This window comes from Electrophorus electricus, chromosome 1 (assembly GCF_041902795.1).
Source record: "Electrophorus electricus isolate QZ-2024a chromosome 1, ASM4190279v1, whole genome shotgun sequence".
Taxonomy (NCBI): domain Eukaryota; kingdom Metazoa; phylum Chordata; class Actinopteri; order Gymnotiformes; family Gymnotidae; genus Electrophorus; species Electrophorus electricus.
The window spans coordinates 43,733,824-43,984,505 of NC_137497.1; the positions used below are offsets into that span (position 1 = coordinate 43,733,824).

General features: G+C 44.0%; 18 protein-coding genes, 1 long non-coding RNA gene and 1 other non-coding gene across 57 annotated transcripts in view; 10 read left to right on the forward strand and 10 right to left on the reverse strand.

The window, feature by feature from the left end:
* spag6 (sperm associated antigen 6) overlaps positions 1–1,098 on the reverse strand; it is a 2,704-nt gene extending 1,606 nt beyond the window's left edge. Inside the window, exons 1-2 of the mRNA XM_027028518.3 lie at positions 1,058–1,098; positions 1–23 (exon numbers count right to left, since the gene is read on the reverse strand). The exon at positions 1–23 is cut by the window's left edge and continues 144 nt beyond it. Of these exons, the coding sequence (XP_026884319.2) occupies positions 1–18 (18 nt within the window). The 5' untranslated portion in view covers positions 19–23; positions 1,058–1,098. The remainder of the gene's footprint in view (positions 24–1,057) is intronic.
* A 3,153-nt stretch (positions 1,099–4,251) lies between these two features.
* On the reverse strand, positions 4,252–10,877 carry bmi1a (BMI1 proto-oncogene, polycomb ring fingera). The gene is made up of 10 exons (XM_027028512.3): positions 10,541–10,877; positions 7,685–7,816; positions 7,493–7,589; positions 7,145–7,200; positions 6,866–6,916; positions 6,561–6,666; positions 6,403–6,448; positions 5,899–5,997; positions 5,652–5,732; positions 4,252–5,440 (listed from the first exon to the last, which is right to left on the reverse strand). Exons 2-10 carry the CDS (start codon positions 7,800–7,802, stop codon positions 5,120–5,122), a joined length of 975 nt encoding a protein of 324 aa, XP_026884313.3. The 5' UTR covers positions 7,803–7,816; positions 10,541–10,877; the 3' UTR covers positions 4,252–5,119.
* A 775-nt stretch (positions 10,878–11,652) lies between these two features.
* On the reverse strand, positions 11,653–15,044 carry commd3 (COMM domain containing 3). The gene is made up of 8 exons (XM_027028513.3): positions 14,863–15,044; positions 14,209–14,320; positions 14,048–14,111; positions 13,929–13,963; positions 13,739–13,799; positions 13,604–13,660; positions 13,452–13,514; positions 11,653–11,860 (listed from the first exon to the last, which is right to left on the reverse strand). The coding sequence occupies exons 1-8, from the start codon at positions 14,996–14,998 to the stop codon at positions 11,801–11,803; spliced, it is 588 nt and encodes a 195-aa protein (XP_026884314.2). The 5' UTR covers positions 14,999–15,044; the 3' UTR covers positions 11,653–11,800.
* Positions 15,045–38,017: 22,973 nt separating this feature from the next.
* On the reverse strand, positions 38,018–78,256 carry mllt10 (MLLT10 histone lysine methyltransferase DOT1L cofactor). Of its 9 annotated transcripts, none has more exons than XM_027028506.3 (21): positions 77,870–78,256; positions 76,504–76,583; positions 70,916–70,970; positions 65,925–66,034; positions 65,173–65,276; positions 64,630–64,723; positions 62,156–62,245; positions 57,563–57,658; positions 56,895–57,219; positions 54,216–54,902; positions 50,888–51,057; positions 46,791–46,911; positions 45,274–45,346; positions 43,770–43,942; positions 42,246–42,437; positions 41,773–41,846; positions 41,176–41,510; positions 40,876–40,899; positions 40,310–40,394; positions 39,955–40,095; positions 38,018–39,637 (listed from the first exon to the last, which is right to left on the reverse strand). In XM_027028506.3, the coding sequence occupies exons 1-21, from the start codon at positions 78,030–78,032 to the stop codon at positions 39,590–39,592; spliced, it is 3,240 nt and encodes a 1,079-aa protein (XP_026884307.3). In that variant the 5' UTR covers positions 78,033–78,256; the 3' UTR covers positions 38,018–39,589. The 9 variants fall into 9 exon arrangements, with proteins under 9 accessions (XP_026884307.3, XP_035381744.2, XP_081577466.1 ...); XM_035525851.2 differs by having other exon boundaries at positions 39,920–40,095; XM_081721340.1 differs by lacking the exon at positions 40,876–40,899.
* A 7,982-nt stretch (positions 78,257–86,238) lies between these two features.
* On the forward strand, positions 86,239–90,840 carry skida1 (SKI/DACH domain containing 1). Its single transcript, XM_081721397.1, has one exon. The coding sequence runs from the start codon at positions 86,342–86,344 to the stop codon at positions 88,715–88,717; it is 2,376 nt and encodes a 791-aa protein (XP_081577523.1). The 5' UTR covers positions 86,239–86,341; the 3' UTR covers positions 88,718–90,840.
* A 9,397-nt stretch (positions 90,841–100,237) lies between these two features.
* Positions 100,238–126,596, reverse strand: pip4k2aa (phosphatidylinositol-5-phosphate 4-kinase, type II, alpha a). The gene is made up of 10 exons (XM_035526059.2): positions 125,707–126,596; positions 112,829–112,926; positions 112,632–112,728; positions 109,802–109,954; positions 108,037–108,183; positions 107,894–107,932; positions 104,629–104,742; positions 104,221–104,461; positions 103,239–103,342; positions 100,238–102,978 (listed from the first exon to the last, which is right to left on the reverse strand). Exons 1-10 carry the CDS (start codon positions 125,845–125,847, stop codon positions 102,898–102,900), a joined length of 1,215 nt encoding a protein of 404 aa, XP_035381952.1. The 5' UTR covers positions 125,848–126,596; the 3' UTR covers positions 100,238–102,897.
* A 15-nt stretch (positions 126,597–126,611) lies between these two features.
* On the forward strand, positions 126,612–136,499 carry armc3 (armadillo repeat containing 3). 5 transcript variants are annotated; one of them, XM_081721401.1, is made up of 18 exons: positions 126,612–127,069; positions 128,255–128,303; positions 128,388–128,505; positions 128,637–128,762; positions 128,884–128,952; positions 129,065–129,240; positions 129,398–129,592; positions 130,200–130,383; positions 130,502–130,654; positions 130,832–130,940; positions 131,134–131,383; positions 131,556–131,692; positions 132,143–132,311; positions 132,472–132,572; positions 134,090–134,188; positions 134,770–134,964; positions 135,162–135,324; positions 136,125–136,499. In XM_081721401.1, exons 1-18 carry the CDS (start codon positions 127,023–127,025, stop codon positions 136,434–136,436), a joined length of 2,652 nt encoding a protein of 883 aa, XP_081577527.1. In that variant the 5' UTR covers positions 126,612–127,022; the 3' UTR covers positions 136,437–136,499. The 5 variants fall into 5 exon arrangements, with proteins under 5 accessions (XP_081577527.1, XP_026884311.3, XP_081577547.1 ...); XM_027028510.3 differs by having other exon boundaries at positions 136,171–136,499; XM_081721421.1 differs by having other exon boundaries at positions 136,081–136,219.
* A 293-nt stretch (positions 136,500–136,792) lies between these two features.
* On the forward strand, positions 136,793–140,026 carry msrb2 (methionine sulfoxide reductase B2). Its single transcript, XM_027028515.3, has 5 exons — positions 136,793–137,116; positions 138,632–138,726; positions 138,990–139,066; positions 139,188–139,335; positions 139,508–140,026. Exons 1-5 carry the CDS (start codon positions 136,993–136,995, stop codon positions 139,610–139,612), a joined length of 549 nt encoding a protein of 182 aa, XP_026884316.1. The 5' UTR covers positions 136,793–136,992; the 3' UTR covers positions 139,613–140,026.
* Positions 140,027–141,201: 1,175 nt separating this feature from the next.
* On the forward strand, positions 141,202–145,841 carry c8g (complement component 8, gamma polypeptide). Its single transcript, XM_027028517.3, has 7 exons — positions 141,202–141,520; positions 141,657–141,802; positions 143,375–143,445; positions 143,943–144,050; positions 144,423–144,524; positions 144,623–144,658; positions 145,676–145,841. Exons 1-7 carry the CDS (start codon positions 141,356–141,358, stop codon positions 145,684–145,686), a joined length of 639 nt encoding a protein of 212 aa, XP_026884318.2. The 5' UTR covers positions 141,202–141,355; the 3' UTR covers positions 145,687–145,841.
* A 144-nt stretch (positions 145,842–145,985) lies between these two features.
* On the forward strand, positions 145,986–148,931 carry LOC113589053 (lipocalin-like). Its single transcript, XM_035526478.2, has 6 exons — positions 145,986–147,095; positions 147,489–147,628; positions 147,942–148,018; positions 148,156–148,269; positions 148,385–148,486; positions 148,597–148,931. The coding sequence occupies exons 1-6, from the start codon at positions 147,003–147,005 to the stop codon at positions 148,611–148,613; spliced, it is 543 nt and encodes a 180-aa protein (XP_035382371.1). The 5' UTR covers positions 145,986–147,002; the 3' UTR covers positions 148,614–148,931.
* A 73-nt stretch (positions 148,932–149,004) lies between these two features.
* Positions 149,005–169,211, forward strand: LOC118241462 (lipocalin-like). 12 transcript variants are annotated; one of them, XR_014125540.1, is made up of 7 exons: positions 149,005–158,612; positions 158,996–159,135; positions 159,445–159,521; positions 159,659–159,772; positions 159,885–159,986; positions 161,439–161,576; positions 162,278–169,211. XR_014125540.1 is itself a non-coding variant. In XM_081721468.1 (7 exons), exons 2-7 carry the CDS (start codon positions 158,520–158,522, stop codon positions 161,285–161,287), a joined length of 600 nt encoding a protein of 199 aa, XP_081577594.1. In that variant the 5' UTR covers positions 149,005–150,080; positions 154,325–158,519; the 3' UTR covers positions 161,288–169,211. The 12 variants fall into 12 exon arrangements, 6 of the variants coding, with proteins under 6 accessions (XP_081577594.1, XP_081577603.1, XP_081577609.1 ...); XR_014125546.1 differs by having other exon boundaries at positions 165,821–169,211; XR_014125551.1 differs by having other exon boundaries at positions 165,848–169,211.
* A 3-nt stretch (positions 169,212–169,214) lies between these two features.
* On the reverse strand, positions 169,215–176,313 carry zfx (zinc finger protein X-linked). Of its 4 annotated transcripts, none has more exons than XM_081721449.1 (8): positions 176,007–176,307; positions 175,078–175,179; positions 174,548–174,826; positions 174,295–174,438; positions 173,578–173,715; positions 173,277–173,411; positions 172,157–172,321; positions 169,215–171,672 (listed from the first exon to the last, which is right to left on the reverse strand). In XM_081721449.1, the coding sequence occupies exons 2-8, from the start codon at positions 175,142–175,144 to the stop codon at positions 170,438–170,440; spliced, it is 2,163 nt and encodes a 720-aa protein (XP_081577575.1). In that variant the 5' UTR covers positions 175,145–175,179; positions 176,007–176,307; the 3' UTR covers positions 169,215–170,437. The 4 variants fall into 4 exon arrangements, with proteins under 4 accessions (XP_081577575.1, XP_026883883.2, XP_026883884.2 ...); XM_027028082.3 differs by having other exon boundaries at positions 174,524–174,826; positions 176,007–176,303; XM_027028083.3 differs by lacking the exon at positions 176,007–176,307 and adding an exon at positions 175,755–175,877 and having other exon boundaries at positions 174,524–174,826.
* Positions 176,314–177,900: 1,587 nt separating this feature from the next.
* eif2s3 (eukaryotic translation initiation factor 2, subunit 3 gamma) lies at positions 177,901–183,553 on the reverse strand. The gene is made up of 12 exons (XM_027028091.3): positions 183,397–183,553; positions 183,084–183,147; positions 182,538–182,665; positions 181,707–181,828; positions 181,076–181,170; positions 180,826–180,984; positions 179,816–179,950; positions 179,406–179,500; positions 178,968–179,112; positions 178,713–178,882; positions 178,362–178,534; positions 177,901–178,252 (listed from the first exon to the last, which is right to left on the reverse strand). Exons 1-12 carry the CDS (start codon positions 183,463–183,465, stop codon positions 178,189–178,191), a joined length of 1,419 nt encoding a protein of 472 aa, XP_026883892.1. The 5' UTR covers positions 183,466–183,553; the 3' UTR covers positions 177,901–178,188.
* Positions 183,554–185,470: 1,917 nt separating this feature from the next.
* Positions 185,471–193,132, forward strand: klhl15 (kelch-like family member 15). Of its 5 annotated transcripts, XM_027028090.3 has the most exons (5): positions 185,680–185,729; positions 187,687–187,774; positions 188,510–188,615; positions 189,394–190,105; positions 190,190–193,132. In XM_027028090.3, exons 3-5 carry the CDS (start codon positions 188,596–188,598, stop codon positions 191,297–191,299), a joined length of 1,842 nt encoding a protein of 613 aa, XP_026883891.2. In that variant the 5' UTR covers positions 185,680–185,729; positions 187,687–187,774; positions 188,510–188,595; the 3' UTR covers positions 191,300–193,132. The 5 variants fall into 5 exon arrangements, with proteins under 5 accessions (XP_026883890.2, XP_026883887.2, XP_026883889.2 ...); XM_027028086.3 differs by lacking the exon at positions 188,510–188,615 and having other exon boundaries at positions 185,472–185,729; positions 187,663–187,774; XM_027028088.3 differs by lacking the exon at positions 188,510–188,615 and having other exon boundaries at positions 185,472–185,729.
* Positions 193,133–194,023: 891 nt separating this feature from the next.
* Positions 194,024–194,097, forward strand: trnat-agu (transfer RNA threonine (anticodon AGU)). Its single transcript has one exon. It is a non-coding gene; the product is annotated as a tRNA-Thr (tRNA).
* Positions 194,098–195,507: 1,410 nt separating this feature from the next.
* Positions 195,508–198,150, forward strand: cmbl (carboxymethylenebutenolidase homolog (Pseudomonas)). 4 transcript variants are annotated; one of them, XM_027028079.3, is made up of 7 exons: positions 195,508–195,623; positions 195,877–196,091; positions 196,182–196,289; positions 196,378–196,520; positions 196,851–196,942; positions 197,026–197,178; positions 197,823–198,150. In XM_027028079.3, exons 2-7 carry the CDS (start codon positions 195,877–195,879, stop codon positions 197,826–197,828), a joined length of 717 nt encoding a protein of 238 aa, XP_026883880.1. In that variant the 5' UTR covers positions 195,508–195,623; the 3' UTR covers positions 197,829–198,150. The 4 variants fall into 4 exon arrangements, with proteins under 4 accessions (XP_026883880.1, XP_026883879.1, XP_026883878.2 ...); XM_027028077.3 differs by having other exon boundaries at positions 195,511–195,623; positions 197,487–198,150; XM_081721574.1 differs by lacking the exon at positions 195,508–195,623 and adding an exon at positions 195,650–195,789 and having other exon boundaries at positions 197,487–198,150.
* A 404-nt stretch (positions 198,151–198,554) lies between these two features.
* cct5 (chaperonin containing TCP1, subunit 5 (epsilon)) lies at positions 198,555–203,941 on the reverse strand. The gene is made up of 11 exons (XM_027028076.3): positions 203,727–203,941; positions 203,183–203,243; positions 202,690–202,854; positions 202,126–202,324; positions 201,730–201,922; positions 201,263–201,412; positions 200,731–200,850; positions 200,401–200,586; positions 200,132–200,269; positions 199,836–200,016; positions 198,555–198,822 (listed from the first exon to the last, which is right to left on the reverse strand). Exons 1-11 carry the CDS (start codon positions 203,829–203,831, stop codon positions 198,695–198,697), a joined length of 1,626 nt encoding a protein of 541 aa, XP_026883877.3. The 5' UTR covers positions 203,832–203,941; the 3' UTR covers positions 198,555–198,694.
* Positions 203,942–204,260: 319 nt separating this feature from the next.
* Positions 204,261–216,785, forward strand: mtrr (5-methyltetrahydrofolate-homocysteine methyltransferase reductase). Of its 2 annotated transcripts, XM_027028080.3 has the most exons (15): positions 204,263–204,373; positions 204,615–204,789; positions 204,882–205,035; positions 205,321–205,438; positions 205,543–205,930; positions 206,076–206,189; positions 206,429–206,582; positions 206,767–206,855; positions 207,043–207,223; positions 208,300–208,342; positions 208,873–209,062; positions 209,301–209,419; positions 213,804–213,896; positions 215,748–215,933; positions 216,046–216,785. In XM_027028080.3, the coding sequence occupies exons 2-15, from the start codon at positions 204,649–204,651 to the stop codon at positions 216,188–216,190; spliced, it is 2,115 nt and encodes a 704-aa protein (XP_026883881.2). In that variant the 5' UTR covers positions 204,263–204,373; positions 204,615–204,648; the 3' UTR covers positions 216,191–216,785. The 2 variants fall into 2 exon arrangements, with proteins under 2 accessions (XP_081577652.1, XP_026883881.2); XM_081721526.1 differs by having other exon boundaries at positions 204,261–204,789.
* Positions 216,786–225,604: 8,819 nt separating this feature from the next.
* On the reverse strand, positions 225,605–231,290 carry LOC145659373 (uncharacterized). The gene is made up of 3 exons (XR_014125565.1): positions 230,756–231,290; positions 230,234–230,397; positions 225,605–229,572 (listed from the first exon to the last, which is right to left on the reverse strand). It is a non-coding gene; the product is annotated as an uncharacterized LOC145659373 (long non-coding RNA).
* Positions 231,291–246,287: 14,997 nt separating this feature from the next.
* Positions 246,288–250,682, reverse strand: part of sema5a (sema domain, seven thrombospondin repeats (type 1 and type 1-like), transmembrane domain (TM) and short cytoplasmic domain, (semaphorin) 5A) — a 107,751-nt gene continuing 103,356 nt past the window's right edge. For all 4 annotated transcript variants that reach the window (XM_035526305.2, XM_035526306.2, XM_035526307.2 and 1 more), the window contains one exon: positions 246,288–247,575. In XM_035526305.2, coding sequence (XP_035382198.1) covers positions 247,456–247,575 — 120 coding nt within the window. In that variant the 3' untranslated portion in view covers positions 246,288–247,455. The remainder of the gene's footprint in view (positions 247,576–250,682) is intronic.

Sequence of the window (250,682 nt, forward strand, 5' to 3'; positions counted from 1 at the left end):
AGGCCTCAGAAGGGACATTACACCTAAGCCGGAGAGGCAGAGCATGTTTGCGTTAAGGGAGGAAACAGGAACAGGAAACACTTGAAAGCACAGAACCATAAGGATTAGCCTATCCTGTTTCAGAGTTCACTGTCACAGTATGAAAGCAAAAAGATGTGGCATGACTTTTGAAATAATAAATGAACTTCTCAACCAATGACCAGCATCACTACTTTCATAATGATGTTCTTTCACAACTTGCTTTGTCTGAAGGTGGGAAATCGACAAGCAATAAGGCATTTACTGAAAAGGGCTTTTGGTTTTTGGATAATCATGAAAACCTACAGAGGAATGAGAAGGTAATAGGAGAGAGGGTTATGAATAAGAGAAGCTATGGTAAAACATCTACACACAAAATTACTTGTATTGTACCTACAACATTTATAACAAGTTAAAATTACAATAGAGTAAAGTACAATAGAATAAAATATCTCCATAAGCTCTACAGAGGGATTAAAGGATTCTGATGCTATTATTATGCATTTAACATACCTGTGATGAAAAATATTAGTTATATTCATGCATAACTATGCTAATGTGTAATGTACTATTCTATGTCAAACAGCTTGAAGTCAGAGTTGCAAGATATCTAAATGTTTTGGATGTTCAAAAGCTGGCTTTGGTCATGGAAGACTGGACAGATAAAGGCTAGCAAAGAACTCAGCAAAAATAAATAATGAAAAATCTCTGGATCTCTGGAGGAAAGCCAGCAACTAAATTTGGAGGAACAAAAAACAAACAAACAAAAAACAACAACAATAACAACAACAACAACAACAACAACAAATAGAAAAACGGAGATGGGAAAAGAATAGAAAAACACTGGCAACTGATAAACAATACGATTTTAAGTAGTTAATTAAGATCTTCATTTATTTCCAATAATTTCATAATTGATCAGGGGCCCAATTCTGTTCTATTCCACATTTTTAATTTGCAATATAATTAGCAATAAAACGCATTTGAATATAAAGGAGTTCACGTTTAAAGGGGAATAGCTGAGTGAGAGTTCCCTCACTTTGCAAACCCTGGCGAAAAGGAAAGGAACAAATGTTTGAGTCCTCTCTTCAGCTGGGCTCTGAAGTGTTTCCCGGGTTGCACGGTTGTCCCGGTAACAAACCGGAAGTAATAGGCGCCGCTGCACATTCCTTTTTGCGGTATCGTTGTAGGTGTGAAAGTGCTATCCAGCTTTTCTAAAGTCGTCTGTTGGGCAGACAGGACATGCAATAAGTCTGCTGCGTATGAAAGCCAACAGCTGCTCCCTTCGCACGCCAGGCAGGCTGCAGCCTGGGCACAGTGTAGAAGGCACATGTGCAAAACATGAGCGACTCTGGCGGATTTTCCTATGAAGATATTTTATAGCTCCTGTTAATATGGTTTTATAGCTAGGACTACTGGTAACGGTTTTTTCCTGCCCGTCTTTTAACACGAAGTCTCTTAAATTCACATGTTTTCCCCGAGAGAACTGTGTCTTAGTCAGGTAGAAGCCAGACAGCTTTCTCACAAACCAGGTAACATTAAAGCATTCGTCTGGTTAATGTCATCGTATGTAATAAAATAAAGATAGAAACGGACTTGCTTAAGGTTAGGACGCCAGAACACCAAAGTCTAGCCCCGCTTCTGGAGTTGCCGGACTCCCCACCAAATTCAGGAAAAAAAAAAACAACAACTCAGTTTGTAATGCATAAAAAGAAAAGAAAAGAAAGAAGAGATGACTAGAGTCTCACTTGACCTATAGGTTCTTTTATTTTGTTCGATTTGCTTTTACTTTTATTTTTAAATATCCTTATGTAGGAAAAAGTATCCTTATGTGCCGTTCTGCTGAATTACAAGGACACTTGTTGGGAATTATTCAGGACACTAACATTTGGCTCCTAGCAGTGAAAGCGCAATGCAGCGCGCAACTTATTTGTCTCCCTTTATCTGATGTCACACTTTTCCTGAACTGTCCATATAGGTTAGGCAGACTAAAGTAGACCAACATCTAAAATGCTCTACTTAGCCTTTAATTTCTAGGTCCCTATCACACCACATGCTTTGTAATTAGAGGTTTGTAAATGTTAATAAATTCTGTGATAGACATAAAAACGCAGGCAGTTTGCAAAGCATTGCAAGAAGTGTACGCTAAAATAGATAGGCTATCATGTTGAATGCAAACATAAGCATTCCTTGTGTGTGTGTGTGTGTGTGTGTGTGTGAGAGAGAGAGAGAGAGAGAGAGAGAGAGAGAGAGAGAGAGAGAGAGAATCATCTTATCCGAAGAGAAGCAGGAATCTACTATGTAGTGGGTTTGTACGATAAATTATTTTATATAAGTATTAATATAGCCTAATACAAATATTAATTTTAATTCGAACTGTCACATTTAACATTCATTTCAACAATGAGATAACGATACAATTTTACACTTTATTCTTTAGCAGACCGCCGTTGTGTTTGTATTGTATTTATCAACGCGAATCTTTGTTTAAAGGTTATTGTACTGTCAAGGTTACTTTCTTTCAATAGTTCCTTTCTTTTAAAGTTCTCGTTCGAAACGTCTGCGGTGACGTTGCTAATTTATTAGTTACGCCTAATTTTGCATGGCCTACTTTCAGATGTCAGTAGCACTATCGGCTCATTTATGGGCAGTTTCCTGACAAACGTTATTCCTAATCTCACTCGTGCAAAGGTGTTCAATGTCCACATACATAAAATTCATACATAAAGTCCAATTTGATTAAATGCCAAATGCAAAATAAACTCTAAACGATCGCGGTCCAGTCACACTGACAGTTATATCCACCCTCTCAGTCTGACCATGATGCGTTCAGAACTAAAGTTAGACATAACAGGAGACTGTCTAGTTTTAGTCAGAAGACCGTAGGAGACGCTGTCTTAAAAACAGGCTTTTGGTTTGTTTAATGAAAACAGGCCTTTTGTTTTGATGAAGTTTCCACAAATGACGGCCTTAGCTAGCCAATTTATTTTGAGGTGTCAAATTCTACACACCCAACACATTTCATAAATATGTGTTTTATGTTGTTACACATGACACCTCAGTGAATAATCCATCCAGGACTTCACACTGTACCGTGCGATCTGTGGCACGGCCTTTTTGAACTCGGGCTACAATTACCCAGACTTGAAGCGCACGAGGTCTTACTGACTGCACACGGGTTCCACTGCGGCCTCGCGCATAGAACAAGCTATAGAAGCATACGTCATCGCCTAGCATATCCGCGAGCGCACATATTTTTCCGCGGCAGCTCGGGGTGACATTTGACGCAGAAAATGCAAATTGGTTTAAGATGTCTGGGAAAAGCTTGCCTTGTGCTTTATACTGAAAGAGCTCATCAGGCCGGCCATTTGTTCTGAAAAGCCTGGCATATTTTAAGATCAAGATTAAATGCAATTAGTTAACCTATCCTTAAATTAATCTGCTTGTCCGTCTTTTTAAATATTATTGCAAAATTATTGTTATTTTTGTTATTATTATTTCTTTCCAACGATGTAGGAATATCAGGAGCTAACAAATGGGAAGTGAACGTTCCATCCCATGTCCATCTCAGAGAATATAAGCAATTTCCATTTTTACAAATATTTTTAAAAATTGATTTAACCGCGAAGTTTTGGACAAATACCCGCGTGCTACTCCCATCTTCTTTACTCTCATACGCAGGTGGCGCAGTAATCTATAGCTGCCTATGATCATACGTCGGATAGGGAAACACCGGATATTTTTTAAGCGTCACGTTTGACTGTTTGTTTGGGGTTTTTTGTACTTTAAGACTTTGTTACGAATTAGGACGACCTGCGACATTAGCTAAAGTCGACAGCCGGATATGTGAAACGCAGGTGAGTTGACAAGTTCAGACAGAAGTATGGCAGCTGTGCCTCGTGCACACCAGGAACCGAAGAAAGGACATCACCGGGAATTTACAGACGTATCTTATTTGTTACGGAGTTAAAGAGACAACAAACCACTGGGGAAATACAGCCGGTCGCTGCTCTTAGTGTGGCGCGTGGATGCACGTGCACAATCTTCCAACAGTAAATGACATCCACTTCCTCCAGATGGCTAAATCATGGCAGATTTTGTAGGACGGCATAATTACATATTTTTAATACTTACAATTTACTATTTTAACATAGATTAGGTTAACGACACCGCAGGGAAAAAATATGCACATTTTCTTCTAGAGGAGGCAAAGAAAAAAAAGGACAAACTTAGTGAAAGTGTAAAATGTTTATTTTGATGATTTATACTGTGCAACAGTCACAATACAATAGTTATTCATACAGTCGACCAATAAGACAAATGAACACTTGAGTATTCAAAATTGTCTTTGAGCGAGAACGGGTGAATCTGGTAGACTGCTGCCTACAGCGCACGTGCATGACTATATACATGGGCCTAGACCGTGGCCTCGCGGCATGCGTTGTTTAACTCCCGCCTGTGAACGGGGTTCGTTAAGGAGAAAGTCCAACGGAGCAAAGCGAAATCACAACTGAGGTTTAGAATTTTCCAGAACTTCGTTTAAAAATTAAACACGCCGACTACAGCTTGACATTAACTTTTCACCCTAAATTTCTCTAAATACATACAGGCCTTTACCATTCTTTAAAATGAACTAAATATATATCTTCTTTGATATACTGTGAATACCAGCTGAATACATCAGGAATGTTTAGTGGGCCTACTTGCCCAAGAAAGGCGAACTAATGTTTTTAGCATGCTTTTAAGATCACGCTTCAAATACAAGCAACACATCTGGATTGCTTTGGAAAATGAAGACCAAAAGTAAAAATACATACAAAAAAAAAGAACTAATTCGGTCAATTATTTAACTGCGAAAATGCGAAGTCTTCTGGATGTGCTGCAAACACCATAACTATCAGTTCTAAACTGCTGCGCTCCGTTGCGGCCAAAGTTAGGCTATCGTTCCCAAATGTACTCCAGCAATCAGATGAAATGTGCCACTTCCACTATGTTAAAGTTACATGTGTAATATAATAAAGACGAAAAAAGGCGACAGTGACACGACGTTGGCATGGAGATAGCTGGATAATCTGGCGTTGGCTTAGGCAATTTATTACAATCACCCCGATGAAGTGGAGGATCCGTTCAGTGACGTTTTTCGCACTTTGTTGCCGAAGGTGAACTGTCGACTGGGACTTCCCATCGAAGAGCCGTTGATGGGATTAGGAATATGGGGGAAAGTGGAATGCGAAGGCTGGACTGGTGTGCACGGACTCGGCAGCGGTGAGGAGGTGGACGGTGCGCCAGCAGGACTGTTGGTTTTGTCGCTTGCGGAGTCGCTTTCCGAGCGGTTGGCGCTGTTCAGGCCATCCTGTGGGTTAGTAATCTTCATCTTTTTGCAGTTCGGCCGCACCCGATACTTCAAGGGCAACGGACCATTCTATGAAACATAAAGCAGTTTTAGCAATAATTATCTGAAGCACAGTCACCTGTTATGGAGAGACTACAGATCATAATCATGTCTTTGTTTTTCAGTACAGAAATTATTATACTTTATCCTGCCACCATACAAGCATGTGCACACACACACACACACACACACACACACACACACAGAATTTTAATGACTACACTCAGTTAGGGTTTCTTACCCGTCTCCATGTGTAAATGTAAGCAATGTCCATTAACGTGTAATAATCCTTCAGGGGTTCATCTTCGTACATAACTTCAATCTTTGGAAAGAATTAAAATGTCAAATCATGTTTTCATAAACAAAAAGATGAAGTTCAACAGGCAACAAACTTTGCTCTTAAGAAAATTATATTCCGTAAAATCCCAAACTGCCCCCCAGATGAAATAAATGTTGGGAGTGTTGGGGAAACGTCTGTAGTCACTTACCTGGAAAGTACAGGGTATGTCCATTTTACTTCTCAGAAACTTCCTCAAATGCATCACAGTCATAGCAGCAGGACACTGCAAGTACCTTTTATTATTTACCTTGAAAAAAAACCGCAAGAACCCTTAAAATATGCATAAAGTAGCTCCACTCACAGCTTCCGAACTGTTTCCAGAAGCATCACTGTCCGTGACGCCCCATTACTCTGGAAACCTTACTATACTGTTTTTACTACCTTTATATCTAAAAACAAAAATCAGACAGACAAACAATCAAAAAAAGACTATATTGTTCATTTGGGGAAAATTACGTAAATTAGTGGGAATGAGAGCATTTGGCTTCTCAACTGTAACAGATGGAGATCTCGTAGGGCCAACATGCTGTTAGAATAATACCAAATGATCCTTCGTTTCAAACCAGCCCCCAGTTTACAGCGTAAACCCTGAAACCTGCCCTTCTGTCTGCCGATGAAAGCAAATTCTTTAGCCATCAGAACGTTCCTTTACCTCATCTGTACTCTGCTTCTCTTCTGCACTGCCTTGCTGTTGGGCCCTAAAAAATATCAGAAGGTAAATGGTTTTTTTTGTAAACTACAGGCATGCACTTACAAAAACATCTAGGTGCACAATGTTCAATTTAAATTATTCCATTTGAAAATGTTTACTTGGGGTCAAAGAATTCGATTGAGAGACTAATAATCTCATCATCTGTGATGATCCTTTTCTCTTCATCTGCTACTTCCCCACGATCTTCGTTGGAACCATTGGCCGCTGAAAAAAAAGAAGAAAAAAAAACATTTTAATTAAACGAATGACCAAGAAAAGAAAAACCTACTGGTCAAAAATACGTGTGACCATGCTCACATACACACAAGCACAAAAGCACACATTACCCAGACTGTAGTCAGGCAGTCATCAGTTATATCAACCACTGAATAAAGGGTTTATTTTTGAGATACAGCAGGTTTACCATCTATTGATGGATGTTCAGCGTAGAAATCTCTCCTTCGCTTCATTTCATCTATAAGGAAAAACGGTGCATTAACACTATTAGCCAGGACAACCTGTAAATCAACATTAGACATTTTACAACCTTACGGACCCCACACTACAGATCCCTGGAATGCTCTCTGTCATGCAAGGAAACCCAACATCACACACTCCACTATTCCATTTTTTGTGCTGCTTGTGTCGTGCCTTAGGCCCGTTTGTGTCACGCATCCCTGCCCTCGTGTTTAACAGAACTTACTTTTGAACAGACCTGGAACCAGTTTGTACACAATGTCCTGTAGAGTTTTGTCAGACCTACAGCGGTGAAAGGCAAGATCTTAGAACATCCATGTATTCACAACAGCAACTGAAAGGACTTCACTGACAAATGTGCTGAAATTATAATGAGTCCCTCTCAAATTAAAATTAAGTTTGCTACAAGATGTTACAAACATTTCAGAATAATACAGAGGAATCACCCTTTCGTGATTTTTATAGTGAGGCAATATAAAGCATTATGCATGGAGAAGGTGAGTAATAGGGTTGTTGTTAATGCATTACTGATGTATATGAAATGAATGTAAGGGACGGTGGGCGAAAAGGTTACCTAATATTGAGAAGAGGCTTTGTTTTGTGGACCTGGACATCACATATAGGGCAATATTTACTGGTCTCCAGGTAGCGGACAATACACATTTTACAAACTAATAAACAAAGAAAATATTCAATATTAGATAATAAGTAGGACATTACTGGATAAGACAAATGATCCGAGATAAGTAACTGAGTCAGTACTTACAAGAATGCAAGCATTCTATGATTGTGGTGGCATCAATGAAATATCCGCCACATAAGACGCACATCAAATGCGGATTTAGCTCCGTGATCTTGATTCTTGTTGTACGATGCATCGTCATGGGAGATTAAGGCCCTGAAGTGAAAGGAATACACCGTAACCATCGCGTGCCGGCTCCCAGGAATGCCAAGTTACGTCCAACAACAACAACAAAATATTCCAAGGAGGCTCCAGGATATAATAGACCACTGGGATGTGTATCAAGTGGGAAGGTGATTAATGATCTCGCTTTCTGTCAAACATCGCCACAACGGAATTTGCCAGGCAACTCGCGAGACGATTCACCGCTGCTGGGAAGCGTCCGGAGGGAATTTGCAGGAGTGCAGCCGCTTGCTCTGTACCCAAACCGCGTTACACTAATGGACACGGCGGCACTGCAGTGCACTGAACAATACGACAGCCCAGCAGCAGAAACCTCCTTGAGTTGAATTCGTATTTAATCGACTGACGCATGCGACGGTTACTGTTTCTATAGCAACTTCGGTCCCTTCCACGTGGCAACAAATTAAGCACTCAGCGCAATGTCGCCCGACGCAACTTTTGAGCTAAATATGCTTTGGCTACTGTAATTTAAAAAAAAAAAAAAAAAAAAAAAAAAAAAAAAAAAAAACACACTCACGGACCTCATCTCTCCTGCGATGCCACTTCAATAAAAATCTACACATCAATGAAACTAAACGCGCATTGACAGAAGCACGAGGACATTGCCCCAAGGCGGCACGGGCATCGCTCCAGGCGCCTAGAGCACAGTTCATGGCCATTACCGCCCCCCTTCTTTAATAAAATAAAGAAGGTAAAATAAGACAAACTTGTTCAGCACAGATTTAAAGGGCACCGCGCTAGGAAACAGGCGCAAATATGAGCGACCACCGACAGAGCCCAAAGGCTTATGCTGGCGCGAGCGTTTAAAAAAATGCCTTATCCTACCGTTCCTCACACCCTCGAGACGTCAGTCCCTACTGGACTATCTACATCACACTGAGCCCAAATACGCAACTTCATGCAATTTGCGCAAGCTACACAGACTTAATATACAGAAACGACTGGAGGTCAAATAAGAAATACGGAGAGTATCGTGGTTGTCTTCGACAAACCCTGGGACATTAAATTCAGATTAGACTACTACGGTTATGGCCCAAGATACTAACAAAAAAGATTTTTCAACAATGCAAAATGAGGCCAAATTATCCTACTCTGCTGACTTTTAAAGAATGTAGAAATACAGCTGAATATGGACAATGAACAGTCACACATCGTCTCCAAAGAGACCACCAGTTATCACAGCTGGTCTTTAACCTTTCAGTGGGTTTCGGCAGACGTATTCACTGGCCCATCTATCAGTTGCAAACCAGCGCAGAAAGGCAAACCCCAGAAGTAACCAGCCGACAAGACTGCAGCACGTTTAGTTAAAGTCCATTACAGGCAATAAGCCTGCCGAGTACCGACGAACAGACAGATGAATACCTGAGACAGCCGAACTCAACAATTAACAAAAAAAGTGGTAGCTATTATCAATTTACCTGTGCTATTGTAAAAAAAACAACAACAACAAAAAACAAAAAAAAAAACGATAACAGCACCGTGCACTGACAAACAATATTAGTTATCTAGAAAACAACGGTCAGCAGACTCCGCGCATAATGTATATAAACGACAGGAGAGCAGGGCGAAACCAGCGCATTAGTTTCTCATGTTAAATCGGCGTGTCAGGTGGGTATGATACCAACCCTTGCAGACAGACAGGCTAGGCCTAACTTCTTCATAATCCTTTAGCACAAATAGCACGTGTGTGACTATTTTTTTTAACAGGTGTCCCAAGCATCGAGAGGAAATAATAAGTTGTGTGTATCCTAGTCCAGACAGCTTTAAAATAACAAGACAGGAAGACGGACGCGAATCGCCTGCATTACACAATATTCAGCGTGACTTGTTTACAGTTGTGTGGACGAAGATTCCCTACACTTAAGTGCTGATAAAGGAAAACCCCAAAAAAGAGGGAGTAGAGTAAACATACTGCCATCCGTCTCATACAAAATAAGAGAACACGACCAAAAGGTACCGAAAAAACCCTACGTGAGAAATGATCATTTCTGAAGAATAAGTAGGCACGTCCACTCCGCTTACCGGCGATCTAAGAATAAATAAACAACTCGTACACAGATATTTTAAATTGTAACCTTATAATTTTACGTGCCTTTATTAAATACATTTCTTACTTTAATCAGAGAACGGCTTTCACTTACGACAAGCTTTGGTGACCCACCGAAAGCTGTCCAACTCTTCTCCGACAATTAGTCATCCTCATGAATTTAAGTTGAAAATACTTAGAAATAGGGCAATTTCTGCACCACATTTATTTCGGCCACTTCTCCACACATTAGGGGTTTCATATCTATAAAACTGTAGAATTACACCACGATACAATAAGAGGAAAACGCTTTTGATCACTGGCTCTTGTAAACATTTGACCCGACACGCTTGCGATTTTAAGCGGCTCGGGTTCATTAATAAACTTAACCACTGACTGCAGCCAGCAGGACAAAGCAAACACAGAAATCTAACAAGTCACACATCCGTTAACACGGTGTGAACTAATAAGGCGAGCAGCATAAAACCTCCAGAGAGGAAAAACTAAAAACCTGAAACACTGGACGGAGCGACAGAGTGCTCGAGCCTGTCACCTCCCGCACCAACCGAGACGCGGATCCAGTTTAAGCGGACAAAAAACAACAACGATGCATGCAAAGCACTCGGTCTGAAATTGCACGTTGGTAAGAAACGACATCGACGGACACACACCTGGCGGTGCAGACGCGAGTCCTCGGGCGTGAAGGAGTTTGGACAATGAAAGTTAGAAGTCGATCAGCACGAACTGAGCGCGAGCCAAGCGGCCATCTTGAAGCGAGCTGCAGACGCTGTCAGTTGCACTAAGAGCACGGCAACGCCAGCGCGCGGAAGGAAAAAAAAAAAAAAAAAAAACGCTCCACCGCGAAGATTCGCAGTCACTTGTGTTCACGCCACTCGCTGTTAAAATGCGCCGCGAAAATGCCGGGTTTCCCCTCGGTTAGATCCCGCTATCGCCTCTTCGGAAAAGCGCTGCGCTGAAAGCTCAGTGGAAACTGACACCGTCCCCAAAATGGCTTGTAGTTCGACCGCCCCGCGCGTCACGTGGCACCGCTCCTTAAGGGCGGCCCGGGAATATGTGTCGGTGTACTCGCGCCGGCTTCGCTACTGACGAGTAAACCGAGAATTGTGAGAACAGCGCGACGCGGTCCTGAGTGTCGTTCCGGTTGATTTTATTTCATCATTATTTCTATTTAAAATGTGGAATTGGCATCACTGGTCAAAGCATCGCCAACTTCGCACCTCCATAAGGCATAATTGCACGTCACGGTCACAGTGCAAAGCCTGTGCATCAGATGAAAGCATGTAGATTGGCCTACAGTACATGCCACGAGAAGCAATCTGTTACCCGGCCAGTCATGCCTTTGTATTGATAAAGGCAATGGTCAGCTGGAAAAGGACGCGGTGGGACAGACCGATGCAGAAAGCCAACCTCTCGAACTTAACAGCAGTAGCGCTGTTCTTTCGACATGCTTTCATCTGTTGGCCAATGCCGAATAAAGGGGTTCCAATAGAGATCATTATTTATTGATTTTCGTCTTCTTTTGGCTCCAATGAGCACGCCGTCTTTTTGTTCGTGAGCTACCCTACTGGTGCATAAACTGTTTTGATTGAAAGGTCCAGTTGGACCTATTGTACAAACAACTTTAACTGGGCCCGTAATGTAGTGTAATGGGCCTGTTATACTTTAAAAACGACTGCCTTGCAAGGAGGCACAAACGAATTAACTATATGAATTGCTAATAACAGGCAGGACAAAACTCAAAACCGTTTCCCACTTCACAAGAGACGTTTGTATCATATTTTATTTAATACATTTTTTAAAATGAAATTACAAACACGAAAATGGCACAAAAGCAGCAAAACACGTCATGTCGTCTCCGATGGGAACTGGCTGAAGAAGGATCTGATCACGGAAAACGGACGTGCGCGCGGCTAAAGTTGGGAGGCGCGCTCCATAGTTTTACCTGCGTCCTTGAGTTTTGCCACCAGATCCTAAACAGGGTTTAAATAACGTTTGTTAATTCTCGCAGGTGAAATATCACAGCAATGTTTTTTCACAGCAAAAGCAAAGACAAACGTAATTTGAGATGCGCAGTCCTCCCTCGACTGAGACAAGCTACAAACACTCCATACGTGGCCTTGCTGGAAACATTGTCCAAGAGTAAACTCTTTCATTTCAGTATTTTCTCCCAACTAACCTACGTTCTGCTTTCTAATGTCTTTTTATCCTCCAAAAAAGTAAGCTACAACTCAACAGACCTGATATGCAAGTTGATGGACAATAAGTCTACATGCACTTACCAAATTTAAATCAGACAGGCATGATGCGCCTTTTTTGCTTAAAATTACAAAGACTCTGTAGTACCGTTCCAAGGAACCCCATTCAAACAGCCAAAACGTCTCCATAAGTCAAATATTGGAAGCAGGAGCCTCAGCTCCCTCAAAGCAAAGTTGCTGATAATAGTTAATACCCATTCGGTTAATTGGAGTATTGCCCGATTATCTAAAACCGATTCAGAAATCACTGCGCAACGACCCCCCGCCCCTCCGATATTTAAAAAAAAAACAACTGCACTGGCTATATATATTTATTATTTATTTTTATCTACGTACAAAACTAAATAAAAACCACCATGAACTGGAACCTTACCTGTATTATCACGGAAGCTTACACTGGCCTATCAAGTTACATTTATTCAACAGTATGATTATGAAGAGGATCCCTCCAGCTCCGAGACAACGCAGAATGTCGCTGAAATTTAGCTGTTAAATATATTTGGTGCACTCGTGTACAAAGGTCAGTGAAATCCAATTCTGACAATGCAATCTGCAAAATTAAGTGCAAATGAACTCTCAACTGTCTTGCAAAGTGAGAATATAAAGTAGTACCCCATTCTGGCAACTTCTGAGCTCGGATGTTCCTGTCACTTCGTAGCAACTATTATATGAGATTCAATTTGTATATTTTAGCGTGATATATGGTTATATACTACGTAATGTTCATACAACGTATGTGACTCGATTATTAATGGGGCGATTAATTATCGTGTGTACAGAAATAAAAACCTAACATATATAAAGACAAGCAGCAGACATTTCATAAACCGCACGATTTTTCTCCTCCACACGCATACATCAGGTCAGGTTTCACAGATGTCAGAGGTCAACAACGTCGTAACGTCAACTAGCACTTTTCGACGTTTTATTCATCTCAAGCCAATGCTAGCAAAAATATTTAGTGCGTATGACAGTAGTTTGCTTCCACATTCCTTTTTGACTACCGCTGGATTTCACATTTTTGTATAACACATCGTTTTAATTCAAACATCTCTTGGGACGTTTCGCAGACATGTCATACCATTTCTTCATCCGAGATGTCAAAATTGAAAATGATTAACCTGTAGGACACAAACTCAGGCTTGCATCCTGCTACAGGGGTTTCTCGACACGGTCACCGAGTCTCCCCTGCAAATCTAGATCACATCTCCCTGGACGCAGGCCTACGAAGCTACCCTATATGGAACAGTCAATGAAGATTTTTATTAAATCAACAGAATGTATATGATCTTAGCATTTCAAATACCTGAAGTTGCTCCAATGTGCAACTAAAGTTTACTTCTGAAGACGTTGCTCCGTTCTCCCCATTCTGTAAAATGACGGTTTTTAGTCAATGCAATGCACTCAACAGGTTAAAAACCCCGACGAACTGCTGAATAAACTGTTGTAGACCCATACCTGAGTGCTGAAAGAAATCAGATAGGACGGCTGATTGACCTTATGCACGTGGCCATTCTAACAAAATAAAGAGAAGCGGTTTAGAAACGTATTGGTCATCTCACACCTCTATATTTAGCCAACAACGCGGGCCACCTTTATACAATAGTCCAGACGCCACGACGCATCGGTTACATGAGGAGGACATCCGTCGATGCTAGAAAAGCCGATCAAAACGTAACACGTTACGGGTGGTAAACGGAGTAGCGTACGTTCCACACACACAGCCCGAGATCCAAAGTCAGCTCAATGGAAAACTAAATAGGTTAATAAGTTTATTACTCACCTAGACAACAGATTCTCCAGACTTGTTTTGTTTTTCTAAGGAAAAAACAAAATTAATTGTAAGTCTATTAGAAACAACACCTTTACATATCAAGCGTCACTTTCAGTAAGATACATAACCTGGTATGCTGTATAAAAAGCGTCCGATCTTTCAGTGTCAAATTTGACCTCTTCAAGGCACGAGCTGCAAGGACACACTTTTTTTTAAATCTCAGAAGCACGTTGTCAAATTACGACACACTGCAGAAATAGCAGTAGACATTTTATAAAATAGAATTTACCTAATAGTTGACTTGTCTGCATTTTGCTTCACTGCTTCTAAAATAAACGTTGTTGCTGCGACGTGACAGTGTTTCAGAAGAGCTTGATCAATGATCTTCAGATCTGGGTGATCTGCGACGAGCCGAAATAAAATACACTGCAATCATTTTTAACACGTACGCCCATATCTGTCTCTGTCCACACACACACACACACACACCCCTCATGTAAGAGATGAAAGAGATTTAGCATAAGGTTATACACTGGTTCTTTGTGAAACACCTCATAACACACCATTAGCTCCACAATACGTAGCTAACTGGTTACCCGGCATCTAATATATCCAGGTTCACTGCAAGCATTAAATGCATTCTTAGGTAGTCATTATTACTCATCATGTTGCCAACATACTATGAACAGGCTACAGCACATGCTAATGCACTAGCCTAGCCCAAAACATCCATCTTAGTCGATCACTGAGCTGTGTGAGGAGGTTCGCACTGCACACATCACATGGAGACGTTGCATGCCGATTAATCGACAGTTTAAGCATTGCATTTCTGCTAGTAAAGCCAGGCGCTGCAGGGGCTGACACTTCAAGCTGCTCGTCTTCCTTCACGTCTGGAACTAGGCCGGAAGTTCCCGAGCGCGAGGGATCGACACAGCCATCTTACCGAACACGCCGTCGGCTCGCGAAGACAGCAGACTGCGGAAGGCCACTTCGATTAACGCCGTGAAGTGGTGCAGGCCGAGATAAGCGGGGTCGGCCAAGGTTTGGAGCCCCTTTGCCACCGAATCCGACAACTCCATTTTGTGCAGCGAAGCTAAGCTTTGGTCACGTGATTGAGTCAGCTGACCCGAGGCAGGCACCCGCGTGATCCGGCGCGAGGGCGTTTGATGAACGAAATCAAGCCACGCGACAGACCTCAGATCCGATGAAGTACACCTGCGGCAGCGCTTTATAAAACATTTAACACCTCCACCATAGTCTGCACTCGATGTTATAAAATTAGAGGTATTTGCAGAGCCAGTGTTGCACGTGTTTTGATGCATTGTGTAAAGTTTATGCTTCAGTTAATTTTACTTCTATATTGTTTGAATCCAGCCACGCGCATACCCTTGTCGCGTGTAGCGCTGCATTTTTGGTGATGCACCTATGGTGACCGTCGTTTTGGGCACGAAGGATTTTCTGACTGAACAGCGTAGAACAACACATCAGCATTAAGGATGAGCTGCTTCGAGACTAAACAATATAATTGAAACCGGTCGGGTATTTCCAGTTCTGATAACCTGAGTCTGGTTATCCAGGTCTACAATAGCCTATATTATATAGAATTATTTATTTTGTGAGGAATGAGTGTGAAAATGTAGCTGTATATCTAATATATACTCATTTAAAAAGCCATGAATGCTACTATTTAAAATACATTGTATCAGACTGGACTAATCTGTTCAGAGTTTGAGGTGCTAACATCTTTTATGTATCAAACTTAAATTTTATATTTTTTCTTCAAGGTACATGAAGAGAGATCACAAGAAAAAGCAAATACAGAAACCCTCTTAAGTGACCTCTTCCCTGACGTTTAGGCTACACGGTGTGTTCGCTGATTAGATTGTAATCCTTAGCGATTCTCTAATGAAATACATTATCTCGACGCTTGCATCGTTTGTGCACGTTTGCATGTTTCCAGAACCTTTGACTCCCAAAGCTAGTTGGGAATTCTTAAGTCATTGCGAAGAAAAGTCTGTGGTTCGTTTTGTTAACTGATATCCGAAAAATATATAGATGTGCAAAAAGGTAATCCGGCTATGGACACCGTCCTTCTTGATTGTGGATAACGCATAGGTTATAATTATGTATCATTAAACAGGTTTTTATACTGATATGTTTTGCTTCTTTATTAGTTTGATATTCATTGACTTCAGAGGAATGAGACAAATATGTAAAACAGAAACAAATACTCAAATGAACCGTATGTCCACAGGCAAATATCTGATGCATTCTCCGTTCTTAGAGGTTTATTGTAACCTAGTTCTACTTTTTATGGGAATTCTTCGCGTCGAAGCAAGTTGCGTTTCGACTTGCTGTCATATTAGGCGTTTTAAGTAGGCTAAATGGTGTGTTGCCAAGCGAAACGGCACCTCGGAGCTTGAAGCAGCATTCATTCATTAATTCATTCATTCAATAAATCAATACTTTATTTTTTTTATTTGACCTGTTTATTTACAAAACAGTGCAGTGTTACGCCTCTTTAGTATTCAAGTAGTATTCAACATTCTTACTTGATTTAAACAGTAACATTTAAAATGTAATGATAAATAAGTTGCTAACATGGTATGTTCATGTTACAGAGCTGTTTTCTTTTACATGCTATGTTAGCATGAGTGAATGAGTTGCTGTTTTCACCGATCGGCTGAACAATAAATTTCATGGACACGGTCATTTTCTGGTCTATAAAAATATCTTCAGTATTTATTAGTGGCGTCACCTCGTATTAACAGATTTCGTATTCGCAGATTCTTATTATCGGTGTTTGACATTTAAAGTTTGTAAATTAGGATAATAATAATACTTTAACACATTGTAATAGGCCTAATATAAAAACCACAAGTCTTACAGTTGTGGTAATGTTGCAGAGCACATCTGCTCTCTCTAAAACACCAAATGCCTTCGATGACCTTTGCTTTAAAGCTAAAACTGCTTGGATACATCGGCATTAAAACCTTTTGTCAAATGGCATTGGCTGTAGAATATGCATGATGCCCGTGTTTAGAGCCAACACGCAGCTGGAGTCACACCGCATGTTGAAAAGAAAAGAAAGCATTGTTTATAGACGCAAAAATATTATGAATAGACTACACAGACATGATTTAAAGAAGGAGAAGCTAATTTAAACATGTCCAAAGCCCCAAAATTGGAATAAAAATGACATTTAACCAGATAAAGCTATACACATAGCAGTTTTCTTCACGCAGTCTTGAAAAGGAAACAGCAAAGATTCATGAATAATTTACAGTTATAGTTCGAAAAGTTATTTCTATTTAAGTGGTTGAATTTTGCGCTCGCTATACTAGGCTATAGAATACCCAACAATATTAACGTTTCACTACTAATTTGATTATGAAGACTTAATATGTGGAAAACTAGTTAAAACGAATTATTATGATGCCCACTTAACATTTTACTCTGATTAGAGATATGACTCGTAGCCAAAACGTCTGACCTCATATGGGACAGCAGCCATCTTGTTTACGGCCTGGGCGGTTCCACAAAATGGATGTTCTTGATGAATTAATAGACCTATTAATAGTTTTTGCTACTCAGCTGTTGGTAACACCAAATGTTTAACAATAAGACAATGACAGCGTACTCGACCTATGTTTAAGGAAACCTTTTGCGTTGTCAGTGAGACAGTATATTGTTTTATTAGGGGGAGGAGATGGTTTCCGAGAAGTCGACACGGCTGTTTTGAAATCATCTTTCCAGGGGTGCAAAAGCCTCTGGAATTTGTTCTTTCATCTTAAACATATAACATCGTCTGGAAATATACTATCACGTCCCACTTAGCTTTCGATACAGTATAGGGTCGTCACGAAGCGTAACTCTGAGTGGCAGAAATCATAATACTTTCAGAGTTTGAACTTCTGAATAATCAGTAACAAAGCTACAATCTGGACAAGTAATGTATCATAAAGTAAGATAACTATAATTTTTCAGTCCTTTGCCAACGTTTTCACAGACACATAGCCCACAGCCGTGTACTGTAATTTGATGCATATATCCGATATATATGTGTCTGTGAAACCCTTTCCTTGCACAGCTGATGAAGGACCTCTATCTGAAACTCTGAAACGTCCTGTTTCTCCGGAAACTTTATATATATATATATATTATTATTATTATTATTTTTATTTAAACATTGTAGTGAAAGTTTCCAGAGAAACAGAACGTTTCAGGTAGTGGTCTTTCATCAGCTGTGCAAGCATATATAGCTTAATATATAGCTTATATATAGCCTACTTCAACAGAACTTTGAATATCTAGCTATCTAGCTATCTCTCTCTCTCTCTCTCTCTCTCTCTCTCTCTCTCTCTCTCTCTCTCTCTCTCTCTCTCTCTCTCTCTCTCTCTCTCTCTATATATATATATATATATATATATATATATATATATATATATATATATATATGTGTACACACACACAGAGAGAGGAACCATCTCATCCACTCAGCTATTCCGTTGTGTCATATGGCGCATACGTAGGCCTGGGACGTGGTTTAAAATAAAACACTGACTAGTCTGCATTAACTGTTTTGGCATTATTTATTTTTGTTTTATTGTTTTTAAATCTACTGATTAAAATTGGTATTTCAAGGAAAAGGCCTAACACTATCTCTGAAATGCAGATAAAAGTTAAATATAACCAAAACATGTAGGCTTAAGGCAATTTGTATACTTTTTTCAAGATAGAAGTCACATAACCCATAAGTATTACATCACAATAAAGGATAGCCTAAGACGTATTATAGCGTGTAGCCTTTATGAAGACATTTTCTCAATTAGGAAACGGTTACATATTTTCATGCATGTACCTACTCGCAAAAGCACAAGTGGAATATGAATTCTTGGAAGAATAATGAATAGCTAAACAGGCTGTTTTTATATTTCTCTTTTTACATTTTTTAAATTGGTAATTATGCCCATATTATACGGTATCCAGCGAGAGAGAGACTAAAATACAATGTGTTGAAAATGACTTTAAGCAGGCTATCGTATACAAATTTGAGAATTTTTTCTTTTTATTTTTAAATTTATTGTAGGCTTTTTCAAGCGTGTCAGAGGTTAGATTTATTCATAATTTGAAATTAAAAAGCGGGAAATTTTAATTCAGAAGTGGCATAACGAAGGAAGATTATTTTTAAATTATTGATGTAGAAATAAACAATATATGTGGACTTTAAATATTCACTGTTGATTTGTAACATTTAGCTGTTGATTTGTAACGTTTAGCTGTTGGGTGTCCAAGAAAAGTAAGAACAAAATAGAAGAATTAAAAAACCCCAGATATGGTGTTCCCTACTCTGCCAATTTAGCCAATGGAAGGTATTCAATAACAAATGGTGAACTATAGCTAACTGCAAACGTACTTTAAATTAATCAGTTACAGTGAAATAGTCAGAGTCAATAGTTTCGCTGTGAAGTTCTCCCTACTGGCTAGTTTAACTATAGACAACATATGCATGTAACTGAATAACTACTGTATGGGTTATATAGAAGGATATTAAGGGACTTTATAAGACAAATAGAAATGTACATTCCTATTGCATTTACATTTTAAACCTCTTTAGAAGAAGGTCCCAAAAGCACCATGTGATTTTGAACTGGGTGAATATTTTTTCTGAACTAAAATAGGGAAATTACATGATTTGAAAACTTCCAGTAAGCATTATAACAAGTGAAATAATATAATCATTGTTACCTGTTTAAGTAACATATAGGCCTTCTAGATCAAAACAACTAAGAATGTGTTTTTAAAAATCTTTTTTTAAAAACAACGATTAATACAGCTTTAACTTTAAAAGTAATTTTAAAATGTTAAAACTTTGTCACCATGCCGAGAAAGGTTGCAGTGTTAGTTGTAGAGGCTGCTGCACCTTTATAGGTCAGGGTCCTGTCAGCTGTAGGTCTGTGCTAGAAGAAGAAAATCTAGACGTAGACGTATTTAAGCGTTTGGCATGTCCAACAAGGCTTTTCTGAAACAGAAATAATTTTTCTTTCTTTATTTCTTTATTTCTCTTTCTTTCCTGACAGAGGTGCAGATTGTGCCTTATTGAGAAAATGATGAAACTGTGCCCTGTTTACTTTATCACCGGTGAGATAAACTAAACTAATTCGCCCTGCGGACCTACAGAATGAAACGTGTCACGATAAATCCACCGCTGAATGAAACCTGAGTGTAACGCAGCAGGAGAAACAACTTCGGCGTTTGTTGCAGAACAGACTGAACTTTGGTAAACGCCGATACGTGCTGCTAACTGAATATCTGCATATCGCTGAGATCAGCGGCGCCTCATTTTTGGCTCAGTTAGACGTTGATTCTTTTCACTGCAAGATCGCCGGGTTATTTTTTCTTTTCTTTTCAAACAATTCACGAGTTCAAAACACGAGCCGTCCCGTGTGAGTGATTAAGTCTCCGTCTCCTCGGCCATCAGATGCTGACATCTCGGCCCGTTACGCCTCGAGCAGAGTTTTTACGTCAAACCACGGGACGCGCGACCGTCGTTCGGAATTTCGTGATGGGCAAGATGAACTTTGTCGTATGCCGCATCATTTTCAGCCCGACGCGGAGTGACCTGGCATGGCTCATCCTCTCTGATTAGCTGCAAACCCCAGCACGTTTACAATAAACCACTGCGGCGCGCGAACTAGCGAGGTAAATGGCGCGAGGTGCACAATCGGAGAGCCTCCCAGTCTTTCCCTGGGTGCCGTTTTCGTGACGCCTACAAACCAACAACAACTTCTCAACCGAAACGGACTGACAGTCGTCGCGATTTTGAGCACTGCTGCTGCCGTACCAAGCATGCTTAACCGGCCGCGCTCGCGGCAGACACATGCCCCGCGACGCACAGTAACCGCGCGTGGAAACAAGGGCGTGGGCTAATAAAACGATTTACCCCTGACTCTCTCCAGTTGGTGAACTTGTTGCAGTAATCTTCCCCCGTAGGGAGGTTCGTGGCTAAACCGCAGGAAGCACGTCTCTGGCGGGGTCTGTGGTAATTACTTTACCCCCTCTGTTTTACGAGCCTCTCTGGTTTTCATCCACGGAGCTCGGAGCAGTTTATTAGCGAGGTTTGGGGAAACCTGGTGTTTTTAATGTCGCCCCTAAACCCCCCAAATCATGAATCGCTGCAACTACCAGGTCAGTTTGGAATTAACTGCTGCGCGGGAGGCTTTTAAATATCACTCTTTGCTTTTCTCTCGCGATTTCTCCTCTCCCTCTATTTAAACTGTTTTACTTCAAATTAGCACTAAAGGTGCAAAACGTTCCACAACAGACATTTTAAGTTGATTCTTTTTAAAATTATTATTTTGTTAGTTGGTTGTTACGCTGTTTATCACGTTGTTTGTTAATTGTTACGTTTTACTCTATTCAGAACAAACTCGGGCACTATTGTCTCGTGTTTGCAAATGTCAGATGTCCAGAACCCAGCGCGGGCCTCTCGGGGTGGCTTAATATACCTTGATCTAAGACGTATCGCTTTGATCGCCAGGAGACGGCAAAGCAGAAACGCAGAAAACATCCAGTGTGCTTTAAAGTAAAGTAAAGTTGAAAAAGTACTTTAAAGTACACTGCGGTGCAGGCTACGTGCTCGTGCCGTGCCTGTTGCACGAGGCTAGGGCTTCCTCCTATGGATTTTAATTGCGATTACCGAGTTATTCTGCCCCCTATAGGAGAAAAAAAAAGTTTTTTTCTGATGTCAGTGTCGTATGTAGCCGAACCGTTTGTAAGAAAGCAGTTCAGGCAAATCTTATCGCACAAAGCAGGGACGATGCGGGTTTTTTTTATTTTATTTTGTTGATTACCAAGAACATCCAAAAATGATTAACAATTGTGCATCCGAGAGAAGCTCCAACAGACGGTCACAAATGCGGATACCCCCACGGAAGACAGCGTTATTGTGAGGAACGAGCTGTCAGCAGTGAGGTGGCTGTACTTGCAGGACGTCTATTCACACGCGCCATTCAGCGAGCAGCAGAACGACTCGGGCCTGTTGAATTGGTGAATGAAAACTCATTCACCTTGACCACTGAATGACATCTACCAGCGTTCACAACAGAAGGGTTGTTCTGATGGGGCGTAGCTAAATATGGCTCAATCTCACTCTCACTAAGTAAATAAGAACATTTGGTCTGTTTTAGATTTTTCAAATAAAAATGACATTTACCACGAAGTGAAAGGAGCAAGAATTTTCAAGTAAAGTAGGTTTATAAGGACCAGCCATTGCTGTGCTCAAGAGGTCATTTCAAAACATTTCAAAACTGATTATGCTGCGTAGCCTGGATGGCTCGAACCGTCGAATGAATCGTGGTAGTCCATCAACTCACAGAAGACCTACAGTAATTAAGTCCTGCAGTAAGCTTTCATTGAGCTTTTAAAAAGTCCAAGTAAAAGGAATGACAAGAAAATTCGTAATAAAAATCTGCAATTTATGTTTAGTGCTTAAAGCAGATTATACAAAAGGGTGGTAATTTACATTGAAAATTAATTTTGTTAATCACCAGTTATACTTGTTTACAGTCACTTTACACTTAAGAGTCTCCCTTTTCATATGCCAAAACTAGACCTTTCAGATGACAGGGGAGGTTTTTCACATGCAGGGAAAGATCCCACAACCACAGAAGAGAAGATGAGGAGTTCTCCACACAGAGAAGACAGGAGTATGTCAGAGCAAGGACCATAAACAGAACATTAGACCTACTGAAGCTCAGATACGCCAGACATAATTCATTAGTAAGTCTCCAATAACAAAACGTAATGAAGATTGAATGAATGAATGAAGCAAGCTTATAAGACAAGTTTATATGTGCAACACGACGAAGATAGGAATAACACACACACACAAACATTACTTCCCCGGAATAATCTCTGTCTCTCTTGTTTTGCGCGCACAATAGTGTGGGCGGGGGGTGCGTGGGTGACCGCATGATGGCAGTGGTGGGGTGTGATTGCAGACAGTGCGCGAGGAAGGAATTGGGTTTTTAGGCCCCAATGGCTTTGAGTCGGAGAAGAAGGACAAAGAACTGGTAGCCGACAATGTGGCGAATGTGAACGTGTCTCTTCAGTGCACGCATAAACCGACCGCGCGTCCCGGCTGTCCTACCGCTGACCATGTCAAGTGCTTCTCTAGGTGTCATGCATCGTTTTTATTTTTTATTATTTTTTAATTTGACATGAACACCAACACTATTCAGGCAGTATTGTTGTAACAAGGGCGCCGTGAGAGTTCACACTCATGTGTATTCAGCTTGTTGGCCAGTTTGTGATATATCTATATAAAAAGTACTACATATCTCATATTTCTACTTTAACGCACCACATTTGTAATATGTCTATTTAAAAGCCTTGTAATTCTGATGCTAAGCGTGTCAGTATAAGCAACTTTATTATACTTTACATTTAACATTTACTTTCCAATTCGCAAGAAATATCTTTGTAGAATAGGCTGTAGTGCTTGCTCACAAATTCTAAAATATTTCTAAACCACCGTTTTTACATGTAGAAGTTTTATAGCCCAAGCATATGGTACTAAATAAAGGCGTAAGTAATTTTCAAACGTCTTGTAATCTTGGTTATCGTGTTATTGTGGACTATTGTTGTTATTTTGCAAAATGTGTGACATATTTCATGTTCCATATTTATCAGCATATTGGTCACGAAATGTATCCTTAAGAAAATGGATTTAACAAGCACAGTCCCGTCGGCACGGCTTCTCCTGCAGCGCCCCGTGCCTCGCCGCCGTATTGCCTGTGTAAGTCGCCGCTTTTCCTCCGAAGGCAGGTGGGAAAAGCAGCCGGTACCGGTGTCCACCAGCCTCCAGCACGCTACGCCAAACGGGGACAGCCCAAGCTCCGTTTCCCTTCGTACTCTTTGTCTCATTCGGAGTCATTCATTTCCCCTTACTTTTAAACATTAAATGTATATTTCTTAACAACACGATAGCGTTATATAGGGAGTGAATCGTAAATATACGGTAGTCCGTTTCGCTCCCGCTTTCAGCAGTCGCTGGCGGCTCGCCTAAAGAACTGCACGGGTCGGGTTTCGTCACCACCGTGATCCTAACGTCGGCGTGTTCTCAGTACATTTCGCAGTTATTTGCTAGATAATTTCTCAGTCGCGTCAACAAACGGCAACGCAAAGCCGTTTTTAATTTCTGAGAGGTGTAAACTGTAACAAAAAAAAAAAAAATTTGTTCGTGGCTTAGAATGGCATAAATCTTTCCATCAAGCGTGCTGTCGTGCTTTATCAGGCTTACTGCAGTACTTTATTGGGGATTTTTGAAAATGTTGAAAGAAATGGAGGGAGGTGCTACTCGGTATTTACTCTGAAGTTAAAAATAAAGACTAGTACACAGTAACAACAGATGTTGATACGCCATTTATGCACGCGCTTCATTTATGCATGCACACAGATAGATAGATAGATAGATAGATAGATAGATAGATAGATAGATAGATAGATAGATAGATAGATAGATAGATAGATAGATAGATAGATAGATAGATAGATAGATAGATAGATAGATAGATAGATAGATAGATAGATAGATGTACGTATTCAGCTTCCGTCGTGTAGCAATCTAAGGGCTCGCGAAGTGCGCAGGGAGTGGACGTGCTCCTTTAAGCAGTTTAGTATTTACTGTGCAATTCCTGCAGCTCTCGTAGTTACACGTAACTGTTCTCGTTTTTTGAGCCGGTCGCGTTAGGATTTAGGACACCGGAGAGCGGGAAACGTTGTGTCACGTGGGCCCGTTATATCTTAAAGCTATTGTACTGCGTGCGTTAAATGGGAAGTGTGAATCGCTGTTAATATAAAGCTTCTCTTTACAGTCACAGGTCACTTCAAATAAAACCTTCTTTATCGTTACCGGGAAACAACACCTTGACTCGGTGCTGTTGGCCTACACGGCAACATAATAATAATAATAATAATAATAATAATAATAATAATAATAATAATAATAATAATAGCACTTTCACTCTTTATGACTTTATGACTCTAGCCACTATCGATCATTATGGATAGGTGATTTCCGTGTAGACAACAAAGCTCTTCTGTTGGTCTCTCAGGATAAGCTCTCGAGGTAATTGTGGTCATTTGTGTATTGTTAATTTTATTATAAATTAATTAAACTTAATTTAGTGCGAGATTAATTACAGGACATTCTTCATAAATCTTACATGTTTTATGGATAAAATCAAACTTAAAACACACACACACACACACACACACACACACACACACACACACACACACACACACACACACACACACACACACACACACACACACACACACGGTAAGCATTTGCTCAACAAGTTGGCTTTGTGGCGTATTGTAGCGTCCTCTCTGAGGAGTGTGAACGTTGCCCGCGCCGCCGCCGCTCCAGTGGCGATCACTGTGCTTTCCCCCCTCCAGCGCTTACTGACCGGGAATCAGCGCGAATGAAAGCGTTTTACAATCACGCTCGCGCGGACAGGGTCCTCTCCGAGTTCTCGTGCAGGAGGTCTGTGCCTCTGTTGGGAGGTCGGTTTTCATGCGCACGATAAACTGCAAGGGTTCTCTTAGTCTCTCCCCTTCCTGTCCGTATCTTAAAGCCTTTTCTTGATTTTACCTTTCAAAAATATACAAATATACAAGACGATGAACTGCAGTAGATCTTCTTGTCAAAACAGATTTATGAGACACCGATTTCTTTCGGTTTTACCGTTATATCCGAAATCTAACTAAATATCCAATATTTATACTTATAATGCATGCCATAATAATTGCAATATATGTCATAATAGATGTTACCTAAATGGCAGTAGCAGATGCAATTATTTATATGTGTGTATATGTAAATGTTTCGTGATTCTGTAAGGTTCAAAACTGTACAGTATTTAGCCTTAAATCGGACGCGTGTCCTCTGCTGTAACTGCCCGGTCGTTGCCAGTAGCGGAAGGTTTCGTGCTCGGTGCGACGGGCCGCGCGCTCCGCTGCTCTTTACGTCATCAGGGGTACGGCTCCAAAAGGTCAGAGCATGGCTACCTCTGACCTGCCAACGGCCGAGTTAAAGACCAAGACACGAATAACTCGCTTGTTTTTGTTTCTCCTGTTTGACGATGTGGCTTAGTCAAATATAAGTCACTGAGAAATAAAACCGAACAAACAATCAAACAAAAAACACCGCTAGTGAAGGTTAAATAATCCTAACCCCAAACCATAAATCTAAACCCTAGTCCATAATTATTTTAAGATATATTGAATAAAACAAATTGAATAAAAAACAAACAAATAAAAATATCTGTGTAGACTGTTTAAGTTTCAAATACTGTGTAGAGTACCAAAATTGTTTTTTATAAAGATGTCTCAGGAGATATCCAGATTGTGCAGTAAGTATCCATGCACAGGGATCATGTTACATCTGTTCTATAATACTGGAAAACAAGAATCAGTCTCAGTTAGGGCAAATTATCCTAGTACACAAAGCTATTTTCTGTGTTATGTTACATAGTTCTGTGAATGTGTGTATCCTCATGTGTGGTGAAGATTTCAGTCTGTGCTGTGTGACTGTGTGTTAATACTCATTTTTGCCATGGTGTTTCTTTGAGCACTCAGATCAAGTCCTTTCTGATGATGGATGTGGGTATTTGTAATCTGCTACTGTGTACGTGTGGAACAACCACAACCTCTGCTGTCTGTGGGAACGTCTGCACTGAGCTCACTGGGGAGTTTTCGTGCTTGAAGGTGCCCCATCAGGAGCACAGCAGCAGAACCTGCCCTGTGCTGCAGTGGAGGCCGTGTCTGCCTGCTGTCTGCAGGCCAGCTCTGCCACAAAACAACTTCCCTTTAATTCTCACTGTGCCACGAGATCGAACAACCCCCTCGAACGGACTTTGCCCTGTGCGTTTGCTGTATCGATCTGCTCCCCTGCCGCTGTGAAGTGTCTTCCCATCATGCCGCACTTTGGCCGTCCCTCTTTGTCTCGCCACTCGTCTGTCTGTGTCAGAGGTTGGAGAGTGATGAAATCTTTGTCCCCATGGCAACAGGCACCACGTGGGCTGGGGCAGGGGGGGTAATACAAGCGGATGCCTGATCTATGGTAATGTCCATCAATAGGAAAATCAATGAGGCATTGATCCACAGCCTGGCATAGAGAGCCACTGAGTGTGAGAGAGAGATGAAAGTGTCTGCCAGAATGACAGAGATGGCAAGAAAGAAGGACGTGTATGAAGTGGAAGACGATAGTGCAGGATGAAGAAAGTAGCAGAAACAAGGAGAGGGCAGGTAAAGGGAAAAGAATAGAGTTGTCTAAGAACAAGACAACAGAGAGAGAGAGAGAGAGAGAGAGAGAGAGAGAGAGAGAGAGAGAGAGAGAGACAGAGAGGGAGAGAGACAGAGAGAGAGGGAGAGAGAGGGAGAGAGAGACAGCGAGAGAGAGAGAGAGAGAAACAGAGAGAGAGAGACAGAGAGACAGAGACAGCGAGAGAGAGACAGAGAGAGACAGAGAGAGAGAGAGAGAAACAGAGAGAGAGACAGAGAGAGACAGAGAGAGAGAGAGAGAGAGACAGAGAGAGACAGAGAGAGACAGAGAGAGAGAGAGAGAGAGACAGAGAGAGAGAGAGAGACAGAGAGAGAGACAGAGAGAGAGAGAGACAGAGAGAGAGAGAGACAGCGAGAGAGAGACAGAGAGAGACAGAGACAGAGAGGGAGAGAGACAGCGAGAGAGAGACAGAGAGAGACAGAGAGACAGAGAGAGAGAGACACATACACTCACACACACACACAGACAGAGACGGGGGGGGGGGTCAGAGTCCTTTGGATGGCTCAGCCTTTTTTCGGTTCCAGCAGAGCCCTCCTGCTTGGCTGGTCCTTCACGCAGGCCCACGGACCCTAATGGAGGGGGGCCTTCAAATGGAATGCGAGACAAGGAGGGTCAGGGAAAGAAAAATCAATTTAGTCCGAAACTGCACAGCCTAATGGTGATGTGGAGGAGAAGTTCGCATTTTTCTCCTAATTGCCTATTTCCAGGACATAGAGGCCAGGCCCCTGAGCACTAGGTCAATAGACCACTGCAATTAAGTGATGGGACGTGTTCGTTAAGTTTGCTCATTCCTGCAATACAGGAAATAAATTACATTTATAAGAATGCCACATGTCCACTTGGAAGCTAAATATGATAACCTTACAGTAATGCACATTTGCTGTCTGTCATTTTAAAATTGTAAATGTATGAATTTGACTTAAATCTGTTTCAGTAGTAAAGGCAGGTACCACATTTCTTTTCTTGTGCAACAGTCTATGGGCTTTCCAGAAATTGTAAAAAATATACATTATATATATATATATATATATATATATATATATATATATATATATATATATATATATATATATATATATATATATATATATATATATATTATATTGCCAGAATAGCCAATAGCCTATTTTATGCTCAGTGGTATGTGGATGTAGCCTATAGTCAACTATATACTGTATATGTAGACTATAACATACTGTACATTATTAGTACTTCTGAACACAAGTTGCCGTGGTGAATAGTAGGTTTGCATGGCATCCTGATCACTATGGAGACGCATGGGCTGTTTCCCCTCTGAACACGCTCTCTCCCTCTCCCCACTTGTGAAGTGAAAATGGGTGCCATAGCAACGGCACACACTGTTTACAATATGAAGTCTCACTTCATCATGAGCTGTTGATGGGTTCAATTTGCATGTACATTCTCCTGGTTGTCTATGTGTGACATGCCGTCGGAAAGATGAAAGAAATATAACCTATAATTATCCCTTACATGGATAACAGGGGTCTTGTTTAAAATAGAATGTTTAATTTTAAGTATTTTCAGTGCTGTCCAAGGATTTGGAGTTCATTGCCAAGCTCTAGCCTACATTGTATTTTAGTTTTTAAAATTGATTCTTATCACTAAGAGGCAACCTAAAAATGGGATATTAGTTTATGTAGAAATAGATGATTGGTTTATGTAGCTAAAATATTGTGTTATTGTGATGTACACATTTCTTATTTTAGATAGCATTTTATTTAAGTTTTAAGGTTAAACATTTATAGCCAAACAATTACAATAATGTTAGTTTTAAAATGTGTTTGTTTGTTTGCTTCCCTGTTCCCTCCGTTTGAAGAAATTTGCTGGAAAAAGGAAACTGTTCTTTGAACACTGTGAGCACAAGACGTTCAAATGCTTCCATAAAACACACACGAACAGAAATCCCAGTACCTTTCCAGTAATCTCTTCTGTGCTTTGTCGCTTTGACACAATAGTAAAGGAACATTTTCTTGCCTATCCAGAAGACAGAGTAAGGCGAGAGGAGAGTGGATGGATGACTGCTCTCGGCCGCACGCTGCGGAGAACGTAGGCAAATGGAGCCCTTACCAGGAAATCCGTTCAATTACGGCACACCACTGTGCTCCAAACACAGCCACTGTCTGTTTTAAAAATCCCTTATTAGCAGTAATTCAAAAATTACAATCAACATGGCTTGAATGTAAAAGTGATAATAATAATAATGATGATAGCTGTAATGATATAAAGGTCGCCCAAGAAGCCGGTATGAGTCGGCCATCCTATGTAATAGTTTGAATACTACAAGCTCCATATTAAAAGCCTGCTCTCTGCTAGGGCTAATGGATAATCTAGCCTCCATCCATCGTGGAGTTCTGCCCCTGGGGAAAAAGGGAGAAGAGAGAGATAGATGGAGAGATGGAGAGATGGAGAGAGAGAAAGAGAGAGAGCGAGCGAGCGAGTGAAGGTGTGTGAGAGAAAGAGAGTGTGAGAGTAGAGAAGGTTTTTTTAGAGGTGGGGGGAGGTTAATTTGCACATATTAGAAAGGGCAGAATTTCTCATTAAAAAGAGATTGAAGTTGATATATGTCTGTATGAGCCTGACACACTGTACATTCTGACTGTGATGAGTCCTTGACAGAACAATGAGGCTCCTCTCGGTCTCCCTCCTGCCAGGGTTACAGAGATGACTTGAATCCAACTCACCCTGCCAAACACGAGCACCAGATCACCAACAGATACAAGGCTAAGACAAGAATAAAGTCTTTTATAATAAAATAACAGCAACAACAAAACAACAACAACAAAAGTGGAATTAGTGCCACTTTCCTATCGCTCAGGTGAAAGATGAAAATTGAGTTTCTACCTCAGCATGTGGAATACTGCAGTGCCTTATGAAATAAAGGGATTGGCGCACTGGGGCTTGTTTAGTTTTCTTGTGTGCATTAAAGGTACTTCATTGTTTGTGTGTGTGTGTGTGTGTGTGTGTGTGTGTGTGTGTGTGTGTGTGTGTGTGTGTGTGTGTGTGTGTGTGATGGTTAAAGTGGGTCTCAACAATGTGGACCTTCAGCTCAGTAATGCAGCAGGGCAGAGATGTAGATCAGAATACAAAGAAACTATTATGTGTGGTATTGGCAATTTTAACTTCAAAGAGAATCTTTCAATTTGGGGTTGGTTCTTTAAGTATCGCAGTAATAAAATTAAACTTTCAAATAATTTGCTTATAATTTGTGTATTTTTATATATATGATTGGCATTGTTGAAGATTTAGATAAGGATTTAGGTATGGTTTACTAATTCTGACTTTATTTAGAAGGGATGCAATTTACTGGCCTCTCTTAAAATAAAATAAAAAAAAACAAGTAAATAATTTAGAAGAAAATGGTTAATGATGGAATATAAGGTGAATGTGATACAAAATGGTTCTGGCAGTAATGTTCTGACCAGTGGCATTAGGATTGCTTTATACAGGATGAAGAGCTTCGGTAATTCTCCACTCTTACCCAGACCTGCACTCCTTTACTAAGCCATGAGGTAAGAAATGACATTCTAAAAGCTTTCAGTTGTGTGAAATATATCTTTTGTTTAGAATATGAAAATGGACTGCAAACTCAAGCCTGAATGCTAGTAGTTAGCCACAGTGGCTGCTAAAACACACTCCCCAAGTCTCTAGTTCTTAATGGACTCCAGCACTTGGACAGTGTGTTTTTTCCAGTGAAATTTTCTATTATTAGTTATGCAATCACATCCTTGATGGGTCTTTGCACATTACAGGGAATGCCCATCACAGCTCTGTGTCTCATTGTTTCTGTGCTGAAAAGTGGGTCTGTCTGTCTGTCTCTCTCTCTCTCTCTCTCTCTCTCTCTCTCTCTCTCTCTCTCCCTCCCTCCCTCCCTCCCTCCCTAGCCCTGGCCATTATGTGTCCTGTCTACCAGCCCAGTGCACACAAAGCGCAGAGGCTGCCACTAATTGTGGTGTTGTGTAGCTGCCCATGTTAGCACTGCCTCTCTTCCCTGGACCTGAGAGGAGCACAGAATCTCTTCCTGTAGATTCAATGCTTCAAAAGCTCTCTGGAACTGAAAAGAGAGAGAGAGAGAGAGAGAGAGAGAGAGAGAGAGAGAGAGAGAGAGAGAAATTAGGCCAGCTCATCACAAACCTATATTAAGAGACAAGGTGGATGGGAGAGAGAGAGAGAGAGAGAGAGAGAGAAACAGAGCACAGGTTTGAAGCTGTCTCTCTGTCTGTTCTGTGTCCAACACCTAGACATCCAAGCTCCATATCATAACCCAGACCATGAATGACGCAGGGATGACACAGGCCTAATCCTTCCAAACGAGGCCTCTGCTGCGTACAGGCCGCATGGCTCAACAGATGCACAAGCGCTATTGCTAACAGGGTGTACACTTCGTGGCACTCCCCTTTTTATGGATTAGAAAAACAACTGAGAAAGAAACGCAGTGGACTCGCAAATGCGTTTGAAGGATTTATTTCAGAAACTGTTCATTTATTTGTTCTCACACTAACGTGTTCATTCTGTTTTTGTTTATGTATGTCTGTACGTAAGAGGCCCACGGCTCCTTTGATCTGAACTCGGTTCTCTTCGTAAATGCTGTGCTGAGCCGTGCGCGCGCGGCTTACATTAAACTGACGACAAGCGACGCTGGCACGCGGTGACCCCACTCCTTCGCTGTATCCGAGGTGCCATGCACGGGCACAGTGGTCAGAATCTGTTTACTATCTGCGATGCACAGTCGAAACCTACTTTTTGTTTTTTAAAAAAGGTCGCCTCATTATCGCGTCACTATTTCTCTACAGTAAACAGATTATTCTGCCATATAAATTCGGTATTTTTAATACCACGGCTAAGCGTGGTGTAATATTTTAGAGAACCAAACACAAATTACAAAGTGGAGTTTTGGGATGTAAAAATAACGCGTGTCGTTTACAGAGATAAGCATTTGTGGGAGGCTATATGCTCTCCAAACCAGTTTAATTCGAAAGAAAATAGAATTTTGAAAAGAAAAACAAACGTTATCTTTCTCTCCACACACACACACACACACATGGTATCATTTAAGAGTTATGACTATGGCAGTGATATTTTTGTTTGCAAGGAAAGTACACCAACAGGTCACACACGCGACGAGCTGCAGCGTATTCGCCCACACGCGCGCTTTATTAACTGGTTTATGGGATTCGCCAAACGTACCAGTTCACACAGACGCCCCTCGCTCGTGCAGGTTATAGTATTTAAACCTTACAAGCGCTCCTCCATAACCATCCCCTGTCTCGCTGCATGTAAGTCATACATGCTGACACTATTTCCACTAGTGCGGGTATCTCACCCCTGGCTTAGGGTTATTGTTTTGCGGCGTCATTAGCCGGTTACTTGGCTACCTGAATGCTCTTATCTACATGCGTGACTTATTTATCACCGCACGGACCTCCTCCTGCTTGAATCAACCCAGCCGCGCTACTCCCGCGAGCCCTCCACCCCCGCCGCGGAGTCCCCGTGCTAACCCCCACGCAGACATTTTTCTCCCGAGGTCTCTCTTTAGGCCTACGTGCGCAGCTCCGTCCACGTTCTTGTCTAATGCCTGGTTTCCCTTTCATCCTGCGGTTTCATAGCAACGCATCATCTCGCAGCTGCATGCTCAGGTGACCTGTACACGAGCGGTTCGGCGAGGGCTTGCCGAACTCGCGTGCTCCGGATACGTGAAGACGGGTACGTCTCGCTGGGATTTAAAAAGCTGAATAATTAACGAGGTCTCGTGAGATGAGCGGGGCTCCAGAGCTGCCTCTTTGCCTAAGACACAAACACACACACACACACACACACACACACACACAAATCCCTGTCGAGGTGACTTTTGCTGTGTTATAATGATGACACCTGATTCTATTGAACATCTCTCTAATTAACAAGCTTTGAGGCACGAATGATCAGCAGAAATTGAATATTGTTTTTTTTGTTGGATTTTTTGTGTAAAATTAAAATGCGTATATGTCTGAAATATGAAATGCAGCCTACCGTTTTTATAGAAAGTTTATTATGTGGAACAGCAGGGTTTTTTAATTTAATTTTTTTTCATTGTACTATGTCAATTTTATTAATTATTGTGATAAGTGCTCAAATAGGTCTAATGTGTAAGTCGATCTATTTTTATCTGATTTCATAGGCCTACAATATTTCAACCCTATATCTTGTCACATTTTTCATGTCTCCTATAATTATAATTATAATTCATCTGTGTCTGGAGGAAGGTCTCAGTAATTAAGCTTTCATACCTATTTCTATAACCTACATGGATAGAAACTATTGGCTGTTCAAAGTCAGGAGTAATCGGGAAAAATCCTACACAAGGCTTTGAAATTTGTTTGACCTGAAAGTCTTTCCTATTATTATTATTATTATTATTATTATTATTATTATTATTATTATTATTATTATTATTATTATTATTAGTGTTGTTAGTATTAGTGTTAGTATTATTAGCATTTGTTGTGGTATTTTTTTTCTTAGCATCGTTGTAATTATGCTATGCTTTAGTTTGATTGATTTGCTTTAGCTATGCTGTATTATAAATCATAAATATGCTGAGATATTTTTTTTATAATGTATAAAATAAACAATTGCATACGGATCAATTACACACGACTCGGAACTTTACGACTGTTGTTCACAACCCAACCGCAATCGATTGTATTTTAACATTTGTAAAATATTTATGGTAAAATTCGCCGTTATATTTTCCACGTTTACTTGATATTTGGAAATTACTGGTGATTATCGGGGGAGACACTCATCTCTACTGTATATGTTTCTGCAGCTATAGTACAGCACCGTTCTGCTTTTCAGCGCCTGCAGCTCAGCGCGAAGCGGCAGGGAAAACCAGAAGCCTGCGCGACTGAGAGAGGCCCACTGTTATTGTAGAGGTGGGTGCGTGCACGTGAGTGCGCGCGCGGGGGAGGGAGGGAGTATACGTGTATTGTTTCTTAGTATGAGAGAAGGAGCTCGTGAATAAGGAACGCATAATCGCTTAAGAGTAGGGAGAAAAAGGCTGAGCAGAAAGCATGCCCACAAACTGAAAGTGCTCCTCGAGCCTTATACGCACACTCGCTGTCCAAGTGGGAACAGCACGAGACTACCGATCGCTCCGGTTTAGTTCGAATACCGCAGTGCACATTGCGCGCCTCGCGGCCGCGGCTCTCGCAGGCAGATGCCAGTGTTCAGGAAGCCCCGAGCCGCACGGGCAGTGACAGGCCAGATTAGTGTCACGCGGAAGCTTTGCATAACTGTGCGTCGCCCCGCCTCCTCTCGCGCTTTCCTATGTGGAGGTCAGCAGCCTCTGACGACCTGTCTCGCGGCGCTCAGTGTGCGTCCAGCCGGCTGTAACAAACCCAGTAAGGAACCTCTACTGCTGCATGTGAAGGGAGCACGCACCGTTACCGCAGTCTTAGCACGACCAGGTTGATCATTGGTTTAAGGACATCAGACCCTCGTGGTTATAAAAACAACGAAAAGAATAAAAACCGGGACATAATCCGCATAGTCTTACAAAGAGCAGAAGTACGCATTTACGCACGATATGACGTGGGATGTCTAATACCACTACAGTTGGCGTTGCAAGGCCCGCGCACACGCTATGAAGCACGGGAGCTGACGTAGAAGGAAAAGGCTGCGTGTGGGCAAAGCGTTTTAAGGCACGAGCACAACACGCGGACACGCTGGTGCCGCTGTGCAACAGGAGCGGCGTGCGCAGGGTCCAGTCTCCAGATGCGTGGGAGGGAGACAGCGAGGGATTTCGGGCAGAAGGAAGCCTGAATCCTAAAGTCCCGCTTTCCCGTAATTTGCCCGAGTCGCGGGGGAGGACACGCGGTACAGGGGGAAAGGGAGGGGCCCCTGTGGCACGGCGGCACGAGGCCGCGCACTCGGAAGCCTAGAAAGCAGCGACACCATATAGAAAATATTCCTCAGTAACGATGAACCAGAAATGGGCAGACAGCGCGCGTCGAGCACACGAGATTTATTTCAAATTTGGGATTCTGAGGATTTGTTACTCAAGATTAGCGGAACATGTAGCCGTAAAATAAGAAAGTGTTTTGACATTTACTTGGACGCATGCAAGAGCAGTTCAAGAATAGATTTTATTCCACCGTCGTTTATTTAATCCGTTTGCGTTTGTTATTTTTTAAAATAGATTTTTAGAAATTGCCCCAATTATGAAGAATTTGAGCTGGATAACAAGGGGTGTGCCGTTCATGTGTAAAACCAAACCACATTTCTTATAAAAACCCTGAACAAAGGACTCTGCTACAAAATACATAGTTCTAACACATCAGTGACCTCAACTGTAACACATTTATAGAAAATTGTTAAAACAAACACTGCAGGTTTCCAGCACTGTAGTAGACAGAGATGGTCCTAAGATGTCCTGGAGAGACAGCACTAGGGGGCCCACCAGGGTCTTAGTGGGCAGAGGGAAACCTATTGATGATGGACGCGAGTACAGCTGGAAACGGGTGGGGGAGGGGTGACTGGATGTGGATGAATAAACTGGGATTATGAGGGGGCCCTGCTGGGTGGTGAGAGCCGAAGAGAAAGACAGGCAGGACGCAGAGAGACAGGAGACATGTGGAGAGTGGCAGCAGCATGTTAAGACAGCCAGGACATGATTGGCAGGTCTGATAACGTGGGGTGGGTGGAGAGGGGATTCAGGCTCCACGTCTGACAGAAGAGTGGAAAGCCAGCTATTAATTACTAAGGCAGGAGCAGATGTAACTGAACTGTGCCCTTCATGTTCACTGGACAGCTGGAAATCATCAGTGTGCATGCGAGAGGGAGAGTGAATGAGAGAGAGGGAGGGAGAGGGGGAGGGAGTGAGAGAGGAAAGGAGTGAGGGGAGACAGAGGAGGCAGCATGGAGGGAGGAGCAGGCCGAGGTGAGAAGTCCCGCCGGCCTCGCGGGAAGTGCAGGCTCCACACGCAGGACCTGCAGCGAGACCTCTGCTAGCTGCTCTCACTTATAGCCATTAAGTCTCCAACAGGACACCTCAGCAACAAAAGCCTAGAACATCAGAGGAGCTTTATATAAACACAGGGGAATGAGGATGAGGATGAGGAGAGGAGGTATATAAACATAGAGGAATGAGGAGGAGGGGAGGTGTACATATAAACACAGGAATGAGGAGGAGGGGAGGTATAGCGATAAACACAGGAATGAGGATGTGAGGAGTGTTCAGCACGCCCGTGAGGTGTGTATGCGAGGAGTGCTCAGCTTCCAGAGATCTAACAATGTAACCAATTCACTCTCAAATCTCTTTCTTCTAGTAATTATCAGTTTAACAGGGTCAAAAAACACCATCAGGGTTTGACCCCCCCTTACCCTATTGGCATGTCTCTCTTACACACACACACACAAAGTCTTTTCAACCTACCTCAGGAATTGCACAACCCCTAGCTCTCCACAATTTGTGGTCAGAGCTATTTTCATAATACACATTCATCGTAGACTAAAAACATTCCCGAATTTGAGTTGGAGTTTTCCGCTAGCATTTCCAGTTCTGCCGAGGAGGAGGAAGACGAAGGCCCTAAATTAGTGGATCTCCCGTGGAGCTTCATCAGTGGTCAGCTTTTGTTACCTGGCTGTAAACAGCTGGTTCTGCATCCCTGCAACCCCCCACACACCAGGCAGAGGAAGGGGACAGGGGACCATGTCCTCTACATCCACCGCAAACCAGTAGCCTCTTCAGCGTAGTAACAGCCTACTGAAGCCTGGAGAATGAAGTTACTCCAGTTAAATTCAAGAATGTTGCAATGAACCCATTTGCAACCATTTCCTAAGTATGTTTTACAATACATTGTCTCTTCTTTTAATGCAGAGGAATAGAAGTTCTTCCCACACAAATTTAAGCCAGTGAGAACTTGCGCGCACGAGTGCTCGACCTTTCACAAATTTGCAACTGCGCTTTTATCTGATTGAAACGTACGCGACCGAAACATGTGAAGGCAACAGAGCTTAGTCTGGCGCGGCAGGGCCAGAGTTCAGAGGTCAGCGGGTGAGCAGTGGTGTAGACAGCATGATGAAGCAGAGTGGAGCCGGGGTGGGGTCCGTGGGTCCCACAGCAGGGACAAAGCCCAAGCCCCTGGGGCCAGCACTGACGGCAGGGGCCTCTCGCAGCTGCCTTCAGGAACCAGGCCGTGGCAGCAGGGTGATGCTGTGCTCCCCGAATCTTGTGCTGAAGTTTGGGTGGAATTGGCAAAGCTGCCATAGTAGGTACGCAGGGCCCGTTGACGACGCTGAAACGTTAGACTAGTAAACCCACCACTCGGTATGACATCAGAATATGTTACAATATGTGACTGAGCTCACAAGACAGTGCATTCGACTGCTTTTTCCCATAGCGACATACACTCTGGCCCCTGGACACGCTCATGCTGTCCTCATAACTACAGATTTATAGAGACGAGGCTCCGCTTCTTACCGCATCACGTCTCGGTGGGGTAAAACGATCCATCAAAATGCAAAGACACAATGAATCACCAGTGTTCAGATGAAACATGGGGCTTTAAGAATATAACCAGCAAGGTTTTTAACTGGCCAATTTACAAATAAGAATGTAAAGAGTTTGCTCCTGGTAGATGAACATAATTTAATAAAAATAATAACAAAACACTAACAAACTAATTTTGCTGTGTACTCAACAGTGCAAATAATAAATCGACAGAATTTATGAAGACACCCTAGATCACTGTAAAAGGATTTTAATCACTGAAAAAAATCGTAACGCTACAAACTGTGTTCAGACTTTATAAGCAGAATGAAGGAGAATTTAGGGACTGACATTGTTTTGTTTTGTTTTTTTAAATACAAACTTTAGGTATTTTTGCATAATTCCTGTACAGAAACATGAAAACAAGATATGGGTACAAGGTTTGGGTTAGATATGGGTATAGGACTATAAAATTACAACAATAAAATGGTGCAAAACGTAAAAAAAAAAAAAAAAAGAGTGCGAGAGAGAAAGGTTCCTGTACATATAAAAATAAATTAATAGCTTGAATTAATATTTTTCCTGTCTGTTAATTAGATATGAACACACCAAATGAGTTTTAATATCCTTCACACCATAAAGAAAACAAACAACTATTTACACGAGAAAGGAGGTAATTTCTAACTAAACTTCAGCTTATTCAGACGCCAATGCAATCTGCTGCTTTACATGGTGACGAAAACAAAACAAACCATATTTACACGACCGTGAGCCTGAACCAGAGAAGTTCTTACGGCCGCGTACGAGACACTCTAATCAGAAACCTTACAACGAGATTCAAAGGAACTGAGAAATTTTGTACAGTAGTATAAAAATGTTTGTGACACGCTCGGGCTCCAAAATATATTTTATCTTGTGCCCATTACACAACATATGCAAATAAGTTAGGGGGGGAAAAAATACGGGGAGGTGTTATAAAGTTTGCTTCAGAAATAAATCAGATCAATGCAGCACAAGTATCTAACCAATGAGCTTTGAAGTGGGTGGGTCCTGTGGAACTGGTGACATGCGATTGCCTGAGTGACACTGGTCGATATCGACACTCGGTTCGTACTTTTAGAAAAAGCGAACAGCCTGTGCTCCCAAGGGTAGAGCTGGCCGCCTGTCTGGAGAGCCTGGAGGGTGTGGCCGTGGGCGTGGCCGTGGCGGGCACTTGGGTGCAGGTCCTGCTAGCGTGTTCCTGGCTCTGAGAGGTAGGTGCTGGTTTTGCGAGTACAGCAGAGTGAGACACGTCCGTCTGGACAGCTCTAGCGCCCCCCAGAGGTGCAGTCAGAGGCGTGGGCAAGGCCTTTGTGGTGGGCTGCTTTCTGGTGGCTTCAAGCTTTGAACTCTCTGTGCATTTAAAGTTTCTCGTTTATTTCCTCCTTAAATACATTTACAAATGCGCACAACAGCTGGTCTGCCGAGGGTGGTTTTCGGGGCCGTGTCCTGTGACGGGCCTCGGGACGAGAGCGGAGGACGAGTCAGCCCACAGCAGCACACACCACCTTCCTCTCACAGTGATTCAAGAACGTCACCCTCAACACACGCACAGCGACTGTGTGGGATGGTGTGCGTGTGTGTTGGCCTGTTAAGTGGCCCCCTGTGACCCTAACGTTTACAGCAAGAGATTTATTCCAATTCAGTGCAATATACGAGATGGACAGTCCTCTAGCTGGATAGAGTGCCAGGGTGGGGGTGGCTGTGTGTGTTGAGGCGTGGCGGGTGGTTGTCAGGTCGGCCCCTGAGAGGGTGAGGTTCCCAGTGGTGTCCAGCACGCAGACTGGGTCACGTTTTTTCCTGTCCAGCTACAGCCAGGCCCTTCTCCCCCATTCTCTGCACGGGGACAAAACAAACGAACAGTCACACGCCGGCCTGCAACGCACCCCGGACAACCACGATGGCTCGGTCTCAAACATCTGATGACCAGCACCTCTAGGGAACAGTCCCCTCAGTCTGGTGATTAAGATGCCAAATTATCGAGAGTTTAGAGAAGTTAGGAAGCACTGGTAACAGAGAAAGAGCACAAAATGAGAGCGCACGGGGACACGCGGGACATGCGGGACATGCGGGACAGGAGGGCAAGGGAGGGAAGTGTCAATCCAAATGCAGACAGACCCGGCGTAGTGCTAGAGCAGCCGTGCGGTACTGACCGCGGGCGGCGTGATGCTGCCCTCGGTGTGCAGAGCCAGGAAGGGGTTGGAGGAAGTAGCAGGGAGCAGCTGAGAGCCAGAGATCTGCTGGAGCTCGTGGTGCTGCTGCATTAGTTGGTAGAGGAGGACCTGCTGTGGCTCCTGACACACACACACACACACACATACAGAAGAGTGTGTTCTCAGAAAACACTGAGGACATGTATGTATACAACTGCAGGTAGTGAAGATCAATCAGTGAGTATAATGACAAAATAACCAAACAGCAGCTCTGTGCCGTCATTAATGTCCAGACATGCTGTATCCGTGTGTGTGTATTGTGTGTGTTGTGAGTGTGTGTGTGTGTGTGTGTTACCGCTGTGGACTGTTGGGAGTTGAACAGCTGCTGTAGTTGCTGCTGGAGGAACATTTGCCTTTGCTGCTCAGTGAGTCTCACCGCACTAAACACACACACACACACACACACACGTCAGGATGCTAAATTCACAATACTGCATAAACGCAAACAAAAACAAAAACAAAAACATTGGCCATTGTTCTAAAATCACATGACCTCTCAAACAAGTCTGCAGCATAAACAGTGCTTCTGTTTATACACACGTCACTGTGGCATTTCCGTAACCATGACTCCCAGCTCCTACAGCTCAGGGAAAATACGTTACTGAAATGTTTATTTCAATCCCAGAAACTAGTCCTCTGTGATTCTCTGCACTTAGAGAGCGAGTTCCTATAAATCATATCTTCAGTCACTTCAAGCTGGAACTGAAACCAAATCAAATCAATTCAGCACTTTTCAAAACAGCAGCACAAGTCATTAGTAAATAAACAGATCATGGATGGAGACAGAGATGAACAGAACACACGGCAACAAGCACGCTTGCGCACACACACGCTGAGCGCCACATATTTCATGCTCCTCACCTGGTTTTTGCAGTGGTCACATTACTGCCGACCGGTAAGCAGGGAAGAGGAGAGAGAGAGAGAGAGAGAGAGAGAGAGAGAGCGAGAGCGAGAGCGAAAGAGAGCGAGAGAAGCAGTAGGGTCAGCATGCAGTCTATCAGAAGACGAGTGTCAAAGCACCGAGCGCAATCCCTCACCCGCGAACACACACCTCTGGACGGCTCCCGACAGCGAACGGCTCTTGTTAACGCTACCTAGCAAAAACCAAGATGTCACACACCCAGCGGGGGAGAGAGCACACGGGAGTGCATGCTTACACACCTGTTGCTGAAACTGCCGGACATGGGTAGAGAGGCGGTGGCCACAGAGCTGACGGGGTTGCCGGCCGGGTGGGGTAGAGGACTGGCGTTCTGCGGCAGGCCCGGCGACGTCTGGATGACTCCGTTCAGGGCGGTCACGGCCGCGTGGCCGCTCTGCAGCGCCCCCGCCAGGCTGCTCACCCCCATGCCCGGCAGCGAGGCACCAGCAGGAGCGGGCGTGGCCGCGGGCACGGCCAGTCCGTTCAGCTGCTTCTGAGAGGGGCTGTGGGACGCCGAGGGAGGAGTGGAAAGGGAGGAGGTGCTGCTGCCGCTACTATGGCCACCAGACAGGAGATCCTGAAGGGAGGGAGGGACGCGTTTACACGCACATTCCCACACACGCTTTGTAAAACAAATTCAGTAGTGAAAAGCCGAGGCTCATACAACACGGCAGGCAGCAGAGACTCGTGCGACTTAACATTACGCCACTGCCTGGACACGTGGACAAACATTCACTAGCGTCAACACGAGAAGGTTGTACATAATAACGCGTGACTCAACTAAACAGCCGCTCAGTCCCAGCAGATCTCATGTGCGGAGCAGGAGGAGGGAGAGTTACCTGAGTGGGCAAGGGTTGAGAGGACTCGGTTAAAACACTGCAGCCTAGCTGTATGTTCTTGTTGTTCAGCATGTCTGGAGGAGAGAGAGATTTGGCAACTTCACATGAGAGTGGAGAGCAGACAGGGCTGAGTGAGGGAGCAGGGGCCCTGCACGCGCCGAGGGGTGATCAGGCACTGGCGTGCGCACGTGCTTGTGAGACAGAGTGTGGGTTCAGGTCTTCACTACTGATCCGTGCGTGTGTGGGTAAGGGTGCGGTTGTCACCCTGGCGTGGGCCTGTGTGTGGAAGAGGTACGGGTTCTGGCCTGGGCGCATGCGTGCGGGTGTGAGAGAGAAACAGAAGTCAATTCAGGTGGGGCTAACCTGCTCGAGTGATGGTGTGTTAGAAGGGGGAGAGGGGGAGTGGTTGCCATGGTGAAGGGCACCAAGACTGCATCCTGGCCGGGGTGTGCACGCGTGTGTGTGGGGCTAACCTGCGTGAGTGTTGCTGGGGTAGAGGGGCGGGGAGGCAGTGGTTGCTGTGGTGGTTGCCGTGGTGAAGGGCACTGAGAGCTGTGCGCTGAGCAGCTGGAGACGTTCCTTCTTCATGGTGAGCGTGCGGATCTGCTCCTCCAGACGGCGGTTCTCCACCTGCAGCTGGTGCAGGGACCTCAGCATGGCCAGCACTGCACGCACACATGCACACGCACACGCACACACACACACACACACACACACACACACACACACACACACACACGAGGACAAACGCGCACACACACAAGCAATAGAATGCTAAACAAGCTGAAACCAAATGGCATTTAACCTGCTAATGCAATTTACAAAATCCCCCCAAAATTAACAAATAATAAAAACATTCATTACCCAAAGCATCGTTAAAATTCAGCTCTCTAGATGCAGCTGTGTGACGTATTTAAACAGGCCAAAGTGGTGGCTGAGATGAGAACCGTCTATCCACATACAGAAAACACCCCCAAGACTAAACTCGACCATCCGTCATGATTTCACAACCGCACCACAATCTTCATCAACAGTTCCGACAGCACCAAAACTAAACGTGAAGGCAAACTATCCCTAACTCAATAAACACTTTTTTTTATTACCAGGTGAACAATAATGAAGGGATTCTAAGCCTATGTTGGCTTTTTAAGGTGCACCTCAGGAGGGCAGTCACTTTGACCAGTCTGCCTTTAGACCAATCAGATTCCAGCGAGCATGACAGCAAGGTCTGTGCTGTCCCTGCGCTGTAGCTAAAAGGTCCATTTGAAGGCACTATCAAAAATGAACCCATCGACTGCCCTGATCTGGGACCTGTTGTATCTCAGTTAGGCCGCACAACAGGTCCCACTAAACTGGTCTCCAAACAGCAGTGAAGGGCACTGTTCTACCCACAGCCCCTGCATGAGATCATCAAACCCCCAACCCCCACCAACAGCTGTTTCCCATAAACACAAGCACTGTGCACTACAACTGGCTTCAGATCAGTCAGTCTGCTGCTTTCACTACTACAGTCTCCCTACAAGAATAAAACCTTTCACAACCCCCCCTTTTCCCCGCATTGGGGCAATTAACAGAAAACAAAAAATCTGACAAGCAAGAGATCTTAATTTAATCTTAAAAGTAAATGCCATTAATTAATTAGTCAATGAAAAGTTGTTCACTTGAATTAGATGAAGCCCTGAGACTGGATTTAATTACAGGCTTCAAATGGGTGTGTGGTTGGCTTGACTGACAAGTAGACCAGTGTTCCTTTTTATGGCTAAAGGTGTAATTGTAAACCATCACACCACCAGAAATACCAACCAATTCTATTTTCTGAATGAAGGAAACTAATAAAAACAAAGAGAGAAGTCACATGCAGCCCTGTATTAAAACCAACATCACCAAACCCATTAAGAAAATTGCAGAAAAACAGTGCAAAAGCGATGCTGTACTTACAGAGCGCGTGAGTGCACGCGAGTGTGTGCGAGTGTGCGGGCGCGCGTGCGTCTGCTCACCATCACCCTGCGATCCTTGCTGGAGGAGAAACTGCTGGCCCTCGTTCCACTGTCTCTCCAGCAGCTGGTCGATGCTGGTGGCCACCGGGGGCAGCGTGTCCACGCTGGAGCCCAACCCGTGCACCAGGGGCCCGGATGGCTCGTACCGGATGTGTAGGCCGCCCAGTGGGGAGCTTAGGAGAGCGAGAGAGAGCGCGTCACACACAGCGTCACCGTCTAATCCGCGGAGCACAGTGACGACCGCATACCGCTACTGTTTAACACAGACGTCACGCTAATGACCGTTACCAAGGAACCCCTGTGCACACAATATATCACTTCATTCATTAAAATGCATCAAGGCGATTGGTTTGTAATCAGACTGGGGCTTATGCCAAGACCAAATTCCAGCCGTGGTCCGACACATGCCAGGCAGTGATCTGGCAGACAGATGGTCTTGTCGAGCTGATCGGACAGCGCGGCCCGGCCCGGGCCGGTTCTGACCCCCCCTCCACGGTCTGAGAAAGACCCTCCCAGCCACCTCCCCAGCCGTAAATCTGCACACGCCCTCACTCGGACAGACAGCGCGTCCCCGCCGCTGCGAACACATCCAGTGCGGGGCTGTTTACCAAGGCTTTCCACGTGCATGTGAGCCCAGCGGGGGGGGATTACACCCGACCTGGCATCCTGCCACACACCCATAAATCTCCAGCGAGCCTGAGCAGGCTGGCATCCAGAGGTTTCAGGAAGGGGCAGAGGCGTTTTCCCAGGATACACACAGATTCCTACCATTCCTGCTTCCCTGGATGGGACACAGCCACACACACACACACGTACACACACACTTACAGACCCCACACGTGCACACACACGCTTCCCTTTTTTCACCCACAGTATTTTTCTCCACACAAAGTAGGAACATTGTAGATTAACCAACAAGCCCGCAGCTGACAGAAAAGAGCTGACCGTGAAATGCATCTCTCACTCACATGTACTTCAAAACACGACCGACTGAAAACGTCACACACGGGTTATAACTGGCCCAAAACTTCACAGAGGGGTTATAACTGGCCTAAAACTTCAAGACCTTCAAGCACTAAAACTCCCCATCTGATTAAGCAGAAAACGACAAACCCATATTACACTGTCAAAATAAATACAAGAATAACCAGGCCACCTACAACGTATACTTTCAATAAACTGCTTTTGTGTCAAATCTTCTTCAGTATAAATCCCTACAAACTTCCTGTGATCGCACAGCCACATTCCTCAAAGATTCCTTCCAGTTTTTGAGGAGTTAAACAGAAAACCACCACTCCACCCCACCACTCCATCAAATTGCAAGAGACACCTCCGTCACCCAGAAACGCCACAACGGCGCTTCACAGTGGTGGTGGAGAAACCCGCTGGTCGGACAGACAGAGTGTGAGGGGCAGGGGTGGGTTTGGGAGTACTTGGTGTGGGGGGCGGAGGCATGTGCCCACCGTCTGAAGGGTGGGAGCTGCAGAACGTAAACAGGACTCACCGAGGGGAAAGGTTCGCCTTCGGCGGGGTTCCTCTTCTGGGGAAGCCAAGCGCTCCGTCCCCCAGCTCCGGATCTGGAAGGTAAACAGAGGGCGGTCGATAAGGAGACTCCGGGCCGGTGCGGAGTGCAGGCAGACGGGCGTCCCGCGTCGCCATCACAGCTCCCTCGGAGGAGATCCATCTTGGAGCTGCAGTGTTGTCTCTGGCACCTCAGCCTGCACACTGACTGCCCCCCCACCTCGCGACCCCCACCCTGGCCCTTCTCTCTCTCTCTCTCTCTCTCTCTCCCTCCCTTCCCCTCACCCCTGCCTGTTCCTTTGCCTGCAGGCTCCATGCCAGACCCTGCTTTTCATTTTCTGCAGTGAAAGTAATGAATCACATATGCACCTAAGCCAGGCAGGCCCCCCACCCATCTCCCCGCCCCTCTGGTCCCCACCAGCCAATCCTGTTCCTTCCCCTCCACCACCGCCTCCGCCCGCTTCCCTCGTCCTTCTCCTGCAGTTTAACCCTTCCCAGCCCAGTGGCCCCTCCTGCAGGTTGACCCCAGAGTACTCCCTCTTCCTGCTCTGGTAGGATCCGTACATTCCGGCCCGGAGCTCTGCAGGACGCCGTGGCCGGGATCACGAGGAAATCCCCCCCTCCCCCCCACCCCCAAACCCCACAACACAATTAACAAAAGAACCCTCACATGGTACAAACTCACAGGAAACAGGAAGCAGAAGAAGACTGGCATTATGAAGCCCTCACACGCAACGGGAGCGGGCCACGCCAATATCTCAGCGCACGGTTGCGGGTGCACCGGTGTCCGTGCCGAGCCGAGCCGTAGGTCAGAGAGCCAAGGAATGCACAAAGACACTGGGACCATGAAACTGGGGCCTGATGTCCTTAAGGAGTCCTCTTTCTTCTATTGTTAGTTAAATGACCCCATGACCTCCCTTTGAGAAGGAGGGCATGACTGATGCATTATTCCTCAAAGGCCACGCCGTGCTCCTTTCGTCGCTCTCTCTCTCCCCTCCCACTCACTCCTCTAGCTACCCCTGCCCTCCCTCAGCTCTTGGTCTGAGCCCATCACTGACCACCTCCTCCTCAGCCTGAGTTAGCCCCACTGGGCCTTCAACACAGTTGCTGGCCAGATTAATGAAAGGTTTGAGCGTCAACACGCTTCATTTAACAGGTATGCAGACTCTCTGCTCATCTATCGTGGGCTGTTCGCTGACCCTGCGTTCCTCCGACACAGGAGAGCGGAGAAAACGCGCAGGTCAGAGGAGATGAGAGCAGAGGAGGTGCTACATTCAACCTGCGTGCGTGTGTGTGTGTGTGTGTGTGTGTGTGTGTGTGTGTGTGTGTGTGTGTGTGTGTGAGAGAGAGAGAGAGAATGTGAGAGAGAGAGAGAGAGTGTGTGTGTGTGAGAGAGTGTGTGAGAGAGTGAGTGTGAGAGAGAGAGAGAGAGAGAGAGGAGAGAGTGTGTGTGTGTGTATGTGTGTGTGTGTGTGTGTGTGTGTGGTGGTGAGCTCTCACCTGCTGGAGAGTTCTCCGACTGAGCTATGAGTGTTGCCATGGCAGAGTTTGGGTTCAGCCGGTTGCCAAACATGTGAGACTGAGCCATGTTGAAGGACCCTGGTAATGAATTCGTCTGTGCCTGAGAAGGGAAGATGTTACACTTCAATCAAACTGAAGGGAAAAAGGTGTGTGTGTGTGTGTGTGTGTGTGTGCGTGCGTGTGTACGGGGGGCAGTGGGAAGGCCAGTTTCAAGTCGTGAAAGCTGTATCCTTGTGCAGGCTCAGATGGTTGACAGAGCAGATCACAAAGTCCATGTCCACATTATTTAACATTATAAGCATTATAAACATCATTATTTAATTAAATGAAAGCCTTTCCTAGCTAGAGCTGGGAAAAGACCTGTGGGAGGGATGACACGGGCCACACCAGCAGAGCAGAAAACCCAAAAGACCATCAGACTGCATATCCATGGATACATGTAGACACTCCAGCCTGACATAGTTGGAATCTGATGAAACTGACTTTTAAAAAGCTTTAGAAACCAAGGTGAAATCTGGTGAAAAGTAACTCCGCGTACGTCAGGGGGTTCACGGAGCTGCTCTCCTTCCCATCATCACCATGGCGACTTCTAACTAACAACTCCACCTCCCACCCCCATGACACACACACACACACACACACCTCCCTCTATGCCCTCAAACACATGCGCGCGCGCACACACCTCCCTCTACTCAATCCGGGCCTTGGGCCAAAGGCGTGGAGAAAATGCCAGTGAGATTAGGAATGGATTTGGACAATTCAACACTTTAAGATGTGTCATTGTTTAAGACTTTATATAATGGACAGTTTTGTGCAAATCACAGATGAATTACAAGCAATTCATGCACATTAAACTGCCCATGCTCAAGACGGAATTAAAGCATGACCAGAAGCACCCTGGAGTATGTACAACACTCTCCAAGGGAAGGAAACACAACCCGCAAAAGATCAGCTTGACGTAGGGTTTTTGTTGTTGTTTATTTTTTTGGAGCACAAGTAGATTGAGGTTTGTGAATTCTTTCCCCATTGTGCTCACTCTGTGACCCGTAACCTAAACTGCACACTAGCTGACCTTTAACCCTCCACCCGGCCACCTGCCAGCACCACTCTGCCTAAGGGAAGATATTCAAAACATTTGCAAAAGCAAAAAAAAAAAAAAAAGAAAACCTGACCCATAAATTTCTGTCTCGCTCTCTTGCTGTTATTTATTTTTTTTACATGCATGTGCGCACGTGCGCACAAACACGCGCGCGCACACCCTCGCCTCACCACTCCCATGTCATGCATTTTCCTCAGGTACACAGTGACATCAGTGTCTCTGCGGAGCAGCTATGATACGGCAGGAGAATAATGGAGTGTGTGTGTGTACACGCATACAAATACCTCATTATGTCTCATCTTTTTACTCAAACTCATTTAAGCTTTAAATGGTTTCTGAGAACCACAGTTCAATAATCCATCAACATCCTTCCTGTGTTAAATGACAGAAAAACACCCATACAACTAAACCTCAGAGAGAGAGAGAGAGAGAGAGAGAGAGAGAGAGAGAGAGAGAAAACAAAAAGCTAGAGACAGGGAGAGAGAACCCTCTCCTCTCCAGTGTGCCCCATCTCTAAGGAGGTGCGGTCTCTGCTCCACAAAGGAGGAGGGGCCAGCGGTAGGGGGCGGGGTCAGCTGAGGATCGAGGGTCACAACCGCACTCAATGAAGTTACAGATCACCTTAAACGGCTCCAAGCATTACAGGTATTGAGCATACACAAAAGTAAAGCGGTCCGGACACCACCTATGACCGGGCGCTCTGGGACCTCACAAACGCACTAGATGATCTGGCCTGTGACTGCAAAGTTCTTAAAACAGCACAGCAGATAGTGGAGAGAACAAAACCAAAGAAAGTCATGAATAAGGGGGAAAAAAAAACAACCCCACAGAAACACTCGCTGGAGCTGGGGACAACTTTAGGTACACACAACCTGCCTGAGATTTTAAAACGACCAGAAAATAAATATATAAGGGACTCTAAACGAATAAACGCATTCGTACAGGTACAGAAGAGCAGCAACAGGGCCTCAGCGCCTACGTACACCCAGGCAGGCTGCGCAGAGGTAAACACTAACGGGTGTGAGGGGAGGAGCCGATTCTCGTGGGCCCCACAGGGACCAGCCCTCCCTTCACCCACGCAGGCTGGTGCACACAAAGCGCCCGTTGCCAGGAGACAGCCCTCTGTCACGGTGTGGCAGATCAGGACAAAGATACTGGGGATGTGAGCACAGGCAGAAGAAAAGGAGGAGAAGGGGAGCAGGCCCCAAACGCAGCTGCGCCGCTGCGCTGCGCACCAGGCTGGATGGAGTGAGGCTTCCTAGCCAGGGGAACACCACGCGGGGCACAGCGAGGGCCGTTTACACCTCTACGAGGAGCAGGTTTCATAAAAGAGTAAAAGTGGTCTTTGATGGCAAATGTGGCAGCCACAGACACACGAAGAACAGTACCGAAGCAGCCGCACACACACCACACGAAGAACTGAAACGAAGCAGCCGCAGCCGCACACACACACACACACACACACACACGAAGAACTGAAACGAAGCAGCTCTGCCTGTGGGATGGGGGGGACGTGATTAGGTACAAATGAATAGACCACCAAGTATCAAACTCCTATTGTATTGGGCAGCTCTCCGACCACTTGTGCAGGCTGAACTAAACTAAGAACAGCGATTAGTGCCGGCACGCCTGCCTAATTCCCAAGTGCTGTACTGGAAAAATCCAAAAGGTGTGAACAGGGAATCCCATCACACCAGTGCAGGGCCAAAAAGTGTTTATAAGCTTGTGTAGTGTCTCCCTACAGACTGCTCTGGTCTCCCAGCCAGGGAATGTGTTGTGGTTTCCATTGACTCCGCACCCCTAAATCTCACGAGCCTCAGTGGCCTAGCTCAGCCACATTAACCCCGCCTCTCCACGCTGTGCGAACTACATCTCGCTTTCCACATCAGCCTAAAGCAAACACGTTCAAATTCATGCTGCCACTCACCCCCTGACCGAAGGACTTTCTATAAACACCCCCAATTACTCAACGCCGTCTGTGTGCCCTGAAAACTGAGACTCCAAGCAACACAAGCTACATCAACAGACACGACGCTGCCAAGACATTAGAGGACAAAACGCATTTAAATTAAAGAGAAAGGGAAAAAAAACACTGAAATTAATTAACAGCTCAGTTGATCGAGGGGACGGTCACGTCAGAGCTCTGTAAAAGATAATTAGTACTTCAGCCATTAGGAGGCTCCTACTGTTATTATCTTAGCGAAAGCTGCACAAATTCCTGAAATGTGCACTGACTCAATGATAAGTGTAATTTTGTGTAATTGGACACTATTGGATAATAGAACGGTGTACTTAAGTAGGCAGGGTGGGTTCAGCACTCAGTACCACCTGACCCAGTTGGAAGAAAAACCCCGTCCAAGTAGTTTAGCGGTTCAAGAACACAATATACCATTTAATAAAGATCCTGGATAGTAATTTAGAGATTTGAAATAAAAACCTCTTGTGAAAGTGACATGGACTAGATGTTTCTGAACATTTTTAGTGGTTTCATAGGCAAACACAATCAATCAGTGACAAAAAGTTAATCTAATGGCAAAATTCCGAAAAGAACTTTACATAATCTCACAAAAAGCTAATAGGCTGGAAAAATATTACAAAAAAAGACAAAGTGTTAAATCTAGAGATCACAAATGACCAGAACAGCAGACAGGTCATGGGGTTTCCCCACAGCAGTGAGACGTCTTAGTAACGTGAGAGGCTGGCACAGCACACTCCAAATAACTCCAGCGTTACCGCAAGACTGTTACCCCCCACCCCCCACACACACACGTGCACACACCACCTTCCAGGTCACCGTTCCACTGAGCCTCAGGCCAACACCAATTGCTTTTTAACTGATTGAATTTCAGGCTCCTTCAGTGACCTCGTTTATCTCGTGGTTGGAGGCTTTTTCCATCCATCTGCTTCGTGTTCGCAGATTCGATTGTATTGTGTAAATCTGCGCAATATCGGTTTGTGTCTGTGGAGAAATACTCACGTGTGCGGAGGAGCTGCTGAAGGGGGCGGGAGGTGGGAGGGACGAGAGGCTGGGCATGGAAGTGACCGTAGACTGCTGATTGGCCAGCTCAGAGCTGGCCACGCCCAGGCTGCCGCCCAGGACAGCACTGGGCAGAGGACCGGCTACGTCACTGCTGCTGGGACACGTGGCTGCAACACACACACACAGCAGAATTTACTGAATAAGTAGACGCCTTAGTGACTCTATGTAATTAACATCAGAGACTTTGTTTCAACAGCAGCTCTGAACACTCAACATCACAATTTAAGATTTGCTGTGCCCACCCCCATGAAGTGTGTTCTTCCTCTCTCCCTGTGCTCTCTCTCTCTCCCTCCCTGCCTGCCCGCTCTGTGCTTGCTTTCTCCCCTCTGCACTCTCCCTCTTTCTTTCCCCCTGTGCTCTCTCTCTCTCTCTCTCTCTCTCTCTCTCTCAGGGAGAACATATACTGTCATACAGGGAAGTATGTGTGCTGCTCTAAATAACGGCGACTACCTACACACACACACACACACACACACACACACACACAACTAGGCCTGCCACTGACCCAGGAAACAGCTCTCTGATTGGTACGAGTCACTGTGGCCTCTCTCGGCGGAGGACCGGCAGGGAACTATTTGCCCATCACACATACACACTGTTTGTTGTTGGTGTTGTTTTACTCCCCTCTTCCCAACCCCAAATCTCAAATAAGTCTCGCTGATGGCCCAGGCTGACCCCTGGAGAAGTGCGAGGGAGGCCCCACTGCCTCAGAGAAGAAAGAGCAGCTCACAGCTGTGAACACGGACTTTACGAACAAGGCTGCATTGTGAGTCAGAGGAGGACCGCGTGAAGCCGGTCCGGCACCACCCTCTGTCTACAAACATCCCATAGAAAGGAATTCTTCACTCCAATCATAATGTCATGATGGAGCATAATGGCACTGCGTCGTTCATCATGCGAATCGTAATACGGTTATGTAAGGGCAAAGCTCACATCTGCAAGAATCTGAGATCAAATTTGGTTTACCCAGTTCACATTAGACACAAATGAACAGCCATTCATCACCGCACTACTTTAATAAAATCACCCTTAATAAAACTGATAATACCTGTAATTTACTTAATGCATTAACAATTAAATTAATCTTTAAATAATCAGGTTAATAACTAAAATTTCTTCAAAGGTCAAATAAAAGTATGTTCATTTAGAGTTTACAAGAGACATGGTTGCCAACAAAACAAGGACACGGCTATCTGCTGGCCATCGAAGGAGCCAGTCAGTCAGCTCTGGAGACCCTACAAACCCGTTATCAAATCAGGAGGGGTGAGGGGACGCTCTAATCAGGAGAGGAGCGGCGACGCTCTAATTGGATTAACTGGCATCTCCCTCCTCCCACTGCAGTAACGCTATGAAGGTTCAGAGAGAGGTTAACCACCAGGCTCAGTCTGATAAGGGGTACGTGCATGTACACAGACACACGCACACAGACACACGGAAGCCTTCATGTCTCGTAAGTGCTGTTTACAATGCAGTAGTTGTGCTCTGAACAGTGCATTGAGCTGGTTCTGGTTCCCCATACGGCACGTACACTACTGGCCTAAACACAGTCCTGCCGCGTCATCGTTACGAGTCATTCGGCATAATGACTGAGCAAGCCAAGCTGTTCCCAGTAATTACTCCAGTAACTGTGCTCTTTCCGCACCTAAGAGAGTGTTTCTACGGAGATACACTGCCTTGTTCTCCCAAGCAGTGGATTGGGGGGGTAGGGAGGCAAAATGAAGATTACAGACACCATCTCATCTGGTAATCTGCTCCTCACATCAGTCAGCCACTGCTTCACCGGCAAATTAAAGAATCCGACACAAAGCCGCACTACCCAGTGCAAGGACTCAGGTCTCGACAGCAGTGACTCAGCCCTGGCAAGATGAATGTTTGCTTTTAATAATGGCCCCCTACTTCTCTCCCTGATAAAAAAACAACAACACACAAACACACAACAAAAGCAAACGGAAATACTCAGCACTGCCAGGGCTGGTTGGCAAACTGGGAGATGGGAGGGCTGACAACCACAGGTCTACATTAACCCTGGCTAAACATTTACAGCCCCCCCAAGACCAGCAACAGGTGAGGGGGCAGGACAGGGGGGGCAGGAGGCGGGGCAGGGTCCTCTCAGCAATGGGGCTTTCACGTTCACATCTAAAGGGACCTAGGAAACATTAGCCCGGTTGCCAAGCAACAGCAAAGGAAAGATAAGACTCTTAAAAGTGTCAGTGAGTGAGCGTGTGCGCGCTGGACGTGGGATGGGTAGGCGGCAGGGTGGCAAACGTGTCTGTGGTGATACTGATGACTTCTACGTATGGTGAACATTAGTGCGCGCGTGTGTGAGAGAGAGAGAGAGAGAGAGAGAGAGAGACCAACGTGTTCTATGCTCGTCAGTAACTGCAGGCAGTGAACAGCATATGTGTAGTTACCCCACACCCCAGGTGAAGCACGCGTAGTTACCCCGTACCACAGCGGCGTGGAGGGGAAGGTCAGGAAGGGGTGGGGCATCTCTAAACCCCGCCTTATACAGCTGTGTGAACTTCTGGGGTCCACAGGCTGACAGGGAAGAACAAACACCACTTAGACTAATTGCCTGTGCCGGGCTGCTGGACTCAGCGGGCCTCTCCGGGTCGCGGGGGCTAATGTGCATCTCTATGGTGACTGGGCTGACCTGTGCCCAGCACCACTCAGGTGCAGGTGAGTGGAGAGGCGTTCTCCGTGCTCCACACAGAGTAGACGCGCACGCTTACGGGAACACACTCTGCCAGCACACCACACACATCCATAACAACTGGGCTCGGTTTCTATAAATAATTCTATAAGCAGCAACAATGCCAATTATTACTCCAGTTACGAGTGTGTGTAACATTAGCAGACATACAAGATATTTAAGGTTTCAAGCCTAAATTCTACAACCATTTTCACAGGACAGGAATAAATTTTACTGTGTTTGGTTTTTGTTTTTTTATAGTAGTTTGTTTCAGGCTTGTAAGCATTTGGTAAATCGTGTCACTAGTGTGGGCTATTTCTAAGAAAACTTCGAGCTTCGAGACATCAATATGTAAATATTAGTGCACAAACTAGTGTGCGTGTGTGAACGTGTACGGGCGTGAGAGTAAGTGTGTATGACAGTCTCAGCATGCAGTCTCTCTCATTCTCCACACCAGTTGTTTATAACACTGAGTGACGGAGACAGTGGAAGACGGAATTTGACGACATCTTTTTACCTGCAACATCTAAGAGGTTATCAAAAACATGCTTGTAATTGTCACTCTTCCCCTACCTGCACCAGTGGGCGGAGAGCTAACAGTGAGACTCTGCAAGCTCCCATTCCTGATCAGAGAGGGAGATTTCTGAACAGCCACGCCCCCTATACTTGCCACTCCCCCAATGCCAGCCACACCCCCTACGCATGACAAGCCCCCAGTGCCGCCGCTGCTAGCGGTGACGGCACTGGGCCGGCCCACCGCGGAGGAAGAGGACGGTGAGGGCGAGGTAGAGGAAGGCAAGGCGGCGGCAAGCTCGGCCCCCTCTGGGGTCTTGCTCTCCTGGGTGGTGAAGCACGGACCATAGCGGTTCCGCCAGTTCCCGCGCTTCTTCTTCTTGACGCCATCCTCACCGGCGGAGGAAGATGAGGAAGATGAAGATGGCTGGGGCCGTTTGTAGCTGGCTGAGGCCAGCCCACCCACCTCACCGCTCTGGTGAGGACTCTCGTAATGCTTGCCGGAGCCAGAACCGGAGGCGGAGCTTTGCGGGAGTGACATCAGCGAGCCAAAGGTGTTCAGGGCCACCATGCCCTCTGAGGCTCCGCCCTCTGGGCCTCCCTTTAGGACACAGCGGCCGAAAGAGGGCGGAGCGTAAGAGTCCCCGCCCCTCAGGCTTGAGTCAGAAAAGCTGAGGAAGTCGGATGTGGGCGGGACCACCGACGTGCTTGAAGCTGTCTTGCTGCTCCCACTGCCCATCAGAAGACCTAAGGAGGGAGAGAGAACAAAATCAACCAACCAGAGATAAAGGGTGGGCAGGAAAGAGAGGAGAGAGAGAGAGAGAGAGATTGCTTTCCACAGTAAATGACCAAGCACTAGGATGGTGCAGCAGCATATTAAACACAGCCTCAGGTAAGAGAGGGCGTGAGACAGGTGACAGCAGACACTCACTCACTTCCTCACTTCTCACACACAGTAACCACCAGCTTCTGGACAGCTGAACTCACTATAAGTTGCTTTCACAATCGGGCACCACAGTGGCCCCTCAGAAGGGCAGACAGACAGACCCAGGGGTGGGCACTCGGTCAGACCTCGCCCTCCTCACACGGCCTGTCCTCTCAGGTGAGGGTATTTAGACAGGCCCCGCCCTCCTCACACGGCCTGTCCTCTCAGGTGAGGGTATTTAGACAGGCCCCGCCCTCCTCACACGGCCTGTCCTCTCAGGTGAGGGTATTTAGACAGACCCCGCCCACCTTCTCACGCAGTCTACCCTCTCCCTCCTCCAGCTATGGCACCATGCCAACATGCCCTGAGCTGATCTCATGCCCCCTTCCCCACACGTAACGTTATTTCCATCTTAACTGAACCTTTTCTCAGTTTTGACATCCTAAAAGACCTTCTCAAACCCAAGACTACAAACGCAAGAGACAAGGCGACAGATGTCCCCCGCACAAACTACAGCCTTCAGAGAGTTCACAAAAGATTGTAGTAAAACTTTTCTTTAAAGGATCTGATTCATAGATCGCCTGAGAAGGCATTTGTGAATACTATGTGTCCACTGACAGCCAGCCTTGGAGTTGGATGACATGTTTGGACTCCTTTGGTATGCAATATCAAACATACTCAACATACCTGGTTTTAAAAAAAGCCCTTTTTTCCTTTAGACTTGTCATCCTAATAATAGAATAAGGCGTCTTTAAATTAGCTTCTTTTTTTTTTCATTTGAGGATTCAAAATTGAGAAAATCTGGTGTATTTTGATTTTAATGAAAAATTTACTTTGATTTTTATCAAGAGGAATTTACTGAGAAACACATTACATGAGCCTGCAACATTCAAAAAAGCATAACGCTCAATCATCCAACATGATGTTAAAATAAACCAAACTATCGCTATAGAAACAAAACTCCATTCTTCTGGAAACACGGCGCTCGACCAGCTAAGAAGGAAAAGGCATCCGATAAGGGCAGAATACGAGTGTTGGAATTCTAAGGCTTCATAAATGGATGTATACAAATGTATCTGGTATTAATCCACAATAATATCCGGTTTTGACTGGACCATGTGCTGAAGATCTCAAGTGGAGCCTGGAGACAGGCCAAGACAGGCCAGAGAGAGATTTGGAGTTAGGGTACATTTCTTATTAAGCGATTTGTTTTTGTTTTTTTTTCATAAAATACATTTAAAGTTTAAAAAACCCTCCAAATTAGTGTTATGTTGTTTATTTTCATGATCTTTTGTTTAATGCTGTAGTAAAATAAGTTCGCTGAACGATCTCCAACACTCCAAGCGCGCGCACGCACACAACTCCAGAGTATCTACACTTCAAAATATTTACGATTAGTCTGAAGTTTCCAGACATTTCCATATGTCCTCATCACATGCAGATAGCAGAGAGGATGAGAACATGCTCCAGTGTGTCCCCACACAGACGCACACACACAGCACTCAGAAACTTCTTACTCCAGATTACAGCAGCGGCGGCAGTCAGCCAGACGACAGTCTTATCTCAGACTCACACACACACACACACACACACACACACACACACACACACACACACACACACACACTGCTCGCTGCTATTCTGGACTCCATCCAGCCATGTCACAACACACTTACTCAACTGTCAGACACGAGCCATCATCATACAGGCATGACTCACTGTTTCTACATTTCAATTTGGCGCGAATAAACACACAAGCCCAATGGCCCACTGCCACACAATTCAGCCACACCCTCAACTGCCCAAGCTCTTACCCTGCTGAAAGGGGCTGGTGGAGGACGGGGCAGTGGAGGACGTGGCCATGGTGACGACGGGTCCGTGGGGCTTGGCCGGATTGGCCTTGCGGCCCCGGGAGCCCGACCCCGAGCCCGAGCCATGCCCCCCAGACTTCTTGCTCTTCCCCTCCGAGCACTTGCCATCGGAAGAGCCTCCATCTTTGGAGCCGGTGGTGGTGGAGTGGGACGGCACCTCCTGGAAGTTGGCGTTGGTGAAGCGTCCTCCACTGTCATCCATGCGCTTCTGGGATGAGGAGACGGAGGAGACGCTTCCCCCTCCGCTGCTGCCGCTGCTGTTGTAGCTCTGGGACAGGCAGAGGACAGATGCACGGAGACTTCACCTTCTCCCCAATGCAAGCACAGATGAGCTGGCAGGGTTCCAGAGGAACCGCCTCTCAGCTCAGGAGAACAACGCCTGCAGAAGCTGTCAGGGCTCCTAGTGTCTCTGTGCTACTTTGTACTTGGAATTAAAGGGCCCGATTGCATCTGATGTTTTTTTTTGTTGTTTTTGTTTTTTTTTTAAATGAATGCGGGTGCGCATTTTGAACAATTTGTTGTTTTAAAAACAACAACAACAACAACAAAACCCAATTTATCTTAATGCATTACATGCCATAAACAAATAATCTGTACAAAAGGAGGCTGACCTTCTCTGAGGTGACCATTAAGGAAGGAACGAGGGAGGGAGAGAGCTCCAGAGACTTCTTGTGCTTGGGTTTATGTCGGTCTCGCTCTTTATGCTTCTGATGAAAGAACAACACAAGAGCAAACGGCCATTAACGAAGAAAGGGAACAAAACAAAACAGGTGCTTATATTTGCAACAGGACAAACAACTAAAAAGGCAGGGCAGGTTGGAGGAGGCGATGACTGCACTGTAGACATGTAAAACGACAGAGCCCTGAAGGGAAGACGAGAGAGAGAGAGAGAGAGAGAGAGAGAGAGAGAGAGAGAGAGAGGGCTGAACTAGTCAACACTCCGCCCGCGTTCAGGCCGGGCGAGGACTTGGCGCATCACCTGTGCCATACGACTCAAGGGGAGAGATTCCCATTAATGATGGGGGAAACGTATTCTTCTCTTCCTCCTGGATGTGGCAGATTTCACCCGCCGGCGAGACCTAAACACGGGCTGCGGTGGCTTCATTTACACCCCGGGCTGGTGCCGCGCCACGCCTCGAACCTCTCCATTCTCACCCGGGAGGAGAGGGAGCGTGAACAAATTTACACCTCCTGTTCCGAGCCAACACCTCCAACCTCCTTGCTTTCTGAACTTAAATGAAGAACTGTGAAAATATGCAGTGATCCTGCAAGACTCCCGAAGCACGTTTACGCGTGCCCCCGCGGAAGGAGCCGCGCTCTTCCCCGCTGCTCTCCTGCTCGGCGCTGAACTAATAATGTGATGACAGTTTATGCTGCCATCCTGTACACGTGGCGGGAACAGTTTCAGATGCCCCCAGACTCCAATCTCATTGGAAGAAAACTAGCTTCCATTTTCTTCACGCCAATTAGACTTTTCCACGACACAGAATCTGAAAATAGCATACACAATTTTCTTCTTCTTTAACTGTACATAAAATCAAGGTCGGAAAACAAACCCTGGAATTTTTTAAACATACGCCCATTACCATATTTTTAAAAGGCTGTGTTTTTTTTTTCTCTCCTTGTGCTAAATTTTGTGCAATTTCGTATCTAATGCATGCAGAAAAAAGACCACTAGTTTGAAAATCAAATTCACCTCGTTTGGACTGAGTTTTTGCCCAATTATCTCCAAAGTGTTGGTTGCCAGTTCCCTCCTGCTGACTGGATCGCCCCTAGTGTACTGGCCCAGGCAGTGTGCAAGAAGACAGTACACACGTCCTCTCAGGCAGAGGGGTAGTGAGACAGTGAGCTGTAGTGAGCGCTAGTTCTAGTGAGACAGTGAGCTCTAGTCCACAGGGTAGTGAGACAGTGAGCTGTAGTGAGCTCTAGTTCTAATGAGACAGTGAGCTCTAGTCCACGGGGTAGTGAGACAGTGAGCTGTAGTGAGCTCTAGTTCTAGTGAGACAGTGAGCTCTAGTCCACGGGGTAGTGAGACAGTGAGCTGTAGTGAGCTCTAGTTCTAGTGAGACAGTGAGCTCTAGTCCACGGGGTAGTGAGACAGTGAGCTGTAGTGAGCTCTAGTTCTAATGAGACAGTGAGCTCTAGTCCACGGGGTAGTGAGACAGTGAGCTGTAGTGAGCTCTAGTTCTAGTGAGACAGTGAGCTCTAGTCCATGGGGTAGTGAGACAGTGAGCTCTAGTTCTAGTGAGACAGTGAGCTCTAGTCCACGGGGTAGTGAGACAGTGAGCTGTAGTGAGCTCTAGTTCTAGTGAGACAGTGAGCTCTAGTCCACGGGGTAGTGAGACAGTGAGCTGTAGTGAGCTCTAGTTCTAGTGAGACAGTGAGCTCTAGTCCACAGGGTAGTGAGACAGTGAGCTGTAGTGAGCTCTAGTTCTAGTGAGACAGTGAGCTCTAGTCCACGGGGTAGTGAGACAGTGAGCTGTAGTGAGCTCTAGTTCTAGTGAGACAGTGAGCTCTAGTCCACGGGGTAGTGAGACAGTGAGCTGTAGTGAGCTCTAGTTCTAGTGAGACAGTGAGCTCTAGTCCACGGGGTAGTGAGACAGTGAGCTGTAGTGAGCTCTAGTTCTAGTGAGACAGCTCTCATTCCAGCAGGGCGGCGCCTTCTTATCAAGGTGCTTGTCTCAGTTAACAGTGTGTTAGCCGTTCTAGTGTGCTCTTGTTCTCTGCGAAGCAAACTTACTAAATTCCAGTCACTGTGGTCAGCTGTCTCTGAGATTCACCGAACTGATCAGAAGGCCATTTGTTGTACAAGGCTTTACGTAGTGGAAGGAAAGCCTTGGTTAGTTAATCCAGTAGTAGGAAAGGTGTGAGAAAACTGAAATTACTACCAATCTTAAAATCATCTTGACAGTTGTTGCTTGGCTGACATTTGGGTAAGTCTTCACCAACCTAATACGTAAACATTTAACAAATTAATACATCTGGACATGGAACTCTCCTATAGAGTAAAAATGGACATTTAGGTCTCAGACACACTGATACTCAAGCACTCAAAGTAATAACCATCATTAATCAACACCTACAGCACAGTGCCGACATTCAAATAATTAAGCTTTGATATGAACAGACCCATATGACTATGTCTATAGCCACAGAAATTAAATTAAAATTCTACTAAAATAAAATAGCCAAACAAAATAAAAAGAGTCTTTCACAACAGCAATGAAGCACGGCAAAACAAGCTAAAATGATCGGAATTACATTGATGTAGGGGGAGGGCTACGTTGCCAGATACTACTCAAAACCCCCCTCTTGTAGGCCATCTGAACCAGCTGCAAATTGAGAAGCTTTTAGTCTCTATTGTTGTTTGGCCCCAGGGTTTGGAATTAGCTAGGTATACATCTGAGCCCCCCAACCTTTGACCTGGGAATGTGGAGGGGGGGGGGAGAGAATGGGCCCCCTTTGCTAATGCAAATCGGCTGCCGTAACAAAAGGACTGAGCAAAACCCTCCACCACGAAGAGCCAGCACCCACAGCCCCGCCCATCACACCACCCTGCACAACTGAAAAAGCCTCGAATATTACAATACGTTTGGCTTTAAAAGAAAATCACCCTAAACGCTATCTGACAATCTCTCTCTGACCTGAGCTAGACAATTACGTGGCCTCCTGTATTCTTCCAGCACCTTCACGGAACACTTTCCAACTCCATTCTGCATTCACGTCCACAAAAACTCTTCTAAGCTGAAAAACTTCACTTGTCAATCTCCCCGAACAATTACATGTCACTGTTCACCACTTAATGCAGTTAAAAGTACAAATGTTAACTTTTAATTAAATAATCGTTAAATGCATTAAATATTAGTGGGGCTTTTTAAAGAATAAATCTGTTTTTTTAAAGACCTAAGAGTGCAAAACACAAGACACAACTGTCACAGGAAGTTCAACTTGTATTGGACAGAATCCAAATGATTCTCCCTTCATGGCAACACAGGATTCAGGGCTACGCATCGTCTAATTACAATGGGCTCAGAACTTCTCGGCAGGCCTCTGTGGGTTCAGTGGTCTCGGCGCACTGATTCCGGTTTAGGCATTGCTGGGCATGACTGGCGAGGACAGGAAGTGGCGCGGAGGAGAACAGAAGCATGCTCATGAGAGACATGCCCTGCTGCAACCGCCAACACGGTACGATTGGTTAACAGTGATTACTATAGTCCGCAGGGCCATGACCGTTGTAGGATGAGGGGTCACCTCTCCTCTGTGCAAATACAGTATGGAAGACATTTAACAAACTGGGTAGAGGTGGTGTGTGGAGCTTAAGGTGAGGACAGAGAGGGATAAAGCACAGATTTTTAAAAAGTGGAAGAAAAAGGTTCATTTAAAAAAAAAAAAAAAAAAGAACAAAGTTTAAAATATAAACAAACTGGACAAGCAAGGGCACTAACTATGGCTATAATAAACAGACAAAAACATTTCCATAATTGGATAATTTTGGAATCAAAAATGCAAATCTAATAGATGAAGTTACTGAACTGCATTAAACTGGAGTTTCCTAGCACAACATAGTTTAACAGGAGGCCAACGGCAGACACTAGGGACAAGCAGAGTGCAGGGAAGTGTGTTGGGAAGTGCGTGCAGGGAAGTGTGTTGGGAAGTTTGCGGGTATGACATGCTCTCCCACGCAGGCCACACTATGACGCCAAACTCCAGCTGTGTTCCTCCCTTCTCACACCAACACCACACCCGATATAGTGGAACATATACGTGCTGACATTATTCATGATCAAATACATAGACACATGGATTGATGGATAGAAATATACATAAATATCTATTCTTATACCTGTACCTATTAATATTTGTATTTGCATAGGTGTAAAAAGGTGTAAAATGTGTGTGTAGAAGGTCCCTGCTGTAAACACTGACTAAACGCTGACAGCCCAGTTAACTAACAAGGACGACTAATTTGTTTTCTGTGAAATCAGGCATTCTTTCGTTCCTTCACTCTCTTTAGCTTTTCAGAAAGAAACCCCAAGGGGCACTTCAGATCAAAGTGACCGAGGTGCACGGAACTGACGTAAAGCTCGCCAACCTGGGCACACAAGCGGGGCCACGCATTTACCTCATAGCGTGCCGAGCGTGCGCTGAAAGGACATATCACGGGCAGAAGGCACGGTGTGAGGAAGACGAGGAATCTGCCTTACCTTCTTCTCCTTGTCATGGTGTTTATCCAAAGAGTGAGAGGGAGAATCGCTTAAGCTTTGAGGCCTACTAGCACGGCCTTTGCTCCTTCTCTAAAAGGTGAAAGAGGAACTTCGAGTTACTAGATGAAACCGGTCCAATTATTGGAGAAAAAAGTCAAAAAGAAGAGAGAAAAAAAAAAAAAAAAAAAAAAAAAAAAAAAAAAAAAAAGCCCTTACTGAGATAAAATAATTTTTAAAAATAAATAAATAAAAAATGAGGCAGTCAGAAAAGGCAGTGTTGTGAGAACCACTGAGCATAATTTGTGCTGTTCTGAGATCAGTAAAACATGGACAAAACTGCCTTGCTTGAACCAATACAGGGAAACTACTTGCCGAGTCAGTCTAAGGAAAAACAAAATCAGGTAATTTTCTAAGAAAGGTGGTCATCATTTTTGTTTACATGGTATTTTTCTTTTCATCCTCTTTTGGTATTCACCAGTGAAATAATGGTCAAAGACACAAAGGCTGTCACAACCAATTAAAAATAAAATAATTTAATTATTCAGAACGCACAGTGCTGTTTGAATGTGCAGTAACATGTTATAATTTGCATATTCTCAAACCTCTTGGCTCCCAAAATTTGTAGGAACCACGTGCCAATGGTACTGTACATTTCTTGTACGTGTCCACATGCCCGAGTGCCAAGCAGAGGAGTTTGAGAATATGATAATGAAATCGATGCCTGAAAACTGGATTTAATCCAACACCACCATTAATCAGAGGGTTTAAATAAGACTATTTCGCTACTCTTGTGCTGTTTTATGCAACTACTGAAACAGTGTGAACCTTCTTTCTCTAACCACAACTTCTGAAACATCCACAGTAGTCAGATTTAAACAACAACAACAACAAAAAACAAAAATCAAATTCTCTGCAAGCATTGGGAGCATTGACAATAAACCTTACTTCATACAAAATGTCCTTTGGTTACCAGACAGCCACTGAAACAAAAGTCTACGTGGAGACGTCGAAGGTTAGTGGCATACTACAGATTTATTAATCCAAGATAATCCATTAACATGACGGGTACATCATGCAGAAAGGTCACACCACACTCAGTCCTCCCAAAATTTAAGACAATGAGTGATTTTAACCAGTCAGCACATGAAGGTTTGTGGTTTGTGTTTTTACATGAGGGATAAAGACCCGACATGAAGCATTAAACAGACTTCATGTGCTACGCCTCACTAATTACACCATGTTCAAGAACCTACTGAAGGGACAAAATGAAAAGAATGGTGAAAACGTGAAATATCGGGACCGTTTGCCAAAAATAATGAGTTTTGACTGCATCGAGCGTGCAATCCACCCCCCACCCCCGCCCCACACACACACTTCGCCCTGCAGCCCTGCTCATTACTGCGCCTTCAGAAGGCCATCGCCACACCCCCACCCTGCTCTCACATGACCTATGGAGAGCACAGTGTGGGAGACGCCTTTGTTTGGAGGGAGGAGACACACACACACACACACACACACACACACGCACGCACGCCGGCGAGGTAGGAAGGAGAGGTGCTTGCTTGCACTGGGCCTCTATCTCGGCCTTCTGAAACTCTAGCCACCTCGGTGAGCGAGGGATTAAGAGGAGGCAGGAAGAGAGGGGACGACAGTGGAGACCGGGGGTTGGGAGGGGCGTCAGGAACAGGGGGCAGGAAGAGGGGTAACTGCCGAGGAGCTCGGGGGGGCAGGAAGAGGGGGGGACGACAGAGACAAGCAGGGGCACACACAAAGCTCCAGAGAGGTACTGCTGAATGGCCACGAGATTAAGGGGTTACAGGGGTTGGGAGATATAGATCTCGGGTAATTGTGTGCGTGCGCGCGTTGTGGTGGGGGGTGGATGACTATTCCACAGCTCTGCTTTCAGCAGCTGTAATTGAAGGAAGAGGCTAAGTCACTCAAGGAATCAGACCTGCTCCAGATGACTGGTGTTAAACAGCACCGCACACACACACACACACACACACACACACACACACACACACACACACACACACAGAGTTCTGAACGGCTTCCTGCCAACTTGTGCTACCTGCACGGTGACAGTTGTATAATTTAAGGAATTCCAGACAAGGCAGACTTGCTTGGGTTCTGCAACTACACACAGACTTTCCTGCAAAGCAATGTGAGGGAGAAATTTGGGCAAAGTGCAGAGTGTCGCCACAGTTCTGTGCTCACAAGGTGTTCACCATGCTGGAAAAATGTTGGTGCATGTTAAACAACTAAAAAACAAACAAACATGCTGAAGAAGAAAAATAAAACACAACAACAAAGCTTTATTCCATATATTGGAACTTCAGTCACCCAAAGCACAGAAACACCACCTAATCCAGGAGAACTATGGTGAAGGAACACATCTGGACATATTCCAGACTGACTGAGGACTCAATTCTGGCCTTAAGATGAAGGGGTGTTTGTGAAAAGCAGGATCTCACCAGCTTGCTGTAGTGGTACTTGCAGTAGCCACAGTACTTCACGTTGTCAGCGTCTGAGCCCTGCTCCTCACAGAGCAACCCGGCGAACTGGGCACTGCAGCAGGAGACAGAGGGGAGGACAGACATGGCTATTCAAGGAGGACGTCAATTACAAACCCATCGTATTTGTTCAGAACCACAAAAACAACACACAAACCAATGCAGAACACAACTGAAATAATCATTTTACACCGTCACAAGAAAACGTCTGATCAATAACCATTTTTGTATGTCCCATTTTTGTTCTTGTGTGTGCATGTTAAATTGTTTTTCTGGGCAATGTAACATCCTGCCTTAATTGGTAAGAAACAGTAAGCTTTCAAACTTAGGAAAATAGGTGAGACAGTGAAGATAAATAACTAAATAAATAATGTGACCAAGTAAGTAAACACATTAAAATATAATAATTGAGTCCGGACCAATGAGAGTCCACAGTAGAACTGATCCTTCAGACATGTGATGCGAAGGCAGTAGCAGGGGCGGGGTGAGGGCGCTCTGACCCACCATGTGACATGGAAGGCCTGCCTACAGCCATGCTTGTTGCAGGCCATGCAGGCTCCTGTAGCTGCTTTGCTCTCGCGACCCTGCTCCTCACAGATGTAGCACGTCTGAAACGCACAAAACACAAACATAGCACGCTCACACCCAGAAGACAGGGCCACCGAGACCGCGGCTGGTACGGCGTACACAGCATGGTGGCGCAGAGCTCGGTTTGGATCTTTGGAAGTCCATACCTGGATTACCAGGAAGGGAAACAGCAGGCTGTTTGAACTGAGATCACAGTGAAGATGCAATTAACCGCCAGCTGAAACCATCTCAGCCCAGACTGGCCACCACCACCTTCTGTCCAAGGCACGTCAACACCACACAATTATGGTTTTCAAACGCAGTAAATTAGGCGTCAGGGCACAAAAGCTACACAGCCTCATTCCACTGGCGGAGACAAACTAGATGCCATCTCGACTCTGCACAATTCCATAGTACTTACCTACTCACCTCATTTCTGCACACAAACCTCGACTCAGAACATTTCTACGGTACTCACCTCTACTCAGCACATTTCTACACATTTCTTCCAGGTAAACCAAACCAATAAGCTGTGAGCTAGTTCAACAATTTGCTCAACCTAGTTTAATATCCTAGTTCGTCCTAGTTTGGTTTCCGTAAATTTAACTGGGTCAATATTGAGTATTAATACACTGAGCATTTTGGGTTTTAAAGATTCTCCATCAGATGCACCCTACAAAAATCTTTACCTTGTTGTAGCGTTCGTGCGGGACAGACTGCAGCACGATGGGCTCCATGGTGGACACGTTGGCGAACTCCACCTCAGGGATGTAGAGGGCACACACCACATGGGCCCAGCCTAAAAACAGAGGAAGAGGAGACAGCTTGGCACTGGCACTTGACACCCAACCTCCCCTGTGCCACAGTAAAGCAGCAGTAACAACAGTACCACTAGTACTAGTTCTTATATGGCACAGTGTTGTTAAAACACTGAGTTAAACACTCAGTTAAACACTCAGTTAAAACACTGAATGCAGGTCAGTATACTGGCTTTCCCATTAATAAGCAGCATTAACTGCAATAAATAACACTCAACTTTATGCAGTGATCAAATTAGAATGTTTCATGCTTAGAAAACTCAGTTTTGACAGCAAACAAAAATAAATACATGCATACACATGAACAAATACACAGACACACACAAAAACAGGTGACATGTAAACGTTAGTGACTATTGCAGCTGTAGTGAATTTTAGAAGCTGGGTTACCAGGCTGTTTCTTTAAGAGGGCAAGGTAATGAGAGGAGTCACACACAGGGGTGCAGACAGCGCACGCATGCGCACACACACACACACACACACACACACACACACACACACACACACACACACACACACACACACACACACGCACCATACAAACCACAGACAGTACAGTACAGAACAGACAGCGCACACACCACCGCACAGACACCGCAAACAGCACATAAACCACAGACAGTACAGCACAGACACCAGACACCACAAATAGCACTGCACAGACACTGCTTGCAGCCCAGACCACACAGAGCAGACAACGCAGTACAGCACAGACACCACAGCACAGCTCCCAGCTCCATCAGGGGAAGAATAATCAGCGCTGTTCTGCATCAAGATTCCATAATGAAGCCTAAACACACGTGTTGTTTCGGTGGCAACTTATACTGCAAGCCAATAGCAGTATTAAATTAGGCCTCTCCATGTGCATGTACTTCACTGCAATTACCAAGACACACACAAATACATACATATGCATGCATGCATGCATGCACACACACTTCGACAATAGTACATTTTCAGTCAATCCATTTGTCAATAAATGTGCACTATATAAAGAAAGCCATTTTTGATGTATGCGCATGCTAAACCATTAAAATGGATCATTACCAACGTCTGTTTTCAGCCTACTTTCAAACCCCTTTAAATAACGCAGTAGAGAAGCGGTACCCAGGATTCCGGTGTTTACACCGACGTTTTAGACCACAGAAGGGAGCTGAAACACTTCACCACACACACACTTCAAGATTTCTCCACTAACTACACTATTCAAAGAAAACACTTCTAGATTTTTACTTCTTTTATCCATTAGGCACAACAGAAGTTTAACAACTTATGTTTAATTAATGCAGCCTGTTACTTAGCCAAGCAAACACACTTAATTTCTTATAACGTAAAGTCTATAAAGGGATGCAAGAATTTCATGTGAGCTAAATTAATAATTCAATAAATATTTAGTTCCTTGTACTCTGCAAGACTCTTGCATCCATTTAATTCTATTAATTAGTACGGCAATAAGCCAGAAAAGTCTCGTTTTGGTGAATCTCGCTTAATTGGTCAACTGAAGACAATGCTTTTGACAAGCCGTTTAGCTCAGAGTTCACCAGACAGCCCGAGGAGAATGTGAGAGGGCTTATCCAAGCAGCTCTAGACCAGATGCATGCAAGTCCCCCCACCCCCCCACAGGAAAACTGTTAAACAAGCAGAGAAATCAACATGGTCTCATAGATACAAACAACACAAACGCACAACGTCACCATTCAGAACAAAGACTCAGGAAACAGAACAGAAAAAGCCTCAAAGGAAATCTGGAAATAAAGGGAAAGGTGAAGGTGAACAAAAAAAGATAGAAAGGAGGAAAACAAGTGACCCAGACTGTCTAGATTCACCTCCTGAGAAACATGACTGACATGAGGAGAACTTCTGCAAAGGGTTTCACTGTGGCTAAAAATGCAGCAAACACAAGGCATGCATTCACACTAAAGACCGTTCACACTAAAGAAGATATGGAAATATTTTCCTGCCCAAATCGGGCTTTGGAAAAAGCATAAAATGTCTGAGGCAGATTTACGGGGCTCCTAATAGACATTACTGTTGCACGGCCCGTGTGGTTATGGGTACTCCACAGTGGGTAGGTTATCACAAACTTACATGGCTTAAATTATTATAATCTCATTATATCTCAAGTGCTACATGTAGAAAACCTAATAAAATTCATTAAAAACCTAATGGGGAAGAAAACAACAAAAATTCCCAAAACAACATTTTGCGAACCCTTATACCAAATGATTATTGGGTGTTTCGGCTGGACCAACACAGCCACAGGGTGACTGATTTTGAGTAAAGTTTAGCTTACTGGTGACACTCAAAGCATGTATGAGAATAAGGAGAAATATGAAATAAGAGAAGAAATTATCCTACAAACCAGCAAATGCCTGCAGTGCAGTTAGCCCAGTCATGTGAAAGCACAACAGCCCTAAACTTAAAAGTGAACCCATGAACTGTCTTTGACTTCTGTGCAACAGGGACGGCGGTGAGTGGGTGGTGGTGTTTTGAAGTCCCTCCAAGAATCTAGCAGAAGCCTATAAAACAGGGCAATAAAAATCCCGAGCACACCCCAAAGAACTTCTCACCCTTTACCACACAAAGCTGGCACAATATACGCAAAAGGCAAAAAATAAAAAATAAAACACACACACACACACACACACACACACACACACACACACACACACACACACACACACACACACACACACACAGCAAAACCTGCAAGAAGTTTATGATGATGTTGGGATATATTTTGGGAACCAGCCCATTTTGGGGACTGGTGGACGTATAACGGTGAAAACTGCAGGCTGTTTTGACCCCAAAGAGGCACACCGCGTGCTTATGTTTATCTTTTCACTGCAGCTCCAGTGATGTCATTAGGGATTCATCTTGTGTTCACATGGAGCGGAATGACCAAGACCTGCAGCCGAAGGACCTGCCGTTTCCCTCCGGGCCGTTTAACGGCTCTCCGTGCTACAAAGCCAGCAGCACCCTGCAGCTGTGCGTTCTCTCGGCTGTTTACAGTCTCTGGGCTGCCCGTGCCGTGACCCCGTGCTGGGGAGGAGACGCCGTGACCCCGCCAAGACCGCCCCGTCATAAAGCAGAGGTGAGCGAGCAGAGATAAACACACATGTTCACTCCTCCCGTCTTTACACAGATAAAGAAGCGGTGGCTAATCGTACTGTGCATGTGGGGCGGCACAATCCAAGTCAATAAAGTTGTTGTTTGGAGGCATTTGAGCTGGTTCATCCCAGGAAGAGATACAGCAGTATTAGTGCAAAAGGTACTTAGCAAATCATAACTAAAATGACAAGTTTCATCGTTAAAATAACCAGAATTTCCCATTCAAATCTCATATAACCTGGTCTTGTTTATTTAGTAAGTGATGTATGATGGACAGCACAACACAGCACGAACTAGAGAGGGCACTGATCCAATACCACACATCAGAATCGGGTCAATATCAGCAAAAAATGCTGGACCGGATATTCAGGAGGAAAAGTGTAAAGGAAACTGATCCTATACTGTCACAAAGCCTGCAAAATCCATGCGCACACACACACATACGTGTGAAATGACTCGCATTGCCATCATGTAGTTTTGATACCTCAGTGACGGTGAACATGTTTGCTGTCTTCTAGTGAGAGTATTTAAACTAGACAAACTAGCATCTTAGCACTGTTCAATGACAGTGTTTTTTTTTTATCCATTAAAAAAAAAGGTGGGGAGGGTAAATAAAGAAATAAATAACAAATTACTGAACAAGTACAGCATTCCCCTCCTTTACATTCATGAAGTTAATTACTCTGTGGCTTTAGTAGATTCAACATGAAAAAGCAGAAAACCTGCGGAGTTCACCGTCTGCCCTCTGAGATCTTAAGGTGGACTGGAAAATTTGAATAAGAAGCTGGAGAATAAGCTAAATGAAGATAACTACATCCACAGACTACATCCTTCTTTCACACAGAATAACAATCTTGTAATTGCTATCAGATTACATTTCTATTGGTTTTAGGCAGAGCTTGAGTGAACAGAGACTGTAATACAGGTAGCCCCACTGTCCGCAGAACATCAATTTACTGCTGAAATTTACAAGACGGCAATATTAAGTTGATGTGGAATTACAGTTGCATTCAGTAATGAAAAAAATGTCGATGAACTATAGTGTAAATTTCAGGAGTCAGTGCTATATAGCGCAGAGGGAGGGAGAGAGAGTGTGTATGCCTCTCTCTCTCTAGGGAACCAAGCAGGTGATGACCAAGGCAATAAATATCTAAGAGAGATGCTGTATGAAAAAGGAAAAACAATAATTTAATTTAGTCTTACAAAAATTAATTCTCTCTATTTTTAAATTAATTTTATTTAAATTTGTCATAGCCGTGCAAGATAAGTAAAAAATATAGCAAATACAATGCATCTCAGAAAAAAAATAAATTTCCCCAACAATCCAAGTTTCATCCAGACAACTCAATCACAGGTCATCTCCAGTATCAACTTTGTTTGTGACCATTTGGACACACACCTAATGAGACCTTTATAAATACAATTCTACCGTACACACTCCAGCAGAAGCCATCTTAAAGACGGCTCCATCAGATCTGCTGCGAAGATCTCACACACAACTTCGCTTTGCAGTTTAAAGAGTGATGCAAAAACTGGGGAAGTTGGCCGGGCTCAGCGTCCTTCAAAACTCTGCGAATTCTGCGGGCTAAACACGGCTGCATAAAGCAGCAGACAGGTAAAGATGAACGGATAAAAACGCAACAAACATGACCAAGGAAGATTCTCGACATCACAAACTGACATCGCATGGACACGTTTGAAACTGCTACGTGGTACAAAACACTCGCATGTAAACAGAGAAGGAGCCTTACCTCCATTGTCGGTCCTTTTCAAAGCTCCATCTTTGTGGGGACACAGCTCACATCTCTGCAGAGAGAGGAGACGCACACCAAGCGTTACTCCAAGACAGGCAGCAGGAGAGTCACACACACATGCAGCGTTTACACTGGACCACACACCAAGAGCACAGAGCCTCACCCCCCGAGCTGGAGTCACCAACGCTGCGCTCAGTTCACACCTTTGGTGTTCAGAAGGGTTATGGTGTGGATACATTTACTGGGGAGTGTCGGCATTGACTGGGGCACACGAACATTGACTAGGGAGCCCGGAGGTTCAATGTCTGTGTGCGCCAGAAAACGGAATATTTCACCATCCAGTTGACATAGTAATTCAGTATAACACTTTAAAGCTGTAAAAAAGTAAGCAGCTTTTTTTTTAAAGATTGGATACACATGTCCAGGAAAAAAAAAAACTAGACTTCCAAGATGGTGATAAAGCACACGTGAATTAGAAACAGCCAGAGCAGCTAATGTTTCTGTTGAGTTCCCAGTTCACAATACTTATCTAGAAAACGTAAAACACTACATTTAAGACCTTTCCTCTTCACTTAACATGTCCTTCATTGATCATCAGGGGCTTGCCCGAGTTCTTCCTGGATTTAGGTAACAGCAGCCACACAGATCAAAAAACAAACCAAATTAGAAAAAAAATTAAGAAATTCACATTTATTTCACACCTGATAAACTGTAAGGAATCTGGATTAGATTAGGTCAGTATTAGCAGGCAGAGACCATCTCTCTAAACCCTGTGTCTTTCCTCACAGGAAGAACAAGCTGCACATGGTACGCTGCCTGGTTTTGGTGAAAATCCAGAATCTACCTCAAAACTGCCTGTTCACCACTGACTAGTATAATGGGTTTCCTCTCCTGCTGACCCATAACGTTTGCGATCCAAACGGCCTCCTCAGCCCGTTGCGCATGTCTGTTACATGCCACAGCAGTCAGTAAGGAAACCCCAGCAGCCAGTAAGCCTCCTTATGCTCTTTCTGCGCTGAACTAAGCCCCTCGCCCCATCACACCACTTCTTAGAGAACATCGCCATACTGCTGAACTGGCCGATAAATATGTACTATAGTAACCAATTCACTAAGGATCCTCTATCGATGCCTCACCTTTGTGACTTTTTCCAAATGTTTTCGGAAAACACTACAGTTCTGCTAAACTGCGGTACGCTGGAGAGCGGTGGAAGGCTGCTGTCTGTATCTGAACAGCCCCACACATTCCTGCACATGAACACACGAAGCTTCTACATACCACGAGAATATTGTGAGTGCTTAGGCTTGTCACTAACTGGTCGGAGTGAGTGAACTTTCCACTTTAACGACCAATATCTGCCAAAAGACCCCATAATCCCTTCATTCTGCAGGATCTGAGAATGATGCATTGTAAACAGATACTCGATGCAAATTAGCCTTTGATTTAAGACACTCCTGTTCTCTGAACAGTAATCATGAACTGCTAGTCTGGCAAAGCTGCACTTGGCGTGATTATTGCCTCGTAATCAAACGACGTGCAGACGTCTTATACATTTCTGCCGCTGAAATGGCCATACTGGTTTCCGGCCATACTGACCAGACGGACACAAGCGTGCGGCTCTGATCACACCGACTCAGCTCAACTCCTGTTTAAACATCACTTTTTGGGTATATCCAACCTTCCACACAGAAGTCCAAAAAGGGTGTATTGTCGTCGTATACAACTTTATAAAAGGTTTAAGGTCAGAGCTGGCTCTTTCAAATAACTTAAAATATAATGCTAGAGGAGAATGCCTACTTTTGTAAACAACATACATGTGCATTGTTTTTTTTTTTTTTACTTTAAATCTGCAAGCCAAGAAGTTTACACAAACTGAAAAGGGTTTAAGGTTTTTGGTTTTTTTGGTCTTTCCAAAACTCCAAACGCCATTCTTCATTTATTGTAATTCTAGATCACTGCCTTGCTGACAACTACACCAATATTGTCCAGTACCACTCTGCTATCAAAAACCAAAGCCACGGCAGTACACATATGGAGACTTTCAGAAAGACTGACTTCTGTTTTTTGTTTGCTGTCCCAGACGGAAAAGTTCAGCAAACTTACTCAAGATGATTTAAAGCTGATAACAGCCTGTGGCATTAGGAATGACTTCTGCTGTTTTGGCTCAGTATTCTACCACACTGGAGCGGAAATTAAACGTAAAGATGCAGACAGCTTTAACGTGAGGATATACATATCCATTTGGGGAGAACCATGTATGAAACATCATCAGTAACATCATCGATTCTCCCGAGACGTCTCGCTGGCCTTGTTTTCGAAAAAAAAATGAAGGAGCGTGAAACTGCTCAGTGCCAGCTGAGCAGATCTTGTTCAAAGCTTTTCTGGGACATACGAAAAACAACCAGAACTGACATCTCAAACAGGATTTTATGCTTATCTGCTTCGTGCCAAAATATTACGAGGCCATATGCCACAAGCAAGTTTTCAGTGGATACAATACATTGTTAATCGTTATTGCCATACTGGCCTCTGTAGTACTGACACAGCTCACAATATGATCACCACATACATCCTGTTACATCTGATAAATGTAATGTGTGTCTCTGTAGCACAGATGAGCTGCATCACCTAACTGCTGACAGTTGTGATGGTGGTGCAAAATCATTAATGTCCCAAGCTGCCTGAGGTCACCTCTGGACCTGCCTAGCTCAAGTTGAGTGCTGACGGTAACGCGGCACACCAGCTCTGGAGCCTCCTGCTCCTGAAGCTTAGGGCAGGCATGATGGCAGGTATTTCACCCTCACCCCACCGTGTTGGTGATTAAACCTATATGACCATCTTCAGTGTCCTTATATCCAAAACCTGTCTAACAGCCATACACGTTCAACATGGTCAAGCACTTGTCCACATCTTTGTCAGGCATTTATTACTGCGCATTATCTTCTCTCATGGATCCTTGGTATCAACTGTTTCAAGTACTTCTACCGTGTCCTTCTGAGCCAATCTTCTGTCAAGGTTTCCTCCTCTGACCACTAGAGGGAGCTGGACCATTCCACTGTCACCTTTGGCTTCCTCGTTAGGGATCTACACTACACCTGGATTGCTTAGTCTGCTTTGTGATGATGTCTGTTTTAGAATTGGGTTCCAGACCATGTTAAAAGAGGCAAAGTCCACGCCAAAATATTAACCAATCCAGTTCGAGACAAGACCAGGACCAATTGGTGGCGGCAGCGGGGGGTCAGCAGTATCAATCCAAGATGAGAGACCAAGACCACTCGGGGAGGGGTCCAAGATGAGGCCAAGACCCCAACACACATGCCTGAGTTTGAGACTAGAGTATAAATGCAAGTTAACTTAAAGACCAGGGATGTTGTTGATTTCTTTTAATTTATTGTTTTCCCACAGACAGGCAGTGTATAAACGCCATACAAGGTCAAAATTAACTTTTGCATTAGCCAGAAGGTTTTTGAGCAGATATTAACCATAGTTATCAGAATGCACAATGCTTACCAAAAATTAGCTTGTTATATTTTAATAATTTGGTCCTACAATAAAAATTGCTGACACTGACAGATTAATGGACTTTTGTGGCAAACTAGTGAAACCCCAGCTCTACTGTCATCATACCCTTTTTGTAAATGGGAATCCTCAACAGGACACTGCAGGCTAGAAACGGGCAACTTGCAAGAGTGCAGGTAATAGATGCAGTAAAGGAGTGAGGGTTATACATATGCCATGTAGTAAGATCAATCGCATTTTAAGAATTTTATGGCTGTGGCAATAGATTATTTTAGTAATCGAGCATTCTATAAACTAGGAAAAAACTAAGTAAGTTGGGCTTTCCCCCAACCTTTACAGTGCACTGAGTGGGCCTCAACATTTGTGTGAAGGCAGAAAGAGTTTTTGAAAACAGTAGCTAAATTTCTCAACACAGAGCACTTTATTGCTTCCTCAGTAAAAGAGATTCCCTAGTATATAAGTTCATTCATTCAATTCATTCATTTGGTCGTTTAAAATACCACTGTAGGTAGTGTAACTTACTCCAGTCCATTTACTACAACACCTAGTACATAGACCCAAAAATAAAAAATTCAACATCTCTGCTAATAAACATTAGGAGAAATCAGTCCGGTACATCTCAACAATCTTATGTAGTTAGCGAACTAGCTACTCTGCCAGCTAACCTTCCATAAAATAGCATTGGCACGCTGCTGCGGGAACCTCTCCTGTCCCGCGCACGGTGGTACAGACGGCTCGAGCTCGGGAGAGGTTCGATGTCTCAGCGAGGCTTTTTAAGAAATCATTTTCATCGTCAGCAGGACCTGCGCAACCTCACTGCTATGAAGATGCGGGACTCTGGGATCTTATTCACAGCCTCTTCTGTTGCTTGCTAATGATTCGAGAAAATGCACAAAAATACTTCAAAAAAAGTAACTTTTGGCTTCTTCATATCCTCCCACCCTTCTAGAGTAGAAGTAATAGAATATCACCTTGTTTGAATGTTGTTTCTTGTTTTGCTCCCACATTTTTGGTTGTTAGTGAGCCTAGTATTTAGCTACTGAATGTGCTTTCGGCTTGAAGGTGGTTTTGCATCTATTTCGCGCAAGGCCCAATGAAGGTGTACGAATATCATGGATGTTGACGCTTAGATGTGAAGAATTTTCATTGATGATTTTTAATAAGTTACTTGAGTTTCTCGAGAAATTGTTTCAGCCCTAATGAATTTGTGACTACAGTATGGAAGTGTTCTGATGAAGGGTTAATGTGAAGTTTAATTTTAAATTAATGTGCCAAATATTTAATGGATAAAACGCATAAACTACTTAATAAAATGTGCATTGTGTCCTAGGCAGTTACAGCCATAATCACTGCAACAACAAGTTTCATCAGCCCTGTCATTTTCTGTCAATCGATCAGATATTCTCTGATCTTGGCTGGTCTAAGGAAAAAATTTCGTGTAAAAATTTGAAGAAAAATTCACCTAAATGCAAGATGTTTAATATGTACTTTCGAGACTGGTCTCAAGTAATGCAATTCTTTGTCTGTTACAAAAAAGAGCTAGACAAATAAAAGTGATGTCATATGGAATATGTAAATTTATTGCATGATTTGAGCATCATTGCCAGCTTTAGTTGTTTGGGGTGTGTGCTCTTTCAATGTTTTGATGCATCTCAGCCTTCATGTGATCAAAACAACTTAATTCATTTTAGTCGAAGTAACACCAAATCTTCAACCATAACACATTAGGTATTTAACAGGGTCTCATAAGTATACTGCTACCCAGATCACAATACAGTATTTAAGCATATCATATAGCCCTAGCTTTCAGGTGTATAGATCCTCCAGTCTAGTCTAATCTGTTCAGTCTTTCAGTGCACAAAGTAAATTCATACAGCTTTGATCAGACAATTTAATTATCTATGTTAAGGGAATAAACAGTCAGACGTGCTGTTTATTAAGCAAATTAGTTTGACTGGAACCAACCCAATGAGTTAGCACATAACATAACATGAGCATGTGAACACTTCATACTATAAACAGAACACAGCTAACCATACAGATGGTCTATAATGGGCAGAACTTACCACCCTGGCAGCTCTTTCCTGAGATTCACATTTTCTGCAGAACCAGGGACCAGTAGGGACTTGGACAATTCCATAGCAGGCTATAGGGAAGAAAAGTAAGAGACTCAGTGTTACCTGAAGAGACACGCAGACCTGTACATAGGCATGCAAGCAGTACTGAATGGATAAGACATGTGCTTGTTGCTTTTAACTAATCTACAATTAATATTTAATCATACAACTTGTCAGTCAGCCCTACGCTCAGCTTTTTTCAATGTACACATCGCTCCCTCACAATTGTGAGTCACAATTAGCCAAAAGTGCATTATGCATACAACTGCCAAGACTATATAAGAAGTGTCGTGGTCTATTTATACTAAGAACTGATGTGATGGAATAGTGATAGTTAGGAGAGATCTCTCTCCAGTGTGGTGTACTGTACTGAAGACAAATCGATATCTGGGCAAGGGGTACATCAACTGAAGAAAATGCTAAGAGTTGTTGACGCAAAAACAAAAAGGCTAAAAGACTTAGCTAGGCCACTTGGTTATTATATCCAATTATACCCTGAAAGAAAAAATGTTGGTTCAGAACATGAATCATAAGCCGCCTATGAAATTAACTTTCTCTCACCCTTCAACCCGCTCAGGAGATACAGAATGTGACAGGAAATGCTGAACCAGGTGAGCTTAAGGTCAATAAAGCAGCAGTGCAGCTCTCAGTACAACAAAATAATCCTACAAGCGTTTAGTGAGTTATCCATCCAGAGTGTCTGACCCAGTGACACTGCTAAAGGCTCACACGCCTCAGAAACAGCAAACATGTCTGACTAGGTAGCTACAGCTGACAGTCTACCACGAACATCTCAGCACAGCAAGCCACACTTGTGTACACATAACAGGAAACACAGCTGGTTACTGCGACGAGAAAATGGCTTATACGCGGTTATCAAATCCGCTCAGTTCAACACAACATCCTGTCGGCCTAACAACCGAGCTGAGCTGAGCTGAGCTAAGATAGGCTAGGCTACGAGGAAAAGGAAACGCCACCGCGTAGTGACGCGAGTTTAAGCAGCTAGCTCGCCGATGTTAGACGATGACAATTATGTAGCCAGCTCACTTTAGCCAGCTAAATGATCAACTCTGGTTAGCGGATTACTAGCTAGCGAGCTAAAAATCTAGTCCGGTAAAATGTGTCCAGTAAAGCGGGCGCCTGGCTAGCTTTTTCTCCAGGTGGTCGGGACACCTAGCCAGCTAGCCTAGCTAACCAGCTAGGCTAACTAGCTAACCAGCTAACCCCTTAGCACGTCCGTCTTCACCACAACACCCTTCGCAGCGCCATCGGCTTTGACCCGTTTTCTTTTCAAACGCTCGCCGCGGTGGATTACCTTGATGCACGGCGACATTGCAGCCGTGCCCGTCGCAGTACACCAGCGGGTTCTCGGCCCAGCCTCTCTCATCGGAGCAGACACAGCAGCCCCCGATCATCTCCTTCATAGTACCCCTGCAGTAGTCGTCTTCGTCGGCCACAAACGCCTCGCCGGACACCATCTACACACGGCCGCACACAGGACAGGGCAGGCGGCCGAGCGCTTAGGGAGACGCGTCGCGTAGTCTCACGGATGTCTAAGTCCCGTTGCGGGGAAAAGCCATATTTGACCGTGTTTACATCGGAGAGGGTGGTTTTGTTCAACACACACAAACCCCAGCGCTCGAGAAGTGCGAGCACGTGGGCGCATGCGCTGACAAAGCAAAGCGGAAAGAACCGACTGGGCTCCAATGAGGCCTCTAAAGAGTATTTACGAAGAGTATTTACCAAGCTAAGAGACAGAATTTGAAGGATCATGTGGGAAATACGTTGGTAACGAACTCATAAATCTCGCAATATTTCAGTTTCGAGTTCCAAAAACAGGATTTCTTAGCAAGGCAGGTATACTTACGGTAGTTTACAATCGCATGTAATCTGTAGTTATTCTGTGTATAGACAATATATATTCTATAATGAGCAGATAGCGCATATATGTATAGTTAATATATTTGTTTATATTGCCCTGTGTGTTTGTTGTACGGCATATTGTATATTAATTTGTATGTTATTTGCATATGGGCGCTGTCTTGTCTTGTTGTCCTGTAGACGTATTACTTATTCCTGCTGTATACTCATATAGGGATGGAATGAAAAAACAGGGAAGTCTTGAATTGAAGACTAATTTACATTATTAAAATGTATATTCAGAATAGTGAATCAGAAGAAATAAAGGCTAAAAGATAAGATACAACAGTATGACATGAAGGAAACAGCGCACACACACTTTAAACTGCATCCTTATTCTTTTTAATAAGACTTTATCTTTTTCAATGTTAATGAAGCTAGGCATTTGTTAAAAGCCACGATCATTAGATCATTAAAGCGCCAGACTCTAGCTGGGTTATGGTCAACAGCAAGACCAATGATAAAGCAGGATACATACTATGAGGCTTAATATAGCATTCATAGTGAAAATTATGAAATGTGGTTAAGAAATACCTAGTCGACATTAGACATCAGGATGAGACAGAGGGCAGAGGGTTGGGGTGGAGGAGTCGCTGCTCTAAAACAACATTTGCTTTTTATGTCTGCTTTCTGCTCTTAGCTAGAGAGTCTGTGAAGAAGGTGAAATTGCCTCTTTTCTTCTTATAATGGTGGGCTATTTTTGTGTCTGCGACTGCATGCTGCAAAAAATAAGTTTATTTTTTTCATTTCTTTTTGTGTATGTTTTGTATTGTGCATCAGTTTCTAACTCAGTTTCAGAGGTTTTACACACACACACACACACACACACACACACACACACACACACACACACACACACACACATATATACATATATATATATATATATATATATATATATATATATATATATATATATATATATATATATATAATGACCTGTGAATAAGTGTTTGATAAAAAGGTACAGGTTCGGTGGAGGTTGATAGTTTCAAATTCTTGCTTGTTGCCCATTCCGTATACCATTTTGAATACCATTTGCAGATTCCATTACTCGTGTCTTGTTACTATTGCACAGGTTATAACCCTGATCAAAGGATGGTCTAAGGTTGTTGCTACATTAGGTCTGACAACAAAATGACTCAAACCAGTAACCATGCTACATATGCAATGTTCAATTTCAACTTAAAAAGCAAATTTAAAGAAATGTCAAATATCATTTGCATGAATTGTATGTGCATTTGTTTGTGTGTGTGTGTGTGTGTGTGTGTGTGTGTGTGTGTGTGAGTGAGGGAGGGAGGGAGAGAGAGAGTAGTGGTGGTTTGTTTGAACTGTTGTTGGAATAATGAATCTAAAATAGTCAGTGAGCTAAATATGCAAGGTCCTTGGCCCAGGTGGGCTTTCTGTATAGGACAGAAGCAACTGAATCTGGCTAATCATAAACCAGTGCATTAGTGATGTGTCAGAAAGCAGACATAAAGATTAAAGAACTGATTGTTTGTTCATTAATTTTATTGCCCAAGTTCTCTAAAGATGGAAGGACACCAAAACAAGCAGCCCAGTGAATTTAGTGTATCCTAGGAGACATCATTTACAGTTCTTCTCTTTCTGCTTGATGCTCTCATGACAAATTTGAAATTCTTCAGTACACTATTACAGAAATATATGCTACATATTCAGCAGCTATTAACAATAAATTATTCTCATCTCACCTGAAGCCAAATACAGGAGGTTATATTTACTTGTCATGTTGAATGTTCCAGGCTATGCTTAAGAAACTTAAAACTAACACTTCAGCCAACCAATTCAAATTAATTTTAATTTGTCTATATGAAAGTAGCCTAGACAACAGAGGGAGCATGCAAATATTACATGGGTTTACATTTAATTTATTCACAGACAATGGACAGTAATTCAGGCCCAGCTCTACCCATTTAAAGGGTTTTTAAAATATTTAAAAATAAAACCCTGAGAACCCTACAGGATTTGGTGTATATTCATAAATTAAATTTAATTAAATTTGACTTTACTGTATATTTTACATAAGTGCAAATGATTTTTTTTTTAAATGCTATGTTGTGGCTCCAAACCGCAACTAATAGTTTGTACTGATACATTTTGTTGTCTTTTTTGTAGTTGGAGTAAGCTCTTAACATTCTGTTTGGATGCATACTGCTGTTCTTGCAAATTATGGTTTATTTCAGTTTTATAGGCTAACCTCGAACCTTGCGACAAGTATGACAATATATGAACCTACGTGTATTCGGGCAGGGATGTAGTACACTTCATATGTGATTAATATCATGTACAGAAAAAAGCAACATCTTTATTAGGCCCCACTGTTCACACCGGACAGTGAAATATTTGCAATGTTCAAGCCGCGTGACAAAGCGGCTATAAAATCACCTCTATCTTCTTTAACAGAATTCTAATATGATGGAAACTGCTGCGCTGATATCCGTGATATTTCCGTGGCAGGTTTTTTTTTTAACCTTGCTTCATACTGTGGGTTAAATCTAATGCAAATGGTCCTAAATTAGTTTGAGTCTTGTATTGATAATTTGGGCTGCAGTGCAGAGTCCTACTACACGCGCAGGGAGGGGTTAAAGGGAAGTTTGCCTATGGCACGAGCTCGCTTTTTACGCAAAGGCTTGTGGGTAGCGTGGGGGCTACCCCCCCCCCCCACGAGCAGCCACGACATGGTGGGGTGAAAGGTCACTACAGCCCACCCCCAACCAGCGCGCGGACACGGTTCGGGTTGCAAGTAATAACGCGCTCGTGTGGGTTTTCATTCTGGGAAAGGAAACTGACTTTAATGATGCAGCCTCCTTAGCGTTGTAGCCTAATTTATCATTAAAAAAAGAGTTTCTCTGCTTGCTTCCACTTGTTTATACAATATAAAATACATACAATTAGGAAGAAAATAAGGAAAAAGAAGAATGAGTTTAATGAGTGAACGGTCACTTGGTTTATATGTGCATCAAGTTGTAACTTAGGGCATGGGGGTTAAACCAAAAGCCTTATCCATTATCGTAAATTATTTTCGTGAAAAACAATATTTATTTTCCACTTTTAGGGTTAGTACTTACTCAAGATATATTTATTCACCTTCATTGGACTTTCATAATCTGTTTCATCTACTCAAATAAAGTTTTCAGCATCCCTCACTTTGAGTTGGCTACTGTCCTTTACTCGCGCCTGTCTCTTTTAAATATCCACGATAATAACTTCCTTTATAGTTTCAATCTGTCAGTATAAAATCAAGCAGTTAAACATTTTTGCAAAATTGACTGTTGATACGTCCAGTGTCATGCCAAATCCACGCAGGCTAAACGCATTGAACGCGTTGTCTTTAAAATGCATGAGAAAACTCTGGAGGAAGCACGAGGGGAAACGTGCTCTTTGTTCTGCTATTGTTTCCGAAACGCGCGTGGAACAAGCGAGATCTTACCTTACTCGCGCTAATATGAGATTCTTCCTCCTCAAACTTTGTGCTCACGGTCCTTTCGAGAAAACAAAAAAGAAACATGCGTACGTCTGACAACATTCAAATCTAAGTATTTAATGAAAAGTGAATAAAGCTTCTTTATTTTTCATTTGACGAGCGACGTATTTCCCGTGCTGTTAGAGACTCCGAGCGCGTCGCTGAGAGCACGCGGACCCCCGCTCAGCGAGTCGGTCCCGTCTCGAGCTCCAAGGCCAGTCCTAATTTTACTGCAGCAAGATTCAAGACGAGAGCTGAACTTGTGCCTACTCCAAAAATGGGATAATATTAAACATTTATCTTGGTTTAACTTGATGGAAAATTTCACAAGTAAAAATCTTTTATAGCCCCGTCACGTGGGCGATAAATCAAAAGCCTGAAGGTAAATATCCTAATGTAAAAGATACATTATCCTGTGGATTTTATCTAAACTCAGCACATACTTCTAGAGTGAACAACTAATACTGCACTGATTGTTTGAGAATCACTACAAAAACAAACCAGTTTGTTTATATTGTTGTTTGTTGTCACCATCACGAAAGTGATTAATAATACACGTCAGTAAAAAACGGCATGGGGATAAAAATCATAGCACAGCCGAATCTACGGTAGGGGCGAGGATCAATCGTTATCACATGTCATAACAGAGGGGCTATTCAAAGAGCTTTGACGACTGAAATGCAAAGATTCGGTGGATGTGTTGCTTTATAAAGAGGTCCTACAGAATGATAAAGGCCTATAGGGGAGGGTTTTTTGAGCCTGCAGACTGGATGAATCTAGACATCAGCGCTTTACAGAAAGGTCGTTTTGAAAACGTTCCACTTGTTTGATATAAAAATAGGCCTACACAAGTGTGCATCTTTTTCTAATAGCAAAACAAACCATGCGCGCGCACGTGCACAGCCCCCCCCCCCCCACACACACACACACACACACAAATGCCGGCACCAGGCGCACTAGGTCTATTCGGTAATGTGTATCAAAGTGACACTTGGGACGCTTAGCATTATGTAGAATAGCCTGTTCATCAGAATCTGACCTTGATTGCGTTCATCAGTCGTGTATTCCAACAAAAAATTCAGAAACGATAAACCTAATAATTCAGAGGAAAGATGAACAATTGCCTTTATGGCACTCAATGGATAAATGATCAAACCGGATTTTTCTTATTTTACAACACTTTCGGTTCATATACGATGTAAAGACCTAATGATTTATCATTTATTGTTATGCGCAACGCGTTTTGTCCAACCAGCTCTGTCTGTCTTGCTTCTATAGAGTGTGAGCCGCAGCATACAGCATACAGTATAGCTTCCTAAAGAACAGAGCGAGGGAGTTTTAAGAACAGGCCAACCTGCATTATATGACGGGAAACATCGTCCTTTTCCCCATGCAAGTGTGTTTAAACCAGAACAAGTTTGCTTCTGCTGCTTCAGTCGCTGTGCGTATTTAATAAGATGCGCGCTCACCTATTCGAAATGAACGATTAGCGCTAACTACACTGGAGATCTAAATATAGTCGTCGCCATTATGTATAAACCAAGGACATATATCTAAAAGATATGTAGTATAATCCAGCCTCAGATCCGGTTATTTTAATGAGTAATAGGCCTTTAATGGTTACGCGAACAGATCAATTAATTAGGCTGATTAATTAATTAATTGCTGATGTAAATCATAGAGTATAAGTAATGCGATTCCCAACTCAAAAAATTCCACTTTTAACGTAATATTTGTAGACTATGAGAGTACTAGATTCTACTAGCAACGACAACAGCAATAACAACAATGAAAACAACAACAACAGTAATCAGAATAATATAAAATGTAGAGGCGGTAGTAGCCTGCTTTTGCGTCTTTGTAAGTTGCACTGAAACCAGCACTGTCTGAAAGCGGGTGTCTAAAAAAGAACGGTGCAAACAAGCTACTGAGATTGTTGTATTCATTTCAGGGCCCAAGTGAGGACAAAATGCAGAAGGTTAAAGAATTCCTTTCTTTTTAAGCCATCAAAAAGGTGGCAGGTAATTTGCATTGAAATGTTAGCGATGGTTTGAAATTGATTATGGTAATTAACAAACAATTTCCATTAAGTGTCCCACAAAGCACATGCTATATAAATGCTACAAATCATTGATCGCCCCCCCACCTCAGCTCCACAACCCCTCCCCCCGAAGGAGTGTGTGTGTGTGTATGTGTGAGTGTGTGTTGGTGGGGGGGGGGGAGACGTACTAGTACCTGAATGGAGCGCGAGCAACGTTGCATATGCACTCTTCTTTATTAACTATCACGTCAAACCGCGCGCCTCTTCAGTTGTTTTTTTTTTAAAGTAAAACTAATCTTGATTTTAAGGCTAATAGTTTTAGCTTTACAACTCCAGTTGTTAAGATAAAGTGTCAACGTACACTACATTGGAACGGAAATGATTTTCTGTTTATTAGATTCCAATACTGAATAATATATAGACAACGCATTTTGACTAATGCTATAGCACAGCATGGAGTTATTTATCATTTTCTATTCACACCCCCTCACCCCCGCCATTGTAGAATCGGCATATGTCAGTACACAGGCCCAAACGGGGGAGGGAGTTACACGGGAAGGCCGTTATTTGTATTGCTTACATTAGTAGGAAGTGGGGAAAAATGCCCGCTCGATCTATTTTAAAAAAAAATGTCTGACAACTGTTATCTCACTGTCATTCTTCCACACACTGTAACAGTGACAGAGACTCTCGCTCTCTTTCTCTCTCTCTCTCTCTCTCTCTCTCTCTCTCTCTCTCTCTCTCTCTCTCTCTCACACACACACACACACACACACACAATGAGTGACTGAAATCTTCATTCTCTTGTTGAGGTGAAACTGTACTCTAAATGTAGGCTATTTCAAGTTTAAGCGACTTCTTTATTGTCGTCATTTGAAGGGGTTTGAAGGAGGAAAACCAAGGCAGAAACAGCGATACACCATTAACATACGGTTCTACTTTCATTCATACGGTTCTACTTTCATTTGTTTCCATTATATGTTTTCCAGAAAACACCCCCGAAGGCATTTAGTTAATTTATTTAGATTTTGATTCTGGACAATATGGATCCATAAATCTGAGGACAATAGGCCTATGCTACGCTCGAGCTCAGGAGGCGTACACTACACACACACACACACACACACACACACACACACACACACAGAAAGAGAGAGAGAAAGAGAGAGAGAGAGAGAGAGAGAGAGAGAGAGAGAGAGAGAGAGAGAGAGAGAGAAAGAAAGAGAAAGAGAGAGAGATTTTGCCGAAAAGCCTCTTAACACAAAAAGACCAAAAAAAAACCACAATATAGTTTGTTAAAAGTTAACGTTTTAAAAAGCTATTTTGCTCATAAACCATTATGCTAAAATTCTAAATAACGTTTCGCTAATGTCAGGTTTCTAAAAATAATTTAATTTTGCTGTCCGAAAAGTTCATAGTTTCACGTTGACTTCTAGTATACAGGACGTGAGTGATAATGTTAAACTACTCGGCAATTTACACATTTTTAAATTCACAAATAAGATTAAAAATATCTTAAGTGTTTCGTGCTAAAAATTGTTTATGTGGCGTAAAACGGAGGGAATTATTTCCAAGGAAAAATGCTGCTGACACACGTTTTGAATTTGAATTAAATTTTTGGTTTCATAGGACCCTAGTATAAAAAATGAAATCACGAACTTCTCGAGGTTGCGATATTTAAACTATTTTAACAAGAAATGGCAGTACAATAGTATGGTAATTACTTGGGGGGAGGCGGTGTTGGAATATCCATTTTTATTGCATCACCTGTCAGTGGCGTCCAATCAGCGTCGACCTCGGGAGCATTAATTGATGAAGGTGTCTCCGAACTTGTGCACTTCCCGCTGTCAGTTTATTTGTGGCTAAACCAGTAACGGGAACAGCAGCTGCATTTGGGGCTTTTATTCTCTCTCGCTCTCGCTCTCTCTCTGTCACTCTCTCTCTTTCTCTCTCTCTCTCTCTCTCTCTCTCTCTCTCTCTCGCTCTCTCTCTCTCTCCTCTTTTTATCCTTCTCACTCTGGCAGTGTCGTTCACCTTCCTCCTCTCCTCATGGGCAATTGGGAAGAGAACTGAAAGACCGCAGGTATAAGCACAGACAGGCTGCAACCAGCCTGTCGGCAACATCTCATACATTCCATCAATCATGCTGTGCCCGAGCCGATGGGCATATTGTTTTAATTCATTCAGGACAATTCATTTTTCTATTTCAAACTTTTTCTCATGACGCAGTGTGGACGTATCGTAGCCTGTGTTGGAGTGGTTTGCAGAATGCCCTGAGCTCATGCACCGCTGCTTTATGGACATACATCCCGTTAAATATTGGAATTAACACACTAAGGAAAATGGGAGACTTGGAATTCGGATTCGAGGAAATGCAGGGCGTAAAACTCGGATATCTGGTTATTAAAGGTAAACAAATGTTTGCCCTCTCGCAAGTCTTCACCGACCTCTTAAAAAATATCCCACGGACTACTGTACACAAACGAATGGATCACCTAAACGTGAAGAAACATCACTGTGACTTAGAGGAACTGCGAAAGCTCAAAGCAATAAATTCAATAGCGTTCCACGCAGCTAAATGTACTTTGATTTCAAGAGAGGATGTGGAGGCGCTGTATTTCTCCTGCAAAACAGAACGCGTGCTGAAATCAAACAAAAGAAGGACAAAGACAAAATCCCCAGAACACACGTGTGGTGACAAAAACCACACTGAGGCCAGAAATGGGTTTTGGAAAGAAAAAGTTTGGTTAAGTTTGCGTGGAGTTCCACCGACCCTCGCATTCAAAAACAAAGCTGTTAGACAAGACATTGCCTCGAGTACCGAATCGAATCTACCTCAAATTTACAGCAAATCCCTTTGCCGTGATTTTCCACCAGTAACCACGTCGGCATGTAGGCCTTTTAAAAACTATGAAACCGTTCCAATACCGGGCAACTGTGTCTCCTTTCATCAGAAACATGCGTTTTTTCGCAACGTTGTACACCGACATGCAGCGCTCTCCCAGCCAGCCATTGCTCCGGAGCCCGTGCACCCGGGCAGCGTCGACTTGCTTTCCAGGAGGAAGAGGAAGCGCGAGAGCACGAGGAGGCAGTTCTGGAGCAGGAACAGGCGCTGCCACCAGCTTCTGCTCGTTCCGAAATGCTGCAAACCAAAAGGACCGAATGGATCTTTGAGACGGTTCCACGCGGAGCACGAGAGCTACGCGGGCTCTCGGCACGCCGGACATTTTCAGGAGAGCTGCAGCAGCGACACTGAATCCAGTTCCATCTCGGAGCGGCTGTACAATGATTCGGATTTTGGCTCAAGTTTGTCCACCACCACCAACTCCGGAACGTCAGACGAGGAGGAAGACGATTCTCTCTCATGCTCTTCGGACGACAGCAGTGATGAAGAGAGCTCCTCTCAGTCTGACTCGAGCTCCGTGTCCAGCCAGGTCTCGGTGCAGAGTATTCGATTCAGGCGGGCTGGTTTCTCCAGCCTCAGTACAAAAGCACCTCTGGTGTTACAACCCACGTTCCACTATCGGCCAAATCTTCAGCACAGATCAAGTATTCACGGGACTGTGGCAGCTCTGGACTGCGAACGGGCGCTGAATTTTCAGAAATTGGACATTGCAACTTGGAGGCATAGACACAGGGATAGCGATGCCTCAAATGTGAGAAAGTTGTACACGGTGGGGAATTCTTTCTCAGGCTTAAGAAGAGACGCGACACCGGAGACAGTATTACACCTCGACTTTTCAAACGATCCAAAGACAACAGACATTGCAAGTAGCAGAATTAAAGACGTGGGTTTTACATCCGGCACAGACGAAAAGGTATTTCCACAACAAAGGGCATCAGGAGATTCTAACAAACGCTACCGACTCCTGGTGCCACATTATACCCAGGATGAAGACACCATTATTTCTAAGCCTTCTGACAACAATTTGTCTGTAGCTGCAAATTCCAAAAAGGACGCAAAACTAGGCAGCTGTCACAAAGTGCCCTCACCTCTCAGAACAATCAAGCGAGAGGCCGAGGACCCTATCACGGCTGGGAACTCAAGCGACAGCAACACGACCGGGAAAATCGCACCGTTCCCAGTAAATAACGTCAAAATTAAAGTGGAGGACAGTTTTGACGAATACGAATATGCAACTCAAGGTCCTGGTTACCAATGCAAAGGAAATGATGTATACGGTTTGTATATGAGTGGAAGTACAGCAATGGAGCATTGTGAAGATGTCAGTAAAACACCCCCCTATACTTCTGACCAGGAATCCAGGAGCACTTTAAACACTCAGTGCGCCCACAGAGGAGAATACAGGAACGGTACAAGGGTCAGAAAAAACTACAGGGTTCCGCTTTTTGGGAAGAAGACAGAAAGTACAGGGACACCGGTTAAGTCGAACCCAAAAGTTGACAGGAGTCCTCGCGCTACTGAAAAATGTGCGAGCCTCGAATGCTCGAGCGAGGACAGTGCACGAGCAAACAAACGCAAACGCGCGACCAACAATTCCTCGTCCCTGAAAAAGCCTTTCAACTTCATGGCGAATTTTCCGTCCCCGCCTTCGTTAGTTATCGGAAGCGATGGAGACCTGAGTCCTGCTTACTCGCTGAGCTCTTTCAGGAATACACGCCTGCCCCATCGCTCTCACCCAGTGTGGAGATGGCGGCTCGGTCGCTCTGTTGTGCCTCCCCCTCTAAACCAGAGATCCAGGAAAATAAGCCCTTGAATCAGTCTTACGCTTTGAGGGTAAAAGTCTTAAAACTGCGCCAGGCACTGATAGCCATTATGATTAGTTTGTTTTACCTTTTGGTTTGCGTGAACTTGCTGGTCTGTGCCACACCGCTGGAAAGCTCGTCCCGCTATGCTACAAAGCCCAGAATTTTCACCGTGGTTTAGGACACTGGAATACCGGATATTTCAGTAAGATGTTCCCCCGAGTAACTGGATTGTCTTGCAAAATGGCTCGTGCATTTACTGCTGCGATCAAGCATTTAGACCTGTTGAAATTTTAGGCCTGGGAACAATACATGCATAACACTGTAACACTTTTGTGCCGACACAGACAGGAATGGTTTGTTCTGAATATTAAACCCGCTCATATTTTCAGTATACTCCCTATTTACCAGTTCCAAATATTTTCCAAGATGTCGTGTTTAATGAGTCCATCAACTTTGTAAAATATGCTGGCCTCTTACACGCATTGTAGGTCTAATGGTTATACCGTGTTTATTTATTTATTTAGGGGGTGTGCACGAGTGGTAGGCGTTTGCTTCTGGTAGCCTACAGACCAGCATATCACAGTACTGTAGACACCCAACACAAAGACCGTACAACTGACAATCAAGAGCGGTTTGATTTGCACGACGTCAAGAAGAGGACAACACAAACCAAATCGATGTGGTTATGGCACGCGCATTTATAGGTTGTGGTAGGCTATATAACAACGGAAGCACAAATTTACTCTGCGTTGCACTTTGACACAATGCTAAGGCTCAATAGAAATAGGCCTATATACTGAGTTCATAAAATCCAGCCCCAACCCCTAAAAAAATCCAAACGTGCAAGATTGCATATCTGTGAAACGTTTTTTTTTTAATTAGTAAATGTATTGGGTGCTATTTCACAGTTGAATGGGTTAATCTTCATTTTGTCGAAAAATCAGTTTCAACAGCAAACACAACTTCAACCACTAGCCTGGTAATTTGCTAAGTTTAATAATATAACAGTTGCTTTAAAATTGTAAGTAAAGCTGGAATGTTTATTTCCCATCGCAAAACAGTATAGATACCTATATTGATATCGAACTGGTTTGACTACAGTTCAATTTTCTGCCGCATTACAATGTGCAACTAGAGATCCTAAGGTTTAATATCAAAGAAATGAGCGTGCAGCTGTTGGTGTTCCTCGGGAGGGTTCTCTGTTCCATGTAAATGCTCGTGAATGTACTGTGACGTAGCATATTTGTTTACCTTAGTAAAAGCAGACAGTCTCTTATAAATGGGCCTATAAATAAGCCCAATCTGAATGTGGAGCTGAGATAGGCCACATAGACTCGAAAGCAGCCCAAAATGTGCACGGTTTCAACCACGGACGTCACCTCAGGTCCACCCTGACTTGCTCCACGCGAGAGAGCTGCATGCGTCGCCAGCGTAGCGCGCTTGGTCGACGGCGTGCTGAGAAAACAATGCTTGGTGGACGGGCGACTGCGTGCTGCTCTCTTTTTGCCTTTCGTGTATTTTTTGGAGTTTGTTAGGCTAATGAAGGCCTATTCACGGAGCACGACTTTGTAGCTTATGAATTGCAAATGGACATGCTGCAATAAGATGCAAAATGTAGACTCATTATTTAAAAAAAAGAAACTATTTTTTTGACGAGACCCTTTCATGTAGCCTACGATTGTTTGCTAAGCCTCGAAATACGTGTCAAGGTGCACTGTGAATTGACTTGGCGAAAAGAGAATTTCAGCTTCGCCAAATTAGAAGTAGAATGTAAGGCAGACGACACGAATCCTGATGTATTAGGCCTTTACCCGCAGAGTAGAACTGGACAGTGGCTGTATATGCCCTAAACCACACATGGGCCCGTATACGAGGGCAGACGCATCCTCGTTCTAGTGCTCTACCTTTTCTGCGATACTTGAGGTCAGATTTTTGACATGTAATTTTTAAATTTGAAGTCACTGGTTGTGTACAAAATACATATTTATTTTTGTGATTTTTTTCTGGTTTTGTATACCTTTGTTGTGTAAGAAAAAAAATGCACTCGAATTGAAAACTTGAATGGTGGATTCTGAAGCACTTTCCTTTCTTCTCTAAATGATGAAATATTCATTAAATGTATTTGAGTGTACACTGTTTTGAGCATTGCCATCAAATATCTTGTCCGTTATTACACTCAACGCCACTTTAATAAGGTGGGGCAATGAGACATGGAAATCGACCTAGTGGACTAGGGTGGAAATAACAGCGTTCTTAGAAGGTGTAAGAACTTGCGTGTAAGTTGTTTATTATGAAGGCAAGTGTGCTCGAGTGGGGGAGGGGACTCGCAATCTTGAGCCCTTTGCCCTGTTTAACACGCGCTCGAGCGCGCGAGTCATTCCAAAAGCTTTATGCGAGCGCACGAAACGAGGAGAATCCCATGAAACCAAAGGCTCACAGGGGCGCGAGTATATTTTTGGACACAAGAAATAGGATAACCCGCTCTCACTTGAGTGAAGACGTGACTGCTGCTCTGTCATACACATTTTTCAAACGTTTAATTGTTGTGAGTGAATGTCACTCGAGAAACATATATATATATATATATATATATATATATATATATATATATATATATATATATATATATATATATATATATATATATATTCCCTTTGCGCAATTACTTTAATGCACTTAAAATACAACTTAATACCTAATTAAAACTTGTTTGTGATAAATGAGCTAACGCAAAATGTTGAGGTTACGATCGAAATGGCCAAACTCCTAAGGCAAAGGCAAACATCCTATAGGCTATAATAACTGTTAAGCACTGTAATCAGGAAATGGTTCTTACTACACAGCTAACCACACGATCAGTTTATATTGCGGGGGATATTGTCACACCAGCAATATTTGTTGTGCCATGTATTGTCACCATATTTCTAAAAAACGGTCTTGCATGCTCTGTCAATAATTAATAAATTACATTGTTTATGAGTAAAAATATTAATATCTAAATAATGCTATTTAGTATAAGGACTATCTGATCGAATGCACAGCAATCATAATAAGACAGCGTTTGCATAGTTAATGCTGCTCGAGACTCGTCTCGTGACAACTGCAGGCGTTGCTGGTATTATGTGTATTCCAGGCCGACTTGCCGGTTAAACTATTGAGCTGTATTGAATTGCCGATGTAGCAAACCAGTCTGCGGTAGGAGGCGTAAAAAGGGTTAAGTCGCAGGGTCTTAACTGAGAGCCAAAAAAGGTCGCTGAGGTCGAATGAAACTATACGCTGTTAGGGCAACCTACAGATTTTAAAAATCCCCTTATATAGGAAGCTATATAATTCACACGGAGTATTAGCTAGTCTACCGGCCTTGGCTATACCGTAAGAGCCTCAATGCAGCAGGACTATAGACCAGTTCTTTGGCATTATACTACTACTACTACTACTACTACTACTACTACTACTACTACTACTACTACTACTAATAATAATAATAATAATTATTATAATAATAATAATAATTATTATTATTATTATTATTATTATTATTATTAACATTCTGTAAATGACTGCAATGATAAAATAATATACTAAATAGGGCTGACCGGTTACATGCTGATCTGTTCTAATATTTTTGTTGTCAGTTTTATTCAGTTACACTCGGAAATGTCCTATAAAGTTTTGCACTCAGTGACATGTTTTAAAACGTGAGAATTCAACCAAAGCACGCGCATAACCCAAAATGATCGACTAGATACGGGAGACATAAGATCTGTACAACTGCCCTGGTATGTGAATGTGACCTAAATGTTTTATTAAATGCATGTGACCCTTGTAGTGCCGCCTGTATATTCACACAAAATGACCAGAGTGACCAGAGGATCGCTTGTTGTAGCTTGTCACATCTAACAGTGTGTGTGTGTGTGCCTAGTAGAGTTAGAAACACGCGCTCACGGATTTAAAAAAGTTATCCGAGCTGAATCACGCACGTGCTCAATACGTCAGTAGTGCTTTAATTGGACTGCGTGTATGTATTGGTGTTAGAAAATCTATCCTATGTACTAGGCAGTGGGCCGATACAAATTTGGACGATATGAAAAAACCAAAAAAAACCAAAACAAAAACACACCGCAACAACAACAAAAACGACTATAAAAGTGCCAGCATCTTATATCGTTTGTTTCTAGACCAGTATGCCTTAGACCAGTATGCCTTAAAATTATATATATATATATATATATATATATATATATATATATATATATATATATATATATATATATATATATATATATATATAAAATAATACATAATAAATACTTTTACCACATCATAAATAAAGGTGCTATAGAAAAAGAAGCGTTAAAAGTCTTTTCAGGGTTTGAATCAGTCTTGCTAACTGGCCTAGTTTTATTTTGTTGTATAATCAGTAGAAACCTAATTCTATCCCAGCTACCCCGCCCCCGCTCAGCCCAGTGCCAACCGAGAGGGGGGGGAGAGTCAAATAAAATAGTGCTCTAGTAGAGATGAATTCCCCAGGCTGATCAGGCTACTGTTACAAGCTGCAAATATTCACTTAAACATGCATTCACTCCTGTTGCGGGAAAACCTTCTAGAAAAAAAGCCTGTTGTTTAAGAACTTGATTAGATTAGAACTGTTTACCAAATTATATACAATTTTAAAAATCAGCAAAATATAGTTTTTATGTATGTATTTATTTATTTGTTTGTTATTACACGTGTATTTTTTCTTACAAAGTATATTTACCTCAAAGCTTCATTCGGAAGGGCCTTCAGCCCTGTGTGTGTAGGCAGCGAATGCGGGTAGCGTAATCCTGGGTAGCCTAAATTTGTCACGATAAAAAGGGGAATAGCAGAAGAATTGAGGTTGTACATCATAAAGAATTGAGGTTGTACATCGGAGAAAAACTCAGAATAAATAGAAACGTAGTATATGGTGTTTCTAAAATCCAGTTGTTCATCGGAAAATAAAGCCATCCGCTTTCTTTAAACCTAAGAGTAAAAACTGTTATCATATATAACCAATTTTAAAAAATCTATCACACGTTACTTGGCTTCGAAGACCTACAAAAAATAACAAAACTAGAGTATCTCATCAAGTGAAAATGGCTTGTTTTTTCTCACAGCTACCAAATGTCCTTTCCTTCCAGTGCAGCAGCACCTATCCTGGTCTAGCGAGGAGAGGCCTGAGCGCAAGACATGACTGACTGAGCTCGGGGTAAAGGGCTTCGCCTGACGGAGTAGAGCATGCCTTCTGAACGGATATTTTCTCCTCAAAGAGGGCAAATGTTCCCGGTTTAGAAATGCGGAACTACTCAGCCTATGGTATTTTTTAAGCGTTTTACGCTGGGCAGCCATCGCCAGAAATGAGTCTCCAAACGGATAAGCCCGAACACAGTGAATTACATGTTGTAGCTCATGAATTCCACACATAAGGCCCATTGTGTCAAAATGTGAGCCAGGCGTTATATGTTCAAAGACGCGATGATAATGAACCACAGTAATTTCACAAGAAAGCACAAAACAAAATGGGACGACGATACAAACCAATGCGATCAAATAATAATTAGTACGGATCGCTCTACCGCGTGGTCTACCGCGAGGACGGGCCTTTGGCAAATCCTGAAAAACCTTTAACACAAGATGTCTTTAACGGACCTGTAGCTTTTGAGGGTCTAGAAGTCCAATATCAGATGATAAGATAGCCCCAAGGGAGAGTAACCAAATTGAATATGCACACTGATTTAAACGTGTTGATTCAGGTGTCAGTGACAAGCTTTGGCTCGAATGCAGGCCTGGAGTCCTGGAGCCTGCGTTACCTTTGAAGGTTCAACGACAAATTCCAGTAAAGAAGCGAACTATCTAGACAACACGACACCAACTTCAGCCCAACTTCTGAAGATACACCAATATAAATTTTAGGACGACGCCTACTGTGCTAAAATAGAATTAAAGGTCAATCTAACCGACATCGTGGAATGTTAGAGCGACTTAAAATGTGAATTTTACACACTCGTTTCTCTTCTTGGTCAGTGAACGTTAGATTGTCGGGACACAACAGTGAATTAGCTGGTCAGAAGGCTCAAGCAGAAAGCCCACAGATCTTATAGGCTGAGTGTGAAAGACGTTTCGTTGTGTAAATAATATCCCTGCTGGCGGTGGTGAAATCGTGTCGTCTGGACCCAGTCGCCAGTGGCATCAGACTAAACCGCACAAAGTTGATTAGTGTCACAGATCCCACGAAATCAAAAAAGCTCTTATAGCGCTTAAAGCTATAAGAGCTTAGCGTAGTTCTTACAATTTAACGTAGTCCACTAATATGTAAAGTTCTTATAACTTAACGTAGTCCTGTAAATTCTGTGAGTTATAATCACATTTATATTCAACTTATCTTACTTGGGTTAAAACAAAATGTGGGATTGCAATGTAAAGTAGGTGTGCAAAGCTTAAATCGGCAGGGCTTTTTTTCAGTGACAGCATGAGTCTATCCTCAGCAGCGGGTTCCCTGAGCTACCAGCACATCTCCAACAGTGGTAGCGTGAAACTCATATTACTGAAACCTGGTATCACGAAACAGTCAGAACATTTACACATAGGCCAATCCAAGAGTAAATTACTGGAGATTGCACAAGATCCGTTTGAAATGGAATTTCTTATTCTAAATCTCTACGAGTTCCTATATAAAGCCTATGAACCCGCCGATGATATAAAGGCAGTAGCGGAGTAACAAACCCCAGTCCAGATCACATTTCTCTTCTTTCTCTGACTGACAAAAACATCTTCATTGTCTAATATTGTCTAATATTCATTGTCTATAGGCCTAATATCTAACTAAAACAACTAACTAAAGTTTAGCACATGTGCTTTATAACACGTGTCCTCACTTGAATCTAACCCACAGACTTTGAAACTTTCAGAGACAGAGTCTGAGTTAAGTCTGGGTCAGCTTTTCTGTTAGTCATAAATCTCAGAGTACACGCATTAACCAGCACGTCATATGTTACGATAGTGAGATAGGCCACACGCAAGAAAAAAAAAATTATGACTTATGTAGCTCTTATTGGTGCTATAAATAAATAAATAAACAAACATCGTCTGTACTAGCGCAAGAGTGGCAGTAAACTACTGATCCGGCTTCCACAGCTACCTGGCTGGTCACCAGGAGAGACTGGTTTCTCATTTACATCCTCTCCTTCTCTGACTAACAAACAAAACATCTGTATCTTTGTCTACAGTGCACACTTACAAAACAAACCTTGCTAGCAGAATTACGCGCTGCCTGTGTCATGACTATAGAGCTTCAGTATGTCTCAGCAAACATTTTCTCGAAAACGTTGTTTGACTTCAGTGTGCTCACTACTAGCAGGACTGTGGAGAACATCAAATAGACTAGTAGCTTAGTGCTGTAGCAGCTTTAGGAAATGCAAAATACGTTTAGTGGGCTACGTATAAAATAGTATGATAATACTATGACGTTAACTAGTTAGTCCTTCACAATAAAACACAAGCGAGTCAGATATTGGGTTGAGTGATGCGCATGAAGAAGGACCAACCTGCTGAAATATAGGCCGAAAGTGTGATTGGTACTGGTACTGAGTCTTAACGTCGCTCAGTGCTCCAAGCGGTAATCGAGATAAAACCAGTTTCCAGATAAAACCAGTTTCGACTTAGTGATGGGTCACCGTCCTATTATTGTGAAACGTTCTTCCTGGTTCCGGCGGGCTCGGTTTCATATGTTGGTTTTTGCAGGATAAAATCCAGTGTAAAGCATAGTACATCTGTTTAGGCTACTGATTTATTTAACCAGGATAACTATTAAAGGACGAAAAAACATATTTTCCGACTCTTGTTAAGGCCGGGGATGTTCAATCATAACAATTTGAGAGTCACTGATCAGATAAAACATGGAAAAATGCATCTGTTCGTTATATAGGCCCGTCGTTCTCTTCAGAGCCAACACTTCTGGTACCTTGACAACAACGCAAACTGCCTAAACCGAACCAGAATCATCAGTTTAAACGTTAAAAATCCACGAACACGCGTAACGTAGAGGGTTGCACTGAAGAGGGTGGCCCTGAAGTCCGCGGTAATCTAACCTAAACCACAGAAATTTGCTCTCAGTTTAATACGTCCCTTTTAGGCTCCTCAACTAATTATTTGGGATTGTCAAATAACTACGTTTCCTTTCTCTGAACTCAGTTTGGAAATATATGCAAATTTTCTTCATTTAGTCCCTGCGGAATTTTCTTTTTAAAAAAGCCTTCAAAGCTTAAAACTTAAAAAAAGTGTTAAATTACTCTTGAAATGTATGACAATTATCATACAAGCATACAATACGCATTTTAGCACAGCTGAAAATGGAACTTTGTTGGTTTGTCGAAAAAAAAGGTTTGCTTTTAGGAAATCCTTCAAAACTTAAAAAGACATAGGTTCAGTTGTCTTATTTCACAACAGCCACAAAAAGCCTCGATTTACGTGTGAATTGCAGCACATTCAAAATACAGCATATTTCTATCAGAAATATATTCTCTTTTTATAGGATTTTCTTTTAAAAAAATGAGTTCCAGAAAAATCTGTTATCTGCCTAAAACATGGTTTTACAAGGCTATTGTTAATCATGCACACAGTGAATTACTTGATTATAATAAGAAGTGGCGGTGAACGGACTGTATTAATTAAACAATTAAATTACATTTGAGGGAAAGGTCATCGTGGCTTCGTTCAACATTTTTATATTTTTGAAAAAACAAACAAACAAACAAAAAACCCTGACAGCCCACATGCTTTCCTTCCTAACAGACAAATCTTCAGGTCAAACATAGTGTTGATGTTCGTAATTTTATCGGAGACCTCAGATTTGATTTATCATACATAGCATTCATATAATTTAAATAATCAGACCAGGATTTTAACCTCCCTGGAGAGTAAATCCCATCAAGCGGTTACAATTAACGTGCCAAAGAGAAGGTGAGACAGACGGCATTGTGGTTTTATTTCAGCCTAATCTGTAGTAGATAAATGTGAAGTAGAAAGCGTTACATCCTATAGGCCCCGTGCTTATCAATTTATATCGATGCAAATTAATTAAAAAGAGAGCAAGGATATCTGATCAATAACAATAATTCGAAGTTTGGGATTCGGTAAAACTAAATCTAAAAATCTAATGTCCAGAAGGTTAACTTTTTTTCCAACCGGGAAAGAGAGAGGTAGGTATGAAAGGTTTTGCTGCTACTGTTCTGTAGTTCCTGTAAAATGCAATATATTAAATTCTGAATTTAAACATGCCAAAACTGGGAGCAGAAAATCCCAAAAAGAAGTTCGCAATTTTGTTCCCTCGACTGATGAAGACCGGGCGCCTGATACATGCCAGCCGATGACTAACGAGCAAAGAAAGCGTCGTCTTTACGTGACAAGTATCGGCCGATTTGACAAAAGAATAAAAATAAAAAAACAACAACAAATCGTTGTTACAATTAAACGAAGATGAACACTAACAGCTACCTGCACTGCTGATGGTTAGGCCGTAGCCTAAATAACCTACAACCTATTTGCTTTTGCTATCGGAGAACAAAGAATAGGCTCGGCTGGTTCCATTGCGTGCGCAACAAAAGCTCTTTAAACCTGGATGTCTGACGTTCTTGCTTCTCCCTGTTGTAATGATTTTGATCAAATACGATACGGACCGAGCGACTACAAAACATGGCTCGATTTTGAAAACCAACGAAATCGAAAAAAAACCCAAAACAACCCACATGCAATGGCAGTCAAGGAAATATACTGAAAATGGCAAATAAAGTCTGAACACAGACTGGATATCGATGGCTTAAAAATGCAGCCAAGGTTTGTTCAGACTGCGCTCGGACCATCTAATGGACATATGCTAGCCCACCAAACTGATAGGATCTCGATGCATTTTAATCAGAATGGCTTTCAAACGTAGACAGTGACAGGACTTCTTCCAGAGGAACTGTGGCACACCGCCAGGTCGTTAACTCCACGTTGTACTGTCGCCCCCGTTTGGTGGAGGGAAACAGCGCCGCTGTCTCTTAAAGGCGAGGGCTGCGGGATTTAAGGTGGAACGGACACGACGCGCGACGCGGCCCGCGCAGAGGCCACAACGCCTGGTCCTCTCGCAACACCTCTCCGCTGCTCAGCCTCTTTCCTGGAGCAGCCTGTCGGGTTATCCAATTATACAAAGACAGGACGCGTAAAAGAGAGAATGCTGGCTTTAAATACAATAACGTTTTACAACGTGAAACGTAAAGGTGGCGTAAGGAGACGCTTTTCGAGGTGACCTCCTCATTTGGGCTACTACGCGATTACGATGCGTAAATTTGGATTTTGTGTGAACGCAGTGCGTTTTAAACGACAGTCCCCACTTCTTAATTCTTCTTTATGCTTAGGCTATATTTTACAGTAAACATGAAATGACGTGGAGTGACATGGAGAGGTAATTTGTACAGAATAACTTGCAGAGAAAGGACGTCTCCTTCCTTTTTCGGACATTTCGGACGTGTAGGTTTTTTGACAGTTTGCATTCCCATAATCTGTATCATTTTCCCCATTTAAAAAAAGGTATTTTGCGACAGCGCAGTGAGTGGATCATGTAGTCCACTCCTAAAGTGGACGTGATTAAATGTTCTTCACGTGCTATTCGGTCTGCAATGGTTGCCACGTGAGGAATATGAACATTAAACCAGGATCCGACGTTTTTGGGTTACAGGTTAAATCCTCGGATCGTGGCTAGAGCAAGACTGCGCGACTAACTCTGCCTCCACAGACACTTTACCGCAGCTCTGATCAAACAGCAGAAGACTTTTATTTCACGTCGTTAACGGACGTCATCGTTTACCGACATTATCGTTTGAAACGCGCCTTGCAGTGTTGTCTTCCTGTGGGCTACAACTCGGCTGTGTGCTTGGTACTAGCCGTAAAACGGGTGATTCTACCAACCTGTTAGATTATTGTACGATGTCATACAGGTTTTTAAAACAATTGTAGATGTTTGAATAGGAATTACAGAAAACTAAAATAGATTTTAAATACCCAATACCTCACAATCTATAACTTGCTACCATCAGCATTGAAAATCACATTTCAATAGTCTACACTTAAATGTGATGGACTGAGGCGCTAAGAATGTATAAAGTGATTTTTCTCTTTATTTTGAGCGGAACTGAATGCATCATATAAGGTACCGTCATAACTCGGTAGTCAGCCTCACCTCGAACACGCACAAATCATTCAGGCTTCCCATCCTTTGAATATTCTTTAGCGTCCCGTTTCATAAAACTTGGTGAAGATGCTCTTTTAACAACTATCTGTAAGTAAACAATACACGCGTTTGCCGCATAAATAGAAGTTTAACTGGGTTTTTTTGCTTTAAAAACAAAACAAAACATTAGACTGATCAAAGCGCAATACAACTATTTCGATTGTGATTCCTCGATTAAATGACGTGTGTGTGGAGCGTCTGAGTGCTTTTGAAATGAACACAAGGGAGCGTTTAAAAGGCGTGAGATTAAGATTTTTTACTGTTACATTTCGCATACAGTTGACCGCTGCATTTAAGAATCTGGTGCAGAAGCTCGGAGTGATGAAGCTGAACCATCGCTGTGGCCGTTCCCAGTCCAGTCACAACCGTACAGGTTTTCAAGCGCATGTTTCTGCAGTTGTAAACGTGAGGATCGCGCCGACTGCACAGCGTCCTTGTTTCGTTCCTCCTTCCCCCCAAAATGAACACATTAAGAAAATCCCTTATGCTGTTTAAGCACTGCGCGAGCATTGTTTAAGAAAAATAAAATAAAAATAAAGAAAAATAGCAGTTTGTAACATGGATTAAAGATAATACTGAGAATAAAATGGTTTAAGAGACAGTGAAAAATAACACCACCATAACAAGCATCACACTACTCCTATCCACAGTCACAATGTACACGCTTGTCCAAAAGGCTTGCACGCTGGCGGATGAACGGATGCTAATCTTTTCGTTGTAATGAACTGAAATTGTTAATATTTTGTATTCATCAGAAGCAGTAGCATATTCTGAAACATCTACACACAAAACAATGAAAAAAAAAAAAGTTTGGATATTTTTAAAACCACCCAAATATTAGAAAATAACGTTTTACATTTGAAAAACAAAGATTAAAAAATACAAAATTAAATAATTTGGAGTAAAAAGGCACAACTCTTGCACAGTGTATACATTGCTTACACAGTATAAAGCAGGTTGAAGACCGTCTGAAATTATAGTTTGTGTTTTTTCTTCTTCTTTTGAATGGGTGTGTTACCACAAAGTTCCTGGACTGATCCAGGCAAAACAGGGAAAACAAGTGTGACACGCGTCTTTATTCCTTTACAGTACTTTTGCGTTGTTTAAATTTCAATTTAAAACAGTAACATTCTTCATTTACCAGAACACACGTCACTCAATCGCGACGTGCTGCTAAAAATAATTCAGTTTCTGTATGGATTAAAATGCAAAGTAAAAATTGTGCATGTTAAAAAAAAGACAAACAAACAAAAACCTTTAAACCAACATACTACAATGAGTCTTGTTTTTTTCTTCTTTTTTGAGAATTAGAATGGTCAAAGAACAAATGTTATTTTCTAGATTGTGTTACTGAGTTCTAACAAAGCTGCTGGCCAGAGTGTTCCCACCCCGGGCAAGTACAACGTTTCCCTGGTAAATACCACTCCACTGAACCAAGAGGATTATTTGAACATTTGGTTCGTAATGTGCAAAATATACAATACATTGTTGATTCTACTGCCAATTCAAAAAACGTAAAAAGGTCACAAGAGATACACAACGTTAAAGAAAACTGGCAAAAATAAATCTCCCCTTATTTCCCTCCATTCCCAAGGAACACTGCAATACCACACGAATGAGAGAGTAATGGTAGGATGCAAGAGGTAAACTATGGGTGGTCTGACGAGAACAAGCATACTGGTGTGGGTTCAAACCCATGGGCTGCATTCAGCAGTGCCATATAGTGCTACTGCTGCAGCGTGTAACAGATCAAAGGAATCTGTTCAAAGTGCAACAGGTTAAGGTGCCGATGGCAAGCGAAAGATCAAATGTCCTCATAACGGATTTCACAGATGACTGTAGGGATTCAACCAATACCGCGGCTTCAGTTTCTTAGCACTGTTTCATTATGTTGGAAAAATCCAAGAGAAAATTTTCTCCAGAAAGTGGGACAAAAACAACAACAACAACAACAACAACAACAACAACAACAACAAAACCCCAAAACAAAAACATACAAAAAACAAAATGCACACCACCACCACCACCACCACACACTTGTCCAGAACACTGTAGAACCATCATGAGAACGGGCAGAACGGGAGACACTGCCCACTGTGAAGCAGGGCGAGGTAAAGGACTGGGGGTGTGGCTATGTGGGCAGTCTGCTCAGGAGGTGCAGAAGATGGAGGATCCAGCACAAACACAGCGAAGGAGAGCGTTACTGAGGACTGCCAATGCCACACACAGCTGAGGCAAAACCAAGGACATGTGCAGGTTGGCACAGGAGGGAGGGTGGATGGCTAGGTGGAGGTTTGTGTGAGGGAGGGTGGATGTCCAGGTGGAGGTTGGTGTGAGGGAGGGTGGATGTTCAGGTGGCGGTTGCATGTCCAGGTGGAGCTTGGTGTGCAGGAGGGTGGATCTCCATGTAGAGGTTTGTGTGAGGCAGGGTGGATGTCCAGGTGGAGGTTTGTGCAGGAGGGTGGATGGCCAGGTTCACATGGAAGACAGCTTCACAGTTCCTGAACCTGAAGCTCTGAGGTGGCCAGTGGCCGAGAGCCTGTGTAGCATCGACCCCTCCCCTGCTCTCGCTCCACACTTCACTTACAATGCAGCCAAAATAATGGGACAATTTAAAAAACTTTTTTTTAAAAAGCTATGAGAAACAATTATCGGGGGGGGGGGGGGGGGGGGGGGATTAAAAAAAAGACAAAACCACTCCATTTCTCCCTCTCAGATGCTTCTTGTCACCATTATGGTCCCACAAAAGCAGAACAAACAAACAAAAATGTAAACGAATGGAGCTTGTAGCTGCTGTTAGGGTGCTCCCCCCTGCCACAAAGCGGGATGGGCAGAGCATTATGGCACTCCGCCCACGCCCATCTTAGACCTCATGGCTTCCACTTAGCTCCACCCCTCCGGCTAGGGAAGAATGGTGGTGATGAAATCGTAGAACCTCTTGGAGTACTGTTCTGGGTTCACGGTGGATATCTCTGCCCCAGCCTAGATGCACCGAACAGGGGACAAACAAAAAGGCAGAAGAGGTTGTGAATCTATTCCCAGTGTGATGACTGCCTACCCATGGAGAGCTCTTAAGACAAGTAAACATTTAGCATTTAGCTGATGCTTATATCCAAAGCGATTTACAGTTGTGTAAGGGAGCACAACATGAGTAACTGAGAGTTAAGGGTCTCGCTCAGGGACCCAACAATGGCAACTTGGCAGTGGTGGGACTGCCCCTAGAGACAAGGAGACGCACTTACTCCATGCTTGACCGTCTTGGCAGCGTGGGCTGCCTTCTTCTTGGCATCGTAATGTTGCAGGATATCGATGATGGCCATGAAGTAGACCTCCTTCCTAGGGGAGTCTTGAAGGGGTCAAAATTACACCACAACTATTCAGAGCCTTATCAAAGAAAACTAATCTCAACTAAACATGCCAAGAGGAAACTTAATCAATGGTCCAATAAACCTGCACTGTGAATTTCCATTAATTTCACTGGTCACATCGGGGACGTGTTATTGTCCCAGTATGATGTGCCGAATATCAGTAGCTATAAAGCCGTTCAGTTCTAAATATCACATATAAATCCTAAAATACTACATGCAAAATCAGGAATGCAATAAGCAGGTCAAAGTTCAAAGAGGAGGGGGAGGAGGTGGGCTTTTTCAGCTGAAACAGTAAGTCAAATGAAAAGTTTGTTCCTTTAGCTGTCAAGCACCTCCTGCTGCAACATCTAAAGATGTTGCTTTATTTAACTTAAGGAATTATTTTAGTTGTTGTAAAATTAAAGAAAAGTAAGACAAAATGATGCCATTTTCATGAGTTAGCTGGGGTGTAAGCAAACCTAACGGCACACGGGTGGGAGATTTTGCCTCATCTTTGCAGTAAATGTACACGTCTTAAAAGTACAGACTAAGGCATCAGCATAATTCTATTGGGTCTTTAGTGCAATTCATCCCCGTGGTGCTGAAACAAGTCTGGTAATTACCCCAAACAGGTCCCACGCTTCTCTGCTAAGATTTTATTGAAAGGGCACAAAGGAGATGTTTGTGTTATTACGTTTCACTCTGGAAGGCATGGAGGTCTGCCTGCAGAACTAGGTTATAACATAAAACTGTCCTTTCTGAAGGACTTGGCAGATTACCAGCAGTAATAAATGTTAACATAAAATAGTAATGCTCCGGTAAGTCAGTATATTATTTCGGTTACTGTGTGAGCTACCCGTCACCCCCACAAACTCACTGTCATGACTCTTGATGGCATAGACGTCGATGGTAGGGTCAAAGTCTCCTGGAGAAAGTGGCTTGGTGCTGTCCAGGGTGTTGCTGGGGCTATCGGGAGGCGTGCCCACTACACCTCCGTCACTCTCCCCCTCATCATCGCCCTCGTTCTCCTCACTCTCCACCTCCTCCTGCTCCGCGCGCTCCACATCGTGGATCCCCACCAACAGGCTGTAGTCCATCAACTTCAGCAGGGCTAGGAACTACAGGGAGAGAGAGAGAGAGAGAGCATAGCACAAAGAGAGAGAGAGATGGAAAGAGTGAGAGAGAGAGATGGTTTGATAAAAAATACCCAACACACTACAGGAGGAAAATGGACTGACAATTATATCAGCAGTAAGTGAAGAGAAAAATGACACCCTGTATTTACCTCCACATCCTTCCTCAGTTTGTCCAGGAAAATCTTTTTGTTTTCCTCGTCAATGTAGATTTTCTGCCCATCATTGATGAAGTCATTGTCCTTGTATGTGGGCAGATCCTTGGCCTAAGTGCAAAAATAGTGGAGAAGCTCTCTCTCACATCCCAACACTTCCTCAGTAATCCTCAATATCCCTACCACTGAATTTCTCACCAATACACACTTCACTTTTTTAGGCAGCTCCATATAGCAACACAAGATGGCACTCTTGAGTCATTAGAGAGAGGCAGGCTCAGCTGAAGGAGGACTTCTTCCTTATTCAAGGGACAAGCAACACCCCAAGAAACACCTGAAGCAAACCTCAAATCAATTTCAGCAGGATGCAGAACCTGCCATTTTAAACATGGAATTACTACTTACACCAAAAACCTCTCCCTGTGTATAAACCTGGACCCACCTTTAGGAGATGGCTTAAAACCAGTTTTTGTGTTAGCTAGATCGAGTCGCCACACCAACACCACCATGAGCATAGGCAGCTTCCACTACCCCGATGCTACAGGACGCAACCTGTGCATCCCGCAACACGACCTGTAAGGCCTGTAGGAGGAGAGAGGGACGCAGTGGCAGACTCCAGTGGCAGCAGAAAGGCAGGGAGTTAGAGCACGCTGTCTGACACCAGTGGCAACAGCCTGATTTACACCAAACACAAGAGCACTGAGGGACAGCAGGGCTGATATCAGTATTACTATCTCCCTGATCAGCATCTGATGAACACCAAGCACGCAAGCACTGTCAAACAGGAAGGCTGTCATCTTCATCATCATCTCACTAATGGCCCGAGATGACATCAGAAGCCTGCACTGTTACAAGCCTTTATGAGGGTTTATTATGCTGGTTAGAACAGGTTATAAAACTAATTATCTTAAGTGTTTACCATTAACAGCTAAAATTATGGGTTTTGTAACTTGACAAAAATATTACAGGCAATCAGACATTAAAACCCTGCTGCTCATCAAAATGTCTAAAGGACAAAATCATAAGAGTTGCGTCCCTGGTAGACAGTGACAGAGTCTAAGGCAAACCACCCTGCTACGGATCTGAGACAGCCCATACGGCACAACTGCACAGGCCAGGACCTCATCTCTGAGCCTGACAGTAAAGCACGACCAGTCACACGACGCATACAGGATACCGCATCTGCTAAACGGCATTAATGAAAACAAACACTTGCACGTTGTGATTGCTGTATGCCTTTTCACTGCTGAACCCCTGACGTGATGCACTTAAAGACTGGCCTGCATAAAAATGTTTATGTTTGTTATGCATGTAAATGGTGTAATGCATCTCAACGCCTACAAAATTCCATGATTTACATATCGCAGCCTCCTACAATATCAGTACTGGAAATGCTCATATTGTAATTATTAAATGAAGTACAGTGCACATTTGTACATCAGGGGTGCAGAGGGGTGGAGGATGATGGAACCACCTACTCCATAACCACCCCCCACCCCCACCCCCCACAAACCACAACTGACGCCTGGAAGCAACGCGACTCAAAAGCACTTTACTACCTCAGGATATGTACAGCTAACCATCAGGAAATATGAATTCACCATCAATAAATTAAGAGAACAAGAGAGCATCAATTGTGTGTGTGTGGACACCAAAGCACAATAGGGACCGTATCCAGGACAATGGGTCTCATCCATCCAGTACAGCCAACCAGAACCCACAGGACGCAGGACCAGAGCTCCATGATACACGGTGCAAATGTAAACATTTATTATGTTTATATCAGACTTTTGAGGTTTGTTTCCAGAAAACATTTACTCACTCCCTCACCTTCCTCCCCCCCAACCTCACACACAAACAGCACTTCAACATAGAACATGCTGTCTAGAAGTCTAAGCCATGATCACAGACTCTAAGGTGAGCTGTGATTAACCAGAATCTCTAGGCTTCTCCAGATGTTCTCACTGTCTTTCTCCAGATGTTCTCACTGGAGTCCCCTCCAGCTCCAGCTCCAGCTCCACTACACAGCAGCCACTGACATACGTCTGTCTTCACAGCAAAGTTGCCGAATGCGCTCTCATGCCAAAATGACAGGACCCATGGGGAGATCCAGCCACGACACACATCATGCTATAGCAGCCCCAGACCTCGGTTACGTATCATTCACAGAACCAAAACCGCAGACTTGGTACTTTCACGTGTAGTTAGTTTAAAACGCATCCATGGTCTGCCTCCATACGCGCCATGCAATGCCAAACCTTGCATCAGAGTTGTGGCGATCTCCTCTAACGCGGTGGAGAACAATATTCAGTCCCAGATGCAGCCATGTTTCCTATCCTAGCAAGGAGGACTTTTCAGTGTTCACTTGACCTTTAGGAAAGAAAAGGTTTCCTCTTTTGTGCTGCTTAGCTGATATCTGCTCGGGGAAGCCATCCGCAATGAGGAAAGCTGCCCAACGTGTGTGTGTGTGTGTGTGAGCGTGCATGCGTCTTTAAACACAGAGCCCTCAAGGGAAACGCTGACATCCGGTGGGTGATTTCACTGCCTGCTGTATACCTTATTCACGCCAGCTTCAGACGATGAGATGATGCAGACTGATCTTGCCTGCAGCAGCAGGGCCTCACACACCTTACCTGAGGGGCCCGGCACCTTAAACGTATCAGGAACAGCGCAGAGGGGTGCAGCAGACACACACACACACCATCTGTTCCCCTGTTGTCTAACCATCAGGCAGCCTACAGGACAATATAAAATGGGACGACACCCACAGCTACCCCTGACCTCAGAACGATCTGTGCACCAGTGTGAGGCTACGGGGCATGACGCAGGACCCTCAGTCAACATGTGGATGAAAAAGACCAGTGGGCCACTCACACGAGGTGTGTGAAGCCAGTTCAGTACAAACTAAACCCATCAAAGCACAGAGAATCAGTCAGTACGGCCAGCCAAAACCTGACCTGCTAGCGAACTGCCACAAATTCCCCTTGCCTTTAACAAGTTCTTTACTTCTTACTTCACCATAATAAACAACCTGGCATGAAGACATACATGACTACGGCTTACTCTGCACCCCCCCCCCCCTTCCATTAGAGGCACACGCCCAGAACATGTTAGAGTCACTGCATGAGGGACCAGCAGAAGGCCACGCCCACGCCCAGGTGACACTATTACATGCATGGCCGACTTCAACAGAAAGAATCGACGTGTATATCAAATAAAAAGACTCTTTAAAACAATGTTTAGTGAAGGTGGGCTACATTACCTTCTCCTTGTCACTTGCCTCCCTGGCAACAGTCGATCCCTGAGGAGAAAGAGGAGAAGCGTCACCCTCACTCACGTCAGCTGGCATGGCAACCCTGCACAAGTACAGGAGGAAGCCCCCTTCAAACTCCTCCTTTAACGCACCTTCAGGTCGTACTTCTTGTAGACGGACAGGCGGTGGCTGAAGACGTTGCGTGTGACGATCATATAGGTTTCGTCTCCGTCCACTGTGATGCGGTACATGCCGAGGAACTGAGGGAGCAGGGTGTTTCCATGGCACTCCACGATAAACTGTATGAGGCGCGCACACACAGCCACGCACACGTCAGGAACAGTGCTACCCAACACTTCAGGAACATATCACTGACTGGTTCAGGCACATACTGGTGAAATTGGTCTGCTGGTGAATTGTTGAGAAGGTTTGGAGAAGAGAAATGACAGAAAATACTAAAGTACAAGGCTGCATATCTTAACGGACTCACTGTTAGAGCACCATAGAGCGAGTCTATGGAATGAGACCAAGAACGTGTTATTCGGTGGCATCGCAACAGAATATCGTGGTTATAATTAGACCAGTGGCTCAGTTGTGATCTATTTTTAAGACCTCCCTCGGGATTGCACAAGGCAGGATTTCCCTGACTGCTAAATGCGAGACTCACCGCTCCCTCACTGAAGCAGACCACTATGAACCTTGGCCACTTACACGCTCAACAACACGAACTCATCAGAACCTGGTCCAATTACAATTATTACTGCAGGTCACCTGTGGATACTAGTGACCTGATTTTAACACAGGTGACGGTGGGGGATTACTAAGCAACCATCATCCAGCTAGGTGTTACGTTTACAAATCTTAGTCTAAACTGCATGTACACCTTGTCTGCAGCATGAGTGATCCCTGAATGTGTTTTTGTGCATGAACGCGTTTGTAAAGCCCTGGACAAACGGGCAGACCCCTGGGAATGTCTCCAACAGCATGCAAGATGCTCTCTCCCTTCACTCCAGCAAAACAACGGCAGAATGTCCTGAGGGAACCACCGTGTTGCCTGGAGAAGTGGCAACGTGTGTGGTTGGAAAAGTGTGGTGGGTGACAATACTGCCTCTCCAATGGGGTATTAGGGTTCAAACCCCATCTGGGCCAGTGCTCTATGCTGGTACCAGTAAGAGTCCTTTGGCAAGACTTCCAACATTATGTTTACCTACTTCTGTAACATGCTAGAAATCATAAGTTTCTCTGCATAAGAGCGTTTGTTAAATGTAATTCATGCCATGGTCAAAATGAAGTAAAAGGTTATCTATTTAGTGTGAATTGAATACCCACTTGACTTGAACTGGCAACCTTCTGATAACTAGTCCAGTACCTTAAACACTGAGCTAAGTGCAATCTGAATCTGAATGTCCTTTTATCTTTGTTTTATAGATAAATGAGTTGAGTCATGTTCAGATTCCCATCATGCTGATGCCTGACGACTTCAAGGCTTATTCTAAGATCAAGGTGGACAATCGCCTGTTTAACAAGTAAGTTCGGAACTGCTTCCATTTTGTTAGGTGATATTCTCTTATGTGTTGGGTTAGGGTTAAACTGCAAATTCACTGGGCTCAACTGAAAGGTGCTCTGAATAATGGCGACAGTCGAATGCATTAATGTAAATCACAGGAGTGACACTGGGTCCCTGAGCAACCCGTTGCACCAGCTGCTGCTAATAATCAAACATTACAGCTTCTCAGGAATGACTTTGTAGACAGAAGAAAAAAGTCGAGGCTTCAATCCCCCCCCCGCCCCCAAACAAACAAATAAACCAAAACCACATCATTAAAGGTATGGTGCGTGCGTGTGTGTGTGTGTGTGTGTGTGTGTGTGTGTGTGTGTGTGTGTGTGTGTGTGTGTGTGAGTGTGAGAGCGAGATACCTGATGGTATTTCTTCAGAATGTTATGCATCTCGGCCACGTCCTCACTGCTGATGGTCTTGATGACGTACCTCTTGTCGTAGGAGGTGTGAAAACGGGCTCCACTGCGGCCCTGCGCTTCACTTACAAAGGGTGCACTGCGAGTCAGTGAGTTCTGCGTGCACACACACACACACACACACACACACACACACACACACAGACACACAAAGTAAGACAAGCCAGCCACCCTAACACCCACATAGAGCACAGGTTCAGAGTTCTGCAAGTCCAGCCACAGAGATCAGACCCCTCGTCCATTTGAGCGTTTACTCCTAATCCAACACACCTCCATCGGCTCAACACATCATCCTCAGGCCCCAAGGTGAGTGCAGCGAGCTGGGGCAGACAGGGCACTACAAACACCCAGGGCACGGAGGATGTCCAGCATCGCTGGGCAACAAAGAAAGGAAACACCACCGGTGGCACGATGGGGGCACCAAGGCTAAACTCTAACTGGAGTCGGCTATTAGTATGGCTATTCGCTGTCAGCTGCCACAGGGGATCAGATGTAGGCCAGAGAATGGCATCTGGGCACCAGAGCTCTGTGCCATCACACTAATCTGAACTGACCGACAATCTTAATTCCAGGTCCCATAGTGCATCGTTGTGAAGGACAGCCATTGACATGCCACCCTCCTGTAACAGATGCCACTTCTGTAAAACACAGTAATATACTGCTGGGTTCTGAAGGCTCAGGAGTTTACTGGTTCTTTTAAAGAAATCTCTGGACTAAGGGGGTTTGAGTTACGTCCCTAATCCCAGTCCCACAGGTGGCGCTTAACTACGTACACTTTATGTGCTTTCACTCCTACAGTGTAATAACCCCTTAATGGCAGAAGCACCAGCTGTTTCTAGTTCAAAGTAAGGAGCTTGAAACACAAACTGCACCAGCGTAGACCACTGGCCCCAGAGCGGGACACTTTACCAAACGCTTTACGCAGAAACATCACAGCCATCGCACAGATAGTGACCTGCCGCACGTTCACACACAGGAATATGGGAATGAAGGTATTCTGAGTAAGGAAGACACTGGAGCAGACCGGCATAGTGCAGGTGTGTGTGTGTGTATGTATGTGTGTGTGTGAGATGCTTGTTGGTGTGGGGAGGAAGGATAAATGCAGGTCTGTAGGCACTGCAGAACAGCTGGGAGGAGGTCAGGGCTAACGGCTCCTGTCAGACAGGCTGACTGAGTGGTAGACGCAGCTGCAGAGTGAGGGCAAGTTCGGACAACACTGCCATAACCACACACTGTGTAGACTTACTCATCTCACACACACACACACACACACACACACACACACACACACACTCCCTCCCTCTCTCTCAGTGCCGATCGCTGTGTCCTTGGACTTCTCCAGCTCTAATAACACAGACACAAAGGCCGCAGCCCAAAGCAGACATGAAGCCACAGGAAATGACCCGATCGGTCACGGTGCAGGTTAGTGGCATCGGGAGATGCTCATCAGGACAGAACGACGCGAGAACACAAATGAGTCCAGAAGGACCACTCACAGGACACGCTGAAATAACACGCATTAAAAAATAAGTCTACGTGCACTGTTTGGTTTGTCAGAATAACAGTGTATAGCTACTGCTCTCATACCTTAAAATAAATGAATAACTGGGATTTTATTATTAATACTCATATTAGTAGTCGATGAGGCTAAATTTGACCAATAACTTCTTTACTGTTCTCAAAAGGCAAAATCACTCAAGATCAAAAAGCATAACCCAAATGTCACAGGGCATAACACAGGCCCTGTGGTAGATGCCATCTTGGGAAACTGTGTTGAGAGTACAGATCACATCCTCACTCATACCTCCCACATATCTTTAACACTTCTTAAAGGGCTCACTGAAGTACAGACATCATGTGACCATTTTAGGAAGTGAGTATGAATTGCTTACAACACTCTTTAGTCTCTTACGAAGAGAAGATCAGGTGCATGTTTTGCATGAGGAGAAGAGCTCGGGAGACTGCAGCTGTACGCATGATCAGAGACGAGACAGACAGTTTGCAGACCCCAGTGACCACCATACCTAAGGAGCAACCTTCACCACTGTTCTCCGACAAGAAGGGTGTGTTCTTCCTTGTGGGAGGAGATTCAGGACATACACACGGCAAACACACACACACACACACACACACACACACACACACACACACACACACACACACACACACACACGGCAAAGGATATGTGGGCAAATTAAGGGCTCTAATTTACTGGGGGGAACCTGAAATTATTCCGTCATTCCGCGGAATAATGGTCTGTTCTCGGACTGAGGACATAATGCCTAACCACACCTGACAGGGAGCTGACGTTCCTTTGCACTGGTTCGTAGGAGATACTGCTGTGTCATATAGCCGAAACCCTGCGTACTTGTGTGGTTTGTGGGAGACACTCCTGTGCTGTAACGCCAAAACCCTGCGTACTCGTGGGGTTTGTAGGAGATACTGCTGTGTCACATAGCCGAAACCCTGCGTACTCGTGTGGTTTGTGGGAGACACTCCTGTGCTGTAACGCCGAAACCCTGCGTACTCGTGGGGTTTGTAGGAGATACTGCTGTGTCACATAGCCGAAACCCTGCGTACTCGTGTGGTTTGTGGGAGACACTCCTGTGCTGTAACGCCGAAACCCTGCGTACTCGTGGGGTTTGTAGGAGATACTGCTGTGTCACATAGCCGAAACCCTGCGTACTTGTGTGGTTTGTGGGAGACACTCCTGTGCTGTAACGCTGAAACGCTACACCAAATATCGTTTTCTTTTCTTCTAACGTGAACGTACCTGGAAGTCCTGATCATCGATGTTGAACCTCTCTCTCAAATTACGGAACACGAGAGGGCAGTACTCCTTGACTTTGAAATGGCTTGGCATATTCTCTCTAAAAAAGGCAAACAAAAACACATAAGGCCTACATTCAAAAAATGACAAATAAAAAAAGCGAATATCACCTAACAAAATGGAAGCAGTTCCGAACTTACTTGTTAAACAGGTGATTGTCCACCTTGATCTTAGAATAAGCCTTGAAGTCGTCAGGCATCAGCATGATGGGAATCTGAACATGACTCAACTCATTTATCTATAAAACAAAGACAAAAGGACATTCAGATTCAGATTGCACTTAGCTCAGTGGTTAAGGTACTGGACTAGTTATCAAAAGGTTGCCAGTTCAAGTCCCCACCACTGCCCCTGAGCAAGACCCTCAACCTTCAATTATTCAAGTTGTACTCAATCATAATTTTAAGTTACTTTGGATAAAAGCATCAGCTAAATGCTGTAAGTGTAAGTCACCATAACTGTGGACGTTACATCACAACATGCTTTCCTGAGCACACAGATCACCTGTAGCTCATATCGTAGATCAAGAACAAGGTGACAGCTGGTAACGCCACCTGATATAGTAGTTTAAAAGGTTTTTTTGTGTATTTTCACATTTCTTTATAGCATACGGTTGTGTTATGATGTTTCGTTGACACTTTGATCGTTTACGTTTACCCGAGGAAGTGTAACTGTGAAGGCAGAAAATGGCCATGTAGGCTAGCAAGATGTGGGGGATAAAAGTGTCTGACTGTTTCCTTTTGCCACTCTGCTTCACTCTTCCCTCATCACTTGGTGTGTTTTTGGTTTGGATCACACTTACTTTATTGACTATTAATTCTTTGGCACAATAAACCACTTAAACTGCTAAAGCTACACATGTACACATAACCATGGCAACCAACCCAGCCTAATGGGTGCCATTCCCACTGAATGGACACACACAAACACACACACACACACACACACACACCTCCCCCCCCCCACCTGTTGGACCGGACGGTTCTGAGTGTGGATAGTAATCATTCCACTGGCATTTTTCCAAATAAACCTGGTTTGGCACAGAATGCTTCTCAGAACGGTCTGCTAACCATGCTCCGAGCCAGAGAACCGCTCAGGCGGAATGACTTAACAAGACAACATTCGCTATTTGAATAAATGTCCTGTGCTGTTTCACACACTTAAACACTAAAAACAGTCCAAACAAATCCAAATTATCCATCTTGTCAGACACATGCAGTGACCATAGCTGTTCAGCAACAACTGTTGCATAATTACCACTAGAAACTGTCACTGCCACAGATAACTCCACGCCTGATTTCTAGCACTTGTGGAAAAAGAAACCGTTACTGGTCTCAGGCGTTTAGAATGGCACAAAACAGCAAGGAATGACCTGATGCAGCCTTACTAACTGTTTGGCCCTGCTTTGGAAGAGAGGCTATACTGTCATACCGATAAAGGGATGCAAGTCGCTGTGGAAAAGGGTGTCCGTCAAATGCTGTACATGCACACGTACATGTTATCCGATTTAGACCAACTAACCTACAGAGTCTGAAACAACAACCTGTGATATTTCTAGTTATAATCTGACTGAGACACAAGAAGACGACTGGATTATCCTTTATTCAATTCATACATTTTTTTCCAATTGCTTAAGGGTCCCCATTCTTCACCATAATGCGTTTTAAAAAGTGTCACTACCGTTTTGCTGGTGCGATGTGTCGAAACTTTTGAACTTGCTAGAAAAACCTCAGGAAAATTATATCATATCCTGCATCATGGCGATGTATTCTAATATCACAATAATGACATTTCTACCATGTTGCTCATCCCTGGTTCGAGAGTCAGCTGTGGAGAGAATGGCTGAGCACAGTCATCCAACAGAATTGCTAACGACTACACACCCTCCATTTGATGAACTACAGCCAAATATTTCCACTATCTGTCAACTCTGGTCTCACCAGAATTTAATCTGCATATTCAACACACCCCATTACACCCCCCCCACACACACACTCTAGATGCCCTGAAGTGACAGCCACAATGATACAGTGTGAGTGATGACTCTTGGTGGTCAGACAGTGATGTCCCCAATAAAACAATGAACTGTTTCACTTCAAGCAAGAACAGAAAGAACAGATGTGATGTGCCGTGTTCAACCATGATCCTTTCTCACGTAGCGCCAAAATCTCCCAGGGAAACACTACCTCTGAGCAATAAACTCTTAATGAAGGATGTTATTACAGCACTGCTGTGATAAAACTGAGACAAGCTTTCTTATCGTACTTCTGGAGGGATTAAGAAACACAAACAAACAAAAAAAATAATGCTGATCTGACTTTGCTGAATAGTTGGTCTAAATGTGCACAGTGCAAAAGAGAAGACCTTCGCTGAGAAAAAGGTGAGGAATCCATTGACATTTTAGACGTGACGTTACTGCATTTAGCCACTCTGGCTCAAGCCAAGAGCTCCCAGCAGCAGCTGTAAAGGAGCCCAGTTATAAACAGTGTGTTGAAGCCTGTGATGACAGACAGGGTAGTCAGCCTATGGGACTGAAGTGTTGGGGCACGGTCAGCACTAAAGCGCCGGCCACGCTCCAGTCCTTCATGCCTTAGATCCAACAGGTTTTATGAAGAGTCACTTTTAAAACAACCCCCTACAACACCACGTCTGCGTTAGGCGCTATGGAGATCCTGATAGACAGGCACGATGCTAAGCAGCTCTTCAGGACGTGCGGGACCCAGGAACACAATGCTTTGTAGGACACCAACAATAACACCAACAGATTTCTATTTTCTGAAAATCCAATTATACCTCAGTTTAGCTCCTCACCACCTACGGACTTTCCTGACACGCTGAGAAACCTTTAATTAAACTCCTAGATGCAATAGCCCCATTGTTTCCTTCATACGCGTCCTTTTCTTTCTCGGACTCTGGTGCCTACCCCTCAGGGCTGTCTTACCGATCGTGAATTCATCACTCTCACAGTTTTGGCCTCTGCAATTAATCAGTCATAAAAAGGTTGCAGTTAACATTTCCTGTTTTGTTATGTCAGCTGCATTAAATTTAGGTTCTTAGCCATAAACAGCAACAGATAACCCACAGAAATTTCACTGCTTCAGATGGTAAAAGTTTGTCCGAGTGGTCTACGCACTGCCTCCATCGCACAGATATTGACAGGGTACAATAAGATACTGGGTTGTGACTATGAACTAAAGTACAGTCGCAAAAACCACTAGTAACAATACAATAATCCATTATTAGCATGTTACTAACATGATCCATTATTAACATGTTATTAACTTGATCCATTATTAGCATGTTATTAACATAATCCATTATTAACATGTAGCCTACAACTACCTCTTGCAGTAACCAAAAGCAAAACATCGCCCAACAGTTCCATCTAGCCCACGTGTACTTTCAGGAAGTGACAGTGTGTGGTTTATAGTCTGTCATACAAAGCACAGCACAGCGATTCTGATGCATTGATCCTGAAACTACGGAAATGGAATGGCCCTAAATTAGCCTCGTCATAAATGTATTAGGCTCCATGACCCAAAAGATTATGACCATACAACCATACAACTAAATTTATCATCAAAATAATTCTTATCAAAATAATCTTTTTAAATATATTTTATATAGATTAATACATTGCCATTGCAAACAATTGAAATGATCAAATAATGCATTACCAGTGACAAGGATTTAAATCAACTGAATGTGAGACAGGTTAGTCGATTAATGAAATAAGAATTTGCTACAGGCTTTATTAATTACTACAGTGACACGACAAAACCTTCTGCTTACTTTGAGGAAGGTATTAAAGAACTTGACTATCTGAGCTGAGCTACTATGAAAACCATGCAGCCATTTCCTTACGCCTCCATTAGCGGGTCGTCTGACAGAGCACCGTCCCACTTCGGTGGGCGTGGTCAGCAGGTCGAGGGTCTAAGCAACCACACCACCACATTTACGTGTCACAGCCGTATCCACAGACCAAAGAGTCTCCAGAAACAATGAACACTCAATTCCACTAAAAGAGACCGAGGATGTCATTAATCTCGTATAAATACAATCAGGCCTAATTAGCATCATTGAGAATTATGCATCAACAGCCATTTCAGTCAACGTGCAGAGTGAGAGCTGGCTGTCTTTTTTTCTGCACGTCTACGGTTGTCTGTGGTTATCAAACAGACCCCAGCAGAGAGATACGCAACATCATAAAAACAGTCTCACAGTGCAGTCGATGGCCTCCAGTCTATCAGTAAATCTCAACGCATTAGTTTCCCTAACGACAATACGTACCAACGATACCCTAGGCAAGCCTAACCCTTAAACGTTCCCAGGACCCGTCAGAGAGCACAGACTTACACTCCGCGCCATAGGTGCACCAATACGGGTTTTTCGACGGCTGATGCGATATTTAGTGAGTAGGGAAGCCGATGGTTAATGGCGATATCCTCTAGTTGTTGGGGGATTTTTTTTTTGGCAACTACAACTTAACAATAAATGACTCACAAAATTATTACATTTAAATGAACATTTAACAGTGTTATTGTCTGCACTTTCTGTTCTGTATTTTCTGTCTGCATTGCACTTATTTTAACTTAAAATAATGTGTTAAATGAATTACCTTTGGACATTTATTTAGTAGTTAACACCACCTCCAAAAAAACACCCTCTGCAGATGCCAATTATCTCAAAATGTCATTTCATTGGGTGATTAATTGGCCACCCAAATAATCGCTTGACCACTACTATTCACTCTGGTAACTGGATACTTTCCCATTAGTTTTACTGTAGTTACTAAATAACTCATAGCACTTACAGGCTCCTCTAGGCTAGTTTTCCCCACTTTAATCCCAATGCTGGGCCCTTCCAATCCAATAGCTGTGTCTCTCCTGCTGACACCTAGGCTGAGGCCAGGGAGGTACTAGCTGTGTCTCTCCTGCTGACACCTAGGCTGAGGCCAGGGAGGTACTAGCTGTGTCTCTCCTGCTGACACCTAGGCTGAGGCCAGGGAGGTACTAGCTGTGTCTCTCCTGCTGACACCTAGGCTGAGGCCAGGGAGATACTAGCTGTGTCTCTCCTGCTGACACCTAGGCTGAGGCCAGGGAGGTACTAGCTGTGTCTCTCCTGCTGACACCTAGGCTGAGGCCAGGGAGATGCTAGCTGTGTCTCTCCTGCTGACACCTAGGCTGAGGCCAGGGAGGTACTAGCTGTGTCTCTCCTGCTGACACCTAGGCTGAGGCCAGGGAGGTACTAGCTGTGGCACAGGACTACTGGAGCCTTCTGAGCACCTTCTTACATCTATGGAGGAAAGCACCACATTCTGCACACATTATGTATTCGCCATTGGCCAGCATCACTCTATGTGTACAGGGAGCAAGGGCCATGCCGTCCTTCTCATCCAGATGTGCTCTCAGGAGCTCCTGGGTGTGTTCTGTACCCGGGCTCTCAGGAGCCTACTCTGTGTCAGTAACAGATGGGTGACTGATCCCTCCAACGACAGCTTCCCATCAGTGTTTCTCCTCCCAGACAATGGTCTAAAACATTTGTTATCGGTTCTGAAAGTGACATTGATACTGAAATATTGGCCAGTAATTACAACTGATAATTTACTCAACAGATTAAGCCTCCTGTTTAATTTAGGCCTTGTTTGTATATGACTACAGTTATAAGAAAAATGCTAAGAATCATAGAAATTGTTTTCTTTTGTCAAGTGTAACAAAGGTTAGAAAATAACATGTAATTAAAATATTTTTGTTCCCCTTTGTGTTAAATGCAACATACATTTACACCACTGGCAATGTGACATGGCTTCATCATGTCTTACACTTACTGCTCTTTACATATAGATTATACATTGAACTCGATTTAAAATGTATAAAAGGCAAAAGTTATCAGCTTTCAGTATTGGTATTGGCAACAACCAGGTGCTAAATATGAGGTGAGGGGAAGTCAAGGTGATATTTTTCATACTCCATGAATCGGACATCTGAAACTCAGAGTGCGCAGTCTGAACCCAGACACCTCGGAGGAGAGGTGACCTACTGCATGCTTGAATCCACATGCTTACACTATCAGAATTTACATTACACTCCACTTAAATTAACATTAAACTGAATGTAAAAATCATTCATTTACATTCAACTGACGCTTTTATCAAAAGCAACTTACAATTATGACTGAGTACAACTTGAGCATTTGAGGGTTAAGGGCCTTGCCTGGGGCCCAATAGCAGAAACTTGGCAGTGGTGGGGCTTGAACCAGCAACTTTCCGATTACAAGTCCAGTACCTTAACCACTGAGCTACCACAGCCCAGTCACAGTATCACATTTGAAAGGGGAGTGGTTACTGCAGAAGTCACTGAAGATTCAGAATCTGTTGGCTGTTCTTAACAGATCATGTAGTTTAATTCTTTATAAGAAATGATTCAAAACAGTAGCTAAATATAACCGATTATGTCAGCATCACTGTCAATACATATTTTTATTTATGTAGCATGTTTAAACACCTGATCACATGGTTTTAAGATGAATATTAACCAAAAACGCATAACCTGTTTAAACAACTCTTTTATAATAAAGATGATATCAAAAATGTTTGATGTTTTCAAAAACATCTATATCCCCAGATGGAAGCACATGGCAGAACAGGAATCTAATTTCAATCGTGGAATCTCTGGCTTACTGGACTGTAGTTATGGTCCCTTTCAATCGACATCTCATGCAAAGTCAGCACTTATCTCGGTGCACACATCTTACTAGCCAAGTTTCATACAACCACTTCCTGTGTGTCTCCATGGCAGCAGGGTCAAATTTTCCGCTGCTGAGCAGACGCGCTCGTCCTCATGAGAACAGGAAGCAGCAGACTGGAGCGCAAGCCGTGCACTAGGCTCCCAGCTCCCCCACGCTCAGACTAAAACAAAAATGTTTTACGGCCCGCGGTCAAACATGGTCAGTTTTATGGCCAACTCCAAGTGGCGGATATTTACGTTATCGCATATGTTAGCATTTAACCCCAGGTAAATTTTACAACAATGGCACAGGAACTTAAGTACATAAGTACAAATGAACTGCCTCAAGTTTTCATCATGTTTGATCTATTCATTCAGTACACAATAAGTTACAGTCTTTACATTTCCAAGCATATAAAAGCAAGCCCTGCAAACACAAATGGTTAAAGAGACCCTGATAAAGTGTTTGTCTAACCTAAAGCACTTAAAGCACTAAACCATTTCTGGAAACTGGCCAAAGCGTAAAACTAAAAGCCAAATATGAGGCTATTCATAACCAACCAACATGTACTTAAAAAAAAAACCAAACAAAAACAAAAAAACCTTGGAAATTGTAAACCATTTCCACTTTAAGGCAGAAACTGTGAACCACACCTTTCTTGCTGTAAGTACTTAGGGAAGACATTGGTTGTGATGTTAGGTTCTCTTTCTCTCACCTGCATCGTGCACACACTGGAACCACAAAATCAAAATTCAGTATCAGTTTGCTTGGGCAAGGTGAAATTACCCTGAAGAAGCAACATATAAGATTAAATATAGGGGTTTTGCCACAGCAGTCTCCTGTTGGGGTCAATAATATTCTGATCTGCATAAAGCACGCACCAAGTCAGTAACTGCTTAATTAAATTTTGGATTATGAATTACTCATAAAAACCATAACCAATATGTAACCTCATTACCTAAAAATGCGTCAACAACCACAGGACATACAAGGACGCAGGGCGTTACAGTAGAGAACTCTACAAGATTGGGATGAGTTCTTAGAAGATCCAGAAAGGGCACATTTCATTCATGCTTTTCAGACAGGCCTGCAACTGCCCGACCAGCTCCGGGCAGCGGTGCTCACCGAAGGCCCCTCCCAGCGGTGCTCACCGTAACCCCTCCTAGTGGTGAAGATGAAGCTAAACAGGTGCTTGCTATGGCCTTCGATGGGAATTCGGTTTGCCGCCGAGTATACCTACAGGCCCATCAAAGGTCACTCAACGCAGTGACACTTTTTAAGTAACACAGCAGGTGCCTTGGTATGGGTACTGTTTACATCAGCAAACAGTTAACATTTCATGTTCATTTAGAGTTGAGAACCAGTAAACTTGATTTAGGCCATCAGAGAAAGAAGACTGCCACTCTAACGCATATACTTAGAAACTGGATTTTTCCAAAAACTCAATATTTAACATGTTGGATACTCCACGTAATAACTGCACACCTGCCCCTGTCTACCTACTTGGTGTACATATGAGCAACTTTGAATTGAATAGGGGAGCCACACATTTATCTGATATATAAAATACATATGTATTTTTATATAGCCTAAAAGATTATACAATTTACTCTTGGGAGCGAAACTTACACATTATTTACAGTTGATATCTCCTGTTTTGGAGCTTTAAAATCCGATTTCATATGACATGGATTTCCATTATATAGAAATCATATTTCTGCTCTACCAGCTGAAGGACAAGGCGCATCGCCAGGTCAGACCAAAAGCAACCTCCTAAAAACCTCCCCAGCAGCTGAGGTGCTGAGCAGAGTGTCTATTTGCATTTCTAATACAGGCTAATTCACACCAATGGTCATCAAGATAAGATTCCGTGAAGAAACGCTGTGTCTATTTACCTACTGGCGCACTCTCCGTGGAACAGGGCTATTTTTAGGCACTCCTTATGCAATCCAGACAAAAGGCTGGGCAAGTCTTAGCCAGGGAGAGGTAGTCTGGACGACAGAACACTCAGCATCGGGACGTGAGCGTGTAAGAGATTACGCGAGGGCAATATCGGTGTACAGTAAGCAAAACAGGTTCTTGATGGAACAGCCCAATTCAAGGCGCAGAAAAATACTTGCCAATCTTCTACCAGATTTAGTCTGATGTTACACACCATAAAAAATGTCCTCTCTACTTTGAGAGTATTTTTAATCGAGAATCAATTCAAGCAGGCAACTAAGAAAGCGCCTCAGTTCAAACATGCTATGGCCTGTAGCGAGCACAGACACAGTGACCAAGGGTAGATTACAACCACAATTTTACTAAAGAAATGCAGAATGGACCTGAGGGCTAAACACTCAAAGATCACCATGAACCAGCAGGGCTGCAAGCAACAGAGAACAGTACACTCTGTGTGTGTGTGTGTGTGTGTGTGTGTGTGTGTGTGTGTGTGTGTGTTGGGATGACCCCTCTTCATCTATTCTGAGGCCCAGTTTCAGTGTGAAGAATAAGGAGGCATGGTTGGAGTCCAGAGAATGACAGTGAATGTGTTTAATAGATGGTGCCCATAAGGAACATTCTGTTTCCCGGCATGGAAAGTGTTTTGTTCTCAGAATTCCTGACAGCCTACTCTCTCCCTGCCTCAGACTTACTGCACTGCTGCCAGACATTTAGGAACATCAACTCCAACCTGTAGCACAGCCATGGATCAAACTGGAGAGTTCACACTAGAATCTCTATAATGAGGCAAGTATGTGACATGGCGCTGTATCCGTTAATTCAAGGACAACTTAAAGCTGAAGCAAACTTAATAGTCAGGTCAAGTTTAGCATTTGGATCTGCTATTGTCCGCAAACTGCTGTTCACCAACATGCTTTCAATTACAGATCAAATGCTGATCAGATTCATAAACATCCAATGAGAAGTCTAACCACCAATGCAAAAGCAAGGAATGGCTCAGGAAACACAACCTGGCCAAAACCGAGGGACCAAACCATGGGTCAAAATTGCATAACGACACCACGACTTCAAGCTCTTCCTGTGGAGATGGCAACGCCACTTGCTGACCTCAGTGTTGCTGCGTTCATGCTAACGCCTCCTCAGTGCTTCACTGACATCTGCTATCTGTGAATTTATTTTCAGGAGCTAAATAACAGAATCTTTCATTGAGCACGTTAAACACAATTAATGAAACAAGCACAATAATTTTAAAAATGTTTTTGATGACTATAAGCCAAATGTGAAATATTAGTAAATTGGATATTTACCAGGTATATTCACAATTACAAATACCCAAGATAGTGCCTTTTAATGGGTTAAGAATGCTATGAGGAGCCCACACTCAATCCACTATGTAGCTGGTAGTGAACTGAACACCCCCCACCTCGGCCCTGGCATGGACTGACATCATGCAGACAACCGCCACTGGGGTCTATTCAGTCAAGCAGTGCTTTCCTTTAGACATCACAGGTATGTTTAAATAAGAACTTCTGCAATATTGTTAAGCAATTAAATGGTATTTAAGTAAAAATCTATTAAGCTGGACAGGTAATTATCTGTTTTGTGAACCACTAAGACAGCTCACTCTGCATATAACTGAATATTCCACACTAGATTAACATTCATTTGTAGTCAGTTAATCCAATGTTCTGTCATATGTTCCCTACTGATTTAATATTATACCAATATATAATTATATTAATTTGCATGGTCAATACTGACCAATATTTTCCTCCGAACCCTGGCACAAGTATTGGCATTCAATAAATGTTAGTACAGTAGCCACAATAAAAAAACAGAAATCACTGAAAAGAATTACACTGAAACATCCAATGATAGTAAACATTTGAACATCTTCGATAAATAAAGTAAAAATATGTGCATGACCAATACCATCTCTGTGTAACACATACACAGACATGCAGGCCGATGAATGACAAGTGATCACTGAAGCTGAGGGAATCTGGGCAGATCCGCATGAAATCTGCAGGGTTCCCCCCCCCCCCCAACTTGTCCACCGTTCCAGGCAGTGTACGCGCAGCATAAACAGCTGTGTTGTCCTGTGGAAATGATGCCCCTTCTCACAGTCAAGTACGGAATGTGTGGGGGACTGGTATTAACCTTCGCACAGTTCCTTTAAGTAGTCACGGGTCCATCCTTTCCTGTCTACCGAATGGTGATTTTAAAACAACAACAAAAGTTGCAAAATACAACTCTGAAGTCATATGGAAACAGCTCAGCTCTAATTTTGTATTTGGTAAGCATTTATTTTTACAAGCTATTTACTCTTCCCCAAAAGAAAGTCACCAAGACATCTTTTGTCCTGAGTCAGACTGATGAGTTAACCCCACGTATATGCTGATAATAGGATGACTGAGGAAAAAGGTTAGATGCCTGGGGACATTTTAATGGTTGTTAAGTTTGTGGGTAGCCAAACTGTACAGCTCATCATATAAAAAAATTATAAATATAAATATAAATAAATAAATAAATAATTAAAAAATAAATAAATAAATAGATAAATTATATATATATATATATATATATATATAAAATCTGTTATTGATGTTATGTTATTGATGCTGATACAAGAATTTATTCTTTTTAGGAGCTGAATTTCAGTCCCCAGACATGGTCACAGCAGGACGTTAGTCAGACAGGTGATATTAACACTGTGCATTGGATTTAAGAAGGAAAAAAACTGTCAACTGATACCAAGTCAAAAAAAGTGAATCATATAACGTATGGATTTGACATGATAGGCATAATGACAAAAAACAATAAACAGAAGATGATTAACTGGAATAATGAGTACCAACAACACTACAATAATTGAGTTGTTACTGATATAGTGTGTTTTTACATGAAAAGATGTAGAAATAAAGACTGTCCAAGCAATAGTCTCAGTCAGTATCTAAATAGCCAGTCAAGTCAGAAGCTGTCTGGGTGTCAAAGTCTGACCAAGTTCCAAGATCCATACATATCCTAGAAGAATTACCAACTTCATGGTCTAGGCAGACACACCATGTTACATAAATTAGCATAAGTGTACAGGCACGTCAATAAAAAGGGTAGTGGGAGATCAACAGTTAAAGTCCAGCAAGACTGATCCTTCCACCAGTGTCGAAATTAAATGAACAATTGGCTCATTTGCATAGGATAGTGACTGGATTCTATAAGAGATACCCAACAGACCAAACAGGAAACCAATGGCTACTTACTAATGCATGATTCACAAAACAGCCCCATTATTTTGTAATGTAAAGACATGAAAAATGCACACCCATGCAAATTGAGTAAGCACTGCCTAAAGCCCAAGGCATGCTTTATCATAGCTATGGGGTTGCAATTTTTAAAGATAATGCTCATTAAGGCAACTCAAGATAAGATAAAGTATTGTGACAAGATAAAGTATCTGACTATTAAAGATAAAAGTATCTGATTATTTGTTTTATGGCAGCAGAACATGCTTGTACTGAGCCAAGATTTTAGCAGTCAAGATTAGAAATGTTGTTACCCAACTCATTCTTAAATTACTATGAATTAAACAGGTGTCATGTTTGGCCCTCTTTTGCAAAACATCCATGCAGTTCAGGCTAATAAATAAACCACACTCATTTGGCCTGGAAGCGGGTTTCTTTGACTGTCCTCCCCACCTTCTGTCAAGCCAAGGCTCTTGTAAGCTCTAATAAAATCTTAAAACCTTTGTTTAAATCCTCTGTGTGGAATCCATATCTCTGTAACTGATCAATACTAGCAAGATCCTGCAGCTTTTCCAGGGAAATTCAAAACTGAGGAACCAAGATCAGAGAGAAAAGCCAATGTTTCTGAAGCTTATATGCACACACCTCCTTTAGCACCTGATGCGAGTTAAGAGTTCATTTAAAAAGTCCTAAGCGTGATCAGCAGCCAACAGCAGTCATTTCTCTACAGTCCCTTCTGAATGTGTGTGTTTAGTTGTTAATTATTCAAGAAGGGGTTTTGCACTGATAACCGTTTATCAGTGAATAGCTACAGAGTCTAAAATCCAAGCAGTGCACAGTTAACCAGGGCTGAGAAACCAACAAGGTTATTGGCCGTGGTCAGACATCCTCACACACAACTGCAAGGCGTCGGAAAAGCGGACTACGTCTAACTTAATTAGACGGTTTAGAGACCATCCCGGCTTTGCGTGACTCATGAATATGAACCGCATGTCCAAAATAGGAAGCATACGGTGCATGATAGTTTAGGTGCAGTTGCCATTGGCTTGCAAGCCATCTCATCCACTGCCAGTTGATCAGTTGAGGTAGTAGCAGTACTAAATAAAACTCACCGAATGGTTGACTCCCCACATCAGGACGCTCAGAAGAGGGTCGCTGGCGCGGAACAGCTTCACCTTCTGCGCCACGAAGTGTTTTTTCTTCGTTTTCGTTTTACTCGCGATCGATGCAACCATGCTACTAGCCGATGCCATCTTTGCCAAACGGTTAACTGAAGTATCACACAGTGCCAAGTGCTGTGAAGCGAGCCCACCCAGCTAACCCGACCGCCCCTCAGCAGCTGGAGCTCGGCATAGCTGGCGAGTCCAACTCGCCCCCGCGGTTATTTCGCTACTCGGACCTAGCGTTGACTAGCGATAATATGCCGTTACACAGGCTATTAAATAACAGATTAATGAGACGTTTTCTGACTAACTCTAATGAAGGACTGGATATATTGGCAATAAGCACAGTCCTTTAGACATCATCGGTCACCCTCTCCCTTCGGGCCACTAGCTACTAGCAAGACAGTTAGCTTAGTTTAGCTAGCTGGCTGGCTAGCTAGCTTCTACCATGCCAAATGAGCGTTGACCTTCCAAATATTACGAAGATTAGAATATATACGTGCAACCGAAAGTTGAGGGCCAAGCTTAAAACAGAATGCGCTTCAGGAGTAAAAACGTTAGCTAGTGGCGCTACAAACATCTAAGATAGCGGTTAGCCATCTTAGCCCAGAGAGTCAGCCTTGACAAGCTAGCTTAGCCTCTTAGCTAACAGTGGCTGAGGGCTGAAATCTGCTGAAAGCAACACTACTCCCTTTTTTCCTTTCACGTCTGTCTACCCGTTTCAGGGGAAATGTAAAAAAAAAAAAATCCGGCGAAAGCAGCAGGGATGTGGAAAAAAATGTCCCTGCAATTTCTACTTATCTGGCGTTGTGCAGCTGAAATAACCTAAGCGAGCGTTTCCGGCTGAGTTGTCCAGTGACTGACAGGAGAGGGAGGAGGCCGCCCATCCTGGCGGAGCCGCACTGGGGTTTCCACCAAAACGATAACAAACCCGACTTCGCGCAGCTTATGCTTAGCGTTTTCTGTTCGTCTCGTTTAGATAAGGCGGGCCAGTACGGTAATTGCACATCTGTAGTTTCTCAGTGGTCCCACATAGCAGTCTTAACACATCATACGACCCCTCAGGTCACAGCCCTGGGTTTGGTGAGATGTTAATCCGTGACCAGTGCCCTGTTTTCTTCGGGTAAATAGTTTAACTGCGAATGGTCAGTGAGACGGACCACCGGCTTGTTTTAAAGTTGGCGTACTTTTAGGCTAGCTATCCTTGGATAGAGGATATGGAAGCACGTTCTTTATTCAGCAAGAAATGGGAATAATCGAAAAGAATGCTGCTTCCTTTGAATTTATCCATCATATGTTGGTGTCACTTTAGGTGTGTGTCATGTACACAAGTCATGCTGGGAACACACACACACACACACACACACACACACACACACACACACACACACACACACACATATATATATATATATATATATATATTTGCCACTGGCTCTCCCCTTGGCAGTTGGATGTTGTTATTGGTATATGGTGGAGCAATTCTCCCAGTTTTGGGGTCATAGCAACAGTGCTTCAGTTACCACGGGAACCACAGTTTGCTTCACCTTTCACACATTATATATATATATATATATATATATATATATATATATATATATATATATATATATATATATATATATATAATTCATCCTGTTTGGGAAATTGATTATGTTTATGGTGGAAAATATGTTCTCCTTTATCCACAGAATTTGGGTGCCTTCTATTGTGTGATGTAAATGATTATATGCTTTTCTGCTCTGATCTGTGAGCATTGTGCATATTCCATGTGATGCAAAACAATTTCACCAATATGAGTTGCTTACTGGTGGTTGGATTTCTGATAATGTAATAACATATGTATTTGTAAAACAAACTACTATCTATTAATTTAGTTCTATAGTATTATAGAATTTAATTTTAAAAGTTATATTGGCTATTTGTTACTCAGAAATACATTTTAATAAATCCATGTTTGCTATGTAGATTCAAATTCAAGATGATGTAAAATGACCTTTTAGGGACCCTTACAATCTATCAACTGCACTGTAATATAAAATGTCTTTGAAAGCTGCACAGAAAAGGTAACAATGTGGCTGTGTAGCTAAATAAATGCACAATATAGCAGTTAGACAACACTGCCTCCACCTTCTGGCCAAATTAGCGCGCCTCGGTTACTTAGCAACCACTGTCGCGAGCTTGACAAACAGAAGCAAACATCTGAAGATCCAGAGCTATGTAGGTGAACGGCGACCATTAATGAGCTAATCTGGCAGTTAGTCATTTAGCTAGCTGCTGCGTGGTCGTGACACAATATTTGTGCTGTTGCATGTGTTTATTATTATCTGTGGTTTTTGTGAGATATCATTTGCGGACTATTAAGCTATTAAAGTCATCCACTAGGTTAACGTATCGTGGGTGAGAGAAATTCCACGTTTTGTCAGGACAGAATAAAGTGATGATGTTTGAAAGGTCTAACACCTGCTGTTGGCACGTTACTACTTTTTCTTGACAGGACGGGGAAAAGAGCCAAGAGAGAGCCCGAGCCACTTCCTAAAGATGGGGTGAGGCGTTATTCCCAGCGGTAGCTAACCTAACTGTGTTGAAACGAACTCCTCAACGCGAACCTTCTTGCTCTCTGACTGCAGATTGACCCACTAACTGTTGAGAGCAAGAGCGCCGCCACGGTGGTCCTTATGCTCCGCTCGCCAGAGGCAGCAGTCCTGGTCAGAACTTGCGAGGCCATTTTCAGATTCGCAGAGAAAGGTCGTTTATTCCCGCAGAACTGACACCGTCACGCTTACTGAACATCTCCGCACCCTGACCGGAGCGCTTTTGTGTGTGTGTGTGTGTGTGTGTGTGTGTGTGTGTGTGTGTGCACTACTTATGTTGCGTAGGTGATGAGAACAGGAGCTCTCTAGTGGGTTTAGGGGCGGTGGAGCCCCTCACACGCCTTATATCTCACGAAGATAAGACCGTGCGTAAAAACGCGTTTATGGCTTTGGGAGTCATGGCTTCTAACAGTGAGTGAGCAGAAATGGTCCTTCATAATTAGTGTCATGCAGACCAGACTAATAAGTTTGTTAAAAATATTAGGTGAAACTGTTGCACTGACCATTGTTTAATTTTGATGTATCTGAACAGTTGATGTCAAAAGACTTATGAAGAAACTGAATGTAATACCCTCACTCATCAACAAACTGTCACCAGAAGGTATGTGTGTGTGTGTGTGTGTGTGTGTGTGTGTGTGTCTATTTGTTGTCTATAAGATTTAAAAATGATATCAAGCTTGGTCTTATGTGTGTTTATTTTTCCCTGCACACAGAGGATGTTGTGGTCCATGAATATGCCACTTTGTGTTTGGTGTCTCTGTCCGTGGACTTCACATGCAAGATTCAGATCTATGATCATGAAGGCCTGGAGCCTCTTCTGCATCTTCTATCTAGCCCCGATCCCGATGTGCAGAAAAACTCAGTGGAATGCATCTGTAATCTTGTTAAGGCAGGGCAGCAGTAGAGTTGTCATTTCACCACAGCTGTGAGACGTGTGACACGCCCTAGCAGCTGTGGCTCTCACTAATGCTCTCACTAATCCAAACGCTTCCCATGAAGAATCAAACATGAAAAGTTGTCACCCGATGCACTTTCTGCTCACGTAGGACTTCTCCAGTCGAGTGGGTGTGCGCGAGCTCAATGGGCTCCATCTGCTACTACAGCTATTGCGCTCAGAGTTCCCCATGATACAGCAACTTGCTTTGCACACTCTGGAGAGTGTCACCACAGACCGTGACACACGAGCAGCCTTCAGAGCAGAGCAGGGCTTCAACATTCTCTTGGAGTTCCTCACCACCAAGGTACGTTTGCTACCAACCCCAGAGAATCTAGATCATGACCATAATCACATCTTTGGAAATAATGACAGTGTCATTACAGCTGCCTCTCTGCATTAGTATAATGTCCATTTGCTTTGCTTGTACCCAACCAAAATTAAGGTTAGGGTTAGGGTTAGGGTTATGGTTATGGTTAAGGTTAGGGTTGGGGTTAGGGTTAAGGTTAGGGTTAGGGTTAGGGTTAGGGTTATGGTTATGGTTAAGGTTAGGGTTGGGGTTAGGGTTAGGGTTGGGGTTATGGTTAAGGTTATGGTTAGGGTTAAAGTTAAGGTTAGGGTTAATGTTAGGTTAATGTTAGGGTTAAGGTTAGGGTTGGGGTTAGGGTTAAGGTTATGGTTAAGGTTATGGTTAGGGTTAAAGTTAAGGTTAGGGTTAATGTTAGGTTAATGTTAGGGTTAAGGTTAGGGTTGGGGTTAGGGTTAAGGTTATGGTTAAGGTTATGGTTAGGGTTAAAGTTAAGGTTAGGGTTAATGTTAGGTTAATGTTAGGGTTAGGGTTATGGTTAAGGTTGGGGTTGCGGTTGGGGTTATGACCTAACTCTTGCTGCCTGAGGTGTGTCTCACCCTGGCAGGAATTCAGTGACCTGCACGCAGAGGCTCTGGCGGTCGTCTCCAATTGCCTGGAAGACGTGGAGTCCCTGCAGCTCCTTCAGGGCACAGGGGAGCTGGAGAAGCTGCTGCATTTTGTCATGACAGCCAGCATGCCTGATGTGCAGGCCAGTGCGGTCCAGGCCATTAGCAGACTGGCACAGAGCAGTACGGGGCCCCTTACACTTCACTCGCTTCTATTGTGGGCACCCTGTGCTGATGAACGGCTTTCTGCTTCATCAGGAAACACTGCCTCGAGTTCAGCATGCTGTGCTGCGTTGCCTAGGTGAGAACAGAAAGATCCTGCATGACCAAGATGTTGAAAAGGCCCTTGTGGACTTGCTGGCAGTGGAGAATGATGGTGTACGCATCGCTACGTGCCAGGCGGTGGCAGCAGTGAGTCAGCTCCTGGCCTGCAAAGACACCTTCCGACATCTTGGTAATACTCCTGTTTACATTGAAAATCACAAAAGTGTTTGAACTTGTAATTCTACCGTACTGTTCTGTCTTTAATTCAGGGCAGCGGTCAGGAGGTGTCTTGTTTCTGTTCTGTTTTTTGGCGGCTGACGTCAGTCTCCCCGCTTTAAAGAGACTGTTGCGGGGCTGTGCGTTTCAGATGGAATCCGGCCGATTGTGCGTCTGCTGAGCTGCGAAGGAGGGGCGGTGAGAGAAGCTGCCGCACACGCTCTGTCCAGCCTCACCGACGGCAACCAGCTGAACGCGTAGTGAGTGCCAACCCTCCCCATGCTCTCTCTCGTGGTGTGCATTATCACGTCACCAGCGAGACCAGCCTCACAGCTGGTAGCAGTTACGGCGCCACTGCACAGAGAAACAAACCGCCGTCCCCATGCCGACCGCCGAGCCTGCAGCAGTATGCGTGGCCTTGCACTCCCACCTGTGTCTCCTTCTGGCCCTCAGCGCGGTGGACGAGGCAGAAGGAGCTGAGCTGGCGGTGCAACTCCTGCAGGATGGCTGTCCGGGTACTGTCCAGCACGCGGCTGCCGTGCTGACCCACATGGCCTCTCAGGGGCCTGTGCGCAGTGGAATCCTCGCCCGCGGGGCCATGCGGGTCCTGACCGAGCTGCTGAACTCAACCCACGACCGTTTGCTCACTAGTGCCACCCGGGCCGTGGCTGAGCTGGCTTGCGACGCAGAGGGCAGAGCTGAGGTAACACATTCACTCTGCAGCCGGGCGTCCTCCACACGGTGACCACTCCTTCTCAGTTAACTGCTTTCCCTGTGAAAAATGGTGTTGTTGAAGGGGGAAAATGGGTTTGATTGAGTGAATTAAGGCGGGGATGGAATATTTCGTGCTGACAAAGCGCTTTGCCTGTTTGCAGCTGAAGAATGTAGGAGGCCTGGCTCCACTGATCACCCTGCTGAAGTCCAATCACACAGACGTCCGGCGCAATGCCTGCTGGGCAGTCAGTGTATGCGCTAACGACGAACCAACTGCCACAGAGATGTGCAGATTAGGGTGAGATCATAGTGAATGTTTACTGAAAAATATTATAAGATTTAATATTCATTTTTATTAATATGCATCTTAGAATAGGCAGTTGTATTCATTTGCCTGAGCACGATTGGCCAGAACAGTGCTAGCTTCTGTCAGACCTGTAACGGGCCTAACATACAAGCTGCCTGACTAACATTCAGCTGATATATAATGAAAGAGATTTGGCAACATATCATAAATGTCTCATGCCAGGCCACTCTGACTGCAAGTGCCAGAGATAATAGCTATAATGGTGACGTAAAGTGCCAGAGATAATAGCTGTAATGCTGAAGAATAGCCAGCAGAGGGCATTAAATTAACCGAATTGGGGATTTCTGGAATGGAGCTCTTGTCACATCTTATGTTTGTTTGTATTTAGCAGTTTCTTTGGGTCTCAGTCATTCTTTTAATGATTGACATGTTGAAACACAGAGCACTAGAGGTCCTACAGGAGATCAATAACTCAGTGAGCCGCAAGAACAAGTCCAGTGAGCTAGCGCTTCAGAGACTGCTGGACAGCAACCTCTCGGTGAAGTACAGCCTGACAGGACGCCTCTGCTCCACCGATATCACTGCTGATGGCTTCTACGACCTTGGACAGGTTCATAAGCCTTACTGTGCTTCTTTATGTGAAGTCCTGCGATGCCCAGTCAAACCAGTCCACCTTTTCTCTCCTCCTTCTTCTTCTTCTTCTTCTTCTTCTTCTTCTTCTTCTTCTTCTTCTTCTTCTTCTTCTTCTTCTTGTCTCTTATTGCTTGCAGGCCAAAGTGGGCTGTGGGGTACCTGCCCTAGAAGACCTAGCGAAGCAGGCTGTCAACCAGCATCGAGCCGTCATTGTAGTTAATGGAAAACCACTAGACCAGTACGTCAAGACCAAGGGTCACGCATTTGCAACATCTCTATCTATTTTCTGGAGTGGCTGGATCAGATGTGATGACACACACTGTGCAGTACAAATTTAAAACATTTCTGAAACACTGTTTAAAATCATGCTACTTCCACTTCATGTATGCCCAAAGCTATCCTAATTAGACCTCACCTATCATAAGAATAGCTATACCAGTGCAGTTGCCAGCACATGACAGCTGCCTGTTCCCAACATACTGCCCCCCATGTGGTTGAGCTGAGTATTGCACTTATGTAATCGCCCATTTTTGTTCTCTTTTGCATTTTTGCCCTTTTGTCTCTCTATACCGCCCTCAACCTCCTGGTTTCGTGCTGTAAAACTGATCTCAGTGTTGGCAATGTTCAGTTTACAGGGAAAATGGGTCTTTGTGTTTGGTAAGCACCTTCCACAATGAGGTTAAAAAAAACCCTCTCTCTTTTCACGTTAATCTGCCACCACTAGCACACGATCACTTGAATGTTAAACTCTCCTGTGTTATGCAACAGAGGCCCAGGCTGCGGAGTCCCGTCCCTTTGGAGTAAAGCACGCTAGTGACTGTCCTGGAGGCCTGGTCACCATGGAGCATTTTTACGACTGTTCCCATTCGGTGGTTACACGGCCGGCCCTGCCTCGGCCACAGAAGGACTGGTGAAAGTGAACATATGGTTGAATGACTGGATATCTGGGTGTTGTTTTCCAGCTAACAAAAGCTGTTTACTACAAACACTCAGTGCTGCTGCAGTGCAGTGTGCTCTGATTGGAGCAGGGAGCATTGCTGTGGGCTCTGATTGGAAGAGGGAGCATTGCTGTTGGCCCTGAATGGAAGAGGGAGCATTGCTGTGGGCCCTGATTGGAGGAGGGAGCATTCCTGTGGGCTATGATTGGAGGACGGAGCATTGCTGTGGGCTCTGGTTGGAGGAAGGAGCATTGCTGTGGGCTCTGATTGGAGGAAGGAGCATTGCTTTGTGTTCTGATTGGAGGACGGAGCATTGTTGTGGGCTCTGATTGGAGGACGGAGCATTGCTGTGGGCTCTGATTGGAGGACGGAGCATTGCTGTGGGCTCTGATTGGAGTAAGGAGCATTGCTGTGTGTTCTGATTAAAGGACGGAGCATTGCTGTGTGTTCTGATTGGAGGAAGGAGCATTGTTGTGTCCTATGATTGGAGGATGGAGGATTGCTGGGTGAATTCTAGGTGTGTGTACTTCTCGACCGTTATGCCATTGTAGGCTGATGTCCCATTCACAATGATCTTTCAAATGTGGGTGAAAAATACATTCTTCATTTTGGAGAATTTCAAGGGCGTACCTGTTTTCAAGATTAGTTCTAAAACATTAGAAAAATAACAGATGTTTGGGGGGGGGGGGTGGACACTTTGAGACATTCAGTAGTGGAGGTGAATGTGAGATGTGGTGACTCAGTGGTGGAGGTGACTCGCTCATGGTCTCAGTGGTGGAGGTGACTGTGAGACGCACCTTCTTTGTTGTGTTCTCAGGGAGGCTGTTGAGTCAGCAGAGGACAGGCAGCAGGATGTCCCCACTGAGACCCGAAGCTCCTCCGTGACAAGCAGCAAGGGGAGCAGCAGAACACAGAGGTGTGCGTGTGTGCGTGCGTGCGTGTGTGCGCACGTGTGTGTGCCTATGCATGTGTGTGTGTTCGTATGCATGTGTGTGCATGTGCACGTGCGTGTGTGCACGTGTGCGTATGTGTGTGTGTGTGTGTGTGTGTGTGTGTGTGTGTGTGTGTGTGCGTGTGTGCCTATGCGTGTGTGTGTGTGCGTATGCATGTGTGTGCATGTGCACGTGCGTGTGAGCATGCGTGTGTGCACGTGTGTGTGTGTGCGTATGCGTGCATGTGTGTGTGTGTGTGTGTGTGTGTGCGTATGCATGGACATTTATGCTTGCATGTTTACATGCATAACTTCAGCATTAGCTCTTTATAAATCTTCATAAGATCCTGGTGGGACGTTTGAAGTGACTACATTACGACTTTTCTTGCCCTTCATTTTTAGCCACTCACACTCTGTCTTGTTAAAATGCCATACAGCAGTTTTTCCATCACTCTCACTAGCTAGCCATCTACATGCTGTGTGTGTGTGTGTGTGTGTGTGTGTGTGTGTGTGTGTGTGTGTGTGTGTGTGTGTGTGTGTGTGTGTGTGTGTGTGTGTGTGTGTAGTAAAGTGAAAGGCCAAGGCCGGCGGGACGACGATAAGCAGAGGGATGAGGAAGAGCGTAAAACGCAGCAGGACTCTCGGGTGGAGAAGTCTTGGACTGTGCCCTATGACCCTGCATTTCACAGCCTGGTCAGGGAGGCAGCAAGCACCATCCTGCCCCTGCACGACCAGGCGGAGAGCTACGCTGCCTTGGCTAAGTGAGTTCCTGGACTCCTGAGGGACGACGAAGAAAAACCTTGGAGTGATGATTTTAGCCAAAGATGTCTGAAAATTTGATTGCTTCCAATAATTCCTTAACATCACTCTTAACAATAAACCCTGAACTAGATATTTACAAGCAACTGATAAAGACTTTAGGAATTCAGTGTCGTGACGTGATCAATGTTCCCCACAGACTAGTGTGTGTTGCTATGGGGGGTCCAACAGACTTTATGAAGCAACATGACTTTCACTGGGAGCTCCACATCAGTGAGCTGAAGTTTGAAGTTCAGTCCAACATCATTCCCATTGGGAAAGTGAAAAAGGGAACATACTACCACCGAGCTCTGCTCTACAAGGTACGTGCCTGTGTACCTGTGATCACTGTACCTGTGATGATCAGACTCCTCTACCCATCACTCACACTGTACCTGTGATGATCAGTTCTCAACCCATAACTCGCACTGTACATGTGATGATCAGACTCCTCTACCCATCACTCACACTGTACCTGTGTTGATCAGACTCCTCTATCCATCACTCACACTGTACCTGTGATCAGACTCCTCTACCCATCACTCACACTGTACCTGTGATCAGACTCCTCTACCCATCACTCACACTGTTCCTGTGTTGATCAGACTCCTCTATCCATCACTCACACTGTACCTGTGATCAGACTCCTCTACCCATCACTCACACTGTACCTGTGATCAGACTCCTCTACCCATCACTCACACTGTACCTGTGATCAGACTCCTCTACCCATCACTCACACTGTACCTGTGGTGATCAGACTCCTCTACCCATAACTCGCACTGTACCTGTGATGATCAGACTCCTCTACCCATCACTCACACTGTACCTGTGTTGATCAGACTCCTCTATCCATCACTCACACTGTACCTGTGATCAGACTCCTCTACCCATCACTCGTACAGTACCCGTGATGATCCTTTATGCATTAGTCCCACAGTACTCATGTTGATCAGACTTACACATCACTCCCACTGTCAGTACTGGAGTAAAATGCAACAGGCCGTTTCATGTCTCACCCATGCACTATGTGTTTCAGGCTGTAGTGTGTACGATCATCTTGTGTGTGTGTGTTTCAGGCTGTAGTGTGTACGATCGTTGTGTGTGTGTGTGTGTGTTTCAGGCTGTAGTGTGTATGATTATCCCTGTCGCGCGTGTGTGCGTTTCAGGCTCTGGCCGACAGAATCGGGGTGTGCTGCAGCCTGGTGAGGGGGAGCTACAGTCGTGCCTGGAACGAGGTTGTTCTCACAGACACGCCCACAGACACGCCCACAGACACGCCCATATTCTACCCCAAACCAAAGAGTTATATTGTAGACCTCATGCACAATCCAGGAAGTCTATTGAAGTGTGGGACTCCGGCTGCTGTACAATACCAGATGATTTAAAACACACCCAAACAAACCTGAGGAAACTCCTGAATGGAAGAATCTAACAGCAGAGTTGCTGTTCCTTTTTTGTCTATACACATTTAAATAATAAATACATGTCAAAATTATGTTGGTGGAAATATTTCCTTGAACAAGTGATGACTTATTAAAGAACCTGCAATGTATGGAGGAACATTAAAAAATGAATCTATATATTTTAAATCAAATCTATTTAAACTGTAATTATGTAAGGTTTAGAGGCCCAAGTGAAAGCACTCCATAGCTGAAGCGAATTTGTATTTGATAACTTCAGTTTAACTTCATTTAAATTCAGTGATCAGGACTGAATGCTGTTAATTATTAATGCACGTGGGCGGTACAGTAGACCATATCAATACCCAAAATAGCGAGCGGGGAAAGTGGAGATTTACTTCACTCTGACTGCTTATGTATAGTCAGGAATGAACCCGGTTGGTCCGGTGTCACTTGGATTCGCACTGTTCAGAGAGGGAGGGTTCGCCGCTCTGTAGGATTTCGCAACTTCGTTCGCGAGCCTTTAGGTCGGCGTTGACATTGACGCCGTTCGGTACAAAATCCAAAGCTGAAAGCCTTGCACAGAGGATGTCACGGTTCGCAGTTCGACTTTTACCCGTGCTTTCTCGAAGAACTGCGGCAAAGTCACTATCCAAATCGATATTCCATCAGAAGAGGTCTGCATTGATCCGACCACTTTGCACAACTACTGGTAAGATTTTTTTTCTACTACCTTGCAGCGATACAGCTGACAGGAGCTCGCTTTTGGCCGTGGGCTGCTGTTGACGGCTTGCGTGCGACGTTTTCAAATGTCCACCCCTTCACCTAAATTCCCGAGGTTGCAGGATCGAGCCAAGAACACGGCGCATGGGTGGTCTGTAGCTGATGTGGAGGGTCGCGCGAGTGCGAAGAAATGGCAGGCAGTTGGATCAAAGTTGGATCAGTATATCTCCCAGAGAATGGTGAAAGATCGTATGAAACTTGGGGCTAAACTATTATTTCAGTAGTTGACAAAAATAATCGATTAATCGAAGCCGGATCCTGTGGGATACGTTCAATATGCTATTGGTGCATAGTGGTGCCGTGGCGTCTGCCTAAAGATTCTTGTGTATGTTTATCCTTACTAATTTAACGTAGTTTTTACTACTATCAGTCAAATATTAACCATCACAGACAATGACAGCAAAGCCTTTCACCGCAGGGAAAGACTCCTAAACTGGAGATGTAATCCAGTGATCTTGTTTTAGGAAAGTTCCTCGGTTTCCAGAGAACTACCATCTTGCATGTTAAAGTGCAAAATATATTAGTCCACGAAGTCCATTGGATTTATGATGTGGTAGTCACTTGTGTTTTTTTTTTTAAATACCGTAATTTTGAGAATATAACATAATTATATTCAATGGCGTAAATGTCATTCAACTTTTCCTACCACGCAACCTTATATGAGTAGTGTGAGCAGGGATTATCTGTCCTATGTATTATAACTAGAATATTAACAGGAGGTTTTCATCTGATAACGACTGCAGGCCATAACATGAGAAGAATTATCAAGGACTGCCTGTTTGAACTCCTGTAATCTCCGATTTATCGTCAACTACACAAAATAAAATTAATATGATCAAGATAACCCTTAACATGTTTAAAATTTAACATGTAGGCTATGAAGTCATATGGAATCATTGTATCCATGCAAAACAAAACGCGTTAACTTTGAACAAATCCTGTTTATGATAAACACATATGTTCACATGAAACAAATACGCACTGCATTATGTGTGTCAGTGTAAGCAAATCTCACCAGGAGAAAAGAAGAACAATCGACTACGTGCAGTAATCCTTCTAATAAACACAGCATTTTAAAGATGTACCAGTAATGTAATAACTGCTTAACTATTAACAGAATAGTTACTTTTTGTATCCCAAATACGTAATGCCATTACATGGATTGCGTTACCACCCCTGTACATAAATATGCCTGTTGGCTTGCTAATAATAAATATATAGATATTTATAAATAAATAAACATATAGATAAATAAATGAACACTCTGCAAAGCAGAACACGATAGCGTAATCATAACTGTAGTAATCCTCATTACCATTAACCTCGTAACAATCATAACACATTAAATTAGGATGTTAAACTAAGTGATCTGGCAAGGACGGTAGGTGTGGAGACTATTGCCCATTTTTTTCACATTATTTTGATGAATTAATTGCATGTGCAGATCTGTCTCTGACACGTTACGATGAGTCCGCAGACTGGCAGAAGAAACTGACCCCTGAGCAGTACGTGGTCACCAGAGAGAAGGGCACTGAGGTGGTGAGTAGGTGAACTGTACAGTGGGCGGAGCCAATTAGTATAAGTTCACTGAGGTGGTGAGCAGGTGAAAAGTATAGTGGGCGGAGCCAATTAGTCAAATTAATTAATTAAGGCAGCACATCTTATACTACTACAGTCACACTCTAGTAGGATAAACCACTCTGTATATTTTGGAATAATTAGATCAGTCATTCATCAGGTTAAAATGTCGTTAAAGTGCCGTCACACCATTCTGATTCAGACATGTGTTGCCTGTCTCTTAGCCATTCAGTGGAATCTATCTGAACCATAATGAGGTGGGCATGTATCATTGCGTTTGCTGTGATGCTCCGCTCTTCAGGTAAACGCTTCCCCACATCCGGGAAGCTATGTCCAGGAACACCACTGCTGTTGTAAGAAAATTGAGATCTGTTATTTTTTGCAAACAAACTTTACGGGTGCCGTGCTGACATTTCCAACAGCTCAGAGTCAAAGTTTGATGCTGGAACAGGTTGGCCTTCGTTCTCTGAGGCTCATGGCACATGGGAGAGGGACGAGAGTAACGCCGGTGTTGTTCGCCGACCGGACAACTCACTGGGGAGCACAGGCACAGAGGTGATCTGCAGACAGGTGAGCTGGCCACAAAGCTGCTGCAACGCAACAGTGTGTGAGAACATTAACAGTGACTTGTCCACTCATTCATAGCAATGTTTTCTCTCATACTTGGAGTCAGTTACTCATGTTGCTGTTCCGATGGTTATTAGCTTTTCAGATAAACCACTGTGATTGCTTGTTTTTACAGTGCGATGCTCATCTTGGTCATGTGTTTGATGATGGGCCAGACCCAAGCGGCCAGAGGTTCTGTATTAACAGCACAGCTCTGAAATTCAAACCCAGAGAAAACTAATGCTTGGAACTTGCGGACAGTCAAGGAAGTTTTACACCTGGAAGAATGTGTCCAAACTACAAGTTGACAAAAGCACGCAATGTTTTCGTGCTCCTGTATCAGTGTGTGAAGTCTGGAGTTGTAATACCTGGTGTAATCTTTTAGGCTGCTGTTGATAAAAAATGCTTGTTGTAAATGTTTTTATTGTGTACTGTTCTTTGGCCAGTTGCTATGTTTTATTGCGGTGTACCTAGTAAAGTCAGCAAGTACCAAACCATTTTCAGTCATTTGTACCGATTACATGCTGTCACAGTGATGACATGACAAGTTAACAAAACCTTTAACACAGAATAATCTGGAAACTGCAATATGTTAAGATAATTATAAAAAAGGGTAACGCTAATTAAAATATTATATAATAAAGCTTGGAGCACAGTTGTGACTGTTCATTTGTGAGTGTGTGTGTCTGTGTGTGGGCGTGTGCACGTGTTTGTGTGTGTACCTGCGTGTGTGTGTGTGCATGCACGTGTGTGCATGCGTGCGTGCATGTGTGTGCTTGCGTGTGTGTGTGTGTGCATGCATGCATGTGTGTGTATGTGTGTGTGTGTGTGTTCATGCTTGCGTGTGTGTGTGTGTGTGTGTGTGTGCACGTGTGTGTGCTTGCGTGTGTGTGTGCATGTGTGTGTGCGCGCGCGTGTGTGCTTGCGTGCGTGTGTGCATGCGTGCGTCTCTGCATGCGTGTGTGTTTGCGTGTGTGTGTGTGTGTGCGTGTGTGTGTGCTTGCGTATGTGTGTGTGTGCATGTGTGTGGTGTGTGCGTGCTTGCGTGCATGTGTGTGTGTGCATGTGCATGCATGCACGTGTGTAGGTGTACGTGTATGTGTGAGTGTGTGTGCGTATGAGCATGCGTGTGAGAGTGTACGTGTGTGTGTGTGTATGTGTGCGTGCGTGTGTGTGTGTGCGCGCGTGTGTGTGTGCGTGTGTGTGTGTGTGCGTGTGTGTGTGGGGGGTTATGGGTGTGTGTGTGTGTGTGTGTGTATGTGTGTGTGTGGTTACGTGTGTGTGTGTGTGTGTGTGTATGTGTGTGTGTGTGTGTGCGTTTGTGTGTGTGCGTGTGTGTGTGTACGTGTGTGCATGTGTGAGTGTGTGTGCATGTGTGCATGTGTGTGAGAGTGTACGTGTGTGTGTGTGTGCGTGTGTGTGTGTGTGTGTGTGTGCATGTGCATGTGTGTGAGAGTGTACGTGTGTGTGTGTGTGTGCGTGTGTGTGTGTGTGCGCGCGCGTGTGTGTGTGTGTGTGGGCGAGGGGTTATGGGTGTGTGTGTGTGTGTGTGTGCGTGTCTGTGTGTGCGTGTGTGGGGGGGTTATGGGCATGTGTGTGTGTGTGTGTGTGTGTGTGTGTGTGTGTGTGTGTAAGGGTACGTGTGTGGAGGGGGTTATGGATGTTTGTGTGCGAGTGTGTGTGTGTACGAGAGTGTGTCTGTGTGTGTCTGGGGGGGGGGTTATGGGGGTGTCTGCTCTCACCATTTTCCAGTGAAGGTTTGTTAATGATCACCTCAGTAGAATGTACTGTTTTTATTTGTTATGTCTCAATGCTGGACATCAGACTCCAGAAAGACACACTGCAACAGCAAAAGAGACAACTCGCAGACAAACTGGGACAGAGCTGAAGTAGGAGAAACAGCAGAGGCCCACGCAGAGGCTCCCTGGGCAGAGAGGACCTGTAAACAGGTAAGACCAACCAGGTGGACTTACGCAACACTGCCATGCGGATCTGTGTGTACCTGTCACTGGTTGTGGTGTTACTGGGCCTGTGTGCTTGGGGACCCGTTGAAATGAGAAGGACCCGATTCAAACCAAAGCCAAAACCCAAAAAGAATGGAAAACCTCTGGAAGAGATCCTGCCAGCACAGAACATCGATATCAAGCAGGTATTTTTAACCTACCTCCAGACATTTGTTTTATCTCTCCTTCTAAATGTCTCTGGCACATAATTCCTTCTTTTAAAAGACAAAAAAAATTATATATATGACTAAACTACATACATGACTCAATTTCTATTCCTAGATGAGTGGAAAGTGGTTCCTGCTTAGTGTAGCATCAAGATGCAACTATCTTTTGGACAACCACTATAAGGTGGAGAGTACCACTATGACTTTGACTGTTCCAGACTCTCCAGACTCACCTGTGGCTGTCAGCACCTTTAGAAAACAGTGAGTACACACAGTGACCAGAAGAGGGCGCTGCCCTCATTCGGATTCATTCATTTTGTGCTTTGCTTTTGTTTGTTTGTTTTGTTTTTGTTTTGATGCTTTGTTTTGCCTACGCGAGTCATTTCCATTCGCCACATTGTGTTAAACTAATTTCCTGCACCTGGAGACACTTAACCACACATCCTGCGCTTTGAAAATACGTTAAAGGTTGTTTTATTTTTTAATTTTAAAAGTTTGGTTAGGGTGAGTTTGAAGTAATAAACATATGCTACCAGCCGGCTAACACTTCTGTTGATTGACATACATACTTAATACTTAATTACCAAATACATTTTCAATTGAATAATAATAATAATCATCATCATAATAATAATCATAATCATAATCATATTATTATCATTATTATTATTATTAAGTTACTTAACTGACAGCACATGAAAATCTACATGAAGCTAATTCCTTATGACTAAATCTAATCCTAGATAAATAGCTAAAACAACTGTCATGAAAATAATAAATAAATAGGTAGGTAATCAGACAAAAACGAAAAAAAAGTGAGAAATCTAGTTATGTTTTGTAATATGAATCCAAGTTTGGATACTGAAGTAATAGTTCAGCTAATATTATTTTATTTGCATTTTACATTAACATTTCCAGTGCTGTCTGGATTAGTCAAACGTTTTACTGTGCACGACTGAGACACTAAACGCAGTAATACTGCAGTAGCTCTAGTAAACATATAAATACTGCAATAGATAAACACTGTAGCAGCTCTTCAGTTACGTTTTGATAAGGTTTTGGCTCGCTAGCTGGTTAATTCTTGGTCATAGTAACACAAACATCCCAAAGACGAGCTTTTCTCGGCACACGAGGACCAGGTGTATCCTTACCTGCGCCCTGTTCCCGTGCGTTACCACCCGATAGATAATCGGTAGAGGAACGGCGCTTCCTGGCAGGAAATCCTGTTTCTTTTGGTATAATTGACGAGCTTCGTTATGACCGTTAAACCACGGAGTGTGTTTTCTAAACCGTAGACTGGCTGCAGCAGAGCAACAGAAAGGCAGTTATTTGGAGCTGCAATTATCATATCCTACCTGATTAATATTCAGGTCACACCTGAATATCTGGGTGTCAGGTCACACATCGATATTGTCTGTGGGGAATATTTAATACCTGATATGATGGATTAATCGTTCATTACTTGTACCTGCTCTATTTAAACATACAAACCTTACCTGATCAACACTGCTTTCTTTGGATCGTGTTGTTGAACTTGGAATTTTTAGAAATTCTTAAATTAGTACAAACATGTGTATTATTTGTAGTTTTCATTGTACTTCATTGCAGTTGCTATTTTATGAATGTGTAAGTAAAAGTTAAAGTCATTGTTCCTGTTAAGTAGACAAAAGTATTTTGCTCTGCTGCTCTGATCCACAGTAGAAAGCATCTCAAAAACGCAGCAAACGGTTGATCACTGCACAGAGACCCCCGTCCTTCAGGAAACTCGGATGTGTGTGTGCGTTTTTAATTCAAACAGTTGACGAACCTCTTTCTTCCTCTTCTCGCTGTTAGCAATTATCAGTGCTGGGAGATCAGGCAGCACTACGAGAGAGCCAGCAGTCCTGGGCATCTCCTGCTTAAAGGTGGGTAAAGTCCTCAGCTCCGTTACACACCTGCTGGACAGGTCACAGAGAAATGGATATGCAGAATGAACTGAAAAAACAAAAACATTTCAGTTGATTTGGGGCAGCAACATTTGGCCGTTGTTAAGTTTCTGAGGCCAGTAATTCGCAAAGGTGCTAACATTACTTACTTACATGTAGAATTTAAAGTTGTCTATAGAGGTATGTGTCATACTACAAGTCATTACTGTCGTGACATCCATCGTGACATCCATCAAGTTACAAAAGATAAACTTTCATATAATCGGTTCTTGGCACTACCTAACTAAGAGCTTTACTCTGTCTCTATCTCGCGTGTCCATGGGTTTTCAGAAGGGAGCTACATAAGTGTAACTTCATTCACTCATATATGACATTCAGAAGATGTGATGCATATACATATAGAATTTGCCCTCCTGTGAGGTTTAACAAGTCTGAAAATAACATTAATTTCATCTCTATTTGTGCATATCCTACAGGAAACCAACCAGAGATGGATGTGAAGATTACTGTCGTACAAACTGACTATAACTCCTATGCTATTTTGGTTTACAAAAGAATGAGAAAAATCACCATGAAGCTTTATGGTATAATGCACGATTGAAGTACATAGTGATTTATATCAATACTCCATAGAAGTACATAGTGATTTCTATCAATACACCATAGAAGTACATAGTGATTTATATCAATATATCACTGAAGTACATAGTGATTTATATCAATATACCACTGAAGTACATAGTGATTTATGTCAATACACCATAGAAGTACATAGTGATTTATATCAATACACCACAGAAATAAATAGTGATTTATATCAATACTGCATTGGAACCTTTTGCTACTTAGTTACCCTCTTAATGGTGAATTTAACATGTACTGTATTTTGTATTCACTGTAGTGTTTGTGGCGTTTTAATTTTCAAAATTGCAACTGCGTGTTCTGTTATGTCGAAGGACGAACTACAAGCATTACTGATACCATTGTGGACAGGTTTGAGGAACTTGCACAGAAACAGAATCTGGGTCTAGATGTTGTTTTCCAGTTTCCTGATTACGGTAAGGTGCACATTCAGAAGTAAGAATACTTAATACGTTCATTCACTCAATTTGTGACCATGTGTGTGTGTTTTATTTCTCAATTGTTGCCATTTCAGGGTTTTGTAACGCTTCAGACAAAAAGCATATTCTTGGTAAGTGGGTGTGTTCTTCTTTTTCAGGACACTAGCCCTGGTCCTGAAACATTTATCATGTGTGGTCACACGTTTGCTCTGCCAATGGACTCAAAGCCCTAACGCAAAGTCCAGGCCCTGCTGATCGGCTCCTTGAGCACCAGAGTGAAAAGAGTCTCTATTACCTCCGAATTTGTACACCAGTTTAATTTTATTAATGAGTTATCCATGCACAAATACTCAATAACAAACTCTTGATTCATGACAGGCCAAAACATCGTTGGTGTTTGTGTCTTGAAATGCAGTTTCATGCAGGTGTTTGTTGACAAACATGAGAAGTCATGTTGATCAGCCACCCAACGTAATGGGCAGGTGTTAACTGGCTTGAATAACTGTACAGGGTGGTTGAGGTTTTGGCTCCAAGGCAACGCATCACCTAACAACTTGTTCTTAAAATGCCCTGTCATGCTAATGTTTGTTTATCAAACATACAGTATTGCTTACCAGTTAACTAGAAGATTAAGACTGATTGTTTGGAGTGAGACATAAAGAGTGAGTGTTTGGAGTGAGTGTTTGGAGTGAGATATAAAGACTGGCTATATGGAGTGAGACATAAAGAGTGTGTGAGTGGAGTGAGATAAAGAGTGAGTGTTTTGAGGGAGACATAAAGAATGAGTGGAGTGATACATAAAGAGTGAATGTTTGGAGTGAGACACAGTGAATGTTTGGAGTGAGGCATATTGTTTGGATTGAGACAAAGAGTGAGTGTTTGGAGTGAGACTAAGAGTATGTGAGTGGAGTGAGACATAAAGAGTGAGTGTTTGGAGTGAGACAAATACTGTGTCGGTGGAGCGAGACATAAAGAGTGAGTGTTTGGAGTGAGCCATAAAGAGTGAGGAGGTCCTGAACACTGATGTAGCTTTCTTGGCATGGACGAGGTTCTCCTAGGACTGTCCTGCTTAAACTAGTCCACATATTTTGAAATTATGAAATCTCACCTTTACCACTTCATTAACTGTTTTATTCTTCCTGTTCCAGCTATGACCTAAGATACGATCACAGCCACACTTGCTGAGACACCTCATCCATGTGTATGGCAGTAACCATGGTGACTTGTGTGGACTTTGTGAAGATAACATGAGTTAAAGGAAACATCTTAGACACATATTAGAAACAATAAAGCCCATCAAATATGCTATTCATACATTTTGTGTTTTTGCATATCATTTTAATTACAAATAATAGAACCAAAATTTTCTTGAGTAATGAGTATCATAATGTTTTATTTACACTGAACCTGAAAGTTTAAGTGTTCATCAACTCCTAATGTGAAGGCTGGTTACAAAACACAAAAAATGTGTGTGTGTGTATCTGTTTATGTGTGTGTATGGGTGTGTTTACATGTTGTAACACAGCCCAGCTTGCCTGATGACCTCTTCCTCAGTTCCGTCAGATGCCAAACAGCTGAAAGGAGGCAAATGTCCCAAAGGATCAAACGTTTGATACACTAGCAGTTCTGCAAAATCTCCAGGACTCATGATTGTCAGGACATTTGCATTGACTTATAGAAGTGCTTTGTTGTTATTTAAACTTATTTTTTATGCTAGTACAACTAGGCTCAAGTCAAGCAAGAGTCCTGTCACAGATGAAGAGTCTGTGCAGCAACATACACACAACAAACACATTTATTCATGTGTATATTAAAATACATATAACAAACATCACATTGTTTTTCATGTGTATATTAAAATTAAGCACTTGTAAGGGATAGGTCGGTTGCTTCTTAAAGAGCCAGGGCTTCATTCTACGAATGAAGACGAGGCACATCTGTGTGGACAGGCAGTGGATGTTGGACCCTTCACGAGGGTGCCGGTGCAGAGGAGTGCAAGGAGGTGTGTGTGTTCTCTCTCTTGATGGGTGTTTTTTTAAAGCTGAATGGGAAACTACAAAAAGCCAGTGAAGGGAACCCAGCAGTGCAGTGATATGCAAAACGACTGGATCAGGTACAAATGCTTAGTAGCATGTCCAGGACCTACTGAGAGGAGTTACAGCTCTACGTCTGTCCAGACTTCAGAAGACAAAGATGCAGTCCTGAGTGGCTTCTACAAATTACCTCATTCTCCTGAGGTGGTACAGAAGACACAAGCACACCAGGGTTACTCTAGTAACATGAGCACCTAATGCTGGGCGGTTCTGTAGAACTACCAGGGTTCATACCATGGAAGGAGGATGTGGGAGGGGCTGAGGGAGAGGTCCATCTGACAGGATAAAACGCCAGTCTGCATCTCCTGTTGAACACATCCCACTGTAGGATCCACACCTCCCACTTCAGAGAGAGAAGAGCTACTCCACCTGTGTAACCATCATGTCAGCCATGCTGGGATTCCTGACTGTGCTGCTCTGGGCTACTGTGGCGTATTCCGACATTAGTCCCATGACTGACTTCAGTTTGGATGGGGTAAGAATGTAAACAGGTCTTTTGACTGGGTGAAAATGATTATTATGTAATGCAACTGAATTAAAAGACTTTAAGATCACTATTTATTAAGGAGTTTTGTATGATCAAACATATTATTTACAATGTCCACATTAGAATTGGTGATGCTCAGCTCTTACTTAAAAGATTGTGTAAAATAAACTGAGCTGGCAGTGATGAGTATGAGCACACACTTCACACACTCTCTGGGATGTAACAGTATTTAACAGTATTTCTCATTGCCTGTAGTATTTCAGAGTTGTTTGCCACACAATGAAGATGTTTTCTCTGCTAAGCTGGGCTGCTTAGCCATAGTTTGTATTTGACTAAAAGTATGCCGCTTGGGTTTGGAAACTCAATCAATCCTCTCCGCAGATGAAAGGAAAGTGGTACAGTATTGGTGTTGCCTCAAATGCAAAATGGTTCACCACTCATAAAGCCAACATGAAGATGGGAACCCTCCAAGTAGAGCCTACAGCTGATGGAGATCTTCACGTGACCTTCACTTATCTGCAGTAGGAAACCATTCTAATTCCTTAGATCAGGGCTGGGCTCCAGTTTGCCAAGACCATGTTAAAATGAAGTCTGCATGAAAAACCATTTCACTTGCTGATTCATCATTGGCACAGTGGTTTGGTTCAAAACTTAAACCTTCTCCAGGCTGGGAAAATGAACCTAGATTTTCTGATTTCTTCTGCAATCCTGCAGCTGTCTGTAATGGATCTCTAGTTGAATAAAAAGATTAGAATATAAAATTTGCACATTTAATTCAGTATCATAGTTTAAAATGAATAAGTTTGATGGTGACACATTTTTTTGTCCAAGTAGTAAAGGTTCCTGCTGGGAAAAGAGCCACGTTGCTAAGAAGACTGACACTTCTGGATGTTTTTTTTATCACAGCAAACGCAAGTCCTGTTTATTTAATTTGACAAACTTATTCCTCTAATATTATATCCTATTATTTCTCTTAAACACACATTTTCTTGTTTAATTGTTTAAAACAGAGTATGAAAGAACATTTATTGTCTTTTGTTCTTCTCAGACTCGGGAAGTAACAATGACATGTGTGTAATTGATGCAAAATTTGATGAGTTTGTCATCATACACGTGACCAATACCGAAGTGGGGCATTCTTCCACGTACATTAAGCTGTGTGGTAAGAGTTTGTCGCCAGCTAAATTTCTTCTTCTCCATGGTTTACCTTCTTCTGCATTCGCTACCTCATTGAGAGAATTCAAGTGGCCTCTGACGTAGCTGGTTTGCCACTGCAGGCCGCAGCCCACACCTCAGCAACGGTGTGGTGGAAAAGTTCCAGAAATTCGCCCTGGACAACGGCATCGAGTCCGAAAACATCCTCACCCTGCCCCCAAATGGTAATGTTTCAAATCCTTTCCCCTTGAACTGTATGAAGTGCTTGTTCAAAGTAAAAAACATTTTGTTTCTGCTGTAACAAATGTAAATATTATTTATTAATGTCTTTCAGCTGAATGCGGAGATTAATAACCATCTCATGCCTTTGATTTGAATCATCTTCAGAAATATGTTCTATGCATCAAATGAGAATGATCAAAGGAGGATGATCAAAGGAGGATGATTAAGTTTATCTGACCAATGCAGATAAAGTTTAAGTAAGCTTTTGTATCTTATGTGTAGGACCATCAGTCATCAGTAAATAAAGATTTAGCACCACTGAGTGACTCCACATTAATTGAACACAAGCAATGCACACACAACTGAACCGAGAGCAGAGGAGCACCATTTAAATGCACATACATCATTCATGTCTCATAAAACAAACAAAATAAACACAAACAAACATTAACACATGATCTGTGGCTTTAGATCAATTCCTAATTTGTGTGAGTAGATATTTTTTCTTTTGCATTTGCAGTAAACATCATTCTATGCACCCTATTTTGGCTGAGCTTGTGACGTGCTAAAAAGCAGTTGAGCAGTTAAACACTTTTCAGGTTGAAGTAGCTTCCGTCTGCTAACTTAAGACGCCTTTATTTAGATCAGACTCCTCAAGGAAAGCCATCAGCACTCCAGAGCTCACAGGCACCCTTTCTCTATCTCCCCAGGCATACCAACATCACAAGATGGTTTCAGTTCAGACCTTGTTTTTCTGTTTTCCTTGTCTAACGGTCTTGCCTCTAGCAGTCGCTCAAGAAAGCTCATGTTTTGGGAAAATCAAATGGTAGGGCTCTCACAAACATGATGCTATATGAGAACGTTATCAAATAAAAATTTGAACTCATAATCTGATTAATCTCAGCTACATTTCTGAGCCCTTCCCAATGAGTTTGTAACAGTAGAAAAAAAAAAAACTCAAGCCCACTCCAGCAAGCCGACTAAATGTAGACATGAAGGGCCTTTCCCACTTTCCATCAGGTGCCTGATTCTTGCACTGTGCCCCGTGTTCGTGCTGGGTGATACATGCTGGAGCCTTTCTGTCTTCAGGCACCCAACGCAAGGTCTCTGCCCATCAGCCATGACATGGCAGCTTGACCGTGAGCTGGTCGCCCGAGGTCATCTGCTCCCTCTTCTTATCTCCTTTACCCCTCTCTTTCTTTCTCTCTCTCTCTCTCTCTCTCTCTCTCTCAGCACAGGAGTGGCTCATGGTGGGCACGGGAACAGCTCGTGGCTCGTTCATGCAGAAAACATCTAATCTTTACTAACCTTGTCTCTTTCCTTTCTACGTTGACCCTTAGAACGTGCCTCACTCTTCCCCATCATCCTGTAGATTTAGATAGTAGATATAGGACACATATATACTCTGTGCTTTCCTCAATAAAGTGGAACTCTCTTGATTCACTACCTTGGTGTCAGTGTCTCTTGACTTCCCCGGATTGATCCAGCTACAGAAGACGGAGGGCAGAGGGTAACTTGGAGGAGATCGAACCTGAAGGACTGATCACTTTGAACCCTTTTTGTAACAGTCTGGGTCAGAAGTAGGACACTGCTCAAGTAAGTGACACCCTAGTATTTAATGTGTCTTCTTCCTGCTCAGTATCTCTGTGCTTAAATTTAGTTTCAATTTAGTTTAGGTGCGTTTTTGTCTGAAATAAAGTGGAAGAAGTCTCGTCCGTTGGTACGAGCTGAATGCTGAATTTTGTACTTGTTATCCTGCCTGTTGAAAAGGTGGAAGAAGTCTCATCTATTGGCATGAGCTGAATTTTCTGTACACTGTGTAAAGATTTGTTATCCTGCCTGAGACTTATTGAAACGCAATTTACTGTTTATTGGTGAACCCTCCCTCCTCTGCACTTATTTGAGAGCTCTTTGTATAGTTGTATACTGGTTATGATTTTACTGGGTGACCCATGGGTTCTGGTGTTAGTTATGTAAAAGCCAAAAAGGGGGAAATCCCGAAGAATTGGACGTTTCGGTGTGGTTTGGGCTCACATTGTGATCTGTACATTGATTGTCTGGCTGGTTAGACTGAATGTGCTGGGTTTAGACACTATCCACGTACAGGCTCATTTGAAAGGGAGTTTACAGCACTCAGTGCTATGTTTGTTTATGAGGGATATGGGGACCATAGCTGGGATTTTCAGAAGAATTCTTGGCAGGACTGGAGTAAGGCCAAGCCGGTGTGGGACAAGGCGCATGGTGTAAAACCCAATAGGATGCCTGGGTCTGAAATAGCTGTTTTTCCTGCCACACAGCTGAAAGGATCCCCTCCTCCGCTTGTGAAGCATGCACTGATAAGACAGGCTCCTGTTCAGGCAGATGTTTCTGTGCCAAATGCTACAGACACGTCTGAGCTGAATCAGGAAGCTGAGAGGGGGGCTTCTGGAGGAGGAGCGGACGGCAAGCCCACACCACCCTCCATCCTAACCTCGCCTCCCTACAGCAGGGTGAGACTTCAGGGCATGGCTCCAGCCCCCGTGAATGTTTCTACTTCATTCATGATGCTGGGTGAGAAACTGTGTAGAGTTAAGCCTCCTAGCATGACTGATATTCAAAATATTTGTGACCTGATCCAACTAATGTTCATGCATTTGTGGATGCTTTAAAGGCATGCACCAAATATGCTCCATTAACACGATCTGATTTCAGGACCATTCTGATGCGTTGTTTAAAGCACAGGTTTACTGAGGAGGAGTTGATTAATGGCATTAAGTCACTGTCGTTTAGCAACGGCACCCTCCCAAATTGGAATAGCGACGGAGCCAGTGTTTATTACTGGGCACAGCACACTAACGTTGACACCTTTTATCAGGAACTGAGGAAATTCCTGCTTAGACTACATTCCACTCGGAGAATGTATTTCCCGTTTATGTGGGAATTTCAGGGGTCCCTGTGGACTGTCCCAAAACGCACTCTCTGCCCGTTAGAAGTCCGGATGACCCCCCAATTTTTTTGATGCATTGGTTTGTAGTTATTTCTGGTTCTCCATTTAACCTGTTGGGTCACAATTGAATGTTTAAAATGAATCTCTCTCTCCCTCTCTTTTGAGCAGGTCAAAATGATGATCCATTCCAGACCACATATCTCCATGTTTACAGATGTGCTGGGTCAGCCTAGTAACACAGCTGACCACTCTGTACTTCCTGAGCTAGAAGACATCCCTAAATCACTGTGGGCCACCCATGATAACAATGTGGGGTTTATAGATTGTCCTCCCTACAAGGCTCGACTCAAGCACGGTACCCCTGTTTACTGTAAACAGTATCCGCTATCTCCTGATTTACACAAGAGATTTACACAAGATCTCAGGCGCATTAATGACATAGTAGTTCCCATAACCCCACTGGTGCCTGATGTGTCTGCCATTCTAACTGCTATTCCTGCACACCATCACTTTTTTACTGTTGAGGATATTTGCTCTCTGTACCAGTCCACCCAGACAGCCAACCACTTTTCACATTTACGTTTCAGGGTAGGCAATACACGTGGTGCCATCTCTCCCAGGGCTTCCTGGACTCCCTGGCTGTGTTCATCGCTGTTGTAAGAGACACATTGGTGTCCTGGGTCCCTCCAGAGGACTGTGTTGTTATCATTTACTGTGTTATCAGGACTGTGTTGTTATCAACAACGTCAGGAGTGCTGCGTGATGGGGTCCCACTCACTACTGAAACATCTGGCTTCATGTGGGTTTAAGGTTTCACCATCTAAGCTCCAGTGGTGCAAGCCATCTGTCACGTATCTGGGATTCCTGCTGTCCGCTGGTGAACGCCGCCTCTCAGATGACCATCAGGCAGTCATACGTGACATCCCTCCGCCCAGCACAAAACAAGCCATGCTGAGTTTCCTGGGTCTGGTTAACTACTGCCGTCAATGGGTGTCAGATTGTTCCTTTCATGATAAAGTACTCAGGCAGGGCTGTGGAAAAGACTGTCCTGATACGTTGGTCTGGACTGAGCCCATGTATCAGTCATTTAGGACTCTGAAATCGGCCTTGTGCTCTGCTCCAGCACTTGGCCTGCCGAACTATAATCTGGCCTTCCACCTTTACGTTTCTGAAAATGGCTCCACAGCCATGGGCGTCCTGGCCCAGGAGCACGGTGGCAGTTATTGCCCTGTGGCCTACCTTTCCAAAACTTTTGATTGGGTAATTCAAGGCGTGCCTGGCCTGCTTACGCGCCGTGGCTGCCTCGGCTCTTCTGGTCACTGACGCAGAGAAATTGGCACTGTCTCATCCCATGGTTCTACACACTTCACCTCAAGTTATTAACATTATGAATAACATTCAAACACAGCACATGATGGCACAGTGGCGTTCAGGCAATGAGGTCATCCTCTGCACCACTCAGAATTTAACCATTAAATCACGCACGACCCTGAGTTCACCTGCTAATCTGTTGCGATCACTTTTGACATCGCTAGATCATTCTGATGACTCTGTGCCCCACGACTGCATGGAGGCAATCCTTGAGTCCTCGAGCATGCGCTCTGATCTCTCTAGCATGCTGCTCGAAGGCGGCTATCACATTTTTGTAGATGGCTCATGTTTTAAACCGTCTGACTCTGAATTTTCCCGTAGCTAATCTCTCCCTTACAGGTCTGCTCAAGTAGCTGAACTGATGGCATTGACCAGCGCCTGTCATCTATTCCGGGATCAGGTTGTCACCATCTGTACTGATTCCCGTCATGCGTTTGGAGTTGCTCATGACTTCGGTAAGATTTGGCACTCCAGGGGGTTCCGCACCTTGACCTCTGGATCTGACACGGCCTCTGGCAATGCCTTAGCGGACGAGGTTGCACGTTGGGCAGCTGTTAATGCCCCCTCATGCCCATACGCTGTATCATCCGCATGTGATGCTGTCTCCATGTTTTCTGTTTGGTACCGACTGATATTGGTCTGCCTTTCTTACAAGCTCAGGGTACACGACAGGACTGCTCTCACTGGGCTGATCAAGGATGTAGGCCTGATAAAGATGATCCGATCTGTGACCCGGAGGGGAGTATCGCCCTTCCTAAATCTGTTTTGCCATTTCTTGTGCATCAGTTTCATGGGATTTCACGTCGCACAAAGGGGGGTGACGGCTAACATTTCAAAAACAGTTTTGTATACCGGAAACACGTAAAACTCCTCCTAGATAGCTGTTTAACCTGCGCTAGAAGCAACCAGGGGAAAACACAAGCCAAACATGATGCCTTGCCAGCTCCTGATTATCCCGTTCAGTGTCTACAGATAGACTTTACGCACATGCCACCTTGTGGTCAGTTGAAGTACTTGCTGGTGATTGTAGACAGGTTTTCCAAATGGACTGAGGTGTTTCCTTGTCCTAAGGAAGACGCCCGCATTGTGGTTAATAATACCAAGGTACGGTGTGCCTCGGGTAATAGATTCAATCAGGGACCCTGTTTCATTTCCAAGGTAACTCAGAAAATATGCACCTACCTAACTATTGACTGGAAGTTTCACATCTCTTATCCTCCTCAGTCATCTGGCATTGTTAAAAGAATGATTTGTACCTTGAAAGAAAGGTTAACAAAGGCTATGATGGAAACAGGAAAGAAGTGGATAGATGTACTGCCAGCGGTGTTATGTGAGATCAGAATGACGCCCAGTGCCACCACCAAATTGTTACCATTTGAGGTCATTTTTGGTAGACTATTTACCACCCCATGGGTCAGAGGTAACCCAGGTGTTTCTCATTCAGGTGACATGACTGTGATCTTGGCAGACTACACCCAAATGTTGATTGAGAAATTGAACAGTGTGCATGGTAATGTCTCTTGCACTCTCCCTCTTCCCACAGACAAGCCTACTCATCCATTTATTCCAGGTGACACTGTTTTGGTCAAATCATTGAACCCTCGGAAAGTTGGTGAAGCTGTGTACGGACCCCCAACAACTGTGATCGCAGTGACCCGAACCGCTGTGCTAACATCGGGATCAGCACATTGGAGACATGCCAGCTGGCTGAAGAAATCATCAGTAGCTGACGCGTCCGACAAGCCAAATGCACCGTAACACATTCACATGTAGTACAAAATTTGTTATATGATTTCATGCTGAGGGACTGGCCCTTGGCTGCACCACTCACCAAGGAAGTCCTCCTTGGCCCTGTATGTCATACACTTTAGCACTGGTATTATAACTTGATAGATATCCTGTGCCTAATATGTGCCTAATAACATCCTTTGCAGACTCTTTGGTCTTTTCTCTCCTTGTTTTTCTGATAAGCGCATGCAAAACCTTACTATAGGAATAATGGGCCCCATTCGTGTGATAATATTGGCATTATTTTCAGTCTCGAAAGGTACAAAAGGGGGGATAGTGGGCTTTCAGAGTCATCAACAACAGTGTAATGGTAATTTATCTTCTGTGGTCTCCCTGGTAGCGGCAACAGAGGTGGAGCCAGGGAGGGACTGTCTGGTGTATGAAGCATTCCATACACCCTGGGTACCGGTGCCAGTAGATGATGTTATGGCAACAGCACTTAACCATAATTCATCAGACTGTCAAATCAATATGGGAGTAGGGTTTATGCTAAATGTATCTAAGGCAGTGGGCATCTCCCCGCATGGGCCTTGGATGGTGGTTCATGGCTGGACCAAAGGACAGATTGCGACATTGGCATTAGTAAACAGTATTACCCCAGATTCAGAAACATGACCCTAGCAGTATTACCTGTGACGGGTACCACCTGTCTATGTTCTGCAGGCTTACCTGATGGTCCATTTTTGGGCCACAAGCCATGTAAAAATGAGGTATGGGCATTAGGTGTGGGACTGGGCAGATGCACAATAAATAATATAACAGGCACACCATCTCCTTGCCCTGCAATCATGGGCACTGGAGCATCTGCATATCATGTGGGTATGTGGTAGGATGGCATACTCCAGCCTACCCATTTTGATTGTTAGTCATACCCATCATAAATTTCCCTGGAAAGGATGTTGTACCCCAGCATTAACTATCCTGTCTCTGGTCATATATACACGCTCGCAGTCGACATCTGACAGGGCTAAAAGGTCTGTAATTACTGGCACCCCTAACAGGTATGGTGGGTATGTACTGGCCAACCCATGGACTAACCCTGGAGCGAACGTGGGTTGGAGTTTGTTCCTGGGAGGAGGAACTACTGCAGCCCTTAATAAAATTAATGGTTTGGCATGGCAGGTACTTAATTTAGCCAATAGGACTGAAAACACCCTGGCAGTGATGTGGCAGATAAGATCTGTACCGCTGTCTTGCAGAACTGCCTAACCCTAGATCTACTCTTGGCAAAGGAGGAAGGCATCTGCAAGGTCATTAATGAAACAAGTTGCTTTGACATCCCTAGTTAATATAACATTACTGACATCATTTCGCACATGAAGACCACTATTGCTGAGCCTCCACCCGCCGATGATTCTTGGTTCAGTTGGTTAACTGATCTGGTTGGCCCTTGGGGATCTTGGCTCATAAACATGTTTTCCCATACTCCTGATTATTGTGTTGATTCTTGTTTGTGGACCCTGCTTATTGTCACTGCTGTCTTCTTTTATAACTCACATCTCTACCTCCGTGATTAATCATGCTAATGTTGCCTTGGTGCCTGCATATGAGAAAGGTCTACATATTGATATGTGATTCCTTTGGACTCAAAGGGGGGAGTGTTGGCTACTGGAGCCTTTCTGTTTTCAGGCACCCAACACAAGGTCTCTGCTTATCAGCCATGACATGTCAGCTTGACAGTGAGCTGGTCGCCCGAGGTCATCTGCTCCCTCTTCTTATCTCCTTTACCCCTCCCTTTCTCTCTCTCTCTCTCCCTCTCTCTCTCTCTCTCTCTCTAAGCACAAGAGTGGCTCATGGCGGGCACGGGAACAGCTCATGGCTCGTTCATTCAGAAAACATCTAATCTCAATTATTGCTTTCTTTTCCACCCTCTGACACGCAGGTCTTCAGATGTATCTCGGCATTATACAAACTTATCATTGTCTATTATAGAGCCTCTATGTATTTTGCACTTCTAGGAATCAGCATTGATCCCTGTATTTCAACAGTATTCAAGTTCATTCGTATATTGGACTCTGACCTATTGTACTAGCTAGGATGTATTCCACGAGTAAACAACAAAGCACTTTTGTTAATCGCTCTGGATAAGAGAGTCTGTTAAATGCCGTAAATGTAAATGTAAATAACACACACACAAATCCTAGTATCTTAAAAGATTTCACACCCAGGTCCAGCGTTTAATGAGCAGGTAATCTGTAAGTGTCAGTTTTAAACAATACAAATAAATATACAAGTACCTTTGCATTATAAATTTCAAGATGAGGATATTCAATCAAAACCAAAAGACAAAACAGGCAGATTAAAAATTTAGCAGTTTGTTTGCTTATATCTTATAAGCCTTATTTTTATCTTATACCTGCATTTCAGGTGAAGTACAAGCCAACAGAAACAAGAGTTTCACTGCCTAAGCATTTATGAAACTCACTGCACAGGCTGGGCCATGCTAGGGAAGAGTGATAGCACTGCTACATCTGTAGGTGAGCTTTATGACCTTTATGACCTTTATGACTTGTCCTGTTGTATGACCAGAGGACTCTTAAGCATGAAGTAAAACCAGTTGGTTACACAAGGTCCTTGTAAGGTTGAGCAGTAAGGAGGCGGACGTATGTGCGGAGAAGAGCGAGATTTAATTGGGGCAAATCCAGAATCAGTCATTAAGGCAGTGCAGGGTCAAAGAGCCGACACGGAGAGTATGTAGATACATGACTAACAAACAAAAAGACACGAAGGCTAACGGAAAGCAGGCTATAACTAAGGCTAGGAAAACACTCGGGGCTAAACAAGACAAAAATGGAGGCTTTGGAACACAGATTCCAGAAACAACCACAATGAAACACATTCACAAATTCAGTGAACATCCCCGACCAAGGCACACAACAGGGTTTAAATACATGAACTTAATACTAGAAACGAGGGACAGGTGTGGAAAATCAAACGAGGGAAGGAGAAAACGAAACTATGGAATGGAGCTAAAGAACAAGACAGGGAAAACACAGAACCTGGGAGGGACTGATGGTGACAGTCCTAAACGCTCACATTTGGCTTCGGAAATATTTAACATCCCTCAATTTTGAAAATATGTAGGGACAGAGACCCACAGAGAAGAGGATGCTGACAGACACACAAGATGCTGAAACCTGGTCATATGGTTGTGTTACTAGAATTTAAATTAGTCTTGTAGGAAATTTAAATGAAAACCATTTGTTTCTCACATAATCATTTACATAACATAGCTGACACTTTTATCTAAAGTAACTTACAATCATGGATGAGTACAACCTTTAGCAATTGAGGTTTAAGGGTCTTGCTCAGGCATCCAACAGTGTAAACTTGTCAGAGGTGGGACTTGAACTGGCAACTTTCCAATTACAAGTCTATACATTAACCACTGAGCTACCACTGAGAGGCACAGGGATGTGGACAGGCAGTGGATGTTGGACCCTTCACAAGGGTGCCGGTGCAGAGGAGTGCAAGGAGGTGTGTGTGTTCTCTCTCTTGATGGGTGTTTTTTTAAAGCTGAATGGGAAACTACAAAAAGCCAGTGAAGGGAACCCAGCAGTGCAGTGATATGCAAAACGACTGGATCAGGTACAAATGCTTAGTAGCATGTCCAGGACCTACTGAGAGGAGTTACAGCTCTACGTCTGTCCAGACTTCAGAAGACAAAGATGCAGTCCTGAGTGGCTTCTACAAATTACCTCATTCTCCTGAGGTGGTACAGAAGACACAAGCACACCAGGGTTACTCTAGTAACATGAGCACCTAATGCTGGGCGGTTCTGTAGAACTACCAGGGTTCATACCATGGAAGGAGGACGTGGGAGGGGCTGAGGGAGAGGTCCATCTGACAGGATAAAACGCCAGTCTGCATCTCCTGTTGGACACATCCCACTGTAGGATGCACACCTCCCACTTCAGAGAGAGAAGAGCTACTCCACCTGTGTAACCATCATGTCAGCCATGCTGGGGTTCCTGACTGTGCTGCTCTGGGCTACTGTGGCGTATTCCGACATTAGTCCCATGACTGACTTCTGTTTGGATGGGGTAAGAATGTAAACAGGTGTTTTGACTGGGTGAAAATGATTATTATGTAATGCAACTGAATTAAAAGACTTTAAGATCACTATTTATTAAGGAGTTTTGTATGATCAAACATATTATTTACAATGTTCACACTAGAATCGGTGACGCTCAGCTCTTACTTAAAAGATTGTGTAAAATAAACTGAGCTGGCAGTGATGAGTATGAGTACACACTTCACACACTCTCTGGGGTGTAACAGTACTTCTCATTGCCTGTAGTATTTCAGAGTTGTTTTCCACACAATGAAGATGTTTTCTCTGCTAAGCTGGGCTGCTTAGCCATAGTTTGTATTTGACTAAAAGTATGTCGCTTGGGATTGGAAGCTCAATCAATACTCTCCGCAGATGAAAGGAAAGTGGTACAATATTGGTGTTGCCTCAAATGCAAAATGGTTCACCACTCATAAAGCCAACATGAAGATGGGAACCGTCCAAGTAGAGTCTACAGCCGATGGAGATCTTCACGTGACCTTCACTTATTTGCAGTAGGAACCCATTCTAATTCCTTAGATCAGGGCTGGGCTCCAGTTTGCCAAGACCACATTAAAATCAAGTCTGCATGAAAAACCATTTCACTTGCTGATTCATCATTGGCACAGTGGTTTGGTTGAAGACTTAAGCCTTCTCCAGGCTGGGAAAATGAAGATTTTCTGATTTCTTCTGCAATCCTGCAGCTGTCTGTAATGGGTCCCTAGTAGAATAAAAAGTGTAGAATATAAAATTTGCACATTTAATTCAGTATCATAGTTTAAAATGAATTCGTTTGATGGTGACACATTTTTTTGTTCAAGTAGGAAAGGTTCCTGCTGGGAAAAGAGCCACGTTGCTAAGAAGACTGACACTTCTGGATGTTTTTTTTATCACAGCAAACGCAAGTCCTGTTTATTTAATTTGACAAACTTATTCCTCTAATATTATATCCTATTATTTCTCTTAAACACACATTCTGTTGTTTAATTGTTTAAAACAGAGTATGAAAGAACATTTATTGTCTTTTGTTCTTCTCAGACTCGGGAAGTAACAATGACATGTGTGTAATTGATGCCAAATTTGATGAGTTTGTCATCATACACGTGACCAATACCAAAGGGGGGCATTCTTCCACGTACATTAAGCTGTGTGGTAAGAGTTCGTCGGCAGCTAAATTTCTTCTCCATGGTTTACCTTCTTCTGCATTCGCTACCTCACTGAGAGAATTCAAGTGGCCTCTGACGTAGCTGGTTTGCCACTGCAGGCCGCAGCCCACACCTCAGCAACGGTGTGGTGGAAAAGTTCCAGAAATTCGCCCTGGACAACGGCATCGAGTCCGAAAACATCCTCACCCTGCCCCCAAATGGTAATGTTTCAAATCCTTTCCCCTTGAACTGTATGAAGTGCTTGTTCAAAGTAAAAAACATTTTGTTTCTGCTGTAACAAATGTAAATATTATTTATTAATGTCTTTCAGCTGAATGCAGAGATTAATAACCATCTCATGCCTTTGATTTGAATCATCTTCAGAAATATGTTCTATGCATCAAATGAGAATGATCAAAGGAGGATGATTAAGTTTATCTGACCAATGGAGATAAAGTTTAAGTAAGCTTTTGTATCTTATGTGTAGGACCATCAGTCATCAGTAAATAAAGATTTAGCACCACTGAGTGACTCCACATTAATTAAACACAAGCAATGCACACACAACTGAACCGAGAGCAGAGGAGCACCATTTAAATGCACATACATCATTCATGTCTCATAAAACAAACAAACAAAATAAACACAAACAAACATTAACACATGATCTGTGGCTTTAGATCAATTCCTAATTTGTGTGAGTAGATATTTTTTCTTTTGCATTTGCAGTAAACATCATTCTATGCACCCTATTTTGGCTGAGCTTGTGACGTGCTAAAAAGCAGTTGAGCAGTTAAACACTTTTCAGGTTGAAGTAGCTTCCCTCTGCTAACTTAAGACGCCTTTATTTAGATCAGACTCCTCAAGGAAAGCCATCAGCGCTCCAGAGCTCACAGGCACCTTTTCTCTATCTCCCCAGGCATACCAACATCACAAGATGGTTTCAGTTCAGACCTTGTTTTTCTGTTTTCCTTGTCTAACGGTCTTGCCTCTAGCAGTCGCTCAAGAAAGCTCATGTTTTGGGAAAATCAAATGGTAGGGCTCTCACAAACATGATGCTATATGAGAACGTTATCAAATAAAAATTTGAACTCATAATCTGATTAATCTCAGCTACATTTCTGAGCCCTTCCCAATGAGTTTGTAACAGTAGAAAAAAAAACAAACTCAAGCCCACTCCAGCAAGCCGACTAAATGTAGACATGAAGGGCCTTTCCCACTTTCCATCAGGTGCCTGATTCTTGCACTGTGCCCCGTGTTCGTGCTGGTGATACATGCTGGAGCCTTTCTGTCTTCAGGCACCCAACGCAAGGTCTCTGCCCATCAGCCATGACATGGCAGCTTGACCGTGAGCTGGTCACCCGAGGTCATCCGCTCCCTCTTCTTATCTCCTTTACCCCTCTCTTTCTCTTTCTCTCTCTCCCTGTCTTTCTCTCTCTCTCTCTCAGCACAGGAGTGGCTCATGGTGGGCACGGGAACAGCTCGTGGCTCGTTCATGCAGAAAACATCTAATCTTTACTAACCTTGTCTCTTTCCTTTCTACGTTGACCCTTAGAACGTGCCTCACTCTTCCCCATCATCCTGTAGATTTAGATAGTAGATATAGGACACATATATACTCTGTGCTTTCCTCAATAAAGTGGAACTCTCTTGATTCACTACCTTGGTGTCAGTGTCTCTTGACTTCCCCGGATTGATCCAGCTACAGAAGACGGAGGGCAGAGGGTAACTTGGAGGAGATCGAACCTGAAGGACTGATCACTTTGAACCCTTTTTGTAACAGTCTGGGTCAGAAGTAGGACACTGCTCAAGTAAGTGACACCCTAGTATTTAATGTGTCTTCTTCCTGCTCAGTATCTCTGTGCTTAAATTTAGTTTCAATTTAGTTTAGGTGCGTTTTTGTCTGAAATAAAGTGGAAGAAGTCTCGTCCGTTGGTACGAGCTGAATGCTGAATTTTGTACTTGTTATCCTGCCTGTTGAAAAGGTGGAAGAAGTCTCATCTATTGGCATGAGCTGAATTTTCTGTACACTGTGTAAAGATTTGTTATCCGGCCTGAGACTTATTGAAACGCAATTTACTGTTTATTGGTGAACCCTCCCTCCTCTGCACTTATTTGAGAGCTCTTTGTATAGTTGTATACTGGTTATGATTTTACTGGGTGACCCATGGGTTCTGGTGTTAGTTATGTAAAAGCCAAAAAGGGGGAAATCCCGAAGAATTGGACGTTTCGGTGTGGTTTGGGCTCACATTGTGATCTGTACATTGATTGTCTGGCTGGTTAGACTGAATGTGCTGGGTTTAGACACTATCCACGTACAGGCTCATTTGAAAGGGAGTTTATAGCACTCAGTGCTATGTTTGTTTATGAGGGATATGGGGACCATAGCTGGGATTTTCAGAAGAATTCTTGGCAGGACTGGAGTAAGGCCAAGCCGGTGTGGGACAAGGCGCATGGTGTAAAACCCAATAGGATGCCTGGGTCTGAAATAGCTGTTTTTCCTGCCACACAGCTGAAAGGATCCCCTCCTCCGCTTGTGAAGCATGCACTGATAAGACAGGCTCCTGTTCAGGCAGATGTTTCTGTGCCAAATGCTACAGACACGTCTGAGCTGAATCAGGAAGCTGAGAGGGGGGCTTCTGGAGGAGGAGCGGACGGCAAGCCCACACCACCCTCCATCCTAACCTCGCCTCCCTACAGCAGGGTGAGACTTCAGGGCATGGCTCCAGCCCCCGTGAATGTTTCTACTTCATTCATGATGCTGGGTGAGAAACTGTGTAGAGTTAAGCCTCCTAGCATGACTGATATTCAAAATATTTGTGACCTGATCCAACTAATGTTTATGCATTTGTGGATGCTTTAAAGGCATGCACCAAATATGCTCCATTAACACGATCTGATTTCAGGACCATTCTGATGCGTTGTTTAAAGCACAGGTTTACTGAGGAGGAGTTGATTAATGGCATTAAGTCACTGTCGTTTAGCAACGACACCCTCCCAAATTGGAATAGCGACGGAGCCAGTGTTTATTACTGGGCACAGCACACTAACGTTGACACCTTTTATCAGGAACTGAGGAAATTCCTGCTTAGATTACATTCCACTCGGAGAATGTATTTCCCGTTTATGTGGGAATTTCAGGGGTCCCTGTGGACTGTCCCAAAACGCACTCTCTGCCCGTTAGAAGTCCGGATGACCCCCCAATTTTTTTGATGCATTGGTTTGTAGTTATTTCTGGTTCTCCATTTAACCTGTTGGGTCACAATTGAATGTTTAAAATGAATCTCTCTCTCCCTCTCTTTTGAGCAGGTCAAAATGATGATCCATTCCAGACCACATATCTCCATGTTTACAGATGTGCTGGGTCAGCCTAGTAACACAGCTGACCACTCTGTACTTCCTGAGCTAGAAGACATCCCTAAATCACTGTGGGCCACCCATGATAACAATGTGGGGTTTATAGATTGTCCTCCCTACAAGGCTCGACTCAAGCACGGTACCCCTGTTTACTGTAAACAGTATCCGCTATCTCCTGATTTACACAAGAGATTTACACAAGATCTCAGGCGCATTAATGACATAGTAGTTCCCATAACCCCACTGGTGCCTGATGTGTCTGCCATTCTAACTGCTATTCCTGCACACCATCACTTTTTTACTGTTGAGGATATTTGCTCTCTGTACCAGTCCACCCAGACAGCCAACCACTTTTCACATTTACGTTTCAGGGTAGGCAATACACGTGGTGCCATCTCTCCCAGGGCTTCCTGGACTCCCTGGCTGTGTTCATCGCTGTTGTAAGAGACACATTGGTGTCCTGGGTCCCTCCAGAGGACTGTGTTGTTATCATTTACTGTGTTATCAGGACTGTGTTGTTATCAACAACGTCAGGAGTGCTGCGTGATGGGGTCCCACTCACTACTGAAACATCTGGCTTCATGTGGGTTTAAGGTTTCACCATCTAAGCTCCAGTGGTGCAAGCCATCTGTCACGTATCTGGGATTCCTGCTGTCCGCTGGTGAACGCCGCCTCTCAGATGACCATCAGGCAGTCATACGTGACATCCCTCCGCCCAGCACAAAACAAGCCATGCTGAGTTTCCTGGGTCTGGTTAACTACTGCCGTCAATGGGTGTCAGATTGTTCCTTTCATGATAAAGTACTCAGGCAGGGCTGTGGAAAAGACTGTCCTGATACGTTGGTCTGGACTGAGCCCATGTATCAGTCATTTAGGACTCTGAAATCGGCCTTGTGCTCTGCTCCAGCACTTGGCCTGCCGAACTATAATCTGGCCTTCCACCTTTACGTTTCTGAAAATGGCTCCACAGCCATGGGCGTCCTGGCCCAGGAGCACGGTGGCAGTTATTGCCCTGTGGCCTACCTTTCCAAAACTTTTGATTGGGTAATTCAAGGCGTGCCTGGCCTGCTTACGCGCCGTGGCTGCCTCGGCTCTTCTGGTCACTGACGCAGAGAAATTGGCACTGTCTCATCCCATGGTTCTACACACTTCACCTCAAGTTATTAACATTATGAATAACATTCAAACACAGCACATGATGGCACAGTGGCGTTCAGGCAATGAGGTCATCCTCTGCACCACTCAGAATTTAACCATTAAATCACGCACGACCCTGAGTTCACCTGCTAATCTGTTGCGATCACTTTTGACATCGCTAGATCATTCTGATGACTCTGTGCCCCACGACTGCATGGAGGCAATCCTTGAGTCCTCGAGCATGCGCTCTGATCTCTCTAGCATGCTGCTCGAAGGCGGCTATCACATTTTTGTAGATGGCTCATGTTTTAAACCGTCTGACTCTGAATTTTCCCGTAGCTAATCTCTCCCTTACAGGTCTGCTCAAGTAGCTGAACTGATGGCATTGACCAGCGCCTGTCATCTATTCCGGGATCAGGTTGTCACCATCTGTACTGATTCCCGTCATGCGTTTGGAGTTGCTCATGACTTCGGTAAGATTTGGCACTCCAGGGGGTTCCGCACCTTGACCTCTGGATCTGACACGGCCTCTGGCAATGCCTTAGCGGACGAGGTTGCACGTTGGGCAGCTGTTAATGCCCCCTCATGCCCATACGCTGTATCATCCGCATGTGATGCTGTCTCCATGTTTTCTGTTTGGTACCGACTGATATTGGTCTGCCTTTCTTACAAGCTCAGGGTACACGACAGGACTGCTCTCACTGGGCTGATCAAGGATGTAGGCCTGATAAAGATGATCCGATCTGTGACCCGGAGGGGAGTATCGCCCTTCCTAAATCTGTTTTGCCATTTCTTGTGCATCAGTTTCATGGGATTTCACGTCGCACAAAGGGGGGTGACGGCTAACATTTCAAAAACAGTTTTGTATACCGGAAACACGTAAAACTCCTCCTAGATAGCTGTTTAACCTGCGCTAGAAGCAACCAGGGGAAAACACAAGCCAAACATGATGCCTTGCCAGCTCCTGATTATCCCGTTCAGTGTCTACAGATAGACTTTACGCACATGCCACCTTGTGGTCAGTTGAAGTACTTGCTGGTGATTGTAGACAGGTTTTCCAAATGGACTGAGGTGTTTCCTTGTCCTAAGGAAGACGCCCGCATTGTGGTTAATAATACCAAGGTACGGTGTGCCTCGGGTAATAGATTCAATCAGGGACCCTGTTTCATTTCCAAGGTAACTCAGAAAATATGCACCTACCTAACTATTGACTGGAAGTTTCACATCTCTTATCCTCCTCAGTCATCTGGCATTGTTAAAAGAATGATTTGTACCTTGAAAGAAAGGTTAACAAAGGCTATGATGGAAACAGGAAAGAAGTGGATAGATGTACTGCCAGCGGTGTTATGTGAGATCAGAATGACGCCCAGTGCCACCACCAAATTGTTACCATTTGAGGTCATTTTTGGTAGACTATTTACCACCCCATGGGTCAGAGGTAACCCAGGTGTTTCTCATTCAGGTGACATGACTGTGATCTTGGCAGACTACACCCAAATGTTGATTGAGAAATTGAACAGTGTGCATGGTAATGTCTCTTGCACTCTCCCTCTTCCCACAGACAAGCCTACTCATCCATTTATTCCAGGTGACACTGTTTTGGTCAAATCATTGAACCCTCGGAAAGTTGGTGAAGCTGTGTACGGACCCCCAACAACTGTGATCGCAGTGACCCGAACCGCTGTGCTAACATCGGGATCAGCACATTGGAGACATGCCAGCTGGCTGAAGAAATCATCAGTAGCTGACGCGTCCGACAAGCCAAATGCACCGTAACACATTCACATGTAGTACAAAATTTGTTATATGATTTCATGCTGAGGGACTGGCCCTTGGCTGCACCACTCACCAAGGAAGTCCTCCTTGGCCCTGTATGTCATACACTTTAGCACTGGTATTATAACTTGATAGATATCCTGTGCCTAATATGTGCCTAATAACATCCTTTGCAGACTCTTTGGTCTTTTCTCTCCTTGTTTTTCTGATAAGCGCATGCAAAACCTTACTATAGGAATAATGGGCCCCATTCGTGTGATAATATTGGCATTATTTTCAGTCTCGAAAGGTACAAAAGGGGGGATAGTGGGCTTTCAGAGTCATCAACAACAGTGTAATGGTAATTTATCTTCTGTGGTCTCCCTGGTAGCGGCAACAGAGGTGGAGCCAGGGAGGGACTGTCTGGTGTATGAAGCATTCCATACACCCTGGGTACCGGTGCCAGTAGATGATGTTATGGCAACAGCACTTAACCATAATTCATCAGACTGTCAAATCAATATGGGAGTAGGGTTTATGCTAAATGTATCTAAGGCAGTGGGCATCTCCCCGCATGGGCCTTGGATGGTGGTTCATGGCCGGACCAAAGGACAGATTGCGACATTGGCATTAGTAAACAGTATTACCCCAGATTCAGAAACATGACCCTAGCAGTATTACCTGTGACGGGTACCACCTGTCTATGTTCTGCAGGCTTACCTGATGGTCCATTTTTGGGCCACAAGCCATGTAAAAATGAGGTATGGGCATTAGGTGTGGGACTGGGCAGATGCACAATAAATAATATAACAGGCACACCATCTCCTTGCCCTGCAATCATGGGCACTGGAGCATCTGCATATCATGTGGGTATGTGGTAGGATGGCATACTCCAGCCTACCCATTTTGATTGTTAGTCATACCCATCATAAATTTCCCTGGAAAGGATGTTGTACCCCAGCATTAACTATCCTGTCTCTGGTCATATATACACGCTCGCAGTCGACATCTGACAGGGCTAAAAGGTCTGTAATTACTGGCACCCCTAACAGGTATGGTGGGTATGGACTGGCCAACCCATGGACTAACCCTGGAGCGAACGTGGGTTGGAGTTTGTTCCTGGGAGGAGGAACTACTGCAGCCCTTAATAAAATTAATGGTTTGGCATGGCAGGTACTTAATTTAGCCAATAGGACTGAAAACACCCTGGCAGTGATGTGGCAGATAAGATCTGTACCGCTGTCTTGCAGAACTGCCTAACCCTAGATCTACTCTTGGCAAAGGAGGAAGGCATCTGCAAGGTCATTAATGAAACGAGTTGCTTTGACATCCCTAGTTAATATAACATTACTGACATCATTTCGCACATGAAGACCACTATTGCTGAGCCTCCACCCGCCGATGATTCTTGGTTCAGTTGGTTAACTGATCTGGTTGGCCCTTGGGGATCTTGGCTCATAAACATGTTTTTCCATACTCCTGATTATTGTGTTGATTCTTGTTTGTGGACCCTGCTTATTGTCACTGCTGTCTTCTTTTATAACTCACATCTCTACCTCCGTGATTAATCATGCTAATGTTGCCTTGGTGCCTGCATATGAGAAAGGTCTACATATTGATATGTGATTCCTTTGGACTCAAAGGGGGGAGTGTTGGTTACTGGAGCCTTTCTGTTTTCAGGCACCCAACACAAGGTCTCTGCTTATCAGCCATGACATGTCAGCTTGACCGTGAGCTGGTCGCCCGAGGTCATCTGCTCCCTCTTCTTATCTCCTTTACCCCTCCCTTTCTTTCTCTCTCTCTCTCTCTCTCTCTCTCTCTCTCGTTTCTGTTGGCTTGTACTTCACCTGAAATGCAGGTATAAGATAAAAATAAGGCTTATAAGATATAAGCAAACAAACTGCTAAATTTTTAATCTGTGTGTTTTGTCTTTTGGTTTTGATTGAATGTCCTCATCTTGAAATTTATAATGCAAAGGTACTTGTATATTTATTTGTATTGTTCAAAACGGACACTTACAGATTACCTGCTCATTAAACGCTGGACCTGGGTGTGAAGTCTTTTAAGATACTAGGATTTGTGTGTGTGTTATTTACATTTACGGCATTTAACAGACTCTCTTATCCAGAGCAATTAACAAAAGTGCTTTGTTGTTTACTCGTGGAATACATCCTAGCTAGTACAATAGGTCAGAGTCCAATATACCAATGAACTTGAATACTGTTGAAATACAGGGATCAATGCTGATTCCTAGAAGTGCAAAATACATAGAGGCTCTATAATAGACAATGATAAGTTTGTATAATGCCGAGATACGTCTGAAGACCTGTGTGTAAGAGGGTGGAAAAGAAAGAAATAATTGAGTGTCATCAGCATAGCAGTGGTAGGAGAAACCATGAGAAGATATTACATCACCAAGAGAACAAGTATACAAAGAGAAGAGAAGGGGGCCCAATACTGAGCCTTGTGGAACACCAGTGGAGAGTCTACACGGTTTGGATGTGGATCCTCTCCATGTCACCAGATAGGACCATCCCTCCAGATAGGACCGATGTAAATGCCAAGAGGAGTCAAATACAAACTATGGCTAAGCAGCCCAGTTTAGCACAGAAAACATATTCATTGTGTGGAAAACAACACTGAAATAGTACAGGCAATATGAAGTACTGCTACATCCCAGAGATTGTGAAGTGTGCGCTCATACTCATCACTGCCAGCTGTTTATTTTATACAATTTTTTAAGTAAGAGCTCAGAGTCACCGATTCTAGTGTGGACATTATAAATATGTTTGATCATTCAAAACTCCTTAATAAATAATGATGTTTATGTCTTTTAATTCAGTTTCCACCACCTGTCGGAGCTGAAGAAGCACATGAGGACTCACACGTGTGAGAAGCCCTATGCCTGCCTCTATTGCGACTACAAATCGGCTGACTCCTCCGACCTGAAAACATACGCAAAGATGAAGCACAGCAAAGAGTGCAAGTGTGCACTATTTATTAATGTCTTTCAGCTGAATGCAGAGATTAATAACCATCTCATGCCTTTGATGGTATTGGATGCACCAACCTTCCAGACTTTACAACTCACATAACTCTCCAGAAACACCTCCCGACACTAAAACCTCTGCTGCTTACTGCAATCACATTAAAACTTTCAGATGCCGTCATTTCTCACAAACAAGAAAAGGGAAACATCGACCACAAAATATTGTTTAATAACTTTATATTTACAAATATTATGTACACACACTTTTCAGAATATATCTATTCAAAGTTATATGTTAGCCTTTTCAATGGTCAGGTGCTTCTCTCCTGCTACTCTCTGCTACCAGAAGGGGAACCACATTTAGTACTATTGAAGGTCTTACACACAAGATATTTCTGTACTTAAAATCCATGTACTAATTTGAATCATCTTCAGAAATATGTTCCATGCATCAAATGAGAATGATCAAAGGAGGATGATCAAAGGAGGATGATTAAGTTTCTGACCAATGCAGATAAACTTTAAGTAAGCTTTTGTATCTTATGTGTAGGACCATCAGTCATCAGTAAATAAAGATTTAGCACCACTGAGTGACTCCACATTAATTAAACACAAGCAATGCACACACAACTGAACCGAGAGCAGAGGAGCACCATTTAAATGCACATACATCATTCATGTCTCATAAAACAAACAAAATAAACACAAACAAACATTAACACATGATCTGTGGCTTTAGATCAATTCCTAATTTGTGTGAGTAGATATTTTTTCTTTTGCATTTGCAGTAAACATCATTCTATGCACCCTATTTTGGCTGAGCTTGTGACGTGCTAAAAAGCAGTTGAGCAGTTAAACACTTTTCAGGTTGAAGTAGCTTCCGTCTGCTAACTTAAGACGCCTTTATTTAGATCAGACTCCTCAAGGAAAGCCATCAGCGCTCCAGAGCTCACAGGCACCCTTTCTCTATCTCCCCAGGCATACCAACATCACAAGATGGTTTCAGTTCAGACCTTGTTTTTCTGTTTTCCTTGTCTAACGGTCTTGCCTCTAGCAGTCGCTCAAGAAAGCTCATGTTTTGGGAAAATCAAATGGTAGGGCTCTCACAAACATGATGCTATATGAGAACGTTATCAAATAAAAATTTGAACTCATAATCTGATTAATCTCAGCTACATTTCTGAGCCCTTCCCAGTGATCTTGTAACAGTAGAAAAAAACCAAAAACTTAAGCCCACACCAGCAAGTCGACTGAACGTAAAGACATTAAGGGCCTTTCCCACTTTCCATCAGGCGCCCTATTCTTTCATTGAGCCCCGTGTCCGTCTTGGGCACCTGTTCCTGCAGGGAGCACCATCACAGGCACCAAACGAGCCCTAAATGAGCACTAAATGAGAAGCCCGGACCTTTCTGGAGGTCGTCAGGCTCATGCAGCCTACACCAGGTCTTTGTGGTGTCTTGCGATATGCTGGTTCTTTTCTGAAGGCCTACGGAAGCCCTTGGAGCAGAAGTCGCAGCGGTGTGGGTACTCCTTGGTGTGGATGGAGATGACGTGCCTTTTGAAGCCCGAGGCGTCACCTGTGTTGTAGTCGCAGTACTGGCACTGGTACACCCGCCGTTCCCTGCGGATCTTGGACACCCCAGACCCACCCAGAACCTTTCTGCCACCGTGAGCCCTGAGCATGAGCACCTTCTTCGGACCTGTGCCGTCAGGGAAGGCCTTCTGCTCCTTGGTGTGCACAGACAGGATGTGGCGGCTGAGCACAAACGGGTCAGCGTTCTTGAAGCCGCAGTGTCTGCACTGGTGCAGCCTCTTAGCGCGGTGCGCCGCCGCGTGCTTCTTCAGCTCCGATGGCCGGTGGAAGCCCTTGCCGCAGGCGGAGCACTTGTGTGGGTAATCCTTGGTGTGCACGGAGATGACGTGGCGCTTCAGGTCACTGGAGTTGGAGCTGCGGTGTTCGCAGTGGCCGCACTGGTGGCTCTTGGCATCCTCATGCGCCAGAGTGTGCCGGCGGAGGTCCTCCGGCTCGCTGAACGTCTGGAAGCAGCGCTCACACTTGTACGGCATCTCCTTGCTGTGCTTTGTCTTCACATGCGTCTTCAGGTTGGAGGAGTCAGCCGATTTGTAGTCGCAGTAGAGGCAGGCATAGGGCTTCTCGCCCGTGTGAGTCCTCATGTGCTTCTTCAGCTCCGATGGGTGGCGGAAACCCTTCCCGCACTCCACGCAGATGTGGGGGAAGTTCTTGCTGTGCACCGCCAGCAGGTGACGGTTGAGGAGTCCCTGCTCAGCCGTCTCGTAGTTGCAGAACTTGCAGCTGTGCATTTTGGTGGTGGTTGGGGGGATCTGCAGCTTGGGCTCTCGGTGGTGGGGGTGGTGCTGCAGCCGGTGGGAGAAGAGCGCCGCCTGCTGGCGGAACTCCTTCCTGCACGTCTCGCACTCGAATGCCGCTGCCTTGCTACTCTGGGTGTGGACCTCCATGTGGTTGTTCAGGTTGGTTTTCTTGTTGGTGGTGAAGTCGCAGTCTGTGCACTGGTACTTTTTTCGGCTTATGGCTTCTGGGTGATGATTCTTGGCATGGCACTTCAGAAAACCGCGGGACTTAAATTTCTTCCCACACAGCATGCAGGGGTAAACTGTGAGTGGTTGACCCTGTGGTCCAATGATGATCGCTGAGTGGAAGCCCAGAAGAAACAAAACATATGACCAGAAAACAGAATTACATGAATACTCCAGTATTAAAGATCCAAAGACAGAAAGATTATTCCAGATAGATAGACAGATAGATATACGGATAGATAAGTATATTGACTGATTGATTCTTGAGGGAAATTCTTATGTCACAGCTGAATACAAGGTGCATCAAGTACATAAGACAGCACAAACATAAGATCCTACAGACTAAGTTGCCAAACAAAAGCATGTAAATGGTGGTATATGGTTGTAAATGGGAACCTGCATGAACGTAAAGTTTCAGCTGGTGATAGTAAACAGTCATTGTTAAAAATAGAATTAAAATGAGTAAGATTACATTTTGTTGAATGACTGGTTTCAGATTTACAGACCAAAGAATTCACCTTCTGTAGAAGGTAGAACTGGAGGGCACGATTATTGCAGTGTCTGGAACTCTAATGCGTGATCGAGCAGGTCAGGCACCTGTGTGGATGTGATGAGATGCTGGGTGTTTTTTATTCCTGGTTTTGCTCCGGGGACGGCTGAGCTTCTCCGTCACGTGACCCTCCATCACGTGACTCTCCTCCACGTGAAGCACGGCACTTGCTGCTCCGTTCCTGTTCTCAAAGCTCTCAGGCTCCTCTTGGCCTGACCAGACATTTACAACACACACACACACACACACATACATACACACACACACACACACACACACACACACACACACACCCACACACACACACACACACACATTCTAGTATCTTAAAAGACTTCACACCCAGGTCCAGCGCTAAATGAGGAATTCCAAAATATGGCTTCTGAAATATTTAAAATGTCTCAATTTTGAAAATATGTAGGGACAGAGACCAAAAAGAGAAGAGGACGCTGACAGACACACAAGATGCTGAAACCTCATCATATCGTTCCCCCTTTAAGACATGAAACATGTTATAAAACATTTCAATCAGTATAAAAATAAATCTGCTATCTTTTGGACCAACGTGATACTAGAATTTTAAGGAAATTTAACTGAAAATCATCTGTGTCTCATGCAATCATTTACAGTTACTGCACTTAGCTGACGCATTTATCCAAAGCGACTTACAATTCTTACTGAGCACAACTTGAGTAATTGACGGTTAAGGGTCTTGGTCAGGAGCCCAACAGTGGTATCTTGGCAGTGCTGGGACTTGAACTGGCAACCTGATTACTAGTCCAGTACTTTAACTACTGAGACACCACTGCCCAATCAATCATTCAGTGAAACAAACAAACAGATATAAGGTAATTACTTAATACTCGATGGCAACATCACTTTGTGTCTTCTTATGCAACAGTCCCAAGATCTGGGATGGAACGATAGAAGAGAAAACGCAGCTTTAGGCCGGTGCTGTGGTGCAGAGGTCTACTCGGTCCATATCCTGCGCCTCCCAAACCAGCCCACGTTTTTCGGTTTCTCATGTCTCTATTAACGTGTGGCTATTGTGACTCGTGAATATTAATGTGCTTTGCTACATTACATGGTGCTGAGCAAGAATCACAGTGTAGGGTGGACAGAAGAGACTGGGCAGTCACACGATAACTGTATGCTGTGTTAACGAACCGTAGGCTGTGGCCCAAGCTGCAGGTATGAATTCTTTCCTGAGTGTCACACTATCGAACGGCCGCTGGGGATTGGAGGGATCCTCGCCCCCTATCACCACCTCCATGTATACTTCATCTGTGAGCTTAGTGACATCTGTTAGAACACACACACACACACACACACCTCCTCAGTGCACACCTCACCAGAGGTACTAGTCCCACCCACCAATCACACTTTGGCGTATTTAGGTCTGGCAGCACCAATGTAAAATTGATCAGAAGAATTGATCAGAATTGATCAGAAGAATCAGAAGACTCACTGATGTCATCCTGGTTTTGACTGGCTTCACCCATAGACATGTAGACCATTTTATTGCTGATGGGCAGCACAGACGAGTCCACCAACTCCACGCTCTCGTCTACGTCTATATCGGTATCTCCTATATCCACACTGCCACCTTCAAATGACAGAATTACATAAGCATTAAAAACAACAAAGGATTAGAGATGAACCGATATGTCAGATAAAAATCGCCATCAGCTGATAAAATTAAAATATTGCAGTCATCTTATGGACTGAGTTAGAAACAGCCAGCAGTCAGCACCGGTTGTTTCAATGTCAATCAAAAGACACTACTGCCCATTATGAGTCCCTCAGTCCACAAAACAACCCCCCCACACATACATTATTCTGTTATTTGCTTTGACTCTTACTTATTAGTTTTTTTATATTGTTTTATTGTTAGCCCTCTGTACAGCTCTATGGTCAATGTCCTTTGTTATAAAAGGTGCTCTATAAATAAACTAACTTCAGCTTTCAGTTTGAGGAATGTGAGGAAATAAAAGTAATTATTTACCTTTGTGTAAATGTAATTTAATGTCATGCAAGTGAGATTTGTTTTTATTGGCTGTTGGTGTCAGCCAGCAGTTTTCATATTAGTGCATCACTACACACACGCCCAAAACAGTGAGAAGGAAGGAAATTATCTGCACAGACGAGTGAGCGTATGGTGAGAGTGGTCTGAAGCCTGCCTCACCAGGGTCTTCCTCTCCAGAGTCAGCTTTAAGGATGTACACCTTGATGACATCTCGACCCTCAATGTCCTTTTCTTCATCCTCGGCTGTTCCCTCCATCGTGATTTTACCATTTGCGTCTGCCACGATCTTCCCTGTTTCATCCACTGCACAAACGTGTCATGAGATCAAATGAGAAGACAGAAGCATGCCTGCTGTCTCTGCAGACTCACAGGAGCCTCTCACACTCACAGGAGATCATCAGGTAGTCCTCACAGGCATCTGGATCGTCCTGCACCTGAGACGCAGTCAGCACATCCACCTGGAGCCCCTCGCCCTCCAGAGACATGTCGGGTGACATCACACAGGTCTCCACGGCAGCAGCACTCAGGCCCCCCTCTCCCTCCCCACTGCACTGTACATACTCCGCCACCACGTCCTCGATGGCGTCCTGAATGACCAGTTCCTCCATCCCAGACCCCTCCACGCTGGAGACCAGAACAGCCTCCTGCAGCTCTACTGCCAGATCATCCTCCTCTGTTTCACCATCCCCACCTGGGACACACACACACACACACACCCAAGTTAACATGACAAAATGTGTCACAGACTACAAAGAAAATACTATCAGATAACTGTAGGTACATGTATACAAATGTATATAAAGAGTTAACCTTGTTGACTCTGTAAGGAAATTCTTAGTACATAAAAGTGCAGAGGTGATCTTATTCAGTGAAAAAATTTAAGATCTCTTAATACGCAAGTCATATGGTTTATAGTATATAATTATAGCTACAGTAACTTACCTGACCCATTGTATACAATCTTGGGCTGATGGGAATGTAGAGAGAGACTCTGCACATTTTCATCCATCGACCCCCTTAATCATCTGCATAATATTTTAAGCCCTGTAGGTGCAGAGTGCGGAAGAAAAACTTCACAATCAAATTCTTGGCTTCAACTCTAAGCCTGGATGATGTGAATAGTTGAAAAGATTATATATACATATACAAAGTTGCAATTTTTCTGACCAAAAAGGGAAAGAAATTTTGCTTATTTATTTTTGCTTACAATTTTTAAAGTCAAAATATCCATGTTTTTAAACAATAGTTTATTGATTTGTTTCGATGAATTTATCAGTGGTTTTAAAACGAATTATTCCAGTGACGCAAAAGTGACGCAAATTGTGCACACACAAAACAAAGCGGTTTTCGCGGCGCTTTTATTGACAGCTCTCTGTTGACTTGCAGGCGTGGGGGGCGTGTCTACGGGCGACGTAGTAACAACGCCAACGGCGCCGCGTTGATGCCACGCCCATCGCTAATCTTAGCGCCATATTGAATGAGTAAAAACGGTAAATAAAAGTATATACAGACCACTTTAACGCGTATACAATCGCATTTAAAACAGTTAGTTTTAATACTTATGCGCCAGACGGGTCACTAGACTGCATGTGTAGCTCGTTAAGAGCTCTTAAACCAACCTCAAACAACCTCTCGCTTGTGTTCGCGGCCTGCGGTGCGGCCTGAGGAGGCCCTGACGTCATGCTAACCGAGGCTAGCTGTCGTTACATCGCTAAATTCCGCAAACAGGAAAATCGAATCAATTTCGCGAGTTTATAATGCGAAATCAACCGCTAATCAAATACGCGAACGTATAATCCAACAGCCGCAGCGAGCCGCCGTCGTTGACCGCCGAGCGCCGTTTGAAAGCTTGTTTCGGTGCAGCGGCCTACCTTTCCCGCCGCCCAGGCCGCACGCGTTCCCCCAGACTCGCGCCGGGCTCAGGCGGTGATCTCGCGTACGCAGGGCGGGCCGCCGAGCAGGCGCGCGGGGAGTGGGGGGAGGGGCCGAAGCTCTCCCGCGCGCCAGCGCTGCGCTCGCGGGCAGCGCGGGCCTCCGGGTCCGCGAGCGCTCAGACCCGCGCTCGGGCGCTCACGTCACAGCCGCGGAACCGCAGGAAAACGCGGAAGGGCGACGCGCCGGCGCGCGTTTGGGCAGGCCAGCAGCTCGCTATGGGCGCTGTTCGTTTCGCGTTTTTTTTTTTTTTTTAATTCACCAAAGCGCTTTTATCACCTCCGTTATCCCCAACCCGATGTTGACTGTTTACGTTGAAGTTTTAGTTTCATTTTGTGCGCCTCGGCATTCAAAGAAGCAGTTAGCTGGCTACGAAGATTAGCTAGGTGTAAGTGCATATGGATCTGTATGGAGATGGCTAACGAAGATTACTGTGTCAATCTCGTATATCCTCACAGCTAGCGCAGATTACTGTGTTAACGTCGTATATCCTCACAGCTAACAAGGATTACTGTTAATCTCGTATATGCTCACAGCTAACGAAGATTACTGTGTTAATCTCATATATCCTCACAGCTAATGAAGATTACGGCATCAGTCTCGTATATCCTCACAGCTAACGCAGATTACTGTCAATCTCGTATATCCTCACAGCTAACACAGATTACTGTGTCAATCTTGTATATCCTCACAGCTAACGCAGATTACTGTTAACATCGTATATCCTCACAGCTAACGAAGATTACTGTTAATCTCATATATCCTCACAGATAATGTAGATTACTGTGCTAATCTCTTATATCCTCTGATAACGCAGATTACTGTTACTCTCATATCCACAGAGTTAACGAAGATTACTCTGTTAATCTCATATATCCTCACAGATAATGTAGATTACTGTGCTAATCTCTTATATCCTCTGATAACGCAGATTACTGTTACTCTCATATCCACAGAGTTAACGAAGATTACTCTGTTAATCTCATATATCCTCACAGATAATGTAGATTACTGTGCTAATCTCTTCTATCCTCTGATAATGCAGATTACTGTTAATCTCATATCCACAGAGCTAACAAATATTACTGCTAATATCGTATATCCTCACAGATAACGTATATTACTGTTAATTTTGTATACCTGCATACCTAACACAGATTACTGTAACTCGTATATCTGCACAGATAACGCAGATTAGTGTGCTAATCTTGCATATCTGCACAGCTAACGCAGATTACTGTGCTAATCTCGTATATCCTCACAGTTAACACAGATCAGTGATAGTCTCGCCTAAAATCGTAGCTAATGCTGAATACTATGTTAATCTTTAATTCTTTCAGTGCTTCTGACAGTATGTGAAACTAGTTATCTGAAGTGATTTGAGCATGTAACTATGGACCAAGTCAGGCTCCTGTGTATATTTGGGCAGTAATGATATGGAAGTGTAAATAATTCTATTACAAGCACTAAAGAAAATACACCATATATAATATATAAATAAAGTTTGATTAATCAGAATACAAAATGTTCTCCATGTGCATCATTTACCATAGACCTTTGACTAGTTTTTATCTGCAAGCACAGTTGGTTTTTCTGTGACATTTCAACTTTTTTGTTTTTTTTTAAACAGCTGAGATTTAAATAAATATAAATTAATACATTTAATAGCCCTCACAAGTCAACCCACAGCATACAATTTCAGTACCGGTCTGTCGGGAACAAACCTGGCAATCCTTGATCCATATGGAACATCTTGTAGCATATAGCAATGAACACACATTGTATTAACATCCCTTAATCTGCAGAGATCTAACAAATTCAAAAACACCCAAATTTTGATCCAAAATGTTTTTATTAGTCATTACTGAAACATGACACCTGCTTCATCAGATCCTGGGAATGCAATGCTTCTTCCCATATTGCGGTAGAAATGAAACAAGACCTGCTACTTATGATGGTGTACAGCTTTAAAACACAGGGCCAGTGCAGTCTTATGAGATCCTTCCCTGCACGCTGACCGCGGGACGGCACTGCCCTCTGCACTAATGTGGAAAAAATGGTTTTATATTTATGCCCTGCTGTGAGGGCAGCACAAATTATTTTTCATTCAATCTGAAATCCTCAGTCGTCGTCCACTGTAGGTGTGATGGTCACGCCCCTCCTGATCTGACCCCAGCCAATCAGACTAGAAACAGAAAAAAGAGGGCGAGGCATTAATCAATATAAAAATCTATACAAAAAAAAGCTCTCCATGTCTGTCAAGTCATCATTTTAGTGCTGTTTAATCTGCTCACCGCCAATGTTTCTCCACTCTGCGACTCAGAGCTATCTTCTCCCCCACCTCCGTGCAGACAGGGTTGGTGAGCACGATCTTGGCCAAATCAGCCTTCACTGCACTCACACGGCCTCCCGTGGACAGAGAACCGATGTTGACCATCAGCACCTCGTTCTTGGACAGCTTCTGAACCTGTGACCCAAATGAAGAGGGGTTTAAAAAAAATAAAATAAAAAAATCGCCATCCCTTCCACACCCGTGGAAAACAGGCACTTCCACCTTGCATTTCAGTCCGCTTGGTGTAGCCATCTGTGCCCATCTAAAATTCAGCAGAGCACCTCAATTCTAGAAGAACGGGTACTTCGCTCACCTTTGCTGCTTTCTTATCGCCTTCTGTGCGGACACCGAGCAGCCTCCTCAGAAGGAAGTAGGAAATCTCCAGCTCCGTGAAAATCTCTGGAAGAGCCCCAACCGCTCCCAGGACCTGCCCGACCATCCGATCTGCTCGGCACAGCGTCGGGTCGATTTTGGTCCCCACACCTGCACAAGGGCGCACAGAGTGGCTCTAAAAGGATGCCTATGGTAGCTTAACCGCCACAACTCTCACACTCTCTCACGTGCGTACCGATCAGGCCACCGGGTGCAGCGTACTGGAGGTCATTGTGCTCAGCGAATAGCGAGACGATCTTGGAGAAAATGGGTTTGCACATGAGTTTCCCTTCGTGGTCCTTAGAAACAATACCAGGCCTGACTTCGATCTCCTGTCCCACCTAAAACCAGAAATCAGGAGGATGAGATGGAGGAACACGTGACACCAACAAAAATGGGCAAAACCCTGCAACACCAGAAACTGCCGAAAGACGCTGTCACGTAAACAAATATTACTGACGAACCAAATGCTACTAACTAGGGACAAAAAGGACAGATTACATGATTTCTACCTTTTCCTGTAAAAGTGATGTCAAATTTATGACATCAATTATAATTTACGAAGATAGCTGGTTTATAGACCTCATATAAATCTATCAGCTGCCTGAAGCAGACAAAAGTGGGCGAATCTCACCTTCAGAACTCCTTTGAGGATACTGCCTCCAGCTACACCTCCTTTTAGATCATCCACCTCACAGCCAGGCTTATTGACATCAAACGATCTGATTACTGCAGGGGGAAGAAGAGACTCCTGCACACCAGTCTTACACACACAAAAAACACCTGAAAGGTGCATATAAATATTACTACTATATTTTCAGAATTTGGCAGATGCTTTCACCCAGAGCAGATGGGTTTATCTGTATTTAAATACAGCGTTTATCTCTACAAGAGTGGGTAGTTTATTTAACAGCAAAGTAAGCACACCTGACTCCCAGGTAAATGGAAGGTAGAAGATGTTAGCTTTATTTTGTGAACCTGTGGATCAAGTTGTGATGTGAACGCCCTTCCACTGGAGAGGACTCACGGTGAGAAGGTATTTACCGATCAGCCTCGGCTCAGAGGTAAAGTCCCGGACAGGCACGGGGATCTTCTTTACTATGTACTCACACACCACCTCTATGTTATATTTTAACTGTGCTGAGATTGGGATGATGGGAGCCCCCTCTGCAACTGTGCCTGTAAAAAAAAAATAATACCACAAAAATGTAATAAGTGATATTATACATGTACTGCTATTTATTCATGTGTCAAGTTTAAATGATTGTGTAGGGATAGACTCATTACCAGATTTAGATTCAACACACCTCATGGACCTGGCTTGTAATGCACTCATTCATGTTTAACATGATTCACCACAAGGGGGCGCTGTTAGCACTGAAACAGCTTTGGTGGACATGGTGTCCTCGTTATATGCGCTAGTATACAAGTGAGATTTCCAATGCATGTATACAATTAACTTCATTTTAAAAAAGGAACATTGGGAGACCCTGCTGCCAGAGTCCCTGAACAGTCTGAACATTTACAGCATTTAGCAGACACTTTTTATCCAAAGCAATTTACATTTACTGCATTTAGCTGATGCTTTTATCCAAAGTGACTTACAATTATGACAAGTTGAGCAATTGAGGGTTAATGGTCTTGCTCAGGGGCCCAACAGTGGAAACCTGGCAGTGGTGGGACTTGAATCTTCTGATTACTAGTCCAGTACCATAACCACTGCACTGCCACAGGCCCACGGAGATACAGGGAGGCTCTCACTCTCTGGATCCATTTCACCCAAACTCTGAAGTGTTTTATTTAAAAGACCTCAAATGTTTGTTAAAAATAAATAAATAGATAAATAAATAAATTCAGTGTGCTTAACTACATTGTAAGAATATCAAAGATTTTGGTCAATAAATTATGAAATGTTAGCATGCATGGGTTGAGAAAGCCTATTAGAAAAGGTTTAATACAAGGAAAGAGAGGCTTTCAAACTGAACACAACACGCACTCCCTGTAAAGTATGTCATGTTGAAGCAGCACATCTGCACAAACGTGGTAAGCCGTACCCTGTACAAAGGCCAGGATCTGCTCATACTGCTCCTTGGCTTGGCTTTCCTTCACCAAGTCGATCTTATTCTGCAGGATAAGAATGTGTTTCAACTTCATGATCTCAATCGCGGCCAGATGCTCCGAGGTCTGTGGCTGAGGGCACGACTCATTACCAGCTGGAGGGAGAAAACCATGCAGTTACACATCAGCAGCGGCACACTGCTATTGGCCTAATGAGGGGGAAAAAAAACAAAACAAAACACCAACCAATCAGAAGGAGGGCAGCATCCATCACAGCAGCACCGTTCAACATGGTGGCCATCAAGATGTCGTGACCAGGGCAGTCAACAAAGGAGACGTGTCTAACAGGATAACCAGAAAGTAACACCAAACGATAAATGTATTTGCACACAATGTTTCTTTTTTCGGAAATAATACAACATAGGAGAGTGCCCGCCTTGTCCACAAGGTCAAGTTTTTGTTCCTCTACTTGTGCATGGCTCAGATGAAAACGTTCTACTTGACCAAAACTGACATCACTCAAAAACACTGAAGTCAAAGCCACCGGAAAAGAGTCATAAAACAGACAGCAGGGCTCGTAGGGATGGCAGCAGTATACATCAACGAGGTCCGGGTTCTAAAACAAGGACACTGGGAAGAACAGGATGCCTGGAGAAGTCATACACTCATCCTTCCACCACAGAACCCCTCCTAATGGCCTGACCAGTAAAAGAGCTAACCTCACCAGACCAGTTCGACCAGTATATAAAAGAGTGTAACCTCACCAAACCAGTATATTAAAGAGTGTAACCTCACCAAACCAATTTAACCAGTATGTAAAAAAGAGTGTAACCTCACCAAACCAGTTTAACCAGTATATAAAAGAGTGTAACCTCACCGGACCAGTTTGAAGTTGCCTTTGGTGCCAGGAATGTCTGTGGGGAACTCATCCGGCGTGCTACTGCCACACGACCTGTAGCATTCCGGCCGTGGGCAGCTAGGGTCATCAAGTTTATACACCTGCAAGAAGAGCGAAGACCGACTTAGATTATATAGTCATCTCCCAAATTAACAACTCCTACAGATATTACACATCAACAACCTTATGAAACCTGAACAAATCTTTATGAAATAAGTCATGTGACATTAATGAACCTCTCCTAATAAAAGAACTGGAACTACTAGATAGGCGAGAATTTATATTACATATTTCCAATGGAAAGGGTATTTTCTACATTCCTTAAAAGGCAGTGGTCACTATCTGACACTAACCCTTAGAGAGCAGCAGTAATTATTTAAAATTAGTGTTTTTAAATCCAGACTGACTTGCATTACATGGGATTTTAATAAAATCCTCTAAAAGAACCTATTTAAACCTACTCATTGCTAATAGAAATGTTTCCTTTTCTGGTCATACTGTACACAAATATACACATATAAAATATACACAAATATTTTAAAAATTGTGCATTAAAAAAATAATGAATTATTGAATTAATGACAATTTCTGTATTGATTTTGTAGACTTGGTTTGTAACTGATGGAACTCTTCAATCCATTCACGGCATCAGTATATTTAAGTATACAAATTAATGCATGAATAATACATCTTTTTAAAAAAAATATCCCTTAGTATAACTTTCACTGTGTAAGACTAGAAGGAAAGCTTGAATGACATCAAATCACTGATGCCCTAAAGTCCTGACTCGTGTGAGGTGGGGTTTCTCACCTTCGCATTGGCATAGCCCAACTTGATCGTAATGTTTCTCTCCAGCTCATTTTTGAATCGTACAGTGTGAACACCAGAAATCGCTTTCACCACCGTCGACTTTCCATGGGCGACGTGGCCTATTGTTCCTGCAGAAAGATCAGTGAGGTAATGGTTTTAGTCGAGGTTTAGGGTCAAACTAAACCACAGCCAGACGCATTCGTGACCAGCACGCTTTACTCTTTTACGCTTTTAATGGGAAGGAGAACCAGGAGTTTAATCAAGCACCAAACCCCAGTAAAAGTGTTGGTCTCAAATGTGGATCTGTGCATAGACAGTCTTGATGACAAACAATGCTATGCCCGTTCTTCTGCATAACTGCATACTGATGTCAGCGTAAGATGTGCGTCATTGTATTAATTCCAAACAAAATGCAAAATATTACTTCACAACAGGGCCTTACATTATGAACATAACTGGATTAGATCAGACATGACGAGAAAGGGCTTGGTGGAGCAAAAGCTTGACGCTGCGCCCACACACACCCACACACCACGGTGTACACACCTATGTTAATCGTGGCTTGTCTGCTGATGATCTCTGTTGAGAGTGGAGTCAGTGAGCTTTCATCCTGCGGACAGACATGCACGTTATCTTACATTCAGTACTAGCTTCAATATGTTTCTATGGACCTGATCCACACTGCATCTCTAATCTCTCATGCGCCTCACCGGGGGAGCTGTTAGCTACCTAGCTATTACAGCTAACAAGCCGCCTCGCTACATACCAGGCCTCAGGTGACCTTAATTCAGAATTAAGACAGACAGGACGACGTTAAATGAGTAGTTAGCACACCGAGAGGCAGACGGCCGAGACTCACCAGCGTACTGAGGTCTTGTTTGGCCAGGTGAGGCTGACCCAGCGTTACTCCAGACTCGTCGCCCGCCATCTTCGTCGAAAAGAAATGAAAGTGTGGCTCTGCTGTGCCTGAACGTCTTATAAAAACGCACGAAAACACTCCGAGACGATATCGGAGTTTCAGCGAATGTGTAAAAGCCAAACCAAACTGCAAGTGAAATCCAAACACCGATTGCACACTAATAAATAATAACTAGAAAGGCAAGCGCACCGCACAGGCGAGAATGATGCAATAGGAAGTCAGCTAATAGCGGGAGGGATGTGTGTGAGCATATGTCCAACACGAAGACAAATGTCATGATAGGTACACCTTTCTTCCATACAAATGTATCTGAGGACGCAAAATAACTTTATCGGCATTTCAGTATGATTTCAGTAGTTTGTAAATCACGTGTCCGGTCGTAGAAACGCGGTGAAGTAGCGGCCGACAGATAAGGGGTCCGTCGTGCGAAGTTGACGTCATTCATTTTGTAGTTTTTTTAAAAGTCCACGTTGTTTCAGCAGGTTAAGAGAAGACAACCACTTTTCATCGATTTAATATTAAAAGATAGCCGTCAAATGTTTCCAAAAATTGTTGAAGTTTCAGTATGACCACGGATAAAAAAAAAATCTAAACACTGAATTACAGTATTTTGAAATATAGGCCTATAAAGTACATACTTTTTTTTGCTATGGGACACCTCATTTAGTCTAGGATATAAACGAGAAATTCAATTTAAAATACATTTATATTATGGAATGTATTTATTTATTCACTAAATTGGCTGCCTTTTACCATAAATACCTCTGTGACTGTAATTTTAAGAAAGGTGGCATCAATTTCCCTACCTTAGACACCAGAAGAATAACTCACATGATTTACAATTATATACAAAGTGTGTTTTTATATTAATCCATTTGTGTAATTGTGCAATTCCTTAATGTGTAAATATTTTTAATCTTTTGTGGTATATTTCTTGTTACCACAGAATGTAATCTAGGCCCAGAAACTCTGTCTCTAGAGAACCTCCTGAGTAGATGCAATATGACACCCCCCACCCTCCAGTGGATTTCCTGCAGAGTGGAGTGAGGAACGCATGCACACACTTTGTGTTAAGATTCTCCAAAGGCTCATGCAACTGTAAGCTTCTGTTAAACCAGGTCAAATGAGTTTGGATAGTTGATTGAAACCTGACAATTGCATTTGTCAAATGGCTGGGGATGGGAGGGGCGGCTGCTCTTGGTTCATAAAGAGACAAACATACATTAAACAAATTAAACATTAAATAAATAAATCATACATGAAACTAAACAAAACATTCATTTTCAAATTTATATTGATGACTTTTAAATAAAATACAGAGTATTGGCTCTCCTTTTTGAGTAAAATGTTAATAAAAATGTTTTAAAAGTTAATTATAACTCATGTCATAATAATGAAAAGAAATCGTTCCAGCTGTGGGTCATGTACTATTTACACAAAAGGACAGGAAATTCACAGCTCTTTGTGAAGGTCAGAGACATGGACATGCCATCCATACAACATATCCTGTAATTCTAGATGTAAACTTGGGTTTTGTTTCCTACATATATGGGCTATTCCCACACTCCATAGAAAGCAGGAGCCCTGAAATACTATTATATTTTCTGAGTGAAATAAAGCAGGCTACTGTGTGCTTCTCTCCACATTTTAAGTTCTACCGGCCTGTACTCTATCATATAGGCCTATATCTAAATATTAGATATATATTAAATATATTATATATTAAAAATGAACTACGGGTAAACAAAGATTTTCCTATCAAGAGCATAAACATGCCTGAAAGAATTCCTGTTAACATTCAAACATTAAGTATGATGAAGCATTTTCAGCCTTTAATACACACTCTGGGACCGAGTTCGTACTAAAATATTACCTAAATGATAAATGGTACATGATGGTGCATGGTAAGGCTTGAAGAAATAATACCTAAATGATAAACGGTACATGATGGTGCATGGTAAGGCTTGAAGGCTGAACTCTGTCGACCTGTCAGTCACATTTCTGAGACTCACCGCCTACAGTTCCGCTCCAGCAGGAAGTGACGTCAGTGCAGACGATAATATGGCGTCTGGGGTGGCTGAGGAGGCTGTAGACAAACACAATGTTGTAGCTCATTCAAAATAGCGCTGGTCTGCTGCTACGCCGCGACGCACATGGACAGCATCTCCGTATCGATCATGAATGTTCGCCTTCGGTCTGTGTGATCTGTGCGGAGCAGCGGAGCTCCATGTCCGAAGGCTCGAAGCGGGGCTGTGTGGAGTCGCATCGCCAAGGTAAACCTCCAGAGCAGAACCTCCTCCACAACAACACTACTGCCGAGGCGCTCTCTCTCTCTCTCTCTCTCTCTCTCTCTCTCTCTCTCTCTCTCTCTCTCTCTCTCTCTCTCTCTCTCTCTCTCTCTCTCTCTCTCTCTCTCTCTCTCTCTCTCTCTCTCTCTCGTTCAACACCTGCTGCTGTCTTAGAGAACATTTTAATGGCTTATTCATTTACCTTCACCACTGCTCTCGGGTCAGTGTGTGTAGCCTAGCTCCAGAACGGGTTGCCAGGTCCTCTATTTGTCGAATGTGACTATTGTGATGGCACCAGGCTGCTCAGTTTCCTTTGAACGTTAAAGTTCAAATGGGTGAACTGTAGGTAAAGCAACTCTCTCAACTTTTTGTATCAGAGCTAAACTGTAGAAGTGTCTGGAAATAAGCAGTGGCACATAACATGTTTGTTTTTCTTCAGCTCCTGTGATATACACTCCCTCGGCTTTAGGTCAGCGGGGCAGTATGGTCATTGATCATACTTTTACACACTTAACAGTATAGAGAGCTGTTTTGTAATTCTTTCAACTTGGCAAGAGAAAGTTTTGGTAAGGTTCCACATGTGAAATTTTTTAAACATCTAGCAAACTATACTTTCGACATAAAACGCCTCTTCTTCCCCTGTGCAATTAGAAATGATGAGAATTGGGCACTTTATAGAACAATATGTGTTGTATATTCAAGACTAATATCCAGGTCCTGGGGAGTGAGATGTTGGCATGGCAACCCCACTGACTAGTGTCCTATTGCAAACAGCACTGAGCCCAAGCCTTTGCCTATGTACTCCCAATGTTAGAGAGCACCGATGAGCAGAAAAATATGTCCTGTTTTATTTGGTGTTGGGTAAAGCTAGAAACTAATTAGCTGTCTTGATGTGTGGTTGTTGGTGTGTGTATATTATGTTGGAGTGGGTGTGTGTATATTATGTTGGAGTGGGTGTGTGTATATTATGTTGGAGTGGGTGTGGGTATATTATGTGGGAGTGGGTGTGGGTATATTATGTTGGAGTGGGTGTGTGTATATTATGTTGGAGTGGGTGTGTGTATATTATGTTGGAGTGGGTGTGTGTATATTATGTTGGAGTGGGTGTGGGTATATTATGTTGGAGTGGGTGTGGGTATATTATGTTGGAGTGGGTGTGGGTATATTATGTTGGAGTGGGTGTGTGTATATTATGTTGGAGTGGGTGTGTGTATATTATGTTGGAGTGGGTGTGGGTATATTATGTGGGTGTGTGTATATTATGTGGGAGTGGGTGTGGGTATATTATGTTGGAGTGGGTGTGGGTATATTATGTGGGAGTGGGTGTGGGTATATTATGTGGGTGTGGGTATATTATGTGGGTGTGGGTGTGGGTATATTATGTGGGTGTGGGTGTGGGTATATTATGTGGGTGTGGGTATATTATGTGGGTGTGGGTGTGGGTATACTATGTTGGAGTGGGTGTGGGTATACTATGTCGGAGTGGGTGTGGGTATATTATGTCGGAGTGGGTGTGGGTGTGGGTATACTATGTTGGAGTGGGTGTGGGTATACTATGTTGGAGTGGGTGTGGGTATACTATGTTGGAGTGGGTGTGGGTATACTATGTTGGAGTGGGTGTGGGTATATTATGTTGGAGTGGGTGTGGGTATATTATGTCGGAGTGGGTGTGGGTGTGGGTATACTATGTTGGAGTGGGTGTGGGTATACTATGTTGGAGTGGGTGTGGGTATATTATGTTGGAGTGGGTGTGGGTATATTATGTCGGAGTGGGTATGGGTGTGGGTATACTATGTTGGAGTGGGTGTGGGTATACTATGTTGGAGTGGGTGTGGGTATACTATGTTGGAGTGGGTGTGGGTATATTATGTTCGAGTGGGTGTGGGTATATTATGTTGGAGTGGTGTTGTCGTTACAGTAAAATGTGCTTCTAACACACCAGAGCAAGGGAAGCACAAACAAAGGAAATGTGACCTTCCCCTGGGAGTGTCAGCGGAGCCGTCGACCGGCCCGGAGGAGGCTGCCAAAAGGTATAGTCACAGGTCACAGGTCACAGGTCATAGGTCATCTTAACCTTTGGTTTCGGGTGTCTTGTACATGGGTTTTAAATAATGCTCAATAGAAAAAAAGTAATAGTAAGCATGTCTGATAGTTTGCAAAGTTAATGACTTATTGTGTTCTGTCATAGCTTTCATTTTTAAGCAGCTATGCACAAGATTGTTACAAATGTGTTAATACTGGCTTGAAATATTAAATAAGCATCATTGTAAAACGTCCATCAACCACACTGCATCTGGAGTCGACGCAGAAAGTCACGTATGTTCAACAGTTATGCCAATTAAACAGGCATCTTACACATATAAAGGGTGTGGGGGGTGTACTGGAAAAGTGTTGCCTTTTTATCCTGATTGGCTGAGACAAATCTTGGCTTCTTTTCCAGGAAATTCAAACACTTCAGCCAGTAAAGCACTACTTTGACACAACTCTGTAGCTGCAGAAGCGTAGCATATGAACTATCTGGTATCAGGTACACCTATGTGTAGCACTTTCAATAGGTTATTCCCCCAACACCCCCAAAACGTTATTATAGATTTAAAAGTGACCTTTTATTGTGTCTTTTGAAGTTTTGTGTGAAAAGGAAAATAAACTGTATGAGTAGTTGATATAAGATCATTGACCTCGTCACTCTGTCAATGTGTTTCACTTTAATTTTAAAGTGGGACTTTTTGTCTTTTAGGTTAAATATCTGTTAACTTGTCATTTAGGTGAAAACCTTCAGAAAAGAGTTTTTTTTTTCTCTACGGACACAAGGGTCACTGTCCTCTGATTGGCTCGGACACCCTCCTGTGACATGCCCGTGGCCAATCAGAGGTGAGTGTGCACTGCGTGTGTGCGCGCGTGTGTGTGCGCGTGTCTCAACAGCACAACTCAAAGTGCTGAGGTATGAATGTTCTTGACGTCCTTCCAGAAGTTTCTTTAGCAACTGGCAAATTTAAGGTCACATAGAACTGTGTGTGCATTGACAGATTTTTTTCTTTATACTGGTCTTACTAATCTTTAAATTACACCAGTAATAGATCATGGTGTAGGTTTTAAATAAGTGCGCGCATGTGTGTGCATGCGTGAGAGTATCTGAGGAAGATTGCAGGGAGAGCGTACAGTATACTGTAATTAAAAACATATAGGTAGAAAGATCTCAGTGTAGCACACAAGGTTTCCAAAACACTTTGCTTTTATGGCTGATGAAGGACATCAGTGCCTTTGGGAGGTAGGAGGCATTTTTACAAACATTTTAAAATCCATTTTCTCTAAATAATATCCAATTGCTGATTGTAGCTCAAGACCACATGCCCTCTAGTGCTGTGGTGCGTGTGAAATGTTCCTGAGTTGTTCCCTCTTCCTAATGTGAGCTTCAGATGCACCTCATTGTTCAAGGGTGGCAACTGGGAAACCGAACCTGAATCCCAGCTTTAAGTTGCACATCACTGCTGCTGAGAAGCATTTGTGAACAGTGCACCTGTTTTGCAGGACCCATAAAAGACTTTACAAAAGCCCCCGTAACACATGTGGAGCTGTTTTTTCATGAATACTAGTGAGTCCTAGTGAGTTGAAATGTCCTGAAGGTGTCCATGTCCCTGTGCCCCTGCAGGTGTCTCATGGCGGGGGATGTAGAGGTGTACCTGTCCCAGGTGCATGATGGGAGCGTATCCTCAGGCTTCCGAGCCCTATACGAGGAGCGCCTTCTGCTAGATGTGACGCTCCTCATTGAGGAGCACCACTTCCAAGCGCACAAGGCACTGCTGGCCACGCAGAGCGACTACTTCCGGGTCATGTTCACTGCCGACATGCGGGAGCGGGACCAGGACAAGATCCACATGAAGGGCCTGACGGCGGCCGGCTTTGGCCACGTCCTGCGCTTCATGTACTACGGCTCTCTGGAGCTCAGCATGCCCACGGTGCAGGAGATCCTGCAGGCGGCGATGTACGTGCAGCTCACGGAGGCCGTGGAATTCTGTTGCTCTTTCCTGCTGGCCAAGATCTGCCTGGAGAACTGCGCTGAGGTCATGCGGCTGCTGGATGACTTCAGCGTGGGCGTGGAGGGCGTCCAGGAGCAGCTGGACGCCTTCCTGCTGGAGAACTTCGTGCCGCTGATGGCGCGGCCGGACTTCCTGTCCTACCTGAACCTGGAGAAGCTGGTGGCGTACCTGGGCAGCGACCGGCTGAGCCGCTTCGCTGAGCTGGAGCTCTATGAGGCTGTGCAGGCCTGGCTCCGGCACGACCGTCGCCGCTGGCGGCACACAGACGCTGTGGTGCAGAACCTCCGCTTCTGTCTCATGACGCCCACGCAGGTGTTCGAGAAGGTGAGTGCAGGCGGCCGAGTGCAGGGGGCCCTACGCTCGCCTCGCCAGAGCATGGCAGTAAACCGAATTCGTTTTGTCCCGCAGGTGAAGACGTCCGAGTTTTACCGCTACTCCCGCCAGCTGAGGCAGGAGGTGGACCAGGCGCTGAACTACTTCCACTCAGTGAATGAGCAGCCGCTGGTGGAGAACAAGTCCACGCGCATCCGCTCGGTTCGCCCGCAGACGGCCGTGTTCCGGGGCATGATTGGCCACAGCATGGTGAACAGCAAGATCCTCCTCCTCCACCGGCCCAAGGTGTGGTGGGAGCTGGAGGGCCCGCAGGTGCCCCTTCGCCCCGACTGCTTGGCTATCGTCAACAACTTCGCTTTCCTGTTGGGCGGCGAGGAGCTGGGCCCAGACGGGGAGTTCCACGCCTCGTCCAAGGTCTACCGCTACGACCCCAGACAGAACTCCTGGCTCCGTATGGCGGACATGTCCGTGCCGCGCTCCGAGTTCGCCGTCGGCGTCATCGGGAAGTTCATCTATGCGGTGGCGGGCCGCACGAGGGACGAGACGTTTTACTCCACGGAGCGGTACGACATCGCCGAAGACAAGTGGGAGTTCGTGGACCCGTACCCGGTCAACAAGTACGGGCACGAGGGCACGGTGCTGAACGGCAAGCTCTACATCACCGGCGGCATCACTTCCTCTTCCACCTCCAAGCAGGTGTGCGTGTTCGACCCGGAGCGGGAGGGGCCGTCGGAGCAGCGCCCGCGCCGGACGCCCGTGCTCACCAGCTGCTGGGAGAACAAGTCCAAGATGAACTACGCTCGCTGCTTCCACAAGATGATCTCTCACAACGGGAAGCTGTACGTCTTCGGCGGGGTGTGCGTGATCCTGCGCGCCTCCTTCGAGTCGCAGGGCTGCCCGTCCACGGAGATGTACAACCCCGAAACGGACGAGTGGACCATCCTAGCCTCCATGCCCATCGGGCGCAGCGGCCACGGCGTGGCTGTGCTGGACAAACAGATCATGGTGCTGGGGGGCTTGTGTTACAACGGACATTACAGCGACTCTATCCTCACCTTTGACCCTGAGGAGAACAAGTGGAAGGAGGACGAGTATCCCAGGATGCCTTGCAAACTGGACGGGCTGCAGGTGTGCAGTCTGCACTTCCCAGAGTACGTTCTGGAACACGTCAGACGCTGCAGCTGAGGGTGTCTCTTTATCTCTGAGAAGATGGAAAAGGAAAAAAAAAAGAAAAAAGGTTTACACATGTGAAAAATACTGATAATGCTTTTAAAACAGTAGGCCAGTGCTTATCTAGGAGGCAGAAACCATACCAGGTTTGGGGCAGGTCACTGCTGGTGGTAAATACACAACCCCCCACCCCCCAACTACCTATATCATTTGATGGGGACATAGAGATAAATACTAAATGTTCCCATAGTTCCCATTTGCGCAAAACTTATTCCGTTCTGTTGTCATGCCAACCTGGAGAGCCGGAGCATATCCCCTCCACACCTCTGTACGTTCACACTCGTTCCCTTTTATTCTGTTTAATAGTGTTTTGAGGTATAATGTTGGCTATGTGCACACCCACTGACACATGAACACACACACACGCGTGCGCGTAATTTTAATGCAACCTGCTGCACTTATGAGCAACTGGACAAGATTAACAATACTGTAGATTATCAGTTCCATGAAGATGAGAAACAACTCGGCTTATCCCTCCAGCCCCTGCGTTCTCCATGTGTTGGTGTTGGCAATGTGGGGACACAGAGTGATGCTGGCGAATGTTGCACTGTAAGGGGCGTGTCTCACTGCACCGCAGTGACACTGCCCCTCCCACTGCTGATGATGTAAGAGACGATTCTATCCTTCCTTCCCCAGTATCTCTCTCTGTGTGTGTACTGTAATGCTCTTTAATTTATTAAACTGGTGCAGACTCCGCTCGATCCGCCAGTACAAACCAGCTGCTCCTGTGTTTTATTTTTGCCCCATGAGCTAAAGGGCTAAAGCACATTATGCTTCTTTGGGTTGTTTGTTTGTCATCCCCAACTTTTTTGTGGGCAAGCTGATGCCAAATAAAAAATAAACAAAAACAAACAAAAAAACGTTAAAGGCACATAACATGCAGGATCTATCGTTTTACTAATGACGGTTTATAATTATATAATGATTATAATTTAGTAGTCGTTTCTAAAGTATGCACATGAAGTTATAGGTGGTGAGTGAACACATTTAGGCTTGAAATAAAACCAATAAGATCTACGAGATTGTCAAAAACTAGACTTAATGCTCAAGAATCTTTTAGTTCAGTCCTGTTTGTGTCTAAAATGGTTTCTTGAGCTTCAGAAATCTTACCACAACTCACGTCCTAAACTTTCACCAGGGAGTGCAGGCTCGGGTTTACCTCTCACCAGCACTCACAAGCCACAACTCACAACTGCATCTATGTAGCTGATCTCGGGTATTAGACATCGTCCTTCAAAACAAGGCCATTGTGAGCGAGCTCATAAATTATTTTGTTTGGAAACACCCTTTGAAGTTGTACTAAAGTTGATGCTCATTCAATGTTTTAATTGAGTTGTTTTTTTTTAAAGCATTTTTTTCTGCTATGGTTCTAGCCCCGCTCCCTTTTTGATAATTTGCCTGCGTAGTGATTGTACGGGATGGGTTGGAGGTTCCTCAGAAGCTGACTCATAACCTCACGTCTGTGTCTTGCTGTCATGTGTGTTTTGTTGCCCCGCGTCGCCCCGTCACTGCCCTGTGCAAACAGGTACCACACTAGTCTCTGAAAGGTTTTGTACCGTGTGGATTAAGGTATACTAATTACAGGTATATCAGAATTAGATTTCTAACCTTGTCACATTTATCCCTCTGCAGAATAAAACGAATAATCATGTTTAATAAACCGTACCCCTATATCATAATAGTACTTGAGAGTAATCAGATTGCTAACATATTTACCGTGATCTGATGGTTTACTGCTATTTGGAGACTTTGTAATTCCTTTCCTTAAATAAATGTTCTTATTGTTCAGCTTTTTTTAAAGCTTGGTCATTTTTGAACACCAGACACGACCACGACAGAACACAAAAGCAGAAGTGTATAAATACCTCAATTCCACAAACTAAAGGGTATGAAAACCATCACAGTCGTCTGTAGCACCTAAGCTAACCTCTCAGGCCTGTGGAAACACCACAGCAGCCTGAGGGATTTGATTTTGTTATTCGTTTTAAATTTCATGTTGTGTGGTCCACCCTTTATGTGGTCTTCATTATAATATAATATACCGGCTTACGTTGTAAGTACCCCTGGCCCATATCTGCTGTTAGCCATCTACCAAATCCACGTTTGATCAGAGATGTCTGAACGGGGCGCAGTAAGAGAGCACGTTACTGTGGCACAAAGCGCATCCAGCCGTATATAAGGTGTAGACTGGTTGTTTAGATACTCATTTTAATCTATACATTCCTAACATGGTTTGCCCTTCTAGGCTTTCCCGTGATTTCCACAGCGCAACCCCTCCGTCCCCAAACACGGATGCTCAGTGTCAGAAAATGGCCTCTCGGCTCATGGCTGACAAGAACGGATCTACAGCACCATCTGCTGGACAAAGGATGAGTTACACTGCTCTGAGATAGCGACCACTCGTTCTGACTCTACAAGATCTCTACAAAATATCGGTAAAATGCATGAGAGTCCCCATGTTTAATTAATCACAGAGGCAAACGAACACCTCCAGGTGTAGTGGTACATGGCTAAAACAAATGCCATCTTAACGGGGCTTATCGGTGTGTCTGAGCTCTGTTATCCACCATGCCATCGCACGGTGGATAGCATGTTATTAAATCAAACGTTTTAAAAATAACCAAAAAAGGCTAGTAAAAAAAGGCTAATAAAAAAGGCTAGTTTTCAATGGACGGACGCGGCGCCGTGGCTTAGTTGGTTAAAGCGCCTGTCTAGTAAACAGGAGATCCTGGGTTCGAATCCCAGCGGTGCCTTTTGCCCTTCGAGGAGCTGTAATATAATGTAAGAAAACCCTGACATTCCTAATTGTTAGATAGTTGTTAGCTAGGTAACGTCAGTTGCCATCCCAGAAATAATACATTGAACAATGCGTTCTACTGCAAACACTGATAGATGACCAGATCCGATGTAATGAGAACTTCACCAGCAAAATTCCCAAGACAGTTTTTAGTTCTATTAAAATATTGCAATAGTTAGAGACCCTTGTGCGCGGATAGCGACAAAGTTAGGGAGGCGAGACTAAGATGATTTGGGTATGTACAGAGGAGCAAAGAGAGTTACACTGGGAGAAGGGGTGGTGAGTATGGAGCCCCCAGGCAGGAGGAGCAGAGGAAGACTAAAGTGGAGATTTATGGATTGTGGTGAGGGAGGACACGAAGGTGGTTGGGGTGATGGAGGAGGATGTCAAGGACAGAGCAAGTTGGAGATGAATTACCCCTAACGGCAACAGCAAGAAGAAGAAGAAGAAGAAGAAGAAGAAGAAGAAGAAGAAGAAGAAGAAGAAGAAGAACTACTCATGTTTCAAATCTGACCGAGGCTTGACGTCGACCCTTTCTCTCACAGCAAGCTGTCCAGGTGGTTATACAGTCTCTTGTCATCTCAAAGCTAGACTACTGCAACTCGCTACTTGCTGGTCTTCCTCTAAGAGCCATCAGATTTCTACAGCTAAGCCAGAATGCAGCAAGACGACTGGTCTTCATTCTTCCAAAGTTCACACGTCACTCCACTGCTGCGCTCCCTTCATTGGCTTCCAGTAGCTGCACACATCAGATTTAAAACCATGATGCTCACCTACATAGACCAGCCCCTCCATGCAAGATGTCCATGGACAAATCCTGATCCGTACCTCGGATACTTCGAACTCCAAGCACGGCTTGGCTTGAAACACCATATTCCAAGTCTCATGGAAGACAAGCATGGATAATTTTCTCTGCCCTGGCTCCCAGATGGTGGAATGAACGTCCACTGGCTGTCTGGAGACTTCTGGAATATTTAAATGGATCCTGCACCTCCTGGGTAACTGAAACTCTAGCACGTATAGCTTGATAATGTTTGTTAATGCACTTATAATCGTCTGTTATAAACCTTATGTATTGTGTACTTCTAGGTATCAACAGTGATCCCTGTATTCTAGTTCATTGGTATGTTGGACACTAACCTACTGTACTGTACTAGGATGTATTCTATGAGTAAATGACAAAGCACTTTTGTAAGTCGCTCTAGATAAGAGCGTCTGCTAAATGCCGTAAATGTAAATGTAGACGTAGAAGTGCACAGATACAGAAGTCCAGAAAGTCAAAGTCCAAAGGAAAAGCACACGCCTTTTAAAATTTATTTATTTATTTATGCTTGTCTGTATGTCAGCGCGAGACTTTTATTGTGCCCAGTGAGTGGCTCGTGGCGGTGGGCGTGTGCAGTCGGGGCGGGCGCCAGCCCTGCTGCTCAGGTCACGCACAACCGGGCGGACGGTCAGAAGTGTAGTACAGAACGCAACGTTACGGTAAGTGACACGAACATATTTACTCTCGACCATAGACCATAGGGGAACGTTTATTTATTCACGTGATTAAACCAGGCAACAACACAACAAGCAGAGACGTAGCTGTGCGTAAATAGAAAAGCTTCCAAAGGAAATCCCACTAGTCCTGTCGACGAGCATCTGTCAAGTATGTCCGGTCTAACGCGCTGCAGTCTGAGCAGTTCCCGTTACGGGTAGATCTGGGGTGTCTTTTAAAGCTCTGCACCTGTTTCAGATGGCGAACGAGGCCAGGCCCTGTCCGTGCGCCCTGGGGGACAGGATGGACTACGGGAGTCTCGGAGAAGAGATTCGCATCGAGCACGTCGACGCTTATGTTGTGAAGCCCACATCGGCCCCGGGAAAGGCCGTCATTGTAATCCAGGACATCTTTGGATGGCAACTTCCCAATACAAGATACATGGCCGATATGCTGTCTTCAAACGGATATATGTAATATTTCTTTTCACAGTATGGGTGGTTAAAATTCAAATGGTCGCTGACCAAGGCAACAGTAACCGAATAGAAGTTTTATGGTTACAGTGTGGTTTGTCCAGACTTCTTTGTTGGAAAGGAGCCGTGGAGTCCGTCCAATGACTGGTCAACATTTCAGCTGTGGCTAGAGGACAGGAAACCTACCAGCATCAACAAGTAATGGTTGCTTTTGATCTGTTCAGAGTAGGAAAAGTGTCCTTCTCTCATTCCGGCGATGACTGCACTTTACTATGTGTTTGTCCAGGGAGGTGGACGTGGTTTTGAAGTACCTGAAGGACCAGTGTGGTGCCCAGAGGATTGGTGTCGTGGGCTTCTGTTGGGGAGGTGTGGCCAGTCACTACATGGCTCTCCAGTACCCTGAGATCTCAGCTGGAGTTTCAGTCTATGGTACAGTCTACGAGTACATTTACATTTATGGCATTTAGCTGATGCTTTTATCCAAAGTGACTTCCAATTATGACTGAACACAACTTGAGTAATTGAGGGTTAAGGGTCTTGCTCAGGGACCCAACAGTGGAAACTTGACAACAACAGGCAACCTTCGGATTACAAGTCAAATACCTTAACCACTGAGCTATGAGTAGTCTATAGTACTCATTAAAGCAAGCGCGCATATATACACACACACACACACACACACACACACACACACACACACACACACACACACACCAAAAAAACCCAAAACAAAAACAACATGCCACTTTCACTTTGCAGGGATCATTCGAGAGAAGGAGGACAGTTATGAACTTAAAAGTCCAACTCTATTCATTTTTGGTGAAAAAGACCCAGTGATACCACTGGAACAGGTAAGACTGGCTGGTTGAGATAGTGTCCGACAGAACGTCACGTAAACACTTGGTAATAATGTATTCTTCTTCTTCATACCAAGGTGAAAGGCCTTGAGACAAAACTGAAGGAGAGGTGCTCTGTTGACTACCAAGTGAAGATTTTCCCTAATCAAACCCATGGGTTTGTGCATCGTAAAAGGGAAGACATCAATGAGTTGGACAGACCCTACATTTTGGAGGCCAGGGAAGACATGGTAAATTGGCTAAATAAATACATGTAAACACAATGTTAGGTGTACATGTGAAATGCTTCACATTAACTTACCAGTACAGGAGGCCTAGAAAACCATGCAAAATATTTCAAATCTGCTTTCTAGTTATTTTACAGGTCTCGTAAAATATCAAATCTCTATGAATCTTTTGATTTTGATTAGACCCAAAAACCAGGTTTTGCGAGTTCATATTTACTTCAAATCAGGGGAATCAGATGAATTCACTGGAATTGCTGAATCATCACTTAGTCATCCCCTACCTCAGTTTGAAAATAGTGTGAATTTCACAGGGGCCTTCTGGGCCACCTGTCGTGCCCACCCACCTTGACTCTACACCTGTCGTGCCCACCCGCCCTGACTCTACACCTGTCGTGCCCACCCGCCCTGACTCTACACCTGTCCTGTCCACTATGCAGGTGTATCCAAACCCATTTGACCTGATCCACAAAATCCACCATTTATTCATTTAAAACAGGTTTTGCTACCTGAGCTGCAATTGCCTGACATGATTCTTGGTATTCACATATGATCTTCAAATGGGTGTCATGCCAAGGTGTGGGTTACACCAGCCTGTTCCATGATAACAGATCTGTGTTTCTCTCCATTACATCTGGGACAACGTATAGTTTTGAAGAGTCTTAACCTTGAGGTTGGGAGGAGCCAAGATGTCCATGATCTGTTACAGAGTTCCCAGTGAAAGCCCAGGGCTGGCTTGCAAAAACTGCACAAAATTCTGAATGGTTACACATGTATTGTTAAAGAAGTAACCAAAGATCATGAGCTACACCTCTAGCCTTGTTCTCCCCACACACCTATATAATTGGGGCATACTGTACCCCTGAACTGGGCAACTGGGCCTGGAGCTGCTGTGAAGGGTATTTCAGACTGAGGTGGTGTAGTAATTCATTTGACAATCTGATTGTGACCAAGTGGAATAAACAGTAATATTTTTAATCTGAGTCATGCTTTTTCAGTCACCAATCACTGGTTAATCTAAGATTAGTAAAAACTGAATATTTGTAACACAGTGCAAGAGACATTTCCCCAGCCTGATGCTTTCATGTGCAGAATAGATGTGCAATATCTGATTAGTGTCCAAGATTGTCTGTTTACTAACCACATAAAACCTAAGTTACATCATGAACTGCTAAACATCATCAGATATTGGTACCCCCCCACCAAACACTGCAAAACTGAGATGATTCAAACATGTAACCTGAACATATTGTCTGCATTAGTGATGGGTTGGTCAAGACACCATCAGCAAGTCCTGACTGGGATTTTAGAACATTCCTTCTACACATCAGCTGTCACTGAAAGTGTACGCTTTTTAAAATCAAAACAATGACAAATCAAAGTTTTACAGGTGAGGACTTTAATGATCGTTTCTGGTCTATACATTAGAAGTAGCGCATCAAATGATAACAGTAAGAAGGTTCAGACAATGACATTCTGGTCAAAGTGCTCGAGACCCTTCGATGAGGTTCAAGGTTGGTGACTAGTCTTCAGATTCGCCTGGATTTCTGATGTCATCTATCTTCAAGATCATCTTCACCACTTGTGTTGCCAGGGAGATTTGTTGTTTCTTTCCAATAAGGGTCTCGATCACATGCTGCTGCTTCATATCTGCAAAAGAACAAAGAAATTAAGTGAAACTCATTAAAGGAGCAGATTTCTAGGGCAGAACGAGCATCGTATTCCATTAAGACGCCACACAGCTGTCAGAGCAGCAGTGTAGTCGAGGCAGGTTCCACGTGGGAGAGCTCTGTTACTCCACTCCAGCACAGCTGAGATGTAGAAATAAAAACCTCCCCGTTTGTTTTGGAGGATTCAACAACATCTGATAACACATTGTGTGGTGCACACCTTTACCTGTATTTTTAAAGATACAGAATTTAGAATTTGTAAAACCATGGCAACCAAACTTCTTGGGTAATGACCAACACGATATCCGTGCACTTTTTTTTTTTTGCAGCGCATATAGCAAATATGTACCAAAATGATCCACTATTAGGTCACAGGTAATAATCACAATACACAAAAATAAGTACGTTAGCAAACCAATTTGCAGACGCCACTTCTAAGTGCTCGTCACAAACTGTCAAAGTGTTTATATCTGAACTGCTAAGGATCAGTTCGATTTGCAATAAAATTTAATAACACCCAACTGCTTTCATTACATAACTAAATGAAAAAGCCATTGTATTTACCAAATGACTCATTCTTTTCACTTTTTTAATGCTAGCCACACATTTTGGTTAGGCTCAGTATGAGCGGTCCTTGTTTTCACACAGTGGAAGGACTGTTAATAGCTCCACTCTATGTGAGTCACCATTACAAGATGTTTAAATATTTTGTAAATATGTGCACATACGCAAACCATCTAACGCCAAGAACATTTGGTTGAGCAGCTAACATGGAAGGACAACTGCTAATGTGAACAAAAACAGCAAAGCAATGGTGTAAAAACAAGTGTGACTAATGAACTGGCTATTGAACAGACAACACACACTTTTCAACATGCTTTTTGCATACAGTAAGCTTACATGTACATACCTTATTAATTCTATTCTACTATCGCTCTCTCCTCACTTTGAAAACGTCCTGTCTGATAATCACACTTTAGCAAAGCCACGCACCATTTGTGTTCAGACGCAGGCAGTCGATCCCCAGCGCAGAGTTGTTCTCTTTGACCTGCCGGGCCCGGACCTCCGTCATTGTCTGGATTGGATTCAGGCCGCTGTTCTCGGCCAGCGCCATAGGGATGACCTCCAGAGCATCAGCAAACGCCCTCATGGCGTACTGCTCCAGAGAGGGGCACTGCGGAGACAGCACATGGCATACGTCACCCCAAAGAAACTCCACACCTGCACACCAATCGCTGCTGGATCGCGGCGCACACAGGGAGCGCGGTTCACCGCGGACACAAACTGACCTTCTCGGCTGCCTCATTCACGGCGAGAGCGCAGGCGATCTCGGACGCGCCTCCACCGTAGACGATGCGGTTGTCCCTGACCAGGTTGCGGATTACGCACAGGGCATCATGGAGCGCTCGCTTGGCCTCCTCAATAATCTGAGATTTTTTACACAGACACAGACACAGATACAGACCAAGCAGCGTTAGCCCACATGCTCCAGATGACTAGCCAGAGAGAGAGAACGGTCGTGCCTCAGCTCAGGACCGGTGCTGTGAACATGCTGTACCATTTTGTTCCCTCCACGGATGAAGATGGTGACGGCTCTGGAGTTCTTGCACTCCTCGATGACGAGCATGCGGTCTTTGGTGGTGCCGAAACAGAGTTCCCTCACCAGACCCGCCATGCCCAGCTTCTCCGGCGTCAGCTCACAGAACCGTGGCACGATCCGCCCCCCGGTGGCGATAGCGATGAGCTACAATAGTAGCGTCAAAAACACAGGCATCTCAACGCAAGCAGGCTTTTTCTATACAGAGTCCAAACCTGCTATACATTTCAGCTGTTTTGGGAAGGATGATGCCAGCCGGAATAAAGGGAACATCTGTAGCATTTTGCTAACCTCAATCTCGGGCCCACCGACCCAGCGGACAGCAGGAAGCCCATTCTGGAGCAGAAGGTGGTTGGCCTCATCATCAAAGCCCCACTGGCAAATAGCCAGGTTGGCACCGTTCTGCTTTACCTGTCGGGACACACGTGGACAAAACGTCACAACAGAATCTTTCACAGCCCAAAATTTCTCATGACACCTTTTATAAACAGCACACAGTTGCAAATTAAGGAAACATTTTTTTGATAGATCTAGTAATACTCATATACTCTGGTTATTTTTAGCAATTTAAACTGAGAGCCAATTACTGCATGGCAAACCAATTAATTTATATACTAACACCAACCGTATTCAGAATGAACCTTTCTGAATTCTTCCCATGGAAGCACAACTTATTACTACACAATACCACAATTTTCCATGTTTTATCATAATTTTATGGTATAAATTACCACATCCGAAACAGGACATTTTTTTGGGATAAAGCAAACATGCTCAGTTCCTTCACCAGAGAATGTAGCAGGAGACCCCGGACTGCACCTACCTGCTGAATCATCTCCTGAAACTTCTCCTTCTCGTACTTCTGCAGAGCCTTGTAGTCGTCCACAGAGGTTACGTCAAGCTTGTGCTTGGTTTTAGGTTTGGGAGGTTCGAACGGGCAGGTGAGGATGGCAATTTTTGTGTCCTTTAACACCTGCAGACAAAATGCATGTTGCATAAGCACCCTGCGTCTACATTTATGGCATTTAGCTGATGCTTTTATCCAAAGTGATGTACAATTATGTCAGAACACCACATAATTGAGGGTTAAGGGTCTTGCTCAGGGGCCCAACAGTGGAAACCTGGCAGTGGTGGGACCTGAACTGGCAACCTTCTGATTAATAGTCTGCACTTGACTAGTCAAGTACCTTAACCACTGAGCTACCACTGCACACTGTCTACAGATGTACTGAATGACAGACAAGCAAACAGCACAGTAAACCCTAGAATAAGCCCCACAGTAAACCCCACCTTGGGCATTTGAGGATGGCTGAACTCTTTGTCCACGATCACTCCTTTGATGAGCTGCGTGTCCTCCAGTTTACCTCCCACCTTCCCTTCCATCTTGATCAGCTCAAAGTCCACATCCCTCCTGTCCATGTCTGCCACGGTCAGGATGGCATTGACGGCAATCTGAGCCATCTGTCTGTGGCAGCGGTTGATCCTGCAAAAACACACCCGAAAAGGTTGAGTGGCCCCAACTCAGATTAGAGAGTAACTACTGAAAACCTGCTGCTCAATCGACCTGCAGCTGAGCGCAGACAAACAGCACACATCATAATCCTCAGGTGTAATTCACAAGACCTCCCATATGTCAATTATAAATGTCTTCTTTGTCTCGCTTCATTCTGATAGTCTAGACCTTACACTTTGGATCCGAGAGTGGTCATGGCTGTCTGGATTAAGGGCTCTGTGTTGCTGGGGTCCACTAGAAAGCTGTCACCGATCTTGTCCAGGTGTTCGATGGCAGTCCGGGCGGCCTGATCATAACCATCAGCGATCCGGATGGGATGAATGCCTCTGTCGAGGAGCTGCTCTGCCTGCTCCAGGAGCGCTCCAGCTAAGACTAACAGGAGCATGATGGAACACCACATCAACTTTGGGCACGAGTGCTTCGTGCAGTTTTTACTAATCGCAACATTCAAAGTAAAATGTGAATCATTAAGGGTCCCTAACTGTGAATATGAAAGACTCTGACTATTAAAAACAAACAAACAAAAGAACATAACTCAGCATAAGGTGTCTATTACGGTGCTTAACACCGCAAGTCCAATACCCGTAGTAGATTTTTTTTTTTTTTTTTAACCTTTTCATTGTTTGTTTATTTTATGGTTATTACTTTGTTTTCACATTTGTGAACATTTTAGCCGTGACAGTTACATAAGGGTGACCCAGCCATGGAATTTACGTGAGGGTTAAGCAGATACTCACCAACCACTCCAGTGGTTCCATCTCCAATTTCGTCATCTTGAGACTTGGAGAGTTCAACCATGAGCTTGGCGATCTGGTGATCCACATCCATCATGCTGAGAATAGTTGCGCCATCATTGGTAACGGTCACTTCGCCATCCTTGTCCACCATCATCTTATCAAGTCCTGCAAAATGGAGTAAATCACATTAGCAAACTTGGTTTTTTTTTTCAAGCCAAATTGCACTTGAACAGAACTGGAGCAGCACTATCAGTCTCATAAAAACTCTGACTGTACACAAAATCAAGCATATAATCAAACAAACCAACCAACCAACAAAACAGTTTGACAGAATCTACATAAGACATGTATCGCAAATCCTTGAACATCTTCACGAGCACAAGACTCCATAAGACTTTTAGCTGAGTCATGGATATCAAACGTACTGAGGGACGTGTATTTAACGGACATCACGTACTGAGGGACGTGTATTTAATGCGTTAATGCGTCTTACCGTTGGGGCCAAGAGACGTCTTGAGGGTCGTGGCAACTGCCTTCGCTGCCATAATGTGTGACTGTAAATTACAAAAGACACGCATTATAATAAACCGTTAATGCTGATATTAGCTAAACCATTACCCTCTATATATATGCACATTTAACACTTACTTTAAATAAAACACTACAAAGAATACTATATACAAATCTTACAGTTCATGCATAAAAAAGGTAAAAACCGCTGATGATTAAAAGCGCTGTGCGTTAGCATGCCTCCAAACGAGCGCGAGCACACATGGGTCTGCAGGCTATGGCATAGCACGCGGATAGCTAGCTGGCTAACGTGCTAATTTCAGACGTCAACAGTATCTAGTAGCCACACAAACAAGGAGACGCAATACTGTCCGGCTCATGCAGTTAAATAACAACAACGGGGAGGGTGCGGACCGTGACCATACTACAGACAAAATAAAGGCAGCGAACGGGCACGCTAACGGGTGAGCTAACAGGCTAGCTAGGCTAAAGAGGAAAGCCTTTTTCCATTGTAGCGTGTTGGCTACCTTCAGAGCATCGAGGCCCGTCAAGCGAGATTTCTTCTCCTGGTCCTTAATAATGATGAAGGGCCTCCCATATTCATCGAAGGCGAGCGTTCCTAACGTGGACATCGTGAACGGCGGCGACACGCGCGGTTAACGGCAACGCTCTGATCTGAGAAGGCGTTATCGGTGCACGCGGCCGCGCGGATCAGCCGGCGACTTTCTGGAAGAATCCCGGGGCGGTGCGGGCCAAACCAAATCACCTCGTTAAAGAAACACGAGCGTCATTCCGCTGGTTTTATGTCAAAGCGGAATACTTTTCAAAATAGTCGAATGCGCGTTGAAAGAAATGAACACACAAAGACATTGGTGGGTGCATCAAAACTTTGTGACAACACAAACCGACCACAATAATGTGGATGGTTTGTTCCACTCTCGAGCTAACTGTCATACTCTCGCATACTCAAGCACATGTGTATATAACAGTTGGATCGTCCTCGAAGGCGGTGGGCACTGGCGAGGCGGTCCTAAGTCGTTAACGAGCAGGTCTTTGACCGAGGTGCAGTTTTGGCTCAGTTGTGCGTTTATGGGGCGGTCACATTGAAGGGGACGTGTTAGACTTTCATGCATGTTTCCAAGCCAGCAATTCGAGTGATATTACTATTATGAAGGTAATAACAGGCTTTCTCTACATGTCATTAGTTTGATAGTAACTCGCATGAGGCCATGGGTGATGTGATGTGGTGTGGATTTCTGAATGAATGCTTTAGACATAATCGACACATGGCAAGAGATGGCTAGCCTAACTGTTGATAGCTAACCTAGTTGTTAGTTTTGGGGGGGTAAAAAAAAGCTGCATCGTCACGTAACCTCTTATCTTAAAAGCGTGTTGCATGCTTGTGTGTACATAAGACTCAGCTCTGGTGGTGCACACCGGGTCCCTACCATGCGCTGCGCACCCACGCCTGCCTTCTTGCTCCTGTACGGGTCGCAGCGAGGTCAGGCTCAGGCGCTCGCTGAGCAGATCTCAGAGCAGGCGGCTCAGCACGGTGTCTCGGCCGAGCTTAGCTGCCTGAGCAAAGAGGAGGTATGTGGTATTAGACACGACACGGTAAGGCTTGGCCAACGCGTCCGTACTTGCCTAATCTCACGACAGGCGGTTTTTTACACCTCTCGAAGTATAACTTGGACAGGGAACGCGGCCCCGTGGTCTTTATAGTGTCTACGACGGGAGATGGTGAGCCTCCAGACACTGCTCTCAGATTTGTGAGGAAAATCAAGAATAGATCTTTGACTGGTGACCACTTTTCTCACCTACGTTACGCATTACTGGGTAAGATTTCTGTCTTATGAAAGTTATGTCATTTAAAAAGATGAAACAAACACCCATTTTAAGATGTTTGGTTAAGATACTTGTAACTTGTTTTTGAATGCCTAAATAAAATGACAAAAATCACAGCATGCTGCATTTGATGGTTTTCTTTAACCAGTCAGGACAAGGTCAGACAAGTGTGCAGGGCCTTTCCTGTTTTGCTTCTTTCGGAATTTATTGCCATGACAACGTACATGCATGTCAGTGTAATTGCCTGTGATTGGAAACACTGTGTATCTCATCCAGCTTTGGGAGACACAAACTATGCAAACTTCTGCAACTGTGGAAAGACCATTGACCGCCGTCTGCAGGAACTTGGTGCGAAGCATTTCTATGCAACGGGTCTTGCGGATGACGGTACTGGGTAAAAACAAATCTTCCTCCTGTCGCACCAAATTGTAATCACTACTAATTCCGAGGACACTATAAATGTTTGTTTGTTTATTTATTTTTCTTATTTCTGGCCAGTCTCGAAGTAGTGGTGGATCCTTGGATTGAGGGACTTTGGGAAGCTCTGAAAAAGACATTTACAGAAATGTCTGTCCCGGATCGGAAGGCTGATGGTGACATCGTTTACGGCACGGCTGACGGAGCCGCAGGCACACAGGGGAAGACGGAGGTGAAGATGGAGGATGCTGCTCTCAGCCTTCGGCTGCTCAAGCTCGGTGATGCGGACTCTCCAAAGGCAGAGCCAGGAGCGTTTGTCGCTCAGAGCGGCGACGCAAACAATACCGGTCCTCCTCTGGTGGCATCTTTAGTCCGATCTGTGCCCCCCTTGTCGGTGTCGCCTCTCAGCATCCCTGCCCTGCCCCCGTCATACGTGGAGGTCTGTTTGGGAGACGGTCCTACTGACGGGGTAGGATTTCCGTCGATAGTGGAAGGAAGTTGGCCAAACAGCAAGATTCGGACAGAATGATTGTAGTTCAAAATATCCCAACATCACAGAAAATATTAACTGAAAAATAGTTCTTCGGCTAAACCTGTTCTTGCTTGGGCTGTAGGAGAGATGCTGCCCATTGAAGGAAGACTTTCAAGAAGTTCCTGTGTGTAGAGCGGTCCGTTTAACCCGGGACGATGCGGTGAAAACAGCCATCTTGGTGGAGCTGGACATCTCCGTGTGTTTGCCTTCAACACTCTTACTGTACCGTTGAAATGCTCCGTTGTGTCCTTTTAGTACCAGAGAACGCGGTTCTTTTACAATTGCCTTCCAGTTATTTCCCCATAAACCGTTTCCTTGTACTTCAGCAATAAAACCTGCATGAAAAGAAACCAGACATGCTCAAAATAAACCCGACACGTTCTGACCATCCTGTCTTCTCTTTGTGGTCAGTGCAGACTTGTCTTGTGTCATCAGGGTCAAAACATGCCTTACCAGCCAGGAGATGCCTTCAACGTGTGGTGTCCAAACAGAACTAGCGAAGTGGACAGCTTGCTCCAGAGACTCGGGCTCCAAGACCAAAGGAATCGGCTCATCTGCCTCCAGCTGTGTAAAGACACTAAGAAGAAAGGTACTGGAACCTCCGAGGACGTGTCCACAGGGATTGTTGTTCTTCATTTTCCAAATTACATCAGAGTGATGATGCCGTTATTTCAAGTCTCTGGATGTCTGTGGGTGGGGGCGTGCCTGTGGCCGGGGCCATCTGTAAGCTGACTCTGAACTGTATGCAAGCGCTTGTCTGTCTGTTTCTTCAGGGGCGAAGGTTCCTGCCCACATCCCACAGAAGTGCACCCTGCTAGATCTCCTGACCTGGTGCTTGGAGATTAGGAGTATACCAAAGAAGGTAATTCCAGACAGAGAACTTTAGATCTGGTTTCAACAAGGATTAGTGTCTGATGTCATTCATAAGAATGTAAGGAAAGCTGTGCTAATGCACTGGTGTGATGGTCTGTTACATTGAGGATTTTGGGTGGTTTATGCCGATTGGGAATGTGTGTGTGTGTGTGTGTGTGTGTGTGTGTGTGTGTCAGGCATTTGTGCGGGCGATGGTAGACTGCACGCAGGACAGTGGTGAGAGAAGACGGTTGCAGGAGTTGTGTAGCCAGCAGGGGTCAGCAGAGTACAACAGCTTTGTGAGGGACCACAGTGTAGGCTTGCTTGACCTGCTGCTGGCCTTCCCCTCCTGCACACCTCCCCTCAGCCTCCTTATTGGTTAGTAAATCCTCATTTGTTTGTCTTTTAAACTTCTCAAGCCCAAGCACATCCACCAGGTGGCAGTAAAATCACATGAAATCCTTATTAGGTCTCTAGGAACTGTTATTCTTTCAGCAACAGCTAATGATGTATTTTGTAGTGATCTGGAGAGACGAACCTACCATCGATGTGGGTGCATCTTTTAAATGTTGGCAATCCTGCCTGTGTTCCAGCCCACTTGAAAGCTGGTAAAAGATGTTGCAGCTGGGGTGGGCATCTGGGGTCAAGGTTGGACCAGCCCCCTGCTGTGCAAAACTCGCAATAACCTCATTGGATTTTTCTGCCTGTTCTGATTTTTGGGAACAGATGAGTGACCTTCCGTGTTTCGTCATGCAGGCTTTTTGGTGACGTGTTTTTTAGGATGTCGTAATAATCATAAAATCAGCATGACTGGCTGACATGTATATAGGTTGTGCAGCTGTTAACTGACTTGGTGCTGTTAAAATCAGTGCCATCACTCGAACACCACATGCTGTTTATCGGCCTCCCTCGTGCTGAAGAGGAGATTTGATTTACCGCAGCTGCTCCGAATATTTAATCCTTAATTGTAATTCAGTGGTGGTGTTGAAGGCTCGTTCTTCGCGCGTATGGCATGGGGAAGATTGATCTTGGAGAAAGGGGAAAACCGAGCCTAATGTCTTCTGATGGTTGGAACTCAATTGTAAACACTCTGTTAATGTTCATGAACGCCTGCATCCTGTTTCCACGTGGGCTCTGACCCGGCGTACATATGGCTCAGTAAAGTCTAAGACTCGCCTCCCTCGCTGCACTCACAATGGAACCAGCGAGATGGAAGTCTCTCTGCCGGCTGGACCAAAGCCAGCGGAAAGATGAGCGCTCACCGGAACTGCTGTCCACGGCGGTACCCAGTAGCAGGTTTAACTAGGTCAGAAGTTAAAGGTCACGTACGCTCCCTGACAAGCTGCGGTCATCCTTGTTTGTGCCAGCTGTAGTTGTAGGTCTCATCCTGAATCAGGAGCCTGTTGTGTCATCAGTGCGCATGGCCCTCAGGACATGTTCCTGTCTCGTTTCAGAGCACTTGCCTGCGCTGCGGCCGAGACCCTACTCCGCTGCTAGGTGAGACACCTGCGATTTTAGATTTACAGCTCGGGTTGAAGGTGGAAATTCAGAATTCAGTTTTTGGGTCGTTTTTTAAAAATATTCGTTAATGTCCTCATTACCTTTATGATGCTTCAGTGTGGTTTTAATTTTTTTTAATTTTAAATCAAAGGCAGCAGGACAGCGGGCAGGGGGCGGAGCTGGGGCAGGGCAGTTGGCAGGGGCTGTGGTTGGGGCGGGTCAGCAGACAGGGGGTGTGGCTGGGGCGGGGCGGGGGTGTGGCTGGGGCGGGCGGGAGGCGGGGCTGCTGTGTTCAGAGCTGCCTGACGACCTCATTTTCTGCACATTCCGTGGCCTGTGATGGTCTTGCTGTCAGAGTAACGCTAGTGATGGATTGTAATGAGCGTATCGGCTCTTTTTTTTCTGTTCCAGACACTACATTAGAACACTTAAATAGTACCGTTTGATTTCCCAGAAGTCGCTTCACATCTGTGGGGTGACATGATGACTCTGGTCCTGCTTCGCTCACCTGCATCTGTTCTGTTTAGCTCCAGCCTGCGATCCCCTGGAAGAGTGCAGTTTGTGTTCAGCGTCGTGGAGTTCCCCGCGTGTGCCGTGCGTCCGGCGCGGACAGGCCTGTGCACGGGGTGGCTGGCAGACCGCGTGGCCCCTGTACTCCAGCCTTACGGGACACCGCAGGTTTCAGCAGACGCCGGGGAGACTTCCACCTGGCCCAAGGTCAGCAGGCTGGTTGCTCCGCCTCCAGACGGCCTGGCCTCTCATAGCAGAGCTGTAACAAATTATTCTAGTTCGGCTTCTTTTTTAAAAACGTGAACATGGCTAATTGCAGGCCGCGGTGAGCTCAGTTTGTGTCAGACACCTTTAGAAAACTGACATTTTAGGGAACGTGGGCTGTGTGTGTTTGCCTGTGCTGGTGTGGGCTATGAGCTCATCCTAGGGGTTCCTCTGTTTCCAGGTTTATGTGAGTCGTCGCCTTGGCAACACCTTTCACCTGCCCTCTGATACCACTGTTCCCATAGTGATGGTGGGCCCAGGAACAGGTGTTGCCCCGTTTATTGGATTCCTCCAGCAAAGGTATGCCCCGCCTTAGCCTTCCTCTGTTCTGCTGCGATGGTCTCCGTGTGCGGCTGGGGGCAGAGCGCCCCCTGCTGCCTGATTCCAGGAGAAGCCCTTCTAACCTAGAGCCCAGTGCTACCGCCCTGCCACAAACCAGTCTCGTACCAGCAGGAAGTTGTTTCATATCAGCAGGAAGTGGTATAGTCCTCCTGCTGATGTTCATGAGAGACGTTCTGCGGTGCGTCTAAAGTTTTGTCAGTAACACTGTAGAGAAATATATTAAGTGTAATATATATGGAGTGAGTTGGCACTGAAGTATTAGGTCAAAGCATTCCATGACCATAGTCAGACCTGGGTTAGAGATGCGGCTATCAAAACATAAATAAATACGTGAGTCGGCGTCACAGCTGTACCTGTGATTTAGTCCTGCACACTAACCGCTTTGGTTGACCCTGTTGTCTTCTGTTAGCCTGGGCTGTGGTAGGCTAACGGTCAGAGACGTGGGCGGCGGGAAGTATGACATCAGTGTTGACCCTGGAGAGGAGAAGCCATTTCCCCGGCGATGTGCCCTCGTGACTCGGCCCCTCCCACAGATACGGAGGAGGCCGTCACCGGGCGCGGACATGGTGCGAGGCATTGATGTCGTCATGTGACCTCTTAAAAGGCAGCTGGAGGAGCTCTGTCACCCTGGAGTGATGTGATAAGACTTCATATGAATGGAGCTATTTGGAGTGGGTCGTTTCTGTGTGTGTGTCTGTGTGTGAGTGTGAGAAAAATACAGGAGAATGCAGTAGTAATCAGAGAGGTGAGTGGCCCAGCTGATGGTATGGCTGATTGATGCGCTGTCCTGATGAGCTGATGGTACATCCTGTAGAAAGCTGGGAAAGATGGTCTTCTGACACACACACCACACACACTACCTGTGCACACTTTTTAATGGTCATTGTTGTCCTATATGGTGTGTGTGTGTGTGTGTGTGTGTGTGTGTGTGTGTGTGTGTGTGGGGGGGGGTTGTTTTCAGAAAGTAAATGCAGACTTAAACACTGAACTGTGGGTAGTTTTGAGACTGATTTTAGAAATTGCTCTCCAAATGACTCCCTGCGATGCCGAGGGCTGCAGACAGGTGGGCAGCGCTCCATGTTGTGCCTTGCCATGGTAGAGCTCCTGTTCTTCTTCTCTTTTCTCTCTCGCACGAAAACAACATGACCCCCTCCCCAACACACACACACACACACACACACACACACACACACACACACAGTAGTGGCTGATTGGAGAGGTAATTTAGTCATGCTCTGAAGGATGCCTAGCCCTCTGGCTCTGCTGCCTGGGCTAACTGAATTGTAGCGACTGCGTCTCTGGACGGTTTTTAATTCTGAGGTTCTGAGCGTGGCTGCCTTTTGATGCCGGGCTTCAGTGAGAGATGACAGTCACCGTTTTGTTGGCAGGGCCCTGTTGGTGTTTCAAAGCCTGAGGATTTCTGTTTAGTACCAAACGGTGTGGAATGCTTCGATCGCCCCCCCCAGCCGATCGATGGCCTGTCAGCAGGCTCGCAGAAAGGCATTGTAGCATGCCGTGAGAAGCAGAATGAAGAAGGACCACGGGAAAGGTCACGGGTGGCTCCAGTGGATGCAGATTATCAGTGAGAATCAGTGCTGCACCAGACTGGACAACCAAAAATTGGACTAAAGCAAAAAGCAGTACTGATCTTATGATTTGGATTCTCTCGTGTCTCTTAAAAAGCTACAAAAATTTCAATAAGAATTTTATTTATTTATTTATTTTTATAAAGACCAGACAGAATCAAATCCAGGTGACTTGATAATTTGAATAAGTATAGCATGTACTGCGTTAATGTTGCGTTAGAGTGGCTTGGAGGACTTGCACTTTATTTACTTCCAGGTCAGCTGTCATGTGACCAGCTATTGGCCTATAGCTTCCGCAGTTGGCCTGTGTCTCCCAGCATGGAACCTGTGGCAGTGATGTCTGTGGGAGTACTGGTATCACGGCAGGTTCCAGGCGTGCGTGACTGTCCTTACTGGGGTGCTGGTATATACCAGCCAGTCTTCCACTGGAAGTGCAGAACAGGTGAATGATTAAATGTTCTCTACACTTTAAACGGGCCCAGTTTTCTTCCTCGGAGATCAGTGAGCGTCTCCTCCGAAGCACAAGACGATGGGCTCACTTTGGTCTGTTTGTGGGTTGTTTTTTTTTGTTGTTAAAACTAAATCCAGTTTTTCATACTGAGCACCGTGGGCAACATAAACTCACGGTTAAGCCGTTTTATTGAGTGCCATTTCCAGATTGCATATGGAGATCCCAGATGCTAATCGCATTGCTTGGAGACAACATTATTGCACACTCAAGCAAGAATTCTTATGCTAAATGGATTTGCCCAGATGAGATTGAGCTGTTATACCCTTGAGTGGGGCAGAAATTCACTCTTGCCCCATTTAGGACCATTTTTATATAGTTTGACATAATGAATTTGTGCTTGGTACAGTGGTAATACTTTATTCTGAACACATTAATAAAGTGTTACATGAGTTTTTGTGTTCAAATTCAGACTGGTTTCATTTGAAGAAATTCTCTTCAGTGTGAAGTCACTTATGCATTGACCTCATGTCAGGGGTCATAAACCGTGTAATTACAAGGCCGTGTTTATCGTTGGCTTTCACTCTCACTTTTTTTGGACGTGAACATTTATGTTGCTACCAGAGCTGCATGATCTGTGCGCAACCTGCCACTACGTCATTACTGAAGTAAGACTGGATGACATTGACTAAACCACCGCAAGATTGAGTTAAAAATATCATCCCAGCATGTAGTAAACAAAGGCTTTTGTTCGAGCTCTTCTGTATGCTTGTCTCCTTCCACAGCATCGATATTGCAAAGGCCAGCACTGCAGTAAATAATTCTAATCATACTTTGCTCAGTTATACCAAATATGGGCCAGACCGCCTCACAGGCCGGTTCCCGCGGTGTTCAGACACGCTCTGTCACACATGCCATCCTGTTTCCCAACCGCCGCGGGACGCCTGCTACCAGGGCTGCATCCTTCGGCTCCGTGCTGTGCTCCAGCTCTCTGGTGGAGGTTACAAGTTGTTTCGCCCCCCCCCCCCCCCCAAAAAAAAAGCAGGCTAAGGGTTTTTTATAGCAGGCTCTAACTGGGCCATGGTGTCCTTCGCAGTCTCGTAGTTTCCGTTGGTTTCCTTCTGTGATGTGGTCTGAGGTTCTGTTGGTGGTGTCCACGCTCCATCAGCTGTAGCTAAGAAGGGGTTTATGAGGGAGAGATTATGCCCATTTGTTGAGCTTTACTGTGCTGTCTTTAAACCTGACGGTGCGTCATGACGCTCTAGGGTTCGGATTCTTTTTGGTATTTGATTTTGTGGGTAATAAGAAATTTATTTCTCCCCCCAACAAAGGTTTGAGATTTTCCGTTGGGTTAGTATTCAGACAGCAGCAGTAGTAGAAAAACCAAGAAATCCTCCTCCCCTGTAATAGTCACGAGGAAACCAGGCCTCCTGAACTCTAATACGGAGTGGGCAAATGGGCCCTCAGTGATGTGCGTGTGTTAGATGCACTTCACTTTGAAGGGAACATCTGTGTCTACCAGCTCAGCCAGGGGCTGCTGGCACGGGCACCGCTGTGACTCCACACCAGTGGGTGTGATGGTCCACCATGAGTGGAGGAGCACAGATTGTGTGGTCTCGGACACACCCAAGTTCCCCTGGACAGGCCTGCTGTGGTGCAGCTCGTTACCGTTAGAAGGTCGGAGTGTTGAGTACACGGTTTCGTCTGTGGTTTGGATCCGTCCGCACCAGAATCGCTAAAAAGCTACGCAGAGCCGTCGGGTCCATGGAATTTCATCCCGATACTCTGCTCCTTCTCCTTGCTCGCTCGAGGAGCCTCTTCCTTGTCGATGGATCACTATACATCGCTGTGGCTCTCCCGGCGGGATTGGACAGATGGCCGACGTTGGTCGTGAGACAGGGTGCCTGCACCTACATACGAGCGGTTGCCAGCACTGAGTGGGTGCGGCGTGCAGAAAGCCACCTCTGTGAAGGGTATTCTGGGAAGATGGCCAGATGTCTTTACCCTGCCAGTCTCCAAAGAAGTATTTCTGTAGCTGTTAAATATCTTTAAGCTCTTTTAGGGAAGGAGTGAAATGAAACATAATTGGATGCCAGCAGTGTAATTATAACCCTAATACTTTAGAAAGCATCGTGTGAAAAGACTGTAGGTGAACTCATCAAAATGCACAGTGTATTATAACAGCGGTTAATTGCACACAAATAAATTTTAAATGCTAATTTGAATACTGTATGGAGTTGCTCAGCTCAGTTCCATTTATTTGTATACATTTGTGTTGATTAAGAGAAATGTGGGTTTTATTAAACAGGGAAAAGGAGCGAGAGCAGAACTGTGGTAGCACCTTCGGAGAAACCTGGCTGTTCTTTGGCTGCCGACATATGGACAGAGACTTCCTTTTCAGGTATCTGCGCACACACGCGTGCGCGCTTTTCTCTTTTTGGGGACTTTCCTTGAATCTTTTTCACACGAACATTTTATTTTCAATTATTTAACATGTTACTATAAACAACAAAACACAAAAATGAGGACTATTAAAGCAGTGTTCTAGAGAGTGAAATCAACCCTCTGTCTTAATGGGGGTATTCAGTTATCATCTCTCGCGTGCGTGCGTGCACACACACACACACACACACACACACACCCCTACCTTGTCTGTTGATCTGGCCTGCTTTCTCTAGGGTCCGTGACACACTGGCCAAAGCTGGCACAAACGTTCGCGCTGTCCTGTCCTGTGCTGTCCTGTCCTGTGTGACGGCCCCAGCGTCTTGTTGCACTTGTCCTTGAGAGTCGTAATTGAGAGAGCCATGAAATTAAAGTGCTTTCTTTGAGGATTCTCTGCACAGGACGCTGGCCAAGCTCTGGTCACTCTGTAGACCCAGAGCCATAACTCAGAGCACTGCCGGACTAGTGACGCTGGTTTGGCATGGGCAAGTGTGTGTGTGTGTGTGTGTGTGTGTGTGTGTGTGTGTGTGTGTGTGTGTGTGTGTGTGTGTGTGTGTGTGTGTGTGTGTGTGTGTGTGTGTGTGTGTGTGTGTGTGTGAAACCATTGCATGGTTCAAAGTCAGTATTCTCCTTTTGTCAAGCCATTTATCTTTATGAAGAATTAAATTCTTTTCTTCTGATTTTACTTGTATTAATCAAAGGGGAGAGTATTTCCCATTGTAATTCTCCCAGCGTCCACATGCTTCCTGTGAAATGTATTTACTCTGAACATGTTCCTGTTTGCCAGCTTGATGTAGTGTGCTGTATTTATTGACTTCCTATGGACGAAGTTAATTGATGACATGTATACTGTGCAACACCTCAGCCAGACTGAGTTAGAATGGAAAAAGACTTTTTTGATTTTGTTTTTGAAAATTCTTGCTCTAGTCTTGGATGAAATGCAGGCGGGGGTTTGTGTCAACAACCTTCTCCAGGAAACGTCGGCCTGCAGGAATTACTCAAGGCCAGCATTTAATATAGGGGCAAAGGGGTCATATCTGTGTGGTCAAGGGTGGGCAGGGCCGTGGGTGGACCGTGGCATGCTGGTTTACGTGAGGGCATTGTGGGCGTAGAGCCCGTCAGAGGCGCAGACAACTACTTGAGCCGCCTTTTAAATTTTTTTCCCCTCTCCTTCACTGGGGGGTTGGAGCTACACCTGCTCTCGTGACCACACACACACACACACACACACACACACACACACACACACACACACACACCCAGGTCTGAAACCCAACCGGAGAGTCCACATCAAGTGCTAAAGTTGTGTTTGAGGGTAAGGACTGCACACTCTCCTGCTAAGCCAAACACTGGACTGGAAGAAATTCACCTTAAGTCAATGTTCCTGTGGCTCCTGCACATACCTGCAGGCTGTGCTATAACATCAGGGCCTTTTAATTAATAACAAATAAACAAGCAAACAAACAGCACTTCAGAGTTCAGCCTTGCCAGAAGAACAGAGCATGCTACAGCCGGGAGTCTGACCCCTTATTAATTCTGATCGGGGGGGACAGATGGACTTGCTCGCTCGCTCGCTCACTCACTCACTCACTCACTCACACAAACACACACACACACTAGTTGAAATGAAAGCAGAGTTGGAGAGGTTCTCCATGACGAGTTAAACTTAAGTCTGTAAGACTGTTTAGTCCAGCATCACATGGTCACATGTGTCAGAATCCTACAGAGGAGCCATTTGAGAAGTCTGTTGGGACACAGTCGTTGTCTGTTGTAGCGTATGACTGTTTCCCACTCATGTGCTTCATCTCAGCGAGGAGCTGGAGAGGTTCATGGAGAACGGGACACTGAACCATCTGAAGGTGTGTTCCTCTCGAGACCAACCAGAAGACAGTGGCTCGGAGCCCAAACCCAGATACGTCCAGCATCTCCTGTCCCAACACAGCAGGAGTGTCGTCCACAGCCTCTTCAGAGACCACGGCTGCCTGTACGTTTGTGGGTGAGTTGTTATTATTATCGACTTATTATAAATCCTCGTTTATTGTAAGCCTCAGAGCAGTTCCTGAGTGCAGAACGGTGCCGTTGATGATGTTGGCCCGCTGGTTCTCCAGAGATGCGAAGAACATGGCTAAAGACGTTAATGACGCACTGGTGGACATGCTCGGGCGGGAACTTCAGCTGGACAAGCTGGAGTCCATGAAGGCAGTGGCGAACCTGCGCGAGGAGAGGCGATATCTGCAGGATGTTTGGAGCTGAGGAGACGCTCTGATCCCACCGCTTCTGAAGATTCTCGTCACGTTTCCTCCGTGCGCCAGGTTTAAGGAACGGGAAACTTCCTCTTAAAGGAAACACTTTTTTTTTTTTTTTTTTTAAATCAGACAAACACACAAATTGATAAGTTTGAAAACCATTTTGTTTGTGCCTTTATGCATTTAAATTCCTATTTTTTAACAGTGGCTCCCTATAGCTTGGAGAGATTACAGGTCATAAAAAGAAGGATTTATATAATGTCGGATATCGGCAGCAAAAATATGGCGTTCTGCCAGACTGGGCTGCTGTCTACCAGACATAACAAACTGGAATGTGCCAGATGGGCGAGTGCTGTCGGAAACAGTCTGGGACAGTCCGCAATCTTCCGCAACCTTTAATACTCAAATGGCTTTTTAGTAGTGAGCAGAGCAGCGGAGATGAATGCACCACTGGTTTGGATTCCGCTCGTGTTTCCCTCGTCTTGTACTGCGCCAGAGGCCTCCGCGTTTCAATCCAGTCTTATTTTACGTCTGATTACAATTCTGTAATCAAGCAAATTATTTTTGCTGCAGCTTTGAGAAAATAAAAGTGGTAAATTTGGCACCCCGTGTGTTCTCTCTATGCAGCAGCGTGTCAGAGCGTCACCTGGGCACGGGATTTTTTCAACAGTTGTTCTAATTCTCTGGTTGATGTTCTCGTTTAGTTTTACGCTTTTCCTTCAAACATATTTCATTCTATTCCCGGCTGATTAGTTATCGCGTGCTATACGAGTCGAGTTGGCGCAGAGCGGAACCGTCACCGGGTCCGTTAGCCCATCCCTGGGCAAGGACTCGGTTCCCGGGCCTGGCGTGTCAGAAGGCTGATGAGAGGTATTCATTATAACTGAACAAGCATCTAATCGCAGCTCAGCACACGGTTACAGACTTTCTGCTGAAATCCTCCTCCCCTGTACTTCATGTCGGTGTTGGTGTTGGTGTTGCTAGGACAACGAGCACCGAGCAGGTCCTGATTTCAACCGCAGGACGGTTCTGTCCTAAAGCAAAAGGTCTAGTGACAAAGTTCCTAACCAGAATTCCTGCAGCGGGAATAGGACAGTGAAGAAGATTCCAGATGAATGACTGCAGTGTACTGGAGAAAAAGACGTAGATCCAGTCAAGACTGTAGTGATGTACACTACAATTTCACTCCAATGAAAGTAGTGAAGGTTTCTCCAATTGTTTTTTTATTTTTTTTAATGCCAATTCCTCTTATTTGGACTGGCAGTGAAGTTTGGGGGGGAGAACATTATGTAAGGAAATCAGGGGAAAAAAGCTTCAGAAATTCTTGATTTTGGATGTAGACAATATGAAACTTGCATGAAAGTTCTCATACCTCATTAGTCAGACTCACTCCCTGTGACGTGAGGCCACTCGGTATTCCATGAAAACGAAATTAAAGAGACGGAAAAGGGGAGAATGGCTCATAGATTTGAGGGAGAGTTCCAAGAAATTCAAAAGTCGTCTATTTTTAGGAGCAGGAAAGCCTCTTTAAATTGCCAATGCGTTTTATGAAAAATATAATTAAATAAAAGGGAAAATAACTTGTAGACCATCTAGCTGTCTGAGGGAGTCTTCAGTCTGATGGTGTTATCAGGCATATTATCCTGGTAATAAATCCATTTTAGTCTTGAGCCAAACTGATGATGACAGAGTGACCTGCCGTGATGATCCTGTGACATTTCATCTCATGCTGAACCTTGTGGTTGCTGGTTCTGATCACATGACCGATAACCTATGTTCAGGACCACGGTCTTTTCAGAAGCCGAGGCACAGAGTTGTATCTAATAATGGATGCCCTGCATTAGGGAGACATTTGAAGTTTCAAATTACGGCGTCTTAATTAAAAAAGGTTCAAGATGCCATTGTAGACACAGTGCACGGATGCAAAATGGTGATCTCAATAAATCAAAAAATAATAATAAATAAGGCTACAAGCTCACATGCTGGTATACATGACAGAAACCGGTTATGGGCATCTTAAATGATCGAGGAAGATTTATGCAGAAGGTAATGATGCGGTAGAGGAGACTCCTGTCCAGTCTGCATTGGAGATTGTATTTCACCTTCAAAGGCACACTTCCTGTCCATGTGATGGGGTCCTCCCCCACTGCCACTGTCGCCCTGTAGAGGGATGTGATGGGGTCCTCCCCCACTGCCACTGTCGCCCTGTAGAGGGATGTGATGGGGTCCTCCCCCACTGCCACTGTCGCCCTGTAGAGGGATGTGATGGGGTCCTCGCCCACTGCCACTGTCGCCCTGTAGAGGGATGTGATGGGGTCCTCGCCCACTGCCACTGTCGCCCTGTAGAGGGATGTGATGGGGTCCTCGCCCACTGCCACTGTCGCCCTGTAGAGGGATGTGATGGGGTTCTCCCCCACTGCCACTGTCGCCCTGTAGAGGGATGTGATGGGGTCCTCCCCCACTGCCACTGTCGCCCTGTAGAGGGATGTGATGGGGTCCTCGCCCACTGCCACTGTCGCCCTGTAGAGGGATGTGATGGGGTCCTCGCCCACTGCCACTGTCGCCCTGTAGAGGGATGTGATGGGGTCCTCGCCCACTGCCACTGTCGCCCTGTAGAGGGATGTGATGGGGTCCTCCCCCACTGCCACTGTCGCCCTGTAGAGGGATGTGATGGGGTCCTCGCCCACTGCCACTGTCGCCCTGTAGAGGGATGTGATGGGGTCCTCCCCCACTGCTCAGTTGTTGTCTTGGCTCGCTTACTGGGGGCTTGGACTCGGACATTTGTAAAGCTGTTTTGTGACAGCAACTGTTGTAAAAAGCGCTACATAAATAAATTTTGATTTGACTTGTGGTGAAGGGGAGAAGTTACAGACACCAGGTTCACCGCGGCCTGAAGAAAGGGTTTCAGTGAACTCTGCAGATCTTTGTATCACTTGTCTCTGTAAGACAGATTTGGTGTTACAAGACTGATTGTAGGACAGATGAGTTAATCTCTCTCCCTACTCTCGCTATCTCTGGAGACCAAAGTTTAATGTCTACATGTTCCAGTGTATGTTGAACAGTCAGATCAGTCAGGTAGTGTTCAGATAGCATTAGAGTCTGTGTTTTACATTGTATACACTTAGAATAATAAGTTAAAAAACTCAACATTTCATTTTGATAATTATTTACAGTGTATGTACTATATTAGCGCAGTGAAACACTGATTCTGTCTAAGGTCATTATGATGTTCTGTGGATAACGGTGGAAAAATTTGTTGTTTTTTTTTATGGATGAAATAATTTCAGAACAGAAAGATAGAGTTCCCTGCAGAGGCAGAAGGCAGAGACAAGCAGGCAGGGTGTCCACGGGTCACACAATCCCTGCTCATGCTGCGGGTCGGAGCCTGACATGATCCGCTGTCACACGTGCTGCTTAATGAGAGACGTGTGCTAAAGGCTCGCGTTGGTGCACAGGCCAGATGCGCTCAAACACACACAAAGCCTTTTAGTGAAACGTAGCTCGATGATGTACACTTGGTGAACAAAAGCAGTGTGTCTCAGGTGCGCTCGAGTGCAAGACTAGCTGGGGAAGTCAATAAGTTCTCCTAATTACTAAAAAGCTTTCAGTGTTGAAGTAATTGATTTTCCGTTTAATGAGACCAGAGGTAATGGTCTTGTGGGAGGGTTGTGTGCTCTCGGTAAAAGTACGTAGCAGGTTTGTTTTGCACCTCAGAAGCGCTCTAGTGATTTGACCAGGACATAATCAACCTTTCGGCGGAGGCTGTGGCGGCCGTTGGAAACTGCACGGCAGCAAGCTGTCGGACCTTCCTATCAATCTCCATCTCTGGGACAAAGGGCACAAGTGGAAGAACCGTGCGGCGCACAAAGCATATCGAAGCGGCTACAGCTTTTACTGACGAGCCAACGCAGCCGCGTAGCAGGGCAGGTTGAAATCCTCGAGAAAAGGGCGAGGTGGCGTTTTCTAACACAGGCAAAACTCACACACTCACTACTTCATGCAGATCTCTCAGGCAGTGAATTAATTACAGAAATAATCATTCCAGAATAATCATTTCCTCCTGACAGCTTGACGGAGCTCTAGATAATGGCCCGGGTGTTGGTTTGTCAAGTCCTCGGCCTGTGGGAGAATGGTTCATTTCTTTTATGCACTGTTTACTCGTAGTCCGTTCTCAGTGGAACAGAGCAGCTCCCAGAGGATTCCTCGAGCTTCCTCCCAGCACAGCAGCCGCGCAGGTGCAGCTGGAAGTGTCGCCACTCCGGGGCGTTTTTGCTTCAGGGCTTTAATAGTGGGGCCAGCTCAGCAAGATGGGAACCGTATTCAGGCTCAACCACACACTCGGGGAGAAGGGTGTCCCAGACGCTCGAAAGAGAATGCGCACACACAACATCTAATGATCAAACATCACAAACGATACCTACTGTAGGAGTCTTTGCATTGGGTTGAGGGGATTCAAATAGAGGATTCTCAAGTGCTGAACTGGACCGTGTCCATTAAAAGGTGGCTCCTAGATGTCGAAACGAGTTTGCTGGGGAGTCAGCAGAGTCCTTTGCAGTCTTCAATCGCAGACTGAAGACCATCTATTTGTGGAATATTTAAATGGCCACTGACCCTGCTTCTATATGGGCTAATTGAAACTCTAGTTCTTATTGTAGGGTATTGTTCATTACACTGATGTTGACTATCAAAATCTAGTTATTGTTTTTTTCACTTATCATTGTTTAAGCTAGAAGTACAAAATGCATAAGGTCTAAGTATCAGTACTGATCCCTGTATTTCTACAGTATTCTAGTTCATTGGTATGTTGGACTCTAACCTACTGTACTAGGATGTATTCTATGAGAAAATGAAAAAGAACTTTTGCAAGGCACTCTGGATAAGAGTGTCTGCTAAATGCCATAAATGCAAATGGTTGATGTTGAGAACAGAACACCAGCTTGTATCAAGGGTTGCGCAGAGTCAGTGTAAAGACAGCGATGTCAAACTGCCATCATTTTAGTCAGTGGATTTCTCTTCCTTTGATTTGTCGGCAAGGTGCAAACCCTGTCCGAGCCTTGTGGGCGTTCTCTTTCTATTGGATGAAGACTTGTTTGCTAAGTCGGAGAAAAGACCATCTCTAATAAAAGAAGTAGACACAACAGCAAAGGCAGTTGGCTATAACGCTTCCTAGTTAGAGATCCTCCTGCTTGCTCCAGTAGACACTTCTGGTACTTTTTCTTCCTCACTGATCTTCTGCTGACATTTGTCAAAAAGGAAATCTGATCACATAACACCCTGACACTGCTATAAATGGGAATTGTCTCACCTCCTCCCACCAGATGATGTGGAATCACATGCCTCTCAAGTGGCGTCTCAGTAGTGAAGGTACTGGACAAGTAATCAGAAGGTTGCTGGTTCAAGTCTCACCCATGCCAAGTTGCCACTGTTGGGCCCCTGAACAAGACCCTTAATGCTCAATAATTCAAGATATGTTCAGACATAATTGTAAGTCACTTTGGATAAAAGCATCAGATAAATGCTGTAAATATCGCTGTGTGTAGAAGGCACACACGTCACCTCCACTGGATTAAACAAGTGTGTTATGGGTTTGGTGAGTGTGGGTTTGCTGTCACTGAAAATTTGGTGATTTAAGACACAGGAACTCCAGATCCATCTGAATTGAGTGCAAGTTCTTAAATTGGTGTTTTAGCATTAAAAGTGGTCAAATTCAATGAAATATAGAATTTGTTCGAGCAACTGTTTCCACACAGCCAAATCACTGCTCTGCTTTGTTGTGCTCTTTGAAATATCATGCACATTCACTTCATTAAAGTGGTTAAGTCTCTTTTCCTTTGACTATTTGTAGGCAGACGTTGACTGTAAACCAGTTACTTCTTAGGGTTATTGAACTCAACACAGTTCAAATAGACTCAGGAAATACTGTTAGTATACAGGAAACACTCCTGTGGGTATAAAGTATTCGAGCTCTTCTTTCTCATTTGTTCAGTAGTCCCATGGACTCTCCTGCTGGTGTTTACACGACCCCAAGACATGCAGAATCATCTCCTTTCACCCCTGTTATTTACTCTCCAGTAACTTGCCACCTATTCTTGTAGTGGACCCGTGAACATTGTGAGAGACCAGAGTTTCACTGGTAGTCCTGGTGTCCCTCATTAACCCACACATTTGATCCTGTGGTTTGAATTGCATTCACCTTTGTTGGGTACCCACTCCTCGAGAGGACGGCAACCTTTCTGGTTTTTTGTTTTCCATTAACAAGCTGTCTGTCTGTCTGACTGTCTTCAGCCTGCCAAACCTTCACTACGTTCTTCTGCAGCCTCTGAACTCTGGTTTATTTGGGCCATGAGTGGAACTCTGTTGTGAAAAGGTACTAACCACCCACGTTTTTATCTCAGGACATGTCAACCTCACACCTGTATTGATCGGAAGACCTGATTTCATTGACCACAGATATTGATTGTTTAATGGTCAATACATTTCATGTTTGTCATTCAGTCAATAAATTAATGGAATTGTGAATTGGGTGTGTGGTTTGATAAACTGTACTTATGGTAATAATTTTAGAAGACCAAACTTTATTAGTAATTCAGCAAGAAATAAAGATGCATCCAAGTTCTACACACTTTTTTTCTGACTATAAACATGAGTCAGAATGTCACTTTTTTAAAAATTTAGGGGTATTTTGGTGCAGACGTTTGTGTCCAGAATGCTTTTGCGCCCAGAAATTCAATTTCTAGCATAAGTTTAAGGACATACATTTGTACATTTTGCCAATTTATTTTAGTAACATGTTTACTGAACTGAAATTTTTGGATAAAATCACATTACAAAAATAAATGAACAATACTGAAACTTCAGCAAACACCACTCTCATCGTATAAACCCTTGAAATCCAATGCCAAAAATGCCACATGCATGTCTTAGCAGCGAAGACTTCTCTGTGATGGATGAGGATTGTCACGGGTCTACAATCCCCAGTGCTCCGACAACCAGAACAGCTTATGCAAATGAATGAGTAATTGGATTTTGGGAAGAGCCATAGCAAATTAGCCGAGTGAAGAAGAGTATGTGAGCGACTGGGACAAATGTAGAGCCGGAATGTTCGGAACGTCCATGCTTCCCAAAGAACTACATTTCCCTGTGGACTGCAATCATTCTTCCGGGAGCTTTGGGGTTAGCATAACAAAATCTTTCTAAATGAGAGAATGTAAAATAAATATAGGTTGGGTTCCGTGGAACAATTCCGGTTTAACTCCGATAAGCACTGTGCTTAACATTGATCCCTGTAACATTCCCACTGCGTCCGTGAAAACCACCCTCATCTGGCACTTTGACCGAGGCGTTTTTAAAAGCGCTTGTTTTTCAAAGGTAAAATGGTGTTTTTCTTTGCTCTGACGTTCAGAGTTCATCCCAGCAGTGCCTTTGGAGGTTTATCTTACCCAGTAATACATAGATTTGAATCCTGTGTCTGTCTAGCATAGTGGGCCTTCAGAATGAACTGGCCGTGCTTACTGAAGGAACGTAGATGTGGAGGAAGTGCACAAGATGCTGGCGTCTGCTGTCGTGAACGTGCAGTTATCAGACCCGTCAGACAATCCCCGCACTCAGTTAGGTGTAGCTTGTAATCTCGAGAATCCTGGTGACACACACACACACACACACGGTGCATGAGAGGGCAGCGTTTGATTCAGCAGCAACTCGGTAGTCACACACGTGATTAATACAGGTGATACGTGACTAATGTGATTAATGCCGTGAGTAAACTAATGTGAGCGTTACCACACATTACTGAGCTACACCCACGTCAGCTACTTTGCAGAGCTCCTAACTATTTTTGCTGACTCAAAATGTGAAGATGAGTTCCCTTTCACTTCAACTTAGTTCGACCGTTTAATTCGTGGAGCGATGCTCGCTGTGGTTTTGGCGCACCCACGTATCAGTTGACGCCATGCGCTTGTCGGCTAGACGCGGCGTCCAACTCGTGACCTGTGTTGAAAGAGCCCTTGTAACGCACATGCATGCTGAGCGCTCTCCTGTCTCAGAACAGTTTCCAGGTGTGTGTGTGTAGTTTAGAGCACGGGAATACACCGAACCACTCCAGCCCTTGCACTTAATAACAAGCTTGTTTCTCACCTCCGCTGATGTGCGCGCGAAACCCCCTGGAACGCTCTTCCTGCGAGTTCGCAACCCTAGACTCCCTGCACGTGTCTGCAGGGTTATGAAACAGGGTCAGCGCCAACACCGTTCGGGAACAACAGCTACTGGGCGGGCTTCTCTGCGTGCATTTATTACCCTTAATGATGTGGAGAAGGGCTAATAAGTATTTGAGAAAAACTGGCGTCCATGGGGAGACAGAGGAGTGATTCCTTGGCAGGAGGTGCGACATTCTAATGAGAAAGAGCTAATTGGTTGTTGTCACTGGAGTAAAAAAGGCACTCTGTTCAGAGCTTACTGACCGGTATTACAGAAAGAGATACCGCTCTTATATCTGCAAGCCTCTTGCATACATTAAATGTGAAAAGATGTATGAGAAGACCTAGTAAACACAAAACACACTTTTCACTGTTAAAAGAAGGACCGCATAGCTGTTTACTAAAGCACATGGCCACGGTTTAGTAGGAGGAGTGTCTAGCCTCAGGCGAGTATGCAGTTTTCCGTGTAGTAATATTGTGGGGCCTCCCAACCTGGATCAGGGAAAAAAACCCCAGCTTTGAAATGCTGGTGAATGAGCCATCACAAACGCGACTCTAGGTAACCCCGTCTTCAGAAGATGCACTCAGTAAGGACCTTCCTTGTCTCCATATCTGACTCGCTGAGTATCTTAAGGTTAAAAGCTTCTTAACTGCACGTGGATTTTGAAACTTCAGTGAAGAAGATTAAATAACCTTCGAAAGCCTTTATGGCCATTACAGCAGTAACTCTTTATCTGATTTGGGTGACGGAAATTGCTAAATCCGCATAGAATTCGGACATCTGTGTCAATATCATCCTACTGAACACTGCAGTGATCGTACACGTAAACCAAGACGGCTGCAGCAGCCTTGGTATCTTCATAGCTGTGCACAAGGACACTCATCATAAGGACTCGGGTGACCTGATGCCATCGGAGGGGTAGTCAAGCAGGAAAACCTGCTGCAAACTGAAGTGAAAGAGGATCTCTCTCTCTCTCTCTCTCTCTCTCTCTGTCTCTCTCTCTCTCTCCCTCTCTCACTCTGTCTCTCTCTCTCTCTCGCTCTGTCTCTCTCTCTCTCTCTCTCTCTCACTCTCTCTCTGTCTCTCTCTCTCTCTCTCTCTCTCACTCTCTCTCTCTCTCTCTCTCTCTCTCTCTCTCTCTCTCTCTCTCTCTCTCTGTCTCTCCAGTTTCCAGAAATTACACAGAACCATCAAGAGCCAATAAGCAGTTTAATTATGAGGTTCTCTATAAAGGTCCACAGTGACAGGAATTTGTCTTCTCCATGTCAACCCCCCACCTCCCACCTGTGGACAGCGACCTCCGATGAGCATTACCTCCATTTGCCTGTGCTAAAGAACATAAGAATCCCTTATGGAGTCAACGTCCAACTTCCATCAGACATTACACGTAAAATATGTCCTCACATAAGTGATGACACACTTCCTTTCCACATCGGTGAACTGTCAGCCGTGCCTGTTAAGATTCAGGACAGCAGACCATTTGTCCTTTCAATGTTAAGCCTTATTGGCTTTGGTAAAGACAGAAGCCATAGAAAGTAATATTGACAAACAGACGTTTTACTCAAATTGTGTTTAATGATACGTATTCATTTAGATCAAAAACCTACCTACAGAATAATGAAAACGCACTGTGTGCTAGAAGGTGAAGGTGTGTGGAAGGTGAGGAGCTACAGTGTAAACACATTAGTTACTGTATAAGAACATTTCACCATAACTCAGGAGGACTCAGGGTAGTGGTTATGATATTTGGGGTCAATTTTCATTAAGCATCTTCCCTTGTTTGGGAGGAGACCAAAATTAGACAGTGTTAGATATTATTATTATTAGATAGTATTATGAATAATCTCGTTATGCAATTTTCCCTTTGACTATTTTCTATCCAATAACAGTAACTTGGGAATATATTGTTAAATGCTCTAACAGTGGATTGAAGTGTGGATTAGATTCCAAGTCTGTTAAGTAGAAGTCGAGGCAGAGGGTATTACAATGTCAAAGATGGAAGACTTTTTGTACATAATATCAGACTGAATAAAAGAGCACTAGAATATAGAGTAAAGTGTACAATTACATGATATTTTCACTCTGGTGTGAAATGTCTTCTGTGTTCATCAATACAGAGGTTATTTAATCAATATAGAGGTCACTGGAAGTGTCACTGGACAGACTTCCCTTTTGACACTGCAGTTAAGTTTATGTGTACTTGAGTACACAGAGAAGATCAAAATTCAACAAGAATGTTTCAGTTCAGTCAGAGGTTAAAGGACATTTCTCATCTTGCAGCCTTAATGTTAAAAGCAGGAAACAAAGCTACACTTACGAGGGTGAGGACAGAATGTCTGTTTCTTCATTTTACATTTACCTGACACTTTTATCCAAAGTGACTTACAATTATGACTGAACACAACTTGAGGGTTAAGGGTTTTGCTCAGGGACCCAACAATGGAAACCTGGCTGTGGTGGGACTTAAACTAGCAACCTTCTGATTACTTATCAAGCACCTTCACCACTGAGCTACCACTGCCCATCCTGTTAGACCATTACACTGCAGGGTGCAAGATGTTTAACTTACTCTATAGTCATTTTATTCTCAGTGCATTCTGATTTCAGATGCATGCTTTTGGGTAACTTGAGAAGCAGTTCATTTATGAGAATTCATGTCTAGTTATTTCTGCCTTTCCCCTTTTTCTGGTTGTCATGAAGGAGTATTGTAGAGAACCTGGGATATGATTAACTCTTTGCAAAACACCTCATTAGAGCAGACATGTTTGATGGTTGAAAAGGCCTTCTCTCAGACATCTGATAAGGCCTGGGTTTGTTGAAAATCTCCTCTGGGACAGACTGGCACAGTTTGTGAGCTGCAACACACAACAGTCACGTCCCGAAGTAAACACGTCAGTACTTTGTTTTCTGATGTGTTGAAAAATGAAACTATAACTTTAACTATAACTTTTTGCCATCTAAAATAAGAAAAAAAAAAAACCCAATAGAATTTCAACAGAGATTTGTCACATAACTGTCACATGATTGTTTATGTTTTAACCGTCGTATAAATTATGAATAAATTAGATCTGTAGGCCTTGTCATACATTGCCTGAAAGTCTGAGAAAATTATTAGGATTAAAATTTACCCCACTCACACTTCTCTCTTGCACATTTGTTAATAAACATCACATTAATTATAAAACATCTAATGCTGAAATTGCTTCACTTTCAGACAACAAAATGGAGTTGGTTTACTTGGGCCTGAAAACACTGATTAGTTAGACAGCTAAAAACAAATCGCTACTCCGTGAAGTTTTGTTTATGATACATTCTCTTATACCTTCCTGTCTAACCCCGGTCTGCGTTTGCAAAGGATGTTCAGTCACCACCAAGCAAAACATGACCACACCGGGACCGTCAGTCTCCATCAGGGAAAACTGCGTGTGCCTGTGTTCACAGTGGCACTCCGGGTGACTTTGGAGGAATTTCGTGATGTCACTGTTGGCTTGTGACTAATAAAAGGAGCAGTGGGAGAAAAAAAGAGAGTAAAAATCCCTCACCCAAGTTTGTGGAAAATACGGTACAGAATTGCTTCCTGGCACGTTCTGCAAGGCAGGCTAGTTCTGCAGCAGTATATCAGGCCAGTGCTATTATCCTGACATGGATATTTATGCAGCGGATGCCATAGCGGTTTTGCAGTGCTAGCTGCCTCCTCCCTGCCCTTTGGCACGATCCCGGGGTGCCATCGATCTGGGATGGCCGTAGCCTTCTGATGTATTTTCGTCTTATGACCTGCAGAGGTCAGAATGCTAATGGCTGGCACACGATCCAGGGCCTTGGCAGGACGATATGACAAATGGCGTACGGATCAGGAAGACACGGATGGAATGAGATGCCAGGAACGTTGCTGAGAGCAGCACCCAACAAAGCAATTAAAGATTACACTGCACTTTAATCTTTCCCAGCATCCAGATTTCTGTGAGCTTCCTGTTATGCTGACCAGAACCAGGCACCAGAAAAGAAAGAAAAACCCATTAACATTTAATCACGTCCCCGGTCAGTTAGTGAAATAGGGGGATAAAATCAACATCGTACTGTGTGTTCAGAAATATCCTCAAATAACACTGGACTCCAGACACACTGGGAAGTTAAAATCCATTAGATTTTCAACTGAAGTCGTGGACATTGGTTGCACTTGAACTATTCACTTGAACGCTGCCTTGTACATTTGCGTTGTCTCAACAACTCAATAAACACGGAAACATGAATGAATGATGATTTACTATGTGATGGGGCGTAGGGTGTTCAGTGTCAGTGCGGGATCTGAGGAGCAAGCAGGCTCGGTAAGAACGAGGGGGCAAAAAAATGATCATAATGATAAAAATGCATGAAAAAACTCACGAGTCTAAAAGTCGAGCACATTCACAAACCAGATCTTGGAAGGCACTGTGAGTGGTAGTAACCTGACCCAGTTTGTTGGGATAGCCTGCAGCCCTCCTGGGGTCTTGTTCCAGCATCCTTCTTTCCTCTAAAGCCTTTCACCGCAGCCCTGCCAATGCCTCGCTGTCCTCAGGAAACTTCCTTCTGTGGCTTAAGATCCCCGTTTACTTAAGCGAAAAGAAATCAGACCTGCTAATTGGCATTTAATGGAGATGAGATGAGTTATATCGAGCTGTGTGGCGCGCGTGCCGCCCAGATCCTCAGCGTAGCTGGAAGTAGTCCCAGCAGGCCTTTCTGAAGCGCACTTTGCCTCCAGCGTGCAGCGGGCTGACAGTCTGAGCCGTGGCTTGATTTGTTTATAGCCAAGCGGGACACGCAGAGCTACGCTGGAGAGCAGGCGCGTGATGAACAGGGACCGCTCTTCTGCGTATTCGTAATCTGTGGAGCACCGACGATTCACCGTCACGTCCCACACTTTGTTTTGCATTCGTGAGGCATCCGGAGAGTTGAGAGGAACTGAAGGAGCTCTCATGCGCTGAGCTGCGGGATTTATCAGGCAGCTCGAGTCCGATGGCGGCAGGCTTCACAAACGGCCTTGAGGCATCAACCTCTCGACTTGATCCCCCCCCCCCTCGCTGTTTATTTCGTATCGATTTGCACAGTGGGGATGCCTCTTTTCTCCTTCAGTTTACATTTGCAACAGGAGATGAGGAGGGCCATGAGTAGAAGGGATGTGCTAGATAGACACTCCGTAGGGTGTCCATTTCACACGAGCTTTGTGGAAGACGAAATGAAACATGGGTTCATGCATGCAGGCCATAAGATGACCAAATCACACATATAAGCAGTGTTTGCTGTAAAAGAATCTCTTGAGCTGGTAACAGTCTAGTCATTATTATTACAACGTGCTACTGATGATGTACAGAACTGGGTAGGAATGTGTGACAGAAAGTGTAGCTCCCTGTTAGCAGCTCAGGATTCCATAGTCTGGTGTTTAACTTGAAAACATAGATAATAATATGCACTAAATCATCTGGTAATTCCAGCATGCCATTAGGAAAAATTAGACATGATTCCCATTTCTTTATAATCAGCTTTGAAATAGTACTCCTTCCATAAGTTTATTTTTGCAACAATAATTATATTTTCATGTATTCATAGAATATGATCACACCCTTAAATACTTTGGGTTTGTTTTGTATGTACATTTACATTTTCCGTATTAATTGACAGTTTTTACTAAAATTACTCATGGTCTCTTTATCAGCATAGCCAAATAAGACCAGTAGTTTACATAAGCATATTAAAGGCCATGCATGCGCAGTTGTTTATTTTTAATCTGTGAAAAATAAATATTTCCGCAAAGAAAAGTTATATTTTCCAGTTATCTTTCAATATTTTTCAATAAATTTCTTTTTTCTCTGGTGCCATTTACCATTCTGCTGTGTGGGCACCACAGATTGATTGACAGCCTCAGTGTCAAACGTAGCCCCCCACTTAGTCAGTGTGGCGCAGGAAGTAGGATCACATCAACTCGACTTTAATTGTCGGAACCTGAAGAGGTGAAAGGCTGTTAGGGGTCTCGGTCAACAGCGGAATCTGTCGTGTTTAAATAGAAGATAATCATATTCTCTGGTTAATTTATTCATTTTTTAAGAACATATTTAGAGTGGTATCATCTGTGCATTATTTATTACTTATTGATCACTCGTACTTTAAAGTTATTAGCTAATGTTAGCGAGCTAGCTTCTATTAGCGAACAGGCTTTGAGCACACGGCAGGAGCTAAATGTGAGAAAGTCAATGGCACTTTTAAAAATGACATTTGTATATGAGCTAAATTACATAAAATTAGCAAATCATAGCCTGTGCACATTTAGTTATATTCTCATCACTTGCTACATTATTGTATAAAGTGTCAAATGAAAACAATGACTTATTTAAAAATAAAGACGTACCACCTTATCATCCATGTTGCCTCTAGGAAGTGTCAGGAAAGCTGTTGCCTTCAGTTTGGGTTTACTGTCAAATCCGGAGCTGCACTGAGCCGTTTTCAAATGAGTCCACAGTAAAATGCCTGCGACAAACTCTGGAACTGGGTGTCACTTCAACCCCAGAAAGAAATCTGAGCCATTTTGATTTGGTCTCTTTTTTTAAAAATAAAATGTAGAGAGTGACCTTTCCCCCACTTGCATCCAAACACTGAGCATTTGTGTGCGTGCACCATCTCTGTTCAGAGTGAGTGGAGTGTGGGAGGGGCAGATGAGTTCACAGCTCGTGAATATGCAATATAAGGTAGCTTATGATTCGCTATAGTCAATAAGTCCTATCTATGACATCAAAGATAACACCAAATAAAGTGTAATTCCTAAATGGTCGTTAGGGGGCAGTATACAAAAAATGTCAAATTTAGAGGTTATTTTATGCACTCTGCAGTGCTCAATGAACGTTGGACTGAAGTATGAAGATGATCAGACATGTCCTGCTAATAAAGCATTTGGAGTAAGGAGAGAAAATGCTACAGGGCCTTAAGGTGGATTTGAGAAATATGGTCCAAGCTTTTAATCAGTCATCTAAAGGACTTTGACCTGCTTTAACATAACCCACCTTAAACGGCATAGTGGTAGTTAAATGATGAGAGAATACCTGTAAATTCAAATGAAGAATTTATCTGGCTAGAAGTCATGTACACCTCAGTTTTATCATGAAACCAAATAAGAGTGAAGCACTCAAAGTCAGGTAATGGGACAGGTGTGTGTTTGTGTGTGTTTGGGACTGACTAGGCCAGGAAAATGAACAGACGAGTGTTGGCTGAAATGGTTGGTTCGAATACACATATCATTTGCCAAACTAAAGAGGGAAGGGGTGTGTGTGGGTGTGTGTTTGTGTGTGTGTGTGTGTGTGTGTGTGTGTGTAGACCTGTAGAGTTCTCTAGATGACATCTTCTGAAACACCTCTAGATGAAACTGTATGAGATTTTCTGTCACAAAATATTTCTTTTGCTAAAGTTCTCTTTTACAGATTTTTCAGTATAAAATATTTTAAAAGCCCAATTTGTAAAGGGGGCATAGCCTGGATTAATGTACAATTGCCCTTAATTACTTGTGACAGAATAAAAACAGGTGGTAGAGCTCTACAGGCTCCAGATATACCAGGATTACTGTGAAAACTGCTACTCCTGGATTAAACACAATCCAGGATAATCCAACAAAGGGTTCAATCGTGCATTAAATGCGGGCTTCACACAGCTGTGCATCAGGTGAGCATGAGGGTACCACCAGCAATGATGTCAAGTGCTCTGATGTTCTCGTCTCTTCTTGTGGTTCGGTGGTCCAAGTGACTGGAGAAACAGCTCTGGGGGAAACAGATGAGCGCATGAGAACCTTCCCTCATGTCCTCTGCTAGTTGGCGCTTACTCACTTAGAAACGTGGACTAAAACGTAATTATTTTCCCCATGTGCACCCTAAAGTGAATCATGTTTGTTTCCCATCACATAATAAATCTTTGTTAAATTGTCTCTAAAGCATTGCCTCAGCAGCAGGTCCGTCCACTGGGGTTCACTTTACTCTACTGTGGGGTGTCTTGGTAGCTATCAGCATCTCACACACACACACACACACACACACACACACACACACACACACACACACACACACACACACACACACACACACACACACACACACACACACACACACACTCTTAAACTCACCTCACTAAAGATGATCTGTTCTCATCACACTGTGCAAAGTCGTTCTTGTGTGCCAACGATCTGTTCTCTCATTTCCATTCAGCCATTCCACTCCATTCAGGAAAAAGATTTTTTCCTTGCCCCGAGGCATTTTTATAATATAGGCTAGTAAAACATCAGAAGGTTGCTTATTCGAGACCTATTTTCAGCTGCTCTTACTGAACCAAGCAGAGGTGATGTGAACAAATCACGGACGTCGTCTTTTGTCCTGCGGCTCCTTCATTTATCGATTTGGGCCGCTAAACACTCATGCTTAAGCCACGAGCCACACGTTCAAAGCTTTATTGCTGGCTAACAAAAAAAAATCATCAGAGGAATTATGAATGAACCTCTGTGTTAAGCACACAGGAAGATGCTCTGATGACTTTGTGATGATCAAATATTAAATCGACGGCATTGTTTACAGAAGATTGATGAGTCTTATAATCAAAGTAAATACTAATCCTGCGAGAGCTGTGACATGTTTAAAAGGTTTATTAGCACGGCTCAGATTGCTGAGATTACCAGAACATTCATCTGGCTTTATGCTCTGCTGGGCGACACATCAGTACTTTCATATCTTAAAGCAATCCATATGAGATAAATCTGAGGCAACATTTAAGGAAAAACACAGAAGCCTGTCTCGATATGATAATGACCCATCAAAGAGGAGACAGCCATTAAGCCAGAAGCAGCAAATGGGACTTTGATGTGTTCCCTGCTCAGACGCCCAAAGGCTACCTTACATGACAGCAATTAAAAGAATAATTATTTTCTTAATGTGATGAAACTCTAATCAGACAGCTTTCTATCTACGAAGTGTTTGTGCACTGATTCAGGGGAGCACACATTAGCTAGCATGCGCTAAACGAACGCGGAATGAGTGCCGAGTCTGTTTCAGAGAGTCTGTTTCAGAGGGTCTGTTTCAGAGGGTCTGTTTCAGAGAAGCTGTTTCAAAGAGGCTGTTTCAGAGGGTCTGTTTCAGAGGGTCTGTTTCAGAGAGGCTGTTTCAGAGAGTCTGTTTCAGAGAGTCTGTTTCAGAGAATCTGTTTCAGAGGGTCTGTTTCAGAGAAGCTGTTTCAGTGAGTCTGTTTCAGAGAGTCTGTTTCAGAGGGTCTGTTTCAGAGAGTCTGTTTGAGAGAGGCTGTTTCAGAGGGTCTGTTTCAGAGGGTCTGTTTCAGAGAAGCTGTTTCAGTGAATCTGTTTCAGAGAAGCTGTTTCAAAGAGGCTGTTTCAGAGGGTCTGTTTCAGAGAGTCTGTTTCAGAGAGGCTTTTTCAGAGGGTCTTTGTGGTCATGGCGTGGAGTGTTTCCTCTAATGACGCATGAATTTTCCTCTCTAGCCCATGCAGATGGTACAGATCTTCCTTCCAGAAGTGTGACATTCTAATTTTAGGATCAGCCAAGCAACACATTTATGTATCCATCTTTAATAACCCCACAATATAATTGCCAAAAAAAACCTATCTATCTATATATATATGGACATAAACAAAGACAAAAAGAAAGGAAACAACAAAAGGATTTTAAAAATAACGCTCACTTCCAGAAAGGCACAGCACTGAGCAACACTGACATTAACATCAGCGGGAAAGCGTTGTTTACATTTAGACCCTCTCTCACGACAATTTCAAAATATTTTTGAAGATGAAATAAAACTGGATTTCTTTCCATCAGTCTTTTTTCCACTACCCGTTATAATCATCATATCCCTAACCTCGGCATCCAGAAGCTCGAACGGACGCTGTGTTCACAGCGCAGCCGTGGTGCGCTCAGCTCGTGCGGTGAGGGCACTCAGCGCTGAAAATGAATGGTCTCATCTGTCTTGTGCTCTCAGCCCGCCATCTCTATAATGGAGGACCAAGAGGGTTGCATGGTTGCACTCCCAATCTGTTTTCATTTGGGTGGCATCTCATTTCTGTACAAGATGTATTTCCCTTCGGTGGCATTCGAGGTTCCATTGACAAGAGGGAAGAAAATGAGGACAAATTTTTTATTCAAAAAAACAAAAAAACAACGCCCCCCAAAACAACCCCCCCTCCTTCACATAAGAAAACTAATAAATCCAACAACATACAGCTATTGTGCACGCTCAACTAGATTCCTTACAATCTTTCTCACTGAGACATTTATACCAAATCTGCTTGTTTAGAGTCACTCACAGCTCGACACCTGTGTCATTCCATGTGGTTGTTTGTGAAACTGCACATTTACAAACACACGAGAACAGACAAGTGAGTGATGTCCTTGAACATGCTAAGTTCAAGTGGAGGAAACAGAAAGCAAGTGAAAACAGACAAGTCGTTCCTCAAAGACGAAAGAGTGCTGAATGCGTTTTCACCATGATAGAACACCTGCTGCGTCCGTTGCTTTCCAGATGAGCTGTCAATAAGGCACGGCCTCCGGTGTCCGGCTCTGGCCTGTAGCCAGCGTTAACACAGACAAAGAGAGAAAAAGTGCTTCCTGGATAGAATCAGGGGGCTGCGAATTACTGAGGATACAAACAAATCTCATCTGAGCTCAGTTCCTCTCCTGAGAAACTGATCCTCTACCCTAACGCCTGGTCAAAAGTCAGTCGGTCTAGCCCCCCCTCCAAAAAAAGTGCGTGGAATAACTCCTGGTGACGCGTGAGGGTCTAGGTGTATCTTTCACAGCCCTAGCAGTAGTGTGTATGGATCCTGCTTTCTGACACCTGCTAATGTGGAATGCCACCCACTCGGGGTCTTCACCGCCCCATAAGCACACAGACGGGTCAGGGTATGTAGGAGGCTAGACAGACTTTGTTTTATTCCTGAGGGGAAAATCAGGTCACACTGAACACAGAGTGAACCCTAAATAAATGGGGATGTGATTATGCGCATGCACACACTGTGCAGACACACCAGTGCAAAGCATTACATAAACGCACGAGGAACCAATGCAGAACATGCCAGCAGAAAGAGTGTGACATGAGGAATATACCAGCAGTTCTTATAAACATTGTGCATATTAGGGTCCATGTTAATGGTTCTAATAATAGTTAAGGTCACTGTATGAGAGAAGCAGGGTCTTCAGAATACATCTCATCTTATTCTGAAATTAACGTCATTCTTACAGTTAAAAACTGGAGAAAAAACACCTCAGAAGATCCACAAAGTGAAGGCTGCTGCAGAGAAAGATGATTTGGAGCCAGTCATCCGCTAATCCAGATCATTCCCGCATATCTTCTAATTCAGTGTGCTCTACATATAATTCAGTACAGTCATCACTTATATGTTCACTTTATTTAGAGAATCTGTGAACAATACTGACATTTCCACAATCATTCATGCTTTTCTGGAACTCACTTTAACTTTGCTTGACCTTCTGCTGAAAAGTCAGTTCAGGTCCCTAAAATGACTAAGAAAAGGGAAGATAATTACTGGCATCCTTCTTCCGTACAATCCTGGATTTCCCACAGAAAGGACTGGGCTAAAGCTTCCCATTTCATTCCATTTATCTTCTATTATCTGTCCGAAACCTCTGACCAAAGAATTCATGTAGTTAAACTTGTAGTTTGACTTCATGAAAAGATTTTAAGGTCTTGACAGCATTTTTCCAAGACTTGTGTTGACCAAACGCAGGTTACCTCCTAACAATAGTGATAAATGCATGGCGAGAATGTTAGTGGTCTTGTGTGGCTGGTGGTTTTTCTTATGATGACTCTCTCGGTTAATGAATGCAGACTGAAGTAATTTCTCAAAGTAGATATCTGCTGGTGTGTTTGTGTGGGTGTGTGCGATGTTTGTGTGTGTGTGTGTTTGCATGTTATCAGTGAACTGGATGCCATTGGAGGGAATATTGCCACCAGGGTGTCTTATAAGACTCGGACTGTGACCTTCACTTTTAAGCACTTGATGAAATTGTCTAGGCAAACTATTGCAATTCAATATCTAACCACATTTATTTATTTACTTTGTGGAATTTTGCATAGAGTGTTTGCTTGAAGCGCATGTGTAAGCGATCAATAACTCATTTCAGAACTCATTAAAGCCACTCATAAATTTAATTGGATGCGCTCAAATGAAAGGGATTTTTCCCAGGAAAACACATCAGTTCCTGTCTTATGCAGAAGCTTTGGTAGAGGTTGTTTTTTAATAGGTTAATAGGTTGTCCAGACAGAAAACAGACAATGAAAATTGATTTTGGGAGTCATAACTTCCTGTGGGATTTATGTATTCTGCATGTGTCCATATGCACGTTTGGCAATGAATAACTGAATTCTATCAGGTGTTACTGTCTTTTCTACAGTGCTACTATACAATATCGACTTAAGTAAATGCCTGCTTATAACAACAAATGAGCTTTAACATTGAATGTTTGTGTGGTTGTATCTAAATGCATTGAACATTTGTTGGGGCAGAAGAAAGGTGTGGTTCTGCACAGAGACTGGGGAAAGAAAATGACTCCTAAATACTGAGTACCAATTAGCAGGCACATTAGCACAGCAGTGCCTGGCGTGGTTGTGTACAGTGTTGGTCTCTGTAGTGTCTCCGTGTCGGGGCTACAGCCAGCTGCTCAGTGATTAAGTCCATTCTGACTCCAACTTCCTCTTGTTAAAGGCAATCCAGTGTCTTTCGAGCAACAGATGTAGTGTGTGGTCATTAATCAAACTTCGGAACAAAGCCTGGCAGAGGCGCTCCAAATCCAAATGCTTCTGAAACAACAGCAACAGCATCGACAAGAAGAAGAAGAAGTAGAAGAAGAAGAAGAAGAAGTAAAAGAAGAAGAAGAAGAAGTAGAAGAAGAAGAAGAAGAAGTAGAAGAAGAAGAAGAAGAAGTAAAAGAAGAAGAAGAAGAACAAAAACAGCAGTAACTAAAGTCTCATTTCAGCACAGCAGTCCCTGAAAGATAACAGAGATGGAGCTGTCGGAGTCTGTTGATAAATGTTCTGTAGCTACTGAAAAACTTTAATGGTACAACTTGTGCGTATACAAACACACATACACTTTGTTAGGGTTAGGTTTAGGTTTAGAGTTAGTAAGACAGAAACATTTCTCTCTGACTCTGGAGCAGAGCTGTAGTGATGAGGGCACTGAGCTCAACGAACCAACGCATCCACACATGCTACATGTTCTGATGGTATTTTTGAATTTTGAACAGTGCCACATTGCCCATATATATAACTGATATTCGGTTGCTATAACAACCGATAAACAATAAAAATATATATACATACAGAGACACACATGTTCTGTTAGTCATATATATATATATATATATATATATATATATATATATATATATATATATATATATATATATATATATATATATATATATATATATATGTTTGCTTGCTACAACTATATATTATTTAACTCCCCACCAAAATCCCATGACCTGTTTCTGCCTGCAACCTGTCAAACAGTGTACGGGTTGTTTGGAGACTCCGAGGCCCGGGGTGGTTACTATGGTGATGAATTATGTCACACCCGGCACAGACTACAAAACTCTGCACTCCCGCCCCATCGGAGACTTGCAGTGATGGTGCATGACGTAGTGTTTGCACTGTGGAATGTTTTGACTTTGTAATGTTCTGTGACAGATAAATGTCATGGCGTCCAGCCAGGCAATCATCTCTGCGAGTGAAGCTGAAAAAGGCACAAGCTCAGGACAAGCTCAGAGTCTGATCGGCCACAGGATGATGTTTCCCTCGTAGATGCTTCCTTTGCTGTTTGTGTTGGATTAGCTCCCTGGGAGTGGGATAGATTTCTTTTTCTTCTCTGCTTTGTAAGTAGGCTTTGTCCTTTTTCAGCCACAGGGAATGGGATTCCCACCCAAGGTCTCACAAAATGAGCCCTGCGCAATATGATACAAAGCAATACAGAAGTGTGTAACATATGGTCAGATTACGTGGTCTTTCTCGAGAAAGCTCCCAGAGGCAACAGACTGAACCTTATTTTCTTACCTACAACAAAATGGACTTTCTAAGCAGCCTTTGTTTCTTGATATGGTGCTAAATTTTGCCAGAGGAGAAATGCAGACGAATGCAGAGTTTGTCCAGCTGTAAATTCACACAGATGATCCAAAACCACATTTCATCAAAGTTCATCAAAGTCACCAAAGGCCGTTCTCCCAAAACCATTTGGGTGAATAAATAGTACCAAAACTTTTTTGCTGGTTTTGTTTTTCCTTTAGGCTGCTGTTTATTCTCCTAAAGATCTTAGAGATCAGATCAGAACATTTAAAAGCCTACATCAATCTGCCCTTCCCCAGGAAACTGTCTGAATGTCTGAAAATGTAACAACCATAACTTTAAAGTGGAAGGGAATTGTTATTGAGGTCTTGAATCGGCTTGTCGGATATCAAGAGAAGGTTGTGACCCATAGTTTAAATGTCAGCTATCGTGTGGGGATCTTACCTTCCGGGTAATGCTAACACTGACCTAGAGCTATCATTGAGAGATCTTACCTTCAGAGTGACAATAACGCTGACCTAGAGCTATCACGGAGAAATCTTATCTTCAGGGTGATGCTAATGATGACCTAGAGCCCAGAGCTATGACAGATTGCTTATTAATTAATTTAGACCTTTCTCCTTGTGAAAGACATTGAAAGTGATGAGAACACTCAGACGGCATGTCCCATTGATTTACGATCGCAGGAAGTCCTCCTATGTCTCAATCACAGTTCAGAATCCTGCTGTTGAACTAAGTTTAATATGTTACTCATACCAAATAAATCACCTTGAAGACACTCCTAGATGCCAGAGTGTGCTGATGGATTTGAGAGAAATCACACTGATGGCTCGTAGAAATCTCACTGATGGCTCGTAGCTTGGCATCGGAAGCCAAGAAGGGTTCGACCCCATTGCTGGGAGCCATGCTTGAGGTGCGGGGATGCTCGAAGAGAGCTCAGTTCTCACCTCTCTTACTGTCGACTGAGAGAGATGCCAACCCAGAGTGTGTGTGGGGGACCACACAAACAGAAGGGGACATTAGCATCACTCGCTCACCTGTCCTGTGGTGACCCACGGGGCTCCAAGTGCTGTTAAACAGAGCTGAGAGAAAGGCTACGTGTTTAAAGACAAAAACATACAGCAGCTTTGGGACAAACAAAACTGATTAAATGTTTTGTCTTTGCTGCTGGGATCACCTGGATGTACAACAACAATAAACAATAACAGTAAATAACAACATCTGAATAAAATTTAAATAGGAAACACAAGCTATTGGCAGGTTTCCGATTCAGTTAGGAAAACTCTTCTTCAGAAGACTCCTAATAATGTGTTTATCCTCTCTGTTAAATTCTTTTCCCCAGCACTCTCTATATCACTCCTGCTTACAACAGCAACCTCTGTTTCTCTCAGCAGGCGAGATGAATCCCATAGTGGGGTGGTGGGGATTGTAGAGGGCAGCTGAGAGTTTTTTGACAAACCCCTCATTGATGGAGTTGGAGAAGCAGGAGGTGTAGAGTTGTCATGGAGCTCATGGGATTGGCTGATACTGAGGACAGAGCACAACTGTTTGGATTCAGAGGGGCGGAGAGAGAGAGAAACGCTGGCCGGAGCAGCTGCTGATGAACAGTGGCAGAGCTTGACTGGGAATTGGCAGGCAAGTCTGGCTGGAGGAGAAGGAGATTTCCAGTGATCTGAGTCGTGGCTTTCTGCATCTGAACCACCTGCAGCCCCAGATGTCATGACAGTGGTGTGTGTGTTTGTGAGGAGGGGAGCTAGCATTCTCAGTACAGCTTAGGACCATGACTACTGGAACACACACAAGCCCATCCTCCCACAGACACACACACCCAACACCCCCTCACACACACACACACACACACACACACACACACACACACACACACAACTCCTACATTCTTCCAAGGTTTTCTCGTCCTTTCTACTTGGACTCAGCGGTTCCAGTGTTATCCGATGTCAGACTGAGTGTTATTGTGCACCTGACAGGACTGGACGCCCAGTGTCTACAAGGCAGAGTGAACCTGCTTTTGTATGAAATTGGTCTGTCTCTCACCATGGGACCAAACCCACGAAGCCAACGCCCACGTCATCCATCACGCAGGTCCAGTGCAGACTTACAGAGACGAGACCTGTCCTGAACCCCAGAAGCTGGACAGCACTTGTCAAGTCGTTATTCCACTCAGGGGTTTAAGGACAGATACATTGTGATGAGTGAAAGTGACTAGACGACCAGACGAGAAGTCCAAACGTCAGGGACTTCTGTCTTCAATCTTCAGTCATTATACGTCTGACACACTGTTTGAGGCTGAGCTGAGGAAAGGTGCTTGTGTTTCATATCAGCAAGGCTCAGAGGAACATAGGAGGCTAGTCTCGAGAGCAGAGGAGACACTGCGTGTTTGCAGTGAAGATCGGCAGGTGAAACTATAGGTCTGCATGGCCGTTGGAGACTGCGATGCATACACACATGATGCATACCCATGTGGAGACCTTCTCATCTGCTGACATTTCTGTTATACACCAATATCCATTATGAACTGCAACACTAGGAAACACGCATTTGTCCAAAGCGGTAATGACCAGGTATTATTAACGACAGTGTGAAAACAACGCAAAACAATGCTCAGGCCCGGTACAACGACAATAATGTTGTCATTAATAGCTTTAGGAATCATAGACTTTAAATGGCAAGTAAAATGTTAAGTTACAACATTCTTTAAGATACTGCCAACGCAGATAAAAAATAACCTGCTGTGTAGGGAAGCAGCTGCTGTCAACTGCTGACTGTAACAGACAGTCCACAGCCCTGCAAAAGCCTCCCCCTTTACCATGAAAGCTCAACGTCTGAGGAGATGGATCCAGCAGGAGATCTGCTGAACTCCGTTCATGATTTACACGTCCCGAAAGAACATGCTTATGTGGAAACGTTTCATTGGGGGACGTCACAGAAGTGATGAATACAAGGAAACGGTGTCCTTCCTTTAACTCTGAGTGGAAAGAGAAAGAGGTGGAGAAAACAAAGGAGAGAAAGAAGAGTGCAGCGAGAGAAGGGGAAGGCCGTGCCAGCCTGGGCACCTCGGGCTCACTGTAAACGTGCACCAAATTTCACCATCAGACAGGAATCTTTGGCATGTGTGTGACGTCACGCGCAGCGTGAGCAAATACGATTCACTGAGATGACGGGCAAAGGCATGAACGTGTTGAGTAAGAATTTCAAAGAGAGAGACAGTTTAAGTTTAATAAACCTTCAAGGTTGTACAGTGTTTTACTTGAAGCTGTGAAATAAACTGAACATAAACATACCTTCAATCTCACTTTCACGTTCTTGAAATAACTCGCTTTGCGCTTTTAAAACTTGTGAAACTGATACTACTGCAGTTTCAGGTTAGCCACATCATATTTCTGCCTCAATCTGAACCGAAAACCTTTACTGCGGTAAACGATGGAGGGTTTCGTGGAGAGGAGGAGGAGGAGGAGTGTTTGCAGCTGTCAGACTCCATGAAGACTGGGGCGTGGGTCTCCACCCAGCTGCCAATGGGCCCGGGAGACCAAACGGAGCAGGGGCTCTGACATCGAGGTGGAGGTCCTGCGCATAGCACCACCTCATATGCTGAGCACAAACAGCAGGACAGAGGTGATGGACCACACTGCTGTCCAACATGTCTTACAGGCAGACACACCAAGGGACGTTCTCATGACTTCTGCATGAAAATAACCCCTAATGTGTAACAGCAACATCAACTGAAGCGATAGGTGCATCTGCTGATCAGACCTTCACAGAAGGATGGAGGTGTGTTGGTCTGCAGTTTGTGTTTATTACAGGATGTCTTGCTCAAGCGGCCTGTCCAGTGTTCCCCTGTAGTGCTGGACCATGGGACTATGGTCAGTGGAGTCACTTTAAGGCACTCTCTTAATGACTCGACCTCTTTTGCATCACAACCAAATGGGTGGACGTTCTATTTTACTATATCCAGACATATATTAGAATCTGCTGTTCCCTCAGCTAGTGCCAGATGCAGAAGCAGCAGAGACTCTTTACACTGTTGCACTCCCTCTGGCTGGCGTCGCAATAGAGAGGTTTCAGTCTGTGGTATTTCATGACTGTGTGTATACCAACCAATTTAAACTAGTTTAAACCTCAGGTGTCCAAGGAATATTGTTCCATTACTGTCAAGCAACATTCATGTGGTATTAAGACCAAACTTAAGAGCAAACATTTTGTTTGGCGAGCAGAGGCTGTCCGTCATAGTATCCTGTCATCACGTGTCACCTGTTTAAGGATTCGCTGGTGTGTCCTCACATCAGTGTTAGGCCCAGAGAGAGAGCAGCTTTTCTCCTACCTGAACTTTGCCTGATTATAGACTTTGTTAACAAGGCCTAAGTGTAAGAAATCCATTTGTAAACCTTTTCACTCTCATGAGCTTCCACAATGTGTGACACCTGAGTGGAAACCTGAATAAAACACCTGACACCTGAGTAGAAACCTGAATAGAACACCTGACACCTGAATAGAACACCTGAATAGAACACCCGACAGTTGAATAGAACACCTGAATAAAACACCTGACACCTGAGTAGAAACCTGAATGGAACACCTGACACCTGATTAGAAACCTGAGTAGAACACCTGACACCTGAATAGAACACCTGAATAGAACACCCGACAGTTGAATAGAACACCTGAATAAAACACCTGACACCTGAGTAGAAACCTGAATAGAACACGTGACACCTGAATAGAACACCTGACAGTTGAATAGAACACCTGAATAAAACACCTGACACCTGAGTAGAAACCTGAATAGAACACCTGACAGATTAATAGAAACCTGAATAGAACACCAGACACTTGAATAGAACACCTGGATAGAACACCTGACAGATGAAAATAAACCTGAATAGAACACCTGACACCTGAATAGAAACCTGAATAGAACACCTGACACCTGAATAGAACTCCTGACACCTGAATAAAACACCTGACACCTGAATAGAAACCTGAATAGAGCACCTGACACCTGAATAGAAACCTAAATAGAACACCTGACACCTTAATAGAAACCCGAATAGAACACCTGACACCTGAATAGAAACCTGAATAGAACACCTGACACCTGAATAGAACACCTGACACCCGAACAGAAACCTGAATAGAACACCTGACACCTGAATAGAAACCTGAATAGAACACCTGACACCTGAATAGAACACCTGACACCTGAATAGAACACCTGAATAGAACACTTGACACCTGAATAGAAACCCAAATAGAACACTTGACAACTGAATAGAACACCTGACATCTGAATAGAACACCTGACAACTGTATAGAACACCTGAACAAAACACCCGACACCTGAATAGAACACCTGACACCTGAATAGAACACCTGAATAGAGCACCTGACACCTGAATTGAAAACCCAACTAGAACACCTGAACAGAACACTTAACTCTCATGAATGCTCTTGTTCTTTGTACTTGTTACTTTAATGATTTGAACCAATTGTTCCAATAAGGCATTACAGTGTAAAATACTGTGTGTGCTGTTTGTTGAAAAAAACATTATTTATTTTTATTAAGATCAGACCCCACTTTAGGAGGCATTCATGCAGAAATCCAGATTATTCCAAAGCGCTCTCACAGCATGTAGTTTTACAAACTGTGGTTTACCCTTGAACAGTTTCAGTAAGCATTAACTGTTGTTACATTGATATTTTCAGAGTCAACAAGCACTACAGGGCAGGAAATGCAGAAATGGATGTGTGATTCAGGTGGATATCCTAAAGGGAAGCTAAACCAGGTATTGGCTGGCCTGTGTCTCAGTAACATGTACGTTAATAACAGATCCACAGGCCCTCAACGTGCCTGCCCCATAAAGGAGTTCCCATACACATTCTTAATTGTTTAAAGTTATACGTGATATTGCAGAATTGTTTATGCTTGGTCCAGGTATTTGGGAATGATGAAAATAACCTGTGAAGTCCCTTCTGGGATGTTACGAATGCGTATCACAAACAGCAGTTCTGACTTTTTCTTCATGAAACACTGCAGTTTCAGGCTGCATAGCTGGATGCCAAAGAACAAAGCTGAACTTCCTAGGAGCAATGTTTGAAGACATGGAAGCGACGGGGCATTGAAAACACGTGCACTGAGATGGAAACGGAGAATGAGGTTTAGATCAGTAGAGAAGGGAGACAGCTGCACTTGCGAAGGCTCAGGGTGCGTAACGCTGTCGTGTCACTACTGCAACAGTTCTCTGGGTGTGTAACACTGTGGCGTCACTACTGTAACAGTTCTCAGGGTGTCCTGTGTAACACTGTGGCGTCACTACTGTAACAGTTCTCTGGGTGTGTAACACTGTGGCGCCACTACTGCAACAGTTCTCAGGGTGTCCTGTGTAACACTGTTGCGCCACTACTGTAACAGTTCTCTGGGTGTGTAACACTGTGGCGCCACTACTGTAACAGTTCTCAGGGTGTCCTGTGTAACACTGTTGCGCCACTACTGTAACAGTTCTCTGGGTGTCCTGTGTAACACTGTTGCGTCACTACTGCAACAGTTCTCTGGGTGTGTAACACTGTGGCGCCACTACTTTAACAGTTCTCAGGGTGTCCTGTGTAACACTGTTGCGCCACTACTGTAACAGTTCTCAGGGTGTCCTGTGTAACACTGTTGCGTCACTACTGTAACAGTTCTCAGGGTGTCCTGTGTAACACTGTGGCGCCACTACTGTAACAGTTCTCAGGGTGTCCTGTGTAACACTGTTGCGCCACTACTGTAACAGTTCTCTGGGTGTGTAACACTGTGGCGCCACTACTGTAACAGTTCTCAGGGTGTCCTGTGTAACACTGTGGCGCCACTACTGCAACAGTTCTCTCCTTTTCATGATCTTTGTTTTCCTGATTGGACCCTCAGCTGGATGGCGACACAGCGACTGCACAGACTCCTGATGGGCGGTAATCCAACTTTGGGTTTACATGTGAGATGATACACTTGATCCAGGCATGCATATGTGTCTGCGTGTGTGTGTGTGTGTGTGTGTGTGTGCGAGCGTGTGTGTGAGAGTGTATGTGTGTGTGTGTGTGTTTCTGTGTGTGTGTGTGTGTGCGTGTGTGTGTGTATGTGTCTGTGTGTGTGTGTGTGTGTGTGTGTGTGTGTGTGTGTGTGTGTGTGTGTGTGTGTGCGTGTGTGTGTCTGTGTGTGTGTGTGTCTGTGTGTGTGTGTGTCTGTGTGTGTGTGTGTGCGAGCGTGTGTGTGAGTGTATGTGTGTGTGCGTGTGTGTGTCTGTGTGTGTGTATGTGTGTGTGTGTGTGTGTGTGTGTGTGCGTGTGCGAGCATGCCTTGGTTAACAGGATGTGTTTTGTACAGCAACACAGGCAGAGGGTCATCTTCAGGTCAGAAGGAAGTGCATAGTATGTTAGTTATTTAAGAAGAAACTTGAAACTGCCACAGAGCTGCCACACTACTGCAAATGGACCCGAACAGACATCCCTTTCAATAACACATGACTGACATCAATGCTTCCCTAAACACGGCGGGACCCTGGCCGACCCTGACAGTAGTTTAAGATACAGTGCACATCAAGTCAAGGTAAACACTGATTGATTTCCTGGCTGCCTGATACTGCTCTGGGATCAGTGGTATCAGCACTTCTGTGCAGGTGATTAATTACAAGGACAAAATTTTCCCCATCAGGTTAAAAGCTGACGGAGAGCAGTGCTCCGAAAGAAACTGATTGTGTCACTGCAAAAGTATGTGGAAGGCCATCCATCGCAGCCATTCTCCCGCCCCACCCTCTCTGGACCGGAGACACTCCAAACACTGGTAACAGTATATGAAGCACTTTTAATTTATGCAGATTAAAACAAGCAAACAGAATTCTTTGCAGGTAAAAAAGAAAGTTAGTAGAAATCGAACAAACGTCCCGTCAGCGATGATGCCTTTCCATTATAGGTGGTTATCTCCATGAAGAAATGTGACAACGAAGAAAAAGGAATTAGCATACCATTTAGAAAACATGAAAATGACATTTAGACAAATGAACAACAATTAGATAAGAATAATACTCATCTGTGTGACTTCCTGTTTAAATCTTAAACAAAACAACAACATGAAATATGCTCATTGTATTCAAATTATCAAAGTCTTACAGTTATAAAAAGGTAGTGATAAAGTGTGCTTGGACTGTCCTTCTTCAGACCTCTTCTACATGTTAAAACGATGCTATGCAGAAACGCAGGGTTACAGCAGAGCGAGCTAACACTGCATTGTCATAGTTCAATCTACAAAAGCTACACAGACATACAATATATGCTGAGTGTACAACAAAAACACATATTCCGACCACTGCTAACAGCTCAGTCAACACAAGCCTGAAAGAGACACAAACACCTTTGCCAGACACCAAAGTGTCTACGTGTTGATTGTCTGGACTTTGTCTGATGTGCCTTTTTTTTTCTTCTGTTCCGGTGGACGAACATCCTAAACACCAGCGCGGGGCCTCAGCATGGGATCTCGGTGAGGCACAGGGCAAGTGCTGAATCAGCACAGCAGACAAAGCTCTCCAGATCACGCAGGACACGGGTCCCGTCCGCTGGGACGCAATCGACCATGCAAAACAAATGAAATGACAACGGAGAAGACGACGCTGGATGAAGACCATGCAGCAAAGCCAGGCATGGCCCCAGACGATCCACAGGAGTCACGTTAGAGAGCAGACTGCCTCTCTAACAACTTTTTTAAATGTTTCTCCATCCCACAGATGCAGTGGTGATGCCCACAAGGGCATGGAGGAGCGTTTACAGAGCTCTGGTGTCCACACCAGCGAGCATGAGCGTAGAGTCCCCGTTAGACCTCAGGATGAATCGCTGGGAGTTTATTTTTGAATGACGCTTAAGATAAAACATCGAAAAAAGCAATGCACAAAGCCAAAAAACAAAAGAGAAGAAGGCATGGATTAGTCGCAGTGGAGCGCTGGGCGTACAACTCCATGCTTAGTAGTCATCGTAGGTGTTGACGTCTGTGAAGTAGGCATTGGTGTATGTTTTTGCAGCAAGCTGGGGATTAAAGTACTTATTCCTTTCCTCCAGAATCAAGTTATTCTTATTGAAAGCCTGTGAATGAGAAAGCGAGAAAAAACAGTATAAGGTAAATAATAACAAATGACACAAAAACAACAAACTTTACAGAGAAAGAAAACATTTCCCAACAGCATTCCAGGCAACAGACAGGCAGCAAAAGTAAAAATGGCTGACAAAAACCATGACAGCAAGTGAACTGGTACTCTTAAAAATGGCCAGACCTTGGGACACTGAAATTCTGAAGTAGTCATTCAATTCTGCCCTACGGCGGATATGGGTGACTGGTCTCTGTGGGAGCCAGATGATTCCCACATCTGCAGTCTTTTGAAAGGTTTTCAATTGTAATATTTTCAAACGCCCCACAGAGAGCAGTTCTTTGACTATTGATTTGTGAAAGAGCTGTGTTCCACAGCTGACTAGAGTTAGTGGTTAGCATGCTTTACCACAGCTTGAACACATCTTGTGCTATACCAAACACTAGCGTTGCAACAGTACTTGTATTTTTCCTGAACCGCCATGGTGCACATTACAGTTCAGTGCATGCAGAATACGTGGAACCTAATAATCCTCCTAAAACCTTAACACATTAACGAGTTAGCAGCATGCTATGCTAAACTTAGCTCAAGCTCATTGGTGTTGGTCAAAAACTTTGGGCTCCCAGTGAACTACTGGTGAGCGAAGATGGTGTGTTGGTGTTGTATAGGATGTGTGCAGAAACACATGAACATACTAATGTATATTCAGCACTATTACCAAGAGGTGTCAATCATTTCATATTTACATTTATGAGCACTGAGCACTGGGAGCTGCTCTTATCCACAGCGAGTTTTGCCCAAATACAGCAGCTACATATGATCGCAGACAGGACCAAAAACATTACCAAAGCAACCAGCATTTCACTGGGTTTGAGCATTAAAGGTCCTGTAGCATTTTCTCTCCTTACTCCAAATGCTTTATTAGCAGGACATGTCTGATCATCTTCATACTTCAGTCCAACGTTCATTGAGCACTGCAGAGTGCATAAAATAACCTCTAAATTTGACATTTTTTGTATACTGCCCCCTAACGACCATTTAGGAATTACACTTTATTTGGTGTTATCTTTGATGTCATAGATAGGACTTATTGACTATAGCGAATCATAAGCTACCTTATATTGCATATTCACGAGCTGTGAACTCATCTGCCCCTCCCACACTCCACTCACTCTGAACAGAGATGGTGCACGCACACAAATGCTCAGTGTTTGGATGCAAGTGGGGGAAAGGTCACTCTCTACATTTTATTTTTAAAAAAAGAGACCAAATCAAAATGGCTCAGATTTCTTTCTGGGGTTGAAGTGACACCCAGTTCCAGAGTTTGTCGCAGGCATTTTACTGTGGACTCATTTGAAAACGGCTCAGTGCAGCTCCGGATTTGACAGTAAACCCAAACTGAAGGCAACAGCTTTCCTGACACTTCCTAGAGGCAACATGGATGATAAGGTGGTACGTCTTTATTTTTAAATAAGTCATTGTTTTCATTTGACACTTTATACAATAATGTAGCAAGTGATGAGAATATAACTAAATGTGCACAGGCTATGATTTGCTAATTTTATGTAATTTAGCTCATATACAAATGTCATTTTTAAAAGTGCCATTGACTTTCTCACATTTAGCTCCTGCCGTGTGCTCAAAGCCTGTTCGCTAATAGAAGCTAGCTCGCTAACATTAGCTAATAACTTTAAAGTACGAGTGATCAATAAGTAATAAATAATGCACAGATGATACCACTCTAAATATGTTCTTAAAAAATGAATAAATTAACCAGAGAATATGATTATCTTCTATTTAAACACGACAGATTCCGCTGTTGACCGAGACCCCTAACAGCCTTTCACCTCTTCAGGTTCCGACAATTAAAGTCGAGTTGATGTGATCCTACTTCCTGCGCCACACTGACTAAGTGGGGGGCTACGTTTGACACTGAGGCTGTCAATCAATCTGTGGTGCCCACACAGCAGAATGGTAAATGGTAAAATGGTAAAGTGTCATTTTAGAGTAAAAGGAAATGGATTATATAACTGGATTATTAAACATTCTTTTTATGTGTATGTTTATTTTTCACAGATTTTAAATTTTATTATTCTATTTATGTTGTACTTTAATAACAGTTTTGGAGCTGATTGTGGCCTGTTGCCTTTTGTTTTGTTTTATCAGCCCTCTGTGTGTAAAAGGGGCCTGTATGGATATATATGAATTGTTATAAATGTAACTGTATATAAAAAAAATAAAGCCTGAAATGTTCCATTATCCATAAAATGCATTGTTTAAAAATATATATTACACATATAAAGAGAGAAGATTTTTACAGAGTATGTGAAGACTCTTACTCTGTAAAGACTTCAAATGAAACCTGAATTAGTTCGAAAAAACAGTAGCTGACAAAGAAGCGTGAAGTAAAGAAGTGAAGCCAGACACAACAGAACAGTATGAGTCATGTGACCATTCCACAAGCACCACAATGCAGAAACAGGCAAAATGCTACACTGCCTTCCCACAAGCCCCATCTGCTCCCTCCCCACACGCCGCAGCTGCTGGTCTGTGGAATGGTCTGAGAGATGAAGCAGAGAAAGCACGGGTGCGCAGACCTGACGATGTACTAGAGGGTCACGGGAGAAGGTGACGGTATGTCGCAAGAGGTCAGACGGGACGGGCGGAGGAGAGGAGAGGGCATGTGGCTGTTTGAGTGTTAGTAGAAAATCTCCAGGCCTCGGGGCACGCCAGTGTTAGTGGACAAAGACTGGGGCATGCTGGGGTCATCCAGAGGCAAGAGTACAGACACATCAGGCTGCAAAGAGGAAGGGAGCAGAGTCATCTCACCACCCCTGGGTGTCTGGACATGACATCATCCACAGGCCTCTAATCATGACATCATCCACAGGCCTCTAATCATGACATCATCTACAGGCCTCTAATCATGACATCATCCACAGGCCTCTAATCATAACATCATCTACAGGCCTCTAATCATGACATCATCTACAGGCCTCTAATCATGACATCATCTACAGGCCTCTAATCATGACATCATCCACAGGCCTCTAATCATGACATCTACAGGCCTCTAATCATGACATCATCTACAGGCTTCTAATC

Coding starts and splice junctions, on each gene's coding strand:
- bmi1a (XM_027028512.3), bottom strand. CDS start 7,802: ATGACGATGCATCGTACAACAAGAATCAAGATCACGGAGCTAAATCCG. Junction 7,590..7,684: donor CATAGAATGCTTGCATTCTT/GTAAGTACTGAC, acceptor TTTGTTTATTAG/TTTGTAAAATGTGTATTGTC. Junction 5,733..5,898: donor ACATACCCTGTACTTTCCAG/GTAAGTGACTAC, acceptor TTCTTTCCAAAG/ATTGAAGTTATGTACGAAGA.
- commd3 (XM_027028513.3), bottom strand. CDS start 14,998: ATGGAGTTGTCGGATTCGGTGGCAAAGGGGCTCCAAACCTTGGCCGAC. Junction 14,112..14,208: donor GCAGACAAGTCAACTATTAG/GTAAATTCTATT, acceptor GTGTCCTTGCAG/CTCGTGCCTTGAAGAGGTCA. Junction 13,661..13,738: donor GTCTGGACTATTGTATAAAG/GTGGCCCGCGTT, acceptor TTATTTTGTTAG/AATGGCCACGTGCATAAGGT.
- mllt10 (XM_027028506.3), bottom strand. CDS start 78,032: ATGGTGTCCGGCGAGGCGTTTGTGGCCGACGAAGACGACTACTGCAGG. Junction 46,912..50,887: donor TCAGCAGCTCCTCCGCACAC/GTGAGTATTTCT, acceptor TTCCCTTCTCAG/GCACAGACGAATTCATTACC. Junction 40,395..40,875: donor GTGACCACTGCAAAAACCAG/GTGAGGAGCATG, acceptor GTGTGTGTTTAG/TGCGGTGAGACTCACTGAGC.
- skida1 (XM_081721397.1), top strand. CDS start 86,342: ATGGGAGACTTGGAATTCGGATTCGAGGAAATGCAGGGCGTAAAACTC.
- pip4k2aa (XM_035526059.2), bottom strand. CDS start 125,847: ATGGCATCGGCTAGTAGCATGGTTGCATCGATCGCGAGTAAAACGAAA. Junction 108,184..109,801: donor TTCTGAAGAAATACCATCAG/GTATCTCGCTCT, acceptor CGCCTCATACAG/TTTATCGTGGAGTGCCATGG. Junction 103,343..104,220: donor TGCCATCAAGAGTCATGACA/GTGAGTTTGTGG, acceptor GACCCCTTCAAG/ACTCCCCTAGGAAGGAGGTC.
- armc3 (XM_081721401.1), top strand. CDS start 127,023: ATGCTGCTTCCTTTGAATTTATCCATCATATGTTGGTGTCACTTTAG. Junction 128,304..128,387: donor AGCCACTTCCTAAAGATGGG/GTGAGGCGTTAT, acceptor CTCTGACTGCAG/ATTGACCCACTAACTGTTGA. Junction 130,655..130,831: donor AGACACCTTCCGACATCTTG/GTAATACTCCTG, acceptor TGTGCGTTTCAG/ATGGAATCCGGCCGATTGTG.
- msrb2 (XM_027028515.3), top strand. CDS start 136,993: ATGTCACGGTTCGCAGTTCGACTTTTACCCGTGCTTTCTCGAAGAACT. Junction 137,117..138,631: donor ACCACTTTGCACAACTACTG/GTAAGATTTTTT, acceptor TTGCATGTGCAG/ATCTGTCTCTGACACGTTAC. Junction 138,727..138,989: donor GAGAGAAGGGCACTGAGGTG/GTGAGTAGGTGA, acceptor CCTGTCTCTTAG/CCATTCAGTGGAATCTATCT.
- c8g (XM_027028517.3), top strand. CDS start 141,356: ATGCGGATCTGTGTGTACCTGTCACTGGTTGTGGTGTTACTGGGCCTG. Junction 141,521..141,656: donor AGAACATCGATATCAAGCAG/GTATTTTTAACC, acceptor TTCTATTCCTAG/ATGAGTGGAAAGTGGTTCCT. Junction 144,051..144,422: donor AATCACCATGAAGCTTTATG/GTATAATGCACG, acceptor GTTATGTCGAAG/GACGAACTACAAGCATTACT.
- LOC113589053 (XM_035526478.2), top strand. CDS start 147,003: ATGTCAGCCATGCTGGGATTCCTGACTGTGCTGCTCTGGGCTACTGTG. Junction 147,629..147,941: donor GTGACCTTCACTTATCTGCA/GTAGGAAACCAT, acceptor TTGTCCAAGTAG/TAAAGGTTCCTGCTGGGAAA. Junction 148,270..148,384: donor CACGTACATTAAGCTGTGTG/GTAAGAGTTTGT, acceptor TTGCCACTGCAG/GCCGCAGCCCACACCTCAGC.
- LOC118241462 (XM_081721468.1), top strand. CDS start 158,520: ATGTCAGCCATGCTGGGGTTCCTGACTGTGCTGCTCTGGGCTACTGTG. Junction 158,613..158,995: donor CTGACTTCTGTTTGGATGGG/GTAAGAATGTAA, acceptor TACTCTCCGCAG/ATGAAAGGAAAGTGGTACAA. Junction 159,522..159,658: donor TTTTTTTTATCACAGCAAAC/GCAAGTCCTGTT, acceptor TGTTCTTCTCAG/ACTCGGGAAGTAACAATGAC.
- zfx (XM_027028082.3), bottom strand. CDS start 175,144: ATGGATGAAAATGTGCAGAGTCTCTCTCTACATTCCCATCAGCCCAAG. Junction 173,412..173,577: donor TCAAAACCAGGATGACATCA/GTGAGTCTTCTG, acceptor GTGTTCTAACAG/ATGTCACTAAGCTCACAGAT. Junction 172,322..173,276: donor AGCTTGGGCCACAGCCTACG/GTTCGTTAACAC, acceptor ATGTCTGGTCAG/GCCAAGAGGAGCCTGAGAGC.
- eif2s3 (XM_027028091.3), bottom strand. CDS start 183,465: ATGGCGGGCGACGAGTCTGGAGTAACGCTGGGTCAGCCTCACCTGGCC. Junction 182,666..183,083: donor ACAAGCCACGATTAACATAG/GTGTGTACACCG, acceptor ATCTTTCTGCAG/GAACAATAGGCCACGTCGCC. Junction 181,171..181,706: donor GGCAACTTCAAACTGGTCCG/GTGAGGTTACAC, acceptor TTATCCTGTTAG/ACACGTCTCCTTTGTTGACT.
- klhl15 (XM_027028086.3), top strand. CDS start 185,684: ATGTCCGAAGGCTCGAAGCGGGGCTGTGTGGAGTCGCATCGCCAAG. Junction 187,775..189,393: donor CCGGAGGAGGCTGCCAAAAG/GTATAGTCACAG, acceptor GTGCCCCTGCAG/GTGTCTCATGGCGGGGGATG. Junction 190,106..190,189: donor CCACGCAGGTGTTCGAGAAG/GTGAGTGCAGGC, acceptor TTTGTCCCGCAG/GTGAAGACGTCCGAGTTTTA.
- cmbl (XM_027028077.3), top strand. CDS start 195,877: ATGGCGAACGAGGCCAGGCCCTGTCCGTGCGCCCTGGGGGACAGGATG. Junction 196,290..196,377: donor AAACCTACCAGCATCAACAA/GTAATGGTTGCT, acceptor GTGTTTGTCCAG/GGAGGTGGACGTGGTTTTGA. Junction 197,179..197,486: donor TGGAGGCCAGGGAAGACATG/GTAAATTGGCTA, acceptor TGAATTTCACAG/GGGCCTTCTGGGCCACCTGT.
- cct5 (XM_027028076.3), bottom strand. CDS start 203,831: ATGTCCACGTTAGGAACGCTCGCCTTCGATGAATATGGGAGGCCCTTC. Junction 202,855..203,182: donor GACGTCTCTTGGCCCCAACG/GTAAGACGCATT, acceptor TCCATTTTGCAG/GACTTGATAAGATGATGGTG. Junction 198,823..199,835: donor CCTGCGTCTGAACACAAATG/GTGCGTGGCTTT, acceptor GTTCTTTTGCAG/ATATGAAGCAGCAGCATGTG.
- mtrr (XM_081721526.1), top strand. CDS start 204,649: ATGCGCTGCGCACCCACGCCTGCCTTCTTGCTCCTGTACGGGTCGCAG. Junction 206,856..207,042: donor TTAGGAGTATACCAAAGAAG/GTAATTCCAGAC, acceptor TGTGTGTGTCAG/GCATTTGTGCGGGCGATGGT. Junction 208,343..208,872: donor AGACCCTACTCCGCTGCTAG/GTGAGACACCTG, acceptor TGTTCTGTTTAG/CTCCAGCCTGCGATCCCCTG.